This window comes from Procambarus clarkii, chromosome 79 (assembly GCF_040958095.1).
Source record: "Procambarus clarkii isolate CNS0578487 chromosome 79, FALCON_Pclarkii_2.0, whole genome shotgun sequence".
In the NCBI taxonomy this organism is placed as follows: domain Eukaryota; kingdom Metazoa; phylum Arthropoda; class Malacostraca; order Decapoda; family Cambaridae; genus Procambarus; species Procambarus clarkii.
The window spans coordinates 3,259,745-3,543,434 of NC_091228.1; the positions used below are offsets into that span (position 1 = coordinate 3,259,745).

General features: G+C 43.2%; 3 protein-coding genes and 3 long non-coding RNA genes across 21 annotated transcripts; 4 read left to right on the top strand and 2 right to left on the bottom strand.

Annotated features, from left to right (window-relative positions):
• Positions 1-211: 211 nt before the first annotated feature.
• On the top strand, positions 212-53,204 carry IFT46 (intraflagellar transport 46). Of its 4 annotated transcripts, none has more exons than XM_045752449.2 (11): positions 217-345; positions 971-1,030; positions 10,155-10,292; positions 14,715-14,861; positions 19,860-20,135; positions 26,143-26,294; positions 28,963-29,131; positions 38,943-39,077; positions 41,041-41,153; positions 47,699-47,826; positions 52,944-53,204. In XM_045752449.2, the coding sequence occupies exons 4-11, from the start codon at positions 14,814-14,816 to the stop codon at positions 53,102-53,104; spliced, it is 1,182 nt and encodes a 393-aa protein (XP_045608405.1). In that variant the 5' UTR covers positions 217-345; positions 971-1,030; positions 10,155-10,292; positions 14,715-14,813; the 3' UTR covers positions 53,105-53,204. The 4 variants fall into 4 exon arrangements, with proteins under 4 accessions (XP_045608403.1, XP_045608405.1, XP_069170552.1 ...); XM_069314451.1 differs by having other exon boundaries at positions 10,155-10,251; XM_045752447.2 differs by lacking the exon at positions 971-1,030 and having other exon boundaries at positions 212-345.
• Positions 53,205-56,724: 3,520 nt separating this feature from the next.
• Positions 56,725-69,470, top strand: LOC138357558 (uncharacterized). 4 transcript variants are annotated; one of them, XR_011225040.1, is made up of 5 exons: positions 56,725-56,739; positions 59,402-59,717; positions 62,618-62,781; positions 64,031-64,129; positions 69,371-69,470. It is a non-coding gene; the product is annotated as an uncharacterized lncRNA (long non-coding RNA). The 4 variants fall into 4 exon arrangements; XR_011225038.1 differs by lacking the exon at positions 56,725-56,739 and adding an exon at positions 58,821-58,835; XR_011225039.1 differs by lacking the exon at positions 56,725-56,739 and adding an exon at positions 58,882-58,896.
• On the bottom strand, positions 69,281-72,379 carry LOC138357560 (uncharacterized). The gene is made up of 4 exons (XR_011225041.1): positions 72,222-72,379; positions 70,931-71,151; positions 70,001-70,062; positions 69,281-69,438 (listed from the first exon to the last, which is right to left on the bottom strand). It is a non-coding gene; the product is annotated as an uncharacterized lncRNA (long non-coding RNA).
• Positions 72,380-76,654: 4,275 nt separating this feature from the next.
• Positions 76,655-80,230, top strand: LOC138357557 (uncharacterized). The gene is made up of 2 exons (XR_011225036.1): positions 76,655-77,847; positions 78,348-80,230. It is a non-coding gene; the product is annotated as an uncharacterized lncRNA (long non-coding RNA).
• Positions 80,231-92,844: 12,614 nt separating this feature from the next.
• Positions 92,845-223,037, bottom strand: Ranbp16 (Ran-binding protein 16). Of its 5 annotated transcripts, none has more exons than XM_045752441.2 (22): positions 222,889-223,037; positions 204,982-205,228; positions 198,774-198,943; positions 195,568-195,823; positions 192,377-192,546; positions 188,832-188,951; positions 188,250-188,477; positions 186,090-186,239; positions 181,669-181,822; positions 169,453-169,558; positions 165,003-165,212; positions 159,299-159,443; positions 147,783-147,821; positions 147,112-147,259; positions 141,486-141,645; positions 138,123-138,313; positions 135,136-135,353; positions 131,153-131,291; positions 104,724-104,801; positions 104,168-104,343; positions 98,835-98,962; positions 92,845-94,408 (listed from the first exon to the last, which is right to left on the bottom strand). In XM_045752441.2, exons 1-22 carry the CDS (start codon positions 222,979-222,981, stop codon positions 94,303-94,305), a joined length of 3,432 nt encoding a protein of 1,143 aa, XP_045608397.1. In that variant the 5' UTR covers positions 222,982-223,037; the 3' UTR covers positions 92,845-94,302. The 5 variants fall into 5 exon arrangements, with proteins under 5 accessions (XP_045608397.1, XP_045608398.1, XP_069170553.1 ...); XM_045752442.2 differs by lacking the exon at positions 104,724-104,801 and adding an exon at positions 104,864-104,941; XM_069314452.1 differs by lacking the exon at positions 222,889-223,037 and adding an exon at positions 222,599-222,715.
• A 10,378-nt stretch (positions 223,038-233,415) lies between these two features.
• Positions 233,416-269,471, top strand: LOC123764520 (phospholipase DDHD1). Of its 6 annotated transcripts, none has more exons than XM_045752435.2 (11): positions 233,417-235,032; positions 235,179-235,334; positions 236,110-236,238; positions 238,591-238,729; positions 242,434-242,656; positions 246,717-246,905; positions 250,975-251,097; positions 254,784-254,935; positions 257,557-257,759; positions 258,055-258,162; positions 264,239-264,449. In XM_045752435.2, exons 1-11 carry the CDS (start codon positions 233,484-233,486, stop codon positions 264,412-264,414), a joined length of 3,147 nt encoding a protein of 1,048 aa, XP_045608391.1. In that variant the 5' UTR covers positions 233,417-233,483; the 3' UTR covers positions 264,415-264,449. The 6 variants fall into 6 exon arrangements, 4 of the variants coding, with proteins under 4 accessions (XP_045608391.1, XP_045608392.1, XP_069170555.1 ...); XM_045752436.2 differs by lacking the exon at positions 264,239-264,449 and adding an exon at positions 269,350-269,471 and having other exon boundaries at positions 233,418-235,032; XM_045752434.2 differs by having other exon boundaries at positions 233,419-235,032; positions 262,668-264,449.
• Positions 269,472-283,690: the final 14,219 nt, after the last annotated feature.

Genomic DNA, 283,690 nt, shown 5'->3' on the forward strand with positions numbered 1-283,690 from the left:
TCCCACCCATTCTCTTTTCCAGTCTCCCTCCCACCCATTCTTTTCCAGTCTCCCTCCCACCCCATTCCACTTTCCGGTCTCCCTCCTGAAAGTTCTCCCAATAATCCTTTGCGGTTTCCCTCCCGAAATTAACATTCTGTCCCGTTTTCTGTTATGGGTCGTGTAGCAATGGTAGGAGGGGGGACTCTCCTTAATCTCTCCTACAACAGTTGACGCTGGGACGCCTTGGGGGGAGGAGCGCCGCTGAGGGAGGGGGCTGCTGGTGGTGGATGTGAAGGAGGAAGCACAACATTCCGGGGGTTGGTATAGGGCCGAGTGTGGCTTATGAGTGGGCGGCGGTCTTCAGTAAGTGTTTCCTCGCATCATTCTCATGGACAACACTGCTCTCTTGGCAGTTTTGCCTCTAGTTTTGACGGGTGTTGCCATCAGCCAGGGCTGTCAACACCAGCCTGCTGCTGGCGACCCGTGGCTCAAACACCACCAATATTTTTTGTTGTCAATATTTTAAAATTAATTGCCCATGGAAGAGCAACTTAAGTATACATGTAAACCAACATTAAATATTTGCGTTGACAACTTATAATTAATATATAAAGTTTCCTGACACTGCAATAAAGGTAATGTTGGTCTCTACCAAATAGGTTAGTAAATAGCCTGTCTGTCGTGGATTGCCTATTTAATGGTAATTAACAAGTGTTCCAATAACAACTAGTTTATTTAAATAAATAGCCATAGATAATGTTTAGCTTTTTATTGTCACTTTATGAAAAAATTTTGTGATAGCTTTCATTATTATTATTATTATTATTATTATTATTATTATTATTATTATTATTAGCATTTGTTTCTTTTATCCAAGTTTTGCACGTCACATGAGGATATAACATGAAGTGTGACACTGTAGTATTTTATTTACACTGTGTAGTAGTTGTGTATGCTATAAGTAGGAATTAAAAAAATGGCATTTCAGGTACCCAGTGTTGATGCCATCGCTAGTTTAAGGAGGGCCTCGGGACTCTGCCCAGCCTAGGTAATAATTTTAATTTAAGATATTTTCACCCTCGTAGCTTCATCAGATGTGCATGCACATGCATGCACACACATGCACCAGTTTCACTCACTGCTAAAAAGCAGACCATATTATAGAAAACTCTGCTTTTCAAGCATTTGAACACCCCGATCATCAGGATTGATAGTAATTGAGATTCTACCCACATAACTGGCATAAATATTCTGTCTCTTAATAATGGTTGGAAATGTAGAGCATCATCCATTAATTCCTGAACTTTAGAAACCTATGTATTGTACAGTATAGGTTTCTATATATAGTATTCCCAAAAGAAAGTTCATTTGGGAATACTCTTTTTCTTTTAATACTATATTACTTATTGATTTATCCCTATCTTGATCACTTATCATCGGTATCTGTGCATGGGACTTACACACCATAAACGATCTGAAGCCCATCATCACAGTGAAAGGCTTAAGGCCCCGTGCAGGAATATTCCTGGAAAAAAAAAAATTGGTGGAAGATCGGTTATTGGAACATAAAAGCATGTCGAAAAGATGCTACCTTTTCGGAGGAGTGGAACGCCTGTTTCTTCTGTTTGTCCACATTTGGGGGCGGGGAGCCAACACTTATCTACTACTTCCTCATTGTACACTTAATTCCCACTTCCATATATTTACTTATCTCTTGAATTATAAGCCTACCAATTTACTAACTTCCCAACTTTATCTTTACAAACTCAAGACTCAAATTACAATTTTAATTGTTATATTCAAACTATTTATTATTGTATATACAAATTATTTATTATCTAATTTAAATCATTCAACATTGGTATTTAATATATTTATTATTTAAAATCCCATTCCAACATTTTACTCAAACCTCTGAAAATTAATAAATTCTGTTTGCATATAACATGCAGCCCCATGTTCAAATCCCCAAACTTGCTGAACTTTCACATACTGTACTTCATTCGTTTTTTATTGTCTTTATATTTACGCAGCCCTATAATAATAATAATAATAATAATAATAATAATAATAATAATTTATTTAGGAAAGTACATGCATAGTTGCAGAGTTACAGTACAAATATTCTGTTTGATTTAAAGTTAGAGGTAGTACATACAATACCTAAAGCCACTAGTACACATAGCGTTTCGGGCAAGGTGAGGTGGGGAAAAAAACACTTAGACTAAAACTTAATAGTAATTGAGCTTAAAGTATAAATTGCATTGAAAGAAAAAAAATAAAAAAGATAAAAAAAGGGGGGAACATGGTAGAAAATAGCCAATATATAGTTGGTTAACAAACAGCATTTTTTTTTTTGTTTAAATAGTAAGACATGGGTTGACATTTAGAAGTAAGGTAGGTTACATGGAGTTAATTAGGTAGTACTTAGTTTTCATCTTAAACTTGTTGAGAGAGGTACAATCTTTGACATGATTGGGAAGGTCATTCCACATTCTGGGTCCCTTGATATGTAGAGCATTCCTAGTTTGATTAAGTCCTACTCTTGGAATATCCAATAGGTATTTGTTTCTGGTGTGGTGCCCGTGAGTTCTGTTACAACCTTCTAGGAAGCGTTGAAGGTCAGGATTGACATTACAATTCTGAGTTTTAAATATATAGAGTACACAAGAGAGGATGTGCAGTGACTTAATATCTAACATATTCAGAGATTTGAGTAAGGGTACCGAGTGCTGTCTGGGGTCAGAGTTAGATATTGTTCTAATAGCAGCTTTGTGTTGGGTAATTAGAGGGCGTAAATGATTTTGGGTAGTAGAACCCCAAGCACAAATACCATAGTTGAGATGAGGATAGATGAGAGAGTAATAGAGCGTCATCAGGGCAGGGCGAGGAACGTAATATCTGATCTTAGAAGTGTTTCTAAGTGTTTAGAAGTGTTTTGATAATGTGTTTCAAACCTTCTTGAAGAGAAGTGTAACAGAACCCGTGAACCTCACACAAAAAACAAGTACTGTATTTAATTGATATTCCGCAAGTCTAATTCAAACTTTTCTAATGTGCTCTAAATTAGTGACCTAAATTAATATGAAGCTCCTATCTTAATAAAATAAATATTATGGTAAGATATATAACTTTAAAAATTATCATGCAGGAGCATCTAATTTCCTCATTGAAGTGCACTATCATATTGATGTTATGATGCAATATGCAGTACTGTACAAAATTTCATTTACCGAGACCCTTGTCTTGGTAAATTGTTCACATATTAATTATTCACTATTGTTCATATATTGTTCAGTATTGTTTGCATATTACTGTATACAAATAAAACTCATCATAAAATGTTCATTACTGTCTCAACACCTTTCTTTAGTAGAGTACAGTATTGTATCGCGAGTGACAAAAATCATCCCAAAACCAACTCTATCATACTAGGAATGGTTGAGGACCACAGAACTAATAACACTGTTAATCAGACATGACAAAGGTGTGGATTTGGCACCTATTCTGGTATCTCTGGTTAGGTCCCTTTTGTCGCTGCTGTATTTGTTGAGTGCAGGCCCCGTTGGCTCTTCACTGGACGCTGCATCGCCAGCTTCCTTTTTATTTATTTATTTATTTATTTATTTATATACAAGAAGTTACAATGGGTTTATGAGAGTACATAGCATGATGTGTTTACATTCTTGTAAAGCCACTAGTACGCACAGCATTTCAGGCTATCTTTGAGCTTTTCAGGGATCATTTCCTGGTGCCTTCTTGTATCCACACTCAGTGTATTCATGGATGCTCCGACTCTAGGTTGGGTCTTCATGACCAACATTCTCAACTCCGACCAGGGTCGTTGGTTTCCTCCCCTTCATCAGCTGCACAATACAATATGGTGTAAGAGTTTGCGACTGTATGACATACGCTGCGGAGGATTTGGATTCCTCTGGGCTCCGTGCTCCGGCTCCATATGGACTGTTCACCCATGGTTCATTGTCTCAACTGGGGGGTTCACTTTGGTCCCATGCCCTTTGAGCTGAACACTTTGAGTAGCTCTTCTGCTGGGTTTTTGGGATGTGGTCTGTGGTTTCAGGCTCTGCTTGCTCGGTGTCCAAACTTGGACTTTTTTCTGTGGCTCCACCTCTATCAGAGGGTCGGCCCAGTGACATACTTTGCTGGTTCAACCTTCTCCTCACCTTTCCGTGTCTGTTTTCTTTACGCACCTTTATCGCCATCTTTATGGTGAGCAGGTGGTTTCTTTGATGGTGTCTCACCTGTGTTCCTCTTTTTGGCAACAATGAGGTTTTGTGGCACCCCTTACACCACTTCTTTCCCTTTATCATTGTTCATTGGTTTCTGAATGTGTGGTGCTCTTTCTTATACTGAATACTGTCGCCTCGTATTGTGTGGTACTGGCACAGCCGCTGCAGCTTGCATCGGTGTCAATACCACCTCGGCACCATTTCATGGGCCCAACACCAAAACTCCCAAACCCTCTGGTTGATGGGTTGGCGAGTTTCATGCTCTCCTCTGGAGGTGCAGTTTCTGTTTCCTTGGCACTGGTGGGCATTTTGTTTATTTGCAGCCAGCTCCTCCTTTCCTGGCAAAGAACAAATTGGTTGGCTTCCAGAGGGGTCACTTAGTTATTGACACTTGGTTAGTTTGGCCAGGAGTGCATCATATGCTGTGTCTGGTGGTAGCTCTCTGCCATTACCTTTGTGCCACCGATTCTGTTTCGGCGGATGCTTTGTGGGTTGATTCTCTTTCCTTGGTTCTCTGTTCTAAGGTTGTATATCTCAGGTCATCTGCAGTGTTAAGTTCAGCCAGCCTGCTGTCTACCCTAATGCCCATGATATTCGGAAGTATGCCACTTTCATGGCTGTGTTTGCTAATATGTCCTGGGCCGGTATTCAGGTACAGGGGTTTTGGAGGTCTAACAGGGTTCTGGTGGCCCAGTATTTGGTGAATATTCCCTAGCCTCAGTAGTCTTTGGTTGTCTCATTTGGAGGCATGTGGGGATGGGGTTTTTCTTCTTCATCCTGATTGCTGCAGTTTTCTCTCTTCCTTGGTAGGTTCCAGTGTGTGTTCCTTTTCTGTGAGTAGCTAGCTTCAGGGAGCCACAAGGCTCCCGCCCAAAAAAAACACACTGTGGAATGTAATGAAACTAAAGTTTCTGGGCTAGTACTGGTGGCTCCCTGACAAAGTTGTCAGTGAAGTTTTTTTTTCATCTGCTCCAGAAAAGACTGTTCATACCCCAGAAGATGGTGAGTGCCTCCTGAGCCATATTGGTTTCTTGACAGGGTTTTTGGTGTTTCTTTCCTCTCTTTAGGTTGCCCCTTCAGTTTGGGATATTTTTCTCAAAGCAGTGTTTTTGTTGGCTGTTGCCTCTGGCTGCAGGGTTGGGTAGCTTCATGCTCTTTTGGGTTTTGTACCTTCAGCCCTTGACAGGTTTTGTTCCTTCAGCCCTGGTGGGGGTGGCAGGTTTTGTTCCCTCATCCCTGGTGGGGGTGGCAGGTTTTGTTCCTTCATCACTGGTGGGGGTGGCAGGTTTTGTTCCCTCATCCCTGGTGGGGGTGGCAGGTTTTGTTCCTTCATCACTGGTGGGGGTGGCAGGTTTTGTTCCCTCATCCCTGGTGGGGGTGGCAGGTTTTGTTCCTTCATCACTGGTGGGGGTGGCAGGTTTTGTTCCCTCATCCCTGGTGGGGGTGGCAGGTTTTGTTCCTTCATAACTGGTGGGGGTGGCAGGTTTTGTTCCTTCACCCCTGGTGGGGGTGGCAGGTTTTGTTCCCTCATCCCTGGTGGGGGTGGCAGGTTTTGTTCCTTCATCCCTGGTGGGGGTGGCAGGTTTTGTTCCCTCATCCCTGGTGGGGGTGGCAGGTTTTGTTCCTTCATCACTGGTGGGGGTGGCAGGTTTTGTTCCTTCAGCCCTGGTGGGGGTGGCAGGTTTTGTTCCCTCATCCCTGGTGGGGGTGGCAGGTTTTGTTCCTTCATCACTGGTGGGGGTGGCAGGTTTTGTTCCTTCATCCCTGGTGGAGGTGGCAGGTTTTGTTCCTTCATCACTGGTGGGGGTGGCAGGTTTTGTTCCTTCATCACTGGTGGGGGTGGCAGGTTTTGTTCCCTCATCCCTGGTGGGGGTGGCAGGTTTTGTTCCTTCATCACTGGTGGGGGTGGCAGGTTTTGTTCCTTCAGCCCTGGTGGGGGTGGCAGGTTTTGTTCCCTCATCCCTGGTGGGGGTGGCAGGTTTTGTTCCTTCATCACTGGTGGGGGTGGCAGGTTTTGTTCCTTCATCCCTGGTGGAGGTGGCAGGTTTTGTTCCTTCATCACTGGTGGGGGTGGCAGGTTTTGTTCCTTCATCACTGGTGGGGGTGGCAGGTTTTGTTCCTTCATCACTGGTGGAGGTGGCAGGTTTTGTTCCTTCATCACTGGTGGGGGTGGCAGGTTTTGTTCCTTCATCCCTGGTGGAGGTGGCAGGTTTTGTTCCTTCATCACTGGTGGGGGTGGCAGGTTTTGTTCCTTCATCACTGGTGGGGGTGGCAGGTTTTGTTCCTTCAGCCCTGGTGGGGGTGGCAGGTTTTGTTCCCTCATCCCTGGTGGGGGTGGCAGGTTTTGTTCCTTCATCACTGGTGGGGGTGGCAGGTTTTGTTCCTTCATCCCTGGTGGAGGTGGCAGGTTTTGTTCCTTCATCCCTGGTGGGGGTGGCAGGTTTTGTTCCTTCATCACTGGTGGGGGTGGCAGGTTTTGTTCCTTCATCACTGGTGGGGGTGGCAGGTTTTGTTCCCTCATCCCTGGTGGAGGTGGCAGGTTTTGTTCCTTCATCACTGGTGGGGGTGGCAGGTTTTGTTCCTTCATCCCTGGTGGAGGTGGCAGGTTTTGTTCCTTCATCACTGGTGGGGGTGGCAGGTTTTGTTCCTTCATCCCTGGTGGGGGTGGCAGGTTTTGTTCCTTCATCCCTGGTGGAGGTGGCAGGTTTTGTTCCTTCATCACTGGTGGGGGTGGCAGGTTTTGTTCCTTCAGCCCTGGTGGGGGTGGCAGGTTTTGTTCCTTCATCCCTGGTGGAGGTGGCAGGTTTTGTTCCCTCATCCCTGGTGGGGGTGGCAGGTTTTGTTCCCTCATCCCTGGTGGGGGTGGCAGGTTTTGTTCCCTCATCCCTGGTGGGGGTGGCAGGTTTTGTTCCTTCATCCCTGGTGGGGGTGGCAGGTTTTGTTCCCTCATCTCTGGTGGGGGTGGCAGGTTTTGTTCCTTCATCACTGGTGGGGGTGGCAGGTTTTGTTCCTTCAGCCCTGGTGGGGGTGGCAGGTTTTGTTCCCTCATCCCTGGTGGGGGTGGCAGGTTTTGTTCCCTCATCCCTGGTGGGGGTGGCAGGTTTTGTTCCTTCATCCCTGGTGGGGGTGGCAGGTTTTGTTCCCTCATCCCTGGTGGGGGTGGCAGGTTTTGTTCCTTCATCACTGGTGGGGGTGGCAGGTTTTGTTCCTTCAGCCCTGGTGGGGGTGGCAGGTTTTGTTCCTTCATCCCTGGTGGGGGTGGCAGGTTTTGTTCCCTCATCCCTGGTGGGGGTGGCAGGTTTTGTTCCTTCATCACTGGTGGGGGTGGCAGGTTTTGTTCCTTCAGCCCTGGTGGGGGTGGCAGGTTTTGTTCCCTCATCCCTGGTGGGGGTGGCAGGTTTTGTTCCTTCATCCCTGGTGGAGGTGGCAGGTTTTGTTCCTTCAGCCCTGGTGGGGGTGACAGGTTTTGTTCCTTCAGCCCTGGTCTAGGTGACAGGTTTTGTTCCTTCATCCCTGGTGGGGGTGGCAGGTTTTGTTCCTTCAGCCCTGGTGGGGGTGACAGGTTTTGTTCCTTCAGCCCTGGTGGAGGTGGCAGGTTTTGTTCCTTCATCCCTGGTGGAGGTGGCAGGTTTTGTTCCTTCAGCCCTGGTGGGGGTGGCAGGTTTTGTTCCTTCATCCCTGGTGGAGGTGACAGGTTTTGTTCCTTCAGCCCTGGTCTAGGTGACAGGTTTTGTTCCTTCATCCCTGGTGGGGGTGGCAGGTTTTGTTCCTTCAGCCCTGGTGGGGGTGACAGGTTTTGTTCCTTCAGCCCTGGTGGGGGTGGCAGGTTTTGTTCCCTCATCCCTGGTGGAGGTGGCAGGTTTTGTTCCTTCAGCCCTGGTGGGGGTGGCAGGTTTTGTTCCTTCAGCCCTGGTGGGGGTGGCAGGTTTTGTTCCTTCATCACTGGTGGAGGTGGCAGGTTTTGTTCCTTCAGCCCTGGTGGGGGTGGCAGGTTTTGTTCCTTCAGCCCTGGTGGGGGTGGCAGGTTTTGTTCCCTCATCCCTGGTGGGGGTGGCAGGTTTTGTTCCCTCATCCCTGGTGGGGGTGGCAGGTTTTGTTCCTTCATCACTGGTGGGGGTGGCAGGTTTTGTTCCTTCAGCCCTGGTGGGGGTGGCAGGTTTTGTTCCTTCAGCCCTGGTGGGGGTGGCAGGTTTTGTTCCTTCAGCCCTGGTGGGGGTGGCAGGTTTTGTTCCTTCAGCCCTGGTGGGGGTGGCAGGTTTTGTTCCTTCATCACTGGTGGGGGTGGCAGGTTTTGTTCCTTCAGCCCTGGTGGGGGTGGCAGGTTTTGTTCCTTCAGCCCTGGTGGGGGTGGCAGGTTTTGTTCCTTCAGCCCTGGTGGGGGTGGCAGGTTTTGTTCCTTCAGCCCTGGTGGGGGTGGCAGGTTTTGTTCCTTCAGCCCTGGTGGGGGTGGCAGGTTTTGTTCCTTCATCACTGGTGGGGGTGGCAGGTTTTGTTCCTTCATCACTGGTGGAGGTGGCAGGTTTTGTTCCCTCATCCCTGGTGGGGGTGGCAGGTTTTGTTCCTTCAGCCCTGGTGGGGGTGGCAGGTTTTGTTCCTTCATCACTGGTGGGGGTGGCAGGTTTTGTTCCCTCATCCCTGGTGGGGGTGGCAGGTTTTGTTCCTTCATCACTGGTGGGGGTGGCAGGTTTTGTTCCTTCAGCCCTGGTGGGGGTGGCAGGTTTTGTTCCTTCAGCCCTGGTGGGGGTGGCAGGTTTTGTTCCTTCAGCCCTGGTGGGGGTGGCAGGTTTTGTTCCTTCAGCCCTGGTGGGGGTGGCAGGTTTTGTTCCTTCAGCCCTGGTGGGGGTGGCAGGTTTTGTTCCCTCAGCCCTGGTGAAGGTGGCAGGTTTTGTTCCTTCATCCCTGGTGGGGGTGGCAGGTTTTGTTCCTTCATCCCTGGTGGAGGTGGCAGGTTTTGTTCCTTCAGCCCTGGTGGCCGTTTGCTCATCTAGTGTGTTTTCGTTCTTTTATGACAGATAATGAGTTAGCTGGTTTCCGAAGGGGTTCTTTGGTGATTGATGCATGGTTGGTTTGCCTGGAGGAGCATCATTTGTTGCATCCTGTGGTGGCACTTCACTGCTACCTATGTGCCACAGATTTTGCCATGGTTGATGCCCTGTTGGTTGATCCTGTTTACTTGGTCCCCTGTTCCAAGACTCATATTTCTCAGGTTATCAACAGTGTCATCAAAACAAGCTGTGGTATACTCTCGGACCCATGATGTTCGTAAGCATGGTTCTTAAATCAGTTGTTTGTGAAGTTGTTTGGCTGTTTCAATGCTTTGTTTTGTGAACCTTGCAGTTATCTATAAAGCTTCATTAACTTTCTGAATGCTTTCTCGGTGAGGGCACTGATAACAGTTGCATGCATCTCTGTTCCTCTGTGAAGGGGCCAAGTTCTGGCTCTGGTCCGCAGAATGCCACACACAAACTCCTTCGACTGATGTGACCCAGTAGTGAAGAGGCATTTCAGCGAGATAGATTCAGAGAACCACCTCGGTTCTATCAGAAATAGGTGTTTAATTATATTCAATGCTGGTTTGTGTGTGTTTGAAGATTCTCTTGCCTTTGTATTTACCGGTGGGGGCGCATGTCTTTCTGTATAACAAATCATTCTGTAATATTGGGAGCTTTGTGTAACATAGTTATCCTTGTACTTAAAGCTCTGTATGCCTTCATGTAGTTCAGGGTGACCACAAAACAGATGTTTGTTAACAAAACAAAATTATCAGAAGTTATTTGGGAATAATCTGAATATTGAATCATTACCTAGTGTAAATATTGTGGATAAATTGGATACAGAATACAAAAATATCACTGAACTCTTTTTACATTATCTTTAATGTAATATTTCCACAGGTCCTAACTAGTATTAAATGTTTTTCAGGTAGAATCTTTAGGAAGTTTGGAATATGATGAAGTAACTGATATCTCTGAGGACTCTCAACCATTGCAGCTTGCTTCATACAACAGGCTTGGACAGGGTGAGAGTGCAAAACCAACTCCACTACTTGTTGCACTTCCTGTAAGTCATTCTTGAAAATTTTCCTGAATATACATATTTAACTAATTTCCTGGTAAGCCACTCTGTAGCTTTCTGGCACTAATTGCCTGGATAGCTCTACATGTATTATGCCCCATGCCTCAAATAGGCACAGAAGGCTAGAGATACTAGATCAGTGATGACCAAGAGGAAATGCCACCGAAAATGGTAGAGTGCATCAAAGCAGAGAACTGGAAGGAAAATATAAGCTAACTGGACAACTATGAAGGCAATAGTTAGCTTGTTAGCATTGCTAGTTAAACCCTCCTACTACCAGTTCATGACTCTGGAAGTTTGGGGATTGACCAGCAACCTACAGTCATGTGCCTGGTGTGGTGGTGGTTGATTAAGGGGTGACAAAGATCGAGGTATCGGATGCACCCCGGCTGCCCGATACCGGGAAATTGCAAAGAGATGGGATCCCTACAGCCTCTTCAGTCAATGGACGTGTCCAATAAAGCAAAAGGTATAGCGAAGGATGTCATAACGGATGTTTTCATTTCTCGTTCCTGTGCCGTCAAGGAGAACGGGAACCGTGAGGTGAGGAATATGCAACCTATGGACAGCACTCTGTAGTCTGACATGAGCACTATAAAACTGTGGGCAGAGTAGCTGGTGTAGTTCCATGCAGTACTACTCATCATGTCTCCACCTCCTGGGTCATGGTTTTATCTAGATAAATGTTGGCTATGCTTTGAACTCTGTTGTGGAAGAGCATGTGCTTGTCTTTTGTTATAATTTCTAGAGGGGTCAAATTGTGGCTTCTTGAAGCTAGCTCACTGAAGTAGCTCCACACTACCGAGTCTCGTCCATCTTAGTCTTGTATGGTCTACCGGGGACCAGAGCCAGAACCTGGCTTCCCCTCACAGAGGCACAGGGAGCACAAGATTGATACTCTTTGGATGTTTTCTTGGTGAAGGTTAAGTGAAGCGATATAGGCAACTGCAAGGTTCACAGAAAGCAAAACACTGAAACGGCTAAATGATTTCCTCAGAAACTAGGTCAGGGAGTAGTTTGGCCTTCTCATGGGGTAGCCCCATCCACATCACCAGTGGAGGCAGTTGAGCCGTCTGGTCATGCCGAGGTTTGTGGCAATCGTCTTTGCAACTGCCTCCCCCCCTCATCCCCACCTACCCCTGGGCTTTTGTGGAAGGCTTCTGGGGCTGAGGGAATCCTTGGGTGCCCTTCAACCTTTCTTAGATCTCGTTTCTCACTCCCGAGGGTTTTTTCCTTTAGTGAGATAATTTTTCATATCCTCCTCCCATGTAAGAGTATAATTATTCAAGTGCTTCCCCTCGGGTTCGGTTTCTGTTCAGAATCGTCATATTTCTGGTACAGTAGTTTCCATCTTCCCATGTTTTCCATTCAGGGGCTCATGCAGATTTGTTTCAGTACCTCCTGTGGAATTTGAACTTCTTTTTGTTAATAGATCCAGCCTCTTTGGAGTATGAGTCCATTTTTGCTTATTGGCTGTGTGAGGTTGCAGATTTATCCTGGCTGGCTGATATTCCCTTATTTTCATTGGGGGGCTTGGCAAAGGGTCAGTCGGATTTGCACGCTTGATTACTGGGAGTGTATTCCATCTTTCAGGTGGTCTTTGGTAGTGCTTCTTATGCCTCACTTGGGGACTGCCTGTTTGCTCTGGCACTCCACAGGGACGTGGGAAAGTAACAGCACCATGTATGTATGGCCTGTGCTGTCTGGAGATCTTATTGTGAGTGACTTAAAGGATTGATTGATTGATGAAGATTAAGCCACCCAAAAAGTGGCACGGGCATGAATAGCCCGTAAGTGGTTGCCCTTTTGAGCCATTACCAGTATCAATAGATGATACTGGAGATCTGTGGAGGTGCGACTGCACCCTGCGTGACGGGAGGTGTCTCCCGTCACGTGACTTAAAGGTGTATTTATACTTAGTGGTAGTCCTGTGGGTTTGTGTCCTCATGCAGGGGCCTCTCTGGCCAACATTGCGAGGATGTGACTTTTCTTGGTACTACCTCAGGTATGGAGGCTTTCAAGTCTGCGGTTCATGTCTTGGCGGCCATGCCCAAAATACTCACCTCTCCTCCAGGACGTGGTGGCAGCATTTTACTAGTCCTACTTCACATGTCAAAAGGCCATATTGGCCCATTCATAAGATTTGGCTTGGCTCCTTTTCAATTTGTCCACCTCCTCTTTCTTGCTTGTCCTCTTTTTCCAAAGGATGCAGTGTCCCAAGTTGTGTCTGTGGAGACTTAATGGCCTATTTACCACTTGTTCAGGGTTCTGCCTGTCTCGGAGGTGGTCTGGTAGGGTTGAGACCTTTCCTGCTGTTGGTTGAGGTAAGCCCTCAGGAAAGTCAGATTTCCAGGCTGTTGCACTTCCTGTTGCAAAACAGAGCAAACGAACAGCTCTCAAGTAGTTTCAAAGCATTATACGACAAGGAGTACTGGGAAGACGGGACATCACAAGCGTGGCTCTCATCCTATAACCACACTTAGGTAATTACACTTGGGTAATTACAAAAGAAGCACCCCCAAAAACACCTGAAAGATGTAATCAACTTTCCAGCTTTGGCAAAAGCCATGCCAAGCCTCCAAGGAAAACAGGATTGTCAGCAAGCCTTGATGAATCGGGAGCCTCGTACCAAAACCAAAAGATGAAGCTGACCTGGACTCAAAGGAGGTCGGGTTCATAAGGAAAACAAGGTCCTGATTTTTCAGGAACCAAAAGAGGACCGTTTGAGCCAAAGAAGGCAATACAATGGAATCCTCCAGAAATAAAACACGACTGAGGAAAAGGATGTGGATGCGTACCCAAGATGGGAATAACCGAGGAATCCAGTTTCAACATGGATGGAAGTTAAGTAAATAATTCATTGTAATTAATTATTACAATGAATTATGGTGAATCATGATAAAACCTGGTGAACCACCCCTTTTGGGGCTGGGAAAGGAGGGGCACACTTGGAACAGGTGGAATTCACCAACCCCTTCAATACTGAGTCCTTAAACACTATAGGGTTCAACTTCAGTTGAATCCACTGGATTCATCATCCACTGGAGCATTAAGCTGGATACTACTAATACAATCAAAACTATCCTGCAGAGCATCTACTGTCTGATAAGATCCCTGTCTTGAGTCAGGCTGAACTGAAGTAGAGACCCAACAAATACAAATGCAGGCCTCAGGATGGAGGGTATCACCCACACAGCATGTAGTCATGGTGGGTAGTGAGTGGACTCGTATCAAACTCATAAGTAGCAAGTGCAAGCTTTGTAAGCTGATCTACAGTAAACCATGCCAAAGACCCATGGTGGGGAAGGGGCTTACCAGGGCCTGAAGGAATACCCAAGCAGTACACCCAGGCACTAGGGACATGCATCGCAGGAACCAACGCTGAATGAAGACCTGAAGCTGAACGGCTGCAGGGGGCATCAACGGCCTACCATATATACAAGCACACAAAAACTAGTGCTTCCCACAGCAAAGCCCTGAATGCTCCCAATCACAAGGCCTTGCAGAAGAATCAGAGACCCTTATACTACACATGATGAGGCACCCTACACAATAATATGGTTTCTCAGAGGCAAACTCCTGAACTCATCACAGAAGTCGCTGTCAGAGCACTGAAACAAACACCTTGGGAAGGGAAGCCCCTAAACACATGCAGCTCAAGGCAAGGAAAAGACTAAGTCCATGCAGAAAGTGAGGTTTGAAACATGATTGTGAAGCAATTGCAGTATTAAAGGCAGGAATGACACAAACAAATGACCCCCACGAGACAAAGGTTGGCCTACACTTTTCTTAGAAAAACCTGTACTGTACTCGTTAAAGCTGGCGACTCGAGCAAACCACATGCATTATTCTTGAATAAATGTTAGAATTAACCTTTCATTCCTCATTTTTCAGAAAATTATAAGATGCTGAACAAATATATGCTTAATATTTGTTATTTTAGGTATATGAAATGGCATACCTCCTGAATTTAACACTTGTTTTACGTTATTGTCCAACCCATCCCCTGTTCAAAAGGTAAAACCAAAAAGCACCTAATTTCATCCTCATAGTTTCCTACCTTGTGCTTCAAACTCGTACTGTATCTTGTACTACCCACTTCCCCAATATTGGTACTCAAGACATATATCTTTACCAGTGTAATCACCCTTGTTAACTTACATTGTAGTTATTTGTTGATATAAAACCCTTGCTACAATGTACTTTTTCAGCTTACCTGATATGTTAGATTAAGGACCTACCCGAAATGCTGTGTGTGTTAGTGGCTTTGCATGAATGTAAAATACCAGTCACCAATATTCCCACCAACCCATTATACCTTCTTGCAAATAAAAATTATTACCATATTATTATGTACTCAATACATATATTAAGATTTCTTAATATATTTAAAATTTTTGCTTCTAGGGCCACATCTTGGAGAGAAATCTTTCATCATTTCATCAAGAATCATATAAGAAGATATTTGCATCATCAAGTGCTCCTGCTGTTGCACATAAAGTAACAATGGCTACAGAGGAAAATAATGAATTTGACTCAGAATTGAAATCAAATGTGAGTTAATATCTTTGTCTATTTTATAGGGGGGGGGGGGTTGCTCCCTTCAGTGGTTTCCTGACTTACTCCCCTTGGATCCTCCAAACCTTGGATACCACAACCAAGTTCTAAGGTTCATGACACCTTCTGGAGATCAGGGGCAGAATCTGACCTCAATAGAGGCAAGGAATGTGTGTGGGGATACTAGATCACCATAGTACCTTACCTTATCTTGCGATGATTTTGGGGCTCAGCGTCCCCACGGCCCGGTCCCTGACCAGGGCTCTTTGTTGCTAGTAATCTGAAGAAAAAACACCAGAAAGGTAGAGCCAAACAAAACAAGCAACTGTATGGACAAGAGTGATAATCTTGAGTGATCTGTGTACACACTTGTTACCTAGGTCCAAATGCTTGTTAGCAACACTTAACACCAGATGACAACCCAAGCCACCTGTGGGTGCCAACCAACTAACATAGTTACTCTCACTCCTGTTGTTCTAGGTACTTTACTGCTCTTTGAGCTTTTTCCTCAGCTAAGTTTGGCCTTTCTGTAGGATTCTTGTCATGTACAGGAGCCTGTGCGTGTGTTTGTTCCTTTTTAAAGTTTTAGATGTGTGTATTTTGGTCTTCCTGTTATTTATGCCATGATTCACATTTCACAGCAGCTGCATGTTATTAGCACCTTCTAGCTGCCACTGGTATTGCCCCTGCCTTCTGTCCAGGTTTTCTTTGCTGAGAGGGGTTCAGGAGTCTGTCCCTTGGGGTTTCTTTTTTTTCGAGGGGCCTCACCCTTGCTAGTGCACGTGCTTCAGTTCATCTGCAGGTCCTAGAGGTTGGATTGGGCTGGTTTGTGTCTTCTTGGATCGTTGAACCCATGGTCCCCACAGAGCCTATGCTGCTTTCTTCCATTTTGGTGGATCCTGTGGAATCTTATAGGGTCCCGGTAGTACAGTTGGGTTCGTTCTCGCCACAACGTCTAGAATTCTGGGATTAAATCCCGGGTGGGACAGAAATGGTTGGGCACATTTCTTTTCACCTAATGCTCCTGTTCACCTAGCAGTAAGTAGGTACTCAGGAGTTAGTCAGCTTATTGTGGCATTGCATTATGGGCAGGGGCAGCAATTCAACCTTGGCGGGGGGGATGGGGGGGACCTTCAAATAAGCTTAATGAATATGAATACACACTAGCTTCCTGTCCCCCTGACATAATGAATTATAATTATTATTATGTTATGACATTTTCCTCTAGGGGGGGATGCCTTTCTGTCTTCACATGCATCTGGCAAGGATCTGAGTTGTGTCCTGTGACCATTTTGAGTATAATGGTGTTGAGATCTTGGGTGTTGTGAAGAGGCTCGGAATGGGTCCTCAGTGGCTCCTAAATGAGTATTTCCAGTTTCCAGTAAATGCCACGGATTTGCCTCTTACTTTTTTGCAGGTTCCCGTTGGAGGACCGAGAGTATTCCTCAGTGGATGGATCCTGCATCTTTCAAGTTTAGGTCTTTTTCTATGGGGAGCCCAGTCGGCTCCCTGGAGATATCTTACTGATTAAGTGCCACACTATTTGAGTGTCATCAGTTGTGGTGTTCTTGTTGTCTACCGGGGCCCATGAATTACAACCTGGCCCCCATCAGTGAGGCACAAGGAGCAATGGCCCATGAACACTTTACATTTAAAGTTTACCATCTTTTCCATTGACCAGGGAGGGCACCCAGAAAGGTAGGGTATCAAAATAAACCACTGCATAGTTTAAGACTGGACCTTAACCCATGAAATGTCAAAAGAACTCCCATTAAAAAAAATAATAATAAAATAAAAAAACATCCTCGTCAAACCACCTCCCTGCTAATTAGCTCCACCTCCCCCATTGTTGGGGGGAGGAGGGAATTGGCTCAGGTGTCACCGGTCAGTTCTTGACCAATGTAGTGTGTCGGTGTCGCTCTGGATCTGCGGTCCCATTTTCTTTGGTATTTTCGGTAACGTGTCATAGGCTGATATGCAGGCACAGACGTTTTTGAGGTCTTATAGGGTTTTGGCTGCCAGGTATGTTTGTCACCATTTCTGGTCCTCCGTGGCCTTGTGATACTTTGGTACCTCTGTTGCGGCTGTCAGTCTTGTCTTCGACTTCACATCTGCGGTGCTTCTGCTTCCCTGGTAAGTTCCCCTATTTTTGTCCTTTTCTGTAGATAGTTAGCTCCAGGGAGCCAATGGGGCTCCCCACAGAGAACCAGCATTGAATATAATGAAATACCAGTTTCTGGGTCTTTTTCTATGGCCCTGAGGCTTCCCAACACCCTCCCTCCCTCCCTCCCCCTGGTTGGAGGTTTTACATCATTCTAAAACTGACCAATGTCGATCCGGCTGACTGGGCAGGCTCCCTCCTTCCCACAATGAGGTGGGGACGTGGAGCTAACTAGCGGGGCGCTTGTTTGATGATACACCTACCTTTCTGGGTGCCTTCCTTGGTCGATGGTAAAGATAATAAACTTTAAATGTAAAGTGTTTATGGGTTATTGGTCCTTGTGCCTCGCTGAGGGAGCCAGGTTCTGGCTCGTGGTCCCCGGTAGGCATCAAGAACTCTACGACTGATGACACTGAAGTAGTGTGGCACTTAATCAGTAAGTTAGCTGCAGGGAGCCTCTTGGGCTCACCCAGGAACTCACATTTTATTACATTCAACACTGGGTTTTTCTGTTTTGGTTGTGGTTTTAAGGTTTTGGTCTTTTCTTGGCTTGCAGACAATCCCCTGTTCTCTTTGGGGCTGTGGTGCACTTTCTGCCATCCCTGAGTACTCAGGTGTCATGAGGTGGTGTCAGTGTTTCTGGTTTTACTGGTTGGTTCCTGTTGCAGTAATTGATGCTATTGTTTTTATGCTGACCTTACCTCATAATGTGGAGGTAGACTGAAAAATTTGAGGGGCTAGAGACGAGGCATCACCGAGGTTGACTAAAAAAAAAAATGGTGCCAATGACAAATCATCTCAAAAAGCAAAATGGTTTGTCATTGGCCCAGTTTACACCACTACATACACTACAGTACAGACCAACCTGTACTGTAGAAATATATCCTTTCTTAAAATTTAAAGAATTATCACAATGCGTTTAATACAAAATATAGTTGCTTACATTAGTTTTGTAAAAACTCGCGAGGAACAAGACACATTTTTGGTGAAATCTTTGTGAATAAAATAGGTAGCCTTGAAGTAGCTGTGGAGTTGTGGCAAGTTCAAATAAATAAATAAATAAGTAAATTAAGTAAATAAATAAATAAATATATACTGTATATATAAAATAATAATAATAATAATAATAATTAATAAAAATCCATGAGAAGGAATACATAGCAAGATGGTATTTTACTGTTTTGACTGATTAGCATTGTTTACTGAACATGTAGTCTACCCCTCTCTGGTTATCTGTACAAATATTTTTGTTGTATATTTTCACATTCATTTTCTTTATTCAAATGCTTTGGGATGAAACTACTCTGTAACTGTTTCTTTGGCATGAACAAAACGGTTTGAAGCTCAACAAGCCACAATGTAGGGCAGAGAACAGGAGATGCCTTTTTCACCTTGCAGGGTTATAAACCCATGGAACTGCCTACCCGATAAAGTTGTAACTGCCAAAACTGTGTTAAGTTTTAAAATCTGCCTGGAAATGATCTTGATTCTTGAGGTTATCTTGAGATGATTTCGGGGCTTTAGTGTCCCCGCGGCCCGGTCCTCGACCAGGCCTCCACTCCCAGGAAGCAGCCCGTGACAGCTGACTAACTCCCAGGTACCTATTTACTGCTAGGTAACAGGGGCATAGGATGAAAGAAACTCTGCCCATTGTTTCTCGCCGGCGCCTGGGATCGAACCCAGGACCACAGGATCACAAGTCCAGTGTGCTGTCCGCTCGGCCGACCGGCTCCACCAAAGCAAATGGAGGGGACTTTCGATAAGTTGCCAGCTTCCTGTCCTCGTTGACCCCACTATGGTTACTGGCCCTCAGGTAAATCAGGTATGTATATATATATAAAAAAATAATGAACGTGAGCACAAATGTGACATACCAAAACTCTGTACACTGAATATTATTTGAGTATCTGGTTAAAATTGTCTTGCTTTTGTGGCTACTTTTTTCTTGCCATTATATAGAATACACATGCTAAACAAGATTATATAATAATTAACTCACAGTTAGGTACTGAGTATTTATTATTTACTGGTGCCTTAAGCAGTGAGATTAAAGTAAATTAGAAATTTTGTTTTATTGGTATATTTCTGGAGGGAGTCCCCTGAAGCTATCTTGCCAAGGTGGCTCCCAACTACAGTACTGTACTGTACTAGATTGCAGTATCCATGGAGTTCTATTCAGCCTACCAGGGACCAGCGCCAGAGCCTGGCCCCTGTCACAGAGGCATGGGGGGAGGTGGGGGCAGGTGATACTTCATCACCTCACTAGGGAGGGCACACAGGAAGTCAGCAATCCAGTACAAACCACTGGTATATTATCCAGTGGACAGCATGAACCCTCTTCCCCCTTCCCCACCTCTTCAGAGTGGGAAGGGTGGGACAAACGAGTGCACACTTGTGTCGAGAGATTCTATCGTTTGGCATGTTCACTCGGCCAGGTTGTGAGGCTTCAGTCTTTTTGAACCCAGAAGTGGTCTGTATTGATTTACTGACTTTCTGGGTGCCTTCCCTGGTGAGATGGTAGAGTATCATCTGCTGTGTGTATATCTGTGAGGGGGGGCCAGGTTCTGGCGCTGGTCTGAATAGAACTCGTGGCTGATACGGTAGTAGTTAGAGCCATCCTTAGCCACTGGGACTCGCTCAGAAATTAATGTTTTATCACATTCAACATGGGGTTTAAGCCTCTTTTGAATAGCATTATATGTAATACTGAATAGAATCTTATACTCTACTTATATTTTAAGAAAAATACAAAATATAAGTTGCTAAAGATAAGTTTGTGGTAGTGTTACCCCAAACTCTGGAGACCTTGACACGTTGGCACATTATGTCCGCAGGTGGGCGAGACCATTCCCTCAGCATTTCAAGATGGTCACTCACAGCCTCCTTCTACTAGTCTTGGTGATAGTGGAGGAGTGATGGGAGAGACAGGGGAGGAGGGAGCTATGGATGAATTATTGGAGAATGCCGATGATTTTCCTCCAGGTCCCTCCCATGCTCCTCCTCCCCCTCATCTTGCTCCTACCTCCCCCCTTCCACAAGACCATCCACGCTACCATATGGGGGGATCTCAAGGTGATGAAACAGATGATGACGGCATGGCAGAAGCAGCTGTAAGAAATTTCTGTTCGTTGGAGTGACTGACTATAAGTGTAAGCTTGTGCTTTCATCACATATTTGCTGCATGAAACTTTATTTCTGCCTTTCTTGTGGTGACCATTATTGCACTAGTATTAGGCACAATCTAAAGGTAAGTATATTTTAAATAAATTAATCTAAAGTGAAATGAGAAAATAAATTTTATATAATTATTAGAACGTCTTTAAATTCTGTAGTTATACTTGATAATTAGACTATTGATTGTGCTATATTATATAAATATGTTGTACTGTACATACATTTTTGCTGTCTGTTCTATTTGCCTTAAATGGATGCACTCAAGTGATCGCTATACCTTGCTTCTTTATGCCACTGACCAATTTGAAAGTTAATGCATGGCATTCACCTTAGTATAGATGGAGGCTTTTTAAAGTACCTTGGTATTATGAGACATTAAATTATCTTTTAAAATGTATCAGTCTAACATATACAGTACAGTGGTACCTCCATTGAGGTTATCTTGAGGTGATTTCGGGGCTTTAGTGTCCCCATGGCCCAGTCCTCGACCTGGCCTCCACCCCCAGGAAGCAGCCCGTGACAGCTGACTAACACCCAGGTACCTATTTTACTGCTAGGTAACAGGGGCATAGGGTGAAAGAAACTCTGCCCAATGTTTCTCGCCGGCGCCTGGGATCGAACCAAGGACCACAGGATCACAAATCCAGCGTGCTATCTGCTCGGCCGACCGGCTCCCTGGTACCTCCATTTACGAATTTAATCCGTTCCCAGAGACGGGTAGTAATTCGAAAATTTGAAACTTGAAACAAATTTTCCCATAAGAAATAATATAAATTGAATTAATCAGTTCCACACTCCCCAAAATATTAACGTCAAAATACATTTCATACATAAAACATTCACATAATATTTTGTACTATAGTATGTAAAAGTTATAGCTTACCTTTATTGATGACTCTTGTTGGCGTATAGAAGGCAGTGAGGAGGAGGAGGAGGAGAGGTGTTAGTGTTTGGAAGAAGGGTCCGCTTCTGTTATAACATCAGGCAGTGATGACTTCTCTGGGCTACTCTCTCTTCCATGTTTTGCCTGCATACCACTAGGACCTGGTTGTGGCTCACTGCTTGTTTTGCTCACTAAGAACCTTTCCATAGAGAAAGGTTGTTTTTCCACTTGTTTTTCCCTATGTTATTGGGAAAGCTTGTTTTTCCTATGTTTTTCCATATAAAAGATGTATTGATATGCCTTTTGCCACTTTAACACTCATAATGTTCTTTTTCTTGGCAAGTACAGTGGATGTCATTGACATAGATTTGTTGTACTGCCTAGCTAGATCAACAGCCCACACACCATCTTCATGTTAATGAATGATCTCTTGTTTTTCCTCTATGCCATCCTCACATGTGTTTTCTTGGGTTGAACCTTACCACTGACTTTCTTGAGACCCAAGGCATGATATATAATAATTACTATTATGTTCAAAAAACAAAAAAGCACAAAAACAATGAAATTCTTTACAAAGAATTCAAGCGCGATCATCACCATGTCAGTGGTCTGGTAAACTGAAGCGGGGTTGCCCGTGCCACCAGGAACCATGAGCTCTGTCGACTCGTACATGTATCAACAAAGTTGCAAGTCGAGGCGAAGGTCGTAAGTCGAGTCGAATTTTCTGATGAAATTGGGGTCGTAACTCAAAAGAATTTGTATGTAGGAGCATTCGTAAGTCAAGGTTCCACTGTATTATATAATAATTTAATATTTTTATTACTTATTGTGAACTGTATGCAAAAGGATTAGTCATGGTTAGTTAGGCATGGAGATAGCACCACTTCATAAAGGAGGAAATAAGGCAGAGGCAAAAAATTACAGACCGATAGCGCTAACATCGCACATCATAAAAATTTTTGAGAGAGTGCTAAGAAGTAAAATCACAAAATACATGGAATCACAGCAACTCCATAACCCCGGACAACATGGTTTCAGAACAGGGCGCTCTTGCCTGTCGCAGTTGCTGGACCACTATGATATGGCATTAGATGCTATGGAAGACAAACATAACGCGGATGTAATTTACACAGATTTCGCAAAAGCTTTTGATAAATGTGACCATGGTGTTATTGTACATAAAATGCGTTCAAAAGGAATTACCGGAAAAATAGGCAGATGGATCTACAATTTCCTGATCAACAGAACCCAATGTGTAATAGTCAACAAAATAAAATCCAGCCCATCAACCGTGAAGAGCTCAGTCCCCCAGGGTACTGTGCTTGCTCCAGTACTTTTTCTCATCCTCATTTCGGACATAGACAAGAACACAACCTATAGCACTGTATCATCCTTTGCAGATGACACTAGGATCTTCATGAGAGTAGGCAACATAGAGGACACGGCGAACCTCCAGTCAGATGTAGATCAGGTCTTTCTATGGGCTACAGAAAATAATATGGTGTTTAACGAAGATAAGTTCCAGCTCATGCGCTATGGAAAAAATGAAAATATAAAAACGGAAACCACGTACAAAACTCAGGCAAATCATAACATAGAACGAAAAGGCAATGTAAAGGATCTGGGTGTACTCATGTCGGAAGACCTTACCTTTAAAGAACACAATAAAGTAGCCGTCACAACTGCAAGAAAAATGACAGGTTGGATAACAAGAACTTTTCACACTAGAGATGCTATACCGATGATGATACTTTTCAAAACGCTTGTGCTCTCTAGAGTGGAGTACTGCTGCACAATGACAGCACCTTTCAAAGCTGGAGAAATTACTGACCTGGAGAGCGTGCAGAGATCCTTTACTGCTAGAATCCACTCAGTAAGACATCTAAACTATTGGGACCGACTAAAGAGCCTAAAACTGTACTCCCTTGAGCGCAGGCGGGAGAGGTACATAATAATTTACACGTGGAAAATATTAGAGGGGCTGGTCCCAAACCTGCACACAGAAATAACATCACATGAGACCAGAAGACATGGCAGGATGTGCAGAATACCCCCGTTGAAAAACAGAGGTGCAACTGGTACTCTGAGAGAGAACTCTATCAACATCAGAGGTCCGAGACTGTTCAACACGCTTCCACTACACTTAAGGGGCATAACTGGCCGACCCCTCACAGTGTTCAAGAGAGAACTGGATAAGCACCTCCAAAGGATACCTGATCAACCAGGCTGTGACTCGTACGTCAGGCTGCGAGCAGCTGCGTCCAACAGCCTGGTTGATCAGTCCGGCAACCAGGAGGCCTGGTCGACGACCGGGCCGCGGGGACGCTAAGCCCCGGAAGCACCTCAAGGTAACCTCAAGGTATGGTAACTATTAACACTAAAAAACAATTTTTATCCTTGGTAGTAAGTGTTATTTTCTAAGTCATATGCTTCTATAATATACAAAATGGTTATTATTCCCTGAAAACCTTGCTTTGACCTTTGCCTTAGCTTTAAGATGATGTCTAGAAGGTTGCTGACACCTTATCTAGAGCTGTGACGGTTTGTTACAGCTCTAGATAAGCATTTGGCAGCTTTTGTGTACCTTCAAGTACCTTCAAGATATCTTCTTCAAGACTGAAGAAGCCTTCATCCTTCAAGAAGGTACTGTACCTTCGAGTACCTTCATCACTAAATTGTCTGAGGCAAAGATCAAAGCAAAGTTTGAGGGGGATGAGGGGCAATAATGGCCATTTTCTATACTTTAGAGGCATGAGTACATAGAAAGTAACACTACTCAGGGACAACAAATTTTTTTACATAATGTAATTACATAATAAATATTGTTTTATTTTCCTTTTTGCAATTTATTTTAAAGCTATAGAATTTTCTTGTTAATGAGTAGTGGCATTGAAAGTTTTGCTTCCCATTGGCCCTTTTCAACATATTCCACCCCCCACAATCCCACACTTCTCCTCATTCTCACTCTCCCATACTTCCCCACACATTTATACATTGAAGTGCATTCACACACATTTGTATGCTCCCACTATTTTTTTTTTTTTTTGAGATATATACAAGAGTTGTTACATTCTTGTACAGCCACTAGTACGCGTAGCATTTTGGGCAGGTCCCTGGAATACGATCCCCGCCGCGAAGAATCGTTTTTTCATCCAAGTACACATTTTACTGTTGCGTTAAACAGAGGCTACAGTTAAGGATTTGTGCCCAGTAAATCCTCCCCGGCCAGGATATGAACCCATGACAAAGTGCTCGCGGAACGCCAGGCGAGTGTCTTACCACTACACCATGGAGACTGGTAAATATATTCCCACACTCCCTTGTAGGTAGGTGTAAGGGTTTAGTAATGGGGTTAAATGTGCCATGCACCAAAAAAGGTATGTTGCTGGTGCAGCCTGATGAGCAGTATGTTTTTAGCAGTGAAGTTAAATGTGCCATGAGCACAGAGAAAGCATGTTGCTGGTGAACAGTTTCTTTAGTATTTCACTAAAGAAATTGTTCATGACTTTTGTGAGACCAAAGCTGGAATATGCAGCGGTTGTATGGTGCCAATATCTTAAGAAGCACATCAACAAACTGGAAAAGGTGCAAAGACATGCAACTAAATGGCTCTCGGAACTGAAGGACCAGAGCTACGAGGAGAGGTTAGAGGTATTAAATATGCCAGAACTAGAAAATAGAATGAAAAAAAAGAGTCAATATGACCACTACGTACAAAATAGTAATGGGAATCAATTTAATTGATAAGGAAGAATTCCTGAGGCCTGGAACTTCAAGAATAAGATGTCTTAGAATTAAACTAATTAAACAAAGCTGCCGAAGAAATAAAAGAAAATTTACCTTCGCAAACAGAGTGGTAGATGGTTGGAACAAATTAGGTGAGAAGGTGATGGAGGCCAAAACTGTCAGTAATTTCAGAGCATTATACAGTAGAACCTCGGGTAACGAATGCCCCTCTTTCAGAATTTTTCGGTTTTCGAGCTCAATTTCTTCGTAAAATTCAACTCGGTATTCGAGGTTTATCTCATTTCTCGAGTTTGTTGATACACGTAAGGGTCGACCGAGTCCTGGTTCTGGTCGAGTGCGTGGTTCTAGTGGCGCGGGCGAGGTGTGCCTCAGTTTACCAATGTGTCTTGCCTAGTGACGACCACGCTTTAGTCCTTTGTGAAGACTTTCATTGTATTTGTACTTTTTTGGTTTTGGAATATACAAGTAATTATTATATATCATGCCATGGGTCCCAAGAAAGTCAGTGGCAAAGTTCAACCTAAGAAAACAATTGTGAGGATGACGATAGAGCAAAAACAAGAGATCATTCGTAGGGAAAAACAAGTCTATAAACAGGTTTTTAGTGTGACAAACAAGCAGTGAGCCATAACCAGGTCCTAGTGGTATGCCTGCAAAATGTGAGAGAGAGAGAGAGAGAGAGAGAGAGACAGAGAGACAGAGAGACAGAGAGAGCGCGCACCAACCAACCAACCAACCCACCCCAGAAATGTCATCACTGCCTGCTGTTATAATGGAACATCATAACAAACACTTTCAAATACTAGCACCTCTCCTTCCCTCCTCACTGTCTTCCATATGCCAACAAGAGTCCTTAATGTAACTACTGTACTGTAGTACAAACTTAACTACTGTACTGTAGTACAAAATATGAGTACAGTAGTATTATTTATAAAATATATTTTTAAGGTAATATTTCTGGGTGTGTGCAACGGAATATCGTAATTAAATTTACATTATTTCTTATGGGAAAATTCATTTCGGTTTTTGAATTTTCGTTTGTTGAATCATCTCTGGGGACGTATTAAATTCATAAACAAAGGTATCACTGTATGACAGTGTGTGTGCTGGCAAGACGGGACACCACGAATGTAGGTCTCATCTCTACACTTGGGTAATTACATATATACATACATATACATACTGTACTCTATACAGTACCATTTTGAGTTTTGTAATTAACATTGTATTTACAATATTTTTAAGAAAATGGTTAAATATCTTTTCACTACTGGTGAGTTGAGCCTGATCCTAAATTAGTTTTTGTACTGCAGGAATTAGGTGAATTAGGGGGAATGACGGGCCCTGGACAACCAAAGCCTCTTGCCCATCCACCAGGAATGCCGGGTAGAGGAGATGATGACGATGAGGAGGAGGAGGATGATGATGACGAGGATGATGATGGTCAGGCTCCAGCTCCTGAAGGGTAATGCTTAATTATGCATCATTTTCACCTGTGTGGGTAGATGTTGTCGTTCCAGAGAAAGGCAGCATTCAGTAAAAAGGACAACTAATTTCTTATGTACACATAGTTGTAAAGTTTGGATTAAACATCTCGAGTTTCTATGTAGAGTAACCCACAAAAGAAACTGTTATAATAATAATAATAATAATAATAATTTGTATTAATGGACTATATGTACATAAGAACATATTAGATAGATGATGAGTCACAATAACATGGCTAAAGATATGATGCCCAAACCACACACCAGAAGATGAAGAAACGACGACATTTTGGTCCGTCCTGGACCATTATCAAGTCTTATGTGCACGATGATGATATATGATTTGATAATGGTCCAGGACGGACCGAAACGTCGTCTTTTCTTCACCTTCTGGTATGTGGTTTGGTCATCATATTAAGGTATACTTGAGGACATGGGGATTGCATATTAAATAAAACCACTAATATGCAATGCATTTTGGGTATATTCTTGACTGATGTGTAGTGTATAACAGTTAATTTATTAATGCTATATTTAAAATATTTCATGACTTCATATGCAAGTTCTAAAACATTCTATACAGTTCATCCTCACTCTGATGTTGATCCACCTAATCATAGTACTGTATAAACATAGCAAGTACACTGCTTAACACTATCGCACTCCGTGCAGGCGTGCCACGGACTGTGACATCATGCTCCCGACGTTTCAGGGGAGCACGCGGCAACACCGAAAAGTGTATACTCGTTTCAGTTTTCTCACCTCAATTCTTGTGCTATGTCGTTCGTTTTGGCATCATTGTGTTCGCAATAGAATTCTCTACAGGGGTATATGCATATAAGGTCTAAAAGCCTGGCATGACTCTCCACAGCAAAGCCTAAAGTCAGCCAAGTTACCTGTGAACGAGCACCAATTGACACACCTGCAGACTAATGTATACAGTGGCACCTCGATTAACGAGTTTAATCCGTTCTGGCATCGAGCTCGTTATGTGGAAAACTCATCTTAAGAAACAAATTTCCTCATTTAAAATAAAGGAAATAAATTTAATCTGTTCCACTACCAAAAACATCCATACTTGTATGACATTTTATAATGTAAATATAATACTGCACATGTAATTATAAATGTTTTGTTGTACTGTTTTCAAGTTTACTTTACCTTATGAAGAGTCGTTGCTGGCTTGAGGGAGACGATGGGGAGGTGGGAAGGAGGAGAGGGGTTATGGTGTGGAAGGAGAATCCACCTCCGAGTCAGGCGACCTCTCTCTTCTTAGGAATTTCACCCCACTGGGACCGGGTTGTGGTTCACTATCACTTGCTGGTCTTTACTTTTGCAAAGAACGAGTCTAATGACAATTTCTTTTGTCTTTGTTTTAGGATGTCCCTAACACGAGACAGCAAATTGTCATTAAACATGTTCACACATTGGGTTGTCACTGCTTTATCAGGGTGATGCTTTTCTAAGAATGCGGTCACCTTTTCAAACATTCCCAACACTTCCTTAATCTCACTGGAAGAGGCAGCATCCTCCCTTACCTCCTCATCCCCTTACTAATGGTGCAAATTGTGGATGAGGACCTGCCATACTCCCTTGTGAGATCAGTCACACGGACACCACGCTCATGCTTTGCTATAATTTCCTTCTTCAAATACACAGTAATTGTCTCTTTCTTCCTCTTGGCAACACTATCTTTAGCAAGCAGCTTCTTTGGTGACATCGTGCGTCACAAATTGTAGTCACAAAACCACAACAAACCCCAAAAAAAGCGCAAATAAATGCAGATGGATGCTTGTCGTGCGCAATACAACAACACTGGCGTTGGAGGCGTCCGAGAATTTGCGAGAACCCGCGAGACACTAGGAAGCACCATGTGATTTTGCTCGTTAATAGAGGTGAAGCTTGTCAATAGAGACAAATTTGGTATGAGTGACTCGCTCGTTACTCGAAATGCTCGTAGATAGAGCCGGTTGTTAATCGAGGTGCCACTGTATTTACCTAAAGGATTTTAGGTTCTTTTACCTAATATAAAACTGTACATATTAGTGAAGTAACATAGTAATTTTCTAATTGTGAAGAGCTTTAAACAGATTCTTTTAATACTATTTTTCATTATATTTAGACATGATAGTTTTTAGTAAGAGTACAGAGTTAGTAATTAATTGTTCACAAAAGCAGCAAAACAGGTTGACATAAGAAGCAGTGAATAAGGTTGGTTACAGAGCGTTAATTACTGGTAGTTCTTAGTTTCTCTTTTGCACTACTATATTTGAGAAAATTACAGCTTTTAGGGTGATTTGGAAGATCATTCCACAGTTCCAGAGCATTTCTGCTTTGGCTAAGTTGCACTTTTGGAATATTAAAAAGATATTTGTTTTTTGTGTGGTGCCCTCAAGGAAGTGCTTAGGGTCAGGAGTAGCATTGCAATTTATGGGTTTGAATGATACCGGGTACACTTGAGAGGATGTGCCACGATTTAATAATAAGGAACTACACTTCATGGTTGTAGTTGCTCCTTCCTCTTCAATCATAAAAATCCGAGATATTCTTAAAATCACGAGAACTGTGCTTTTAATTTGTTTTCCTAGGTTGAGCAACTTTAAAGATGCCTAGCCACAACAATTTATCAGTGTCTATTTTTTACAGGGCCTATGATCCAGCAGATTATGAACACCTCAGTGTCAGCCCAGACATTTCAGAATTATTTTCCTATATCACACGTTACACGCCTCAGGGTATTGAACTGGAGCACCGCCTCAGGCCCTACATTCCTGATTACATCCCTGCTGTGGGTGACATTGATGCCTTCATTAAGGTAGGATTATTTAACTCTATATATGGGTTTCCTTTAGATTTTTGTGAGGCTTTTGAAAGTCACTTCATCTGGGTAACTTTATAAATGTATAAAATTTACAGTTTGAAAGTAGTTACATATATACATGTTAAGAAGCCATGTTTAATATAAGTATGACTTTGGTGTTTGGGAATATTAAAAGTCAGGTTGTACACGGATACAGGTAATCAAGAACACTCGCTTAATAAAGTATTACCATTATGGGATGAGGCCAGGAATTATAACAGTATAGCTAGCAAGTAATATCCAAGAAATTAATAGTTAACAGGTGCAATTGAACATTAATAATTGTACTATACTGGGCAGATACTGATAATATAGTAAGATGAGAAGGTGGGTACTGTACAGTACTCATAGCAGTACAGTACATGAAACAAGTGGGGGGTTTCATTTGTGCAGTTTCCTATGTATAATTACCTAAGTGTAGTTACAGGATGAGAGCTACTCTCGTAATGTTCCATCTTTCCAGCACTTTTTGTTATGGCACTTTCAAACTATTGATAGTTTTGGCCTCTACTGCCTTCTCACTTACCTTCTTCCAATCGTCTACCACTCTGTTTGCAAAAGTGAACTTTCTAATGTTTATTTAATGTTTTCCTATCTTAATTCTATCCTCTTGTTCTTGAACATTCAGGTTTAAAGAATTCAACTATCAATTTTATCAATTCCCTTAAATGTGATCATATTGCCTCTTTTTCTTGTCTTCTAGCTTTGTTATACAGTATTTAACACCGCTAGTCTTTCCTGGTAACTCTTGTCTTTCAGTTCTAGAAGTCATTTTGTTGCATGTCATTGCAACATTTTCAGTTTGTTGATGTGCTTTTGTATTTACCTAAGTGTAATTACAGGATGAGAGCTGTGCTTGTGGTGTCCTGTCTTCCCAATACTCTGTCATATGGCACCTTGAAACTACTGTACTAATAAACAAATCACGTTGTTTCACGATACATCACGTGAATTTCCAAATTCAAATTGCTATTCACAAATCCAAATTCAAATCACAAATCCAAATCACTATACATCACGTTAGTGTATTTTCTGTGTACTGTACTAATAATTTTCACATTTCTTATGTCTTCGGCAGCCTTTTTTAGTTAGCTTAAATCAATGACCTCTTGTTCTTGAAGTTCCAGGTCTCGGGAATTCTTCCTTATTAATTTTGTAGATTCTTGTTAATATTTTTTATATAGTGATCAGATCGCCTCTTTTTCTTCTACTTTCTAGTTTTGGCATTCAGTGCCTCTAACCTCTCCTTATAGCTCTTGTCTTTCAGTTCCAGAAGCCATTTAGTTGCATATCTTTGTACCTTTTCCAGTTTGTTGACGTGCAACTTGAGATATAGACAACCATACAACCATTGCACTGCATATTCCAACTTTGGTCTCAAAGGTTGTGAACAATTTCTTTAGTATTTCCCCATCCATGTGTAACATATATTTTATGTGTACATATTTGGTTGAAGAGTTTAGTGTTTTTTTTTATATTTATTTAGTATAGTCTTGGTTAAAACAGTAGTCGGTTTGATGGCAATGTAATGAAGTGTTGTGGTATGAGACGAAGCCTGGAGCAGGCCAGAGAGCTGAGTGAGGCCAGGGGTAGAGAACTTGGATATAGAGTGAGAGTGTAGAGCATGGTGTTCTGAATGCGGGCGGAGTCGAAAAGCTCGAGTACAGGACGAGAGTATGGACCCCCAGTGTGGCCGGAGTCTGGTTGGCTGCTCTGTGTCAAGGTTGAAGCGTCTTGTAAGAGTAGGAACTTGACACGTCAAGTGTTACATTGTTGTTGGTGAATGTTGAAGATGTGTGGTATCTCTCAAGCATCTGTACTGAATCACTCTTGGAGTTTAGACTGACTGGCTGATGATTGATTGATGAAGATTAAGCCACCCAAGAGGTGGCACGGGCATGAATAGCCCGTAAGTGGTAGGACTAACTGATGTGCTGTCGAAACTTGTATTACAAGCCTCCACTTCACCCAACCATCATCTAGCAGGTTGGGAAGAAGTATTAACTGTAATTAAAGGTACATTTGGGCATTGAAATTAGTGGACCAAGAATCAGTGTAGGACTTCTAGGAATGTGATAACCTAAGAGAGAGGTTACGTAGAATTAACAGACCCATCTCATTATCTGCACATAAGTTAATGAGAATATGGAGCAAGTATACTGTATTTACGTACTCACATAATATCTTCTTACACATGTATACAGGATAGACATTGAAAGGTACTGAATGTCAAATATCTCTTCCTCTTTCCTGGTGAATATCGAATCCGGCACTGAAGGAACATCCCCTTCACTCATGCTCGTACTTAGTTTAATGTGTTGATACATGAATGTCTCCAGGATGAGGTTTACGAATTTACCTGTACAGATCCAAAAGTCCTCAGTTCTAGCTTCATAGACCTCCCAGTCTATGGATTTAAAGTTGAAGTCACTAAGTACCAGCAGTAATGATCTAACCTCATCTGTTCTTTCTATAATCTCTCTCTCAAGATTGTTATGAGGCCCTCTCATTTGTTGTCTAGCCCCTCCTTTGTCCATGTGTTGCATGCCGGTGGTCTGTAGGCAATTATGATTATCAGTTTATCATCCTGATTACAGATCTCTAGTGCTGTTATGTCAACTTCTCGTGGATTGGCAATCATTGTTTCATTTGCCTTTAGGTGTTCTTTCACCAGCACGGCAACACCTCCACCTTTCCTAATTTTTCTGTTTCGTCTTCAAATTGAGTAGTCCCTTGGGAATACGACTTCATTTAAAATACTGTATCAGCATTGAGTTTCGCCTCTGTTAGTGCAACAATGTCTGTTGTCTTCAGCTATATTATATTGTTTAGCTCCAGTATTTTTTATCTCACTCCATCTATATTAGCATATAGAATCTTCAGGAACATGTTCCCTTGTTCTTTACTCACCCTTTCTCTAGCGATTTTGTTGGTTTGGCTTTTTTTGTGCCATTTCACAGGCTTGCCTACTCCTATCACCTTGTAGAAAAATAATTTATTTCTTCTTCCTTCCTGCTCTCACTTAGACATTTTGCTTCAGCGAGATTCAGTTTCAGCTTCTCTCTGTCTTCCTTTGAAAGATCATGTCTCAATGACCATGATTTCCCTTCCTCATAACTTTGTAATATCCTACCATTTCTGAGTACTTCCATTTATCTCCATTTAGGGTAATCAAGCGTTGATCTTTCTTTTTTTCGTGCCTGTTAATTCTCCTGTAGTCACAGACATTATCTTTGGTTGTAAGACGTTCCACTAGCCCAACAACTTTACTATTTTTGCTTCTTCTGTGGCTCTTTCTGACCTGATGTCATCTTTTCTGGGGGGAGCCCCGTCGGCTCCCCGGAGCTTTACCGGCTGATATGCTAATGTCAGACTTTGGCATCAGTCATGTGTATGGAGTTCTAGGGCCTACCGGGGACCACGAGCCAGAACCTGGCCCCCTCAGAGAGGCAAGGGGAGCAATGGCCTATAGAAACCCCCGTGTGGTTGGAAGCATTCTATGTCTGCCATCGACCGGGTCAAGCATCCAGAAAGGTAAGCATTCCAAAACAAACCCCTATTCTGGTGAAAATTGCTACCTAAGCCGAACTAGTGAATAGAACTCTTCAACAGAAAACACGGAAACTAGTATGACGTCATACGTCACCGCGCCGCTGTCTGCGCAGCTCCCCCCTCCCCGGGAGGGGGAAGGGGGAGCCCCAGACCTCCCACGCCGGCTATCCACCCATCAGTTCTTCGGCTGATGCTATAGGCAATGGTTATGTGCTCCGGCTCCAGTGGTTGTTTCAGCACTGTACCTAGAGTGTGGTGTCTGTTTTCTAGGTGGTGCGTGAGCCGGGTGTGATTCTTCAGTACTCGGGCTGCATGCGCCTAGGGTTCCCTTCCCTAGGTGCCCTGTAAGTACTGCCCTTGGGGCTTGGGGCCACCTTCCACAAGTTCCTTGGGTCCTGCCCCTGCTTGGCCGTTTACCGCTTGGTTTTCGGCCGCTCTTTGTGTGCTCGGGTGTTCTGTCTCCCTTGTTCGCCTTAGAGTAAGGGGCGGTGTTTGCACTGGTGGGGCGCGGGGTACTGTGCAGCTTGTCTTTACCAATCATAGCGGCCGGCTCTGTTCCGCTTGGGTACGCTGTCCTCTTGCGGGGTTTTCTTTTTCTTTTGTTTATATACCTGGTGGGGGGGTCTGCCTTCGTTCTTGCCCCTTGTGTCCCTTGTGTTCTGAGTATTTCTGGTGGTACCCCCTGCTAGGTCCCCGTGAGTGTACACGTCCCGGGGGTTCAGCTCTTAGAAAGTTGTTTGGTAGCTTGGGTGCCGGTTAGCAGTACCCTGCCTGGGATTACCTGAGCGCGAGTCCTCTTAAAGTAAACGCTCGGGACCCTGGGAAACCCCTGGGGGCGCGCGGGTCCGATGGATGTGACCCCAGAGCCCCCCCCTCGCTTCCAGCGAGTTTGAGGGTTGCTCTCACCTTTTGTCTCTGGGTGACTCTCTGTTTTGCCTCCGTCTGCTGCCTGTGGGGTCGGTGACACCTTCGACCCGGTGTCCTGCGAGTTTGGTTGCTCGTTGTGGCTCGGTTACCCAGTTGTGCTTACAAAGCGGGTGCGGGCAGCAGGGGCGTTGCACTTGAGCCTTGGTGGTGGCAACGTTCTCGTGGTTTCCTCCCCGGGAGCCCCGGGGCTGCCCCGTTGTATTTCGTTTTGGGACTTGGGGGTGTTGGTTGCTTCGGTTCCATCCACGCCCCCTTGTCTTTCCCCTGGTTCACCCTTCCTGCCTGTATCCGGTTCCTTACCGTCTGTAGGTTCAGGGCGGGGTGTTTGGTGGTGTTGAGACTCGGGCAGTCTCGGGGAATTCCCCTTCCGGGGTAGTGACGGGGGCATTTGGGCCTGTTCCTCCAGCCGTGTTGTATGAGTCTGCCAGTGGGCTCCCTTCCTTAGTGTTTTCACGGCTGCCCCGGTTTTCTGGTACGGCCGGGGCTTTGGGGGAACGGCTCGGCCCCGGGGCCTGTCGTGTAGGTTCCCGGGGCTGGGGAGGGGCTGACTTGGGGGGGCCTTGGCCCCGTTAGACCCCGTGGGGGGTTTTATCCCCCTCTCGGCGGGGCTTGTGGTTACGCGGAGTGGGGTCTTTCCTCCCCACTCGCCGTACGTGCTGTTGGACGTCGGCCCCTCCCCGGGCTCTGTTCCTTGGCCTTTGAGTCGGTTGGTTCCGTCCTGTGGGTGGATGTTTCCTCCCCCGCTTTTTGGGACGGTGTTTTTGTCATGTTTCCCCGTTCGATGGGGTTCTGCGTGACTTTTGATCTCGGGTGCGCCTGCGCCTTCGTGTGCCTTCGGGACTAGTGTTGGCTTCTGTGTTCTCGAGGGTACGGGAAGGTTTTTCGCTACTTCCCGCATTATTGGAACGTCTGTCGGCTCCTAGTACTTGTCGCCCTGTTGGGCTACTTGTCGCCCTGTTGGGCTACTTGTCGCCCTGTTGGGCTACTTGTCGCCCGGTTGGGCTACTTGTCGCCCGTTTGGGCTACTTGTCGGCCGTTTGGGCTACTTGTCGCCCGTTTGGGTTCCCTTTTTTTGGGCTCTTTGCTTCTTTGGCCGGTTTTATTGTTCCTGCTTCCTCTTTTGGCTCTTTTTCTCGTGCAATAGTCCTGGCTGGCGCCTTCCCGCAGGGAGGGTGTGCGGTTCGGCCAGCGTGTTATGCGCATGCGCCGTGGAGTTTGTTTTGGTCTGGGCGATGGTTCAGTGCTGGGGTTTTGCGCCTTTTTTTGCTACAGTGCTTCGCCTCTCGTTCTTCTCCCTGGCTGCGGTATGTGCCCCTTTGCGCCAGGGGTGTCCTGGTTCCCAGTTGTGGGGAGGACACCGCGGTTTTCTGTGTCATGGGTGTGGACCGCCTCCTTCGCCTCTCCCTGTTCTCCTGCGGGTCCGGCTCTGGCGTCTTCACCTGGCGGTGCTCCCAAGTTCTTCTGGGCACGGTTGAGTCGTGTCAAGTTCGAGCCACCATTCGCCAGGTGAGTTTCTGCGGTCTGGCGTCTTTTGGCCGGGCGCTGGATGCGGCGGTGTTCATATACCTGTCTTTATTTAGGTATAATTTTGTACGACTGAGACCGTTCGCACACCAGTGACTGTCCCTTTATCACCCCTTCCTGTCCCCCTCATGTGCATGTCCAACCCATGCTGGAGTCGTTCAAGGGACCCTCCTTTTTTAATGTTGAGGTGTGGGGGTTGTAGGGTTGGTTCTGTACTCACCTGGTGAGGCTCCTGGCTGTGCTTGCAGGATTTGAGCTCTGGCTCTTGGGTCCCGCCTATCTGGTAGAACTTGCGGGATAGTACCAGTGGAGTGCAGTGGTGCTATTGGCACTTTTGGGGAACACTGTATTACCATCAGTGGTCTGTGCTTGTTACACGACCTACTTGCGAGCATATGCCTTCTTGCTGGTTCGTCCGTGGACTTCCAGGGCGCACTGGCCTGTTTTCGTATGGCAGTTCCGGCCCGTCCTGGTTGTGGGGGTATGTGGGCCGGTGGACTGCTCCTAGCAGCTGCCTGGTGGGCCATCCTCTGGCCGGTCTGGCCTGACCTTGGGCCGGGCTTGAGGTGTAAATGAGCTCCCAGTACCTCATCCAGCAGGTATCGAGCGGGGTTTCTCCGCCGTCGGTCGCCTGGTGCAGGTTTCTGGGCCTGCAGGGTTTTGTCGTGTCTCCGTTGGCCCTGTCTGGGGTCTGCCTGCTCCGTTCTCTGCCTTTGCAGAGGGGAGTTGCTATTTACATGTTGCATGTTGCAGTGGTGCCTGTTGCTGCTGCTGCTGCACGTGAGCATTGGTACCGTGTTTCACGGTGGCGTGTCCTTGTTCCTGTGTCCGGTTGTGGAGTGGCGCTTTGCTGCCGTTTTTGTGCCTGGGGATTGCGTGGGGTTTTTGTCCCTGCCTGATTGTCCACCCCTGGTTGTTCTCCTGGTTTTTTTTTTTTTTTGTGCTTCTGCTCTTTCTTCCTGCCACTTCTGCAGCAGGAATGTTCTGCGTGTGTTCTTAGGCGTTGGTCAGCCTGTGTCCTGTGATGTGCTTCTTTGTCTCGGTCTGTTGCAGTTGTTCGTGCCCCTTGGTTCGGGTCCTGTTCTGGCGGCGACCCTTCCCCCTTCTTTGGTTTTCCTAGCTTGCCCTGCCGGTTGTTCTTGTTTTATTTTTTTGGGGGGGGTTCTTGCGATGTCTCGCGTCGGACCCGTCGTTTCTGAACTCCTGGCGGGCTTGCATGCTTCGGAGTTTTTCTGTTCGGCAGACGTTCCATCTCCTTGTGCCGCCTGGGTTTCGGTGGTCGCGCCCGAGATCTTCTCGCGGCTCCGCCTTTTTCCTGGGCTCGGGGGGGCCTTGTCGGGGCTGCTTATGTTCTGCCTCGTGGTCTCGCCTCCGGTTGGTGGTCGGGTGGCTTCGTGGTAGGTGTCCCACCTGCGTGCTTCTTGGCGGCAGTATGGGGTATTTTGGCGGTCCTTCCTTTTCCTGTCCCTTCTTCGGTGGGTCCTTCTTGTTGGCTTGGTTTACTCTCGGCTTGGTTTTCTAGTGGGGGTTGGGGGCCGTCGTCTTGCCACATACTGTCGCCTCTTTTCGTGCGGCGCAGGCGGAGCCGCTTCAGCTTGCTTTCGGTCTTGGTGTTGCTTCTGCACCGTTAGTCAGCTGTCTTGTGCGTCATTTCACCTCCGGCCTGTTCGTGCGCCGCTTGCACCATCCTGGTCTCTGGTCAGCGTGCTCTGTCTTCTCCTCGGTTGGTAGTGCCCCTTCGGTTCCGGTGTGTTTTTTCGTCGGCTCTTTCCTTTGGGCCTTTGCCTCTGGGGGTCGGTTCGCTGTGTTTTCTTGCTCCTTCGGTTTTAGCGTTTTGGTTGTTTGATGGCAGCAGTCTCCATCTTTTCTGGCGCGGGGTGGGGCTGCTGCATTCTGGAGGGGTCCAGGGTTTGTTGGTGCTTTGTTGGTCGGGCCGGGGGTGTGTCGTTTTTGTGTTCAGTGGCGGCCCTCTGCTGTTGTTTGCGTGCCACGGCGTTTGGGTCCGGAGCGCGTTTTGCGTTGATCCGGTTCTGTTCTTCCCGGTTCGCGGGTGATGGTGTCCCGGGTGGTCAGCCGTGTTCTTGCGGCTAAGCTGCCTGTGTTCTTCCCTCATGCCTGTGGCGTTCGTGGCTTCGCTGCTCTCGCTGCCGTCTGGGCGACGTGGCCTTGCAGTCTTTTGGGCATGGATTTTTGGTGTTCGTGCAGGGGCCTTGCTGCTCGTGGTTCTCGTGTTGTTCCCGGGATTTTCGGGGCTGTGGCGCCTTGGGTTGGCGTTTGCTGCCGGTTGTCTCGCCTCCTTGGGGGGTGCGTGGTGTCCGCCTCCCGGTTTTGTCCCTTTGACCTTCCTCTGTGGGTAGTTAGCTCCGGGGAGCCGACGGGGCTCCCCCCAGAAAACCAGCGTTGAATGTAATGAAACGCCATTTTCTGGGTGAGACCCGGAGGCTCCCCGGCAACCCTCCCTCCCTCCGGTCGGCGTTTTTCGCGTGTTTTGACATCCAGCCTCAGAACTGATGGGTGGATAGCCGGCGTGGGAGGTCTGGGGCTCCCCCTTCCCCCTCCCGGGGAGGGGGGAGCTGCGCAGACAGCGGCGCGGTGACGTATGACGTCATAGTAGTTTCCGTGTTTTCTGTTGAAGAGTTCTATTCACTAGTTCGGCTTAGGTAGCAATTTTCACCAGAATAGGGGTTTGTTTTGGAATGCTTACCTTTCTGGATGCTTGACCCGGTCGATGGCAGACATAGAATGCTTCCAACCACACGGGGGTTTCTATAGGCCATTGCTCCCCTTGCCTCTCTGAGGGGGCCAGGTTCTGGCTCGTGGTCCCCGGTAGGCCCTAGAACTCCATACACATGACTGATGCCAAAGTCTGACATTAACATATCAGCCGGTAAAGCTCCGGGGAGCCTCCGGGTCTCACCCAGAAAATGGCGTTTCATTACATTCAACGCTGGTTTTTTTTTTAAACCAAAAATTATTAGGGACTTCGATCAACTATGTTTTGCACGAGATTTGAGTTTGACGCCAGTTCCATTCTGGCTTCCAGTCTAATGTCTATGTTTTTCTGATTGGTGCAGTTTCTGGTTTCCTTTACAGCTTCTTCTATTATTTCCTTCTCCCAGGCCACTTGTGTATAGATAAGTTTCATATCCTTGCATTGTACTATTCTCACAAGCATGGGAATGCTGTGTGAAGCCTGCTGTGAGGTGGCATCAGCTCTATAGAGCCAATGCCCTATCCCCAACATGACCATATTTGCAGGCGCTCAAAATTACTATAGTGTCCATGATTTCCCATAAGTTCTTTCAGGGAGACCATACTGACATGACAAAGAATTGACAAACCACTAGAATAATCCATGATTATCCTATTTGAAGAGACTTCAGGGTGGCATGATGATACGGTAGCAGGTGATATGTGATCACGATATATTCTCCTTATATAGGCTCTGTGAGCACTAGGAGCTTACATAGTATTTCATCCAGGAATTTACCACACATTACTTGGAACACTCTAAAACACCCAAGGATGTCTGTTGCAGTGGAAAAGGTTAAGGGAGTAAAACTTATTGAGCAGGTGATGAAAGTGTTAATAAAGTAAGGGGGGCCCATTTATGAACACCATTACCTGTATAAGGACTCCTCCTTTTTTTCCAGCAGATTTTAGTAATTCAGATCTTAAACACATGTCATGTTTATATGATTTTTTCTATTTTTGTCCAACTTCAGTTGAATACTAATACAGGTATCATAATTCAATCAAACAGATCCCACCGCCAGATGGAAATTCAAGCCTTGTTGGTCTTGAAGTATTAGATGAGCCGAGTGCACGTCAGAGTGATGCTACTGTTTTAGATCTTCAGCTTCGTGCTTTGGCAAAACACACAACTGCCAAGACCACGGTAAGATCTCGGCAACAAAACAGTTTTTTTTTCCCTACAAATTTTATTAATTTCCATCTTGTAGTAATGCTATCCTAGTTTTTTAGTATTTTAAAATATCCTTGTATTTTATATTTATTAACTCTATTTATAATTGAATTGCTGAATATTGAATATTACACGAGCAATTTGCTGGAAGAGCGAGACCCATCCCTGTGTACCTGGAGCAGAGACTAGAATGTGGCTTCCTGTGTGAGCTGAAGGGAGCTTGGAGAGCAGAGATCAACCACAAACTGAGAACAGCCCATCAGAAAGTCTATGCGCAACAAAACAAATTGTAAGATATTTATATCTGAAATCCCAATTTGAACTTGGACATTAGGCTTTGAATAATATGATGCTTTGCAGAAACAGTTTTTGTCAAACTACAATCAACACAACATGGGTTTGTTAAAAACAGATGCTCCCTTACAAATTGCTCACATGTTTGGAAACAGTAACCAGCAACTCAAACAAAGGCCTTCTGGTGGATGCATGGATTTTGCTCAAGCCTTTGATAAGGTACCACATGAAAGACTGGCAAGGAAATTACAGGCACATGGAATAAATGGTAAAATATTAGAATGGATAAAACAGTGATTGAAGGAAAGAAAACAAAGGGCTGTGCTAAATGGGAATGAATCTGACTAGATAAATGTGGTTAGTGAGGTACCACAGGGGTCCATTTTGGGCCCTACCCTTTTTGTCATGTACATCAATGACAGACGAGAATATTACAAACCACATCATCTGATTTGCAGATGACACAAAGATTTATGGTAAAGTGGGAAATGATATGCGCCACAAATGGTCAGAAGAATGGTAAATGCTTTTTAATATCGACAAATGCAAGACTCTGCATGTGGGGCATAACTCACGCCACGACTACCAAATTAATAGCATTACATTACAACAGATTGATGAAGAAAAGGACTTTGGAGTCAAAATCCACCACTCATTACTATATAAATCTCTGGTGCACCCCCATTTGGATTACTGTATCCAAGCATGGAGACCTCATTTTCAGACGGACATATCTGCTGTGGAGAAAGCAGTGTTGCACAACACGAAAGTCATTTCAGAGCCAAGTCATCTCTCGTATCGGGAACGGTTGAGAGGTGCAAACCATCCCTCAACATGGCAAACCAGGTATGACAGGGTGGATCTCATTGAAATGTTTAAAATACAGGTACTGAACAAGTTGGAAAATGCAGATCCTTACAATTTCTTCAAAAGGTCGGCTGTAACATACTCAAGGAGCAATGGTTTCAAGCTCAACAAACCTCAATGTAGGACTGAGAACAGGGGGTGGGGGATGCTTTTTCGCCCACAGGGTTATAAACCCATGGAACAGCTTACCCGCTGAAGCCGTAAATGGCAAAACACTGTTAGGATTTCAAATCTACCTGGAAAAGATCAAGACAAATGAGGACTTCGACGAGCCACCGGCTTCCTGTCCTTGTCAAGCCCACTAGTGTTAGTGGCCCTCAGGTAAATCAAGAAAATTTTGCCTGTACAGTATATTGAGTTCATTGGGAGTGACAGTCCCCAAGTGAGCATATAAAGGAATAGATAACATATTTTTGGTTCAAGAGGTTTGTTTGGTGTCAGGAGTTTTTCAAGAGCAAGTTGGCAGTCTTCTTGCTCCTGTAGTATATTATTAATTACATTTTTGGCTGGTGTTGGTAGGTGTCACATTTATATCAATAATGTTTTTCAAGACCCTCCTCCATTTTGTGGGCCATGGAGAAAAGGTTCCTGAAGAATATTTAATAGTAGGGACCTGTAGTGTGCTGCTGTCTGCTTCATCTGAGGTTGCACGGTGGCCCACCTTCCTTTTAATGATCTCTTCGATATATCCTTGTTTAACAAATCACTGTAGTTATTAGTTTTTATTTATTACCTGATAATATTTAAAAGGACAATAATTACAATTTTCTTACAGTCGGTGAAAACAGTTGAAAATGCAGAAAAGAATGCAAAGGTTGTGGAGAAGTGGGTGAGGGATATTAGTGAACTGCACAGAACCAAACCTCCTCCAACTGTCCACTACAGCAAGTAAGTTACATAATCATTTTACTCATTTTTTATTATAGCAAATATTGAATTTATGAAAGCTTTGAACAATTGAAGAATTATGCTTGGCAAAATAATTACCTAAATGTAATTAGGTAAGTGTAGTTGCAAGATAACTGGTACACTCATGGTGTCTGATCTTCCCTGAACTTATGTCATGTTTATTTATTTTGTATTTATTTATTTATATACAAGAAGGTACATTGGGTTAAGTACATATATTGGGGTTTGAGTGTAACAACCTTGTAAAGCCATTTAAGCACAGCTTTTTGGGCACGTCCTTAAGCTAAAGAATAAAGGCAACAGAAGTTGAGTTGAACATAATTACTACATTACAATTTGATAGAATAGATTATACAGTATTGATGAAAGTTGAATGTCTTGCGTACTACATTGGGTGAGTGGGGTAGCAAGGTGGGGGAAATTATTAGGATGAAATTGGTACTTTTTGGTTTTATTTTTTAATGAGGCATAGGTTTGTCAGTTTTGTATTTCACTTGGGAGGAAGTTCCATAGACTGGGTCCTTTTATGTGCATAGAGTGTTTGCACAGATCTAGTCTGACTCGGAATAACAAAGATAGATTTATTTCCGGTGTGGTGCTCATGGGTTCTATTACATCTATCAAGGAAAAGTTTCAGAACAGGATTAGCATTTAGGAACAAAGTTTTGTACATGTAAATAGCACAAGAGAATGTGTGGAGTGTGTTCAGCATGCTTAGGGATTTAATAATAACCCATCCTTCCATTTAGATAGTATTTTTTGTAACTATTATGGACCATCGTATACACATAGACGTACAGTAATTGACAATTAGAAAGTAGGATTTGATAGTATTCATTTTATAGTCCCAAAAAATTAAGTTAAATCCAAACTTATATCTTCCTAGGCATAGTATAGCAAATATATGTATGTACAGTACTATATTAGGCCTCACATAGCATATATTAGGCCTAGGACGGTTAGGTTAGGTTAAGTTTTATTCGAAACATCAATATAAAAACTTTTCTAGTTTGTCCAAATTCAATAGTATGGATTTCTACTTTCTAATTGCCTTTAATGTTAATATGTACGATGGCCTTCATCCTTACTATAATTACTACTTAAACAGTGTGTTGTCAGAAGACATGAGTCTGTTATAGTTCTGATAATGAGAATAATGAGAGGAGAGAAGAGTGGGCAAGCAACTGATATGTCTACTTACATGTGTAGATTATATCAAGCAGACTGATAATGGCATCACTGGTACTCTTTTGGGAATAAAAGCTAACCTGGCAGGGACTTGATATGTCGAATTTTACAAGGTAGGAGTAAAGTCGTTTGTAAATAATTTGTTCCAAATATTTTTGATAGAATTGGTAAATTTAATATTGGTTGATCTGTAATTGTTTGTCAGCTGTATTGCTTCCTTTATGAACTAGAGTTACTCTTACTTTTCTAAGGATATCATAAGGATATCAGGAAAAGTATGAATCTCTAGAGATTTGTTAAATATTAGAGCTGGGGTGGTATAAGGGCATGAGTGGCACTCTTATATACCATAGTTGGTATTTCACCATTGTTCCCAGATTTGGTTTTGAGTGAATTATTGATACAATGTTGGGCTGACTCCCAAAAGGAGTAAAGAGTTAGGATAGCTACCAGTGAGATGTGTAGTAACTTGTGTCTGGGTCTCTGGGATTTTTCTGGCATAGTTAGCACCAATTTATAAAAAAAAGAAGCTGTTAAATTCAGTGGCTGTTTTTAAATCTGTTGTAAGTGTGTAGCCATGCTTGGAGAGTTTTATCTGCTTATGCAATTGTTGTTTAGATCCTAGGATGTTAGAGATTGCTTTCCATGTGCTTTTCATGTTATCTTTTGCTGCTTTGAATCTACTCTCATAAAAAGAAAGTTTTTGTCAGCTGTATCGCTTCCTATAATAAGCTCTTCTTATTATAGTGGTAAGCATTAATGAGTTTCTTTTAACTAGTTCTTTTATTGCTAGGCCAATCCTAATTTTTGTTCATATTTGCATTTCTTGTTAATTGCTTTAAGTATGCTGCTTGTAAGCCAAGGTTGTTTAATCTTTTGGCAGTTACTTAACGAGGAGAGGACAGTGTGTGTTGTAGAGGCTTAGAGTTTTGGTGAGGAAGATGTTGGTTAATGAATTTGTTCTGTGTATTACAGGTATTGAATTCAGATTCCCTATTTATATTGTCAAGTGCATTTATGAGATTGCCTTCTGCTGCTTTGCTGTGTAGTCTAAAGGTTAAATTCCTGGTATCCAATGGTGTTATGATGAAGGTAGGTAGGATGGTGGTCAGTTGTTCTGTCAGTGATTACACCAGATGCAAGGGGTGCTGTTACCTTAGTCCACATGTGGTCCAAGGTTGTAGCGGATGTTTGAGTGATTCGGGTGGGCCTGGTGATTTGTGTGGATGAGCATACAGGTTCATGAAGTTCATGCTGTTAAGGAAATAGTTAACTTGAAAGCTATTTTGTTGACAAGGGTCAATGTTGAGGCACCTCCTAAGTTGTGATTTTTGTTGAGTTTGTTACTGATGACTAGATTCCTCAAATTATTTGAGGATGCAGTTGCACTAGTATTGGAAAACCTATAAACAACTCCAGTAGTTATAAGAGATTTAATCCTTAGACAACAACAATAGAGAAATTGTCATACCTGCCTATGCACAAAAAATAAAATTCCAAAAAATATTTTTTCATTTTAGAACTATTAATTTGTATGCAAAATGTAAGAAACATGAAAATAAGTGAATATTTATCGTTTCACTGGGTGGAGGCGCTGTGCAAGGCTGCGTCTGGCACTTGTCTATACCTGGTACTTGACCTTGCTGACACTTGCTGTTTTATCCTTGGGTGTTCACGGATTGTTTTATTCCTTTGTTTTTCTTTTACATCCACAGTGAGCTATTTTATCAATATTTCTATCATACATGTAGAACCTAGACAATCAGTTTAAAGCGTTACGTGATGATGAGAGAGCTCGTAGACAGGGAAACAATGCTACGGAAAGACACACACCGAGATCAAACCGACACAATGAGGTCCATGTCTGGGTGCCAGTACGTCCATCAAAGCCAACAGAAGGAATCGGCATCGAAGGTCCATTCCCTGCAATAGGGATTGAAGTGAAACAGACCGTTGGCCAGGATGTTGGACGCTCCCTGAACGTGAACAGTGCAGAGAACCAAACCCCAAGAACCTGGTAGAAGAGCTACCCAAAGTATCCAGCTCCAAAGAGGCATGGACCCTTCCCATTGAGATAATGAACCACAGGGGAACAGTCCGAATGGAGCCGTATCACCAAGCCCCAAGGAATCCGACCCCTCCCCCCATCCATCCACTAGTGCCTGCTACACTGCCGCAAGATTTCACACGATGCTGGGGAGCCTGACGAAAGGATGGCTGCCAATGATCTTGGTTGAACAGGTGAGCACTGGGCACAAAGCTCCAACCTACCACTGAGGTGTCGATGAAAATATCGAGCGAGGGAAGAGGAAGGCTCCATGGCACCGAACCCCAAACAAAACAGAGTTATGTTAAGAGAGCCAGTTGGTGTGGAGACGCTCCAACTGGCAAAGACACCGGGGGTCGGACCTAGCAAGAGTGGCGAAAGGGGCTGGCCCGAAGACGCCAGAATAGCCTCTGGAGCCAAACTGTTCCCAATGGGTAAACCAGAAGGGCAAAGTGCAGACTCCTGCACAGCTACTTGCACAACTGTCGAGTCACCCAGGTCCCCCTCAGCAGCTGATGGAGGGAGTGCAGCTGGAGCAAAGCCACAGGGAAAAGGGAAAGCGACACCATTTGAGAATCCTGAACTAGGCCCAACCAGGTTCGAACCTGGGACGAAACCAACTGGGACGTCCTCCAGTTCACCAGGAACTTGAACCCAGCAAGTTGGGAAAGAACGAGATCCCTGGCTAGCAGTTCGGCTGAAAGGCCACACCACCCAGTCGTCGAGATAGGTCAAGACCCAGGCTGGGCCACCATGACCTGAGTCACACTCGTAAAAATGCAAGGTGCCAGATGCAGCCCAAATGGAAGAGCCTGAAAGTGGTAAGCCTGTCGCCCCACAACGAAACCTAATCAATCCCTGAACATCTAAGGAAAGAGCCAGCATAGCCTGCCGACACGCCAGACAGATGGTGAAGAAATGAAACCATCTCCTGGAGGATCAGATCATACAGCTGAATCAAAAAAAAGTCTTTGTCTCGGATGCAAAAGCAGCCGAGACAAAGACTCTGGCAGAAGGTCCTGCACCAAGAGGCCCTCTTCCAAAAGCCAATCCAAAGACAGCTCCAGGAGGCTAAAGAACCGCACAACAGAGGCGGTCGTCAGCTACCAAGGCAGCTGAAAGAAGGGCACCTGAGCAAGCTGCAGCACCAGACCCACATGGGAAAGGGCAGGGGCCAAGAGGCACACATTGAGGGACTCGAGAGAGAGCCCCTAAACACCTGCAACACCGAGGACACCTCCTGCCAAGCAAGTGTGCTGGCAGACCAAAGCTGTGCCAAGTTCCAACCGAAAACAAAGGACAGTCCGCTAGCCAGGATGAGACAGGAACATCGGAACACACCCAAGAAAGGTAAGGAAACCTTTTGAGTCACCGAAGCCTCTTCCCAAACCAAACCCTGCCAAGTCCAAAACCCTCAGTTGCTATGGAGCCAGAAGCGAGGAAGGAGAAGGACGAACAGCCACACCCACCTGGGAAGGAAGAGGGGGTGCGGAAAGAACCACAGTCGAGGTGACCAACGCCCCCAAATCCGAAGCCCTTAACACCAACCAGGCACACAACCTTATACATTGCAACACAGTAAACACCTATGCAATGCAACCACTTCTTGAAACCTCTGAATATCCATCGAGGAATCATGAACATCATAATCTGGAGAACATGAGGGGAACAAGTCCCACATGACTCAGGGTCGAAGGTGTCGTCGACCCAACAAGCAGCAAGACGGAAGCAGAATGCATGATCGTCACCCTAAGACACAAGACACAAACAACCCTCAAATTTGCACAAGGCAAAACCAAGCTCTGAAGAGGCATCTATGTACAATAGAGCCCGCAGGGGTTTTCCAGAGCCTGTGGGGTGAATTAGCCCTACAGGAAGCCCCGGCACTGGAGCCAGCTACGTCGGTAAACCAGACTGTAAGAAACTGCCGGAAAGCGCAGGGGATAGCAAGGGAGTACCACCACACACACACCCTAGGCAGTCTAATGAGGCAAAAGGCAGAACTTCGCAGCAGCAGCAGCAAGTGAACAAAGTGCCAGCAAACTAAAAGTGAAGCATAAAAACTCCTAGACCCAACAGTGGCAAGAAAGCATCTTGGAAGAAACATCGGCGCACCATTCACTAGCAGAAGAGCTGGCAGCGCCAGCCGCATTGTGCCCCACCAGCCAAAAACACCCCCTAATCCAGGGCAAGACAGAAATGCCCGTGCCTCCCTCGCTTCCATCACAATCGACTTGATAATAGTCCAGGACGGACTGAAACGTCGTCGTCTCTTTATCTTCTGGTGTGTTGTTTGGTTATCGTATCTTCAGCCACATTGTGACTCATCATCTGTACAAGACAGAAAGCCTAATACCCCAGGCTTACCCCAAGGGCCAGGACCACCTCAAGCAAGGAAGCCCCCTGACGGGAGTGTTTCTTGAACGCCCCAGGAAAGGGAATCCTGACTGTGCAAAGGTAGTACTGTACCTACAGAGCAAAGAGGGATATTAATCCTGAGCTCATGCAGCTCAAGTACATTAAACTCCTGGCCTATGTACACTATCATGTAGGAACAGCCTAAAAAGGCAAAATGCCACCGAAACAGGAAATCGAGGCCAGAGTTCACCAATGACTGCCCAGCACAAACATCAGTCAAGAACTGACTGGTGGCAGCCTGGCTTCCCTGCTCATTGAGGGAAGGGGAAGAGGCTTCTCTCTTCCCCTGAAAAATTAAATTTTCTGGGCTACTACAGCCAAGCCATGAAAGGTAGATACTTTGCTTGGATTTTTATGCTTCCTGGATGCTTATTAACATAAAAGAAAAATAATGTTTTCAGAAGAAATGTGTGCATATCAAATCTGGTACAGAAATATCATGCATGGTTAAGAGGTTAAAGGTGTGTGATTGTGGCTTCCATCACATAAAGTCCCAGTTTGTTAGTATAGTGCTTACACCTCTGACACTTGTTTCCAGCTGCTTCCTGTACCTCATATCTAGTTTTCCCATGTGTAATAATAATGTCCCTATCCACCTCACACTAGTCCCATCAATACCCTGTATGTTGTGATAATATCTTGTCTGCTCCATTTTTCTACTAGCATACATATGTATGCACATGTGCTCACATGTATGACTGTGAATGTTGAAATTTATTAAAAAATAAGCATATAGATATATATGTGATGTGACTTTTTTAGATGAAGTACATTCCACATGCATTTTGTCCAAATTTCTTTTTATTTGAACTAACTAACTTTATTTACATATGTAAATCACTAAAAATGCACTTGCATGTTTTCCTTTCAGACGTATGCCAGATATTGACTCTCTGATGCAGGAATGGCCCGGGGAAGTTGAGGAACTTTTAAAAGAAATAAATTTACCAACAGCTGCCTTGCAGCTAGAACTTTCTGCATACGTTGATATTATTTGTGGTTAGTACTTTTTAATTACGGTATATATTTTTTCTGGAAAGCCCCCAGTGGCTCTCTGAAGCTATCTTGTTAAGATTGCTCCATTCTGATTGATCACATCAGTCATGAGAACGTTTGTCTGGCCTACTGGAGACCAGCGCCAGAACCTGGCTTTCCCTCAGAGGCACAAGGAGCAAGTGACAACCTGTCACTCCACCGGAAAAGCATCCAGAAAGTCATCGAAGCATTACAAACAACCAGAGTGTTCACAGAAAATGGAGCCTCGAACTGCTTGAGCAACTCTGCAAATGAATCACACTGAACAATAGTGTGATTCCCAAACACTGAACCCAAAACTACTCTGATGAATAATATACTGTAATATATACTGTATACTGTAATATAGTAACCTAAATTATATAATCATAAAATGTAATGACTAGAGAATTTTTTTAGAAAGAGTATGAAATAAGTGATAATGTAAATAAATTTGTTATTGATAGCTGCCACTAGGCAGCCTGGTTTCACCAGCAGTCAGCTGTTATGGTGGATCCTGCAAGTTGTAGTGGCTCAGGTACATCTGTCGTGGCAAGACCCTAATTCAAGTTAAATGCCAGCCATTCTTTGGTCTTTGGGAACCATTTTCATAATGTATTGTTTCTTATTATGGTACTTGCTTCACGTGCGTGTTTTATTTCTGACTTGGTTGTTTGGGCCTGACTTATTTGAGCTTTGAACTGCATAGGTTCAGGGTTTCTATCCTGAGTGCGCATTAGTTCTATTCCTGTAACAAAAGAGTTTTTGGTCTCTGGTGTGTGGGAATGTGGTCACCTGAGGCCTGGCCACAGGCAGAGAGCTTTGCCTTGTGTTATTGGGCAGTCCATGAGTCCAAGGGCTCTCTGGGCCCTTGGGTTGGGGTGTAAGGGTTGTGCCCATGGTACTGTACTTAAGTGTACAGTAGTTACATGTGGGGAGCTGTGCTCGTGGTGTCCCATCTTCCCAGTACTCTGTCATATAATGCTTTGAAACTACTGACAGTTTTCGCATCTACCACTTTTCACATAATTTTTTTCAACTGTCTACCACTCTGTTTGCAAAAGTGAACTTTATGATGTTTTTTGGCAGCTTTGTTTCATTAATTTGAACCCATGTCCTCTTGTTCTTGAAGTTGTAGTTAAAAAAAAAAAAAAAAAGTCCCCTTTTGTCAATTTTATTGATTCCTGTTACTATTTTGTAAGTAGTGATCATAGTACCTATTATATCTTCTAGCTTTTGGAATATCAAACCTCTCTTCGTATCTCTTATTTTTCAGTTCTGGAAGCCATTTAGTTGCATGTCTTTTCACAGTTTTCAAGTTTGTTGATGTGCTGCTTAAGATATGGGCACCATACAACCACTACATATACCAGCATTGGTCTCACAAACATCGTGAATAATTTTGTTAATATGTCGCCATCCATGTATATAAAAGCGATTCTAAAGTTGTAAAACGTAGCATACGCTCCTCGCATTATGTTCTGTGTGTGATCCTCAGGTAACATGTTCCTTATCCAGAACCAGCCATAGAGAACCAGATCTCTTATCAGAATTTTTTAATTTTTCACATAATTTCTTAGTTAGTGTGGGGCCTATTTTCTCCTATTCCACATTTCATAATGTGTGCAATGCAGCAGCCATTTGCAGCCTAGGGTTTTGGCTGTCTTTGGTGTCTTCTTCCAGATACCCAGGCCCCTGTACCTGGGTATCCTACTTGTCTCATTAACTTCAGGCCTTGGTAATACACCCCCCCCTTGGGTCTCCGATATGATTTGCTGTGGATCTGTCGAGTACTGCACTTCCGGTGTGCAAGTTTGTTGGGTGTTTGTCTCTGTTGCTGCCATACAATGATCATTCCTTTTGTTTCTGCTATGCTGACTGTTGGGTTAGGGACACCTGAGGATCCTGAATCCTGGGAGATTTGTTCTTGCTGGGTGTCTGTCATTATTTAGGCTTTGCATTTGGAAGCTCTTCAGTTAGCTGCCATGTTACAGGTTCAGTTTCTTCATAATAGTCATCCACAGCATTGTATTTGGATGGGCCAGATTTTCCCCTATTATGTTTAGGGATCTGGAATTGAAGGTGTTGATGACCTCCACCTGGACTAAGTCTATACCTCTCTGAACTTCCTCCTTGGGTGTGGTTCGCTCTGCATCAGGTCTTCACCAGACAGCTTTAGCTGCTGTGTTCACTAACATATCATAGGCTGATAATTGGGATATGAGGGTTTTGGAGATCCAACAGGGTCCTCGCAGTTCATTATCTGGTCAGTATTTAAAATCCCAGTCAGGTTTGCATTGCCCTGGGTTGGGTTTCCAGTCCAGACATCTCGTCTTTATGAGTATAGTTGCCATTCTGCTTCCTGTTAAGTCCCATGTTTTGCATCTTTTCTGTTATTTGATAGCTTCAGGAAGCCACCAAGAGGCTTCTCTAGAAGACCAACATTGAATGAAATGATCTTCTAATAAGAGCCTTGGTGGCTCCCTGATTCCCTCCCTTTCCCCCTGCCAGGAGTATCAGTTTATGGTCTATCAGCTCGAAAATGACTCATTGCTGGCTCAAGAGCCTAGAGCTCCTCAGGTGTGGCCACCTGTTGGGGGTCATTTACAACTAGAGGGGTTTGAGCTCGTTTAGATTGAATCATTTGGGTTTGAGTCAATTGTTTGTGGAGATGTTTGGCTGTTTCAGTGCTCTCTCTTTCTGTGAACCTTGCAATTGTCTGTATTGCTTTGCTTACTTTCTGGATGTTTTCTTGGCGAGGGGCGAGCATAACAATCCCCTGCTCCCTGTAATTACCTAAGTGTAGATACAGGATGAGAGTTACACTTGTGGTGTCCAGTCTTCCCAGTACTCTTGTCATATAACATTTTGAAACTACTGATGGTTTTAGGCCTACACCACTTTTTTACTTAACTAGTTTGAACCATCTACCACTCTTGGCAAAATTTCAAAATTGAAATGTCTTTTTATCAGCTTCGTTTCCTTAGTTTGAACCTATGTCCTCTTGTTCTTGACGTTGCAGTTTTCAAAAATAATTGTTGATTCCCATTACTATTTTGTACATACCTGGATGAGGTTCTGGGAGTTGTTTCTACTCTCCAAGCCTGGCTTGACTTCTGAGAACTAGGTCCAATAGGCTGTTACTTGGAACAGCCCACAAGCCCATATATTCACTACAGCCTGATTAGTCTGGCGCTTCTTGTAGAAAACTGTCCAGTTCTTTATTGAAGATTTCCACTTTTGTTCCAGCAATATTTTGTATACTTGCTGGGAGGATACACTTTCACTAACTTAAACAACCATGGACCTCTGGTTGATACCTGGTAGAATACCACATTCTAACCTCTGATCTTCATAGTGTACTCTGTGTCTATGGCACCTCTACTCTTCACTGGCTCTATTCTGTATTTCCTTCCATGTCACTCCACTATGTTGTTAATTTACTGTGCAAATTTAGGACCTGGCCTTCCAATATTTTCCATGTACTGTATATATTATTTGGTACCTCTCTCATCTCCTTTCTAGAGAGTTCATATTGAGAGCTTTCAGACGATCCCAATAGTTTAAGTGCTTCATCGTGTCTGTGTGCTGTATCAGTTCTCTGTATTCCCTCTATTTCAGCAATCTCTCCTGCTCTGAAGGGAGAAGTATGGAGTAGTACTCAAGGTGGGACAGCACAAGCAATTTGAACAGTATGAACATTGTGATGGGATCCCTGGATGCTTAGTGATTATATCGCCTCTTTTTCTTCTATGTTGTAGCTTTGGTATATTTATCACCATGAACCTTTCCTCATAGCTCTCGTTTTTCAATTCCGAGAGCCATTTACTGTAGTTACACGTCTTTGCACATTTTTCCAGTTTATTGATGCGCTTCTTACAATATTGGCATCATACAACTGCTGCATATTCTAACTTTGGTCTCACAAAGGCTGTGAACAATTTCATTATTTTGCATCCATGTACAGTACTTAAAATCAATTCTAAAGTGTGAAAGCATAGCATACGCTACTTGTACAATGTGTTTTTTGCGGTCCTCAGGTGGCAGTTTTCTTTCCAGAACCCCCCTTCAGAATTCTTTCAAACATTTTCCATTAACTTTGTAGGTTGTGTGGTCCATTTTCTTCTATTCAACATTCCACAGTAGCATTTATTCACAAAATTCCATTTAAGTGTTGTTCTATATACTTAATTTGTCTAGGTTGTCTTTAGATATGACAATCATATAAGCTTATCTTCCCTAGAAGTTTGGCATCAGTCAGGAAACATGTTCAGTATAATTGTGTATTCCTTCTGGTAGATTAGTGTACAGTACTGTATATGGTCAATGAACATTACTGGTGCTACAACTGAGCCTTGTGGTACTCTGCATCTGTGAGGTGGACCAGGTTCTTGCTCTGGTTCCCAGTACTATTTTGTACATACCTGGATTGTACCTGAATGAGGTTCTGGGAGTTCTTATACTTGAAAAGCCTGGCTTGACATTCTGTGAGCTTGGTCCAACAGGCTGTTACTTGGAGCGGCCACAGGCCCATATATCCACTACAGCCTGGTTTGTTCGTTTCCATAGCATGTCCCATAGTACCTGTCCCATTGCCATGGACAGCAAAATAGTCTGTTTGCTCAAATTTGAAGGATTAATTGTAATTTTTCATTCCCACTTCAGGTGTACTTGCCTAGTTGTGTTTATAGAGGTTGAGCTTTGGTTCTTTGGTCCTGCCTCTATTCTTTTACAGATATTTTTAATACAGGTCTCTTATGGCTGATGTGACTCAGTAGGGAAAAGCCATCTCAATGCAATAGCTTCAGGGAGCCACCGAAGCCCCTACCAGAAAGAAGCATTTCATTATAATCAATACTGGTTTTTCCACATATGCATGTTTATTTAATCATAGCTACAGGGGCTATATATAGTTAAGTGATAAAATGCCAGTGTGTACTCCTTAGTCAATATAATGGAAATATTTGGAGTGCCATATAATTTGGAAATACAGTAGTAATTGAGATATTGTATTACAAATTAACTTTTGGGATTTTTGTCAATAATAGTGCTTGCTGTCATATTATAGGGTAAATGTTACTAATCTGTATTTACATTTTCAGCTACCTTGGATATTCCAGTATACAAGAGCAGAATCCAATCTTTACATGTACTGTTCACACTTTACTCGGTTTTCAAAAATTCTGCACACTTCCGACAGTTGGCTGAAGAAAATTATATGGAAAATGATGAGTCGGCAGCTGATCGTTTGGTTATCCAGTAGAATTGTTTGAAGAGCCATCTGTACTGAAGATCTGTATATCCAGCAGAATTATTGATACTACAGTATCCACTCAATTTAACGGCCTATATGGGGCTGTACCCTGGTCGTTATTTCCGGAGTTCTGGTATTTCCGAAGTTAAGATGTCGGTAATTTTTCAAGTAACATTCAGGTAGTTGTCTCCACTCGACTATCCGGACTATATGGGAAGGACCCCCAGCCGGATTATCACATGTTCCGGATAATAGTACTTTTTCACCTCTGAGTTCAAAAGGGACCATTTCCAACAATTTTTATACCACACGCATGATTTGAATTGACACACTAATTAGTGTGTGGGGCTGGTGCATGGGAGGTTAGCTGCCTAGCTGGTGGGTGGGCAGGGAAAGTGGGTGGGCAGGGAAAGTGGGTGGGCAGGCAGGTGGGTGGGTGGGCAGGCAAGTGGGTGGGTGGGCAGGCAGGGATAGGTGGGTTTTGGATGAGTGGATGGCAGGTAGATGGGCTTGTGGGTGAACAGGTTCGAGCAGGCAGGTGGGTGAGTGGGTAAGCAGGCAGGTGGGTGAATAGGTGGGTGGGTGCATTGACAGGTGGGTAAGTGGGCATGCAGGCATGTGGGTAAACAGGTGGGTGGGCAGGGAAGTGGGTGAACAGGTGGGTTAAGCAGGCAGGTGGGTGTGCAGGTAGGTGGGTGAACAGGTGGGTGGATGGATTGACAGGTGGGTAAGTGGGCGTGCAGGCAGGTGGGTGGGCAGGGAAGTGGGTAAATAGGTGGGTGGGTGAACAGGTGGGTAAATGGGTGTGCAGCCAAGTGGGTAAACAGGTGGGTGGGCAGGGAAGTGGGTAAACAGGTGGGTGGGCAGGGAAGTGGGTGAACAGGTGGGTGGGCAGGGAAGTGGGTGAACAGGTGGGTGGGCAGGGAAGTGGGTGAACAGGTGGGTGGGCAGGGAAGTGGGTGAACAGGTGGGTGGGCAGGGAAATGGGTGAACAGGTGGGTAAACAGGTGGGTGGATGGATTGGCAGGTGGGTGGGCAGGGAAGTGGGTGAACAAGGTGGGTAAGTGGGCATGCAGACAGGTGGGTAAACAGGTGGGTGGGCAGGGAAGTGGGAGAACAGGTGGGTGGGCAGGGAAGTGGGTGAACAGGTGGGTAAACAGGTGGGTGGGCAGGGAAGTGGGTGAACAGGTGGGTGGGCAGGGAAGTGGGAGAACAGGTGGGTAAACAGGTGGGTGGATGGATTGGCAGGTGGGTGGGCAGGGAAGTGGGTGAACAAGGTGGGTAAGTGGGCATGCAGACAGGTGGGTAAACAGGTGGGTGGGCAGGGAAGTGGGAGAACAGGTGGGTGGGCAGGGAAGTGGGTGAACAGGTGGGTAAACAGGTGGGTGGGCAGGGAAGTGGGTGAACAGGTGGGTGGGCAGGGAAGTGGGAGAACAGGTGGGTGGGCAGGGAAGTGGGTGAACAGGTGGGTAAATAGGTGGGTGGGCAGGGAAGTGGGTGAACAGGTGGGTAAGTGGCGAGACTGGACGACACGTGTGATCTTCTGCCTGGTCAACCCCCCCTCCCCCACCTCACGCCAGCCTTCCCATCTCCCCAAATCATATCAGCACCTTATGTAAAGCCCGTCTGCATCCTCTAAAAGCACTGGCTTTTTCTGGTAAAGGTGTTGGGGTACCTATCTTACGGATGTTATACATAAGCACTGTTCGGTCCCTGATAGACTACGCAGCACCCGTTTTGTCTTACACAGGCCAAGGCAGAATTCAAAAAATAGAGCTGATACAGAACGAGGCTATGAGGATTATTCTTGGATGTCAAAGAAATGCAATGATTGAAATAATGAGAATGGAATTAAATTTACAGAGTGTGTGTGATAGAGTCCGTGACATTAACACTAGAGTAGCTATTCGTTTCATGCGGAGAAAAGGAGGGGATAAGCTGTTTGAGAGCGTTCAGACCTGCTTGAGTGACGTACACACTTCCAGGAAACTGAGGGAGACACGCTACACGAGGGGATTAGCTCATGACCTCAGGGAATACGATGTACTTGACTGCTGTAAACCCTCTCGACAGTGTAATATGTCTGCTCCCTGGAAAGTACAGAAAATAGACGTCGAAATTGTACCCCTCAAGGTGAAAAAGATTCATCATGAACCGGGACAATTATGGTGTTTGTATGGAAGCATGATATCTCGGTTACCAAGAGGCAACAGTTTACATGTATATTGCGACGGGTCGGTGGCGGAGGATGGCAGGGCAGGGTGTGGTGTCCTAATAAGGGAATATACGAAGTTTGGGACTGTGGACAGGATAATTGAACTCCGGCTTAGTAATTATATATCATCCACACAAGCTGAACTGCAGGCCATTCTGGCGTGTTTGGAGGAAGTACGTCATGACGACAAAAATGTTTTTGTATTTGTCGATAGCCGAGGAGCACTAGAGTCCTTAAACAGTCGAAACCCAGTCTTCTGTCTATAGTTGAGGATTGTAAGAGAAGAATAACTGAGATACAGCTGAAAGGTCATAGTGTGAAATTCATGTGGATTCCATCTCATGTTGGAATAGTGCTCAACGAGGTGGCGGATGAGTTGGCCAAACGTGCCACATCAAAACCACAAATTGACATTGAATGTGAATTCACAATGAGACAAATAAGAAGCAAAATCAGAAATATTCAGGCACAGGCAGGAGTGGAGAGGAGAGGGATAATGTATGAGAGAAGTCTAACCATGCAACACTACATGTATGTGAGTCAAAACACCCATTTCACTTATGGTAAAAGGAGAAATGCTTGGAGTGACTCTGTGTACATGCGGCTCAGGCTTGGGTACAAATATTACTGGGAATATGGGATAGGTGTTCATGATAATGACACGAAGTGTAAACTATGTGGTATGTTAAGGTCTCACACCCTTGCCCATTATGTTCTTGATTGTCCGTTGATAGAAACACTGAGATAAGGACTGTTCCTGAGCAAATAGCCTGGATGTGTCACAAAGGAAAGGTTGATGATATTCTTGAGAGATATAAGAATTTTGCACCAAGACTGTAATATTTTGTTGAATTATCCGTATAACTAGATCATAAAAGTATTTGTGTACGTCTGATACCATACTACTTGTGAAGGAGGAAATGTACATGTTTATCTCTCAGAATGTTTGGTAACAGGTTTATTGTTTGTGATGTGTGTCTATGTATGTACTAACACGTTGTACTGAACGGGGTGAGAATAGCTTGAGCTACCTCATCCCTTTGTGTGTATTTTACCTCAATAAACTTATTTCAATTTCAATTTCAATTTCCCTCCACATGTGTCGACAGACACGTGGGTGTTGACACGCTGTACGATGCGCCGTAAGTTCTGTTAAATCCCATTTTATTTTATTGTAAATATTTAAATGAATAAATAGCAAACCAAATACTGTACTATACTGTTCATCTATTATAGTGTTATTTAATTAATATTCGTAACTAACTCTCCACAGCAATAAGAAAACAATATAATTCTTGCAACACCGCCAACGCCACCTTCGTTAGGCTTAAGCGAGTCCCATACACACCACAATAGTTTTTCCTGGTCCATAGAATTACCCAAATCAGCCCAAATCGGCCCAAAACTACACAAATCGTCCTAGCATTACGTAAGTAATGAAGAAATATGGTATATTTACTTACTATAATGTTGGTGCTACACGTAGAACATGATCAAACCTATTTTTACTCTGAAATAATCTAATTTCATAACGAAATGAAACGTAAATATGCGAGAGGTGAAGCCATAGGAAGTCGACGGGCCAAGCGACAATTGTGTGGAGTGACTTATCCAAGGTATATGGTCGCCTGGAGAGTGTTTGCTGCCATATCAGCTTCCTGTACACAGTGATCCAGTCCTTTTCGTTCATTGAACACCGAACCCTACACGCCCTCTGATATATTGCTTAATTAACAAATATTCACAAATAAAGATTATATTTGTATATATTATCAGAAAGGCAGATATAAAATAGTTTTTGTGAATCCATCACAGAGATTATACCTTATTAGAGAGGAAAAATATTCATACTTTAAACAAGGCTTCATGGCCGACGCTCTCCTTAACGATATGGGAACTATGACCTTCCGAAGATCAATGTTAATTTAATCTAGATATTGTAATAAACGAAGTTTTCTATGTCATCATAAAGACATAAATATAAGCTGCATGTTAATACTTTGGCATAAATATAACTGAAGTGAAAGTGAAGATATATGCCTTTTTATAGTTACTTGATGGCTCGCTCAGGGAGTGTGAAGGCCTCCGCACAAGCCAATCAATTTTATAATTACTTTGCGTATATGCAAAGTAACGCCATAGGTCTTTATGTCAGAATAAAGACATGTAGACAATAATGTAACTACATTTCAAGGAAAACATATCTTAATATAATTATTAAATGAATGCAAAGTTATGGTTAAATAAATAGCCAATACCACACAATCGCCGGTGTCCGGACACATGAATAGTCGCATTAGGTGAAAGGAAATGTACCCAACCATTTCCATTTACCCAACCAGTTTGTGCACCCTATACTCATCCTCTGTGCGGTAATTTATTGTGCACCCCATACTCATCTTGTTACCAGTAGTTTGTGCAACCCATACTCATCCTGTGACCCGTAATTTATTGTGCATCCCATACTCATCCTGTTACCGGTAGTGTGTGCAGCCCATACCCATCCTGTGACCTGTAATTTATTGTGCAACCCATACTTATCCTGTGACCTGTAGTTTATTGTGCAGCTAATACTGTACTCATCCTGTGAGTCATTGGACATTGCGCAACCCTTTCTCATCGTGTGAATCTTTGTTTACTTTGCTCTCCATATTCATCCTCTGCGCGATAGTTTCTTGTGCAACCCATACCCATGATGTGAGTGGTAGCTTATTGTGTACCCTATACTCATCCTGTGAGTATAGGGTACACAATTCTTGTTTGGATTCTTGTAATGTTATTTGTCTATTTGTAGTCACAGTATTTGTGCGCCCCTTGAGGGACTTGAATTCTTGAATGGGACTTTAAGCAGTCTCCGTGGTGTAGTGGTAAGACACTCGCCTGGCGTTCCGCGAGCGCTATGTCCTGGGTTCGTATCCTGGCCGGGGAGGATTTACTGGGCGCAATTCCTTAACTGTAGCCTCTGTTTAACGCAACAGTAAAATGTGTACTTGGATGAAAAAACGATTCTTCGCGGCAGTGGATCGTATTCCAGGGACCATAGGATTAAGGACTTGCCCGAAACGCTACGCGTACTAGTGGCTGTACAAGAATGTAACAACTCTTGTATATATCTCAAAAAAAAAAAAAAAAAAAAAAAAAAAAAATTAGAGGGGGGTTGAAATAGCCTAAGCTACTCTATCCCTTTGAGATGTATTTATTGCTTATCTCAATAAACATACTTGAACTTGAACTTGGATACACAATGAGTTCATTTGTACTCCATACTCATCATCAAGAAGTGTATTTTACCAGCATTGTAATATAAATTAAGAATAAAAGCTTAACTGGATTACGGACCCATAATCAAAATAAGAGCCATCACTAATTATCATGACAAATTGTCTAGGCTACACTTCCGCCTTCGACAAGCTGCCGCCGGAGGTGGGTATAGTTTATTGTACACCCCCGCACCCCCAGTCCTGGAAGGGCGGGCATTGGGATGTGGACATGTGTACTGTCTCAGACCCTGTTGGAATATAACCAGTCTGTCAATCGGGTCAACCCAAGTGTTGCGTTTCCAAAAGGGTCGCCCATGTTGGAATCGGTGAACGCCCTAGTAATATTGTTGAAAACATCTTAATAACTTATTAAACCAAAGGTCTTTTTATGTCAGAAGAACGGCAGAAACTAGATCTATATATGAAAACTCTTTCAGGACAAAATTTAAAGTAAAACTAGATTAAAGTAACTTTATGTTTCTATCTTTCTTGAGACGTATAAAAATCTTAGGTTTATTAACGATTCTGCGTGAAATAAGCATTGTTCTGAGATGAATATTGCGGATTTCCGGCTCTACGACCGATGAAAAATGCAACTTTTATACAACTACAAATATCTTTAGTTTTACTTTAAATTTTGTCCTGAAAGAGTTTTCATATATAGATCTAGTTTCTGCCGTTCTTCTGACATAAAAAGACCTTTGGTTTAATAAGTTATTAAGATGTTTTCAACAATATTACTAGGACGTTCACCGATTCCAACATGGGCGACCCTTTTGGAAACGCAACACTTGGGTTGACCCGATTGACAGACTGGTTATATTCCAACAGGGTCTGAGACATTTGCACTGGCGGGCGGCGTTCTTGCCAACTATATGGCTGTTAAGTTGAAAATTGTAACTGTTAAGAGCATTCTATTGTGGTTTTAATATTGAACAATTATACATATACGAAACAGACAAATCTGGTGTCCGAAATAGTCAAAATATTAGTGTGCGATGTGATCAATGTAAGGGGGATATTGGGTGTGCCTCGTATCCCCTACAACAACAAGAAGTTCGAGAGCGATGAGGCCGCCACCTACTAGCTTCAGGATGTCGTCGAATCTAAATCAACAATATACTACCGCCGCTACTTTCTCGGAAACGTAAGTACCTGCCGCTTTACTTCTCTCACCCTGCCTAGCCTGGCCTGGCCTGACCTGGCCTAGCCAGACCTGACCAGACCTGACCTGGCCTAGCCTTACCTAGCCTAGTCTGACCTGGCCTAGTCTGACCTGACCTGGCCTAGCCTTACCCAACACTAATCACCACACGTGACAGCCCAACGAATCGCAAATAAGTACACGTAACAAGTCATATGCCCGGACACTCTTTCACCTTGGGGACTGAGTGGTAACTATTGTATAGAAGAGCCGGCTCCGAGAGTGGTAAGAGGGCGTGATAAGAGGCTAACGTGTGGTCTTGAAGGAAGTCGATAAAGCAGACAATTTTCAAAAGGAAGGGCACCATAACGAGCAGACAGGAATGGACAGACAGTCGGTTATCCCATAATGTGTAATACGCCCCGCACAGCATGGGTGGAGTGGGGGGGGGGGGGTTGTAGCAGGGCACAGTATGGTGATGGTGTGGGTGAAGTACACACCCACTGAATTCCTGCCATCAATAATTGTTTTCATAACCATTAGAACAATGGCATCCCTCCAGCCACCATCCTTCCACTGACCCCCTCCTCTGGTCCTCCACCTCAGACAATAACCCCCCACACCCCCTCTCCCTTCCAGACATCAGCATGTCAAAATCAGTACCATAATGTGTTTAAACTATTTAAACTAAGTCATTGTGTATCTCAAGGTATCTTAATTTAATTCATTTGAAAGTGTACATGTGCATTCGTTCATATACTCGCCTAATTGTGCTTGCTGGGGTTGAGCTCTGGCTCTTTAGTTCCACCTCTCAACCGTCAATCAACAGGTGTACAGGTTTCTGAGCCTATTGGGCTCTATCATATCTACACTTGAACCTGTGTATGGAGTCAGCCTCTACCACATCACTTACTAATGCATTCCATTAGATATAATCATATATGATTACACATAATCATAATCATTCCATACACATAATCATATATGTGTACGTCAACGTATACATACATGCGTATATATACCTCGTATTAAAATACTGATAAACGAATGACCATGAACAAATTAATTTATAATTGTAGCATTATATATAATTTTAATAGACTAATTACGTGTTTATACATTTGAATGGTCCAGACAGGTGGCCAGCCTTGGACATATACACTTCTGGTAGGCACAATGACCTCATGTTAGACCCTTGATAGATTATGTGAGAGAGAGAGAGAGCTGGGGCAGGGAGGTGCGTGCCCCAGGGAGATAATCCATGCCCATGCCCCGCCTCGAGATCAGTTCTCGAGTCACACCAAGAATAACAATCGAGCAAGTTGTCCTGACCAGGATGTGGCATATTAGGGAGGGCTGAGGAATAGGAAGCCTGTCTAATAGGGCTCTTGGCAAGCATCTCTCCCTCAGTCTACCTATCTATATGGAAGAAATGTATCTAGGCCCTCCTCCCCCCTGCCTATTCTCTCTCCCCCACCTTTCTTCCTTCATTTCCTCCCTCCTTCCCTCCCCCTCACTGGTGAGAGAGTAGAAGTGTGAGAGTGGTTAGAGAACTCGTAGTTCTCACGCTCGTGAAATTGTCTGCGACCCTGGAGGAGTAGAGCGGAGGGGGGGGTGAAAGTAGGTGACGATGGAGGAGTAGAGGGGAGCATTATATGCAGTGAACGTAGGTGTCTATAGAAGAGTACATCATAGAGGAGGGTGAAAGGAAGGTGATGATGGAGGAGTAGACGGGAGGGGGTGTGAAGGTAGGTGATGATGGAGGAGTAGAGGGGAGGAGGGGGGCAAAGGTAGGTGTCTATGGAAGAGTACATCATAGAGGGGGGTGAAGGTAGGTGGCGATGGAGTAGAGCAAAAGGGGTGGGGGTTGAAAGTAATCCTGAGTTTAATTTTTTAGTTATATATAGTGACACCTCGGCTTACAAATGAATATTTATGAACTTTTCGGGTTACGCGCCTAATTTCTTCGAAAAATTTGAATCGGGTTACAAACTTTGCCTCGGGAAAGGAGTTTGTTGATATACGTATGGGCTGACCTAGCGCGTGGAGGCATGGTGATCGCGCCTCAGTTTACCAGTGTCTCCTGCCTAGTAAGTATCGCGCCTGAATTCTTTGTAAAGCATTACATTTGTTTTGGGATTTTTGGCTATTTGAACATAAAATTTGTTATGATATATCTTGCCATGAGTCCCAAGAAAGCCAGTGGTAAGGTTCAAGCCAAGAAAACACATGTGAGAATGACCATAGAGGAAAAACAAGAGAGCATTCATAAACATCAAAATGGTGCACAGGTTGTTGAACTAGCTAGGCAGTACAACAAATCTATGTCAACAATATGCACTGTACTTGCTAAGAAAAATGACATTATGAGCATTAAAGTGGCAAAAGGCATATCAACAATCCCGAAACAAAGAACACAAACACTTGAGGATGTTAAAAAGTTTTTATTAATTTGGATACACAACAAGGAGTTAGCAGGTGATAGCATTTCAGAGGCCATCATTTGTGAGAAACCAAGGCATTTGCATGAAGACCTTTTAAAGAAAACCCCTGGAACGAGGGGGGGGGGGGGGGAAAGATGAATCAAGTTTGAAAATGTGAAAAGTTTGTGTGACAATAGAGCCTCGTGGAAAACTTTTGCTGTGGTCATTACCTGGTGGAATGCACCCAGGATGGAGTATTAGGGCTATACATCTTTTAAATCATAAAAGTAATAAACATTTCCCATCAACCTTACAAACCATATTAACCTATTTTCATGTATTTCCCCCATGTGCATTTTAACAAAGTTACTAAATTGCCTTTATCATTCTGTAAAATTTCAATTACAGTATACTGTATATAATTTTGTTAGTATAAATGGACTGAATATTCTGAAATCACTATTAATTTTACAATTTCAGATTCAAAGGTGGTCTGGACACCCAATTTGGTCAGACATGTGAAGAGAGCATTTAGGATAGTTCGAAGAGATGAAGATGGTCACAATTGTGTTTGAAGAGGCAAACGCCCCCCTTTGCTCCTGACATTATGTTCAGCCTATTGACCCCTGCACACCTAACACAAGGTAGGTTGAAAACTCCTCCTTCATGTCATTGGTTCATTAGCCAGAAACTTAGGGCCCATGCAGGAATATCCCTAAAAAAAAAAAAAGTGGCCCCAACAATGCATCCTCCAAGTCTGGAGGATGAGCAGGAGCATTGTCGAGAAGCAGGCCCTTTAGTGTCAAACTTTTCTCTTGCAGATATTTTTTGATGGCAGGGCAAACCACTCTACATCACAGTTTTTCTGCACGTTATATATTTTTTAAAACTCTTGGATTTTCGGAATGATACATGAGCAAGGGTTTAATTTTCAAATCGCCACACAGCACAAGAGTTAGCCTATCCTGACACAAGTTAGCCCAAGTTAGCTTGTGTCTGGGCAGTGACGTCTCCTCTTGGGTAATGTATGTCCTCTTCGGCAATTTTTTCCAGAATAGCCATGTCTCCTCACAATTAAACACTTGTTGTGGAATATATCCATCAAGACAGTATCTACAAAATCTTTAAAAAAACGAACAAATCTTTCAGCCCCTACTTTGTCTGAGCTGGCACCCTCACCATGCCTCACAACACTATGAATACCACGTCTTTTTTCAAAATTTCTCAAACCATCCCCTACTCACCTTAAACTCTTTCGTATCTGCAAAACTCGTTCTAGGGGTTTTCTTCATAAGATCTTGCATGAAGATTTCATTGTTGACCAAACCACACACTGGAAATTGAATAGATGACGACATTTCGATCCGTCCTGGACCATTATAAAGTCGATTGTGATGAGATGAGGGAAGCAAGAGCATTAAGTAGGCAAGAGAGAGAGGTGAGGAGATGGCAAGTATGTACGTATGTACATGAATAAAACATGTACATACTTATACATAACGTGTGTAAATAGTGTAATAAACACAATAACAGTATTTTGGGAGGAGGAATGTTGGCGAGTAATGTGTTGGAGGAGGGAGGGAGGACTGGCAGGGTGTGGCAGCTCACTCATGTTTTTTTGGCTCACCATACCAACATAGTGGATCTTTATGGTGAATACATACGTAGATGGGTATATACAATGTGTGTGTATATAGTGTAATAACAGCAAAAGCACTGTTTGATTGTAGAATATGTCGCATATATGAGGCCCATAATTTTGAGCATAGCGATGTTCTATACTTTGAATTATATAAATTCCACAAATTACACACTTTTAAATAATATTACAGCAAAAAAAAGGAAGAAATGAATGAGAAACTTCAAAATAATTGCGCAACATTTTATTCGCAGCAACTGCCGTCACACGGGGTGGCGGGGCCGACAGACCCCCATCGCTCCAACGCTCAGCGCCCATAATTTGCTCAACTTCCCAGCTCCATCGCAGCTAAAGTAAGTCACATACAATATTTTTTGTTTAGTTTCCCCGTGATCAGACTCTGCATTTTAACAATATAAGAAGAGAAAAAAAATTTTTGGAAAGAATTTATTTCTTGTGCACCAGGGTGTTATTTGGAGACAGAGCAGTTCAGTGGTTAACTACTAAATTTTTTTTTCTCCCACACACGCACCCCCCTAGGAAGCAGCCTGTAACAGCTAACTCCCAGATACCTATTTACTGTTAGGTAACAGGGGTCATCCCCTTTTGTACAAAGAATCTGCTAAAGCTTTTAGGGCTAATCTTTGACACTCGTTTGTCTTTGTCACCCCATATTTTTTACGTCCGAGTTGAATGCTCTAAGGCCCTTAACTAACTTTAGGTCATGTCCCATACTTCTTGGGGAGCTAATCGACACTGCTCCTCTCTTTACATTCCTCTCTCGTTCTGTCTAAACTCGATTATGGCCCTGTTTACTCGTCTGCTTCTCCTTCTACCCTTCACCATCTGGACACACTGCATCATACTGGGTTACGGCTCAGCTCTGGTACCTTTCCTTCGACACCTACCCTAAGCCTGTATGTTGAAACTGGCGTCCTGTTTCTACAGGATCGCCATGATCGCTACTGTCTTCTCCACCTTGCACGGTCCTTACAGCACCCTCACTCTTGCTTATGTCATGCCTTGACCTTTACCCATCCTGTGGTTCCTGTTCCCCTTCACCACCTATCTCTTTCTGTACGGTTGTCTCTCTTACAAAATGCTCTTTCAGTTTGTGTTACCAATATTTCCCCTCGTGTCATTCCGTCTTTGCCCCTATGGAGGGGTCCCCGTTCCTAAATTCTGTAAGCCTTGACCCACATGACTAAAACTTTTACCCCCTCCTACAGTTCTAAATCACCTTTTCCTTGAACACTTTTCTTCACACTTGCACTCTATTTCCGTCTTCACCAATGGGTCTTAAGTCTGCAGACGGTGTAGGCTACTCTGTTGTTTTTCCTGACTGCACCTTTGTGTCTCCTGCCTCCGGAGACTAGCATCTTCATGGCAGAACTTTATGCTATTCTCTATGCTCTTCATCAACACTTTTCTCACTGTCAATCCTCCTCTGTGTTTGTAGTTGACACTTGCAGTGCCCTCATGGCTCTAGAATCCTTTAATCCAGTCCATCCTTTGGTGGTTGAAATTCAACATTGGCTGTTTCTTATCTCCAGTAGATTTAAGACAGTGGAATTTCGCTGGATTCCCACCCATATTGGTGTGTTCTTAAATGAGCGTGCGGACACTGCCGCTAAGGAAGCTATCCGTACCTGTCCCATCTCCCGTAAAGGTATTCCTTATTATGACTTTTACCCAGTTATTCATTTCCCCATTCTTGCCCGTTGTCAGGGTTGTTGGTCTTCTGTTACTGGTAACAAACTGCGTGCTCTTAAGAGTAGTGTGTTCCCGTGGTCTTCCTCCTACCACCGTAACCGGTGGTGGGAAATGGCTCTGGCGAGGTTGTATATTGGTCATACACGTTTAACTCACGGGCACTTAATGGAGCGCTGCCCTGCTTCTTATTGTCCAAACCGTTGTCTCTACATGTCCTGACTTCCAGGACTTACGTGTCTTGCTTCCCGACCATCCCTCACTGTCAATTGTCCCTCGATAAAATTCTTGGTAAATTCAATACCTTTGATATTGTTCGCTGTATGCGTTTTTGTTCTTGTATTGGCGACGTTAGTGATATTTAGCGCACTATGATTATCCTACACATTTGATGGTTTGATAATTACTGTACTGTACAGTACTTTGGTTTGGAATGTATCAAATAAAGTTGTTTCATGTATTCAAATGTGTGAGAAAATCCACTGGGGCTGTGAGATGAAGCGAGCCTGTAACAAAGGCATTGCCAGTTGCATACTCTACCACCGCTGATGGTAAAAGTCTTACAACTGGATATCTTGTGTGACGGGTTATGGTATCACAGCTATACTGAACCAAGATGGTATGGCTCTCCCTCACATAAATGAAAGAAATGCTGCTATTGGCCTTGCAGTGTATAAGTTGCAGGTGGAAACAAATGAAAATTATCAAATAAATAATTAAACAATTTACTGAAATAGTAATGAACAAAAATAACACATGACAATACTTGACTATCATGTAATGCAAAGGTGAACAAGTTAGTATGACCTTAAATCTCACTAGGCTCGTCTGTAGGAAGTACAGTATAGTATCTCAAATTACCTTGGATCATAAATAGCATAAGACTTGGGGGTAGGAGAGGGTTGCAGTGTTTGTCATGGCTCTCAGTTGTTCCTGGTATTAGGCAATTTAGTTCTGGAATCATTTTTGTTGGCCAATGTTAAACTTTTTCGAAAGTAGATGTTTTTCTGAAAGGGAAGGGGGGGGGGAACCTCTATGCTTGGATACAGTTATCTGAGTGAATACTTAGACTTATACAGTAGAATAACTACCTTCTTTTCCTTAGTCAAAAAGGTTGCTTGTTTATTTCTAGGGACTTGTATTTTCTTTTATTTTTAACTGCAGCAACTTTCAGTGAATGATAGATTCTTACTGAAAGGACCTTTACTTCATTGTTGTTGCTTTATGGTCATCTCATTGTGTACAGGGATTCCGCGAAGCTTTTGGGGTTAGTCTTTGACACTCGTTTGTCTTGGTCAGCCCATATCTCTTGCCTCCGAGTTGAATGCTCTAAAGCCCTTAACCTCCTTAAGGTTTTGTCCCATACTTCTTGGGGAGCGGATAGGCGCACGCTCCTCTATTTGCACTCCTCTCTCGTCCTGTCTAAACTCGATTATGGTTGCCCTGCATACTCTTCTGCTTCTCCTTCTACTCTTCGCCGTCTTGATGCTTTGCACCATACTGGGTTGCGTCTCGGCTCTGGTGCCTTTCGTTCGACTCCCGCCCTTAGTTTGTATGTTGACACTGGCTTTCTCTCTCTTCAGGACTGCCGTGATCGCTACTGTCTTCGCTATCTTGCGCGGTCCTTCCAACATCCTTCCTCTCGCCTCTGTCGTGCATTGACTTTTCCTCCTCCTGTGGTTCCTGTTCCTCTTCATTGTCTCCCACTTTCTGTCCAGTTATCTCACTTACAGGATTCTCTTTCTGTTCATATTTCTAATGTTTCTCCTCGTATTGTTCCTTCATTACCTCCGTGGAGAGTCCCCCTTCCCAAGTTTTGTACGTCCTTGACTTGTATTACTAAAGCCTTTACCCCTCCTACAATTCTGAAAAGCCTCTTCCTTGAGCACTTTTCTTCGCACTCTCACTCTATTTCCATCTTCCCTGATGGATCTAAGTCTGCGGATGGTGTGGGCTACTCTGTTGTTTTTCCTGACCGTACTTACATGTGTCGTCTCCCTTCGGAGGCTAGCGTTTTTACGGCAGAACTTTATGCTATTCTCTATGCTCTTTGTCTCTTGTTTTCTCATTCTCATTCCTCCTTTGTGGTTGTAGTTGATTCTCGTAGTGCCCTCATGGCTCTAGGGTCCTTTAATCCTGTCCATCCGGTGGTCATTGAGATTCAATATTGGCTGTTTCTTATTTCTAGTAAATTTAAATCGGTAGAGTTTTGCTGGGTTCCCAGCCATATTGGTGTTTCAATGAGCGTGCGGATGCTGCCGCTAAGGAAGCTATCCGTTCTTGTCCCGTAAAGGTATTCCTTATTCCGACTTTTATCCTGTTATTCATTCTTCCCCGTTGGCAGGGTTGTTGGTCCTCTGGTTGGTAACAAGCTGCGTACTCTCAAACTTAGTGTGTCCCCGTGGCCTTCCTCCTACCACTGTAACCGGCAGTGGGACACTGCTTTGGCACGGCTGTGAGTTGGTCATACCCGCTTAACCCACGGTCACTTAATGGAGCGCCGCCCTGCTCCTTATTGTCCGAATTGCGTTGTCCCTCTTACAGTTGTGCATGTCCTGACTTCCAGGATGAGCGTGTGTCTTGCTTTCCGACCGTCCCTCGATAGAATTCTAGGTGAATCGGATACTTTTGATATCGTTCGCCTTATGCGTTTTTGTTCTCGTATTGGCATTCTTGGTGATATTTAGCACCCTCTGATTATTTCGCACTTTGATGGTGCTACATGGCCTTCCCGGTTTGGTGCCTTCTTTTGGTAATTACCTTACCTTCATTGTTGTTTCATTTTAATGTGATATGGATTGTTCTGGCTCACGTGCAAGGTCTTGGATTTTTTTCTGTTTTATATTAAGAAATTGCCAGTCTTGTTACTATTTGTAGAGTTAGAGATCTGCATTAAGGCCTCAATATTATATTCTTTATTTTTTTTTTATAACATGTTATCAGCAATTTTTGTGGTTGGTAATATTTAGATTAATGTCAGTGATGTATATGACAAGGGTTAAGACCCCTTGTGGTATGACAGCATTTTTCCCCAGTCATTTCTTTAACAAATAAAAGGGTCTTCATAACCATTCTTTTGTCCTTTCTACCATGTACCTGTTTGTTGCTTCTTGGTCTTTCATTTGGTACTTTGGCTATTAAAACAATGGCCTTTGGTAATGTTGCAATTACCATTTCTAAAAAAAATGAGCAGGTTCATTAGGCAGGGTTTGTTTTTAGCAAACAAAGTTTTACAACAAAAATTCCATTCCTTCAGGACCTTGCAGATGTTAGGTCAAACTAATTGACAGTAATCTGTTTTGCCCTTTCAAACAATGATGGTTTTAATCTAGGTAAAATATTTCAGAATATCTGACAAGTTTGGCAGACAAATCATTTAAGAGCTTTGATTAAATTTAAGTTACCAAAGACTTTGTGAAAACCATGTTGCATAGATGCTTCAGTGTCACTTTTCTAATGTTTTGTAAATTTAACTGATCTTTAAATTAATCATAATTTGTACAAAGCTTAGGTGTTGCATAGCTTTAAATTTACTTTCAAATATGAAAACTAAAATATTGACTAAAGTTTCTTCCACTTAAATATTGCAAATTAGTCTGAAATATTAGTTTATGTAAATTGAATAGGTAGTCCACTTTTACATCTTTTCAATGCATTTTGCATGCACCTATTTAACAAGTTACAAATAGGTGTAAATTTTACCAAGTATTTATTTTCAAAGTAAAAAAATTTCAGATGTTTAAACATTGCATCAATAGTAGTAAACAATAATTTCCAGCATAATTTCAGGATAAGGTATATAAAGTAGTTTCATTAAAATTGTTTTATTTAATAAGTTTTACATATAGTATTTATAATACATCTAATATTTAGTACTGTTTCAGGTTGTGGGACAGATGCTCCTAGATGAACAGAAGATCCAAAAGGCCAAGACAACTCCAGAGACAATCACCTGTAAAAGAAAAAATAAACATTAAGCAGGGACACTACTTTTATTATCACCAATGCCTAATAATAAGCCCAGAAAATCCTAACAGCCTATCTTTTAAGATAGGCTCAGCAAGGCCTATCCCTTCCTCTGGTTTCAGTGCAGAGCTTCTTCCCTGAATGGGTGCCTTACATCCACCACTTTAGTGCCATCAACACATTGTACATATGCTTTACTCAAAGCACTGTACAATGCATGCCAGGCACTAAAGTTTTAGATGCATCCACCCATTCAGCAAACAAGCCCTGTGAGAATTAACAATGTAACCATTGTTAAGGGTCCCTAAACCTATGCAAATCTAGTCCATCTATTAGATGGGTAGTAGAGCAAAGCTCTGAAAAAGCCAAGCCAGGGAAATCTGCAAGACTGCCTGGTCCCCTTTTATGAAATGGGGTAGGATCAGTACAAACTGCATCATCCCCTGTGGGTTGTAACAGTAGGACATGGTTACACACCTATAAATGGACTAGATAAGAGAATTAAGATTAGGTCATTGATATAGCTAAAACATCAAATTCAAACTCACCCACTTTTGTAGAGTAAAGGAGACTCACTCCAAGCCAGTCCATGCATCATAATCACTTTCACCTGAAAAATATTTCAACAAATTAATTTCAGATTTAAAGCAAAGCTTGCTTTACTTTTCAAATTAGCATTCAGTAGTTTACAAATTCAGATAGAAAAAAAAATCTTTAAGGAATTTACCTTTCCTACATATTCTAGTAGCAGTAGTAAAGATCTAATTTAGCAATAAATATATATGGCATCAATTTGCCAAGTTTCAGTAAATGTCATTTGAGAAACTATCCACAACTGCACTTCAATGGTAATTTACATTTATCTTTAGCCAATGCTATATTGTTTAAGTTATTACTATTTTTTACTTTTATGCAAATCTATTCAGATTAACCTTTACTACAACTCGCCAACTAATATTAAAATTAGAAATATTTATTAAAAGCAGAAGTTTTTATCATATGGGATGTTATTTTAGAAGAATGGGTGGTGTGGTGGTTATGTTATGGTTGAGTAACATGGTACAAGAGGGCAAGTAGTTGCTGAGCAAGTATGCCAATTTCAATTTCTAGCAAACTGGCAGATACAGCAGAAGTGCACACTTTTTCTGCATAGATTCTAATGGCAGTAAAGTTCCTATTAGAGTTACTAGCCACTAATGACTAGGGGAAGTTAGCTCAGAGCATCTTTGATGTGCTTTGATGGCAACGAAAATGTTGCCCCCTTCAAAAGTTAAGCGTGTCTACAGCATTTCGTTTTTAATTAACTATGTAAGGGGGAGATTGTGAATAGCAAGTGCCAATAGGCACTGCCACTGGCTTATGGCAAAAGATTCTGTAGCAATAGAACTATAAGCCACACTTTCTCCCCCCCCCCTTTCCTCCCAACTGTTCAGTGTCAAAAGGGAGGGGGGGGGGTGTCCATTTACTGTACCACTTACATTTTAGTGTGGGCTTCATCCACTATTCTGATGTTAGCTGGAACATTTGTGCCAGCTGCTGGTTTGAAAGGGAGGCATACCATGTGCCAATTCAGGAAGCTTTCCACGTTCCTCACTGCATGTCAGCTCAGGACCTCACTACCATGTTGGGAGGCAGTTGAAGACTAACCAATTAACATCCCAGGCTGGAGAGCAGTGCCAGCTCGGGGAGAATTTTCCACCTGCAAAAAATTTAATACTCTTAACAATCTACACCATCTACCTCATCTTTACCTAGCCCCCAAACCTTACATTTGTCAGCATTAAACTGCATCTGGTAGTCTTAACCATTTCAAAACTATATAGGGCATCGGTATTTTTTATTTGACAATTCTGCAACTATTGCAGTCTAAACCATAATCTTGTGAATAACCGAAGTCCAAGGAGAGCTTTTAGACACTACTTACAACACTTCTCCCAACTTAACCCCATCTATACTAATTTCCTTTGGTATAGCCATGACCTAATCAACTTCAGTCAGCATTCCTAATGATCCGAGCCCCTATCAATTTTGCGCCACTATCAAAATCTCTGCTGAAGTCAAGGTACACAAAATCACAAACCTTATCACCATTTCCTCAACTATGCAACCTAATCCATGAACATTTAGTAATAAAACTATGCGATTCATGTATCTAGCCATGTTTCTCAAAAAGAGTAGAGAAATGGCACTTGCAATGTTAGATTCTAGTAACTTTCCTCACAATAGACTAAGCTAATTGGTCACTAACTTTAAGCGTTAAAGTTAACTCAAACTTTTCCTTTAAAACTTGCTATATTAGGAACTTTCCACGACCGGCCTTTACCCGACATAATTAAATAGGGTAAAAACTGTATATTAAATGCAGTAAAACTACGGTAAATTCAATATGATAAACTTGCATTCTTTAAGCATGGGCTGCATAGTAAGTGAACTAAACTAAATGTTAAGCACCCTGGCAAACCACTTCGTTCTATTCAATTTCTTTATTTAATCACTTTGTCCGGCTAGAATTTTTAGATTAGATTAAAGGAACACCCTGGTAACGGCTGAACTAGTTAACCAAATACAAATATTTAGGTAAAATACTTTCATAAAACCCGTCTACTTCCCCCACCAGTAGACTTGTTCAGCTAAAGGCATAATGTAATGTTCCACTTTAGTAAATAAAGACTTAAAAAAACACTACCCCATCTGTGTAGTTACCGGTTACCTGACATTCTACGCTTAAAATAACCCATCTATTCCCCATAATTGTTCGATATAACTTACCTCTCACCCGCTGGTCGAGTACACAGCAGTATATATCCTCCTCCATCACTCACCGCGTGGATACTATTTCACACTGGCCGCAAATTGCCTCAAATCACCTACGTTGTCCATAAACATATATAGAAGAGCAACTGTCCATAACACCCGAATAGCGATCATCACATAACGTGGGAACATTAGTAGTACTGCTGTCAAAACATAGATGGCGCCACGACAAACGGTAATTCCTATGGACTCGGCCACACTCCGTACATTGACAACATCGCACACTAATAATTTTACCACTTCGGACACCAGCTTTAGACGTTTCGCATATGTGTACGTGTTCCATATTAAAACGACAATATAATGCTATTAACAATTAAAATCTTCTATTTAACAGGCATATAGTTATTAAATGAAGTTTAGTGATGCAATAGACATAATCCGGAGTTGGTAAGGACGCCGCCCGCCAGCGTAAACACAACACACCCGAATGCCCACAAACACGATTCAACGCACAAAACACAACACTTCTGTCAGTTTTTTTTTTATAAACTCCTTTTATATTTATTATGTGATAGTTATACTTGCATAAAATGATAACTATTATAGGTAAGCGCCTAATATTTAATATTAATCAATAAAAAAGAAGTCAGAAGCCACACGCCTGTCTGTACATGTCTTTTGTGTAAAAGTATTTTGGGCGCTCATGTACTTGTGTGCTAGCTGGCGTTCACAACTGTTCTCGCCTACAAGCATTAGAATTAAACAAACGAATTTATTTTTTCATTTATATACAAGAAGAGAAGGATACTCTTGAGTCTGTAATATTCATCTGATCACTGGTCTCCCATTTGGTCCTCATTGATTTATCTTACTATTATTGAATGTCAATAACCGTATTATGCAATTTCAATTTCTTCTATTTCTTTCTTTATTATGCACCCCATACCCATCCCGTGGGCGGTGGTGTAAAGGATTACAGAGGCACATAATCGGTTCAGGAACTGAACCCTCTAGTTCGGTTAGCTAAGCAAGTAACAGTGTTTGACGCTAGTTACAAAATTATTAATGTTGTATACACATGTACACACACTCATACATACATGTACACACACACACACACACACACACACACACACACACACATACATACATACATACATACATACATACATACATACATACATACATACATATATATATATATATATATATATATATATATATATATATATATATATATATATATATGTCGTACCTAGTAGCCAGAACGCACTTTTCAGCCTACTATGCAAGGCCCGATTTGCCTAATAAGCCAAGTTTTCCTGAATTAATATAATTTCTCTAATTTTTTCTTATGAAATGATAAAGCTACCTATTTCATTATGTATGAGGTCAATTTTTTTTTATTGGAGTTAAAATTAACGTAGATATATGACCGAACCTAACCAACCCTACCTAACCTAACCTAACTTATCTTTATAGGTTAGGTTAGGTTAGGTAGCCGAAAAAGTTAGATTAGGTTAGGTTAGGTTAGGTAGGTTAGGTAGTCGAAAAACAATTAATTCATGAAAACTTGGCTTATTAGGCAAATCATGCCTTGCAAAGTAGGCTGAAAAGTGAGTTCTGGCTACTAGGTACGACATATATATATATATAATTATGCCAGTATAATCTAATAATATATACTGGTCTAATAAAATAATTAGACCAGTTAATACTTTCACTATATATATATATATATATATATATATATATATATATATATATATATATATATATATATATATATATATATATATATATATATATATATATATATATATATATATATATATATATATACCACAGCCTGGGAATCTTCCACTGTTTTATATCTTATGTATGTATATATGTATGTATGTACTAACCTAGTTGTGGTTGCGGGGGTTGAACTTTGGCTCTTTGGTCCCGCCTCTCAACCGTCAATCAACTGATGTACATATTCCTGAGCCTACTGGGCTCTGTCATATCTATATTTGAAACTGTGTATGGAGTCAGCCTCCACCACATTACTGCCTAATGCATTCCATTTATTAACTACTCTGACACTGAAAAGTTCTTTCTTAATCTCTCTGTGGCTCATTTGGGTACTCAGCTTCCACCTGTGTCCCCTTGTGCGTGTACCACATGTGTTAAATAAATGTATGTATGTATGTATGTATGTATGTATGTATGTATGTATGTATGTATGTATGTATGTATGTATGTATGTATGTATGTATGTATGTATGTAAGGAGAGAGAGAGAGAGAGAGAGAGAGAGAGAGAGAGAGAGAGAGAGAGAGAGAGAGAGAGAGAGAGAGAGAGAGAGAGAGAGAGAGAGAGAGAGAGAGAGAGAGAGAGAGAGAGAGAGAAGGAGAGAGAGAGAGAAGGAGAGAGAGAGAGAAAGAGATGAAGACCGAGACAGAGAAATATATATAGACAGAGTCAGGGAGAGAATGTTAGACACAGAGACGGATAGATAAGGATATGCAAAGTCAGTGAGAGAATGACAGAGATAGAGCGAGGAAAGAGACAGAGAGATGCGCTGACACAGAGAATGGCAGAAATGAGGAGAGGCAGAGACAGAGGGACAGGAGCAGAGGGACAGGGATAGACGGACAGGGCCAGAGGAGGGACGGGGGAACAGAGGGGGGGGGGCAGTGGGACAGGGAGGGAGACAGGGACAGAGAGGGGGACAGGGACAGAGACAGAGGGACAGGGTCAGAGAGGGGGACCGGGGGACAGAGGGAGGAGAGGGGGGCAGGAGACCAAGAGAGAGGGGACAGAGGAGAGACAGGGGATAGAAAGAGTGGGCAGGGGAACAGAGGAAGGGACAGGGACAGACAGAGAAGGAAAGGGACAGAGGGACAGGAATAGGGGGAAGAAAGGGCGGACAGGGGGACAGAGAGAGGGACAGGGGAACAGAGACAGGGACAAGGGGACAGAGATGGATAGGGGGACAGATGAAGGACAGCGGACAGAAAGAGTGGGCAGGGGGACAGAGAGGTACAGGGGACAGAGAGAAGGACAGGGGGACAGAGATGGACAGGGGGACATAGAGGAACAGGGGGACAGAGAGTGACAGGGGGACAGAGAAAGGAACAGGAGGACAGAGGAACAGGGGGACAGAGAGACAGGGGGACAGAGAGAGGGACAATGGGATAGAGAGGGACAGGGGGACAGAGAGGGGGAAAGGGGGGACAGGGGGAAAGGGATCGGGGACAGAGGACAGAAAATGTGGGCAAGGGGACAAAGTGAGGGACAGGGGGACAGGAGGAAAGGGGGGAGATGTATGAGGGGGGAATGTTTGCGAGAGATGGAGAAGGGATATTTAGAACGGTAAGTTAGAGAGGAGGCAACTAAGGCGCATCATTGAAAAGCAAATGAGCATCATTGCAATAGCAGGAGCCACGCACATCTTCAGCCTGCGTTGTTGAGACATTGTCAATTAAGCAGTGTCCAATGACAGTATCTTCGGTATTTAAGCGATACTTTAAAAAACACTGGAAATATTGAAAGATATTAATCCAGATATTAATCCCCTTGTGCAACGCACACAAGAGGCAACAGCTTCTAGCTCTACAAGCGGCAATATAAAATAGAGAACAGGCGATTGTTTTCACTCATAGTGTAATAAACCCACGGACCCACCCACCCGCTGAAGCCGTAAATACCAAGACATTACTTCCGTTTAAAATTAAGCCGGAATAATCCTCAGGTATGTGGAGGATGTGGGAGGCCTTTGATCAACCGCCGACTTCCTGCCCCGTCGACGGGGCCACCAGCCCTCAGTGTGCCCTCAGCCAAATTCATGTGAAATGTATGTGTGTGTATTAAATATTTTAATTTATTATTTCCAAGATTTAGCTGTTAGCTCTTGGACCCCGCCTTTCTAAGCGTCGGTTGTCTAATGTACCGACTCTCGGCCTCTTTTCCTCCATCATATCTAAACAACATATATTTTTATCTAACACACACACACATCCTCAAGATGCAGCCTTTAGCAGCTTCCTGACTTTCAGGTTCCTATTTACTGCAAGGTGAATAGAGGCATTAGTGTATGTTTGTGTCTGTGTGTGAAATTGAAATTGAAATTGAAATAAGTTTATTGAGGTAAAATACACACAAAGGGATGAGGTAGCTCAAGCTATTCTCACCCCATTCAGTACAACGTGTTAATACATACATAGACACACATCACAAATAAACATATTACCAAACATTCTGAGAGATAAACACATAAAGTTCCTCCTTCACAAGTAGTATGTTATCAGACGTACACACAAATACTTTTATGACCTAGGTATACTGTATAGACAATTTTCTGTGTGTGTGTGTGTGTGTACGTGTGTGTGTGTTTGTGTGTATACTCACCTAGTTGTGGTTGCGGGGGTTGAGCTCTGGCTCTTTGGTCCCACCTCTCAACTGGCAATCAACTGATATGGTCACTGCTTGATCGCAAGCGGGGATTTTTCTGGCGGGGGAGAAAGAAACAATCGCGCAGCGCGTTGCGCGGGCAGTTTGGGGCCTGTATAAATACGGGCGCACACTGGGGCTCTGCCTCACTCCGCCTGCCCTCGCCGCTGCCCTCGCAAAACATATTCTATTCTGAATTTGTGCATTATATCTGACCACCCATTCTTCATCGTATCGACAGTACATTTAAGTTACATTTGGACGCTACCGAGAAGTTTAGCTGGCCTCGCGCACGGTGTCATGCAAAAAACTGGCCATTCGGCCTTCCTTTCGGCAAGCTCAAGCCAGTCAGTTAGCATGACGTCGGCCAGCTTGTGGTTGGCCAGCGCAGCCAGCATGCTGTTGGCCATAGGTCGCTAACGTTCTTTGGCCATCCGGCCTTCTGGGCTATTTTACTCTTCTTGTTCCTTCGCCTTTGTTGTTTCCTAATACGTAGTAGTATTCTATTTAATTTTACCTCGTCTATCATTAGGTTAGGGGCCCCTTACCTCCAACCGCTATTCCTTCCACTGCGCTCTGCCCGCTTGGCGCTCAATGCCGGTTTCTTCTGTTCCCTTTATTCGCAGCCACGACAAGCCGGAACCCCCCCCCCCCCTTCACACCCTACTGCGGCGAGGAAGAGAACGCGAGCCGGATATTCCTCTGATCACCATCAACGCACGCAGCGGTGCCGGGATGCAGCCGCCCAGGGCCTACGTTAATACTATTATCTTCTCTTTATTTGCTGGGCTATATGGCAGTATTACTATTACTCCGTACCGTTACTGTCATTCCAGTATTATTTTATTAAAATATAAATTGTTATTATGGTTTGGCGTTGCTTTCTTAATTTCTTCCATTCTGCGGCACTTGCCGTCATCTGTTAATTACGATATTACATTGTATTCTTCATTGTACGATTATTTACGACATTGTATTCTTATTATTATCCTTATTACAGTTACTGAATGGCAGCTCCCTGCCGTCAATTTCTCTTTGCTCCTGTTCTAAAGATGTTGCCGAAGTTCACGGCGTACTAGCTGCGGCTCGCAGACGCTCATTGACAACACAAGACTACACTCAGCGGCCACTCAAGGCAGACTCCTTGGCTTCTATCCAGCCCAATCACCCGTCTGGAGGCAGAGATGGGATAGAGACCAAGGGTAATGTTCCCCGCTCACATTCTACATCCGATTAGGACACAAGCATGTTATAGATTTGGCTTTAAGAATTGGTTCTTATTCCATTTTATTGTTTATGTATATGTTGCTTAGTTGTTATACCCTTTCTTGGTATATGTATTGTTTATATTCAAGATTTATAGTGTTTCGTCTTACCCTGTTATAGCTGCTTTGTGCCTCCTTGCTGTTCTACCGGTTTTCTCCCACCTTTGCTCTTAGCAAAGGTACTTCCCCCTTCCGTTTGCTGGAAAATTCTTAGTTTTGTTAGCCCCCCTTCATTGCTACAGTATATTTATTCGGATGCTCTTTATTCATCCAGGATGGTTAATTAAGGTTTCTCTTAATTCCTGCTGCCGGGCTCCCTCCCCCGTTTTTCGTCTCCGTATTGATTCAGCTAGGGTTTCCCTCTCGTCTGTGCTCTTGCCTGTCACGATAACACTGCACGCCGCTTCTGCCCACCCTTACTGCCTTATATCTTTCAGCCCGGGGGAGGTGAGCTACGCGACAAAAAATCGACGCACGCTCCGACTGGACCAGGTATCGCTTACATGGTCAGGAATCAACACTCTTCGGATCCTACAAGCACAGATCCTACAAGCGCTCCTGTCACCAGGCGAGATTTCTCCAGGATCCTACGCGCTGCCCTCTCGGCGCTAGGCTTGACTTCAGATGACTACGCCCCGCACCCAGCTGTCTCGGGACGGGCTCGCCACATCAGAAATAATTGCAAACGGCAGGCGGAAGAGTAGTGCCCACATCCTACGTCAGACGGGACGTTGTTGCTCTGCTACATTGAGTGCCTCACGCGGCCAGCTGGCACTCGCCCTTCGGGGGGGGGGGGTCCGGCCGCTGGCCTGCGGTGGGGGTGCAGCGCCGGTCCCCAAGTGTCCCGCTGTCCGCAGCTAATACTTTGCCCAGTCTAGGTGCTAGTAAGCCCTACTTGTAGTCACACCCCCTTCTTATCCATTAGGTCTTTTACGGCCTCTTGGCCGGGTACATTACGTGTTATGTGGTCTCTCACTTATTAGTTATTCTTTGTGTCCTGCCTGTTATATCCTAGTGTTATATAATTACTACACATTTGCACTCGGCCTTAATTCTAGTACCAGTTAACCTTTAGGTTTCTGCAGAATTAGTTTCCATGTCACTATAGGCTAAGGTCTCATACTTACTACGGGTGTACCTTTTAAGTTAAATCTAGTCCTCGGACTTGGAATTGTTACTGTTAATTCTTACTTTATATATTTACTTTATATATTTTAATATAAACGTTATATAGTCCTTAAATTATATATTTTGAAACTTTATATATTTACATGTTCAATATTAAGTTTAATAATATCAACTTTGTTATAAGCCTATAATATAAACCGTGTTTAATATAAACTTTATATAATTACTTACTTTATATTTGAACTTTATACATTTACATGTTCTGCAGAATTTAATCTTCAATAAACTTTAACGCCCCATACTGCCAGTATCTTTCTCCCCCTGGTCAGAAAATGGTCACTGCTTGATCGCAAGCGGGGATTTTTCTGGCGGGGGAGAAAGAAACAATCGCGCAGCGCGTTGCGCGGGCAGTTTGGGGCCTGTATAAATACGGGCGCACACTGGGGCTCTGCCTCACTCCGCCTGCCCTCGCCGCTGCCCTCGCAAAACCCCACCCTCCCCCCCTTTGCAAGCGGCTGCTTTTGTACCCCCGTCATGCTTTGCACAGTTGTCCCGATTGTCTCCCCACTGCATGTGGGAAGGGGGGTGCAGCGCCGGTCCCCAAGTGTCCCGCTGTCCGCAGCTAATACTTTGCCCAGTCTAGGTGCTAGTAAGCCCTACTTGTAGTCACACCCCCTTCTTATCCATTAGGTCTTTTACGGCCTCTTGGCCGGGTACATTACGTGTTATGTGGTCTCTCACTTATTAGTTATTCTTTGTGTCCTGCCTGTTATATCCTAGTGTTATATAATTACTACACATTTGCACTCGGCCTTAATTCTAGTACCAGTTAACCTTTAGGTTTCTGCAGAATTAGTTTCCATGTCACTATAGGCTAAGGTCTCATACTTACTACGGGTGTACCTTTTAAGTTAAATCTAGTCCTCGGACTTGGAATTGTTACTGTTAATTCTTACTTTATATATTTACTTTATATATTTTAATATAAACGTTATATAGTCCTTAAATTATATATTTTGAAACTTTATATATTTACATGTTCAATATTAAGTTTAATAATATCAACTTTGTTATAAGCCTATAATATAAACCGTGTTTAATATAAACTTTATATAATTACTTACTTTATATTTGAACTTTATACATTTACATGTTCTGCAGAATTTAATCTTCAATAAACTTTAACGCCCCATACTGCCAGTATCTTTCTCCCCCTGGTCAGAAAGTACAGATTCCCGAGTCTACTGAGCTCTATCATATCTGCATTTGAAACTGTGTATGGAGTCAGCCTCCACCACATCACTGCCTAATGCATTCCATCTATAACTACTCTGACACTGAAAAAGTTCTTTCTAACATCCCAGTGGCTCATTTGGGTACTAAGTTTCCACCTGTGTCCCCTTGTTCGCCTACCACCCGTGTTAAACAGTTTATCTTTATGTACCCTATCAATTGCTCTGAGAATTTTGTAGGTAGTGATCATGTCTCTCCTTACTCCCCTTGTTGCTGTGCAACAGTGTGTGGGAATTGGGGAACTGGTGTGCATTTAGACGACTGGTGAGGACCAACAATGACGTAGAAGGATGGTACCAGCGTCTGAATCAAAGGGCAGTGAGGGACCACTTGGCTTTATATATTTTAATCCCTTTACTGTACCGTCAGGCAACCCTTGTAACCTTGCAATACCAACTGGTTTCTGATCAAAAGCTAAAGTCCAGTCGCCGCAAGGGCAATAAAGAGAAACAGGAACATTTGTGGAAGCTTTGGGACCGTTACGAGGAAAAACAGATAAGCACCTCACAGTTCCTCAAGGAATGTTCGCGTTTTATCCCAGGAAGTGCCTGAACTAGAATTAGAAAACAGCAGTCTGTTTACTGGTTGTTATTTTACTTAAGTTAGTTGTAAATGATAATGTAAAAATAGCCACTGAGAACTGATGAGTTGCCCAAGACTTTTGCTCGTAAAGAGGGAATTGATTACAAACTTGGACAGCCTTTGAGCAGCCTGAGGGCAGCAATATCCCAGGAACATCAACTAAATTTCGGAGACTTGAGGCAAAGTGAAATTCACACCAGTTACTCCATCTATCATCATTCTATTATGCAGGAAGAACCGCGCGTCTATGGGTCATTCAATAATGTTAGCAGACTTCTAGATGTTACCACTGCTAGGCTTAGGCTCGGCTACAATTACCTCTGGGAATTTGTAACATCTGCTGATGTAGATTTGACTAAATGTAAACTCTGTCAGCAGAACTATTCGCATACTTTGCGTCATTATATAATGGAATGTGAAAAAATCACGGAATTTAGAGATAACACCATCAATAGTGTCCAAGAAATGTGTAAGTACTTCATTCATAATGATGTGCTGCTCGAAATCTTAGCGAAGTATCCAAAATTTGCTTACTGTAGGTAATGCATGCACATGACTGTAAAGCTGCCGCCCAGTTGGGTGGGTGTGGAGCACATGACTGTAAAGCTGCCGCCCAGTTGGGTGGGTGTGGAGCAAGACTAGTAACTGTGTGACTCATCATAGATGTAAAGTGCCTTGTATAGTGACTGTTGTGAGCCTCTTGTTGATCACTTGTGCACAAAGATTATTGATGTGTATTTGTGTAGGTGATTAGATATGTATGTGTATGTATATATGTACATGTATGAGTGTGTGTACATGTATATATAATATTAATAATTTTGTAACTAGCGTCACAAATTGTTATTTGCTTAGCTAAATGAACTAGAGGGTTCAGTTCCTGAACCGATTATGTGCCTCTGTAATCCTTTACACCACCGCCCACGGGAGACGTATAAAAATCTTACGTTTATTAACGATTCTGCGTGAAATAAGCATTGTTCTGAGATGAATATTGCGGATTTCCGGCTCTACGACCGATGAAAAATGCAACTTTTATACAACTACAAATATCTTTAGTTTTACTTTAAATTTTGTCCTGAAAGAGTTTTCATATATAGATCTAGTTTCTGCCGTTCTTCTGACATAAAAAGACCTTTGGTTTAATAAGTTATTAAGATGTTTTCAACAATATTACTTGGGCGTTCACCGATTCCAACATGGGCGACCCTTTTGGAAACGCATGGAAACGCAACACTTGGGTTGACCCGATTGACAGACTGGTTATATTCCAACAGGGTCTGAGACAGTACACATGTCCACATCCCAATGCCCGCCCTTCCAGGACTGGGGGTGCGGGGGTGCACAATAAACTATACCCACCTCCGGCGGCAGCTTGTCGAAGGCGGAAGTGTAGCCTAGACAATTTGTCATGATAATTAGTGATGGCTCTTATTTTGATTATGGGTCTGTAATCCAGTTAAGCTTTTATTCTTAATTTATATTACAATGCTGGTAAAATACACTTCTTGATGATGAGTATGGAGTACAAATGAACTCATTGTGTACCCAAGTTCAAGTTCAAGTATGTTTATTGAGATAAGCAATAAATACATCTCAAAGGGATAGAGTAGCTTAGGCTATTTCAACCCCCCTCTAATTCGAGTCCCTCAAGGGGCGCACAAATGCTGTGAGTACAAATAGACAAATAACATTACAAGAATCCAAACAAGAATTGTGTACCCTATACTCACAGGATGAGTATAGGGTACACAATAAGCTACCACTCACATCATGGGTATGGGTTGCACAAGAAACTATCGCGCAGAGGATGAATATGGAGAGCAAAGTAAACAAAGATTCACACGATGAGAAAGGGTTGCGCAATGTCCAATGACTCACAGGATGAGTATTAGCTGCACAATAAACTACAGGTCACAGGATAAGTATGGGTTGCACAATAAATTACAGGTCACAGGATGGGTATGGGCTGCACACACTACCGGTAACAGGATGAGTATGGGATGCACAATAAATTACGGGTCACAGGATGAGTATGGGTTGCACAAACTACTGGTAACAAGATGAGTATGGGGTGCACAATAAATTACCGCACAGAGGATGAGTATAGGGTGCACAAAATGGTTGGGTACATTTCCTTTCACCTAATGCGACTATTCATGTGTCCGGACACCGGCGATTGTGTGGTATTGGCTACTTATTTAACCATAACTTTGCATTCATTTAATAATTATATTAAGATATGTTTTCCTTGAAATGTAGTTACATTATCGTCTACATGTCTTTATTCTGACATAAAGACCTATGGCGTTACTTTGCATATATGCAAAGTAATTATAAAATTGATTGGCTTGTGTGGAGGCCTTCACACTCCCTGAGCAAGCCATCAAGTAACTATAAAAAGGCATATATCTTCACTTTCACTTCAGTTATATTTATGCCAAAGTATTAACATGCAGCTTATACTTTTGTCTTTATGATGACATAGAAAACTTCGTTTATTACAATATCTAGATTAAATTAACATTGATCTTCGGAAGGTCATAGTTCCCATATCGGTAAGGAGAGCGTCGGCCATGAAGCCTTGTTTAAAGTATGAATATTTTTCCTCTCTAATAAGGTATAATCTCTGTGATGGATTCACAAAAACTATTTTATATCTGCCTTTCTGATAACATATACAAATATAATCTTTATTTGTGAATATTTGTTAATTAAGCAATATATCAGAGAGCGTGTAGGGTTCGGTGTTCTATAAACGAAAAGGACTGGAGTAGTTTAAATAGCGAAACGCATACCAACGAATAACGCTAGTATCTATATAACAAATTTATTGTCATGTGGAATTGATTTAACTTCCAGACACTTTTTTTTAATAAATATTAAATATTTTGTGGACGTTTATGAAAAATATTATTATAAATACACATTCTACTTGTTAATATTACCAATTAAATTTGCGACAATTTGAGCCATGAAATACGACGACTGGATCACTGTGTACAGGAGGCTGTTATGGCAGCAAACACACTCCAGGCGACCATATATCTTGGATAAGTCGCTCCACAAAATTGTCGCTTGGACCGTCGACTTCCTATGGCGTCACCTCTCACATATTTACGTCTCATTTCATTATGAAATTAAATTATTTCAGAGTAAAAATAGGGTTGATCATGTTCTACGTGTAGCACCAACATTATAGTAAGTAAATATACCATATTTCTTCATTACTTACGTAATGCTAGGACGATTTGTGTAGTTTTGGGCCGATTTGGGTAATTCTATGGACCCGTTTTTCCTCCTTCCGTGACCAACTCCCTCCCTTCCTGACCAACTCCCTCCCTCCCTTCCTGACCAACTCCCTCCCTCCCTTCCTGACCAACTCCCTCCCCTCCCTTCCTGACCAACTCCCTCCCTCCCTTCCTGACCAACTCCCTCCATCAATCACTGCCTCCCATCCCTCCCTCAAGGCCTTGGAGGTCGGTGGCCTGTTGCCACACGAGGGGCCGCCGATGCCAAAACAAACTCAATACCGACCTTCGGTAATATCGACCGCCAGACTGGTATATGAGGGTCCAGATACCGATCTCCCAAACCGGTCGTTATTACCGGCAGATCGGTATAAAAGAGGCCGTTAAATTGAGTGGATACTGTATTCAGCAGAGCCCCGGATTTAACGAGAAGGGTATAGTCAAATATAGATCCTTAAATCAAGTGCATACTTTGCTAGTTAAGTCATGCATACCTCAAAATATGTAAGATTTACTACATTTAAGAGCCGAGTTATCTTGATAGTGTACCATACAATTTTTAGCAGCTTACCTGGAGAAAAAATATAACAGCAGTCAGATGATGAATGGTTACTGTTGGAGCTCAGCTGCCTTAGAAGGAAACAAAAAAAATTCATTAACAGGGGAGAGAGAGAGCCTTAATGTACAGTGGTATGTTCCAACAGTCTCCCTCTGCAGAAAGTATTCGTCTTACAACCAGTAGATGGCAGCACATTGTATGTTATGACGTCTTGTAGTGTCATTTGCTTACATCTAGCTCTACACGATTTCTTAACTGAATTATTGCTTTGTGTGAACCTGTCAACCAAGTTTATGATGTCTGTAATGAGCCTCAGTACTGTGACTGCCACAAGTCTCAAATAAAAATTCCATTAAAATTGTAACTCTTGAAGTGTGGTTATTGTCATATGTTGATTCACAAGGTTATGCAACTTTCACACTTTGATTTTAGACATTACTTTTTATTCCCATGATGCTAATATGGCTATAATATGGCTATAATGGAGCCTTCCTGTACTAGACTCATGGAAAAACTAATCAATTTATAAGTGCTTACTATGCACATGTGGTTATATTCCAAATGTTACCATGCCATTGTGGCATTCGTCATTGTATAAAGTTCCACTATATGCACTGTAATTATGTGTTGTGTATACTGATTATGTTCATATGGTTTTCACAACTATATATAGTTGTAATGAAATATACCATAAGAATAAAAGCAGAAAGCCTTATGACACATACAAGGCAGCAATTAACATTTGACATAAGAATAAAGGACCTACAAAAGGCCAGCCCAAGGCTAGGCTTAACTTGAGAGCTTGGTCCACCAGGCTGTTGCTTGGAGCGGCCCGCAGGCCCATATATCCACCACAGCCTGGTTGGTCCGGCACAAGAAGCGCCGGACTAACCGCATTCAATCATTCCACATGCATATGATTGAATGCACAATCATGTACATTCAATCATGTCACTTCCATTATTCGATATTTGGTTTATGATTAACTACTCAGGGGTAGAGGTTATATAGTCCCAAACCCATGTTTTCTGCCTGTATTCTTTAATTATGTGATGAAACACAAAAATTTTGTAAAGTTTTCTTTAGTTTTTCCTATGTGGATATTTATGCATATTTTATATATGATGGTACAGTAGCTCTATCAATAGTCACAACAAGGATGAATTCCAGAGCCACCTAACTGGTGCTAAAGTTCCAGTTGGGAAGCAATTGGGTGCTTCTGGAATCCTTCCTTATTGTGGTTGTTCAGTAGTGTAGGTGATGGAGCAACGGTCTCCTGCTCTTAGGGTCAAATCAAACTTATTAGTGGTTTGAGGCTCCTACAAGCCTCAAAGTAAATAAATACACACACATCCAGACAACACATGGTTGTTTGTATATCACTTATCTGAATAAAATTGTGTGATAAACTGGGAAGGCAAGCAGGCAATCCGAACGAAATTGCATGATAGTGGAGTGTGGGAGTGGTACATGTACGTCAACATCTGAGGGTACCTCATTAGGCAAGACATTGTCAGGCTAGACAAACTGTCAGACAAGACAGGCTAAACATGCTGTCAGGATAGCAAGGCTGCACAGACTGATGATGATCACACATCTTCCTGTTCAACCCAGTTCCCCTTTTCCTCCTTGTTTTACCCCACACTCTTCCTTTCCTAACTCATCCCTTAATAGTGTTAACACCTGCTGTAGCATCTTTTTAAATCATATGCCTTAAATTGTGTCAAATTTTTTATAATTTCTTGTAAATATTCAAATGAATAAATAACCAAATCAATACAAATGTCACATGAATAAGCAGCTCATACATCACATCTCTTCCCCTTCTACCAGTAACCAACCCTCCCTGATGCCTCCCCAGCTAGGGTTAACGTGAGCCTGTGGACCTATCTGAATTTACCCGAGGGCCGCTTACCTGAGTGGTCTCGACGCGGAAAGGAAGTGTGCGTCTCGTCAAAAGTCTCCCCTTTTTTTGTCCTGATGATTTTTTCAAGCTGGATTCAACGGAGTTAAATCCCTATGGATGAAAACGCACCTGTTTTTAGTCCTACACTGGGGCTTGAGCTTGAAACCGTTGCTGCTTGTTTGTGTTACATCTAACCTTTGAAGTAATCTGGATCAACATCCTCAAAATTGTTCGGTATTTTAAGTTTCAATGAGACAAGCCCGATGAAGTCTGGTCTGCAGTGTTGTTAGCCCTGTGGCCCTCAACCATTCCCGACATAAGATTTCTTGGTTCCCGACTTGGTTCTAGAATTAGTTTTGTTAACCGGTGTTGAACTTTCTCCAAAGAAGTTATGTCTTTCTGAGCATAAGGTCTTCATGCTTGGATACAATAATCCAAGTGGAGACACACCAGAGATTAAGGAAAAAATGGTGGTTATTCAGTTTTATAAAGTCAAAGGTATGCTTGATTATTCCTAGGATTTGGTTAGCTTATTTTACTGCTGCTCCCACTTGTTGTGCAACTTTCAGTGAATGATGGGTTCTGATTCCAAGACCCTTTCGTTCATCAATCTGCTGCAAGGTAATGCTGTTAATTTGGTATTTATGATGCGAGTTGTTATGCCTCACATACATGGTCTTGCATGTGAGGTCTTGTATATTAAAAAGCATTTGTCTGTCTTCTGACTATATCCAGAGTTCACTTAGATCTCTTTGTAAGATCAATTTCACTGCCCACTTTACCATAAATCGTAAGTGTCATTTGCAAATAAGATGTGGTTTGTAATATTCTCATCTATGTCAGTAATTCACAAAACTAATAAAAAGTTGGCCGCGAAACGAATCCTTGTGGTACCCCACCTACCACATTTCTCCAGTCAAATTCCTTCTTGTTCAGCATGACCCTTTGTTTTCTTTGATTTAACTACTGTTTTATCCATTATAGTATTCTACCATTTATTCCACTGTGCCTGTAATTTCCTTGCCAGTCTTTCATGTGGTACCTTATCAGAAGCTTTATTCATTCTGGATTCGAATCCCAAACAGGACAGAAATGGTTGGGTGTATTTCCTATCACCTAATGCGTCTGTTTACCTAAAATAAAACTCCCGTTTTCGGGAAGTACATGTCTCGCAAACGTTTCCTGCTGTTTCTAAGGTGCCTACACTTTGAAAACAGTGATAATGTGGTTCAAAACAATAGCCACTGGAAAGTGTTCAGTAAAGTGAGAGGAACTTTTATAGATTTCTTTGTACCAGGGCAGAATGTAGGAATCAAAACAAGTCAGCGGGAATGACTGTGGATGAAAAGTGAGAAGTAATTATCAAAAGAAGGCACCAAACTGGGAAGGCTGTGTAGCACCATCAAATGTACGGCTTATTCATGATTAAGACCCCATTCTCCCTTTTGCTCCAGCCTGGACACCCAGCCATCCACTTAGGGCAGCCCCTCATGGGCGACTCCTCCAGTGGGCGGTCCGGTGACTCGCAAGGACCCTAAATGGTGCCCTTCTACACGTAGAACACACAAAGAGGGGCAGGAGAAGGGTTAAAGGCAACCCTCACCGGGAGGTGTACGTGAGCCCCTCACCACGACAAGGCAACACCATGGAAGGGAAGTGAGAAGGCAGAAACCTCCAGAAATACAACTTTGAGCCACCAAATGGGACCCTGGAATCCGACCCGAGGGGTAGCAGCCGAGTGATCATACTCATAATGCCATGCACACTACAGTGCACAGATGGCGCACCACCAAACCGATACTATGTTGGTTAGTGCAGTGTAGAGATTAATAGTTGGCAGTCCAGGGGTTAAGGGGCAATTTTTGTCTCATATGTGCCTGTCCTCTTAAAATCAGTGATATTTTCCTTTGTCATGAGACCTCCCTCTAAACTTACTATTTTCTAAATTTTTTCTCTGCTGCTGCTGCTCTCTGTCCTAGACAGTATTTCTTTTTCTAAACACCCAAAAATTATTATGGACTTTCTTCAATCTGCAGTGTTTTGTACTAATTTACTGATGGTAACCAGTTCTTTCCTAATTGCTTGTCTAATGCCTGTTTGATGGGGTTTTGGGAGTTCTTCTACTCCCCAAGCTCGGCCCAAGGCCAGGTTCGACCTGTGAGAGCTTGGTCCACCAGGCTGTTGCTTTGAGCAGCCTGCAGGCCCACATACCCACCATAGCCCGGTTGGTCCGGCACTTTTTCTAGAAAACAATCTAGTTTTCTCTTAAAGATGTCCATGGTTGTTCCGGCAATATTTCTTATGCTCGCTGGGAGGACGTTGAACAACTGCGGACCTCTGATGTTTATACAGTGTTCTCTGATTGTGCCTATGGCACCCCTGCTCTTCACTGGTTCTGTTCTGCATTTTCTTCCATATCGTTCACTCCAGTACGTTGTTATTTTACTGTGTACATTTGGGACCTGTCCCTCCAGTATTTTCCACGTGTATATTATTTGGTATCTCTAGTCTCCTTTCTAGCGAGTACATTTGGAGAGCTTTGAGACGATCCCAATAATTTAGGTGTTTTATCTCGTCTATGCGTGCCGTATATGTTCTTTGTATTCCCTCTATTTCAGCAATCTCTCCTGCTCTGAAGGGGGAAGTGAGTACCAAGCAGTACTCAAGACGGGACAGCACAAGTGATTTGAAAAGTACAACCATTGTGATGGTTGAACTTTCAAATCCCTGGATTTGAAAGTTCTCGTAATCCATCCTATAATTTTTCTGGCTGACACAATATTTGCTTGGTTATGCTCCCTAAACGTTAGGTCATCGGACATCATTATTCCCAAATCCTTGACATGCTGATTTCCTACTATGAGCAGATTCGATTGTATTTTGTACCCTGTATTATGTTTCAGATCCTCATTTTTGCCGTACCCGAGTAACTGGAATTTATCATTGTCAATCATCATCTTATTTTCTGCTGCCCAATCGAAAACTTTGTTAACACTTTCGCTCGGGGATGACGCAGCATTGCGTCATCCGTTTACTGGCGGTAATGCCGGGGATGACGCAGCATTGCGTCATCCACTTTAAAAATTCGCCAAAAATCAGGTTTGTATCCGATTTTTTGGGGACGGGTTTTAAAATGTGCGCCGATGTCTTCCCGTTTCCTTTGTTGAGCCTCGTGGCCCTCAGGCGGCTTGGCACACGCCGTGGGCCCATTGTCTTTGCTCCACTGTTGTGACCAATGTCGTCTCCCCTCGCATCTCAAACGTGTGAACATTTCGGCTATTTTCCGTGGCTATATTTCTTACTGCGGCTTTAGAAACTATCTACGCTTACTCCACGATGGATAGTAATCATGAACAAGGCCCTTCCAGGAAGAAAATTGCGAAAGAAAGGCTTGAAAAGGGTGGGAATTGGGAGTGTAGTAGGAAGGCCTCTGAGCGCTCACTCACGGCTAACGCATGGCCCGTCTTCAACTCGTCGGCGGTTGGAGCGTGACCAGGTGTTTTTTTTTATATGCTAATGTTCCTCTAGAGAATTTTATTACGAACCCATTGAGACCAAAATGAAAGACCTAGGACAAAAATTGAGGTGACCAGAGTGAAAATAGTGAAAACATTTTATCCCGTTTGCGCGCTCCCGGGTAACTCGTTCGCACTTTCTCTGTTTGCTGCGGGTAATTAGCCGGGCTTTTGGAGTTTATATTGTTAATATCTGCTTGAATTTTTCAATGTCTTCAGCAGAGGTAATTTTCATGCTGATTTTTGTGTCATCTGCAAAGGATGACACCAAGCTGTGACTTGTATTTTTGTCTATATCTGATATGAGAATAAAGAAAAGCAGTGGTGCAAGGACTGTACCTTGAGGTACAGAGCTTTTAATTGTGCTTGGACTCGATTTTATTTGATTGACTGTTACTCTTCATGTTCTGTTCGACAGGAAATTGAGTATCTAGCGTCCTACTTTTCCAGTTATTCCCATTGACCTCATTTTGTGTGCTATCACTCCATAGTCACATTTGTCAAATGCCTTTGCAAAGTCTGTGTATACAGCATCTGCATTTTGCTTTTTTCTAAAGCTTCTGTGATTTTTGTCAGTGGTTGAATAACTGTGAGAGACAGGATCTTCCAACTCTAAATCCATGTTGTCCTGTGTTGTGTAGCTCATTATTTTCCATAAAACTAGAAAATTGATTCCTAATCACTCTTTCAAAAACTTTTATTATGTGTGATGTTAGTGCAACTGGTCTATAATTTTTTGCCAAGGCTTTACTACTCCCCTTGTGCAGAGGAGCTATATCTGCAGATTTAAGTGCAGCTGGTATCTTCCCTGTATCCAGGCTCTTTTTCCACATTACGCTGAGCACTCGCATTACTGGTACTTTACACTTATTTATGGATATTGAATTCCACGAGTCAGGCCCAGGAGCTGAGTGCATGGGCATATTGTCAATTTTTCTTTTAGCGTCTTCTGAGTTCATGTTAATATCCGTTATATTTTCTGCAGCTTGAATGTCATTCATAAATTAGCTGTCTGGATCATCAACTTTCATGTTGTTTATTGGTGTGCTAAACATAGCCTCATACTGGCTTCTTAGAATTTCACTAATTTCTTTGTTGTCCTCTGTGTAAGTACCTTTAGTTGTAATTAAAGGTCCCATACTGGTGGAGGTTTTTTATTTTGATTTTGCGTATGTGAAAAAATATTTTGGATTTTTCTTCATCTCTTTTATAGCTTTCTGTTCCAATTCCATTAACTCAGACTCTTATGATTGCTTCAATGTTTCTCTATTTCTTCGATCTCCCTGTTCAGGTTTATTTTCCTTTCTTGTGATAGTTGAGTTCTTGTAATGACGAACATCTTGTTGGTCATTTCTGTTTTTGACTTCCTAACAAACTTCCTTGATCGTTTCTTTCTCTTTTACACCTTATGCATATGTTTCATTTATTTCTCCACTGCAATTTTTCAATGTCATGTTATGGAATGTGGAATAGGAGAACATAGATCCCACACAACCTATAAATTATGTGAGAAATCTTTAAAGAATTCTGATAAAGAGAGAGACCAATGGGTGGTTCTAGATAGAAAACTACCACCTGAGGATCAATTAAAGAACATCGTGTGAGGAGCCTGTGCTACACTTTCTGACTTCAGAATTGCTTTTAAATACATGGATGGCAAAATACTAAAGAAAATGCTCACGACTTTTGTTAGGCAAAAGATAGAATATGCAGCGGTTATATGGTGCCCATATCTTAAGAAGCACAACAACAAACTGGCACTAACAACGAACTGAAGGACAAGAGCTACAAGGAGAGGTTAGAGGCATTAAATATGCCAAAACTAGAAGATAGAAGAAAAAGAGGCAATATGATCACTACGTACAAAATAGTAACTGAAGTCAATAAAATTGATAGGGCAAAATTCCAGAGACCTGGAACTTCAAGAACAAGAGGTCATAGATTTAACTAAACAAAGCTGCTGAAGAAATACAAGAAAATTCACCTTCGTAAACAGATTGGTAGACAGTTGGAACAAGTTAGGTGAGGTGGTGGAGGCCAAAACCGTCAGTACTGTAATTTCAAAGGGTTCTATGACGATGGGTGCTGGGAAGACGGGACACCACGAGTGTAGCTCTCATCCTGTAACTTCACTTAGATAATTACATATTCACTAGGCGAGTACATACATACCATACATTGGTGGAACCTCCATATTCATCATAATTTGTTCCCGAGGGCCTAACAAACATGGAAACTGATGAATATGGGAAAAAAATTTCATAGGAAATAACCAAAATTCAATTAATCCATTCAATAACCCCACAAAAATACATAAGTAAAAATTTAGTCAGAACATTACCTTTAATGTACTGAAGAGAGATGGTGGTAGAAGCTGAAGAGGAGACAGGACATTATTGTTTAGAAGGGGAGTCGCCTTCCATTAAATTACTGTATCAGGCAACTCCAATTCTGGTGAGCGTTGTCGTTTGTTTCCCTCTGTCGACAATTCACTAGCACTTGATTTTGCAAAGAAATTATCCATTGTACTGTTTTTCAAACTTTCCTGAAGTAGCCAATCACATTATCACTGAATGCTTTTACTATGGCAATGTTTGGGTGCCACTTTTCGACCATATTCCATGACGAATACGGAAGCATTTTTCGGCAGTGACGAATATAGAGGTTCCACTATACATATATTTCAAATGAAAGCAACACAAACTTTATTCTTTTATTTAAACAATATGTCATTCCATCACAGAAACATTGTACAAGTCTCCTTCAGTACATATGGGTTGGGGGGCATATTATACTGTCTGATAGGTACTGTACTTACATTTGCACTCCTTGTATATAAAGAGGCTCACATTCAATTTGAAAGACCTGGCAAAGTGCAAACCTCTATTTTCTTACTGAGACATATCTTGCATATCTGGTCAAGAGAGTTTGTGAATGAGGTATACACTAACTTGCAAATAACTTCTAGCAATGTAAAAAGAGAACTCTTAGCACAATTTCTCTTAATTATGTACATAAAATCAAATTTACAAGTTTGAACATATGTGTATTTTTCTAATGACAAGATGAATATTGTGAAACACGGGTACTGATGTTGTATGAGATGTGTGAACTGGCTAAAATATGTCAATTCTATATTTTAAGCAACACTAACCAGCTTGATGTTGTCAAACACGTCCATTTTACCATAGAAATACTTCCATAACATCATTTCATAGTGACTGAGTATTCACATACCACTTCAAGTTAAAAATGAAGGCAAACTTAATGTACCACCTCCTGACATCTGTTTCTGCTTGTACAAACACATTATCAAAGTTGTTAAAACATAACCAATCATTAAATTATGCTCTTAAAACATCCAAAATTAACAAAATAAGAATGAATAAAACTTTTCCTCTGAATGCATCCTTTCCCTGATGGTATGGCTTGTATAACCAAAATGTTGCTCACATATCTCACGACTTAAGTGACCTAACAAAACAAGTCTCCTATGAAGGCATCACTTTTCAAAGGAGGTAAATTTTCCTACAGCTAACTTTACATATCTCACTCACAAGATGTCTAAGCATATCACTCGTAAATCATTAAGATAGAGAGATGACTCAAATCATATCCACAGGCAAGTGATGAGAAAGTGTACATTCATTACACCTGGAAATTTAGTATACATTACTGAGTACAAGACCATTTGCTAAATTCTTCCTTATGAAGAACTGGGAGGCACAGTATGTTTGCTCAGGTCAGGATGCACATGGATATTAACACACTTTCTACCATGGACAGACATTACATGATTCCTTTGGTGAGACTGTGATGATTCTAAATTAAGAAAAACACATAATGCTACTATAGTTTTGTCAGGTCCCATTTGTCATTTCTGTACAAAAAAGTAACCTTTCATTTGCAAAACTTCCCTAATTACAAAATATGATTCAAAATTGGCAAAGTCAAAGTGACTCCATAATGTCGTAACTATGTCAACCACATATTAGCATAATGATTGCTATTGGAATCTGCAACAACATTAATGGTCGTGTTAGTCATTGCAGAATCTGTAAATGTGGCCGTGGTGGAGAGAGAATAGCAGCGGCGACGGTGGTGGTAGGTGTTATGGGAGGGGTTGCAGTTGAGACCGTTTTGGTGGTAGTGTTGACGTCACGATGTCATCATTTCACTCCCACTACTTCCACCACTACTAGTAACTGGTCCCTTCAGGGAGTCATTTATGTCACGACGGAAAACTGACAAATTTTGTGTGAATCTGAAGAAGGAATTGATAATAAAAGTACATTAATATGGTTAAAAACAAAATCCCATATACTGACATTTGCCTATTTACTGAAAATATCTTGCACAAACCCATTTACTAACACGCTTTAATTTGTCTATGCCCCTCAAGACCTTGTATGCAAGTATCAAATCCCATTTCTTCTCTCTAATGTTGTTAGAGTGAGCTCTTACATCCTAGTACTAATCTAGTTGCAAACCTCTGTACTTTCTCAAGCTTTTGTTTATGCTTCACAATGTGTGTGTGGGGGTTCCATGCTGGTGCTACATACTTAAGTAATGTCTCACATAGGCAGTATGTATGGACTTGATCATCATCATATTTAGATTCTTAAACGAGATTCTTATGTTTGTTAACATCCCATATGCTGCTTATGTTACCTTATTCATATGAGCTTCAGGTGTTAATGTTGAGATTGTCTACTCCCCAGGTCTTTTTTACATATTGTTTCATGTATTTGCTTTCCCTCTTATGGTGTAGTTAGGTACAGGTCTGTTATTTCCCTTACCCATTTTTATCACTTTACACATATTTTGACTGAATTCCAACAGCCATTTATCTATCCACTCCTGAAGTTTGTCAAGCACACTACTGTGCTTGTAGGGTGCTTGACATAAGCTTTCCGGTTACACAACCGAAAAGGAAGCAGCCTTTCCGGTTGCCTTCCCTTCGGTGATGTAACATCATCACTGTTTCCTGCGTGTCTGTGAAGGGGTCAGGTTTTGGCTCTGGTCCCCAGTAGATCTAAAGAACTCTGCAGCTCATATGACCTGGTAGTTGATACACTATCAGTGATGATAGCTTCAGAGAGCCACCGTGGATCATGTAGTACAGCTGCTAAAGTGAACATGTTTTGATGGACTTAGCTTGGAGGTGGTGGTTTTGATGTTCTGACAAGGAGGCCTTGTCAGAGACCGAGCTGCAAACACTCTGATTTCCGAAATCGTCAACAGGTAGGTTGACAATTGACAAGGGTCAATCCGAGTTAACAATAGCTCGCGTCATATGACAAAAAATATCTGGGGATAATATTCAGTGTGTGTGGTGATATTATGGGTATCGCACATGGTCAATAGATGGCTCTGGCAACCTGTGCACCATAGGGCAATAAATTCCCATTCTTAATAAGCATACGAATGTGAGGATGGGAGTTGCAGAGAAGTTCATGGTCTTTCGAAATGGAAAATGCTGCGGTGTTCATGATTTACTGGATAGTGACAGTGAATTCAGTACTCTGATACAAGTGAAGATTAGAATTAGTCCCTCTTGGCAGGATGGTAAACAGAGGAAGAAAATTTACATTACAATGCTAGGTTGGCCTATTGTTCCCATGGCCCCTGCTCTCCATATCTTCAGTTTCATTAAACTTTGCTTTTCTTGTTACTATTATTTAAGTAGTTTTGCTTGCCATAAGAAGCTAGCTCATGGAGCATTTGTGGGATGTTCTTGAGGTTACCTTGAGATGATTTCAGGGCTTTTAGTGTCCCCGCGGCCCGGTCCTCGACCAGGCCTCCACCCCCAGGAAGCAGCCCGTGACAGCTGACTAACACCCAGGTACTTATTTTACTGCTAGGTAACAGGGGCATAGGGTGAAAGAAACTATGCCCATTGTTTCTCGCCGGCGCCTGGGATCGAACCCGGGACCACAGGATCACAAGTCCAGCGTGCTGTCCGCTCGACTGACCGGCTCCCGTTAGATCTTAGCTCAAAACTGGGTGTCAAAGGAAACGCATAAACAACATGAAAGTGGAAGATCCAGACAATTTCTTTATGGATGATACCCAAACCCCTGTAAATATAACTGATATCAACACAAGCATACTAGACTTTGAAAGAGAAATTGAAAACATGCCCAAGCACTCACCTCCAGGTCCAGATTCATGGAATTCAATTTTTATAAAGAAATGCAAGGTGCCTGTAGCACAGGCACTCAGTATAGTGTGGAGGAAGAGCTTGGACACGGGGGAGATACCACATGCACTTAAAGTAGCAGACATTGCCCCTCTACACAAGGGAGGGAGCAAAGCATTGGCAAAGAATTATAGACCAGTTGCACTAACGTCCCACATAATAAAAGTATTTGAGAGAGTCATTAGGAGTCAGGTCAGCAATTTCATGGAGACCAATGACCTTCACAACCCAGGCCAACATGGATTTCGAGCGGGAAGATTGTACCTCTCACAGCTACTTGATCACTGTGACACGGTCACCGAGGCATTAGAAGAAAAACAGAATGCTGATGTGGTATACACGGACTTCGCAAAGGCTTTCGATAAATGTGACCATTGAGTGATAGCACACAAATGAGGTCAATGGGAATAACCGGTAAAATAGGACGCTAGATATTCAGTTTTCTGTTTACAAGCAGGACACAACGAGTAACAGTCAATCATATAAAATTGAGTCTAAGCGCAGTTAAAAGCTCTGTACCTCAGGGTACAGTCCGTGCACCACTGCTCTTCCTTATTTTCTTATCAGATATAGACAAAAATACAAGTCACAGCTTCGTATCATCCTTTGCAGATGACACAAAAATCAGCATGAAAATTACCTCTATAGAAAATTACCTATACATTGAAAAACTTCAGGCAGATATAAATAAAGTTTTCGACTGGGCAACAGAAAATAACATGATGTTATTAATAACATGAACAGTGATAAATTCCAGGTACTCAGGTATGGTAAAAATGAGGACCTTAAACATAATACAGGGTACAAAACAAAATCAAATGTGCCCATAGTGGGAAAGCAGCATGTAAAGGATTTGGGAATAATAATTTCTGACGACTTAGCATTTAGGGAGCATAACCAAGCAAATATTGCATCAGCTAGAAAAATGATCGGATGGATTATGAGAACTTTCAAATCCAGGGATCCCATCACAATGGTTGTACTATACAAATCACTTGTACTGTCCTGTCTCGAGTACTGCTCAGTACTCACTTCCCCCTTCAAAGCAGGAGAGATTGCTGAAATAGAGAAAATACAGAGAACATATATGGCATACATAGACGAGATAAAGCACCTAAATTATTGGGATCGTCTCAAAGCTCTCCAAATGTACTCACTAGAAAAAAGATGAGAGAGATATCAAATAATATTCATGTGGAAGATAATGGAGGGCCAAGTACCAAATCTACACAGTAAAAATAACAACATACTGGAGTGAACGATATGGAAGAAAATGCAGAATAGAACCAGTGAGAAGCAGGGGTTCCATACGCACAATCAGAGAACACTGTATAAACATCAGAGGTCCGCGGTTGTTCAACATCCTCCCAGCGAGCATAAGAAATATTGCCGGAATAACCATGGACATCTTCAAGAGAAAACTAGATCATTTTCTCCAAAGAGTGCCGGACCAACTGTGGTGGATATGTGGGCCTGCGGGCCACTCCAAGCAACAGCCTGGTGGACCAAACTCTCACAAGTCAAGCCTGGTCTCGGGCCGGGCTTGGGGAGTAGAAGAACTCCCAGAACTCCATCAACCAGGTATCAACCAGGTAAAACCAAAACTTAGCCAGTCCCTTAGATGCTTCTTTGACACATTTCTTAGATGCTTCTGATCCCTCCCCTTAAGTCTCTTTCTGAGCTTACTTGGTTTTCTGGGCTTCAAGTGTTAGTTTGTGGCTCTCTTGTGGCAATGGTGTTGTCACCTGGTCATGGTCAAGGTACGGTCATCTGTAAACTGGTAGTTTACAGTGATAACTGCCATTCCATTCCTTGTATTTCTAATTACAGTATCACTAACAGGAGGTGACAAGGTTATTGCACTCCCTCATTTGTATTACTGAACATAAAGAGCAAAGCTGATCCCTTGTTGGTGTCTGAGTTACACTCGCCACTTTCCTTTCCTAAACACGTGGGTGGACCACGAAGCTCAAGAAGCACGCGAGGGTCTTAGCTCAGAAAAGGAATTTGCGAATACTGTATACTTATAAAATCTATATAAATTATTCTACATATACAAATTCAGTAAAATATAAATAAGAATATAGAAATTACATGGCATTAATAAATTCATAAATAATTCCTGCAAGTTCTGGAATTAAGCTAATACGTAGATGCAAGGTTGTTACTCACTATTTCAAAATCATCATAAGTAATTACACTAAATACTTGAGCTAAAATTACTATTTTCTGTACTTATTACATACATATACTCTGCAATTCTATGACACAAAGTATCGAACTTTCAGTTAGTAGCAGATAGAAAAATTACAGCTTCAAAACATAAGTATTAGTTTTTGTGTAATTGGAAAAATATATTAGGTAATATAGTTCAAATATTTTACAGGTATTTTCTTTAGAAAAGTTTGAATGAAAATTTATTGGATGAAAATGATTATATTTAACTAAATTTAATGATTTTACAATGAAAATAAATGAAATAACTTACTTATCTCTATTTTTTGTGAGAAGATTTGGCTCAATCCCCTCCATAAGGCTGTCAAACCACTGTGCCATCGCCCCTTGTTTGTCTGGTGCTTGTTGACTGATAATCTGTTGTCTCAGCTGGCCAAAATACTGTGGAGATAAAAAGACCAGCTTTGAATATAATGAAACACCTTCTTTCTGGTAAAGCGTTAAGGAAAGAACCCAAACACATTAAGACTGATGCCCTACAACGAAACCTAACCAATCCCTGAACCCGAGATAAATAGTGACATGTTAATGTGCCTCCCAGATGCCCAGAAGCATATTAACATGTTCATCTAGGAACATGGCATCTAGGAGCATCACAGGACATGGCACCTAGGAGCATCACAGGACATGGCATCACATTAGGAGACCAACGTTAATACCAGGTAAATCTGGGCCAAAGTGGTCACCTGGAACGTGGGGCAAGGGATGAAGGTTTTCAAACCCAAGAGATTGAGGACAAACCAGAGCTCTGCAGAGTCCCATTTCGGAATCGGGAATAGACGGGACACCCACCAAAAAGATATGGTAATTTTGACCATGCCAGTAGCAATCCACTTTGAGGCAACTCATTGAAGGTGAGGGGAAGAGGGCCTGTCCTGAAAAGGGAAAGGATCGATCAACTATATTGCAGATCACACAAAACTACCCGAAAAGCCTACAAATCATGGGACTGGAAGCTGGCAAAATAAGTGAGCCCTCCCCCTTCAGCCCTTCTGCCTCCCAAAAGAGTTGGCACAAACCATAAGAAGCAAGACCCCTTTGCAAATTGCACATGATCTGAATATGACCTTGCATATTCTGGCTCTACCTCGGGCCTACTTCAACGAACAGCCAGTGTTGCCACAGTCCTTCCTGCCTGCCTCCAGGAAGGAGATCAGAAACCATGAGTACAAAGAAGGTCTGAAGTCGATTGACAAGACACTGCAGTTGAAGAGACTGACCAACTACTTTCTATGGAAAGAGAAGCAAAAAAAAAAAAAAAAAAAGGGGGGGGGGGGAGGTAAACAAGAGAGGCCAGGGGCCCCAAGAAGATTATAACGACTGGGCTGAGACAGCCTGCTGGCAAACAAGGCAGGCAACGAAGAATGCAGGCTCCTGCCTCCCAGAACACAGGCACATATAGCTTGTACAAAACTGCTGATGCTGCCACAATAGATACCAAAGTACCTACACCAGACGCAGAACCAAGCACTTCAAACAGCCTCGTGGAACCACTCAGAGTGGAGCTCCATGGCAGCCAAAAACCACACGACCAAAGCCAGATGCAAGCGAGCCTGAAAGTCCTCCATCACGAAGGACTCTGACAGTCATTGAGTGGCACAAAAGATGTGCTGGCCAAAAATACTTGAAACACTGTCGCCACCTCAAGTTACTCAAGCAAGCAGGAATAACAAAAGCCACACAAGTCCCAAGGAAAAACGAATGATTGTCTGCTAACCAGGGCAACACCAGGACCTCATAACACAACCAAAAGGCAGAAGACAACCTGAGCTCAAAAGAGGCATACTCCAGGTCATGCAGGAGTTACTGAAACAGATCCTCACAAGCTACTGTCAGAGTGACTTAAGATGAAGGAAACCCTCCAGAAGGATGGGTCTGACACTCCAAATGGATGCAAAAATGCACCCTATAGAGAGCTGCATTAAAATCAAAATTATACAAGGAGGGGGGGATACAAGAACCCCCACCCCCTCTCTGAAGCAAAAGGCCTTAGTCCAAAAGAACACCCACCCACTTGGGGTCCAAGGGAATCCAAGGGCTCATATCTGACTCTTCCCATGACGACCCTGGAAACCAACCATGAAGATTCTGGGGCTGAGCCTGCATCCTTGTCCACAGCACAAGACAGAAAAGTGGAGTCCAAAAAAAAGGATTTCACAAGAAGGGGCTAGTTAGAAAGAAAACCCCAAAACCTCAGTGGGATCAGCTGGCTTGACTTCCTCATGCCTGAATTGGAAGGAGCCGCCTCTGGAAGTGGCCAAGCCACATCCTGAGCAAATCGCTGCCGAAATCTGGAAACACTTGGAAGCTTCGAGGCCAAAAACAAGAAGGAAAAGTTCAGAGGCACTGTGAACCACACCAGAAGGAAAAGAAAGAGAAGGTGCAGATGGAACCAAAGTGGTGTTCACCAACACCTCCAATTCCATGTCCCTAAACACAAGACAGGCCAACCCCAGGGCATCCAACCGGGCACACAACCTAGACCACTACCACAAGCCTACACAGTGGCAGCCGCCTGATATGCGCGAACCTCATTTTGAGGGTCAGGAGTGCAAACTTCACAGGATTCTGGGTCATAGGTGTGTCTAACCAAACAGGAGGCCTGGTGGAGGCAGAATAAAAGATCGTCACACTGTGGCACAGATGATGAACACCAGTCAAAGTTGCCCAAGATAAGAATGGGTTTGGAAGGAATATCCATAGGCCAACTGAACTTGTAAAGGATTTCCAGGGACTGAAGGGGAAACCAAGCAGGCCACCTAGGCACTAGTAATGCTACACCAGACCTAAAATAAAGACAATAGCCTCGGCTACATGGATGTGAAGGCCGACCTCACAGCGCCATATATATAAGCACATGAGCCATCAGTGCAACCCACCAGACAACACTGCTCCCGACTCAAGTCAAGACAGAGAGGCGGTTACCTATCTTGCGGTTACCTTGCAATGATTTCGGGGCTTAGTGTCCCCGCGGCCCGGTCCTCGACCAGGCCACCAGGGCAACAAGACCTCTGACTCACCCAAGGTAAGGGCCAACCTAAGCAGGAAGGACCTCTAAGGGAGTGAACTCCCAAACACAGCAGATAAAGAGAACTCTGACAGTGCAGGGGCACTGCTAGAGAGCATTCAGGGAAGACCACCCTGAGCACATGCAGCTCAGGGTTGAGCTGCATGTGCTCACAAGCACTCTAAAAGCCAGACCCATGCTATATCACAGTATAGAAAATAAAGAACACAGGACAAAGGCCAGAGAAGGATTTAGTTGAAAAGCACCGGGACCAGCTACGGCTACTGATGACCCTGGGGGCCTACTGCAGACATCTGGAAGGCGTCGCATCAGCAGAGGAACTGAGGGCTTGAACCAGTGGACAGCATGAGATCCAGCCACCCTCTTTCCCCATAAACAATAGGAGGGGGTGGGGTGAACAAGCGAATTCTTATTTCGAGAAATTTTTGAGCATTTCTTTACATGTTGGGGCAGGTTGTGAGGATTTGGTCTCTGAACAAGCAGTAGGTATGGATTGGATTGACTTCTAGGGCCTTTCCCTGTAAGTTGGCAAAGTGTCGCCTGCTTCCTGTATCTCCGTGAGGCCAGGTTGTGGCTCTGGTCTCCGGTAGGCTGAACTCAACTCCATAGCTGATGCGACCCAGTAGTTAAGGGCTATCTCAGTGAGAGAGCTTCAGGGAGCCACAGTGAGAAAACCAAGATTAAAAAAATGGGAAAAAATAATATTTAATAAAAATTATTTTTTTTTTGTATTAAATTACAACTTGTATTTCAATACATCTTACCAGGAATCTGTTTTATCATAAATCTTAATTCAGAGGAAATATTTGGTGTGGATTTTAGTGAAATCTGCTATATTAAGGTTTGAATTTTCATGGGTGCTATTGCAGTATTAAATGCTGTAAAGAGATTTTATTCATGAAGTTGAGCATGTGTCAGTCACTGGTGTAATCAAAGACAGATTTGATATAAATGAAGATTATGCCAGAGTTGTGTAATGTTCTTATAGATAGAGTTATAGTGGAGTTTAAGGTAAGATTACTAGAAAAGGGTGTGAAATTTTGTATGTGATAGCAATAAATGAAGTATATAAAATATGATGTATGCAGATCATCATATATTGATGACCTATCAAAATATCAATACTGTACTATTTTATCAAAATATCATATTTTGATATTTTTGACGTCAGTTCACCTGACAACAAATGACTGAGATAGATTTATAGAAAGTTATAGTTTTGTTGATGCAGGTGAGAGAAGATGGCTAAGAGAGAATGTGGACACAAGTAATGGTGGTGGGAGAGAAATGGAAACTTTGCATGTGAAATAAGGGTAAATAGAGAAGTCCCAGCAGAGGTTAATTGGTTTAAGTACCTAAAGTCTGTAATGAACAAAATTGGAATTTGTGCAAGAGAAGTTGAGATTAGAAAAAGTACTTTTAGGAAGTGTCTGCCTGTCAAACGCACGATGAAACTTTGATGTTGCCACAACACTTGAACAAGGTTTAACACTTTCTAACAATTGTAACAGTAAGTTGTAACAAACAATCTAATACGTCATAAAAACATTATAACAAGATGTAACAACTATATTAAAATTAATAACAAGGGAATCATAGGGACCGCTACATTGTATGTTTACAGGGTGGTGTACCGAAGACGTTGGTTAGTAAGAATAAGATTGCAAGAGATGCAGCAAGAGAGGTGCATGAATTAGCGAGTAATAATTATCCTTGATTCTGGATTTAAGATGTTGGCATGGCACGAGTATCAAAGGTCAAGTATTAAAGCAGCAGAAATGGACAGTTGTGATGTATTTATGGGGAGGGGAGAGAAAGAGAGGGGGAAAAACGGAGAGGGGAAAATGAAGAGATAAAAAATGGAGAGGGGAAAATGAAGAGGGCAAAACGGAGAGGGGAAGAGAGCCGGAGAAACAGAGAGGCGTAGCCAGTAGCAGTAGTAGTAGTAGTAGCCATCAGTAGAGAGAGGAGGGAGGGAGGATGTAGGGGGAGAAAGGATAGGGAGGATGGATCCAAAATATGATGATATGCATACAATCGATTAAGCCAGGATTGAGAGTGAATACTGCACAAGAAGTACTGGGGAATAATGTGAGGTAGAAGCTGTCTATTATAAATAACTCATTGGAAGCCGTGGAGCACTTTTTTTATTGGATGATTTACTGCAGTGTGATTGTGCACAAGTTTAAGTGACAACAGGTAGCGTTGAAGATTGGCTGAATAGGTGGGGTGCCTTTGGGGAATTTTTCACCTTTTTCAATTCATCTGGGCTCATACCCTTCCCCCCCCCTCCCAACCCATGAAAGTAGGAAACAGCAAAATGCACTAACAGTAGGCAACTAATATAGAAAGTCTATATAATTAGTCTATAGAAAGCATAATCTAGTCTATAGAAACGTTAGGCCTAAGCCTAAACTGGCTTAGGCCAGTTTATTGTATATTGGCTGTACTGTATATTGGCAACTGGCAGTTGCCAATATACAGTAGGAAAATGTTTTAAAATTCCAATAAAAAGTTGTAATAAATCTTAACTTGACACCAAAGAGTATGAACTGTACCTCATTATTTAATAAGATTAGTGGCAGAAGTGGACGGGACATACTCCACTGGTTTCTACAATCTTCAAACATGATGATGTTGAGAACCGTGGCTAACATCTGTTGGAGGATGGATGGCTGGTGTTTCATGACCTTAACCAGGGCATCAGTCTCCAGGTCTACTGTGCCTTTTTTGCCTGAAATTTAATTAGTTAAATGGATTTTTTAAGACTTCTACACTTCAAGGTGCATATAAGGGAATACAAAAACCCTGAAGTCTACTCAAAATATATTGATGATAACTTTTCCACAGAGTAAAAGTGATCTGTCAGATGTACTGTGTAATGTTCATACAAACTGCTGAGTCATCTTGCTAAACTCTACTTAAAAGATAAGGAAAAGTCTCAAATTGATAAGCTTACCAAATTTAAAAGTCAGAAGAATAAATAATAAAGATTCACACAACTTTCTAAGTCTTAATGAATTCACATTCATTGCAAAGTATATATTCAGGTCACACTGATAACTCTCCTTTCAAGAACATATAATTAAAACAAATTACAAAGATATTACTTACTCTTTTGATGTAAAATTTTGAAGAGGTATGTGACAATGTGGTCAAGGGTCGCACAGCAGCCTGTACACACCATCGTATCTGGAACAGGACAGAGTAGCACATGCAAGTCTTAGTCTAAGGGGTAGAAAATATTTACTTACTTTTCTGGTGCAAAAGTTTGTACAGGTAAGTGACTATATGGTCCAAAGTTGCACAGCAACCACTGCAGACCATTGTGTCTGAAAAACATGACCCACCATTAGTATAAACTACTTTTGTACATAATACCTTAAAAATCTACATATTCATTTATATATACATGTATATATATACTGTATATAGATTTTTGTTTGCCAGAACTGCACTACCTGGCCTCGAATGTAATGCCTGATTTACTTCATATAAAGTCAAATGCCTGATTTTTGTTATTTTCAAATATTTGTTTCCAAATTGGTCTATTTCAGTTAACAGTATTATATTAAGAACATGTATTACTTACTTACTTAGGTTAAGATAGGTCAGATTAGGTAGGTTAGGTAAAGTTTGACCAAATTTCTATGTTAGTTTTAACTCAAAAATCCAGCGTTGAATGTAATGAAAAGCCAGATTCTGGGTGAGCCCCAGAGGCTCCCTGAAGCTATACTAATTAAATGCCATACTACGGAGTCATCAGTCGCAGAGTTCTTGTATGCCTACTGAGGACCAGGAGCCAGGATCTGGCTCCCTCAGAGAGGCGCAGGGAGCAATGGCCCATGAACTCTTTACATTTAAAGTTTGTCATCTTCCCATCAACCAGGAAAGGCAACCAGAAAGGTAGGCGAATCAAAACAGACTACTGCCAAGTTGAAAAATGCAACCTATGTTCTCTTAAATATCAAAAGAACTCCCCACCAAGAAACAACCAAAACTTCATCCAACTAGCTCCCCCGCTTGTTAGCTCTATCCCGTCCCTTCTTGGGGCTAGGTGGGGGGAGGGAGCCAGCCCGCCACCAGCTAGTTCTTGAATGATAACAACAGCTGACAACAGCTGACCGGAGGGAGGGAGGGTGGGTGTCAGAAAGCCTCTGGGGCTCGCCCAGAAACTGCCATTTCATTTGTTATTATTTACACTTCAAACACAAGAGTGACCTCATGAAGCCGGTTCCATATTTTTGCATTGGCGGGACTCAAGAAATAACCAAAGTGCATGCATTACATTTACTGAAACCCAAGGGATAATACATTAAAAAGGAATAATTTCTTACTCACCCAATTAACGATTACAGTTCCAGACACTCGGATATTAATGGAGGTATATAACATCACGAGCACACACCACATTACCTGTGTGTATAGATTCTGAGCTCTCTCTCTTTCTCTCTCTCCCGTGGAGTGTGGGGACACTCCTCTCACAAAAACGCGCAGGGGAAAACTTTACTCACAGAATCATACTCATTTACTAATACATACTGTCAATCACAAATGAAACAAAAATTACCATAAATTAAACAAACTGGTATTTTAATAAGAAAAACATTTACATTAATAACAACAAAAGCTAAACTTTATATACCAGTCAATACAGCAGGTGGCATTGCGGAGGCAGTAAGAGGGGGGCCTGGACTGCAATAAGACCTAGGCACAACCTAAAAACTCATACCCAGCAAGTGCAGACTCAAAGAACCTCTCCATGCTGACCTCTGCTGAGGTTTGCTAGGGTCATCGCGGATCCCAACAGTAAAGAACAAACCAGGAACTGGGCAAAGGGCCGTTCACCAAGACTAGAAGAACTAACTCCGACTACAACCCAGCAGCACAGGTGGCTCAGAAGGGTGTAAGTGGTACACCTTAAATGAAGCATATTGACATCGATGCCTCAGCAGAGGAATCAAAGACTCATGCACACTCTGGGTGAGGCTCCAAGGTGAACAGTTTATCAGACCCTACACAAAAGAAAACACATGCATATGAAACAAATAAGAAAAGATGAAGTACACAAGCAAATGGGCTCCCCTGAAGGACAGTCCAAAGAAAGGCATCACATCTGAAAAACCAGGACTTGAAGAGCACTATTAAATATGAGAAGCAGAAGTGACACTGCACAGTCGCACCAGACTTAACGAACCGAGGAGTTGTCTGGGCAGAGCCAACAAATGGGGGTGCTGCCACCTGGTAGTGGGCAGCTGCTACTAAACAGTGAATTACCTAAATATTGGGTGGATCATTTCAGTATCTTGTTTTCTATGCATTCTTTACCTCGTTGTTGTCAGGTTTATTTTGCTCTAACTTTTTGATGTTATTCCTGGATCTGAGTGACTTACTATTCTTAGTTCCCTGCACCTCTAGAGAGAGAGAAACCAGGTTTTGACCTCTGGTTCTCAGTAGGGTTACAATGACCCGAAAGGGCCTGGCACGAACAGAATTGGGTAGAGCTATCCAGGTTGCTAGCAACAGGTAGCCACCATAGAAGCCTCCTAGAAAAAGTTCTTTATTAATCTTTTTGGAGTACATGCTGGTCTTCTTAACCCAGTTGTAGCAGAATGCAGTCACAGTACTGTACCGTATATAAAGCTCAATACTAAGATCGGGCAGGCAGGAAGGAGGGATAGGATGGGCAGGAAGGAGGGATAGGATGGGCAGGAAGGAGGGATAGGATGGGCAGGAAGGAGGGATAGGATGGGCAGGAAGGAAGGATAGGGCAAGCAGGAAGAAGGGAATAGGGCAGGAAGGGTTTAGGGATTGAGGAGATGAGATTTAGGAATCGGGCTGGCAGAAGGGAGGAATGTGTCAGGCAGGCAGAATTGGGTGGAAGAGATTTTTGGGAATGGGCAGGCAGGCTTAAAAATTAACACTTTGGCTGCGCATTACATCACATGATAGGGGTAGCTAAATATGCTCAGACTGTACAGGTCATCATATGAAGAAATCTACAAGGGCCGTGATGAGGGTTCGAACCTACGTCCGAGAGGATCCCAGACGCGCCTTAATCGACTGTGCTACGACGCGGTTAAAAGAATTGCAACTGGGAGTTCAACCAACGTCACACTGGATCCTCCAGTCTCTCCGAGACACAAACCAGGGTTTTACACAATTCCCCTGTGCACCTGAGCTCTGTCAATAAGCTATTCTACCTCTTACTGTCGAACCCTCATCACGGCCCCTTGTCAATTTGTTCATTTGATGCATCAATGCATCACGCTATTGTGATTTCTGTGTGTAAATCATATGAAGTATTAGAGAACTGCATAAGATTTAAAAGTCTTACACATTACATGGGGCTCACAACTGCTTCCTCAGGCCTCCAGTAACAATCCCCCCATTTTGACAAAGAATCCCGAGTCCCTCACTTTCCTTCCAGGGTCTTGGTAAAAAAATGAGGACTACATCTGGCAGCATCACCATCTAGTGTCTGAACGTGCAGGGCAACCGTATGAGGAGCCACTTAACTTTTAACAATAGCAAATGAGTAAGTGGTTATGTTTCATGCAAAATATGTGCCATGTCCAATTATATGATTTAGGCTTATATATATATATATACAGTACATATATATATGCATGCCAAAAATCTTTACCCCTGAAGGATTTGAACCCAGCCAGCCAGGGCTCCATGCCTCTTGGCATGTCCAGTACATTTACCACAATGCCACATTGACTGTACAAAAGAATTAACAGTCGTCTGACTCTTAACCCAATTCCAGTGACCATTTTGGGCACATATTTCATCAAATCACTTCATCATGCTGGGGCCACGTGAGTATCATTTGTGTGTCAAGCTTCAATGGTCCCCAAGCTAACATGCATCAGAAAACTCTTTACCCTTGAAGGATTTGAACCCAGACAGCGAAGGCTCCATGCTCCTTGGTGTGTCTAGTACTTTTACCACTTGAATCCGACCAACCATAAGTCAGGCCCAACCAGGTCCTAACCTGAGAGGGAACCAACTGGGACTTCCGCTAGTTCACCAGGAACCCGAAACCAGTAAGCTGGGAAAGAATCAGATCCCTGGCTAGCAGACAAGCAGACAGGCTGGAAGCCCAAATCAGCCAGTCGTCGAGGTAGGCCAACACCCGAAGACACAACAATCGAGGATGGGTCACCACGACTAGAGTCAAACGTGTAAAAATGAGAGATGCCAGATTCAGCCCAAACGGGAGAATCTGAAAGAGGTAAGCCTGTCTCCGCACAGTGAAACCTAACCAATCCCTGAACCTTGAATGAATAGGGATTTGCCAATATGCATCCTTGAGGTCCAGAAAAATCATCCAAGCACCCGACTCGAGAATGAGTTGGACCTGGGATAACGTAGTCATCTGAAAGGTGGAGCACTGTATTAACCAATTCAATATGGAAATATCGAGAATGTACCGGAGTTTGAACAATTCCATTTCGGGACCAGAAACAAGTGGGAAGCCCACTGAAAAGACAAGGTCGTTTCGACCATGTACAAAAGCAACCATTCCGAGATGACTTGACATCTCAGGAGAGGAGGTCTACCCTAAAAGCCCTGAATCCCCCCCCATCCCCCCCCAATGGGGGCGGGATGACCCAACTCCACTGCAGGCCGCAAGACACAATCTGAAACACCCATGAATCATGGGAAAAAGAGCAGGCAAACCAAGCAAGCCTCTCCTCAACCACCACGTCAAAGGGGTGACCCATGAAAGAGCCAGTGCGAATCACGAGAGCCAGGCCTCTGAGAGGAGCGAGCACAGCGCCAACCAGACAAAGAGGAGGAGGCTGGTGGAAACAAACCCGACTCGGCTGCCGGCACCACAGAGAACCCACCTCCAACACAGGTGCAGCCATGGCTGCACCTCAGGAAGGCCGAGACTCCCCGTGCCAGACACATACCAGATCAGAAACAGGACAGCAACTCACAGAGGCTGCTGACAAAAACTGAGAAACCCTCAGGAAACAGCAGAAAACAAAATGGAGAAGCAGAAGTGAGAGTCTGGGCCCATGTTGAATTCAAAGCAAGAGCAAATACAACCTGCTGATATGCGAGATGGGAAGCAAAACCTAACTCAAACTTGTACATGGAAGAGGGAGAAGATTCCCTCCCCCTCCCAACAATAGACCATTCACAGAGGGAACGAGAGTGCACAAAAGGTCAAACGAAACCCAAGAGCTCCATTCAGACTCCCTTCCCCCCTAAACCCTGGAAACCACAGCCAAGGGCCCTGGGACAGAGCCCTCGCCCACACCCACCGCCCGAGAAGGGGAAGTGGAGTCCAAGGAAAAAAAGCCTTGAAGGAAGGGGACAGCTCAGAAGTTCTGGTGGGATAGAGCATCAGAACTGCCTCTGTGCCTGCGTCAGAAGGGGCAACCTCTGAAACTGCCCAAGCCACATTCCGAACTAAACCCTGCCCCATGTCCGAAACCCTGAGACACATCAGAAAGGGGATAAGAGAAGAGCGAGACCTGCCCACTGGGGGAAAGAAGACGCGGTGCAGACGGAACCACAGTCGATACGACCAACATCTCCAATTCCGAATACCTAAACACCAAACGGGGCAGATCTTGGGCATACAAACAGGAACACAACCTGGCCTGCTGCAAAACAAAAAAAACTAAAATGCAAAGTGGTCACCACTTCATACCTCTGAACTTCCACAGAGGAATGAGTAATTTGGAGCACATTGGGAGAATAAGTCCCATATGACTCATCGTCAGAGGTGTCACCAACCCAACAAGCAGCATGGCGGAGGCAGAAAATATTAACTTTGCCAGGTAGCACAGGCGACGAACAACCCTCAAATTTACACAAAGCGAGAGCAGACTCAAAAGAAGCATCCACAGTACAATCGAGCCCGTAGGGGTTTTCCAGGGCCTGCAGTAAGCCCAGGCACTGGGGTCCAATACGGTCCACCACTGGGGCCTGCGGGTAATTCCTGTCTGTGCAGGCAACCAGGTAAAGTCGAGGGGGGATAGTATGGAGGGTTAAACCGTGCACACCCTAGGCAAGCCTAATACAGCGAAAGTCAGAACCCACAAGCAAAAACAGGCAAAATACCAATGAAAACAAGAAAGCAATGCCCAGCCCCAACAAACACTTCCAAACCGAGGAAAGTTAGTCAGTCTCAGACCACCAGCTTACCTGAAGGGCAAGGCCCACCTCAAGCAAGGAAGTCCCCTTATCACAGTGTTGTCAAAACACCCCAGGAAAGATAACCCTGACAGCACAAGGGTAGCACTTAGAGCACACAGGTAAGAAAACCCTGAGCACATGCAGCTCCAGTACACTAAACTCCACACAGTGTGTGTGTGCATGCACCTGTATGGTGTGTGTGGTTTCTTCGAGCTTCTAGATGGTTGTGTGGTGGTTGTGCAGGTGGATGCTTCTAGATGATTGTGTGGTAGTTGTGCAGGTGTAAACTTCTAGATGATTGTGTGGTAGTTGTGCAGGTGTAAACTTCTAGATGATTGTGTGGTAGTTGTGCAGGTGTAAACTTCTAGATGGTTGTGTGGTAGTTGTGCAGGTGTAAACTTCTAGATGATTGTGTGGTAGTTGTGCAGGTGTAAACTTCTAGATGATTGTGTGGTAGTTGTGCAGGTGTAAACTTCTAGATGGTTGTGTGGTAGTTGTGCAGGTGTAAACTTCTAGATGGTTGTGTGGTAGTTGTGCAGGTGTAAACTTCTAGATGGTTGTGTGGTAGTTGTGCAGGTGTAAACTTCTAGATGGTTGTGTGGTAGTTGTGCAGGTGTAAACTTCTAGATGGTTGTGTGGTAGTTGTGCAGGTGTAAACTTCTAGATGGTTGTGTGGTAGTTGTGCAGGTGGAAGCTTCTAGATGGTTGTGTGGTAGTTGTGCAGGTGTAAACTTCTAGATGGTTGTGTGGTAGTTGTGCAGGTGTAAACTTCTAGATGGTTGTGTGGTAGTTGTGCAGGTGGAAGCTTCTAGATGGTTGTGTGGTAGTTGTGCAGGTGTAAACTTCTAGATGGTTGTGTGGTAGTTGTGCAGGTGTAAACTTCTAGATGGTTGTGTGGTAGTTGTGCAGGTGTAAACTTCTAGATGGTTGTGTGGTAGTTGTGCAGGTGGAAGCTTCTAGATGATTGTGTGGTAGTTCGTGACACGACATACTTCACTACAGAATGGCTAAATATCTTATTTAAACATTGGAATCTGATAAATTTACCAAAGCTATCCATGCATAAATAAAGTAGTATACTGAGCCTAACTAAACAAATACATAACTGTAAAGAAAATTAGTGAATAAAATACTAAACAAAACCATAACTGGGTCTTGTAAATGGCGGGGAATCGGGAACATGTCAGTTGCAGCAGTGAGCGGGCCAATTAAAACATTTGTCCCGTACCGCCCATCTTAACCCTTGGGCTGCATAACTGCTAATAGCCGACATATGTGTCACTTTCAAACTTCAGATTTGCTTTTAATTATATGGATGGTAAAATAGTAAAGAAACTGTTCTTAACTTTTGAGACCAAAATTGGAATATGCAACAGTTGTATGGTGCCCAAATCTCAAAAAGCACATAAACTGAAAAAGGTGCAATGGCATGCTACAAAATGGCTTCTGGAACTGAAAATCAAGAGTTACGAGGAGAGACTAGAGGTGTTAAACATGGCAAAACTAGATGATAGAAGAAGGAGGAAGAGGTGATATGATCACCACTTACAAAATACTAACAGGAATCAATCAAATTGACAAAAAGGAATTCCTGAAACTAGCAAGGTTATGAGGAGGAGACAGATGTGGACAAGGTGGTGACAAGTGGACACAGATTCAAGCTAAGGAAACAAAGATGCCAAACAACTATTTGAAAGTTTCTTTTGCAAACGCGAGTGGTAGACGGTCGTAACAAGTTAAGTGAGAAGGTGGTGGAGTCCAAAACTGCCAATGGTTTCAAAACGTTAAATGACAAAGAGTACCGGGAAGACGGAACGTAGAGTAGCTCTCATCCTGTAAGTACACTTAGGTAATTACATTATTAATTACATACAAAATGCAAGTGTATGCATGCACATACACCATGCAAGTGCATGCATGCACACACACGCCATGCAGGTGCATGCAAGCACACAAATACCATGCAGATTGATGCATGCATACAAACACCATGCAGGTGCATGCATAAACATCATAAAAGGTTATGATGTTTATGCATGTAAATGCATAGTACATGCATGTTCACGTACACCGAGCAAGTGCATGTATACACACACCGTGCAAGTTGCTTGTATACACCATGCAGATGAATGCACACATACACTAAGCAGGTGCAAGCATACATGCACCAAGCAATAGCATGCATACACACACCATGTAAGTGCAAGCACACGCGAAAAATGCATGTATGCGCATATACACACATTCCAAAAATGACTTATTAGTCTGCCTCAATATATTAAAGCATCTGAATATATATCATGATGAATACCATGAATCTATATAACTGATGCTCACCTTTACTGTTTAAACCTTATGAAAAAAAGAACCCTTTGCTGGTAGGCCCTCAGTGGCTTAGTGGAGCATAGGTGATACCGCTACACCTTAAGACCACTGAGACTTGCGAGACTCACATTGACCTATCCAAGGCAAGGACCAGAACTGGGTTTTCTCCGAGATCAACCCAAAACTGAGGAGAACAGACCAGAAAGTCAGACAAAATAAAACAAACCCATGTTGCAACGTGAACAATTCAAACCCAATTTCAAACAGTTAACATCAGATTGTGACCCAGGCTACCCAAGGTCCTGTTCTCACAGCCAACTTCATACAATACATGTTAGAATGGCATCCTTGAACAATCTGAGAGAGAGAGAGTGCAGAGGAGCAGAGGTGTCGCCCAATTTGTCAGCTCCTGATCCTACAATTTTTGGGTCTTTCGTGTTGTTTCACATGGTCTGTGGTGGGGTTGGTCGGTTTCTTGCCCCTCCTTGGGTTTAGGTCTTTCCAGGCAGGTTTTTTTCCTCATCTGCATTGGGTCACCTCAGTGTATGCGGCCTTGGGTGTGGTTGAAATGACCACATCGATTCAGTGGGTTTCTCACCTCTTCCCCATTCCAATATAGAACTTGACGGTCCTCTAGTTCATTCTCAACCTTTTAAGACTGAATCTGTTCATCTCTTGCCCCACATTCCAGATAACCACCTTGTCCCGGGTTCATCTTGTGTTAGAGGCAGACTCATGGAGCCGGTCGGCCGAGCGGACTGCACGCTGGTCTTGTGATCCTGTGGTCCTGGGTTCGATCCCAGGCGCCAGGCGAGAAACAATGGGCAGAGTTTCTTTCACCCTATGCCCCTGTTACCTAGCAGTAAAATAGGTACCTGGGTGTTAGTCAGCTGTCACGGGCTGCTTCCTGGGGGTGGAGGCCTGATCGAGGACCGGGCCGCGGGGACACTAAAGCCCCGAAATCATCTCAAGAAGATGGATGATCTCCCTGGACCTCTGGGATTCATCTTGGCATGTCTCAATATATCCGAGGTTCAGGGATTGGCCCAGTTTTGTGGTCGGGTGGGAAGCTTGAATCACTGTTCTCTTGCTTTCGGGTTCTCTTGTTTGGACTCCATATGGCACCACAAGCATTTAAACACTTGGTTCAAGCCATAAGGGTTCATCTTCTAATGTTAGTAGTTCGTATTTTGGCCTACTTCAGTGTAGGCTGGTGTAGGCTTCCAGTTGATACATGTGTCCACTATAGCAAGGGATCTTATTTCTTACCCAGCTTACCAGGTTTGGGTTCCCAGTGAACTGGCAGAAATCCTAGTTAGTTATGTCCCAGAATAGGACTTGACTAAGCCTAATGTGGGACTCTCTGTCAGCTTCGGTTTCCTTTCCTCCAGCGGCTTTGACCTAGCCGCAGTGCCGCTGTCTGTTGGTGTTGAGTCAGCACTAAGTGACTCGATGATCATTTGTGCTGGAACCTCAACCTTGCTTGCATAGTTTTCCTCTAGGTGAGGAAAAAGGAGGAAAAAGGTGAGGAAAGGGAGCCGGTCGGCTGAGCGGACAGCACGCTGGATTTGTGATCCTGTGGTCCTGGGTTCGATCCCAGGCGCCGGCGAGAAACAATGGGCAGAGTTTCTTTCACCCTATGCCCCTGTTACCTAGCAGTAAAATAGGTACCTGGGTATTAGTCAGCTGTCACGGGCTGCTTCCTGGGGGTGGAGGCCTGGTCGAGGACCGGGCCGCGGGGACACTAAAGCCCCGAAATCATCTCAAGATAACCTAGGTAAAGTGAGGCTTTGGTGGCTGTTCTGGTATTTCCAGTTGTCATTTTTACAGCTGCCATGAGTGTTGGGTGCAGACTCCACTGGCCCTTTGCCTGCTTCCTGTTTGGGCTTTTCAGGGTTCAGTTCCCTGGTGTCGTCCAACACCCCTTGCTCAATGTCTTCATGGACACCTCAGCTCTGGGCTGGAGGCTTTGTGACCAGTGCTTGCCAAGCCGGCCAGGGATGTTGATCTCCTCTATTTCATAGGGGTTAACAGTACAGTGCAGGAGTTTGCAGCTGTCTGGCACGAGCTGGAGAGGATTTACATTTCTATGGGCCCTGGCTCCATTCAGACTTCCTCCATGTTTCATTGTCTCAACCGGGGAACGAGGGGTGCAGTTAACGTTCAGAGAGAGTCCAACATTCTTGCAGATGGTCTGCCCCAGTTCCTTTCCCTCTTTCCCTCTCCACAGAGTGGACTGTCAATGGCACATATTTCCTTTGACTTTGTGAGACATCTGGGCACGTGGAAGTGGACCTCACTGCGTCAGCATAGAATCGGCGCCTTCATCTGTACCAAAGCTTTGCTTTGTTCCCCGATTGTGAGGCTCTCGCAGTTGACACTTTTTGGCTAGACTAGGAGAGATAGGGGGGTTTCTATACGTCTTTCCCCCAATCCAGCTGTTGCGACAGGTCTTGGCCAGTGTGGAGTCCTACCATGGAAGAGTGGTCCTTCTGGTTCCTTGGTGGCTGGCCCAGTATTGGTTCTAGGGGCTGCTTGCTCGGTGTTCAAGCCCGGGTGTTTTTCCATGGCTTGGTCTCTATCAGAAGGTCAGTCCAGTGATGTATTTCTCTGGTTTGCACTGCTCTGCTCTTTGCGTCTGGAATATTTTTACACGTCTTTATCGCCATCTTCGCCGCAAGCAGGCGACTTCTTTGATGGTCCTGGAGCACACAGCTAGGGGGCCCCTGAGCCCACAGCAATGAGCCCTAAGGAGCAGAACCAAGAATGCAGGGAATACAGCCAGGGACCTTAGGGCACAGAGCCAAGTGCCCCAGGATACACAGCCAGCAACTCCAGGCAAAGAGCCAAGGAACACAGTCAGGAACCCCAAGACACACAACCAGAAACCCCAGGACACACAGCCAGGGACCACAGGGTACATAGCCAGGGACCCTTGGGCATACAGCAAGGAACCCTTGAGTACACAGCCTGGGACCCCTGGGCATGCAGCCAGGGACAAGGGCAAAACCCAACCACCAAGAACATGGAGGAACTTGATGTAGCAAAAGCAGTAAGACCGGATCACACATCATAGTTACTGAAGGAAGCTGCAAGGATCTTGTATTACCCATTAACTAGTGTTCAACACTACATTAAAGCAGGAGAGCTACCAGAAATCTGGAAAAAAGACAACTGTAGTTCCAATATTCAAGAAAGGGAACAAAAAGCACTAAACTATAGACCAGTTTCATTAACATGCATTCCATGCAAGATGTTGAAAAAGGTCACCAAAAAAAAAACCAGCGTTGAATGTAATGAAACGCCATTTTCTGGGTGAGTTCCGGAGGCTCCCCGGAGCTATCCCAGGCTGATATGCTAATGTCAGACTTTGGCATCAGTCATGTGTATGGAGTTCTTAGGCCTACCGGGGACCACGGCCAGAACCGGGCCCCCTCAGAGAGGCAAGGGGAGCAATGGCCTATAGAAGCCCCCGTGTTAGTGGAAGCATTCTATGTCTGCCATCGACCGGAACAGGCACCCAGAAAGGTAAGCGCCCCAAAACAAACCCCTATTCTGGTTAAAATTGCTACCTAAAACCGAACTAGTGGATAGAACTCCCCAACCGAAAACAAGCAAACTAGTGTGACGTCACACACTGCCGCGCCGCTGTCTGCGCAGCTCCCCCCTCCCCGGGAGGGGGAAGGGGGAGCCCCAGACCCCCCGCGCCGGCTACCCACACCTCAGTTCTTGAGGCTGGATGTCAAAAACGCGAAAAACCGCCGACCGGAGGGAGGGAGGGATGCCGGGGAGCCTCCGGAACTCACCCAGAAAATGGCGTTTCATTACATTCAACGCTGGTTTTCTGGGGGGAGCCCCGTCGGCTCCCCGGAGCTAACTACCCACAGACAGAAAAAGAGGGACTTACCCGGGAGGCGGTCGTCGCTCACCCCTCAACTCGAAGCCGAGACAACTGGCTGCAACCGCCGATCACAAAACATGATGCACCCCCGGCCAGACCAACCAAGCATCAACCACCCATGGACCCCTCCGGAACGCAGCAGTCTCATTCTTCGCCAGAAAAGAAGGAGACGGCTGCAAACGAACAAAACTATCACCACGACCAAAAGAGCAGAAACCCCTGCGCCGGAGGAGAGCATGAAGCTCCCCTACCCGACCCCCAGAGGCCAAAGCCAACAAGAAAAGTGCCTTGGAAAAACAATCCTGGACCGAAGGGGCCACAACGAAACGAGGAGATGAAAGGAAAGCGAGCACTCTGTCCAAAGACCAGGACGGCTCAGGCGACGCATGAGCAGGCCGGAGGTGAAACAATGCACGAGACAGCTTGCGAAACGGCGCAGACGTAACATCGATACCGAAAGCAAGCTGAAGCGGCTCCGCCAGCGCCGCACGATACGAAGCGACCGTGTTAGGCATAAGACGACGGTCCTGAAACAACCACGAGAGGAAGGACAAGACCACCCGAACAGACAAGGAGCTAACACGACGAAGACGCAAAAAGAAACGGAAGGACCGCCAGGAAAACTGCATACTGCCGCCGAGAAGAAGCCCTCAGGTGGGACACCAACAAGGAGGCCACCTGATCACCATAGAGATGATGATAGACTCGAGTCAAAAAAACCATACGCGAAGACTCGAGGAGAAGATCGAACCAGCTACGTGACGTACCGACCCGATCTGCTGAAAGAGGCGGAGCCGCGGGAAAAACCCTCGGGTTCGGACACCGAGCAACCAGCGCCTGAAACCAAGGCTGGGCCGGCCACCAAGGGGCCAGAAGGACAACTCTCCCCCGGTAAGTCTCTAAGCGAGTCAGGACCTGGAGCAACAGCCGAACCGGGGGAAAGAGATACAGGAACCCCCACCTCGTCCAGTCGAGCCGAAAGGCATCGACCCCGACGGCCTCGCAATCGGGGAAGGGCGCCGCATAAACGGGAAGACGCCGCGACCACGCCGACGCGAAGAGGTCCACCTCGGGGCGCCCGAACGTCTGGCAAAGCCAAAGGAAGGACTCGTCGTCGACCGTCCACTCCGTGGAGAGAGGAACGAAGCGAGACAGGGCGTCGGCCAAGACGTTGGACACGCCCCGTACGTGAACCGCCAGGACAGCCAAACCCCGAGAACTCAGCAGACGAGTCACCCGAAGCGACCAACCCCAAAGAGACAAGGACCGCATCGAACCCCCGCGGTTCAGGCAATGAACCACCGGAGAGCAGTCCGAATGGAGCCGAATCGTCGATCCGCGGGCCACCCGAATCCTCCCCAGAGCAAACCACACTGCCGCGAATTCCCGCACCGTACTGTGAGCTCGACGGAAGGACGGATCCCAACGCCCCTGGCCGGCCTGGTGAGCACTGGTCACAAAACCCCAGCCGAGACGACGCATCCGTGTACACATCGAGCGAGGGCTCTGGTAGGCGCCAAGGCACTGAACCCCGAAAAACCCGAAGAGGAAACCGGTGACGCAGCAACCGACGCAAGTCCCCCGGGGGTCGAACTCTGCGATCGCGAGAGAGGCGGAAGGGGGAACCCCGAAGGAACCAGAACAGCCGTCGAAGCCAAACCCGACCCGGCGGGTAGACCACCATCGCGAAGTTCAGGCTCCCGCACAGCCCCTCGAGCAACCGCCGGGTGACCCGAGGGCCCTCCAGAAACAGACGAAGGCGGGACCGCAGCCGCAGGAGAGACTCCGGAGGGAGAGACAAGGAGGCGGTTCGAGAGTCCCACACGAGACCCAGCCATGTCCGAACCTGAGAGGGAACCAGATGGGACTTCCTCCAGTTCACCAAGAACCCGAACCCGGCGAGCTGGGAAAGAACCAAATCCCTGGCTAGCAAGCAAGCTGACTGGCTGGGAGCCCAAACCAGCCAGTTGTCGAGGTAGGCCAACACTCGAACACCTAGGAGACGCAAACGAGCCACCACAACCCGTGTAAGGCGTGTGAACACGCGAGGTGCCAGGTTCAACCCGAATGGGAGACAACGAAAGCAGTAACTCAGACGCCCCACTACAAAACCGAGCCAGTCCCTGAACCGCGGATGAATCGGGACATGCCAATAAGCGTCCCGGAGGTCCAGGGACACCATCCAAGCTCCCGGCTCCAAGAGGAGCCGAACCTGAGACAGCGTAGTCATCCGAAAGGAGGGGGAATGAACCCAGGGGTTCAGACGGGACAAGTCCAGAATGAACCGCAGGTCCGCGCAGTCCCGTTTCGGAACCGGAAACAGACGGGAAACCCATCTGAGGGACGACGTCGTTTCGACGACGCCCAAGCGTACCCACTCCAAGACGACTCGACAGAGCGCAGGGGAAGAAGCCTGCCCTGCCAGCCCCGACCCCCCAAAGAGGGGAGGGGCCACCCAACGCCACCGCAGGCCGCGAGACACGACCCGAAAGGCCCACGAATCGTGGGACCAGGCGCGGGCGAACAGCGCAAGCCGCCCCCCCATCGCCCCGTCAAAGGGGCAAACCGCGAAAGGGCCGGCGACCCCTACGAGACCCAGAACCCCGCACAGCGCGAACACCGCGCCGACCAGACGAGGGAGGGTCCGCAGGAGGAGCCAACCCCAAACCTGACACCAGAGGCCTACCACGACGAGAGGAACCCCGAGCCCTGGCACGACCTTTCCGGGAAGACCCACCCCGGGACCCCCGGAAAACCAACAAGTCCGACATCGGACGACAAGCCGCCGACGCAGCCTGAATAAACTGCGCCACGGCCGACTCCCCAAACAGGAGAGGACAAAAAGGTGAAGAACGCCTAAGAGCCAGAGCCCAAGCAGATCCCATGGAGGAACCCAGCACCGCCTGCCGACACGCGAGACGGGAAGCATAGAACAGGGAAACCGCATCCCGCAAAATCGGCGTGAACAGCTTCAACAAGGCAGCCGACGAACGCGCAGCCGAGGACAAGGTGCCGGACCCCGGGACGGACCCAAGCGTCCCCACATCCTCCACGAGCCAATCCGAAGACAGCTCCAGGAGGGAAAAGAACCGCAAGGCCGAACACAAAAGGCCCCGAGCGCGCAAGTCCTCCGCCACGAGCGTCGCCGAAAGGGAGGGAACCTGCACATGGAGCTGAATAACGCCCACATCGTGGGGAAGGGCAGGGGCAAACAAGCACTCATTCAGGTACTCAAGTTCACCCCCCAGGAAAACCTGAAGCACCGTGGAAGCTTCCCGCCACTCCAGCGTGCGGGAACGACAGAAGGAATGCCAGGAATCCAGACCAAACAAGGGGCAGTCTGCTAGCCAGGACTACTCCGGAACCTCGTAACGGAGCCAGAAAGGGAACGAAGTCCCAACCTTGACGTGGACGGATCCATTTCCGAGGCATAATCCGGGTCACGCAGGAGGTAAGCTGCAAAGGCCGCTCGCACCACACCAGGTTGGATGCGATAAGCCGAAAACCTCCGGAAGGACGGAACCGACGTACCCAGGGGAACACGGAACCATACCCGGGGAGGGGCCTACACCAAATCCAACTCGTACGCAGAGGGGGGGAAAGAAAACCCCACTCCTTGTAACAATAAGCCCCGCTCAGTGGGAAGAAAAACCCCGGCGGGGTCCAGCGGGGCCCAAGGCCCCCAAGTCAGCCCCTCCCCAGCCTCGAGGTCCGTCACCACAGGACCCGAGGCCGAGTCCTCTCCCCAAGCCCCGACCCCACAAGACAAGGACGGAGCAGCCGGAAAAGCTGGAGGAAGAGGGGCCCACTGGTCAGACCCTGAAGCTTTGGCCGGGAGACAAGACTCGAATGCCTCTGCCGCCCCCCCGGAAGGGGCAACCCCCGAAGCTGCCCGAGTCTCGAGATCAAGTAACCCCTGCTCCGACCCCGAAACCCTCAGACGCTTCGGGGCCGGAAGCAGGGGCGGGGGACCAGAACGAACAGAAGGGGAAGGACGAGGAGGTGCGGACTGAACCAGGATCGAAGCGACCCCCACCCCCAAGGCCGGGTCTCGAAAAGCAAAGCGGGGCAGCCCCGGGGCATCCGGGGAAGCAACCAACCGAGCGCGTTGCAACAGACGAAACCTAGACTGCAACGCACGTGCCGCCTGTACCCGAATAGAATCAGAGGATTGGGTAAATTGAGTCACAAGCAAGCAGCAACACTCACAGGACTCAGGGTCGAAAGTATCACCGACCCAACAGGCAGCGTGGCAGAGGCAAAAACAATGAGGGTCACCCTGAGACAAGGGGACCGAGCAACCCTCAAACTCGCACACAGCGAGTGGGGACTCCGGGGTCACATCCATCGGACCCACGCGCCCCCTAGGGGATTCCCAGGGTCCTGAGCGTTTACTTTAAGAGGACTCGCGCTCAGGTAGTCCCAGGCAGGGTGCTGCAAACCGGCGCCCAAAACTACCAAGCAAACTTCTAAAGCTGAACCCCAGGGACGTGTACACTCACGGGGACCTAGCAGGGGGCGCCACCGATGAGAACAGTGGAAGGGCAAAAACAAACTGAATAAAATGACAGAACCCCCCACCAGGCAAAAACAAAAAGAAAAACAAAACCCCGCAAGAGGACAGCGAACCCCAAGGAACAGAGCCGGCCGCGATGTCGGGAAATACAAGCTGAGCAGCACCCTGCGCCCCTACCAGTGCAAACTGCCTCTTACCTGCCGGTAACAAGGGAGAACAGAACACCCAAGAGCCCAACAGGCGGCCGAAAAACCGAAAGGTAAAACGGACCAGCAGAGGCAGACCCCGAGGAGCCTGTGGAAGGTGGCCCCAAGCCCCAAGGGCAGTACTTACAGGGCACCTAGGGAAGGCAGCCCTAGGCGCATGCAGCCCGAGTACTGAAGATAACTCCTGGCTCTCGCACCCACAAAACTAACACCACACGCAAAGCACAGTGCAGTAGCGACACCGGAGCCAGAGCACACGACCATCGCCTATAGCATCAGCCTCAAGAACTGAGGTGTGGGTAGCCGGCGCGGGGGGTCTGGGGCTCCCCCTTCCCCCTCCCGGGGAGGGGGGAGCTGCGCAGACAGCGGCGCGGCAGTGTGTGACGTCACACTAGTTTGCTTGTTTTCGGTTGGGGAGTTCTATCCACTAGTTCGGTTTTAGGTAGCAATTTTAACCAGAATAGGGGTTTGTTTTGGGGCGCTTACCTTTCTGGGTGCCTGTTCCGGTCGATGGCAGACATAGAATGCTTCCACTAACACGGGGGCTTCTATAGGCCATTGCTCCCCTTGCCTCTCTGAGGGGGCCCGGTTCTGGCCGTGGTCCCCGGTAGGCCTAAGAACTCCATACACATGACTGATGCCAAAGTCTGACATTAGCATATCAGCCTGGGATAGCTCCGGGGAGCCGACGGGGCTCCCCCCAGAAAAGAACTGTAAAACATTTGGGGAGAGTAATTTTACAACAGAGGTACAACATGGTTTCAGATAGGGAAAATCATGCTTAACAAGCTTATTGACTTAATTCTGCAACAAGGCATTTAAAATAAGGCAAAAGAAGGAAAAATGGGTAGACTGCATCTTCTTAAGACTGCCAGGAACCTTTTGATACAATCCCACACAACAGACTGCTAATACAGAGCAAAGGTAATACTATTTAAATTACTGGTGTTGACCTGTCTTTGAGTATTGCTTGGTACTCACTTCCACTTTCAGAGTGGGAGAGATCTCTGAATTAAAGGGAATACAGAGAACATATACAGCAAGCATAGAAATGATAAAACGTCTAAATTATTGGGACCGTCTCAAAGCTCTAAAAATGTATTCTCTGGAAAGGAGACGAGAAAGATAGAAAATAATATATATACTGTACATGGAAGATACTGGAAGGCCAGGTCCCAAATTTGCACAGTAGAATATCAACATACTGGAGTGAAAGATACAGAAGGAAATGCAGAATAGAACCAATAAGTAGAGGTGATGCCACACACACAATCAGAGAGCACTGTCTTAATATCAGGAGTCCACGGCTGTTCAACACCCTCCTAGCAAGCATTAAAAATATTGTCAGAACAAAGGTGGATGTATTCAAGAGGCATAAGGACAGGTTCTTGCAAGAAATGTCGGACCAACCAGGCTGTAGTGGTATGTGGGCCTGCGGGCCACTCCAAGAAACAGCCTGTTGGACCAAATTATCACAGGCCAGGCTAGTGGAGTTGAATTCCTGAAACCCTCTCCAGGTATGCTCCAGAATAATACACGAGATGGCCAGATAAGTGGAGAAAACACAAAGGGCACTAGCCTTGGTAAGGGAGTACCTGATGGGTAGGAAACAAAGAGTCATGGTAAGAGAGGCTATGCGAGGACTAGAGAGGAATGAAAAGTGTTGTTACACTTTTCTTAGACCCACTGCTCTTTGAAATTTATGTAAAAAAAAAAACTCCTAGAGGGAGTGAGCTCATACAAGTCAATGTTTGCATACAATACAAAGTTAATGAGGAGAGTAAGGACTGAAGGATGCTGCAAGAAGACCTTCACAAACTTCAGGAGTGGGCTACTTTCAATACAAATAATTGTAAGGTAATGAAAATGTGTGAGGGAGACAGGAGACCTATATTTAACTTCACAATAAATCATTAAGGGGAGGGCCATTACAAGAAACAATAAGACAAAAAGACCAGAAAAGTATACATCATCCCAACACTAACACCAGAAGCTCATGTATATAGGATAACATCACCAGCATATCAGAAGTTAGTAAACATAAGGAACATCATTTACTTGAGTATACAGCACCAGCATGGAACCTGTACCTTTTGAAACAAAAAAGAAATTAGAGAAAGTTCAGAGATTTGCAACTAGTAGATTAGTAAGAGAATTCAAAGGGCTCAACTATGAGGACAGGCTGAGAGAACTCTCCCTCAGAACCTTAGAAGAGAGAAGAAACAGAGGGAATATCATCGCTACATACAAGAGTCTGAGGGGAATAGACAAAGTGGGCAAAGGAAGCTTATACAAATTCAAAGGAAGTAGGACAAGGGAGACATCAGCGGGAGCTGGATACGCAACTGAGTTGAGAGATGTAGAGAAGTCCTCGTTCCTTGTATGTGTGGTCGGCATGTGAAATTCATTAAAGGAAGAGGTTGCTGAAATCTATTCCATATATAACTTTATGAAAAAAAAATGTTAATGTTGAGAGAGATACTTAATATGTCACGTATAAACGGTTAAATGATGAAGCACAAAGAGTTAGGTCTCACTCCCCATAGTCATAGATATATAAGTAAAGCCCAGAAACCCCGGGCACACCAAGGCAGAATATGTAGAGCTTTACCTCTCTTCCCCATAGTAACTGATAGGTAAGTACCAGGACTCTGGGCCCACAATCAAACACATCAGGTTTATTTTGTTTTGTCTCAGACTCTGGTCTATTTTTCTCTCTTTGATCCCAAATTTCCTTCAGACTCTTCTCTCAGCAGGTCAACATGGGTCTCAGAAGCATGACATGATCCTAAGACTTGTGATTCGAGCGTTTAAGCACCGGGGAAGCTACTGAGGGGTCCGTCCCAGAAAACAAGTATTGTGTATGGTTGAACACTCTGGTCTAAAGGATGCGTATCTGTTAGAAGGACTTACAAAGACAAACTAAATGGAAATAATACATAGCTGTTGAATCATTTTCCTGGGGTTGCCTTACCATACACAGGATCTGTGAGTAAAAGATAAAGGTGAGGCACTGTGAGTTTGCATAAGTTTCTTGAGAAATACGTATATTCAAACCATGAGCCTTTTGATCTATTACTATAAAAATGTAACATCAAACCCCTGAAATTCAAATAACAAGACTAGCACATATTAGGAGAGGAAAATATCACTTTCCTGCTTGAGTTGATTAAACAGCAAATAATCATAGCACAGTACCATAACTGCTTATAAGTGATTATTTGTTCCTTATTTCATGACATTTTTAACACATTAGAGGGTCACAGTGCATGGTGGAGGACATCCGAATATGAGAGTTTCACAATGTTTTTCAACTGACAAAAATTTGACACTGTATACTTTAAACACACACACACACACAATGATAAAAAAAATACATGTAATGCATATTAAATAGAAACAAGAAACCCAGCACTGAATGTAGTGAAACACCTTTTTCTGGGTGAGCCCCACTTGCTTCCTGAACCTATCTTGCTGAGATGGTCCCCAACAACATGGTCACATCAGCTGTGGAGTTATATTTGACCTACCAAGCACTAGAGCCAGAATTTGGTGCCCCCTCAGTACAGAGAGCAGGAGACACCATGCCACCCCACTGGGAAATCATCCACAAAGTCTGTGAACCAATATAGACAGACCACTGCTTGGATCAAAGAGACCAAAGCCTCAAAACAGCTGAATGAACTCCCCCAACAATAAACTAACGATCGAATCTCTTTAAACAAGTGCGAGCTTGTTAGCACTACCCCCCCCCCCAACAAGTTGGTGGGATAGGAGGGTCCCCCAAACATTCAGTCAGGAAGAATGTTTGACAAGACTTAAGGCAGAGAACTGGGTTCTGCCATCTAGTGGTAAATGGAGTATTAAGGTGGGCCAACTGGTGTTTGTGAGAGCTGGAAGGTCTGTTGAGAGGCCACGAAGGGCTACGAAAGACTAAGTATTTAGAAATTAACTTTTTCTGATCACACTCCAAGCTGAGCTGCTCTTGTCTCCAGAGACCCTCCAGTACCATCATGATCCGACATGACATAGGATAAAATCCCTGTTGATTCAGTGCAGAATCACTCTGCCCTGTCATATTTGAATCCTTTGGGGCCAAGATGGATTTAGACCTAGTGCAACGTCTGACAGCGCTTGACAGCTGAATTGGACAGCGCTTCGGATTCGTAGTCCTGGGATTCCAGGTTCGATTCCCGGTGGAGGCAGAGACAAATGGACAAAATGTTTCTTTCACCCTGATGCCCGTTACATAGCAGTAAATAGGTACCTGGGAGTTTGACAGCTGCTATGAGCTGCTTCTTGGGCATGTGTAACAAAAAGGAGGCCTGGTCAAGGACCGGGCCGCGGGGACGCTAAGCCTTGAAATCATCTCAAGATATCCTAACGTGCCTAATTACTCTACTTTTCTCCAAGTACTTTATTTTCCATGACTTTCTGTGCTAGATTCTATTTACCTCAGTTAAACATATGGGTTTCTTAAAATTCATAAATTTCTAAGTATAGGTACTGAAAAATATTTCAAGGTTAAAAATAAAATTTTTATTCCTGTACATAATTAATAAGTGACTAACCACAAATGTATATTTTCACCTACAGGGAAGACATGGCAATTTAAAACATATTGAGGATTTATCTATTTACGGTTGCAAATTAGTGCAATTATATGTTGATACTTTAAGCAAAAACTAAATTTAAATTAAACCTTTTAATACTTCAACCAAAATCTGAATTTCCTCATTTTACAGATCCCAGACAAGAGTGAGCACATGGCATACTCTTCATGAGCTACAACACTGGCTGGAGACTACTAGCAAGATGGCAACCTAACATACTGGAGAAGCTGGTCAAACGTGTGGCAAACTCTCGTCATAATCTAGCTTAGAGGCATTACAACAAACTTTATACCAACTACGGTTCTTTACTAATACAAGGCCAATCTTTGTCTTGCCTCAGTCTTCTACTGACACTCACGTTCCGCTGAAGGGTTCATGTACTGAATTGTAGGTGGTGCTTTCCCTGCAACAGTGGAGTCTGGCCAAAAAAGGCAAATAATCAAACTCTAAGCCCGTTTATAAAATAGTCGTCTTTGTAAAATAAAATTATACAAATGTATGTACTCATGAATGTGTGTGAATATGTATAAATAATATATGTACATATGTGTGTGAATGTAGTGGGTGTGCAAATACCTGAGTGTAATTATCTAAGTATAGTTACAAGATGAGAGCTACATTCCTGGTGTCCTATCTTCTAAAATATCTGTCATACGACACTCTGAAACAGCTGATGGTTGTAACATCCACCCTCCTCCTCACTTTAATTGTTCCAACCATCCACATTTCTGTTCACAAAAGTAAAGTTTGGTATATTTTTTGTCACTTTTGTTTCCTTAGCTGGAATCTATTTCCTCTTGTTCTTCCAAGTTGCAGGTTTAAAAATTCCTTCTTGTTAGGTGTGGTGATTCCTGCCATTCTTTTGTACTGGTACTTGGCGATCATATTGCCACTTTTCCTTCTATCTTCTAGTTAGACATATTTAATACCTCAAGCCTCTCCTCATAGCTCTGTGTCTTCACCTACTTCTGCCTGCAGGATTGAGCTTTAAGCTCTTCGACCTCACTTTATCAATCACCGGTTGTCTAATGTAATAACTCCTGACATTTTCTCTTATCTTATCTACTAGGCCAACTAATGGCCATCCCCAGGATGCAACCCCACAACAGCTGTATAACTTCCAGGTATCTATTTACTGCTAGGTGAACAGTGGCATCAGATAAAATAAAACTGTTCGGTGTCTTTTTTTTTCTGTTGAGTATCCTCTATGCTTGGCTAGTTACTTTCAGATTCTGTTATTACTCCCCAAAGTGTCGATAACACGGCTCAGTTTGATTATCTGTAGAGTCAGCAACCGCTAAGTGCGAGTTTTGTAGGGGGCTCATCATCTCATCTACAGGGCGCTGTAGGGGGACCAACTGTTACTGGTCAGTGGTCAGTAAGTGTATGTGTGCCTTACTACCTGTAAGCTCTATAACACCTAACACTTATGGCTCGAATTCCTGTGCTTTGTGTACTATTGGTCTCCATTCTCTTTCTGCCTCCTCCTTTTTGAGGCCTATTGGGCAGCGGCCACTTTCCAGGTTTGGTTTCTCTGTTTTCGAGTTAGTGGTGTGGTGGTCATGTGGATGCCCAAGCGATGGCCAAGTTGTTTCCGAGATGGGGTGTTTGTTTACTCTGTCTGGGCTCTGTTTGATCTCCCCAACCCCTACCCATGGGGGTGTGGTTCACTCTTATGTCTGGTCTGCCCCCTTTTTAATCGTGACACCATTGCATTTGGAAGTTTCAAAGTCGAGGTGGGTTTTTTTCACTGGAAGTGTAACTTTGCCAGCTCTGGGGTGGCCCCCATCCTTATGACATCTTATATAATATGATTTTATCATTATAATACAGTGCATGAAAGGTATTTTTCTGGGAGGAGCCCCTCATGGAGGCTCCTCATGCCACCCACCTAGGTTATCACACCAGGCCCTAAGGTTTACAAGTGCCTACCAGAAGTTAGTATCAAGGTGTTTTGTTTGGTGTCAGGAGAGTTTTTCATGAACATGTTGGCAGTCTTCTTCCTCTTAAGCATGACCAAACAAAATGCATTGAAAGACATGAATGTCATCTATGCCTTCACATGCCCACTTTGGAACTGTCAGCCCTAATGATCTCGGTATATATAGGCAAGACACCAACATCTCTTTCAAGGCGCCTGACAATGCACAAACACCAAGGCCCTATTAGGGAATATATAGTCTACACACACAACCAGATCACCACCAGAGATATGACAAACAACACAAATAATTGATAAATCCACATTAGAAGATTGGACGCTAGCAAGGAGACCTGCAGAGGCAAGGAGAGGCTCGCATGCACGCACCTCTTCACGCACTTTTGGCACTCGCTTTCACACGTGCCAGAAAATCTGTGAGGATTGTGACGGGGTATATTTACGTCAGTGCCGGGATATAATATCTATCACTACTCCAGTTTCACAATCACAGAGCATGAAGAATTTCAGTCCAAACCTGTGTTGTTTCAATGGGATATATACTGCTTGAAAGCAAGGCATTCATTGAAAATAACTAGAGATTTATCAATCACTACATTTTGCCCTGGTACAAAGAAATCTCTGAACTTTCCTCTCACTTTACTGAACACATTCCAGTGTGTATTGTTTTGAACAACATTATCACTGTTCTGAAAGCATAGGCACCTTAGAAATAGCAAGAAACTTTCACAAAACATGTACTTCCCGAAAACTGGGCTTGAACAATGCTGTCTTTGTTCCAATAATCCTGTATGACATGCTTTTCTGAGTGTTTCATCACCATACAGAGTGTAACAAAACCACACACTTCAGGTACAGTCCTCCCTTTTGAACATGTCAAACGTGAAGCTAGTAATAAGTCAGTTGCACTAGATATCAGCTGGATTCCTCAACAAGATGTTTCATTAACAGCTCAAAAATTTGCAATAAAGCACTTTCGCTCACATTGTCACCAGTATAATTGAAAATGTCTAAGACCAACAACCGTATCATCAAACTAGGTATATCGGGTATAAAACTCTCACAATCCTCCCGCAAAAGTACTTTCGTGCTGCTTCTGGTGGCAGAAGCACCACGGCCACCACCACAGCTTTGTCTTCTTATATTATCACACTGTTGGCCAGGACATAAAGCACTTCCATGTTGTATAGGACCACCACAAACATGCACAACGAGGTGGAGGCCACACTGTCAACATTGTCCCCATGACTGGACACACACCGGCACTATACAGGGCAAGCTGCAGAGAAACCTTGTCGACAGCAAACTGGCACCCAGTACCACCACCACTAGGGCCGCTAACACTAGGTTCACCTATGCTACTAGTGTCAGAACCAATGTCACTGAACCCATAAAAATGATCTTCCACATTATCATGGCATACAGGTATTGCAGAAGGCACAGGAAGTGGTAATAACAAACACTGTGGGAATGGTGTTGATCTAAGACAGTGCAACAGTTGGTGTGGTGAGATCGACATATTGTACATACTCATTGTATTGTACTCATCATTATCTGTATCCCTTGTATCCAATTGTTGGGTTAGATCCTTGTTGTGTTTTGGGTCCTCTCAACACGTCACATATTTCATTCTCCGAGAGTGATTTTTCAACCATACAACTCATCATTGACAGGGAGCTGGAAGCATATACATCAGCCATGGTGACTCATTTGAAATTGAGCCTACCTGTGCCCATGGGGCATGCTGGGAATTTTTTTCAAGATGGTGGAATATCACTGGAGGCTTCAAGCCTCCATTTGTTACTTAGAGTATTGCATGTAAGTTTTGCATCTTAAGATATACGAAGAAATGCTACATTGCAAACAAATCCACAAGGGCCATGATGAGGGTTCGAACCTACGTCCAGGATGATCCCAGACGTTCCTTAGTCGACTGCGCCATGACATAGTTAAAAGAATTGCAACCTGGGGTTCGAACCTTCATCACAGTCCTTGTGGATTTGTTCATTTGATGCATCACGCTATTGTAATTTGTGTGCTACACGGTACTCAGTGCACCACTCATCTTAAGGCTTAAAGCAAATTGCACAGTGCAAGAGAAAAGTTAAAGCACAACTCAAGCAAGACTAAAATAAAAATATATAACTTTCTTCTATTTATGTAGATTTTATCATAATGAAACAAAAAAATTCCATAATACATGTACTCTAAACTCTGATCTCTCCACTTGCAGTCTTTTTAAGTTGGGATTTAGGCTTTTAGGCCAGGTACTGTTATGTTCTTCGATGCCATCTTTCCCCAAGAACACAATCTGCCAGTAATGTTATATCTGGGTTTCCAATTGCTGCTGGAAACACAAGGGGTGAACATTAAAGGAACACTGCCCCAACTGTCCCACCCAGCCAAGTGTTTGAATCTGTCAGTGTTCCTAGTGAGGTGAGTGGTAGAGGGTGCTCAGCATTTCATCATAGGGCATTTACTTTTTCACTTTTACTTTCCCTGTAACCTATTACACATACAATACTCTAAGGGTAGAAATAGCTTAAGCTACTCTATCCTTTTGGGATGTTTTTAATTACCTCAATAACCTTTCTTGGACTTGAAGACTTTGTCAATCACACAATCCCTCATCTTCCTCATAAATCCTTATTCTCAGTAAACTAACCACTATTTCAAAAACTTACAACTGCTTATGCATAACAGGTAAATTTTCACAAGCACTTGTGAAAATGTAAAATCTTTAGCTGCTTAAGATTTTACCATCTGTTTCTGAAACGATTAAATGACCCATCCACTATCCTTGCTAAAGACATGGTTATGCCTACCCCACTAGATGTATCCCAGCCAGATGAAGTCAAAAACCTGAGCATAAATAACTTACCTATAGCAGAGAGTCCTTCAGATATAGATGAGAGGACATACAGGAAAACATTGGGTTCTAAGGTGGATAAGAAATTCATGTGGTCTTGAGCAAGACATTCCAATAGCACATAATATGTCTGAGACAGCTTTGGGTATACCTGTGGTCAAGAGAAATGTAATATGAATGAAAAAATTGATAAATATAACATTTATTAAGAACTGTAAACTCAAGCTATACATTTTACTTCCATGTAAGAAGAGTTATATATAATTCATAGAAATTAATTTTAAATTGAATACTGTATATCATATTTTGAAGTACAGGTATCTAATTGAAATTATTATAGCCTTTTACTAGAAGAAAATAAATATTATCTCATTTACTTCCTGTAACTAGACTAAAAGAAAATTTAATCTATATTAATCCCAAAAGTGATGCAATCATTATGTTCACAATACCACATGTTCACCCATGTATTAACCCTTCTTAGGCAGCAGACATCATCAATTGTTGATTCAAAGGGTAATGAAGTTAACATTATATGAAGATTTAAATAATTACTGTCTGGATTTTACATTTATGATGCAAATATGGATATAATATGTCTATGCGAATGCAATGTAATTTATCTTGACCCATGAAAACCCACCATTGAATGTAATGAAACGCCATTTTCTGCACGAGCCCCTCTGGCTCCCTGGAGCTATCGCACCGATATACACTATATTAGTCTGTGGCATCAGTCAAAGGAGTTCAGCCTACCAGGGACCACGAGCCAGAACTTGGCCACCTCAGAGAGATACAGGGAGCAATGGCCTATGGAAACCCCCATGAGTTTTGGAGCATTCCATGTCTGCCATCGACTGGGGCTATGCACCCAGAAAGGTAGGCATAACAAAACAAACCCCACTTGGAAAGAAATTTCAACCGAAGACTGAACAGAGAGGCAGAACTCCCCAAAACCTAAAGAAACAAGCAAGGAGCAAACGTCATACACTGCTGCCACGGCACTTGTCCGCGCAGCCCTCTCATACCCGGGAGGGGGAGCGGGGGAGCCCCGGATCCCTCTGTGCCGGCTACTCACACCTCAGTTTGGAGACTGAGCATCAAAAACAAAAACCGTCGACCGGAGGAAGGGAGCCTATGGAAGGGAACCTTAGAACCCAAGAGGGTAGTATTTACATTGTCTAGGAAAGGTAGCCCTAAGTGCATGCAGCCCCAGTACACTGTAGTTACTCCTGGCCACCACACCACAAAGAGCAGGAAACACCACGAAAGCACAAAATCTGCCAAGAAATTGAGGCCAGAGTTGACGATTGCCCCAGAGCGCATCAACCTACAAACTGAGGTGTGAGTAGCCAGTGATTTATAACAAAAATCATGTTATAATTTCATTGCACGAATGTGGTTATCATCATGAATGTTACTAGGAAAAAGCGGCCAATGTCATATGATGATCTAAACGTTTGTCTGGGTTTTTATAGCCACTGCCTAAGCATTAAAAAAAAACAATGAACATAATGGAATGCCTCTTTCTGGTATGTTATTTGAGGCTTCCTGTGGTTAGCAAACTGAATTTCTCAACTCAATTCAAATCACACCAGGCCCTTACAAGTCACTGTCAACCTACTGAGGAACAGAGACTAAAACCTGGCCCCACTTTAAAGGAGTGGGGAGCCTGAAGATATCAGATCACTCAGGCCAAGAAAAGGCCACCAGAAAGATACAGTGAGACTAAACAGACAAAAGCATGGTAAACAAAACAGAAATTTGAAACCCTGAAACAATCTACTCAGTCACTGGGCAGTTCATCGATTAGCATCAACTGCACGATGCCAAGAAGCCATGCACCTAGCTACTGATAATGCCCCCCCCCTCCCTGACAGGTCAAGTTATTAACCAGTGTGCTGTGCTACCCATGATATCATGGGGAATGGTGGTGCACCAACCTATATACCATGAATGTTAGTATATCGTAAGATTCAAAACTTGTGTGCAGTACGTTGGGTACAAGATGGAGGCCTAAGGCCTCCAGTAAACATTGGCCATTTTGTAAAAAAATCACATCATGATCCATGGCCGTGGGTAAGCCCGGTTTTGTGTGAGCAGCCATGGCCGACGCACATGCTTCCAGCTCCCATTCTCCTGTGGGTCACACGATTGAAAAACAACTGTCTGAAGATGAAATTCAGGACATACTGTTTCAAGAGGAATGTGATAGTGATGTTGACAACCCAAAGGCCTATAAAGATCTAGCTGCTCCACCCTTAGTTCTCCTCTGATGTGTTGGGCTGCTGTAATTGTTCTGGCCCCAAAGTTTTTTATTATTATTTCTTTTGCCTTGGTGGCAGTTCCTTCCACTTTCAGTGTGTTTTGTGCACTTGGAGCTGCATGTGTTCAGGGCTCTCTTCCATGTGCACTCCCTAGTGTTTCCCTTGCTCTGCCAGGGTTCTTTTTTCAGAAGTGTTCAGGGACGTTCCTAAGGAGATCTGTCTCAGCTCGTGGTAGTTTTTGCCTCAGGGGTGAATCTGGAGTTTTCACCTCAACGTCGTTTTCCAGGTTTGGAGTGTCTTAGGCTGGTGAGGCATCACTGAATATTTGCAGCTGCACTACAATGTGCAGAGGTGGGTTTTCCTAGCCGAGTGATCTGGGCTGCATTAATTTAGTTGAGAGCACCAGCGTCGCGTCTCAGTGCCTGGGCTTCCCAGCTTAGCTCAAGTTTTCGGGCTTGAAATTGGCATCCTGGAAATCCCCAGGATGTTTTGTGGTCCATTTGAGTAGACCCGTCGACCCCGCCCTCACTATTTGAAAGGTTCAGTGTACATCTTCTGTGTCAATGGACGATGTTCAATCAGGGAGCATCATGCTTGCAAGTGAGGGTGGAGGCAGACCCAGGCCCCCAGGAGTTGTGGGCTGCTACCAGGTGGCAAGATGGTTAGTTAGGGTAAGGGTCATTTATCAGTAGCTAACTGTTTGCCTTGTTTCTTAATTTAAATTCTTTATTAAGAGCAGTAGTTTGTTTAGCTTTGCCTGTGACTTTCTGTGTAGTTTCATTTAGTTTTGCTCCCTTTGCCAAGGTATGTTTGGTAGGCCTGGTAGCATTGTGGGTGTCTGAGATATGCCTGTTGATGATTCTGAGGATCAATGATCCTAAGGCCTGGTCTCTGACCAGGTCTCCTAGTTAGTGGTGTTCAGCCAGACTGTTCGACACAGTGGCTCGTAACCTGACACGAGAGTCAACACCCTGATTGATCAGACATCCTTTGAAGGTGTTTATCAAATTCTCTTTTGAACACTGCAAATGGTCAGACAGTATACCCAATATGTGCAGGGGAAGGGTATTGAAAACTCTAGGGCCTTAGATGTTGCCTTATGCACTTCTGCTATTCAATGGGGTTATTTTGCACATCCTGCCATGCCTTCTGGTTTCATGTGGTGTTATTTGTGTGTGCAGATTTGGAATCTGTCCTTCTAGAGCTTATAGTACCAAGAAGCCACTGAGAGGCCCAGCTCAGCCTGAGATAACAGATATATATATATATATATATATATATATAGATGAACCTAGAGGATCCATAATCAATTGTTCTTTTCAATCAAGATATTGCAAAAATAAACTGACCTCAACTCCCAGGGCATTATATAATAAAATACAACAAAATTAATGGCCATGGTAAATGATCTTATAAAACTAGGACAGATTCAGAGCCTCAAACATGAACAAAACTGTCAATAATTAATTTTGTTTAACTCAAGGTACTCGCCTAACTGTGTTTCTGAGGGTTGAGCTTCAGCTCTTTGGTAAGCAAGATATATTATGTGTATACAAACTGACTGCTGCCAGTTTGCTAGCTAATATACACTCCTCTTAATCTTGACAATGTTTCAGTGCTAAAAGGTTTCATTGATTTAATACAAGTAATTTTTAAACAGCTAAGTTAAGACAACTTCTTTATTTATTTCTATGTTTCCCAAAATTACACACACAAAAAACTACTAACCAAGAGATCAGACTGAGGAATTGACAGCAGCAGTTTAACAAAAGTGTGTAATGCAGAGTCCAAGGCATCATCACCATATAGGCGAAAGACTCCAAAGTTGACATAGTTGCCACATAAGGCTGCCTTGAGCATAGAGAAACAGATACTGATGCCCTTCAGTCTCATAGGGTATATTTGATCCTTTGGAATGTTGTCTCCTTGGGCCAAAATTCTTGAACCTGAAATGAGGAAAAAACTAATGTTTTATCTCCAATTCCACACCATTCATACACTGACATTTTCTCTCTAATATAAAAACTTAAAAAAAAAACAGCGTTGAATGTAATGAAACGCCATTTTCTGGGTGAGACCCGGAGGCTCCCCGCAGCTTATCCAGGCTGATATGCTAATGTCAGACTTTGGCATCAGTCATGTGTATGGAGCTCTGTGGGTCTACCGGGGACCACGAGCCAGAACCTGGCCTCCTCAGAGGCAAGGGGAGCAATGGCCTATAGAAACCACCGTGTGGTTGGAAGCGCACTATGTCTGCCATCGACTGGGTCAGGCACCCAGAAAAGTAAGCGTCCCAAAACAAACCCCTATACTGGTGACAATTGCTACCAAAAGCCTAACAAGTGGATAGAACTCCCCAAAAAGAAACAAGCAAATGAGCATGACGTCACACATCACCGCGCCACTGTCTGCGCAGCTCCCCCCTCCTTGGGAGGAGGAAGGGGAAGCTCCAGACCCCCACCCGGCTATCCACCTTTTAGTTCTGAGGCTGGATGTCAAAACACGTGAAAACCCTGCCAACCGGAGGGAGGGAGGGAGGGAGGGAGGGAGGGAGGGAGGGAGGGAGGGAGGGAGGGAGGGAGGGAGGGAGGGATGCTAGGGAGCCTCCGGGTCTCACCCAGAAAATGGCATTTCATTACATTCAACGCTGGTTTTCTGGGGGAAGCCCCTATGGCTCCCCGGAGCTAACTACCCACAAAGGAAAAGGAAAGGGACTGATCCGGGAGGCGGTCGCTGCACACTTCCCAACACGAAGTCGAGGCAACTGGATGCAACCGCCGACCCAAAGTGACACGGGCCAGACTGGGCCCAGAAACATTCACGAGATATCGAGCAGCCAGGACCCTGTTCGACCGCCAAAATCGCCGCCCCCGAACTGCAGCAAAGGACACGGTGCAAAAAACCACAGCATGAACAGCGAATTTTGAAACATCATGGGCAAAGGGATAGACCACAGGCTGGCTAGCCGTAACAACCCTGTGGACGACCTGAGAGATCCGCACCCACGAACAGGGAAGAAGAGAAACCAGAGCAACCCAAAGCACGTTCCCGGACACAAAGGCCGAGGCACGCAAGTAACGGCAGAGGGCCGCAACCAGACACAAAAATGATGTACCCCACGCAGCCCTTCCCTTCCCACGCCAGCTACCTAGCACTCCAGTTCAGAAGCCAAGTATCAAAACATGCGAAAAGCATCCAACCAGAGGGAGGGAGGGTTGCCAGGGAGCCTCCGGGGGCTCACCCAGAAAATGGCGTTTCATTACATTCAACGCTAGTTTTCTGTAGGAAGCCCCTACGGCACACTGGAGCTACATACCCAAAGGAAAAGAAGGACCTACTAGGTAGGTGGCCACCACACACTCCTTAACGTGAAGTTGAGACAACTGGCTGCAACCTGCAACCCAAAGCAACACAGGAACGTCCAGGAGCAGGAACATTAACCAAAAAACGGGCGGCCAGGACCCTGTTTGACCTTCAAAATCCCTGCGCCCGAATATCAGCCCAGGACATGTTGCCAAACATGGCAGCCAATGTAGCAAACTTCCTAACATCATGGGCACGAGCACAGACCGCAGGCCGGTTAGACTTAATAACCCTGCAGACAACCAGAGAGACCCGAGCCCTGGAACACTGATTTTCTGTGGGAAGACGAAAAAGGGTCGCAACTTTTGGGTCGCAGGTTGCAGCCAGCCCAGGCAAGGCACTGCTAACTGGTTATTCCAGATCTAACAAGCAAACAAACTAAAAGTTGAACCCCTGCAATGTGTACAATCACAGGAACCTAGCGGAGGGCCACCAAAAGTCATACAAGGGGTTCTACAGCCACACCAGGCTGACACCCACCAAGCAAAACAAAGCAAAAGAAACTCCCCACAAAAGCATAATGTCTCCAGGGAACAGAACCGGTCGCTATGCGTATATCAGACAGCTGCACAGTACCTTGCGCCCCCACAAGCGACGAGAACCACACGGAGGTAGCCTCCTGAGCGGCCTATGGAAGATAACCCTAAACTGCAAAGGCAGTACTTACAGGGCACCTAGGGAAGGTGGCCCTAGGTGCATACAGCCCCAGTACTCTTGTTTACTCCTGGCTTGCACAGCACCATACAGTAGAACACCGCTGCTATGCAGCACTGCTCAAAAGGATGGAGCCAGAGTCTATCAACCGCCACCAACACAACAGCCTGTGAACTGGGGTTGGCTAACTGGTGCAGGAGGTCTGGGACCTCCCCCCCCCTTTCCCCCTCCCTGGGAGGGGGTAGTTGCACAGACAGCGGTGCGGCGACAGTGGTGACATCATGCTTGTTTACAATTAAATAGTTCTGTTTGCTAGCTCGGCTTTAGGTTTGCAATTTTTAACCAGCTGTAGTTTGTTTTGGAATTCCTATCTTTCTGGGTGCCTGACCTAGTAGATGGCAGACAGACTGTTTCCAATTACATGGGGGGGTGTCTATAGGCCGTTTGCTCTTCATGCCTCATCTGAGGGGGCCAGGTTCTGGCACTGGTCCCCAGTAAGCTTAGAACTCCATCGATTGACTGTTGCCACTGTCTAATATATACGACACATCAGCCCAATATAGCTCCGTGGAGCCGAAGGGGCTCTCAACAGAAAATGTAATAATAATACAGTAATAATAATAATAAAAAAAGAGAGAGAATATACTTTATAAGCTTTGTAACAAAATATTCCATACATTATATTTTAGATAGCTTACCATATGTACAGATGACTTTGCTGGCCTCTCGGAAAAGCAGGATACCATTGGGTGACGAGACATCAAACTGAAGTCTCTGAGATCTATTCTGTACCAACTCGGCAAAAAGTTTGAGAACGGGCGTGGTGACCTGAGGGTCATGACTCCAAATTTCCACCCCTCTCACTAGGACGCCAGTATATGTTGGGTATCTATAAGCTAGTCAAGGAGCCTTTAATAATTATATTAAAACTTAGAGAAGGGAATAAGACAGCATGGAGGGGAAGGGAAAGATTATAAACCTATAACCTTGAACCTCTAAAGTGCAAACTTTGAACCCTGAACCTATAAGTTCAGACCTTGAACCCTGAACCTATAAGTTCAGACCTTGAACCCTGAACCTATAAGTTCAGACCTTGAACCCTGAACCTATAAGTTCAGACCTTGAACCTATAAGTTCAAACCTTGAACCTACAAGTTCAAACCTTGAACCCTGAACATATAAGTTCATATAGGTTCAGGGTTCAAGGTTTGAACTTATATCTACATATAAGTTCATATAAGTTCTATATGAATTTTGGTAGCACTACAACGCACATTATTCATTTTTCATCATTCACTTAAGTTATTCTTGAACAATTTTAATATCTTGATTTAAAACATTTGATAAAATACATTACTGTATATACAACTCACACCAAAAAGTATATTAACTATAATAAGCGAGTTAGTAATAGTGAACAGAAAGAATAGTTTCAACAGTCCTGAAAAGTTCACACCAACACCTGCCCTTTTTCAAAGTAGTTTGGGCTTAACAGACACAGATATATGTGTCACCTGTGATATATATATCATATATATCAGATGGTGGATATATGAGAATAATTTTATGAGGCACATCTAAAATCCACCAAGAATAATTAACTACTGTTCAAGACTCAATCACCATTGAGTGCTATAAAAATCAATGGTAAATACAAAAGAGCATTATTTTCTCATTGGAAATTTAAAAAAAAAAAAATAGAATGTAATGAAATGTAATGTTAAGTGTTAAGTATGTCTCTTTATGGTAGGCCTTGGAGTCTCAGTAGCTATCTGCTTGATGGGGTTCTGGGAGTTCTACTCCCCAAGCCTGGCGACTAGTGAGAGCTTGGTCCACTAGGCTGTTGCTTGAAGCGGCCACATAGCTCCACATCTTTCTAACTGACAGACAGATGAGGGCGATAATCAGAGACAATGTATCTGACTGGAGGAGTGTTACTAGTGGAGTATCATAGGGTTCAGTTCTTAAACCAGTAATGCTCGACATCTACATAAACGATCTACCAGAAGGAATACAGAATTATATGAACATGTTTGCAGGTGATGCTAAGATACTGGGGATGATAGGAGACTCAGACAATTGTAATGGCATTCAATCAATCTAGATCAAATAAGTGCTGGGAGTGTCAAGTGGCAAATGGAATTCAAAGTGATTAATGCCATGTTATGGAATGTGGAATCAAGAGAAAATACACCAAACACAACTTACAAATTATGTGGAAAGGAATTACAGAACTATAATAAAGAACGAGACATAGGGGTGGTTTTGGATACTAAGAGGTTGCCAGAGGAACACACAGGAATAAATCCACAAGTCCGAGTTTGTTTCAGAGACTGCAGGATTTGTGTGAGGGGCAGTAGCACTCCCGGATGCAATTCTTTTACCATGTTGTGGCACAGTCGATTAAAGTGTGTTTGGAAGCCTCTCGAACTTAGGTTCGAACCCTCATCACGGCCTTTGTGGATTTGTTCATTTGATGCATCACACTATTGTAATTTCTGTGTGTAACACAAAGAACATTGTGAGGGAAGCGTATGCGTCGCTTACCAACTTCAGATTTGCTTTAAATTATATGGATGGTGAAATACTAAAGGAACTGTTCGTGACTTTTGCGAGACCAAAATTAGAATATGCAGCAGTTGTATGGTAGCCAAATCTCAAGAAGCATATAAGAAAACTGGAAAAGGTGCAACGGCATGCTACAAAATGGCTTTCGGAACTGAGAAACTAGAAGACAGAAGAAAGAGAGGTGATATGATCACAACTTACAAAATAATAACAGGAATTGACTTAATTGACAAAGACGAATTCCTGAAACCAGCAACTTCACGAACAAAGGGGGGACAATTTCAAGCTAAAATTTCAAACGTGTATATATAAAGTAATAACAGCAAAAGGAGCATGTTGGGAGAAGCCATTTTGGTGAAGGAGGTGGCGACATCTGCATGACTTGTCATGCTGTGTTTGGGTGACCACTATGCTCTTTGGTCCCTATACCAGCTTAGTTGAACAGTTATGGTGAACAAAACATGTAGATACTTATTACACTATATACACACACATTATATATAACACCACAAACAGTATACTTGAAGGAGGAATGTTAGTGCATCTGGCCTTGAACCAGTGAGGGAGGAAGGGAGCATCAGTTGTGTGTGTATATAGTGTAATAACCTGTGTATTTCTGTATACCTATGTAACCTGTGTATATAGTGTAATAACCTGTGTATTTCTGTATACCTATGTAACCTGTGTATATAGTGTAATAACCTGTGTATTTCTGTATACCTATGTAACCTGTGTATATAGTGTAATAACCTGTGTATTTCTGTATACCTATGTAACCTGTGTATATAGTGTAATAACCTGTGTATTTCTGTATACCTATGTAACCTGTGTATATAGTGTAATAACCTGTGTATTTCTGTATACCTATGTAACCTGTGTATATAGTGTAATAACAGCAAAACTATTTGTTTATTGTTTTATGAACATAATAATTGAATCACTAATATGATCACAATACTTTTGAGTATAGCAATGATTCACACATTTTATTATATAAATACAGTATGTCACACTACACACCATTGAATAATATTACTGCAAAAAAAAATATTAGAAAAAAATCAATCAGACACTGAAATAATTAGGTAATAATATCTTTGTGGCATCACCCGCCTGACAGCTCGGGCGGAGCACACCGCCACCGATTATTGCTCTGTCAACGCCTCTTTTTAGCCATACTTCCTCGCCCTATTGCGGCCAAAATATGCCACCTACGATTTTTTTATTATTTTCCTGTGATCAGGGAACACAAATGAACACTTTCATAGGACAAAATATATATATTTTGTTGTTGTTGCGCCTGTGGGTGCTGAAGGCCAAATAGCCCACGGCAACTTAGGGGTTAATGTTAAAGTTTTAAATTATTACAAGGTGTTCAGATACTGAAAAGAAATTAATGAGCAAAAGCAAACAAATAAAACTAAGTCATAAAGTGCCTCCGTACTGGGGATATATATAATAAACTTCTTCTTGTTGATTCTTTTAAAGGATACATCCAGTCAAACAGCATCATGTAGGATGTCTTTGTGTTAAATGCATATGCTAATCCACGTAAATCCCTTGCAAGACCTATTAATCCTTTTTTGGCCTCTTCTGCCTGGAACATTGGCGTTTCTGCTTGAGCTAGAAGTCGACCTACACTGTCAAATGCACCTGCAGAGAAAACAAATTTCTTGTATTCTGAAGAATAAAAATGACAATTCTTATTAGTAAATACAATAAAAATTGCATTTACTAACTGCCACAGGCAAATGTCAGTTAGTAAATGTTAACTATACAGCAAGAAAAATTATAGAAGGAACAAACACAGTAGCAAAGGTAATTCAAGAAGCAAGTTACTTGATCCAAATTATCACTCGAGCACTTGCATGAGTAAATTATATCAATGTTTACTATAATAAAATTCGTATAATAATCGGCAATAAGAAAATCAGTAGGATTTTCTTGAAAATGTAATTTTGGTTTTAGGATATTTGATATACACTGAGATGTAAACCATTCTCCACACACTCACTGTGTATATATGTATATATTCATGTATATATTATTATGTATATATTATCATGTATATATATTATCATGTATATATATTATCATGTATATATATTATCATGTATATATATTATCATCTATATATTGTATATGTTCAATAGTGTATATATTCACTCATGTAAACTCAGTTAAAATGCCACAGAAAATCATAGGCTGACCAAACAAAAAATATATATTCTAATCAGGTATTTGTTTATCTAAATTTATTTATTCATGTCTTCAAAGCAGCACTTCATATATGTTAAATGTAAATAAACCAGCATAGAACGTAATGAAATGACAATTTCTGGGCGGGTCCCAGTGGCTCCCTGAAGCTACCATACTAATACAGTATAGTACTGAACTACTAAGTGCCATCAGTTGCGGAGTTTTTATTGGCATACCAGGGATCATGAGCCTGAACCCGACTCCCGAGAAGTGCAAGAAGCAGTGGCCTTATGAAAAAAATTTATTTGTAAATTTATTCATGTCTGGCACCACCAAAGAAAGACATCCAGAAAGTCAGCCAAACAAAACAAACAACTGCTTGGATAAACCAGACCGTAGCCTTAAAAGAGCCAAACGAACTCCCACAAAAATGTAAACAATAAAAAACCAACATTGAATGTAATGAAATGCCATTTTCTGGGGGCTATCCAAACTGACATGTGCCATATTAGTTTGGTGTCATCAGTCATGGGAGTTCTAGTGCCTACCAGGGACTAGAACTCCCTGGTAGCCAGCCACCTCAGAGAGGCGCGGGGAGCAATGGCCATATGAGCACTCTACATTTAGTGTATGTCATGTCTGCCATCGACCGGGGATGCCAACAGAAAAGTAGGCGAAACAATACAAACCACAAACTAGTTAAAATTGCAACTTATGTCTGAACAGAGCCAAAGAATTCTCCCCCCCACCCAAAAAGAAAACAACGAAACAAACAAATAGTCATCCAACTAGCGCGCTCGTTAGCGCTCTCCCCTCGTTAGCCTGCTCAAGCGAGCCAGCCACTCCACCCCTCAGTTCGTAGAATGATAAAAACCACTGACCTAAAGGAGGGAGGGAGGGCGTAAGGAAGCCTCCGAGGCTTGCCCAGAAAATGGAATTTCATTACATTCAACGATGGTTTTTTATTGGAAGCCCTGTTGGATCCCTGAAGCTACATACGCACAGATAAACACACGAACTTACCCGGGAGGAGGCAGCACCGCAAGTCTCAATACAATTTACAGACAACAGGCCACAACAAATGTCCCAAAGCAACACAAGGACTGAGAGGGCCCCGGAACATTGACAAGAACCAGGCCAGGACCCTGTTACATTTCCAAAACCCCTGCGCCTGAATATTGACCCAAGACATATTCCCAAACACAGCAGCGAGAGCAGCATATTTCCTCACATCATTGGCATGAGGGTAGAAGCACATGCTGGCTAGACTTGATAACCCTGCGGACAACCTGAGAGATACAGGCCCTGGAACAGGGAACCAGGGAAACCGGATCCACCCAGAGCACATCCACACCAGTTGATTGACAGTTGAAAGGCGGGACCAAAGAGCCAAAGCTCAACCCCCTCAAGCATCAGCTCAACCTCCTCGACCAGGCCTGTACTCACTAGGTTATCTTGAGATGATTTCGGGGCTTTTAGTGTCCCCGCGGCCCGGTCCTCGACCAGGCCTCCACCCCCAGGAAGCAACCCGTGACAGCTGACTAACTCCCAGGTATCTATTTACTGCTAGGTAACAGGGGCATTCAGGGTGAAAGAAACTTTGCCCATTTGTTTCTGCCTCGTGCGGGAATCGAACCCGCGCCACAGAATTACGAGTCCTGCACGCTATCCACCAGGCTACGAGGCCCCTCTAGGTGAGTACAGTCGCTGAACAAGTGGTGTGCAGGTAGCGACAAAGCCGCAACCAAACACAAAACATGATGTAGCTCCGGCCTAACCAACCAAGAATCAACAGCCCAAGGACCCCTCCGGAAACCAGCCATTTTATTCACTAGAAAAGAAAGAGATGGCTGCAAATGAACAAAACTACCCCCAAGACCAAAAGAGCAGAAACCCCTGTGCCTGAGAAGAGTATGAAGCTCCCCCACCTGAGCCTCAAAGGCTAAAACCAACAAGAACAAGGCTTTCAGAAAACAATCCCAGACCACAGGGGCCACAACAAACCAAGGAGAGGAGAGGAGAGGAGAGATATGAAAGTACCCAATCCAAAGACCAAAAAGATCGGGCGGCGCATAAGCAGGTCGGAGGTGAAAAAACCAGCGTTGAATGTAATGAAACGCCATTTTCTAGGCGAGACCTGGAGGCTCCCCGGAGCTACACCAGGCTGATGTGCATATATTAGACTGTGGCAACAGTCAATCAAAGGAATTCTAGGCCTACTGGAGACCAGCACCAGAACCTGACCCCTTCAAGAGAGGCAGGAGGAACAATAGCCTATAGACACCCCCCATGTACTGAAATTGGAAGCAGTCCATGTCTACTATCTACCAGGTCAGGCACCCAGAAAGGTAGGAATTCCAAAATAAACTACAGTTGATCAAAAATTGCAAACCAAACGCCGAACTATCAAGCAGAACTCCCCAATTGAAAACAAGCATACGAGCATGACACCACCACAGCCGCCACGCAGCCGTTTGTGCAACTCCCCCCTACCCGGCAGGGGGAAGGGGGAGGGGGCTCCAGATCTCCACACCATCTACCCCCAACCTCAGTTCAGAGGCTGAATATCAAAAAAGCAAAAAAGTTTTTTTGGGGAGGGAGGGAGGTAGGGATACCGGGGATCCTCCGTGTCTCACCCAGAAAATTGCGTTTCATTGCATTCAACGCTGGTTTTCTGTGGAGAGCCCCTTCGGCTTCCCGGAGCTACCTAACTAAAGATAAAGGAATAAAGGGACTTACCCAGAAGGCGGCTGCCACTCACTCCTCAACTCAAAGTCGAGACAACTGACTGCAACCTACAACCCAAGGCTACACAAGCTTGAGAAGGGCCAGGAACATTAACAAGGTACTGTGCGACCAGAACCCTGTTCAACCTATTGAACAGCCCTGTGCCCGAATGTCAGCCCAGGACATATTACCAAAAACAACAGCCAAAGCCGCAAACTTCCAAACATCGTGGGCACAGGGATACACCGCAAGCTGGCTGGACTGAATAATCCTGCGGATGACCCAGGAGACCCACGCCCTAGAAGAGGGAAGAAGGGAAACCAGGTCTAGCCAAAGCGTATCCCTTGCCATGAAAGCCAAATAACAGCGAAGAGCCGCAACAGGACACTAAACATGATGCAACCCCGGTCGAACCAACCAAGCATCAACAACCCAAGGACCCCTTTGAAAAGCAGCACTCATTCTTCACCAGAAAAAAAGGAGAAGGCTGCAAACTAACAAAACGACCACGAGGACAAAAAGAGCAGAAAATCCTGCACCGGAGGAGAGCATGAAACTCCCAGACCCAATCCCCAGAGGCCAATGTCAACATTTTAGAAAAAAGAGCCTTAGAAAAAGTCCTGAACCGAGGGGGCTACCACAAACCGAGGAAAAGAGAGAAAAGAGAGCACCCGGTCCAATGACCAGGACGACTCAAGCGGGACTTGAGCAGGCCGGAGGTGAAACAACGCCCGCCCGAGAAAGCTTGCGGAATGGAGCAGAAGTGACATCCATACCGAATGCAAGCTGAAGCGGCTCCACCAGCGTTGCACGATACGAGGAGACAGTATTTGGCATAAGATGACAGTCCTGAAGCAACCAAGGGGCCAAAAGGACTACTCTTCCCTGGTAAGTCTCCAAGCGAGCCAGGACCCAGAGCAACAACCGAACCAGTGGGAAGAGGTACAGGTAACCCCACCTCATATAGTCCAGCCGAAAGGCATTGACTCCCAATGACCTCACAGTCGGGAAAGGGCGTCGCATACAATGGAAGATGCCCCGACCACACCAATGCGAAGAGTTCCACCTCCAGGCGCCCGTACATCCGGCAGAACCAACTGAATGAGCTGGCATCGACCATCCATTCTGTGGAAAGGGGAATGAACCAAGACAAGCCGTCCGCTAGGACGTTGGATACCCTCTTGAACGTGAACTGCCAAGAGAGCCAAACCCTGAGAACTCCTGCAGATAAGTCACCCGAAGCGACCAGTCCCAAAGAGCCAAGGATCACATCGAACCCCCGCGGTTCAGACAATGAACCACAGGAGAGCAGTCCGAATGTAGCCAGATCATCGCTCCGCAAGCGACACGAACCCTCTGAAGTGAGGGTTCAGTATTTGTTAATTTCCTTAATTCCACTATGAGAAAGGAACATTTGTTTTAAATTAATCCTTAGTTAAAACTTCCCAATGTCTTTTTCATCACCATGTTTCCATAAAGTAAGGTTTCATTCCCATTTCTTGGGGGTCAGGTGACCTGTCTCTCCCTGGGAGCTAGTTATAGTCTGCCCACCATGCTTCCCTCTTCACTATCTAGCTCTGATGAAGGCAAATTGAGCCAAAAATGCATTCAGCATTTTCTAATTCTTCACATGTGGTTTTTCTGCATACATATATACATACATATATAGAGGAAGTTTAGTATACTAAACCCACCAACATTGGTATGTGCATAAATGGTCACTTTGAATGTCCAGATATAAGACTAGAGCAATAAATGCATTTATACACAGAGCACTTACTCACTGTTCTGACTGGCATAACATCTACACGAAATTGGACACAAGTCTTCAAGCATCAATAAGCAACAGGTACACGAATAGAGAAGTCAACATCCATATCAGAAAGATATTTAGAAAAATGGTTTAACAGAGTTAAAAATGGTTTAATTTCTTGAAGACATTAAAGGTTTGTGTAGTGATAACGCCTTGTGGAAAATACTTTTGCTGTAGCTAACCCCCCTAATGGGAAGCTCTAAAAGGGAGTACGGTGTCGGATTTACAGATAGAAAGCATTAATTTTTCTATTGTTATTGTGACAAAACAGGGAAATGGGAGTAACAAATACCAAATATATTCATTACAAAATGTTAAGTAAGAAAATTTTATATTCCAAAGAGAGTAATAAGAATGGGGATATTAGGGTGAAGACTTACTAGTAATAGGGATCATAAACTGTGTAAATTTCTCCTCATCCTCCCCCAATTCCACCATTAGTAATCTCCCAAGAGATGTATAAAATAGAGTTCGACTTCTCATTTCCTGCACCGAGACTCCTACTCCCAGGAATGGGAAGTGTTCACTCTGAAAATTGTATTAAGATGCATAAAAAATTTGAAATGAATGATTAAAATATTGTTGTAAAGTTATAAAGAAATTTGTCTAAATTTTTAAATAAATAAGGCACACAAAGATACTGAAAGCACAAGAATCTACAGACTAGCCGTACAGTCCTAGAATGAGGAGTGTGTTTTGCCTATAATTTCTCAATAATTTACTTGAAAAACTTATTCAAGAAAAGCTTGATACTATCTGATAGCAGTACAAAATAAAATCTCATCCATTCCACATGAATATTACCTTTCCAGCTAACAAACTGAAAAACACTATTTAATTTAAACAAATGAATATACAGCATTTACTTAGACAAATTCATACCAAGTAATTATGTATTTTGTTTTAATAATAATCATTTGGAGGTTGGTCAAACCATTGCTCCACCACTGCCACACTTCACCCTGTTAGTCAAAATACTCAAGAAATTTGTCTCAAGATAATCAATTCAATAAATATGATTTCTTATGTTGGATGAAGTGCTTGCACTTACATTTTGAGGGCCAGACTGTTTTAGCACCCTGAATTCTCTCTGAAAAGGCAGATAAAATAATTATGCTTGTTTTGGAATATAGTCTTCTGAATGGTGAACATATTGTGCAGCCCAGTTCAGGGAGCAATGATTTAAATATGAATTTAAACAGTTTGATTAATACTTTAGCTGAATTCAATCCAAGGCATAACTATTTAAATGTTTAATAAAATAATATGAAATACATTGATAAAAATGCATAAAAAGCCTTAATAAAAGCAAACTTAATGATTTGCAATCTACAAAGTTACATATGAAATTAATTAAAAATGCTTATATATATAAAAGAAGTTCCGCAGTAGATAATGAGCAAGAGAAAATACTCTAAGAACCTAATACTGTATACACAAAAAATATATATGAACATGATAAAACAAATTAAAACACACACACACCAAATGGCCAGAGACCAAAAGGCAAAAAAATTAAATCCATATCAGAAGAGGCCAAAACCCTCAAAAATACCAACGATTCAAAGAAAAACGAAACAGCTACACGGCAGTGAGAAGAAAGGCAGAAAGAAATTTTGTGAAAGTGATAGCGAACAAATGTAAAACAGAACCAGGCCTATTCTATAAATTCACTAAAAGCAAATTGCAGGTAAAAGATTCAGAGGTCGAAAATGGAAAACAGACTCACAGAAAATGAAAAGGAAATGCGTGAAACATTAAACAAACAGTTCAAAAGTGTGTTTGTGCAAAATTAAATCTTCCGAGAACCAGACACAAGAAGAATTCCAGAAAACAACACAGAGGTGTTTAGAGACAAAGTCAGAAAAATACTCAAGAAGCCAAGTAAGAACAAAGTAGTTGGCCAAGACAACTGCTTTGTCTTGAACCTCAGAGCCCATTTGACCGTGGGCTCTTGAGGCTCATCTACAAAAGTGGCAGCAGGGCAGGGCCCTCAATTATAGACCTGTATCATTGACAAATGTAGTAGTTTAAATGTTGGAAAAAATTATTAAAACTAAATGGGTAGAACACCTGGAGAAAAATTATATAACACACAGACAGACAATAATGTTTTTGATCTGGAAGATCCCGTGTTATGAATTTACTTAGTTTCTACAATAGAACCACAGAAATAACCTCTTACAGAAAGAGATGGTTGGATAGACTGCACCTATCTGAACCTAAAAAAGGCTTTCGACAGAATTTCAATTAAGATGTTCTGGAAACTGGAACATACTGGAGGAGTGACAGGTAGGCTTCTAAATTCCTGGATGAAAAATTTTCTGACAGATAAATGAGGAAAGTAATCAGAGGTACAGTAATATATTGGACTGGAATAATATGTTAATATATTGGACTGGAATAATATGTTACAAGTGGAGTACCACAGGGTTCAGTTCTTACACCATTAACTTCTAGGGAAGAGAACAAACTTAGATTATTGGCCCTTAAAGAACCTCTGGACAAAATAAGTGTACTGTATATAGCAATACTTGACAAAGGGAATTTAAAGTGAATAAATGCCACATTATGAAATGTGGAAAAGAAGAAAACAGACCACACACTACCCACAAAGTATGCTTTAAAAAATCCTGATAAAGAAAGATCTAGGGGTGGGTTTAGATAGAAAACTATCACCCGAGGACCACATAAAGAACATTGTGCATGGAGTTTCCAATTTCTACACTTCCTAATTTCAGAATTGCTTTTAAATGCATGAATGGTGAAATACTAAAGAAATTGTTCACGACCTTTGCGAGACTAAATCTGGAATATGCAGCCGTTGTATGGTGCCCATATCTTAAGAAGAACATCAACAAACTAGAAAAGATGAAAAGACATGCAACTAAACTGGCTCCTGGAAATTAAAGACAAGAGCTACGATGAGAGGAAAGAGGCATTAAATACGCCAAAACTAAAAGATAGAAAAGAAAGAGGTAATATAATCACTTTGTACAAAATAGTAACGAGAATTAACAAAACTGACAAAGAAGTATTCCCGAGACCAGGAACTTCAAGAACAAGAAGTCACAGATTTAAACTAACTAAACAAAGCTGCTGAAGAATGATAAGAAATTCAATTTTGCAAACAGAGTAGGTAGACAGGTTGGAACAAGTTAACTGAGGAGGTCATGCTTGCCAAAACCACCAGCAGTTTCAAAGTACAGTATCATATGACAAACAGTACCGGAAATCTGACGCCACGAGTATAGTGCCCATCTTTTAATAACAACCCGGTAATTACACTTAAGTAACTACACACTACAGTACTGGAGATAGCCCAGCAGTTACATAAAGGAGTTCCAGGAAAACCCAATTGCCTAAATATTGTAGAACAAGTTAATAACCATGAGTGGTGTCCCAGGAAACATTAAGGAACAGTATAGTGAAGTTGAAAAATATGTGACAACAAATACACAAAAGTGAGTGAACAAAATTTGATAAGTTGATATTCAAAACAACAGCAGATGAGGATAACAAAGATGGTCTGAGTATTGAAAGAGGTCAACACAGCAGAGATTGATTTTGATGGCTTTGATGAAGAAAATATTAGCTTAAGTGGTTTGCACAACAGTTTGCCAAAAAATAAAGACCATTGTAAAATATCATGTGGAAATAATTAGGAATTTGAGGAGCCGTATTGAAAATTGTAGTAGGAAGTAACAGCTCTGGAAAGTAAATAAAAAAAAATGGAATTTTGCAGGGATAAGGAACTCTAGAATGCTAAAAGTCCTGGAGAAGGAAAATAAAATAGTAAAAATAGCTTTTAAAGTAAATTAAATCTAGATATTAGCGATTACAAGTTAGGCAAGGAAATTCAACAGGAAAAAAACAGAGTTGAATGTAATGAAACGCTATTTTCTGAGTGAGACATGGAGGCTCCCCGGAGCTTTACCAGCCTGATATGCTAATGTCAGATTTTGGCATCAGTCATGTGTATGGAGTTCTAGGGCCTACCGGAAACCACGGCCAGAATCTGGCCCCCTCAGAGAGGCAAGGGGAACAATGGCCTATAGAAACCCCCGTGTGGTTGAAAGCATTCTAAGTCTGCCATCAACTGGGTCAAGCTTCCAGAAAGGTAAGCATTCCAAAACAAACCCCTATTCTGGTTAAAATTGCTACCAAAAGTTGAACTAGTGGATAGAACTCCCCAGCAGAAAACAAGCAAACTGGTATGACGTCACACGTCACCGCGCCGCTGTCTGCATAGCTCCCCCGGGAGGGGGAGGGGGAGCCCCAGACCTCTCACGCCAGCTATCCGCCCTTCAGTTCTGAGACTGGATGTCAAAACACGCGAAAAATCGCCGACTGGAGGGAGGGAGAGTTGCCAGGGAGCCTCCGGGTCTCACCCAGAAAATGGCGTTTCATTACATTCAACGCTGGTTTTCTGGGGGGAGCCCCGTTGGCTCCCCGGAGCTAACTACCCACAGAAGAAGGTCAAAGGGACAGAACCGGGAGGCGGACACCATGCACTTCTCAACGGAAGCGAGACAACCGGCAGCAAACGCCAACCCAAAGCGACACAGCCCCGAAAGGGCCTGAGAACAACACGAGACAACGAGCAGCAAGGACCCTGTACGAACACTAAAAGATCCGTGCCAGAATGACAACAAGAACACGCTCCCAGACGGCAGCAAAAGCAGCGAAGCCACGAACGTCACAGACATGGGAAAAGAACACAGGCAAGCTAGCTGCAATAACACGGCAGACAACCTGGGACACCGTCACCCGCGAACAGGGAAGAAAGGAACCGGATCAACTCAAAGCGCGCCCTGGACATAGAAGCCGCGGCTTGCAAATAAGAGCGGAGGGCTGCCACTGAACACAAAACACAACACACCTCCAGCCCGACCAACCAAGCACCAACAAACCAAGGACCCCTCCGGAATGCAGCAGCCCCATCTCGTGCCAGAAAAGATGGAGACTGCTGCCACCGAGCAACCAAAATGCCAAAACCGAAGGAGCAGAAAACCCCTGCGGAGGAGAACAAGAAGCCCAGCGACCCGACCCCCAGAGGCAAATGCCAATAGGAAAAAGAGCCGACGAAAAACAAACCGGAACTGAAGGGGCACCACCAATCAAGGAGAAGACAGAGCACGCTGACCAGAGGCCAGGACTGATGCAAGCGGCACACGATCAGGCCGGAGGTGAAACAACGCACGAGACAGCTTACTAACGGTGCAGAAGCAACACCAAGACCAGCGCCGCATGAAACGAGGCGACAGTATGTGGCAAGACGACGGCCCCCCACCCCCACCAGAAAAACCAAGCCGACTCTAACAACCACAACCACCTAAGAAGGGACAGGAGGAAAAGGAAGGACCGCCAAAATACCCCATATTGCCACCAAGAAGGACGCAAGTGGGACACTAACAAAAAAGCCACCAGACCACCAACCGGAGGCAAGACATGCGAGGCAGAACGTAATCAGCCCTCGACAAGGCTCATCCGAGCCCAGGAAAAGGTGGAGCCGCGGGAAGATCTCGGGCGCGACCACCAAAGCCCAGGCCAGCACAAAGGAGATGGAATGTCTGCCAAACAGAAAGCTACCCAATGCGAGCAAGCTCGCCAGGAGATCAGAAACGACGGGTCTGATGCGAGACATCGCAAGACCCTGAAAAACCAACAGGCAGGGCACGCCAAGAAAACCGAAGAAGGCGTAAGGGTTGCCACCAGAACAGTACCCGAATCAAGGGATACGAGCAACAAAAACAGTCCAAATCACATAAGAGCACCATATGACACAGGCTGAAAGAATGCCCAAAAAGCCAAGGAACGTACGAAGAAAACCCCTGCAGCAGAGGAGAAATAAAGGGAACGCACAAAGAAGGGAAGCGGCGGAAACCGACTCCCCCCATACAACAGCAAGTGCAGGCAAACCGAGCAAAGGAGATGCCAGGGAAGCGACAGGGGAGAGGAAGGACGAAAGAGCCAAAGCTCAAACCCCAGGAAACACAACCAGGGGTGGACAATCAGGTGTGGACAGAACCCCACGCACATGGAAGGGCCAAGCCAGGAACCCGAAGACCACGAAAATAACACAAGCAAACCCCCATATGCAAAACCCAGGTACAAAACAGCAGCAAAGTGCCACACCACAACCTGACACAGGAACAAGGACACGCCACCGTGAAACACGTTACCAATGCACACGTGCCGCAGCAACATGCACCACATGCAACATGTATGTAGCAACATGCCACTGCAAAGGCAGAGAACAGTGCAGGCAGACTCCAGGGCGACCCCAGACAGGGCCAACGGAGACGACAGAAACCCAGCATGCCCAGAAACCTGCACACCAGGCGACCGACGGCAGAGATACCTGCTTGAGACCTGCTTGATGGGGTTCCGGAAGTTCATTTACTCCCCAAGCCCGGCCCGAGGCTAGGCTTGACTTTTGAGAGGTTGGTCCACCAGGCTGTTGCTGGGAGCAGCCCGCAGGCTCACATACACACCACAGCCAGGATGGGTCGGAACCTCTATTAGAAAACAGGATAGTGTTCTCATGAAGAAGTCCACGGATGTACCGGCAATATGGCGTATGCTCGCAGGTAGGACATTTAACAACCGCAGACCTCTGATGTGTATAGTGTTCCCTGATTCTGCCGATGGCACCACTGCTCTCCACTGGTACTATCCAGCATGTTCTACCAATATAGGCGGGACCAAAGAGGCAGAGCTCAAACCCCGCAAGCACAACCAGGTGAGCCCTACCAGGTGAGTACATAACCAGCACCACAACTCCCACACCTCATAACACGAAAGAGGTGGGTCCCCTGAATGACTCTAGCATGGGTTGGACATGCCATATGAGTGGGACTGGAAGGGTTGAAAAGGGACATGGGGGCAAAAACGAAGGCAGACCCCCCACCAGGCAGAAAAACAAAAATAAAAATAAAAGCCCGCAAGAGGACAGCGTACCCAAGCCGGCCGCCATGATTGGTGAAAACAAGCTGCACAGTACCCTGCGCCCCACCAGTGCAAAACTGCCCCTTACCCTAAGGCGAACAAGGGAGACAGAACACCCGAGCACACAAAGAGCGGCCGAAAACCAAGCAGTAAACGGCCTAGCAGGGGCCCAAGGAACTTGTGGAAGGTGGCCCCAAGCCCCAAGGGCAGTACTTACAGGGCACCTAGGGAAGGGAACCCTAGGTGCATGCAGCCCGAGTACTGGAGATTCACTCCCAGCTCACGCACCACCTAGAAGACAGACACCACACTCTAGGTACAGTGCTGAAACAACTAATGGAGCCGGAGCACACAACCAGTGCCTATATCATCAGCTGAAGAACTGATGGGTGAATAGCCGGCGTGAGAGGTCTGGGGTTCCCCCTTTCCCCTCCTTGAGGATGGGGGAGCTGCGCAGACAGCGGCGCAGTGACATGTGACGTCATACCAGTTTGCTTGTTTTCTGTTGGAGAGTTCTATCCACTAGTTCGGTTTTAGGTAGCAATTTTAACCAGAATAGGGGTTTGTTTTGGAATGCTTACCTTTTTGGATGCTTGACCCGGTCGATGGCAGACATAGAATGCTTCAACCACACGGGGGTTTCTATAGGCCATTGCTCCCCTTGCCTCTCTGAGGGGGCCAGGTTCTGGCTCGTGGTCCCCGGTAGGCCCTAGAACTCCTTACACATGACTGATGCCAAAGTCTGACATTAGCATATCAGCCTGGTAAAGCTCCGGGGAGCCGACGGGGCTCCCCCAGAAAAAGAGCTTATGTTAAAAAAGATTAAGGAGCTTATACAGGGTATAGGAAAGTGCCAGAGGAATATGGAACAAATGTGTGCACAAGTGGCCAGCAAAAAAGAAATGTTAGAAGTGGTTAAGGAAGCTAGAAACTGCAGTAACCAGAAAAGTGCAGACATCAGACAGTTAAATTAAAAAGGAACTGGCAACAAACCTGAAGCTGGTGCAAAACATGGTTGATACAAGTCCATGATAATTTTTGGTTGTAAAGTAAAGGAAATAACATCCGAGGTCAGAAAGAGCCGCACCAGAAATAAAAGCCATAGATAAAACTGTTGGGGTAGTGGAAGACCTTACAACTAAAGATAATATCTGTGACTACAGTACAGAAGAATTGTTAGGTATGAAAATGGAAAAGATCAACCTTGAAGGATTACCTTAAATGAACTAAACAGATGGAAAAAATGCTCAGGAATGTTAGGAAACTGCAGTGATGAGGTTCGGATATTATGGTCTTTAGCCCTAGGCAGCGGTTATCGTCATATATTGATTCACGGGGTAATGCGGTTATCGTCACATAACGATTTAAATCGTTATTGTCTGGGTTTTACATGCATGATGCAAATAAGAATATAATAGGCCTATGTGGATGTAATGGAGTTTACCTTGATTCTTTAAGAAAAATCCTGCTCTCATTAGTTACTAATAAATGCTACAGTACAGAAGAATAAGTACTGTATTCATCTAGTAACTCATTAGTTACTTACTAGATGAATGTGGTTATTATCATATGATGATTTATATAATTATTACCTAGGTTTTACCTGTATGATGCAAATAAGGATATAGTTGGTTTATGTCAATGAAATGGAGCTTTGCTCGACTTCTGAACAAAGTCTGGCTGTCCATAGTTACTACTAAATCCTGTTACTCATTAGTTACTAGGTGAATGCGTTTATCATCTGTGGGTGCATACTGGTGGCTTACACCTTTGTTTCAATCTATACTCTTGCCCATATAATGCCAATTAGGCCATATGTCATCGCCCAGAGCCCAACACCACTGAATATTATGTTCATATCCTTTTCACTACTTTATGCATGTTGTAATGGAGTATACTAAGTAAACTTATCATTAATTAAAACATTATCAAGTGTTATGTGAATTATATGATTCATAAAGTTATTCAACACACACACACACAAAGGTGTAAATAAAGAGAAACAAGTGGTGCAACACTGGAGGATAACACAGAAAGTGTCAGCAAAGTTGAGAACGAGGCGTTAACAGACGCCAGACACAGCCACCACGTGACCCTCCCGAGCGCCTTCACACAATAAAACGATAAATATTCATTTATTTTCGTGTTTTTCTTACATTTGAATACATCATAATAATTCTAAATTGAAAGATTTTTTTGTATTATTGAAAATACATGTCACTGTATTGGTGGTCGCCATTTTGTAATTGGCCTTACGAGTGAACACCTCCACACCCTCCTATCTCTAGCTCAGGGGCCCCACCCCCACCAACCTCAAAGCATGTGGAATTACCTAAGTGTAGTTACAGGATGAGAGCTATGCTCATGGTGCCCCATCTTCCCAGTACAGTACTCTTTGTCATATAACACTATGAATCTACTTGGCCTCCACCACCACCTCACATAAATTGTTTTAACCGTCTACCACTCTGTTTGCAAAAGAAAACTTTCTAACATTTTTTTTTGGCACCTTTGTTTCCTTAGCTTGAATCTGTGTTCTCTTGTTCTTGAAGTTGCTGGTTTCGGGAATTCCTCTGTCAATTTGGTTAAGTCCTGCTATTATTTTGTAAGTGGAGATCACATCACATCTTTTTCTTCTAACTTCTAGTTTTGGCACATTTAACACCTCTAGCCTCGCCTTGTAACTCTTGTTTTTCAGTTCCGGAACCCATTTTGTAGCGTGCCTTTGCACCTTTTTCAGTTTACTGATGTCCTTCTTGGGATATGGGCACCATACAACTTCTGCATATTCCAATTTTGGTCTCACAAAATTTATGAACAGTTTCTTTAGTACCGGTATTTCACTATCTATGTAATTAAAAGCAAGTTTGAAGTTGGAAAGCGATGCATACGGTCCTCTCACAATGTTCTTTGTGTGTTCCTCTGGTGACAATTTATTATCCAAAACCACCCAGGGATCTGGTTCTTTATTAGAGTTCTTTAATTCCTTTCCACATAATTTGTAAGTTGTGTGGTCTATTTTCTTCGATTCCACATTCCATAATTTTTGTGGAATGTGGAATTTTTTTATATTAAATACTAAGTAGATTTGTTACAAAGGATCTTCCTGTTCGAAAACCATACTGTCTGTCCATTATTATGTCATTACTCTGCAGGTGTAAAACCCATTTGGTTTTAGCTATTTCTTTAGTGTTTTGACTACCACGCTTGTTAATGATACGGGTCTATAATTTAGAGAGTATTCTCGGCTACCATTTATACAGATTGGAACTACTGTATGTTTGCCTTTTTCCATATATCTGTTAGAATTCCTGTGTACGAGGATGTCTGAAATATTAATTTGAGTGGAATGCTCAGCTCAGTTGTACATTCTCGCAGCACCCAAGGTGAAACGCCATCTGGTCCAACTGCTTTATTTCTTCCTAGCCCCTCAAGTAATTTTTCCACTTCATCTTGAGATACCTCTACAGTGTGCTCTGAATTTGGCACTGGGTCCAGCTCTCTGAAATCCTTATTTTGTAAACACTCACTTTGAAACTGTTCATTTAGTGTTTCACACATTTCTTTTTCATTCTCAGTAAACCTGTTTCCCATTCTTAATCTCTGGATTTTATCCTTTACTTACAGCCAGTTTTTAATTAATTTTTAGAAAAAGCCTGGATATGTGTTACATTTGTTAGCTACCCCTTTCTAAAATTTACTTTCTGCCTCTCCCCCTCACTGCTGTGTATTTGTTTCTTGCTTGCTTGTAGTGTTGGTATGTTTGTGGGTTAGGCCTCTTCCTATATTGAACCCATTTTCTTGTCTTTTCCTCTCTGGCCCCTCTTACAATTTCTGTTGAATAAATCCTGTTTTTGATTTTGCACCCTTGTTTTGGTATGAATTTTTGTGGGCCTTCATAATCTATTTCACAAAATTTGGCATACATCTCATTTACCTCCTTGCCTATCTTCTTGAGGTTATCTTGAGATGATTTCGAGGACCACGGCATGGTCCTCGACCAGGCCTCCTTATTGTTACAACACCCCCAGGAAGCAGCCCGTAGCAGCTGCCTAACTCCCAGATACCTATTTACTGCTAGGTGAACAGGGGCATCAGGGTGAAAGAAACTCTGCCCATTTGTTTCTGCCTCCACCGGGAATCGAACCCGGAACCTCAGGACTATGAATCCGAAGCGCTGTTCACTGAAGCTGTCAGGTTCTACAAAGGTCCCTGCCTAGCATCAAATCTTTCATATTAAATTCATTAAAGATTTTCCCAAAGTTCCCCATAGTGTCCTCTCTTGAAATCAAGTTTATCAACTCTTTAAACATCCCCATTCTCTTCGAGATTATATTACAAAGCAGATTTAATTTCCAACAGGACATGAGCACTCTTTCCCAAGGGAAGAAGGTACTGGATGTCATATATCTCTTCTTTCCTGGTGAATATTAAATTCAGTATTGATGGAACATCCCCTTCCCTCATCCTTGTGGCCTGCTTGACGTGTTGATACAATAATATCTAAAGAATGAGGTTTACAAAGCTGCCTGTCCAAATATCCTCTGTTCTTGCTTTGTAAGCTTCACAGTCTATTGCTTTCAACTACTGTGTATAGCACTATGTTCCCTTCCACATTTGAAGCATTTTTATATACTGCATTATATTTGTTCTGTAGTTCAATTTTTAATTAACATACATATACTGTACATAAAGAAGGGGAGGATGGAGTTCTGTAGTAATCATATGTTGATTTTAGTTATCATTACCTGGTGTCTGGAGGGGCGACTCAGTGGCTTCCTGTTGTTAGCTTGTCTGATTAGCTCCATGCCTATCGAATCACACCAGGGCCTTCCAAGTCAATAAAAGCCTAACAGAGACTAAAGGCCAAAACCAGCCCACCCCTTCCCTCCAAGAGGAGCAGAGAGCAGGGGGATCTACTGATCACCCTCAGCAAGGAACCAACCTCCAGAAAGGTAGAGTGAATAAAAAAAGACAATAGCAAGGCAAATATAAACAAAGAGGGGAACACAATCCACCAAGTAGTTACATTATTCACCCCCTTAGTAACAGCTGCCTACTACCAGATGGCATCACCAGGAAGCTACCGACTCTGGATTACCTAGGGAACCAATACGACAATAACCACACTTTAAGGATTAATAGTTTCATGCTCTTTATAGTTGTAATTAGTAGCAAATTAATGTGTGCGTTCCATTGTGCTCTCCATCCCTGGAGAGCACAATGGAGAGACCGTGAGAAAGTTCATTTAAAATGTTACTTGTGTCTGGTTTGATAGCAATCTTATTTTCAATAGAACAAGCACAAGGAACCACCCACTGGTCAACAATTAGTTAAATAAGAAATATGTCCTCAACAAAACAGAAAATATTTATTATTTGGAGTTTTAACCTGAAGAAATTAAAACCAACACTTCTCATACTTCAACACGGTAATACAAAATTTCTCGATGCAATCTTCCAGCTTAAAAGTATGAAATTTATACAAGACAATTTTTTTATACGTACAGTAATTTCAAAATAATTTTTAGATAAAATTGGCAAAGCTTTTACAATTTTTTTTTAATTTCACTACATCACTAAAATATAAAGTTTGTAACTAGCTAAGGAAACTCACCGTGTGGTTATTGAGCATGAATTGCACCTCCTCAAGTTTGACAAGTTTACGGACACTGTTATAACTGATGGACAGGTCTGACAGAAGAGTCAAGGTGCGTGTCAGGATTTGTTCACAATGGCCCCAATATTTCAGGTTGGTGATACTGTAATGAAAACATAACAATTAAAAATGAACACAGTAATTTGAGAGTTGACAACAAAACCAGTGTTGAATGTAATGAAACTCCAGTTTCTGGGCGAGCCCCAGTAGAACCCTGAAGCTCTCTCTGATAGTGTCATACTACTACGTCCCAACAGTCACAGAATTTTATAAGCATATTGGGGACCAGAGCTAGAGCCTGGCCTCCTCACAGAGGTGCAAAGAGCAATGGAATGTGCTGGTTTGGTTATTCATTCATACCACCCATCGGGAAAGGCACCCAAAAAGTCAATGACACAAAACAAACCACCAATGGCTTCGAATGAGACCATAACTGGACAACCACCTGAAGAACTTCAAAAAATATGTGGCCAACCAGAGAAATGCAGGCTTTGGAATAAGAGACCAAGGTGACAGGATCATCCCACAAGGAATACACCGTGGCAGAACTGGTGGCACGAAGATAGAAGCAAAGAGCTCCCACCGAGCACAACACACAATGCACCCGATCTAAACTAACCACACATCAACAACCAGCAAGCCCCTTCAAAACCCAACAGACTTATTCTTCCTCAGAAAAGGCTGCAGACGAATAAACTGCCCATCAAGGCCAAACGAACAATAGCCCCCAGCATTGAAACAGAGCATGAATTTCACCTATCCGACAACAAGAAGCAAGAGAAACTAAAAACAAAGCATTCAAGAAACAATCCTGGACTGAAGGGATAAACCTTATAAACCAAGCAGAAGAAAAGAAGGAGAAGGAAGGAAGGAAAATAAACATGGCGAAAGGATCAAGCAGGCTCAGGCGGTGCAGGGAGGTGAGGTAGTGCATGGAGGCTGGAGGTGAGACAACAAACGAGACAGCTTGCAAAAAGGAGCCGAGGCAGAATCGACCCTAAATGCAAGCTGCAGCAGCTCTTCCAATGCCGCATAACACCGAGGCAACATTATTTGACGTAAGATGCAGATCAAGAGAGAACACTAGCTAAGACACCAAAAAATAGTGACAAAAGAAAGGAAGTGGTAAAACAAGTGCCAGAAAACCATATACCCGAACTGCCGCCTCGAGGATGACCACAGGTGGGGCACCATCAATGCGCCACTCAAGTACCAGAGATGGCGATAATTATACATAAAAAATAACAGACGCATAGAGCAGATGAGAAGGTTGAACGAGTGAAGCACATCACTGAGCTAACTCTCTGACAGCAGCAGAGACGCAGAAAAATGCCTAGGTTCGGAAATCAAGAAAGCAGTGCCTGAAACCAAGGCTGGGCCAGCCATCAAGAAGCCAGAAAGTTCAATCTCCGCCTATAGGACTCAAATCGCGTCATGACACAGAACAACAGCCAGACTGGGTGGAAGAGGTACAGAAACCTCCCCCCCCCTCACCTCAACCAGTCCAACCAAAAGACATGTAATGCAAAGGCCTCATAATAGGGAAACAGCGCCATGTACACAGGAAGGTGATGAGACTACGCCGAGGTGAAGAGGTCCATGTCTGGGCACCCAAACGTCACTCAAAACCACTAGAAGGAGGTGGCATTGACGGTCCACTCCGAGGAGATGGTAAGAGTGACAGACCATCAGCAAGAACATTGGACACTCTATGAACATGAACGGCAAGGAGAACCAAACCCTGAGAACCAAGCAGACGAGTTACCTGAAGCGATTAGCTCCAAAGAGGCAGGGACCGAAATGAACAACCCCCGATTGAGAATGCATCAAAGGAAAAAAAAAATGTCCAAATGGAGCTGGATCACAGAGCCCAGGGGAATCCAAAGTCTCTGCAGTGCATGCCACATTGCTGCAAACTTCCACACAGTACAGTGCATCTGACAAAGGGGTGGAGACCAATGACCCTAGCCAGCCTGGTAAGCCCCAACCGAGAGCAGAGGGATCCGTAAAAACGTCAAGGACAGATGGTGGTGGTGGTGGTGGTGGTGCCAGGGAACAGAACTTCAAAAGCTCAAAGAGGAAACTAGTGGGGTAGCAACTGGCGAAGGACCAACTGTGTCCGCATTCAAGAATTGCAACAGCGGTGAAAGGCTGGCCTAGAGAAACCAGATCTCTCCGAAGCCAAACCCTGTCCAAAGGAAATACAATTATGGCAAAGTTGAGGCTTCTACACAGCTGCTTAAGCAACCACCGAGTCACCTGGGGATGACTTGACACCAACAGACATCGGCACTGCAGCCGGGTCAAGGCTGCGGTAGGTAGGAAAAAGAGATGCTGACCGAAAGTCTCAAACAAGGCCCAGCCAAGTCCAAAAATGAGATGAAACCAACTGCAACTTCTGCCAGTTCACCAGGAACCTGAACCCAGTGAGCTGGGAAAGAGCCAGATTCCTGGCTAGCAGACATGTGGACCAACTGAGAGTCCACACCAGCCAGCTGCCAAAGTAAGCCAGAATCAGAACACCAAGCAAAAGAAGGTAGGCCACCATGACCTGAGTTCGAACTGGAGAACCTGAATGTGGTAGGCCTGGTTCCCCTTGACAAGAGCTTAATCAATCCCTGAACCCCAGAAGAATAGGAATATGCCAATACACATCCTGGAAATCCATGGAGATCATCTAACCACCCACCTCAAGCATGAGATGGACCCAGAACAAAATGGTTATCTTTTAGATGGGGGCAAGATGTGAACTGGTTCAACCTGAAGAAATCGAGGGTGAACTAGAGTTCCAGCGAGTCTCATTCCGGGACCAGGAAGAGGCAAAAGACCCAACAGAGATGCAGTCATTTTGACCATGCTCAAAGTCACCCGCTCCGAAATAACCCAACAAAGACGAGGAGAGGAAGTCTGCACACAGAGCCCCGACTCCCCAAAAGGAGGAAGGACCAACGAACTCCACTACTGGCCCAAGAAACGACCAGAAGAGTCCATGAATTCAGCCATGAAAAATCCATGAATTAGTCTGCCAACACCTGGACCAGGTGTTGGCAAACCGAGCTAACTGCCCACTCCACCGGCAGGCGAGCTAATGCAAATCCTGCAAGCCCACCTTTAAAAATTAACAAACACAGTGCCGACCAAACAAAAGTAGGAACCACCAAGTGGGAAGTGAATGCAACTCGGCATCTAACTCCACAGATGGCCTACCTTGACCAACAGGCACCACCTCAGCTCTACCAAATTGCCTCAAAGTCTGAGAACGACCAACCCAAACACAAAGGAGGTTCATCATCCACCACAGCCAGGACCAACTGGGCTGTGGTGGATATGTGGGTCACCCCATAGCAATAGCTTGTTGGACAAAGCTCTTACACATCAAGCCTGGCCAGGGAGTAGAACTCCCAGAACCCCATCCAGGTATAATCCAGGCAAGATAGGCCAATATTCAGATGCTGAAGATGACGAGAATTCAGCAATGACATCCTCCAGAAACTGATTGGGAGAAAAAGGAGCAGCAGAGAGGAGAGCAGGGGGCGATTCCAAATCCAGTAACCAGGCCAATGCCGGATCCAACACTGCATGTCGAGAGGCAAGTCAGGTGGCAAAGAATGTGGCCACTGCCTCCCTGATAATAAGGGTGTACAGCTTGGCGAGCACAGCCAACACTGACTAAGCAGAGACTAAGACCCCAGCAAGAGGCACCTACCGAGCACCCCACCTTCCTCCGTTAGCCAATCCGAACACAGCCTAAAAAGGCCTAGAAGGTGCACAATGGAACTCAAATGCAGACGGGTGCAAAGATTGTCTGCAACGAGTGCGAGTGCTGCCAAAAACAGGAAAACCTGGGCATGGAGCTGCATGGGACCCATACCCCAAGAAAAAACAGGAAAAAAACAGGCAGTCATTGACAAGCTCAAATGAAGGGCCCCTCAGGAACACCTGCAATATGGTTGACACCTCATGCCGCTTAAGCGTGCAGGTACAACAAAAGTGCATCAAGCCCTCAAGCTTGGTGCATATGGGCTTGGTGCACAAAACATGGGATTCTTTGCCAACAGGGAAGACTTTGGAACCTCATAACACATCCAAAAAGAAAACCAAAACTCAAAAGAGGCTGGGTCCATCAATGAGGCATAAACCAGGTCACAAAGGAGGTATGTAAAAAGGGCTTCTAAAACCTCCTCCAGGGAGACATGAAAGAAAGGAAACCTCCGGAAGGACGACCGAGAAGGGGTCCAATGGCACTCGGAATCAAATCCTGGGAGGAGCCACACCTAAATCAAACTCATACAAATAAAGGGGAAATGCAAAAACTCCTCCCCCTGCAATAGAAGACTCTCTGCAGAAGGCACCAGGAACCATGAAGTACCAAAATGGACCCAGGGGGCCAAACTCTGGGGTCAAACACTTATTTAATTTGAAAACGGTTTGCAATTCAAGAATTCAATGTTGTGTCCAGTGGACAGCACTCGGGATTCATAGTCCTAGGGACTGGGGATCGATCCCCAGCAATGGCGGAAACAAATGGGCAGTTTCTTTCACCCTGATGATCCTGTTCACCTAGCAGTAAATAAGTACCTGGGAGTTAGACAGCTGTTACAGGCTGCTTCCTGGGGGAGAAAGGGGTAAAGTCGATAGATTGGCAGTTGAGAGGCAGGCCGAGAGAGCCAGAGCTCAACCCCCGCAAGCATAACTAAGTGAATAGAGCACCTTTCAATACTCAACCTCATCTCTCATTTATATTTATACAATAAGGTTATTTTAGACTACTACCTGTTTCTCCAATACAGATATGCAAGGTTAACGTTTGTAAAGAAGACCACAGTATACATTACTAACTGGTACAATCATCGTTGCAGCCCCTCTATTATTTGGGTGGAGGAATAGAGCTGGGATCCCATCTTCCCACCAATGACAAAAACAGAATCTACTCCATTTGAAATATTTAAAGCTTATTTTTGCTATATTAATCCCATTTTTGTCTTTGAACCAAGGCCTCCACACCCAAGGAAGTGGGAAATGGGATAATGACAACAAATGAATGAAAATACAGAACACACCATTATTGTCGCATAGCAATTTTTGTTTTTTCCAATAATGTCCTCATAAGTAAGTAATTATCAAAGAAGGCACTAAGCCAGGAAGGCTATGTAGCAAATGTCCTCATAAGATATGTTGGATAAATTGGTAGAAGCCTTAACAAATTAATCTGAAAATAAATAAATGAAAAATGATGGCAGATTTTGAAGGAAATATTTGCTTCACATAAGACAGTAGTACTGAATTCTAAAATTGCACTGAACATTAATAGGCAAACTGTAGAAATATACATCATTTCATCAATTCCAACTAACAGCATTTTAGATCAATTTAAGTTTTATAAGACTACCTACTCCATGATCAGCGGATATTTTCCGTCAGTGCCCGGACAAACCTCACCCAGCATTCTGGGGTGACTGGTAGTGTGGGAACCTCTCAACACACCTAGGACTCAACCTGACATTATGATTGTCTTGTGATAGGATCAATCATCATTCTGGAAAATTGTCTTCCTAAGTGTGGTCTTAAGTAATTTGCATATTCTGTAATCATCTAAACAAACATGAAAAATATTAACAAGCCTTACAGTATAACACTAGTAATTCAAATATAAATAACTTACATTTTTCTAACAAATACTGCTAATACCATGGACTCATCATTAAGGCCAAGAATTTCTGACAGACGCCGATAGAATTTTGATGTCTTGTGAACTTGATCTCCCACGTATATTTTCCGAAACTGCTCAAAAAAAGATATAGTTGCTAACTCTCTGCGCTCACATCCTCCTTGTGGCAAGTATGTGTCAGTCAAATTCATCAGTTGTAAAATCCTGTTAGAAAAACAGAAAATTTATCAGTAATATTGCAATAGTACACATTTAGTTATCCCCAAAAGTGTGGCTATAGATATATACGCATGTCTGCCCAAGTGCACAAACCAAGCATTCAATGTAATCAAATGCCTCTTTCTGGTAGTACATCAGTGGTGCTGAGATGGCTTCCCACTATTGAGTCACATCACCATAACAGTCCTGCTTGGCCTACTGGGTCACAGAGGCACGGGAAGATGGGCACTGTTACAATCAACGATGAAGATGGGCTGGAGGCCCAAACCATCTACTGTAGTTGTCAAGGTGGATGATGACACAAGCAAACCCCCTCCAAAAAAAGACATAACCAAGCAACAACCAACCATACTACCCCGGTAAAAAATAAGAGAAGCTTGATTCAAGCATAAAGGGAGAACCTGAAACCAGTAAGACTGAATGCAGTACAAAACCTAGCCAGTCTCTGAACCTGGGATGTATAGCAACATGCCAATAAGCCTCCTGAAGGTCCAGGGACACCACTTCAAACTCCAGCCTGTAGGAGCAGGTAAAAATGAGCTAATGTGGACATGCAAAAGGTCGAAAGAGAAGTGAAGCTGTTCAATACCGAAAAATCAAGGACGTACCTGATCGTACCTGATCAACCAGGCTGTGACTCATACGTCAGGCTGCGAGCAGCCGCGTCTAACAGCCTGGTTGATGAGTCCAGCAACCAGGAGGCCTGGTCGACGACCGGGCCGTGGGGACACTAAGCCCCGGAAGCACCTCAAGGTAACCTCAAGGTAAGGTACCATACATCTGCCAAGTCCCACTAAGGGACTGGGAACAACTGGGACACCCACTGAAGGGACAAGGTTAACTCAACGACACCAAAGTCCAGCCATCCGGCAAGGACTCAATGTAGTGTTGGATCAGCCTGGTGGATCACACCAGCATCCAGGAGGCCTAGTCAGAGACCGGGCCATGGGGACATCAATCCCCGGAATCTTCAGCAAGAAGTCAACACGTGGGTGTTGGGAAGGGAAAGTACCTGACTTGTAAGACCCAACGACAGGAATAGCAGAGGGACTGACCAATTCCACTGCAGATCAAAGGAGATGATCCGAAAAGACCATGAATCATGAGACTAGGAGCTGGCAAAATGAGCCATATGTCCCCCCATGGTGGCATCAAAGGGGCAAACTGCAAAAGGGCCAGTGTGTGAACTACGAGCAGAACCTATCTTCTGTGAAGTGTAGTTGTGATGTCAAGTAGAAGATGAACTGACATTAGGAAGCACAACAGCCCAGGAATCAGACCCAACAGAGGACCTCAATCAGCAGCATGCAAGATCCCCACCCTACCAGACCGCCTCTGAATGAGGGGCAGAACCCTGAGACAACTACAAATGGTCAATAGGGAGGGGAAAAGAAAAAAGGTCATTGCAAACAAAACCTAAGCGATGGCATCCTCCGGAAAGAAGAGTGGCAAAAAAAGCAGGAGGCAGACAAAAGAGTAAGAGACCAAAAATCTAGCAACCAAGCCAACAAGATCTGTCGAAATGTGAGGCAGGGTCAAGTAAAATGTTACCACTATATCCCTAAGGATGAAGGGCAAGCATCTTGGGCAAAGCCACCAAGGGCAGAAAAGCAGGCTTCCACACCCAAGGCAGAACCAAGCGACACCACATCCCCACACAGTTGCTCAGAGTGCCCATCCATGAAGATCCATACTTGCATGACTGCTGCCAAATGCAAACATGCCTTGTGGGCCTCCAAAATGTGGTCTCTATGGACAGCACAGAGAGCTGCAAAGTGGAGCTGCTACTTATTGGTGCTCCTTGGGGGAGCACCAAAGCAAACAGGCAGTCAAAAGCTGGGCAAAAAAGCGCTGCTCAAGAGCACCTGAAAGATTGAACTCACCTCCCACCAGCCAAGCAAGCGGATCAGACAAAACTCTTGCCAAGGCCCACAAAGAAAAGAGAGAGTTGTCATCCAGCCAGGATGAACCCAAAATTTCACACTGCAGCCAACAGATTGAAATAGACCCATATTTAAAAAAAAGGTTGGGTCTAACAATGAAAAGAAGTCCAAGTTTCACAGGAGGAACTGAAACAAGTCTACATGAACCACCAAAGGTGAAATGCAGTAAGGCAGAAACATCTGAAAATATGTTGGCTCTGAGGCTCTAAACTGGGACTTGGAATCCAACCGTGAGGGGAAGCACCCAAGTGATCATACTCATATAGAGGGGATGGGATATGATAAAAGTTTTCCTATAAAGCAAAAGACCCTCCACAGGGAAAACCAAGGTCCAAGAAGGATTGAAGGGCACCCATGGACCCTACTCAGTCAACGTCCCCCATCCCTGAAGGTTCCAGGACAGGGCATAAAGTTCATCACCAACAACTCAGGCAAATCTCCAGAACCCCGGCAAGACTGGAAGTACAGTATATGAGACTACCCCCAGAGAAGGCTAAGCTACACCCCGAACTAAACTCTAACCCGACTCCTAAACCACTGAACACTTCATAACTGGAACTAGAGGGGAGAGGGAAGGGAAGAGTGTGTGGTAAATTTATTCCACTATTGCGCTTAAATATTTATTTAAGCCACGTTGGAATAGAACATGGGGATAAAAAATATATAAACATGTATTTCTGTAGTAGCCTAGCTGATGGAGACACCAGCAGATACAATTTACATCAATTTCATTATCAAGAATATTTTATGATGGTTTAACTATCAGAACAAGATTGATTTTGATACAAAATACAACAGACTCACAAAGGAATGATTATATAAATTAATATAATAAATTAAGTTAATATGTAAATTAATATTATATATAATTATATAAATTGGTTATATAAACCTTCTCACTTAGCTAGTTCCCACTGTTTACCACTCTGTTTGCAAAATAAAACTTTCTACTATTTTTTCAGCACCTTTGTTTCCTTAACTTGAATCCATGTCCTCTTGTTCGTGAAGTTGCTGGTTTCAGGAATTTCTCTTTGTCAATTTGTTGTTTCCTGTTAGTATTTTGTAAGTGGTGATCATATCACCTCTTTTTCTTCTATCTTCTAGTTTTGGCATGTTTAATGCCTCTAATGTTTTCTCATAACTCTTGATTTTCAGTTCCAGAAGCCATTTTGTAGCACGCAGTTGTACCTTTTCCAGTTTGTTTATATGCTTCTTGAAATTTGGGTTATCTTGAGATGATTTCGGGGCTTTTTTTTAGTGTCCCCGTGGCCCGGTCCTCGACCAGGCCTCCACCCCCAGGAAGCAGCCCGTGACAGCTGACTAACACCCAGGTACCTATTTTACTGCTAGGTAACAGGGGCATAGGGTGAAAGAAACTCTGCCCATTGTTTCTCGCCAGCACCTGGGATCGAACCCAGGACCACAGGATCACAAGTCCAGCGTGCTGTCCGCTCAGCCGACCGGCTCCCTGGGAACCATACAACTGCTGCATATTCTAATTTTGGTCTCACACAACATAAGTCATGAATGGTTTCTTTAGTATTTCACCATCCTTGTAATTAAAAGCAAATCTGAAGTTGGAAAGAGATGCATATGCTTCTCTCACAATGTTCTTTATATGTTCTTCTGGCGAACAGCTCACTATCCAAAACCACCCTTAGGTCTCGTTCTCTATTAGAGTTCTGTAATTCCTTTCCGCATAATTTGTAAGTTAGTGTGGTCTATTTTCTATGATTCCACATTCCATAACATGGCATTTATTCATGTTGAATTCTATTTGCAACTTGATGCTCCAAGCATTATTTAATCTAGATCAATTTGAAGGCCATTACAATCGTCTGCATCTCCTATCTTCCCCAGTATCTTAGCATCATCCGCAAACATGTTCATATACTGTAATTCTATTTTCCCTCTGGTAGATCATTAATATAGAAGATGAACATAACTGGTGAAAGAACTGAACCTTATGGCACTCCGCTAGTAACACTCCTCCAGTTAGATACATTGCCTCTGATTACCGACCTAATCTGTTTGTCAGGTAGAAAAATTTTGATCCAGGTCAGAATTCTTCCAGTCACCCCACCAGCATGTGTTTCAGGCTGGAGTCTAGCACTGCAATACTCAAGCAAGTGTTGCAAGTGTATAAGCCTAGAGAAACTAAGGGAAGCCTACACAGTTTAAAAAAAAATAAACAAAAAATTAGGTAGACTGTACAAAGTTGGTGAATGGCTGATTAGTTTAACAAAATTGATGGTAAAAAATTATTCCAAATCATCACTTACCTACATACTAATTCCCCATCCATGGCATCATGATCATCACTGGTGTTGAATGACACACGACCACCAATTGCAGACCCAATCATATAGACCAACCATGTTAACTGACCTGATAAAAGAAAGAGAAAAGTTTTTTACATGGCATGTACAAATTATAATATATAATATAAATCACAAATTCAAAAACTTAATTTACTGTCTTCATTAGTTCAGTTGAAAACTGACACACAAAAAATAAAAAACCAGTATTGAATGTAATGAAACACTACTTTCTGAGTGAGCCCAAGTGGCTCCCTGAAACTGTGTTGCAGAGATAGATAGCTTCCCACTGCTAAGTCACATCGGTCATTAAGGTCCTCTTGGCCTACCGGAGACCAGAGACAGAACGATCACCCTTACTGGGGAAGTAACCAGAAAGTAAGCGAGGCAATACAGACAACTGCATGGTTCATGGAAATGAAGGCACCAAAACAGCCAACAGACACCACAAAATTATTAAATCAAAACTGAATACAAAACATCCCTAGTGTGCTGAGCACCCAGTCACCTAGTCAAAGCACACTAGGGAAGTCACCTAGCTTCAAAGCTGGTGACTGCCCTGTCCATAACTGATCGACCACAAACAGATGAGCTTGGTAGGAGGGGAAGAAGTCAGGGAGCTACATGAGCTCAACCAGAATGGGGCATTTCATTACATCCAGTGCTGGTTTCTGGGGAAGCCCTTGGACTCTCACTGCACCTAACAACTGAGGAGAAGGAACCATGAGACTTACCAGGGAGGAGAAGTAGTAACTAAAAAGCTGAAGTTGAAACACCATGTAGGTCAACCCAACCCAGGGCAAAACCAGCACAAATGGGCCAGGAACATTGGTCAGATACTTAACCCCCAAGACCTTGGTAGATCTCTAAAACCCCCGAGTCCTGAATATCAGCCCTAACATATTAGTGAAAATGGCGGCCAAAGCTGTGAACTTAAAAACATTGTGGGTCCGAGAGTAGACTACAAGCTGGATAACATTAATGATACAGTACTATGGACCACTTAGAACAATCGTGCCTTGGAACAGGGTACTAAGGAAACAAGATAAAAACGAAGAGCATCCACCAAAGAAGAACTGGTGGAGCAAAGCTAGCAATGAACAGATGCTATAGCCACAAACAGATGATGCACCAATGGTTGGACAAACCAAGCATCAATCACCTAAGGACCCATCTAGAAGCCAGAAGTCTCATTCTTGTCGGAAAAGAATATTGTTGCAGATGAACAAACAACTCGCCAGAGCCAAAATAATGGAATCCGTGCCTTTAGAAGAGAGCATGAACGTCTCCAACCTGAAAACTAGAGGAGACCCTACAAAAACAATGCCTACATAAATATATTCCAGACCAATGGGGGAACAGTGAACCAAGAGGAAGAACCCAGCATTGAATATAATGAAAATTAATTTCTAGGTGAATCCTAGTGGCTTCCTGAACATAAACACTGAGATGGTTATACAAAGCACTGAGATTTTGTTGAGCCCGGCCTAATGCCAGGCTCGACAAAATGAAGAGAAACTACATGGAAGACCTGGAAGTAGACGAAACACCTTATCTAACTCCTGAGTTACATATAAATAGGACAACACCAGCAGTATACTGTATGCTGACAAAAGTTAGAACATCATTCAGAAACCTAAGTAAGGAGGCCTTTAGGGCGTTTTACACTGTCTACATGAGACCAGTTTTGGAGTATGCCACCTCATCATGGAGATGAAAGCATGAAGAATAACCGAGATAAAACAAAGTGTAGATGAAAAATCATTCTAAGAAGAGTGTTGACCAAATAGACAAAGTATAAGGGCCTATACCATAGAAAGTGACTGAAGCTATGCAAGGGTTGTCAAGGAATAAGGAAATAGGAAAGTTTTTGGAAGCAGGGTGTGGATGAAGCGGCTATTCAAAATAATCACAGACAACATCAAAGATGGCCACAGCCATAGAAGACAATACCACAAACAAAATTGGATTTTAAAGGTTCTAATGAAGAAAATATTAATCTTTGTGGTTTTACAACAGGTTGGTGAAGATAGAGAACACTGTAAAATTTTACTAAGAAATAATTAGGAATTTTAGAGTACTGATAAAAACTTGAGTAATAAGGTAACAGTTCTGGAAATAGACAAGCAAGTTTGGCATCAGGATGCAGGTAGTCTAACAGCAATTTAGCTATACAGAAAATCAAATAAAGGAATTATGGAAGGAAAGGCACTTTGGAAAGCTAAAGGGAAAGTTCAGGAAGATAAAAACAAGGTTAAGTAATCTTTTAAAGAAGTCAAATCAAATCTAGATGATAAGTTACACAAGGATATTCAACAGAGAAAAGATCTTTTGTCAGTAAGATGAAGGACATTACACATAGTATAGAAAAGTGCAAGGAGGATATGCAATGAACTTATGTACAAGTGTCCAGAAAGATATATTAACTGAAGTGGTTAAGGAAGCCAGAAACTGCAGTAACCAGAAAAGCAGACACCAGACAGGAAGTTAGAAAGGTACTGTCATCAAACTCAAAGCTGGTACAAAACACAGCCAGGCTCCCTAATAATCCCCTCCCACATGCAAGTCCCTAATAATTTTCGGTTGCAAAGAAATTAATTCACTTCATGGTAAAAAACCAGCGTTGAATGTAATGAAACGACATTTTCTGGGTGAGCCCCGGAGGCTCCCTGGAGCTTATCGGGCTAATGTGTGTTATGTTAGACCGGGACATTAGCTAAGGAGTTCAGACCTACCAGGGACCAGCGCCAGAACCTGGCCCCTTCAGAGAGGTTTCAGGGAGCAATGGCCCTGGAAAACCCCATATGGTTGGGGGTTTTCCTTATCTGCCATCGACCGGGGTTAGGCACCCAGAAAAGTAGGCGTAACAAAACAAACCCCACATGGTAAGAAACTACAACAAAAACCGAACAGAGAGGTAGAAAACTCCCTACAATCCCAAGGAAACAAGCAAACAAGCAAACATCACACTTTACTGCCGCGCCGATCGTCCGCGCAGCCCTCCCCACCCCGGGAGGGGGAGGGGGGAGCCCCGGACCTACCGCGCCGGCTGCCAAGCTCCAGTTCGGAAGCTAAGCGTCAACCAACGCGAAAAAACCGCCGACCGGTGGGAGGGAGGGTTTCCAGGGAGCCTCCGGGGCTCACCCAGAAAATGGCGTTTCATTACATTCAACGCTGGTTTTCTGTGGGGAGCCCCTACGGCTCCCTGGAGCTTCATACCCAAAGAGAAGGAAAAGAAAGGGCTAACCCGGGAGGCGGCCGCCACAAACTCTGCAACGCAAAGCCAAGACAACCGGACGCAAACCTGCGACCCAAGGCAACAAGAACGCCCAAGAACAGACGCACACATGGATGGGCGGCCAAAAATCTGTGCGACCCACAATTCCCTGCGCCCGAAATGAGCCCGAGACGTCACCAACACAGCAGCAATTGCTGCAAACGTCTGAACAGCACGGGCGCAAAGACAGACCGCAGTAAGAAGGAAAACACTGCGGACGACCCGGGAGACCCGAGCCCTGAAAACAGGGAACGAAGGAACCGGATCAACCACAGCGCATCCCCAGGCATGGTACGCCGGCAACAGCAAAAAGCACAACTGGACAACACAGGACGCACCCCCCGGCCAAACCAAACAAGTACCAATACCCCAAGAACCCCTCCGGAAAGCAGCCGCCTCGACCGTCGCCAAGACAGAGAAAGGCTGCACACCAATAAAGCTACCACCAGTACCAAAGAGGAGGAAACTGAAACCGAAGGGGCTACCACAAACTGAGGGGAAGAGAAGAAGGCACCCTGAACAAGGACCAGGATGGCTCAGGCGACTCATGAGCAGGCCGGAGGGGAAACAAAACGCGAGAAGACGTAATAAACGTCATACAGTCTCCAAGACGAAGCTCGCAGGTGGGACACCGGCAACAAAGCCACCTGAACACCATAGAGATGGCGATACCTGCGTCAAAATACCAGACGCGAAGAGCCAAAGAGAAGGCCGAACCAGTCACGGACAGGACCGATTCGGCCTGCTGAAAGAGGCGAAGCCTCAGGAAAAACGCCCCGGGTACGGACACCTATCAAGCAGCGTCTGAAAAGAAGGCCGGGCCGGCCACAGTGGAACCATAAGGACTGTTCTCGTGGGAATGGGCTGCAACTGAGCCAGAACCCGAAGCAACAGCTGGACCGGGAGAAGAGGTACAGGTACCCCCCACCTCGACCAGGCCTGCCGAAAGCCTCCACCGTGAAGACCTCGCAGGTGGGAAGGGCGCCACAAAACGGGCGACGCCTAGACCACGCCGACCCGAAGACGTCCATGGCCATGAGTCCATAAGCCCAACAGAGCCAACAAAACGCATCGGCGACGACTGGCCAACCCACGAAGAGGAATGAACCGAGACAGCTGTCCACCAGGACGCAGGACACACCCCGGACACGAACCACACTGTTAACCAAACCCCCCCTGTGGTTCCGGCAAGAACCACCGGAGAACAGTCCAAACAGAGCTGAATGGTAGAGTACCTAGTGACCCAAACCCTCCGAAGCGCAAACCAGACAGCCATGAACACCTGAACCGGGCTGTGAGCCCGACGGACAGACAGACTCCATCAACCTCGGCCGACCTGGTGAGCACTGGTCACAAAGCCCCAGCCGAGAGACGACCCGTCCGTGAACACATCGAGCGAAGGCTCGGGGAGCCGCCAAGGCACGGAACCCCGAAAACCCCAAAGAGGAAGCTGGTGACGCAGCACCAACACCAGATCCCCAGAGGAACCCAAGGAATGCAAGAGGCGGAAGTGGAGTCTCCGTAGGAACCAACCGACGCCGGAGCCAAACCCGACTCCGCGGGCAGACAAGCACGCCGAAGTGCAAACTCCCGCACAACCGCCCAAGCAACCTCTGAGCAACCCGGGACCCCCTCCTGAACAGCCAAAGGCGGGACCACAGCCACAGTAACACTTCTGGAGGGAAGACAATGAGGGGCCCAAGAGCCTGAAACAAGGCCCAGGTCCGAACCCGGGACGGAAACAGAAGGTAAAACCCCCAGATCACCAGGAAACCAAACCCAGCGATCTGGAACGAACCATCCCCTGGCGAGCAGACAAGCGGACTGACTGGGAGCCCACTCCAGCCAGTCGTCGAGGTAGGCCAGACACCGAATCTCAGACGCAGACAGGGCACTAAGATCCGGTAAAGATGCCAAGAGTATACAAAGTGCCCTTCACAAAATAGGGAATGCAATAAAAACAGCAAACCTGAAAGCCCCACCACCAAAGCATTGTATGACAATCATATGAAGACATATTATGACATATGACAATCATTATATGACAATATGACAATTATAATCAAAGCATTATATGACAAAGAGTGCTGGGAAGACGGGACACCACGAGAGTAGCTCTCATCCTGTAACTACACTTAGGTAAGTACACATAGGTAATTACCAACCGTGCTAGCCCCAGAAAAACTGGAGAGGAACGTGCCAAGAAGTGGCCTGGAGGTCCAGGTCCACCATCCATGCACCCGGCCCTAACAGAATCCGAACAGGAGACAACAGTCCTCTGAGCAGGGCAGAGGATCCAGGGCGCAGACGGAAGTAGTCCAGAAGAACTGCAGACTGGAAAAGCTCATGACTGCAAAGAGCAGACGGGAAGCCCAGAAGGATGGGGCGGATCGACCACGCCCCACGCACCCACGAAGAGGAAATGACGAAGCGCAGGGAAGAAGCCCACCCCGCCAGCTCTGAACCCCCCCCAAGGGGGAGAAGCCGTCCTCCGACGCCAGCAGAGGCCGGAAGACAACCCAAAGCGCCCACCAACAGCGGGACCAAGCGAGAGGCAACAGAGCAAGCTGCTCCCCCAGCGCCCAGTCAACAGAGAAAAAGTACACTACCGAAGTCATGAGGAGAGACTACGGGAATGAAACCACACTTCGCTGAAAGAGGAAGTGAGGGGAGACCTGATCACCACATACAAGATACCCAAGGGAATCGACAGGGTTGAGAAGGACAGGATATGTAACACAAGGGGCACACGCACTAGGGGACACAGATGGAAACTGAGTACCCAAAAGAGCCACAGATAGAGTTTTTTTTTTTTTTTTTTTTTTTTTTTTTTTTTTGAGTGTCAGAATGGGAACGGGAAAGCACTAAGAAGTAATGTGGCGACTCCTCACACAAGTAACGAGGCTGACCCCCATACAATGTCACATGTAGACATGACAGAGCCCAAGAGGCACAGGAACCGATACACCTGTTGACGGACGGTTGAGAGGCAGGACCAAGGAGCCAGAGCTCAACCCCCACAAGCACAACTAGGTGAGGACATATATTGTAAAAGCACAAGCCGCCGACTAGTGGCAAAGAGCACTACGCCGGCCAGGCAAAGAAGGCACAAAACTGCATCAAAAGGCCCACCTCGACAGCAAAACCACAAAGTCCCAGCACAACCACAACATGTGCCAAGACCCAAAAAGCTCAGTCTGCAAGCCAGGAAGACCCCGGAACCCCAAAAGGCAGAACCGGGTCACTCGAGGAAACAAAGTCCCCTGAACCCACAAAAGGGGCCCAAGAGGAAGAAACCTCCAGAACGAAACCAAGGAACCCAAAGGAACCCAGAATCGAACCAGGGGGAGCCCAAACCACCACATTTGCCGGCGGAGAACACCACTAAAAGGCAAAGCACAGACCCCAGCAGAACGCCCTGGGAAAACGGTCCCAACAGACCGAAAACCGAGGGGCAAGGTGTGGGAGCAAGCATACCAGCCAGGGGCACTGAGCCTAAACCCAGAGGCTCAGACCCAAAATCAACACCCAAACGTTCCCAGAGGAACAGGCAACGGCAAGAAAACACCAGAAAACAAAGAAACGACAACAGGAGAACAAAAACCCTGCAAATTGTTTGAAAACTCACCAGAGACGCTCGCTCGCACACCCAGACGCATGTAAACAAACCGCAACGCCGCCCTGGTGGCCACGCCGGGAAGCTAGCAGACTGGAAGAGCGAAAAACGACGCCCAACAGCAGAAAAAACCCTGAAGGGGCAAAACCGCCCCAGAACTGCTAGTAGGCATCCCCCACAGCCCCGGGAACCAACAACAGAGGCCCCGGGGCAGAGCCGGCCTCCAAGCCCTCCGCCCGTAAAGAAAAGCAAGAGCCCATGGGAAAGGCAACAAGAAAAGGCCGCTGGTAAGACCCAGAAGCCTTGGCAGGAGGCACAGGCTCAAACCTCCGTCCCCAACCCGAACGGGGCATCCCCCGAAAACCGCCAGAGTCTCTGCCGCAACTGAACCCCGCCCCGACCCCGAAACCCGCAGACGGTCCGGAGCCGGGAACATGGAGAGAAAGGGGCGAGCAGCACCTAACCAAACGGGGCGGCCACGGGGCATTCGAGTGGGAAACCAACCTAGCATGTTGCAACAACCTAACCTAGCTTGCAACACGGATGCCGCCTGTACTCTGAACAGTAATAACATCAGGAGAGTACTGGAGAACAAGGAGAGAATCACTCGCAAGACTCCGGGTCAAGGTGTCAGTGACCCAACAGGCAGCATGACGGAGGTAAAAATGGCGACTGTCACCCGGAGACAAGGGAACAGCAACCAACGATCCCGTACAAGACGGGTTGGAACCCAGAAGACACATTCAATGGTCCCCCGAGCCCAGACAGGGGTTTCCAGGGCCCGTAGGGTAACAACTACGGGAAGCCCGGGCAAGGTGTTGCTAACCGGTTAAGAAACCCAAACATAACAAGAGGGTAGATTATAGCACTGAAAACCCCCGAGACGTGTACAAGCACGGGGGCCTAGCAGAGGGCCGCCAAACACTACCAGTGGAACTATAACCACCTTAGGCAGACCCCCACCAGGCAAGAAAATGAAAAACAAAAGAAAAACCCCGCAAAAGTACACCGTCTCCAGAGGCAACAGAAACCGGCCGCCGCTTAGGTGGCAGGCTGCGCAACACCTTGACGCCCTAACCAGCACAATACCAATCCCTACCCAGGGCCAAACAAGGGCCCCAAGCCCCAGCTGGCCCCAAGGGCGAGGCAAATGCCGAGCAGCAAGAACCTCTACGGGAATGGTTCCCGAACGCCCCAGGGAAGATAACCCTGTAACGCAAGGGCAGTACTCACAGGGCGCTTAGGGAAGTCAGCCACTAAGCACATGCAGCCCCGGCACTGATGAAGTACTCCTGGCCACCGCACACCACAACACACGGCAGTGAACGCCACACAAGGCAAACACCGCCTAGGAAACTGAGGCCAGAGAAGCGTCAATCCCGGTTGACATTAGCGAACGAACTGGAGCTTGGCAGCCGGCGCGGTAGGTCCGGGGCTCCCCCCTCCCCCTCCCGGGGTGGGGAGGGCTGCGCGGACGATCGGCGCGGCAGTAAAGTGTGATGTTTGCTTGTTTGCTTGTTTCCTTGGGATTGTAGGGAGTTTTCTACCTCTCTGTTCGGTTTTTGTTGTAGTTTCTTACCATGTGGGGTTTGTTTTGTTACGCCTACCTTTCTGGGTGCCTAACCCCGGTCGATGGCAGATAAGGAAAACCCCCAACCATATGGGGTTTTCCAGGGCCATTGCTCCCTGAAACCTCTCTGAAGGGGCCAGGTTCTGGCGCTGGTCCCTGGTAGGTCTGAACTCCTTAGCTAATGTCCCGGTCTAACATAACACACATTAGCCCGATAAGCTCCAGGGAGCCGTAGGGGCTCCCCACAGAAAACCCAGCGTTGAATGTAATGAAATGCCATTTTCTGGGCGAGTCCCCAAGGCTCCCCAGAGATACAGATATTCCGGGCTGATGTGTATATATTAAACCGTGGCATCAGTCAATTCGATTAGAGTTCTAGCCTACCGGGGTCCACGAGCCAGAACCTGGCCCCTTCAGAGAGGTAACAGGAGCAATGGCCTATAGAAACCCACATGTGGCTGGAAGCATTCTATGTCTGTCATCTGCTGGGTTAGACACCATGGAAGGTAGGTGTCCCAAAACAGACTCACCTGGTTAAAATTGCTACCGAAAACTGAACTATCAAGCAGAACTCCACAATCTGAAAACAAGCTAACAAGCAGGATGTAACAACCGTCACCGCTGTCTGTGCAGCTGTGAAGGGGGAGACCCAGACTCCTCATGCCAGCTACCCAACCTCAATTCTGAGGCTGAATATCAAAACGCGAAAACCGCCGACCGGAGGGAGGGTCGGTTACCGGGAAACCTCTGGGACTCACCCAGAAAATGGCAGTTTCATTACATTCAACGCTGGTTTTCTGTGGAGAGCCCCTCTGGCTCCTCGGAGCTACCTAACCACAGAATAAATAAAGAGGGACTTACCCGGTAAGCGGCCACCACCTGCATCTCAACTCGAAGTCGAGACAACTGGCTGCATCCTGCAACACATGCCCGACTAAGAACAAGAACACTAACAAGGTAACGGGCAGCCAGGACCCTGTTCAATCTCCAAAATCCATGTGCCCGAACGTCAGCCCAAGACATATTACCAAAAATGACTGCTAAAGCAGCAAATTTGCAAACATCATGGTCATGAGGACAGACTGCAGGCTGGCTGGACTGAATAAGCCTACGGACGACCTGGAAGACCCGAGCCCTGGAATAGGGAAGAAGGGAAACCAGGTCGACCTAAAGCGTGTCCCTGGTCACCGAGGCCATGGCGCGCAAATAATGACAGTGTCGCAACCGGCACAACACATGATGCACCCCGGCCAGACCAACCAAGCATCAACCACCCAAGGACCCCGACCGGAAAGTCTCCATCTCGCCCTGTGGCAGGAAAGAAAGAGACGGCTGCAAATGTACAAACTTACCACCGGGACCGAAAGAGCAAAAACCCGTGCACCAGAGAACATGAAGCAGGACGGCTCAAACGGCGCATGAGCAGGACGGCTCAGACGGCGCATGAGCAGGCCGGAGGTGAAACCACACACTAAATTAAATAGCTTGCGAAATGGAGCAGAAGTAACATCCACCCTGAACGCAGGCAGGAGTGACTTCGCCAGTGCCGCATGATACAAGGCAGCAGTATTATGCATAAGATGACAGTCTTGAAACAACCTAGAGAGAAAGGACAAGACAACCCGATTCAAAACGGAAGACAACCTATGAAAGGACTGCCAGGAGACTTGCATACTGTCGCTGAGACGAAACACACAGGTGGGATACCATCAACGAAGTCACCTGATCACCATACAAGAGGTGGTAAACCCGTGTCAGAAAGACCAGACGCAAAGATCGGAGGAGAAGATCGAACCAGTCATATACCGGACCGAACCGATCTGCTGAAAGAGGAGGAACCCCAGAAAAGTCCCCGGGTTCAGACACCGAGCAAGCAGCGCCAGAAACCAAGGCTGGGCCGGCTACCAAGGGGCCAACAGGACTCTTCCCTGGTAAGTCTCCAAACAAGCCAGAACCCGAAGCAACAGCTGAACAAGTGGGAAGAGGGCACCTAGGGAAGATGGCCCTAAGCAAATGCAGCCCCAGTACTCCGTGAATTACTCTTGGCTTGCACACCACCACACAGCAGAACACCACCATAAAGGTACAGCACTGCTCAAGGACAGGACCCAGAATCGAACGACCGCCACAGAACACTTCAGCTGGTGCAAGGGGTCTGGGGCTCCCCCTTTTCCCTCCAAGGGAGGGGAGGGAGTTGCGCAGACAGCAGTGCACCGGCGGTTGTGACATCATGCTCGTTTGCCTTTTTTAAGATTGTGGAGTTTTGCTTGATAGTTTGGTTTTCGGTAGGAATTTTAACCAGGTGGAATCTGTTTTGGGATGCCTACTTTTCTGGGTGCCTAACCAGGTAGATGGCAGATATAGAATTCTTCCCACTACATGGTGATTTCTATAGGCCATTGCTCCTCGTGTCTCTCTGAGGGGGCCAGGTTCTGGTTCGTGATCCACGGTAGGCTAGAACTCTAATTAAATTGATGCCACAGTCTAATATATACACATCAGCCCAGTATATATAATATACCGGGCTGATAATATCTAATATATACACATCTGATAATATCCAATATATATACATCTGATAATATCCAATATATACACATCAGCTCCTCCGGCTCTGGGGAGCCAGAGGAGCTGTCCACAGAAAAACATGGATATAATAGGCAGATAAAATTATTTGGTTAGTGGAAGGTCTTGCATCCAAAGACAATGTCTTATTACTGAAGGTATGAAAATGGAAAAACATTGCCCCTTAAAGGGGCAATGAGTCACCCTAAATGGAGAAAAACAGATCGAAGAACTTTTCAGGGATGCCATTCATTAATGACATTAATGTGGTCTTTAATACGAGATCTTTCAAAGGAAGACAGAGGAGCTGAAACTGTACCTCAATGAAGCACAACATTTAAATGAGGAAGAAAGATCCACTCTCAGTCTGGGACTGAGGGAGGATCAAAACAAACCAATTAAGGATGCTACCTAATTATGTAAATGAGCCAAGGGTGGCCAAAACCTGGCAAAGCACCCAAACTGCACAACATACAAGAAGGAAAGAGCTAAGACGAAACTACAGTGCTTCGTAAGAGAAACCCAACCGAGAGAGTGCATGACAAGAGGAACCAGAAACACTTTAATGCAATCATGAAGCCAGCAAATCTGGAAATGAGAATAGACTCGATCAAAACCAATGCAAGAACCCAACCTCGCAGAAGTAAGAACAGCAAGTTGAATTTAGCTTGTTTAGACAACAAGCAAAATTGTAAAAATCTTGTCCAGACAAGGCCAAATGGTTCAAGGTGTGTATTTGGAAACACAGCTAAATATAACACGAGGCCGACCATTGAAGGAATAACCCATAGATGGATCAAGTGAACAAAGGTCTTCAATTCAGACATTTCCAAAGTCCTGAACCCTCATTCAACAACAGAAGACAAAAAGACCAGGGACCAAGCCATCCCTCAACCCAGAACCTGAAACCTAAGGAGAGAAAGAAGAAGACCCATAGATGTAGAAAGTTAGAGCAGCAGCATTTGGAATTCTTTGATAAATGTTTCAAATGCTCTTTAAGATTAATTTCAAACTACTAAACAGCATATTATATATGATATGAGAAACATTAAGCATGCAGCTATCCAGTCAAGGCTGGGATGTCTCCACAAGAAACAGGTGCATAAAGATTATAGAAAAATTGTTTTTAATATACAAATATAAAATTTATACCTTCTAATATTGCTATTTCCTCCATTGAGTGTTGTTGGGACCGGCTGTTCATACGAGTAGATATTAGCTCCTGGTAACGTTGGGCAGTTTGCTCAAACAGCTGCACCAAGAGTGCGCATGTTTTTGCGTACTCACAGCGACCTATTGTAGACAGCTGAAACAAAGTTATTTATAATTAGTGAGATATATAAAAAAAAAAAAAAACATGAAAATATATTTAAGTTTTTAAATAATTCACTAAGAACTTACAAAACTAACAAAATAAACCTTGTGTGTGTATTATGACAGTCATTTATCTGTGCTGACAGCCTTCATGGAAATTCAACGTGTGAGTGTTTGTATGAAATTACAGCATCAAGCTCCAACCTTGAAAAATAAATTGGTAGCTGACTGCCATTGAAATATAAATTAAAATGATGAATAATAAAAATGTTCTCACTTTTCAACCATTTGGATTACAATCCGAGTCCCATACATTATGAGAAACACTGAGATTTAGCAAGTTTCTGAGTCCCATGCATTATGAGAAACACTGAGATTTAGCAAGTTGTAAAAGACATTGGATATATTCTTACCGAGCCAACATGAATCATAAATACTCAACCCTGCCTAATACTAACAAACCCAGAGAAGCCAGCCAGAGCCTTAAGGTCCCACAAATGAATATCCTTCTTACCCACAAAGGGTGTCCCATTTGCACACAGATATCACAATAGCGTGATGCATCAAATGAACAAATCCACAAGGGCCGTGACGAGGATTCGAACCTGCGTCCGAGAGCATCCCAGACGCTGCCATAATCAACTAAGCTACAATTCATCCCACCAGAATGAGACAATTCATTACATTTATGCTGGTGTTCTTTAGGAGCTGCTTGGTGGCTCCAAGTTGCTATCTCACCACAAAGGAGGACACACTAGGGGCAGAGAAAAGCAGAAGCAAGGACCCCCCCCCCCAATAAGAAAGAGAAAAGGAGCACCTAGTGGATAAAACTGCAAACACTAACAACACCAACCAAAGGGCAACAGACCAAAGAGAGCCCCCCCCCCCTTCCCCAGGATCACATAAGGAACCACTGAGGCACAGTCTAAAAGGAGTTGGAGCACGGAGGAATCCGAACCTCCTCAAGGCATGCTACACAGTCGCAAACCCCGGCACTGAACTGAGTGCCCGACAAAAACAGGACAACCATCGACCCTGAGCGGCTTGGTGAGTGCTGGTCATGAAACCCCAACTAAGAGTCAACATGCCCAGAGGGATATTTAGCAAGGGGGAGGAAGGCACCAGAGAACAGAACCCCGAAAAGCCCAAAAAGGAAACTGGCAACGCATCAGTCGACAAAGGGAAAACAAAGCCTGCACCCAGTGGTCGTGATTTGTGGTAGGGATACCTACCACAACATTTGTTGTGGTAGGTATCCCTCAGCCTCTGCAAACTCTTTAAATTCTTCAATAAATCTTTCAGCCTTTGGTTTGGCTGAGCTGGCAACCTCCCCATGCCTCAGAACACTATGAATACCACTTCTTTTTCTAAATTTTTCAAACCACCCCCTGCTTGCCTTAAAGTCTATCGTATCTGCACTCATTCCAGGGGTTTTCTTTACAAGGTCTTCGTGCAATACTCTGGCATTCTCACAAATGATGGCCTCTGAAACACTATCACCTGCTAACTCCTCGTCGTGTATCCAAATTAATAACAACTTTTCCACATCAAGTATTTGTGGTTTTTGTTTCGTGATTGTTGATACACCTTTTGCCACTTCAGCACTTATAATGTCCTTTTTCTTGACAAGTACAATGCATATCATTGACATGAATTTGTTGTACTACCTAGCTAGTTCAACAACATGAGTTCCATTTTCATGCTTCTGAATGATCTCTTGTTTTTCCACAATTGTCATTCTCACATGTGATTTCTTGCCTTGAACCTTACCACTGGCTTTCTTGGGACCCATGGCGAGATATATAATAACTTTTATGCTCAAATGGCCAAAAATCCGACAAAATTTTTTAAATTTTAGTAAAAAATTCAGGTAGGATGGTCACTGGGCACATGGCACTGGTAAACTGAGGTGCGATCGCCGTGCCATCACGTGCTAGGTTGGCCATAAGCGTATCAATAAACTCATATCCTGATGCAAAGTTCTTATCCCGAATCAAATTTTCCAAACAATTAGGGCTCGTAACCCGAAAAGTTCGTAAACAGGGACGTTCATAATCCGAGGTACCACTGTATTTCTAGTGCTACTAAGCTTATTTTTTCCAGGCACTGGTTCAGGTTTGCATTTTCTAGCTGTTCTCCTCAGCTTATTTCTGTGAAGTCTTGGTTTATTTGCTCCCAGTTTATCTGTTTATTATTGAAGTTGAATTTGCTGAAACCTCCTCCACCGGGAATCGGGACTGGTTTTGAAGGTCTATTCCCCCATGCTTGTCAGAACTTCAATTAAGTTGTGATCTGAGTAACAGGTATTTGTAATCATTATGTTCCTGATCAATTCATCATTAGTGAAAATGAGGCCCAGCGTGTTCTCCTTCCTAGTTGGTTTTACTATTTGCCGGTTTAAGGCAAACCTGTCGCACATCCGTAGCAGGTCATTTGTATGTGCCTGTTCATTTAATCGACTTCCCGGAATTCTCTCAGGTACAACTGTATCAACTATGGTCTTCCATTTCAGGTGCTGTAGGTTGAAGTCCCTAAGCAGGATGATGTTTGGGGCTGGATTTGTGAGGTTTAACAAGCAGTGCTCTATTTTTATTAGTTGGTCTTTAAACTGCTGATGATTTGCCTCCGGTGACTTATATTGAAGGACAATAACTACATTTAAGATCTCTATTTTGATTATTAGCACTTCCACCATATCATTTGTGGTGTTTAGCAGCTCAGTACAGATGTGTGTGTGTCCTTGATCTACAGGCTGACCCCACCCTGTAGCCGGTGTTTCCTGTCACATCTGAAAAGATTGTACTCCAAAATCCATATTTCACTATCATGGTAGCCCTTGTTATGAGTTTCCGTTAGGGCTGCAAACACTGCACTTGCCTCATGTAAGAGGCCATCTATGACATGCACTTTGTTACATTTGCATGTTTTTATACCCTGAATGTTGGCAAATAAAAATGATGTTATGTTTGTGGTTACTTCCTTTAAAACCCATTCTTTCTTTACCAGTGAAGAATGAGATGATTGACTTCCAGAGGGGGTCTTTTGGTAGTTGTTGCTGCATTTGTTCACAAAGAGGTGCATCTTTTTTTGTATCTGGTTACATTTGTTTGTCTCTGCCTGCATGAAACCTGTACTGCTTCGGTGGACACATTGTTAATCCGGTTCCCTTTGTCCCTGTTTCCAAGACTCCATTCTCTCCAGTTGTCCACAGTATCACTAAGTGAAGCCAGCTTACAGCGTACCCTCGGGCCCATAATGTTCACAATTATGCAGCTTTTGACCATCTTATTTTCAAACATGTTATGGAGCAATATTCAGGCTTGGGGGTTTTGGAAGTGTAATGAGGTACTAGTGGCCCATTATCTGGTTTCTGTTCCTGGTCCCTATCTGGCTTGTGATGTCCTGGGTTGGGTTTCCTATCCTAGATTCTCAACTCTGTGTTTGGTATTCGCTCTCCTCCCTGGTTGTACAGTTTTTCCTTTTATTCTCTGGTTAGTTAGCTACAGAGAACTGCCATTCTTTCCCTCTAGACTTCCAGCATTGAATGTAACAAAACTCCTTTTTCTGGTTAAACTTCAGTGGTACCCTGGTCCCTCCTCCCCTTCAAAGTTCCTCAGTGGGCCATTTTTCAGCTCCAGAATTAGATTTATTGACATAGTAAGCTGAAGCTACCGGCGATCCTGCAACCTGTCAATAGCTAGCCACAACTAGTGGTTTCAACCTAACTGCTGGGAGGATCATTTGCAGAGTCATTTGCTGCTTCGTTTCTTGTTTCTGAAACCAAGCAGTAATTTATTTTTGAGTGCCCTTTCTTTCTGTAGTTTTTCTCTTGGTACTGTAGTGATCCTTAATCCCCAGACTTCCATTTGCCTCTATTGAGGGCTACCTACCTGTTGACTACCTGTTGATGATTACGAGAATCAACATCCCTGTGGCCCAGTCTATGACCAGGCCTCCTGGTTGCTGGTCTGATCAACCAGGCTGTTCGATGTGGCTGCCCGCAGGCTGATGTATGAATCACAGCCTGGTTGATCAGGTATACAATTGAAGGTTCTTTTGGCGTTCTCTTTAAAACACTGCGAGAGGTTAGCCAGTTAGTATGTATAGGGGAAGATACATTATAGTCCTAGTCTACAGTAGGCACTTGCGAGCCATTATGTTTGGAAGATTCCAGGAGAGTAAATGGAGGAACCACTTAGGGACCCCCAGAAAGAGGCCTTTCATTACATTCAATGCTAGCCTTTAAATTAATTGCATACCTGATCTAGTTGTTGTTGAATAACAGTAACATCATCTAATGGATCATCCAGGCCTTCACGTAATACCACACCCACGCTCTCCAGCCGTGAAGACACATAAGCACGCACAACCTCGGGTGTGTAGGTTTCTAGGAGATGTGGTTCAGTAGCCTGTAAAGGAAGTGATCATATTATGAACAAAATTAACAGGCTTTACAGTAGATAAAGCTAATGTGAAAAAATATAAACAACTAGACAGGAATTAGATGCCAAGGAAATGATAGGAAGATTTAACCCTTTTGCTGTGATAAGCCGTATTTGTTCATCAAATAAAAGTTGTACAGTATCTGCATAGAGCGAGTTCTTATGCAGGCGATGAATCACAATAATGTGGCTAAAGTATGTTGACCAGACCACACACTAGAAGGTGAAGGGAGGATGACGTTTCGGTCCATCCTGGACCATTCTCAAGTCGATTGTGAGAATGGTCACAATCGACAATCGACTTCAGAATGGTCCAGGACGGACCAAAACGTCGTCGTCCCTTCACCTTCTAGTGTGTGGTCTGATCAACAGCAAGTTTTTGTAAGTGCCTCAAAATATGGTTTATAAATCTTTCAACATTTGTCCAGAAATTCGGTCTTCAGAACAGGAGTTGTGACCTGTCAGATGCTGCTGTCTACAGTAGATCTAAATTCATCAGGAATACTTTGTATTCAAGATTTGGTAACCAAAGTTAACCTGGGAGCCGGTCGGTCGAGCGGACAGCACGCTGGGCTTGTGAACCTGTGGTCCTGGGTTCGATCCCAGGCGCCGGCGAGAAACATTGGGCAGAGTTTCTTTCACCCTATGCCCCTGTTACCTAGCAGTAAAAGAGGTACCTGGGTGTTAGTCAGCTGTCACGGGCCGCGGGGACACTAAAAAGCCCCGAAATCATCTCAAGATAACTCAAGAAGATAACCACTATGAATGCTATAATGATTCATTGTAAATACTGTAAGTTTATGAGCATCCTTTTTTAGGGAGCCAGAACCAGAAGCTGAGCCCCCTTGATGAGGCAGAGAGCATGGGATTGTTATGATCATCCTCACCAAGAAAGCACTCAAAGCAGATGAAACAATACAGAACAAATGCTTGATTCATGAAAGTAGAGAACTAAAACAGCCAACAGACACCACAAAAGAATCACACAGACCAAAAAGACTTGTACAAAACTGGGTACGAAACCTCCCCGCCAGGGCATGCAGCAAGTTGCCAGCTGACAGCCAGCCATTCTAGCCAGAGTTCCACATCCAGTTTTACTGCTGATGTGAGTGGGATAACATCTCGCCTTATCGGGCCATCAGTCATCCAAATACTGCTTCCTCTTCAAGATAACTGCTGGCCATTATCAGAACTCTGTCCTGTGGGAAGGGGGTCTTTTTTGCTATCATATTGCTCTTAGATTTTGTATTTTGCTTCACAAGCATGTTTTCAAGACACACTGTTGCATAAACTGAATTTTACCTCTTATGTATTCCCTCTCCAGCTGAGGTGTTTAGAATGTTTGCAAAGGTACACGTCATCGTAGAGCATGGGTCAATGACGGAGCCTGATGGGATTGTTGTGTCCTGGACAGACCCAAGTTCTGGTGTAAAAAGTGACTAAGAAATCCTAGCTCAGAAATGAATACTGGATAAATCCTATTGAACTTATACAGCAGTATGTATACTAAAAAAAAAGGGGGGATGATAACTATTTCACAGCAAAAATTACACAAAAATTCAGCTTACAAAAAATTACTTTTGGATAAAGACACAGCATACTGAATACAGGTACAGTCCCCCAACTTGAAACTGGGTGGCAAAATACAGCTGCTCAAAGTTTGAAGGATACGTATAGTAGTTATACAAGTAGTTAGTACAAATACACAAACAGTAAATAAGCAATAAGCCTGTTGATGACCAAACCACACATCAGAAGATGGAGAAGCGTCATCGTTTCTCCATCTTCTGATGTGTGGTTTGATCATCATATCTTCAGCCACATTATTATGACTCATCGTACGAGTAAACCTGTAGTCAGAAAACAACATTATGTGTTGTGTGCACGCTGCTCATAACACATGATGCAAGAAAAGTATTCTGAAACAACACGTTAGAGGTAAACATAATGACATAACCCTTTACACAAGACACTTACCTTCATATAGGGTACAGATCCAACCATACGCTGCCACAGGGACAGTAAGTAGTGAACACTGTTTGGGGCAAACTGCCACATGTTTAATGACTCGACAGTGAATTTTGCTATCAGCTGTATGGCATCTGGATAATGTTCAACCGTTACAAGCTCACCCAACTGATAGTTGCTTTTCAGTCGCAGTAACAACCGGCAAAATTCATGGTAGTTAGATGGGTCACTCAGGCCCTAAAATAGATAATTAAAACAGTGATACAACAATTATCAAACAAGTCAATCTATATCACATATGCTTCTTTAATTTGACGTCATATAAATATGATAAAGATGAATATTCTAGAGCTCATTCATTTTATCACATTACGTAAAACAGAAAGACTAAAGATATTCCAATTAGGTTACTGTAAAATCTCAAAATTTCATTGTCATCTTTTAAGAAACAAATATCCAAAATTCATTACATATTAAAAGTCGAGATGAGAAGGTAATGATAACTGTGTCACTATTAGACATTCTAGTGATATTGTTAAGTATTTTGTTCAACTGATGCATGACAAAAATAATAAATCAGATTAAACAAACCTGTGGATTTTGTAGTATATTCCTAACACCATTGACTAGTTGAGAGAGAAACTTTGCTCGTTCCTCATTGCTAAAAAGAGTTCGCCTCACAGAGGCTATCTGAACCAAGCATGACAATGTCTGAAAAGAAAAATGACATGTTTCAAATATAATCAAACGAAAACCCAGCACTGAATGTAATGAAATGCAAATTTCGAGAGGAGCCCTGGTGGCTCCCTGAAGCTGTCTTCTGGAGAATGAACCAATGAAGAGCAGGGGTGCCATTAGGCACAATCAGAGAACACTATATAATCATCAGAGGTCCACGGTTGTTCAACATCCTCCCAGCGAGTGTAAGAAATATTGCCGGAACACCGTGGACATCTTCAGTTGAAAAGCTCTATAGTTTTCTTCAAGAAGTACCAGACCAACTGGGCTGTGGTGGATATGAGAGTCTGCAGGCTGCACCAAGCAACAGCCTGTTGGATCAAGCTCTCAAGTCAAGCCTGGCTTCGGGCCGGGCTTGGGGAGTAGAAGAACTCCCAGAACCCCATCAAGCAGGTATCAAGCAAGCAAACAGATTGCTTCAACCTGAAAGGTCAGATCAGTTGCAGATAGTTGTGCTAGGCCTACCAGGCACCACATCCAGAACCTGAATCCCTCATGAGAGGCATCAGGGTGCAGGTGACAATCCACCACCTCACCAGAAAAAGCCTCCAGAAAGGCAGCACAAATTTACAGACAACTGGAGGGTGCACAGAAAACAAAACTTCAAAAACCACCAAACATGACCAACTGGAGCCAGGAACATTAACCAAATAATGGGCCACCAGCACCCTGTAAGTGTCGGAAACTTTCAAACAGTACTTATCAACCTTTAATACGAATCTCATCAAAATATTTTAGTTGCACATTAAAAGATAGTATACATCATAGTTTTCTCTAGAAAACGAGAATATATTGAATTGTGCGTTGATTACACCTCATTCCATAATTATATTGAACAATTAATATTAAAATCTACAGTCAGATAACTGTATTTAATAAATAAGGCTTCACTGTGACAAACACAATTAACATTCTGTACTACCAGAAATGCAGCCTACAGGATAAACTTGGCTACAAAAGATGTCTGTGGAGTGCTGTATAAACAAGAGCACGAACTCAAGTGCGTGCAATAAACGAACAGGGAACCCCTAACTGGAGCGTCTCGTGTACTACTCGGGGAGAGGCTTCCCACCCCAGCAGCCCGGCATCTTAGAGGTGAACTCCTGAAAACATGGGGACAATGCTACATGAACACTTAGGGAGGGCTGCCCCAAACACATGCAGCTCATAGTGCAGATATTGCAAGAAGATAATGCAGTCCTTGCAAGAAGTATGGCTTGTAAACAAAAAATTGTGAAGCAAATACTGTACTAAAGACTAGGAATTTACACAAGTAAATGGTCCTCACGTGTCAGAAGAATGGCAGATATTCATCAAGGGACAAGAAGTGGGACCTAATCTGTTTATAAACAGTATATGGTAAACAACTGAGGTCCCAGTACCTAGGATACTCTACAACGGTTTCACACACACATTTTACTCCACTTGTATCAACTTTGTTTCCTTTGACATAACCATGCCCATATCCAACTTAAGAACTTAAGATAACACCCCCAGCACTGTAGGCCTCTTCCTAATTTATCTTTCATAAGGCATGGTATCAAAAAACTTTGCTATAATCAAGATAGACAACAATAGTCATACAATATACCCTATTGTGTTTTGTTTAAAGTATTATTGTGTGTTTTTAGATGGGAGGACAGGTGGATACCAAATGTCAGATCATTACAACATTTACAATTGCAATTGCAACCAATCTGTTTGAACTGGAGAATGTTGGATGTAATTACTGACTTTCTAACTTCAGTATAATAACAAGATTTATCATTTTATTAGATTAGAATAGCTAGAGATGTCAAATCTTCATAATCAATGATTTATAAACAAAACCCAATTTCCTTAAATTTCTACAGTGAAAAAACAAATGAAGTGATCTACATTCAACTAGAATAAACTAACGTCAATGATTTAAGCTGTCGTCTATGCATTAAGAATTGTGTGCATAAAAGTACTTCATTAATAACCTCTCCATTTGTGCAGGCGATGAGTCACAATAACGTGGCTGAAGTATGTTGACCAGACCACACACTAGAAGTTGAAGGGACGACGACGACGTTTCGGTCCGTCCTGGACCATTCTCAAGTCGATTGAGAATGGTCCAGGACGGACCAAAACGTCGTCGTCCCTTCAACTTCTAGTGTGTGGTCTGGTCAACTCTCCATTTGTACAATTTACTAAATTAATTTCGATAAAATCATATCTATATGATGTCTATCAATCATATATAGATAAAAAATCATATCTAAATTAATTATATTCTGGTATCCAGACTTCACATGGAGAGTATGGGAGTGTCAAAGGCCAGTTGGGGTCAGCCTCAGTGCCCACACTTTAAGGAATTTCAGTATCAACAGCAAACTCTACAAATTCCACAAAGTATGAAATGTATTTTTGGTGATGCATTTTCCATAGTTTTTTTTTAGCATTTTTTCAGTGCTTTGTAATACAGTACGTACATTCAATTTTCAGAGAGGAAGAGGGAAGAAAGTGGAAAGAGGAGGGATGAATGGAGGGGGGTGAAAAAGGGGATGGATGAAGGGGGGGGGGGAAGGGAGGAATGGAGAGGTGTTAGAAGAGAGGTAAGTAGAAAGGAGAGGGAAGAGGAAAGGGGAAAAGTGAGAGAATGAGAATGGGAGAGAGGAGAGGGGGGGATAAAGGAGGAGAAGGGAAAAAGGTGGAGAGGGGGAGAGAGGGGGGAAAACTGGTAAAGGGAAGGGGAGTGAGTGAGAGGGAAGGAGACCGGGTGATAGGTGAAGAGGAGAGATGGGAGGAGAGTGGAAAGAATGGTGGGTAGAATGGAGATGGAAGAGAAGGGGGGGGGAAGATAGAAAAAGGAAGGAAGGAGAGAAGAAAGGCATGAGAGGACTGGGAGAGAGGGAGAAGTGAGATAATGGAGAAGGGAACAGTAGGGGTGAAAGGTGGAGATGAGAGAAATGGTTAGAGGGGGAAGAGAGAGGGGAATTAGCGAGAGGAGATGAGAGGAGGAAGGGAAATTGGGAGAAGTGATGGGGAAGGGAGGGAGGAAGAGGTCGAGAGGTAGAGAGGGTGTAAAAGAGGGAGAGAGGTAGAGAAGGTGTGGAAGAGGGGAAGAGAGGAGGTAGGAGAGGAAAAGAGGGAGTCAGGATGGGAGAGGGAGTCAGGGTGGGAGAGGGAAAGAGGGAGTCAGGATGGGAGAGGGAGTCAGGGTGGGAGAGGGAAAGAGGGAGTCAGGAAGGGAGAGAGGAGGGGGACAGACACCTGGGCACAGCCAGATACCCCTTCTACTACCTTATACAATAAACAAGTGCAACAAGTCTAGGTTTTGTGCCGTGATATCCACTACACAATTTTTTATCCAATTTAAAATAGGATGGATTAGTAAGCATGATCACAACTTACAACAACGAGTAAAACCTTACCACAGGTGACAGTGTAGCAGGGAGCGAGGCATAAAGGTCAAAGAATAGCTGAACTGTAGAAAAATCCAGAAAAGCCGGTCTCCACGATGTGGGGATTTGAACTGTCCCCAGATCATCACTGCTCTCATCCACAGATGTACCAATAAAGTCAAACGTAAGGCAGTTTAGAGCTGAAATTATACAAACAAAACAAAATATTATTTTATTGATAATCACTTTAATAAACACACAAATCACAATAACGTGATATATATCAATGAAAAAATCCACCAGGGCTGTGAGGTGGGCGCGAACCTACGACCCCGGCATTGCCAGTCGGGTACTCTACCGCTTAACCACTGTGATGCACCGAGTTTATTGTGAAATTCCCACTGTGCGCATGAAATCAAGTGTTCCCCCAAAAATAGTTTTTTCTTTGTAAAATGATAAATTCCCTTCCCTGAACATGTTTATGTAAAAATAAATACCAAATTCCACTTACTTTGGCTGTGAGGACATGGACAAGGTGCGCTCTGACGTCATCAGGGCCTGGTTGCCTGTGCGTGAAGCTCCCAGACATGGTCACACCGGCCATTCAAGCAACACGTGTTGGCACAAATACATTTTCAATTATTTGTTCTATGCATTTCCAATACGGTTTTGTTTTGTTTTTTATCGTATATGATGCATATTTGTGTCCTTTACAATATGTATACAGCAGAACGTTCATTATGTTCCATGAAACTGTGATACATGTGTCAGTAATGTGTCCACAATAAATGTTTATTGTCGCAATATTACTTGTTAAAAATTCACTAAAATTACAATATGTACAGTTTCACACACTATTTACACAGTAACACACTGTATTACACACTCAGTACTTTGGAAGTGAGTAATAATCAACAAAGTAGTTGATGGTGCACAGCGCGACTTCGCTCTCGTTGCACCAGGTACAGATAGATTTTCGCTTACTGTTTCTTCGTTTTGTGTGCTTACAAATAACACGCTCACTTACACCCTTGGCTTTAGTACTTGTAGGTGGTATGTAGCCAAGCTTGTAAAGCATAAGGTAGTATTGAAAAGATTATAGGAAAAGATCAATTTGTAAGGTAGTCATGAAAAGATCGCTTTGTAAGGTCCCGCACAGGAAGAGATTCAGCTACCCTCAAAGAGAGTCCGTCAATCTGGAAGAGATTCAGGCAGTCTGGAAAGAGATTCAGCCAGCCTCAAAGAGTGTCAGTCAGTCTGGAAGAGATTTAGCTATTGTTGAAAATATCTATGGAAAACCCCACCATGGAAGCTGCTAACACTGTTCATCGATGCTACTTGAATCAGATGCATCATAACTGAACGCAGAAAACAATTCATCTATGTATCATCTATATAAATTGGAAATTGGCATAGGTGGGCAAGGGTGGCGCTCAGAGCTACAACTGGATACGCTCGCTGAATCGTCCTCATTGGTGCTTTATCACTTACATCCGACCTTTGTGTTAGGTCCTTATTGTGCCTAGCTTCACCCATATGATGACCCTTGTGTTCTTCAAACAATAAGGTTTGAATTTCACCGACAGAGCACGATCTTTCAACACCGTGTCGGACAGGTGTTTGGGAGCCAGAGGTGCGTGCGCCATCCATGGTTGCTCACTCAGTACTAACCCAGCCAGCATCCCTAGGGCATTCTGAGAATTTTTTCCAAGATGGCTGCCTCTCACTGGAGAGCCTAAGAGTCCATTTCGTACACAACCAACCGCGCAAACATTTTGAATGGGTACGAAAAAATAAAAAAGTTTTCTTGGTTGGCACAGTTTCCCACCGACCAAGTTTTCTCGATTGGTGCAGTCCAGTGGTTAATCAAGATAATGTTGTCTGTAAAGCTTTGCCAACTTTCTGGAGACTTTTTCCAATGGGTGCCAGTTTGTCATGGCTCCCTGCATCACTGAGGGCACCAGGGGCCAGATTCACTAAGCAATTACGCAAGTACTTATGAACGTGTACATCTTTCCACAATCTTTGACTGCTTTGGTTTCATTTATTAAACAGTTTACAAGCATGAAAACTTTCCAATCAACTGTTTTTATTGTTATAAACAGCCTCCTGGTGCTTCGGAGCTCATTAACTGTTTAATAATTGTAAACAAAGCCATCAAAGTTTGAGAAAAGATGGACAGGTTCGAAAGTGCTTGCATAACTGCTTTGTGAATCTGGCTCCAGGTTTTGGCTCTGGTGTCTGTGGTTTTGGTTTTAGTAGACCAAACAGAATTTCCGCAATACTGTTACACTTTCGTATGGAGCAGCCTCAGCAAGTAGCTTCAGGGATCCACTGGGGGGAAGGGGGGCTTCCTTCAGAAAGCTTATTTTTTTCAAATTTTGTGAATAGTTTTGAGTTTTGTTTGGTATTCATCCATCTCAACCATTTTCTGTAAGTATTTCAGTCTTTTTTGGGGTTGAAAGTGGGGAGGAGCAGGGTTCCCCCCCCCCATCAGTGTGTAGTGTCTATGACAACCTCAGCTCACTCATCTTTATGAGAAGGATAGGATTCTAGTCCCTGTCAACAGTAAGGTATGAGATACCTTATCACCTGGAGAGATGATCTCTCTCTTAGAGATGATATTGGGAAGTTGAAGAACTCCCAGAACCCCATCAAGCAGGAATCAAGCAGGTATCAAGCAAGCCTGAGTCATCAGTGCATAAGCTCTGGAGAGCCAATAAAGGAGTCACCCCAAAAAAGGAACAAATATTTTGAGATCATTCAGCTGTACATACAAATATCTGTCCAGCTATATAATTTTGATACATAATTCCCACAAGAGTTTTAGGGGTAGAAATCAAGAGTTTTGAGAGAGAATCAAGAGAGAAATAAAAAAATCAAGAGTACCTAATTTCCACAAAAGTTTTCAGGGGTAGAAAACCATCGTTTTTTTCCATGCTTCTTTTCCTGCCAATAAGTGAAGGACTCTTCACTTGTTAGCAAAGAGGTATATGAACACATCTTCAGGATGTAGATCATTAAAAAGAGAAACCAATAAAAGAATATTTATATTGAAAACTAACATTCACCAAAACAAAAATTATCTTGGATAAACATTCACCAAGAGGAAAATGTTTTTAGAGATATTAATTTGTGCTGCAATGAAAAAATAGCCCTAGAATGTTCCCTTGCAATTTAGAATTTGCATTCAGCCTGTCTACTATTTGAGATACTCTTACCTAACCGAAGAAGATGCGTCATTAATCCGTGCTGGCTTTCATCGTTGAAGTTAAGTGTCTTTGAATTTTCTAAGGCTGTTCTAAGAAGTGTGCAGGAGAGCTGGAAGATATCGTAGAGCTGGGTATCTCTAAATGAACTTGCTATTTTGCGGTGTTTAGTGAGGGATTTATTTGCATCTGATTCAGAGATCTGGTTCATCTCTGCAGTGAGCTGGGCAAGTAGTTGCACTCCAATAACACAGTGCTCCACTGAACCCTGAAATGGTAAACAGATTGTGATATTTACGGTAAAGAAAAGTTATTTGCAATGTTATAAACTTATAATTCTCTATCACTGATTTAAGAAATTAGAGAACTGCAACTTATTTATTTATAAAGTTATATTGCATGGCACACCGTTGCAACAACAAAATGTTTCTGTATAATTACTGTTCAACATGCATATTAATTTTTCTTTAAAAAATCAAAGCGAATAAATGACAATTAAAATAAAAAAAAATTTGGTTTAACACTAAAGTCAGAGATAATATACTTCAGTAATCATAATTTATTTTATTAATATAAAAACAAAACATAATTACTGTATAAGATCATAAATCAGTACCAAAATTAATCTATAGTGCCTGCACCAATATGCAGTATAAAATGAAGCCACAAAAAGCCAGCATTGAATGTAATGAAACATCTCTTTCTGGCAAGTCCTTGGTGGCTCACTGTTGTTGCTAGCCATCTGGGTACGCTCCGCACATTTCAAGTCCCACCAGGCCCTTCCGAGTCACTAAAAGCTTACCAGGACCCCTCAAAAAGACAGACAATGGGATTCCTGATCACCTTAACTGAGATATAAGCCACTAGAGTGATAGAGTGAAACAAAAAAAAACAGGCAAATTTAAACAATTCTGAAAATGAGGCATTCAGAAGTTAGGGCGTTCACCACCAGTAGCAAGTGCACACCACTAGGTGGCAGCTCAAGGAGCTCCTGGACCAGCCATCGCAGACCATCAGTCCTGAGACAACGAAAAGCAACAAACTAATGCCTTTGATAAGACAAAGGGAGGGCCCTCGGAGCTATTGAGGAACCACTAGAGAGACATTTTGGCATGTTCAACACTAGTTTTTGGGAGGGATTGCTTGATGGCTTCTTGCTGCTATCCCACAACAGAGAATTAAAAAAAAACAGCGTTAAATGTAATGAAACGCCATTTTCAGGGCGAGATTCGGAGGCTCCCCGGAGTTATCCAGGCTGATATGTTTTATCATTAGACTTTAGCATCAGTCAGTGTGAATGGAGTTCTAGGCCCACTGGGGACCACAAGCCAGAACCTGGCCCCCTCAGAGAGGCACAAGAAGCAATGACCTATAAAAATGCACATGGGATTTGGAGCATTCTATGTCAGCCACTAGGTGCCTGACCTGTGCCAGGCCAAGCACCCAGAAAGGTAAGTGCATCAAAACAAACCCCCTATTCTGATTAAAACGACTAAAGAAGACTAAGTGGACAGAACTCCCCAATTGAAAACGAGCAAACGAGCATGACATCAAACATGCCGCGCCACATGTCTGCACAGCTCCCCCCTCCCCAGGAGAGGGGAAGGGGGGGGAGCTACTTCACAAGTAACACGAAGAGCCGCAACTAGACAACACATGATGCATCCCTGGCTGAACCAACCAAGCATCAACAACCCAAGAAACCCTCAGGAAAGCAGCAGTCTCATTCTTTGCCATAAAAGAAGGAGACAGTTGGAAACAAACAAACCTATCACCAGGACTAAAGGAGCAGAAACCTCTCCTCCGGAGGAGAGCATGAAGCTCCCCAACCCAACCCCCAGAGGCCAATGCCAACAGGAAAAAGAGCCTTTGCAAAACAATCTTGAACCAAAGGAGCCACAACAAACCGAGGAGAGAGAAGAGAGAGCACACAATTCAACGACCAGAACGGCTCAGGCGGCGCATTAGCAGGCCAGAGGTGAAACAATGCAGGAGACAGCTTGCGGAGCAGAGCCAAAGTAGCATCCATCCCGAACACAAGCTGAAGCTGTTCCACCAGCGCTGCACAATACAAGGCGACAGTAATCGGCATAATATGACAGTCTTGAAACTACCAAGAAAGGAAGAACAAGACAATCCGAACCAAAACAGAAGAAAACATATGGAGGGACAAGAAATAACGAAAGGACCACCAGGAAATTTCATACTGCCGCCGAGACAAAGCACACAGGTGGGAAACCATCAATGAAGCCACCTGGTCACCATACAAGTTTTGATACACCCACAACAGAAAGACCAGACGCGAAGACTAGAGAAGATCGAACCAGCTACGTAATGGACTGGCCCGATCTGCTGAAAGAGATGGAGCCACGGAAAGACCCTCTGGGATCGGACACCGAGCATGCAGCACCTGAAACCAAGGCTGGGTTACCAAGCAGCCACCAAGGGGCCAACAGGGGACTACTTTCCCTTTGAAAGTCTCCAAGCGAGCCAAGACCTGGAGCAACAGAGGAACCGGGGGGCAAAGAGGTACAGGTAACCCCACTTTGACCAGTCCTGCCTGAAGGCATTGACCCCGACGGTTATAGTCACGGAAGGGCGCCACATATACCGGGAGACATCACGACCACACCGACGCGAAGAGGTCCACTTCCGGGAACCCGTACGTCCAGCAAAGCCAACTGAATGAGTTGGCGTTGACCATCCATTCCGTGGACAGACAGGGGAATGAACCAGGACAGGTCATCCACCAGGACTTTGGACAACCCCCGAACGTGAACGGCCAGGAAAGCCAGACCCCGAGAACTCAGCAGACGACTCACCTGAAGGGATGACCCCCATATGATGTCCACCCAATATAAAGGGGATAAGAAATTATTAGAAATGTCTTTATCCATGGACTGGCATATGCACTGAACCCTCACCATGCCAGTGATCAAATCAAGGAATGCCAACTAATTCCTGTCCAAAAATGGCCATTTCATTACACTTAATGCTCTATTTTCATTTGGCTGATGCCTTCCCAACCCATGAAAACATGAAATTCAGTGGTGATGAAATGTTAATAATCAAGCAACATATCATAAGTTAAAATCATATACTATTTAAGTAATTGTAAGAAACTACTACTTTTCAAAAATTAAAAGTTTTGCAGTTTCTTTACTTGTAAATGTTATTCAACAGATGTAAAAAAAATATATATATAAAATCATGCTTACCTGAAGAAACTGAGATACATCCCCTACAACATTTCTGAATGCCCATTTTTCCTTGTCTAGGCCATCAAACCAGCCAAGCTTAGTGATGCGTCCAAACAACACCACCAAGCCTTGAGTCACATAGTGAACAAGTTTAGGACGAGTTGCCAGGTAATTTAAAACGTAATTTCCTGAAAAAAATAAATTGTAATTTAAATTCACTTCTTGAGCACTTCATAAAAAACTACATTGCCACACAACATGATATCAATTGCTATCAATCAAGATTTCCTTATTATAAAATCAAAGAGGAATATATGACTTCTATAATCTTTAAAGTAATTATAACATCTGATTCTTTGCCATTGCATTTGCATACCTGTAATTTTAACATGATTGATTGATATTTATTCTTTGGACCATAATACCATAGATACCAATGGCTAAAATTGTCAAAAATACTTCCCTGCTTAAAAATACTTAAATAACAATATCTTTGACTTATCGCATCTCAGTTGCTCCTTAAGGCAAGATCATGCTCACTTTTGATAATGATTTGCTGCAGCCAAGGCTGGTTGAATCCCACACACACATGGTTATCTTGTGGTTATCTTGAGATGATTCCAGGGCTTAGCATCCCCACAGCCCGGTCCTCAACCAGGCCTCCTATTTGTTACGCATCCCCAGGAAGCAGCCCGTAGCAGCTGCCTAACTCCCAGGTACCTATTTACTGCTAGGTAACAGGAGCATCAGGGTGAAAGAAACTGCCCATTTGTTTCTGCCTCCACCGGGAATCAAACCCGGAACCTTAGGACTACGAATCCGAAGCGCTGTCCACTCACAGCTGTCAGGCTGCCCACGTACAGCAAGGAACTTTTCAAACTGCACCGAGCTATAATGGTGATAGTGAAGTGCTGCAAAACACTCACTCCAGTACAGAATACAGATATAAAGGTTCATTACATAAACTCATAAGCCTTATACCAAGCTATGACTAATAGCTTCTATGGTTGGTTTGTGCACATAGTTTGTGCAGTGGACTTAAACTACATTAGTGAATTCTTCTTGAATGTGTATACAAGCCCTTTGTGCGTCTCGGGGCATTAACCAACCTGTAACCAGAGCTATCTTCTCTGTCTGGTCAGCAAGTGCTTTGTAGCAATGGTGATTCTTCTCTTTAATTTCTACTAGATTTGTGGATCCTAGGTTCTTTGACCAGGAAGTGAGATTTATGCTAAGTACAAATCCACTGACTGTCCGGTTAGGTAGTGCTGCTATTCACCGTAACCTTCCCACTCCAAGTGGTGTGTGGGGACTTACTCTACTTGTGGACCCAGTATCCCTGGTCACTTGTCCCAGAGCCCATTTTTTCTCCAATAGACCACAATATAATCAAATTTAGCTGACTAGTGTTCTAATCTTGGATCCATGATGTTCATTGGTTTGAGGCCCTGTCTGCAGTTTTGAACATGCCCTGGGCACATATTCAGGTTCTGGAGTTTTGAAAGCCCACCAGAGTGGGGGAAGTCCACCATCTCCCCTCTCAGTTCTAGGGCAGTTGTAGGCATCCACCCAATGACCTGGGAGGGAGGGAGGGGATCAGGGAGCAAGTGGGACTAACCCAGAAATTGGCACTTCATTATAATGAGCGCTGGTTTTCTGGGGGATGTGGCTCCCTGAAGCTAACTACCCACTGAGGAGGAAAACACACAGGAACTCGCCAGGAAGAAGGAAGCACGGCAGGAATTAAGATGAAGAGACACTTCACAAGGCATCTACCAAAATAGAATCAAAGGCAGAAAGTCACCACTGGACACATCCCAAGCTAAACCAACTAAGCGTCAACAACCAAAGGACTCCTCTGGAAGCCAGCCAACTCGTTCTTCACCAGAAAAGAACCTGACAGCAAATGAACAATACACCCACTAGTCAAAAAAACAAAAAACCTCGCCTCCGGAGAAGAGCGAGAAGCTCCCCAATCCAACAATCAGAAGTAAGAGAAACCAAAAACAAAAGATTTAAAGAAGCAATCATGGAATAAAGGGGGGACATAGTAAACCAAGAGAAAGAAAATGCAAGAACACAGTCCAGAGACCAAACAGACTCCAGCGGCACATAGGCAGACCAAATCTGAAACAAGGCATGAGACAGCTTGTGAAATGGAGCTGAGGCAGTATTAACCTTGAACGCAAGCAGCAGTGGCTCCGCCAGCGCCGCACAATAACAAGCATGATAGTCAAGGGTTTTAACAAGTGTGATAGTCAAAACACTAGAAACAATAGTTAAAGACAAATGGGTTGAACACCTAAGAGTAATGACATAATAGCAGACAGACAGTATGGTTTTCGAACAGGAAGATCCTGTGTAAAGAGGAGGTTGGGTTGTGTCTATCTGGACCTAAACAAGGCTTTTGACAGTCCCACACAGGAGGCTATTCTGGAAACTGGAAAATGCTGGAGGGGTGACAGGGAGAATTCTGACATGGATGAAAAATTTTCTAACTGACAGACAGATGAAGGCAGTAATCAGAGATAATGTATCTGACTGGCATGTGTTACTTGTGGAGTACCACAGGGTTCAGTTCTTGCACCAGTAATGTTTATCGTCTACATAAATGATCTACCAGAAAGAATACAGAATTATATGAACATGTTTGTGGATGATGCTAAAATACTGGGGAAGATAAGAGACTGTAATGCCCTTCAAATCAATCTAGATAAAATAAGTGCTTGGAGTGTCAAGTGGCAAACGGAATTCAATGTGAATAAATGCCATGTTATGGAATGAGGAATTGGAGAAAATTGATGACGCACAACTTACAAATTATGTGGATAGGAATTATGGAACTCTAATAAAGAACGAGACTTTGGGGTGGTTTTGGATAGTAAACTGTCGCCAGAAGAACACACACAGAACATTGTGAGAGAAGTGTATGCGTCTCTTTCCGACTTCAGATTTGCTTTTAATTACTGTATATGGATGGTGAAATACTAAAGAATCTGTTCATGACTTTTGTGAGACCAAAATTGGAATATGCAGCAAGTTGTATGGTGCCCAAATCTCAAGAAGCACAAAGAAACTGGAAAAGGTGTAACGGCATGCTACAAAATGACTTTCAGAACTGAAAAACAAGAGTTACGAGGAGAGACTAGAGACGTTAAACATGCCAAATGCAGAAGATAGAAGAAAAAGAGGTGATATGATCACCATTTACAAAATACTAACAAGAATCGACCAAATTGACAAAGAGGAATTCCTGAAACCAGCAACATCACAAACAAGAGGACACAAATTCAAGTTAAGGAAACAAAAGTGCAGAAAAATATTAGGAAAATTTTCTTTTGCAAACAGAGTGGTAGATGGTTAGAACAAGATAAGTGAGAAGGCGGAGGAGGCCAAAACCGTCAGTACAGTAGTTTCAAAGCGTTATACGACAAAGAGTACTGGGAAGACAGGACACCATGAGTGTATTGTAGGTACTAAGTACTGTAATTACAATACGGTACAAGGTGACAGTAATCGACATGAGATGCTAATCAAGAAAAAGCCAAGAAACTGGAGAACAACAACAAATGGGAAAAGGAAATGGTGAAAGGTGCATCACACAACTGTTCCCAAGAAGAGGAACACAGGTGAGGACACCACCCAAGAAGCTACTTGCTTGCTGTAAAGATGGAGATAAGCATGTGCCAAAAATACCAGACTTTAAATGTAGAGGAGAAGGTTGAACCTCTGAAGTAAGTCACTGGGCCGATCTTCCGATAGAGGTCGAGTCACAGAAAAACACCAGGTTCGGACACAAAGCAAGCAGCTTCTGAAACCAAGGCCGAGCTGGCCACCAGGGAGCCAGAAGGATTACCTTCCTCTGATAGGACTAGGATAGGATTACCCTAAACCTGCTCATCTTGAGGTTATCTTGAGATGATTTCGGGGCTTTAGTGTCCCCGCGGTCCGGTCTTCGGCCAGGCCTCCACCCCCAGGAAGCAGCCTGTGACAGCTAACACCCAGGTACTTATTTTACTGCTAGGTAACAGGTGCATAAGGTGAAAGAAACTCTGTCCATTGTTTCTCGCTGGTGCCCGGGATCGAACCCGGGACCACAGGATCACAAGTCCAGTGTGCTGTCCGCTCGGCCGACCGGCCCCCTGGCCAGGACCCAAAGCAACAGCTAGACCAGGGTCAAGAGGCACAGGAAACCCACGTACATACAGAGGAAGGCGACGAGTCCACACCGATGCAAAGAGGTCCATGTCCGGGTACCCAAATGTCTCAAAGCCACAGGAAGGAGGCGGCATTGACTGTCCACTAAGTGAAATGGGACAGAGCCAAGACAGCCATCTGCAAGGACATTGGACACAAACAGGATGTGAACAACAGAGAGCCAAGCCCATCAGAACCAAGCCCCATGAACCCTGCAGTAGAGCTATATAAAGTGACCCACTCCAAAGAAAGAACCCCCCAGTGGAAACAATGAACCACGGGGAAAAAGAGTCTGAACAGAGCCAAAGGAAGGACTCCAAAAGGTTTTGCACACTTGCTCAGTCCTGGCCTTCAGCATTCCTGAGCAAGCCCAGAGGCCTGATATTTTTGCATCAGTGTCTCTAATATCAGACCCACCACACTGGGGAACCACCGAGGGCCAGTGCAGAAAGAGCCAAGGACCCTCCTCTGGAAAACTCCAAAACCATAGGAAAGGTCCCTGCCACAGAAGCGGAGGGACCAGGAATGAAGACTACATACATCCCAAAGTCCTAGGGCCAAGAAGGAAGAGGCAAGACTACCACTTGGGAAGCCTCCAAAACTGGGAAAAAACAAATATCAAATAACATACATTGGTGTATGAAGAAAACTATATGAGCCCTAGGAAACCATGGAATCAACAGTGCACAAGACTAGACAATAACTCCATCAGTCATGTCCCAAGTGTACATGGGGGTAGAGGAAAGGAAAGTAGGCTTCACTGCCTCGATTAAAACCCAACAGAGAGCGACCTCTGTAGTCACATCCAGCAACCCCAGACCTGACAGGCTAAATAATGAAGGCCAAGGAAATGAACATCAGTGGTCACAATTGAGTGACATCCTATATAAAATATAAAAGAAGGGACTTGGGGCTACTAGATAGCCAGACTGTCATGCAGACAAGTCGGCACGCTACCCATGGGGAAAGTGATTAGGCTGAATAAATGCTTAACCTTGACCTTAATCAATTAACTGGGAACTGCAGAAGCAGCTCCAGATAAGAACAATCACTTATGCAGCCCCAGAGCAGTCTCGGCGAAAGCATAAAAACCATTACGTGCCTAAGGAGAAGGACAAGGTATCAAACCGTTTATAAATGCACAAACAGAGCACAGCCAACTTTGTAAGAAAGCTCTACCCCACAGTGAAGAACAAATCTCATGCACTATCAAGAAGCACGGTGACATTAAAGAGGAGTCAACTCAGAGGAGAAACCTAAACCCTTCAGAGCAAGTTTATATGGTATGGGGCAGAGAAAATGCAAGACAATCACTGTGGAAGGGAACAACGGCATAAAGCAGCGTTAAATATTAAACCAAGGCACATTCAATGTGGGTGGCATAAAACATAATTGTAAACTGTGAAAATAACTAATGGCCCCCAGCAGAAAAAACACTCCAGGAATAGACAATACCAGTCGGCTAAAACATGATGCAGTAGATGGTGGTCAGGAGAAATATAGTTGGTGCTTACATTGAGGAAATGATCATTTGCTTCACTATTTTCAGTTCCATAATTTTATTCAAGAAGTTGCTCGTTTTGTTGCATTTGTGAATTCCAGAAGGATTTTTCATGGTTTTGGGTACATCTATGATACTCAAGCACCCCCTTGCCTTGTTGAACTAGATTCTGGTATTAGCACCTGGTACACATAAGTGAGTCTCAGATGCCTGGTGTATTTCCCCAAGAAATGGCTTGACTACTGCTTAGCATCAAGGAGTTACTGAGATCTCTCTCCCAGAAAGAACTTTTGAATTTTAGCTTCTGTCATCTCATTTGCAATAACAATCACATGGTTTACACTTTTCAACTTGAATTTCAAAGACAACCACATTAAAGAGGCATAGTTGTTCCTTACTTCACCCATTTTCTTTCATTGCTGTTTTTATAACATTTACCTTAATAAAAAAAAGTGACCTATTAAGACAACTCTTCACACATCCATATTAACAAAACAATAAAATCATGGCAACAAGAAAAAAGCTTACGGATATCAATCCTCTGCTGCAGTGACAATGTACACGGGTTTCTTGAGACAAGCTTGGTTAGTGTTGTAGCTGCCAAATATTGAGAGTAAGATGACTGAGCTCGATCTAGGAGCAGCTGACACTGACTGAGAGTAGCAGCTCCACGCCCAGACTGAAATTCCACCAATGCCTTTTCTGCTTCTTGCCGCTGAACGCCATCGTTAGCCTCGTGAAGCTGCTTGCACAACAACTCTAGCTTCACCACCTCCTATTGGGTTAAGAATATTTATGAGTCAATGTAGCATATATACTAAATACTACTTGCTTATTTAAGTGCAATGGCAATAAAATAATTATCAACAGAAATATACTAAGCCAGAATGGCTATATAGCACTATGCAATTTTGTAATTTAATACAAATTATCAATAGGCTTATATCACTTAAGATGTCTATACAGGAGCAGAAAGACATACTTTAAGTTCATCTGTATTGAATGAGACCAGGTCATTGAAGATTTTAGAAAAAGAAATTTTCAGGAGAAAACACTAAACTATTTTGATTAAATAGCACTTAGAAGGGGATGAGCAAGGATACGCATAGACACGATAAAGCACCTAAATTATAGGGATCGTCTCAAAGCTCTCCAAATGTACTCACAAGAAAGGAGACGAGAGAGATACCAAATAATATACACGTGGAAAATACTGGAGGGCCAGGTCCCTAATCTACACAGTAAAATAACAACGTACTGGAGTGAACGATATGGAAGAAAATGCAGAATAGAACCAGTGAAGAGCAGAGGTGCCATAGGCACAATCAGAGAACACTGTATAAACATCAGAGGTCCGCAGTTGTTCAATGTCCTACAAGCGACTATAAGAAACATTGCCGGAACAACCGTGGACATCTTCAAGAGAAAACTAGACTGTTTTCTAAAAGAAGTTCCGGACCAACCGGGCTGTGGTGGGTATGTGGGCCTGTGGGCCGCTCTAAGCAAAAGCCTGGTGGACCAAACTCTCCCAAGTCAAGCCTGGCCTCAGGCCGGGCTTGGGGAGTAGAAGAATTCCCATCAAGCAGGTATCAAGCAGGATGAAGATGGTGTGAAGAAAGTGCCCAACCACTTGGATCATCTGGGATTGAACACTTATCTGGGAACCTGTCCATAGAAGCCCACATCAAAAGGATATCAGCAGCAGCATATGCTAGATTGGCCAACATAAGAACTGACATTAAGAACTTGTGTAAGGAATCATTCAGGACCTTGTATACCACATATGTCAGACCAATCCTGGAGTGTACAGCTCCTGCCTGGAGTTCATATCTAGTTAAACAGAAGACAAAGTTTGAGTAGATTGAGTAGATTTAGAGGTATACCACCAGATTACTTCCAGAACTGAGAGGTAAGAGCTACGAGGAAAGGCTACAGAAGCTAAACCTCACATCCCTAGAAAACAGAAGCGTAAGGGGAGACATAACCACCTACAAAATTTTCAGTGGAATTGACAGGGTGGACAATGACAAACTATTTAGCATGGGTGGAACACGAACAAAGAAACACAGGTGGAAACTTAGTACCCAAATGAGCCACAGACAGAAAAAACAATTTCCAATGTCAGAGTAGTTAACAAATGGAATGCATTATGCAGTGATGTGGTGGAGGTAGACTCCATACACAGCTTCAAATGTAGATTTGATAGAGCTCAATAGGCATCAGAATCTGTACATAAGTTGACTGACAGTTAAGAGGCGAGACCAAAGAGCCAGAGCTCAGCCCCCACAAGCACAACTAGGTGAGTACTTATCCTGTAAGACAATGCCTTCTCTGTACCAACTAGTCCAAGCAAATGGATGTGAGGATTTTGGCTAGGGACACTGCATTTAAGGAATGAATGGAAAGCATATTCTTATATCATCTTAAAATGTTGAATTCTACTATATGAATGGCTTATAGTACAAGGTGCAGAAAGAACTTGATTATACAACAATGCAATATTGTCAGTAGACAGTAATGGGCAGGCTACTTTTCCATCAAGTGTAAAAGAGCTACTATTCTGTGGTCAGTACATAATTTTGGTTATATAAGGATGGCCATGTAGATAAATTACTATTGATGTTATCATTTTTTATTCGAAGTTGTTGGACATTTATCTTATTAATTTTAACATAGAACATAAGTATTCATTTAGTAAACACTGAACATGCAATGGATATTAGAAGAATGATACTCTTCTGAAAACCTTCTTTGTCTGCTACATCTGCAAATTCATTTGGGGCAACACCCATAATGGCAAGGTACCAAGGATATGTAATGGAAATGTATAAAAGATGAATAAAATGTCAAATTTTGTGTAAAATCTAAAAACACAGTACACCTACAAAGCATTTATTTGAATTCCATCGGCAAACTTATTATAAAATTCCACCAACTTACCAATTATCGTTTATCACCTGCCCTCAAAGAAAATGCTGCCTAAGTAATTACTAAATTTTCATTCCACTCATATTTGCTATATTTAGCCATAACTTGTATTGTGATTACTCACCCTAAAGCATACCAATTTGAAAACTTTTTAATTCAGCATTTATGTTTTTCAACACATCAGAGCACAGTAAATACATTCAAACTTACCCAAAATACATACAATCAGTATCCAGCATAAAAACAACCAAAGCAAAAACTGCAAGAGTTATTATTTAAACAGTTGATGCTTACCATTACCATCACCAGCTATAGTTTCATTACCAAATTTCCTGGGGGTGTGAAGGCACCCCATAATAAATATAAGGAAATGAGTTACTCACCCTAATTTCCCCCCTTATGCAACAACACACACAGAAAGTCAGACCTAAGAAGAAAGCAGAAAAAACCTGTTCAAGAAATGAGTACAGAAGAGCAAACAAAACTACCACTCAGCCCCTACACTGAACTACACATTTACCACCACACCAAAGCAATAACTGGAAACTAAACAATAGTCCCAAACAGAAGTGCCCAAAAACAGATTGTAGGACAGTGAGGAGTGCTAAGGAATTGCTGTCTTGGTGCTCCAAAATAACCCAGAACCAGTTTGAAACTAGCCCAAAGACACACGAAAATCAGGGGCTCCAACTAAACAACGAACTGCCTGATAAAAGGAATCATGTGCCCAGTACCTCTACTACAAAGCTATTACAAAAGAAAATGATGAAAGGCATTGATTCAAAACATCACAGAAGGCAGACCAGTAAGTTGCAACTAACTTTGCAAAACATGTAAACTGCAAAACCCTAGTTCAGGCACAACTAAATGGACAGTACAGTACAGTATTTAGAAATACAGCTATAAACTAACATTAGAGGGTAAAAACTAAAATTTTCTCACCTAAAGCTACAGTCTGTCAAACAGACTAACCACAAAGCTCGAAATAATAAACAAATGTCCTCATTAATTTATTATTTACAGAAAAGGGGAGAGTAAAAACAACACCCCAACACTTATCACAGTAGGGAGCAAACATCAGTCACCACTTCTGAAAAGAATACCATACAAGCAACCATCCGAGACAAAGAAGTCGGCCGCAAAAGAGGAAACTAAAATGATTCACCACCTGAAAAGCTGATACAGGATGAAGACTCAGTCGGAGCCAAAAACCAGCAATAAACTCGCTTCACACCCAAGAGTGAAAAACCAGAGATATCCAACCATCAAAAACATCTTAAGTCACCCAGCAAACCCACAAATGGCACAAGCTAATTCTGTGTCAGCAATTTCCAAAATTCCAGCAGAGATGAAACAAAAGGTAAAATTATGCAAAAATAGCAATCAATACTTACCCAATTAAGGATAGGATAACACTAGAATATAACCAGGTGGCAACATTACCAAATACCCTGCAATATCAAAGTGTAAAAAATGCAACAAGGCAAAGATTGTGATAGACACAGTACTGACAAAAAACAGATACCCTGCCAGGCCATACTACAGAACACACAATAACACTCAACTAGTTTAAATTCAGTCAGATGGCAGAGCACAAGGCAAAAGTGATGGGTTAGGGAGGCACCAGAATCCTGGTAGTCTAGTACTGCTGACAAGCAGCAGGATTATTATTATTATTATTATTATTATTATTATTATTATTATTATTATTATTATTATTATTATTATTATTATTATTTTGTTTTGTTTGGTCCTTGTGAACAGTTTTGGTTTTATGTTGTTGGGGATAGGAAGTTTGTACTAAGGCTTATTGGTGTCTCCCTTACCTAACAACTGTCCTTCCCCAGGATGTAATTAACACTTTCGCTCACCCCGCGCGCCACCCCTCGACAGGGCGATATGGGCCCCAGAGTGTCACGGAAGCGCGCGTTAATTCCGAAAAGTGTATACTCTCTTCAACTTTGTCACCTCAATTCTCCTTCTACGAGATTAAATTTGGTATCATTGTGTTCGCAATAAAATTCTCTACAGCACTAAATGCATATAAACTCCAAAAGCCCGGCTAATTACCCGCAGCAAACAGAGAAAGTGCGAACGAGTTACCCGGGAGCGCGCAAACGGGATAAAATGTTTTCACTATTTTCACTCTGGTCACCTCAATTTTTGTCCTAGGTCTTTCATTTTGGTCTCAATGGGTTCGTAATAAAATTCTCTAGAGGAACATTAGCCTATAAAAAAAAAAACCTGGTCACGCTCCAACCGCCGACGAGTTGAAGACGGGCCACGTGTTAGCCGTGAGTGAGTGCTCAGAGGCCTTCCTGCTACACTCCCAATTCCTACCCTTTTCAAGCCTTTCTTTCGCAATTTTCTTCCTGGAAGGGCCTTGTTCATGATTACTATCCATCGTGGAGTAAGCGTAGATAGTTTCTAAAGCCGCAGTAAGAAATATAGCCACGGAAAATAGCCGAAATGTTCACACGTTTGAGATGCGAGGGGAAGCGACATTGGTCACAACAGTGGAGCAAAGACAATGGGCCCACGGCGTGTGCCAAGCAGCCTGAGGGCGACGAGGCTCAACAAAGAAAATGGGAAGACATCGGCGCACATTTTAAAACCAGTCCCCCAAAAATCGGATAAAAACCTGATTTTTGGCGAATTTTTAAAGTGGATGACGCAATGCTGCGTCATCCCCGGCATTACCGCCAGTAAACGGATGACGCAATGCTGCGTCATCCCCGAGCGAAAGTGTTAACAATAATTATCCAATTCCCAGGTGCATATTTACTACTAGGTGAAGAGAGGCAACAGGTGAAAAGAAACATGCCGAGTGTCCGTCTTGCCCAGGGATCATATCCAAAAATCCTCGGTTGTGAGCTACCAATATGAGTGAATACTGTATTTGCAACTTGTTACAACCTTTTAGTTAGGATTTTTTGGGGTTGTGTAATGTCTGACGATACACTTAGCTCTCGCCTCTGAAAGGAGGTAGGGTTCTGGTACCCATCTCTATCAGACAAATGAATAGTCTGAGATGCATGAGATGACATTGGCCCTAGAAGACTCTTGCATAACCTATGGGAAGTCATTGAGGGAGGGCACCTAGAAATCAGATTTTTTTTTTCCAAATTATATTTGTACAAAAATCAGTACTGAATGTATGAAATTAATGAAATGCCAATTTCTGGGTAAGCAAGGTGGCTCCCTAAAGCTACTATACACTGAAATGGTACCATCTACTAGGTGTCATCAGCATCAAGTTTTACAGGTCTACTGGGGACAAAGGTGCAGAGAGCAGTAACATTTATTTTTGCTACCTCACTGCAGAATGCAACCAGAAAGTCGGCAAGTCAAAACAAACCACTGGTGGCTTCAAAAAGAGACTGATGCCATCAAAACCTGCCTAAAGAACTCCCCAACTATGTAAACAAGTGATCAAATTCTCTCGGAACTAACATGAGCTCATTTTTTCACCTCACCCACTCATTTTGGGGTAAGTAGGGAAGGTAAGGTAGCTCACTACCAGCCAGCATCCCAGCTCCCCATTCTGAAGTAAATGCAGGCAATCACCCGACGACCAGGAAGTGAGGGAGGAAATCAGGGAGTCACCGGGGCTCACCCAGAAATTGGCGTTCCATTACATTCAACACTGGTTTTCGGGGAGAATTCCTTGTGGCTCCCAGAAGTTAACTACCCAAAAAGACAAAGAACACTTCCTCCCAAACCAGGGAGGAGAAAGCACCACAGGAGACACGATGAAGACGAGACCCACAATAAAGAGACAACCCAAAACCAAAAAAGGGTGCAGAGTTCTGGGAACAGTTACCAGATACCAGGCCACCATAACACCACTGAAAGAGTGGCATACTTCCAAATATCATGGGCATGAGGTTAGACCACAGGCTGGCTAGATCCAATAACACTGCAGATGACCTGGGAAAGACAAGCCTTGGAACAGGGAGCCAAGGAAACAGGATCAAACCATATGGTATCCACCGAAGCAAAATTGGTGGCACAAAGGTAGTGGTGGAGAGCCGCCACCAGACAAAGCATCTGATGCAACCCCGGCCAAGCATCAATGACCAAGGACACCTCCAGAAACCAACCATGTTCATCTGAAAAGGAGTAGCCGGCTGCAAGTGACCAAAATGCCCATCAACACCAAAACAAAAACAAAAAACACCCCCAAAGGAGAGCATGATGCCTCACAATCCAACAATTGGAAACAAGAGGAACCCACAAACAACAACCTATAGAAACAAACATGGACCGAAAGGGACACCGCAAAACGAGAAGAAATGCAAGAACATGGTCCAGAAACCAAGCAGACTCTGGTAGTATATGAGCAGGCCGGAAGTGAAATACAGTACAAGACAGCTTGCGAAATGGAGCAAAGGCAGTATTGATCCCAAACACAAGCTGTGACACTTCAAAAGAGGGGGCTGGCCGAATGGAAAATCCCCAAAGTCCTCGGCAGGGACTAGCCAGCTGAACTGCCTCCATACCCAATTTGGAAAGGGCAACTCTCGGGAGTTGGTCAAGTGACATACCGATCTAAACCCTGCCCCTAAACCCTCAGACATTTCAGGGTCGAGAGCAGGGGGTGAGGATCAACAAAGAAAGGCGAACCAAACCTGAAGGAGAAGAACGTGGTGGTGTGGATGGAACCCTGACAGAGTTCAACACTTCCAATTGTGAGTCCTATACACCAAACAGGGCAGCTAAAAGGCATCCAACGGGCACATGAACTAGATCACTGTAACCGAGTAAAATGAGCTCACAAGGCAGAAGCCATCTCATACTCCCTAACCTCATCAGAAGCATCAGAATAAAGAGTCGCATCGGGAGAACGAACCTCACAGGACTCGGGGTCAAAGGTACCACCAACTCAACAGGCAGATGGCAGTCTAGGCAGAATGAGTGATTGTCACATGGTACAGACAACAGGCAACCCTCAAACTAGTACAAAGCAGAGAGCAGGTATGGGGGATATCCATAGGACCACAGAACTCACAGGAGATTTCCAGAGCTTGAAGTGTAAACCAAGTAGGACACCTAGACACTGGGGACTCTATGCCAGACCTAAAAGTAAACCAACACAGACTGGGTTACATGGCTGTACAGGCCATCCTCGGTGCACTAAAGGAAAGCCCACGACCCATCGGTGCACCCCACCAGCCAAAGTCGCACCCAATCCGGGTTAAGACAGAAAAGCACAAGACCCCTGACTCACTCTGGCTGAGGGCCACCATAAGCAAAAAGGATTCCTAAGGGAGTGACTCCCAAACACTTCAGCACAGTGGAAACCGCATGAAAGAGACGACCCGGGAACCATTACAGCAATCAGGTGACCTTAACCACATCAGCATATGAACTGACAGCTCGGACCCCAGGTGACAGCGAGCCCCTTTTTCCTCCCTCACCCCAAATAATGGAGGAGGTGGGGCAAATGGGCTCATGCTAGTTTTGGGAGATTCCATCATTTGTTTACATAGTTTTGGAGATCATTTGGGGTGTTTCAAGGCCTCGATCTCTTTGCATCCAGTAGTGATTTGTTTTGACCGACTTTCTTAGATACCTTTCCCAGTGAGGTGGGGAAGGGGAGCCACGTTCTGGCTCTGATTCCCGGTAGGCCTAAGAACTCCACAGTTTATGCAACCTGGTAGATGGGAACCATTTCAGTCTATAGCTTCAGGTAGCTACAAGGGGCTTCCCTCAGAAACAAGATTATATTGAAAAAGAAAAAATTATTTCAACTACACTTTCTAATGGAAAAATGGTTCAAGTTACTCATTACCAGGCCATAAGTGTTTCCAAGAAACAGAATATAATTATTATTAAAAACAAAATATCATTATAAATACTGTGCAATCAGTTACAATACTATACAGTACTTGTACTACATATATTTGCAAAATGTTTTGTAATTAATTTTTCATATTTTTTTTTACCTAAAGCTATTGTAGTACAGTACAGTATAGTACAGTACTTGTACTATATTTGCAAAATGTTTTGTAATTATTTTTTTTTGTACCTAAAGCTTTTGCTGCAAAGCCCAAACTACTTTTCTGAAGATCAGAAGTCTGAAACGTTTGTTTCGATGCATCTGGTAAAACTGGCCAATAGCAGAGAATGACTTTTTAAGCAAAATTAATAATTTTGCTTTTCCCCCAAATATTAGTTCAAAATTTTGCCCAAATATTACAATTAAAGAGTTTATACCATAAGGTTACATAGTATTACTAAAATGGATTCAGATAATATAGTAAATTAGACATTAAAATATATAAATTTATAAAAAATTTAATTTTTACATGTGAATGTTTACAAATGTTCTCTTAATATGGTGAGGAATCAAGGAGAGGGGAACAGGAGAGGGGAACAGGAGAGGAAAAGAATAATTTTATCTTACTGATGAATAATGAAACACAATATTTACACACTTTGTGATGAGCCACTATATCGTGCAATGTGCATAAACATATTTACTGCCCAGATATTTATTGTCATATATTTTGTTTTGTATCTGTACTGTATGTTCAAGATGTTTTCTCAATCATATGGAAATATAATACAGGTAATAATAATACAGCTCCAGGTACATACCTGCCGTGCACGCGATGTTACCTGAGCTTGAGCGGACAGGCATAGCTTCATGTTGTGCACTACCATCATTTTAAGTTTGAATAATGTTAATTATTATATTTTTTGACAAGTAAATTGTCTGAAATGAATGCATTATTGAAGAGTAAAACTTTAAATATGCATTGCACAACACTTTATATTATTATTATAAAGATATTAAAATAATTTTGCCTACTGAGCACCAAGCCAATTAGTATCACAATGTTTGCAAACTTTCTGTACACGTACATTGTTCTGTAAACGAAACCTAAAAAATACTCTCGTCTCGGTTTAGAGAAAATGTGCAAGCCGATGCCACATATTGTGTCACTGGAATACTGTACTTGCAGTTTTATGAAAACAGTATTGAATCATCAAAATGCAAGAATTAACACTTATATTAAAATTACAATAACTTGCTAAGCAAAAGTTATGTTTGGTGGAAAAATTAAATACATAAACAATAGAGAACAAAAATAATGAATAAGGCCCCAAAGAATATTAAACGCTCTTTAATCCAACCTACCTTCCAAATTTCAGGATGACCTGAAAAGATGCCTGCAATACATTACAGTATAAATGTACACAAATTATAATACAGTAATTTCAACCACATTAAATTTTTGGATTTTCACAACTGTAGAAGTGATAAAAAAAAATTGCATTTACAATATACAAATCACATTTGCTATACACGTGCTCTTTTGTCGTCTGGAAAACATCTGAAGGAAGCTGACTACCTACTTAGAATTGTTCCTTTTGGTATTCTTGATGAGCAGCCTCCATTAGACATTTTCCTTGAATCAGGCATAAATATTATTCACATTACATCTCTTATCTCTATGTAATTCATATTACTATTTTATCTACACATATACAGTACAGTATTGCACAAAATTATTTAAGTAAAATTAATATGACAACATTTTCTATTTACTGTACAGCAAATCACATGTGGAAACAGTACATTAATAGCTTATTTATTGCAATAATTTGATTCATGTTTATTAGTAAGGTTCATATTCGTATAATATATAAAATACAATTTAAACTTGGCTCTAAGCATTAATCATGCTAGTAATGATAAGTATGCAAGGGATCTTAAAAATTAGGTAGATTATACTAGCAACCCACTTACATAGGACTGTCATATCAATTACTGAATGTTGCATGTAACACTATTTTTGGAATAAATGTTCATCTTGTTCGGAAAGGATGACCATTTATTCCTTTAAGCATTCAAAACTTTTTTTGTTGCTTTTTCCAAAATATTTTGCATTAGGCCATGCAAGCAGTTTTAATAATGATCCTGTTCCTTACACAGTAGTAAAATAAATATTTTGATGAGACATTCAGCTGAATGAATAATTTTAACATTACGTAAATGATACTACACGAGTTGCACTTACATTACCTACCAATTAGCACTTTCGCATTCAGATGACGTTAAAACGCATCATCCATGCTCCAATGGTACGTATTTAGATGACGCTAAAATGCAGTGTCCGATTGTTATTCATAAACATTCACATTTTCATTGCTGTAACACAATCTATTATGAATACACTTTTGTTTTTGTATCTATTCCATAGACAATTCACTTGAAAACCATTTTGACACCAAATTTATAGTTATAAACCAACAAATAACTTTGAAAACATAAAATGATTTGAAGTATTTTTCACATCGCTGGGCAGCCTACAAAGCCCAGAACACTTCTAGTCAGAAATAGCGTGGAGATGCTACACCTCCTAATTATTAATTTAGTTGATGTAGCTTGTACAAGAAAAATAGTTCAGTTACGAATAAACATTGTAAGTTTCTTTTTCGTTTTTTTAATTCGGTGGACATTTCTGAGCAACTTGTGTAAAGGCCTTCCTTACTCGGGGAAAAATAAAACTACATATAATAAGTTATTACATTTTACTTCTAATAAAACAATTTACACAAATAATCTAAAAAGTAATACTGCACATTTACATTTACATATAAAAATATAAATATTTCTTAAACAAAATTATCTTGCAAGTACAGTTACATGCCCTGGTGTGCTAATAGCTGAACTGCTGTTACATGCCCTGGTGTGCTAATAGCTGCACTGCTGTTACATGCCCTGGTGTGCTAATAGCTGCACTGCTGTTACATGCCCTGGTGTGCTGAATAGCTGCACTGCTGTTACATGCCCTGGTGTGCTGATAGCTACACTGCTGTTACATGCCCTGGTGTGCTGAATAGCTACACTGCTGTTACATGCCCTGGTGTGCTGATAGCTGCACTGCTGTTACATGCCCTGGTGTGCTGATAGCTGCACTGCTGTTACATGCCCTGGTGTGCTGATAGCTACACTGCTGTTACATGCCCTGGTGTGCAGATAGCTACACTGCTGTTACATGCCCTGGTGTGCTGATAGCTGCACTGCTGTTACATGCCCTGGTGTGCTGATAGCTACACTGCTGTTACATGCCCTGGTGTGCTAGATAGCTACACTGCTGTTACATGCCCTGGTGTGCTGATAGCTGCACTGCTGTTATATGCCCTGGTGTGCTGATAGCTGCACTGCTGTTACATGCCCTGGTGTGCTGATAGCTGCACTGCTGTTACATGCCCTGGTGTGCTGATAGCTGCACTGCTGTTACATGCCCTGGTGTGCAGATAGCTACACTGCTGTTACATGCCCTGGTGTGCTGATAGCTACACTGCTGTTACATGCCCTGGTGTGCAGATAGCTACACTGCTATTACATGCCCTGGTGTGCAGATAGCTACACTGCTGTTACATGCCTTGGTGTGCTGATAGCTACACTGCTGTTACATGCCCTGGTGTGCAGATAGCTACACTGCTGTTACATGCCCTGGTGTGCTGATAGCTACACTGCTGTTACATGCCCTGGTGTGCAGATAGCTACACTGCTGTTACATGCCCTGGTGTGCTGATAGCTACACTGCTGTTACATGCCCTGGTGTGCTGATAGCTGCACTGCTGTTACATGCCCTGGTGTGCTGATAGCTACACTACTGTTACATGCCCTGGTGTGCAGATAGCTACACTACTGTCACATGCCCTGGTGTGCTGATAGCTACACTACTGTCACATGCCCTGGTGTGCAGATAGTTACTTATTTACCATTGTTTATTTATTTATTTACTTATTTATTTATGTACAGTAACAAGAAGGTACATCGAGTTGTGAGAGTACATAATATCGGTGTTCTTACATTCTTGTAAAACCACTAACACATCGTTTTGGGCAGATTCTTCAGCTAACAAATAGGTAAAGTTAAGATTATTATTAGGTACATTGTAACAAAATTTGAGTTTACCCTAATAACTACAGCATTGTATAAATTGATGGGAGTGATTACACTGGTTAAGTTGCGTATGTTAAATTCTAAAATTGGGGGAGTAGGAAGTACAAAATACAGTGCGAGTTGAAACCAGAAGATGAGGAATTATGAGGATGAAATTAGGTACTTTTTGGTTTTACTTTTGAATAAAGCGGATGTTGGACAATTTTTTAATTCATCTGGGAGCGAGTTCCCTGGGTGCTATTACATCTAACAAGGAAGAGTTTCAGATCAAGGTTAGCATTTAGGAACAAGATGTTGTACACGTAAATACCACAAGAGAATGTGTGGAGTGTATGTTAACATTTTTGGGGAGTTAAACAGAGGGGTTGTGTGTTGTCTGAAGACAGACTTTGTTATACAGTACAGTACTGTACTGTAGTTCTGATAGTAGATTTCTGCTGGGTGATTATGGGCTTGAGGTAATTTGCAGTGGTTGATCCCCATGCACAGATACCGTATGTAAGATATGGATAGATTAGCAAGTAGGAAAGTGATAGGAGAGCAGAGTGGGGGAACATAATGCATTAACTATTATAATACTGTATCTGATTTTTATTGAGTATACCAACAGTTTTTGATACTTTTTTGGGCTGTGTTGTATACAGGTGCTAAAGTTAAGTCTCTTGGCCAAGGAACTTTCCATTATTTTTAATGCTAATGTTAACATTGTTTATCTGAAATTGAATTTGGTTTGATGATTTACTTTCAAATAAAATATAGTAGGTCTTTTCTGTGTTTAGTGCGAGTTTGTGGGTTGACATCCATGAGCGGAGTTTTAAATTTTTTATTCACATTATTTTTTAGTATGTGGGGGTTGGGGTCTGAATAAGTTAAGGTAGTATTGCCAGCAAATTTGTCAAATATTAGGGGGACTCCCTGGTTTGCCTCCTGCCTTCTCATTCGGGGGGCAGTGGCGGGCGTCGTTCCCCAGAGCAGGCCAAAGCGCATATTTGACTGGTTTAAGAATGTTAACAGACCTTTGGCAAATCATTGATGAATATAAGAAATAGGAGAGGTCCTAAATGCTGTCCTGTGGCACTCCTACTGTCAATGGTAGAGTGGGGGAGGTTATATCATTAATGGCTACATATTGGTGTCTGTCACTTTGATATGATTGAATATAGTTCAGAGCCAGGCCTCAGATTCCGTAGTGGTGATGTTTAAGTAAGGAGTAGTTATGGTTGACAGTATAACAAAGGCCTTTCTCAGGTCAATGAAGAGACCAATTGGGAACTTGTTTTTGTCAAGGGCTGTATAGATTACATCAAGCAGACTAATAATGGATTCATTGGTACTCTTTTGGGAATTAAAGTCAAACTGCCAGTGACTTAATATTGTTGAATTTTACATGGTACGAGTAGAACTGTTTGTAAATATAGTAATTGATTCAAATATTTTTTATAGTACCGGTAGATTTAATATTGGTCTAAAAGTGTTTATGTCAGCTGTATTGCCTCTTATGAACTGGAGTTACTCTTACTTCTTAAAGGATAGTTACTCTTACTTTTTAAAGGATATCAGGAGAAGTATGACACTAGAGATTTGTTGAATAACTGGGCTATGGTTGGTACAAGCACATGAGCGGCACTCTCACAGCTGGTTTATCACTACTGTTCCCAGCATCTGTTTTAACCTTTACGCTGCTACAGCTTGGGCTATAAATGGGGGGTATAAGCTGGGGCTGGGCAAAAAAATATTCAAATTATGTGAAAATTAATATTAAATGTTAAACAAATCTCCAACTTATTGGCTTCGGCGTCAGGAAAGTTTTATCCCAATATATTCAGAAATGGATTTTAGACAAATTTTTATTAAAAAAGAAGAAAGTTTTGTTGATAAGGAGAACAGCTCCTATTAACTAGAACTGAGGGATAATGCAGTAATAAAGAGATGCAAGCACCTGTCCAATGCACAAGGAAGAAGAATAGTAGTAAGAAGTATCCACAAAGTGGATATGCAGCTGGTGCCTTTATAGCATTGCTGAGTAATACATAATAATACCAATAATAATGAGTAAATATGCTATTATACTCTATTTTGTTATATATCATAAAAATACATTCCCAATGTTAATATCTGTTACTTTCACCAATGTCCAAATTTTTTTTTGTCTCCTTTGTTTATTAACTGATTTTGTTGTAACTTCTACATCCTGGAGAATGCATACCCGTTCCTAATGAAGATACTTGTAGAATGAAATTGGTCAAAAAGTAAATCGGTCACCGCTGGCAGAACTTGGAACTTTGAAGTTTTTTTTTTTTTTTTTTGGGGGGGGGGGAGGCTGATTTTTTCACAGATTTCAAACTCTATTTTCTTTGTCTCTTTAGGTAGTTTTGATGATTAGGAACCAGATTAGAGCTTTATCACTTATACAAGTATATATCTTAATCCCCTAAAATCATTATAATTATCCCTATTTTTTTTTTTTGGGGGTGGGGGGTCACATATTGACCTACAACTTTCACATATTCGAGTACGAATGCCAAACAATGTTTATTAAAACATACAAGTAAATTAATGAATTAGAACTACTGTACCTTATTCAGTGTCGATAACTTCAACTTCAATTATCTCTAAAACAAGAGTTTCAACATTGAGTTAGCTTAAAAAAATCCAGTTTCTGACCGATTCTCACCATTTGTACATATAGTGTGCACAGCTGTCTGTTCTACAATCCTATTAGAATGGGTTTTTCATAAACCCTAAACGTTTGGAGTTATAATTATTTTTTTCTAAATTTGGCACATATTTCAAATGCCACATTGGCGATTTTTTTTTTTAACAGAAAACTAAACTGAAAACCTATATTCTAAATCTATCAAAATGAAGACCATATGCTATTCTGAGAGCATAACAACACCATATGAACAACTAGTGATATTTTATATTTTTGCAGGTGATTTGAAAATCTGAAGTTTTCTATATTCAATTTTATAATTATTTTGTATTTTCTTATTTATCAAGTTAAGTTTGTGATCATTTAGACAAAGTTGCAGGATTTGCTAGTAGATTAAGCACAAAAAATTGGAAATCGTTTGAGCAAGTTTGAGAAATTAAACTTATGGTACCATTAGGTCCTGTCAAATATGTATGCCATGCACAGTATAAGGGTTAACCGAGTCAATTATAATGACTCGCTTATTATATAAGAATATAATGACGATATAATGTTTGTTGGGCTGACTGGCAAAAGGAGTAGAGAGTTAGAAAAGGTGCCAGTGAGATATGTAGCAACATGTATGTGGGTCTCTGGGATGTTTCTGGTAAGGTTAGCACCAATTTATGAGAAGAAACTATTAAATTTAGTTGCTGTTTTAAAGTCTGTTGTAGGTGTGTAACCATCCTTGGAGAGTTATCTGCTTGTTATGTGACTGTTGTTTAGATCCAAGAATGTTAGCAATGCCTTTCCATTTCCTTTTCCTGTTTCCTTTTGTTACTATGAATCTACTCACATAAAAGAAAAGTTTAGTCTTCTTATTATAGTGGTAACTGTTACATGCCCTAGTGTGCATATAACTACACTACTTTACTACTAAACTGATTTTAGGCAGTGATGTGGTGGAGACAGACTCCATACACAGTTTCAAATGTAGATTTGATACAATCTAATAGGCTCCAGAATCTGCACACCAGTTGATTGACAGTTGAGAGGCAGGACCAAAGAGCCAAAGCTCAACCCCTGCATGCACAACTAAGTGAGTACAACTAGGTGAGTACTACTCACGCATCCCCTGGCGTGCAGACAGCTACACTATTGTTACATGCCCTGGTGTGCAGACAGCTACACTATTGTTACATGCCCTGGCGTGCAGACAGCTACACTATTGTTACATGCCCTGGTGTGCAGACAGCTACACTATTGTTACATGCCCTGGCGTGCAGACAGCTACACTATTGTTACATCCCCTGGTGTGCAGACAGCTACACTATTGTTACATGCCCTGGTGTGCAGACAGCTACACTACTGTTACATGCCCTGGTGTGCAGACAGCTACACTATTGTTACATGCCCTGGTGTGCAGACAGCTACACTATTGTTACATGCCCTGGTGTGCAGATAGCTACACTATTGTTACATGCCCTGGTGTGCAGACAGCTACACTATTGTTACATGCCCTGGTGTGCAGACAGCTACACTATTGTTACATGCCCTGGTGTGCAGACAGGCAGACTAGGCTATTATTACATTAACATGGGTAGTTGATCAATTAGAGGTTACATAATACAGTATACATTTATCGAATCAAATTTCACAGAAAAGACTGGATTATATGAGTTTGTCAAGAAGATATGCAGATTAATGCTGTCTGCTGCGAGTGAAATAGAGCATTAAAAAATAAGAGCACTTTTGGTAGCTATGGTGAATAGAACACAGATAATTCAAACTTCAATCTGTTTTCATAAATCTACACTTTCAGCAAAGCTATAATCCTTAAACTTCTTTAAAGATTAGATTAAGTAAACTTTCAATGACTAAAAAAATATAATTTTACATATATTCTAGGATAGGTGTGGCTTAATATGTACCATTAGCTCTGACCATAAGTTACTGACCCAGGCCATGCACACCTTTAATAAGGCTAAATTATCTTATTTGATTTATAAACTCAAAATCTGATCCTTAAATTAAATCTAATATTATATCATTTTCCCCATACCCTGTCACAGGAACTACAACTAAAGACTATTTTAGTCCAAAAAGCATATGTATGAAGTGGGAGTTATGCATGACGTGGGAGTTATGCATGACATAGGATTTATGTATGATGTGGGAGTTATGCATGACATAGGAGTTATGTATGATGGAGTTATGCATGCCATGGGAGTTATGCATGACATAGAAGTTATGCATGCTGTGGGAGTTATGCATGACGTGGGAATTATGCATGCCTGGGAGCTCCTCTCCCAGCATCATCATCATGGTGCAAGTTGAAGCTTGTAACAACAACAAAAGCTTCCTTCTGGATGTTATTACAGATCTCTCCCGTGCTGGCGAGTACTCTTACCACCAGACATTTAACCCCCTCCACAACCATGCCATTACCGTAAGCGTTACCATAATAAATATATGAGGTGGCACAAGGTAGCCAGCATTGAGGTAGTCGGTGTTGGGGGGACCTGCACCTCCCTCGGCCGAGGGGGCTCTCTCTCTCTCTCCCGACACTCTTCTCTCTCTCACGTTTCTACCCCCCCTAAGCCAGCCTGTCTACACCTTCTAACACCTTGGAGACGTGTAGCATCCCTTCTTACATGCATTTTACTGTGGCATTTTCTATTTTGCCGCCAACGTGCCCCGTTTTGGCTCCAAACAACAGGCTGTCACGGCAACTGAGCAGACAGACGAAGTTTACCATCTATATGACGAAATGGGTTACCCTTCTTTGTGCTCATTTTTAACAGCCTTTTCATTCATCAATTTTTTTTAAATCAAAATAACAAATTCCCGAACAGTGCAGCTTCCCGACTGTCAGTTATATACATCGTTATTCATTCATAAAATGAAGTACATGAGATAAAAATAAGATTGTTTTGATGCGTACCTGGTCCTCCGCCATGGTGGTGCTGCCATCTGTCGGGAGTAGGGATGAGGGGGAGCGGGCAGGCCTCCCAGACAACCCCCCCACCAACTTCATCCAAACACACACACACGCACCCACAACCAGCAAATGAAATAATAATAATAACTTAGTGTATCGGGGGACAGGCAGCCAGTTAATACATACAGTACATGTTAGGTTTATACATAGATCCTACACTCCCTCCCCCACATAGGGTCGAATTACTGACCATCTCCCAGGATGCAATCCTACAACAAGTTGACTAACTCGGGTACCTATTTACTGCTAGGTGAACAGGTGTATTAGGTTATAGGAAACTCGCCCAATTGCTTCTGTCCCGCCCATGATTCGAATCCAGAATTCTCGATTGCGAGTCGAGAATGAACTTGGCTGTGCTACCGAGACCGGGAAAATATATGGAATTCATTGCTCGAAAAAAAAACATCGCCTTATTAAAAATAATACCAAAAAGTACCTAATTACAGCCCTCATAGTTTCCCACCTAGTGCCTTCAACTCGCATTGTTTCTTGTGCTACCCACTCCCCCAATATGTCTCGAAGCCATTTAACTTCATCATCTTATATCATGATTGTTATAAAAAAAAATAATAAAATAAAATGTTTATTTAGGTAAGGTACATACATACAAGAAATTTTTACAAAGATTGGTTGACTTATAGGTAGAGCTAGTACATACAATGCCTAAAGCCACTATTACGCAAAGCGTTTCGGGCATGAAAAACTTAAATGACAAGCTCAGTTGTATCCAGACCACGGTTGTGTGCGGTCGCTAGGTTGGCGCTCTTGGCGTCCGCTGATTGGTGGGAGGTGGAGGATTGCCCCACACTCTTCGTTTCTGCACGTGGTGATACAGGATATTGTGCATTTGTTCTCGATTATTGACAGCGTCGAAGAAATGGCTGAGGCGGTATGCCTAAGTGGTAGTGAGGAGGACAGACAAGATGATAATCGACCGTTTGAAGTAGTAGTGAACAAAAAGAAACGGAGAAATAATAACAGACAGCGAGACAGTGAGTGACGATGAGATTGCAAAGAGACCAAAGAATGAGACCCTACTCAGCAAGACTCAAGACAAGACAAGAAGGAAGAAGCTGTCGTTCCCTACAACATGCCAATTGAATTTCCACCAAAAGCTAGAGTGGACGGTACGTCTAGCTAAACAATGTTTGGAATACGAACCACTTTTCAAGGAGGGTCTTCACCGGCCCTACATAACAGTTGGGACTGAACAAGCCGTGGAACGCCTCACGACGGTTGGTTTTGAGAATGTAGTGATGGTTCCTCCAGAAGAAGGTATGTTGCACACAAAGATCATAGTTTTCAAGTTTCCAACTTATTTGGATCCTGACTGTCTTCTTCTTAACAATGATAATGTTGTCTGGGCAAAGAGGAACAGTGTTCGTGGTGACAAACGAAGCCAGGTTGTTGCCTTGGTAAAGGGTGAGGCGCCGGAGAAAATTTTTGTGCAAGGACTAGGCTATAGGAACGTTGCAAAATACGTTGAGGAGCCCATGCTGTGCATGAAGTGTTCACGTTGGGGACATATGGCATGGAAATGCCAGTTTGACCCCAGGTGTCGGTATTGTGTGAAAAAACACGACTCGCGAGAGTGTAGAGTCAAGATTGAAAGAAGTGAAAAAATCATCCCATTTTGTTGCAACTGTCGAGGCAGCCACAATGCTGGTTCCTCTCAATGCCCCATGAAGCCTCATCTGAAAGAGACTAGAACGGGTCCTACAAGCAGGATAGATGTATATCCTCGCAACAAGGAAAAATTGTGCAAGAGGAACATGGAGGAAACAGTTGGAAGCCAACGGCAGCCCCTATGATCAATGTGTGGGAAAAAGGGATGGAGAAAGTAAAGGCGAGCTTAGGGAAAGTACATCATGCAGTGGAAAAACTGAAACCTTGTGACGATAAGGTTCAGGACAATATGATCACCTCTGAGGTTGGTAATCAAATTTTGGAGTATCTAAAAAAACTAGATAAGAGGATTGAGGCATTGGAAAAATTGGCTATGGAAGGTGGACGGGGTGAAGATGGTGGTGAAACAGGACGTGTAATTGAAAGTAAAACGAGATGTGAAATGGAAAGTGAAATGTGCGTAGAAGAAAGTAATGATGTGCATGAGGTAACGATGATAGAAGAGTCAGGAGAATACACTTTCTAGTAGTGTTAGCGGTGTTCAACCTCCTGTTGTGACAAATGGTGAAAGAACGGTTAAAGTAAAACGGGTTACAGAAATAACAAAGAAAATAGATATGAAAAATATTACCTTCGATGTTTGTAGTAGTTGTGAAGGTGAGGAGAAAGAAAAAATGTTACGGTGTTGGAAGGAAGTTTCTAAGGTACTCTTGTATCTCATGGAATGTGACGGACAGGGCAAAGGTAGTTATATTATTAATCATGGATGAAAGTAAGTTGAGAATATTATCTTGGAACATTAATGGATTAAAAACTAGAGCGGTGGATGTACACTATTATACTCTTAGAGAGAATATTGACATAGTAGCACTCCAGGAAACTGGGGATAGGGATGGTAGCATACTGAGGCTAAATGGCTATACAGGCTTTCACTTATATGCTGATGGAGGAACTAGGGGGGTCTCATGTTATGTCAAAAGTACCATACCTGCCGAGATAACTGGAATCCCTCAGAGATATAGAGGTATTGAAAGTATTAGCTTGCGGATACAATTAAAGGACCGAGAGTTAAATTTCATTAATCTATACATCTCTGATAGCTCCCTTGATTTAAGATACTTGCCAGATTCCTTCTTTTCTGAAGATACACTTGTGGTAGGGGATTTTAATGCCAGACATCCAGCTTTAGGATCAAGGGGTAAAGCAAATAGGAATGGTTGCAGATGGTACCAGTTATTGCAGGAACATGAAGATGTTCAACTGCTGGGCGAGCCCTCTCCTACTCATTTGAGGGGAGGGAGATTAGATTATGCTTGTTTAATAAATGCTGAGGGCATAGAGGGGAATTGTCTTACTGTGGATGAAATGCTAAGTGATCATTTTGCATTACAAATACAGCTTAAACTAGATAAAAAGCATGCCTGCCTTCAGAGGAAAAGGTTAAAGTTTAATGAGGGAGAATTAAGGGGTCTTGTTGGCCATATTAAGTCTTGGTATGATACTTATAAGCCGGTTTCGGCAGAAGCATTTTATGAAGATTTAATTAAGGAGGTAGATGTATTTAATGCAACATTGAACCGGAAACCATCTAGTATAAAAAGGCATCCCCCCAGAAAAGAAAATTATACACATGACAAGATGCTTAAGGGGTGGACATTAACAATGAGGAGAGCTCACAGGGATTGGAATAGGAATGGTAGGACTGAGGAAGGGAAGAATGCTTTACTGGCAGTTGCTAGGCTGTGTGGGGAGAAGAGAAAGGAAATTAGGAGCAAGTATTGGCAGGAATTTGCAGAGAAAGTTGGGAGTAACAGAAACTTGAAGGAAATCTGGCAAGACGTAAATAAAATAAGGGGTAAAAAGCACAATTTTGTTGCACATCCAGACCCGCAAGGAATTGCAAATGGTCTCGTAAATAAATGGGCGGAAGCTGCCAAACTTAGTTCATTACCCGCTGTAACGAGAGAGTCATTAGATTCTTGGAAAGATCTAAGAAAGGATTTTATACTTATAGCAGGTAACAGTGGTGATGTCACTTGCACAGGTATTACCAGAGAAGAACTAATAACGGCGATTAAAGTTGGGAAATCTACCGCACCTGGGGAGGATGTAGTAACTTATGAAATACTTAATGAACTTGCCATTATGACGAAAAGTCCACTGTTAGACCTCTTTAATATTAGTTATAAAGAGGGCAATATTCCCAGTAAATGGAAAATAGCTATGATCATCAGGCTAAAGAAAGGCTCAGGCACAACAGGCTAAAGAAAGGACAAAAAAAGTGAGAAAAAGTACAGAGACCCACAGAGGACAATAGAGAAGAAATTAATACAACCGCATTAGGAGAGAAGCCGAGAGGCAATTTGAAAATGACACTGCTGCAAAATGCTAGACCAACCCAAGTTGTTCTCTGCCTATATGAGGATGAAAAATAACAGCATGAGTCCATGAACTCAGATTGAGGAGACAAGGGATGAAGTCTCATAGAAAATGATAATGAGGTATGTGATGAACTCAACAAAAGATTTCAGGTTTTTGCAATAAATCAAGGTTATTAGATGAAAGGCCAGAAGAAACAATGGATGACATTACATTCACTGTAAAAGGAGTACCACAAACAAAAATGACAAAAAACATAGGTTTGTTGACCTCCATAAGGACCTGGATGCTACCAACAATGAGGAACTGAACACCATGGGTTCCTCCAGGTCTGTATGGTGCAACATATTAACTCAGGATGGTAGCAAAATGACATTGAGAGCATGCTACAAGCCTGACACAGCAACGGAAGAGAATATTGCGGATTTGCATAATGTGTGATCAATGCAGCATCTGAAACCCAAACCCTAATAATTGGGGACTTAACCACGAGACCATAGATTGGATCAACCTAACATCACAAGCAGATGAACAATTTTGAGACCTTGTGCAGGACTCTTTTTTTTTCTCTCTCTCTCTCTCATACAATGCAGTTGTCCTGACAATGGGCGATGGCTTATATTTTGAGTGGGGAGTCCATATAAACAACTGGGCCTCTACCCTTCAGACCGAACTATTTAATTGCCTTGCTTCTTGCACTGAAATGTGTACGTCTCCAAACTTGATACGTTAATTGTAAGTGACTCTTCCTCATCCTCAATTGCTCTCAACTCTTTAAGACATAACTGTAACAGGCTCGTGTCTGATGCTAGACACAAATACAACAAAATTATTTATGATAGTAGCAGAGTCCATTTCATGTACTCAGTTGTGCTTGCGGGGGTTGAGATATGGCGCTTTGGTCCCGCCTCTTAACTGTCAATGAACTGGTGTACAGATTCTTGAGCCTACTGGACTCTATCATATCTACATTTGAAACTGTGTACGGAGTCTACCGCCACCACATCACTGTCTAATGCATTCCATTTGCTAACTACTCTGACACTGAAAGATTTCTTTCTAATGTCTCTGTGGCTCATCTGGGTACTTAGATTCCACTCGTGTCCCCTTGTTCGTGTTCCACCCGTGCTAAAGTGCTTGCATTTGTCCATCCTGTCAATTCCCCTGAGAATTTTGTAGGTGGTTATCATGTCTCCACTTACTCTTCTGTTTTCCATGGACGTGAGGTTCAGCTCCGCTAGACTTTCTTTGTAGCTCATGCCACTCAGTTCTGGGACTAGTCTGGTGGCATACCTCTGAATCTTCTCAAACTTTGTCTTGTGTTTAACTAGGTATGGACTCCAGGTTGGAGCTGCATATTCCAGGATTGGTCTGACATATGTGGTATACAAGGTCCTGAACGATTCATTACACAAGTTTCTAAAGGCAGTTAGAATGTTGGCCAATCTAGCATATGCCGCTGATGATATCTGGGGACAGGTTTGGTGTGATAGCAACCCCCAGATCTTTCTCTCTATTTGACTCTTGCAGGATTTCACCTTCCAGATGGTACCTTAATTGTGTTCAGCCTTCTGTTCCCTTCGTCTAATTTCATTACTTAACACTTTCCTGAGTTAAACTTTAGTCGCCATTTTCTAGACCATTCCTCCAGTTTGTCCAGGTCGTTCTGTAGTCTGTCTATCTTCATCCGTCTTGATTCTTCTCATAATTTTTGCATCATCAGCAAACATTGAGAGGAATGAGTGTATACCCTCTGGAAGATCGTTTACATGTATTAAAAACAGGATGGGTCCAAGTACTGAGTCCTGCGGGACTGCGCTGGTGACATCTCGCCATTCTGATGTCTCCCCCCCCCTCACAGTTACTCCCTGTTTCCTGTTGCTTAGATACTCCCTTATCCACTGGAGCACCTTACCTTTCATGCCTGCCTGTTGCTCCAACTTTTGTAACAGCCTTTTATGGGGGTACTGTGTTAAAGGCTTTCTGACAGTCCAAGAAAATGCAGTCTGCTCACCCTTCCCTTTTTTGCCTATTTTTTGTTGTTTGGTTATAGAATTCTATGAAACCTGTGAGGCATGATTTGCCCTCTCTGAACTCATGCTGGTGGTGTGTTACAAAGTTATTTTTCTCCAGATACTCTACAAACCTTTTCCTCGCGATCTTCTCCATCACCTTGCATGGTATACAAATTAGGGAAACTGGCCTGTAGTTCAGCGCCTCTTGCCTGTCACTCTTTTTGTATATTGGGACTACATTAGCTGTCTTCCAGCTTTCCGGAAGGTCTCCTGTATCCAGTGACCTTTTATACACCATAGAGAGTGGCACACTTAGTGCTTCTGCACCTTCTTTTAATATCCACGGTGAGATTTCTGTCAGGCCCAAGAACCTTTGTTATATTCAGCTCCAACAGATTCCTTTTGACCTCATCACTGGTGAGGTCAAATTCCTCCAAGGCTGCTTGGTTTGCCTCCTCATTTAGTGCAGGGGGCTTCTCCTCTTCTATTGTGAAGACCTCCTGGAATCTGTTGTTGGGTTCTTCACACACCTCCTTGTCAGTCTCTGTGTATCGTTCTTCCCTTTTCTCAGTTTCATCACTTGTTCCTTCACTGCTGTTTTCCTCCTGATGTGGCTGTGGAGCAGTTTTGGTTGGGTCTTAGCTTTACTCGCGATGTCATTTTCATACTGTCTCTGCTTCTCTCCTCACTCTGAGGTGCTCATTTCTAGCCCTCTGGTACTCACCTCATGTTGGCCTCCGAATGCATGATAGAGCTGATGAGTTAGCCAAAGAATCTGCCTTAAAAGGAGAAATTTACTATAACCTTGGATTGTCAATAAGCAGTCTGAGATCAATAGTACACCAAGAACTTCAACAAAATCTTGTAGATCTGAGGTAGAGTGAAATCGACACCAGTTTTTCCATCTATCATCATACTATCATGCAAGAGGAGCCACACATCTATGGATCATCCAATAAAATCAGCAGACTTCTAGATGTTACTACTGCTCGGCTTAGACTCGGTTACAAGTATCTCTGGGAATTATCATTATCTGCCGATGTAGACCTGACCAAATGTAAACTGTCAACAAAATTATTCGCACACCCTCCGTCACTATGTGATGGAGTGCGAAAAGATACGTGAATTTAGAGACAATTCTATAACCAATGTTCCAGCGATGTGTAAATATTTCCTTCAAAATGATCTACTACCAGAAATGTTAGCCAAATATCCCCAGTTTGCTAACTGTAGGTAGTAACTAAGTGATTGTAACCTATCCACCGCTGCCCACTGGATGGGCGGGGCGGTGTGCAGGACAAACATACTAATTGTGGCACTAGTTCTCCACATGTCAGTTGCTTAATTTAGAAACTGTACTTGTGGTCGATCTCGAACCCATTGTTGATGTGACGACTTATACTGAATTTTGTAACTAGTTCACCAAGATTGTAACTTGCTTAGCTAAATGAATTGTGGGGTTCAGTCCCTGAGCCCATTATGTGCCTCTGTAACCCTTTCCACTACCGCCCACAGCATGGGTATGGGGTGCATAATAAATGATTTAAACTGAAACTGACACAACCTTCATTTTCTCCAGTCCTAACCCTCTTACTCTGAATAATACAGTGAATACTGAACTAAATAAAGCTCGGCTTTGGGTAACTGCTAACAAACTCACTCTTAACATTGACAAAACCTTCTATATTTTGTTTGGTAATAAATCCTCAGATCAAATTAATCTAAGAATAAACAATATCCAAATTAGTAAGAAAGTAGATGGTTAATTCCTAGGAATTTTCATCGATAACAAGCTGAATTTCTTGGGCCACATTCAAAATATAGCAAAAGCAGTTTCTAAAACTTTTAGCATTCTTTCTTAGATCAGATATTATGTACCTCGCCCTGCCCTGGTGACGATCTATTACTCTCTCATATATCCTTGGTGCTACATAGCCTTCCACGCTTGGTGCCTTCTTTGATAATTACTTGCTCTCTCATATATCCTTATCTCAATTATGGTATTTGTGCTTGAGGTTCTACTACCCAATATAATTTACGTCCTCTAATTACTCAGCACAAATCTGCTATTAGAACAATGTAAAATTCTGACCCTAGACAGCACTCTGTACCTTTACTTAAATCTTTGAATATGTTAGATATTTAGTCACTGCACATCCTCTCATGTGTACTCTATATATTTAAAACTTTGAACCGTAATGCCAATCATGACCTTAAACGCTTCCTAGACAGTTGTAACAGAACTCATGGGCACCTCACCAGAAACAAATACCTATGTGATATTCCAAGAGTGGGTCTTAACCAAACTAGAAATGCTCTATATATCAAGGAACCAAGAATGTGGAATGACCTTCCCAAGCATGTCAATGACTGTACCTATCTCAACTAGTTTAAGAGAAAAACTAAGTACTACCTAATAAACTCAATGTAACCTACCTTACCCCCTAAATGTCAACCCATGTCCTACTATTTTCAAACAATACAGTTTGTTGACCAACTTGTTTAACAACCGATTTCCGACATTTTTTTTATTTTTTCCCCGTTTTCCCCTTTTCAACTCGATTTACGTTTTGATCTCAATTAGTATTAAGTGTTAGTCTAAATGTTTTTTCCAAGACCTTGCCTGAAACCCTGTGCGTATTAGTGACTTTAGGCATAGTATGTACTAGCTCTATCTAGAACTCCAACATTATGTTTGTAAGTCATCTTGTTTGTAGGTACTTTTACCTGAATAAACATTTGATTTGATTTGATTTTTGTGCTGCCCACTTCCTCAATATATGTGCTTAAGCCTAGCAACCTCACTGCTATCAACTTTTATTATAGTTGTTATGTTGAACGCAAATTTTACTACAGTGAAGTACTAAAGTACAGTGTACCTATTAATAATCCTCAAATTGTAAAATAACAAAACAAATGTTTATTCAGGTAAACCTCTGGAGCAAGTGTAGGGACCCATAGCCTCGGAGAAGAAAATAAAGAATACTCAGAGAAGACCTTGTGGATCCTCACTGAACACTGATATTTTCTTCTACCATCCCTATTCTTTTGGTATGTGTGTATATATATCTAACTTTATTTGTAAATTTCACTACACAAAAAGGGTTACAACATTGGTTACATGCAGGGTACAAGGCTACTTGTCACAAGTTGTAGAGCTCCTCCAGTTCCTCAGATGGCGGCCAGGAACCATGGATGCAGTGACCATTTCCTCTCTGGATCGCCACACTAAGGCTCTGAAAGAGAAAACTGGCTGCTTTAGGGGTCTCTAGTTGTTTCAATTAGCTTGGACCTCAACTCCTTCAAAAAAGTAGCAGCACTTTTATCCCAGGCACCAAGTGTCTCTGAGGCAATGGGGACAAAATTGTAGTGGTGATCAAGGTCTCTGTATTTGCGTGACTTGGCTGCTTCCCGGTGATTGGCAGCACCTCCTGCTTGTGTAGCACTGAAGTCAACATAGGTCAGGTAAAAGTACATACATACAAGATGAGTTACAATTTTTTTTTTTTTTAATTGTGCTACAATGTACCTGTTATAATCCTCGAATTTTACTACAATATACCTATTAATATACTTCAAATTTTATTACAATGTACCTATTAATATTCTTCAAATTTCGTTACAAATTAACTATTTAAAATTATGTTAGATTAAGTATCTGTCCGAAACGCTATATATGTTAGTGGTTTTGCAAGTTTTAGTTGAGTTCATTTATTATGCACCCCATACCCATCTTGTGGGCGGTAGTGGAAAGGGTTACAGAGGCAGATAATGGGCTCAGAGAATGTAAAAACATCAATGCCACGTACTCATAAAGTTAACGTACCTTCTTGTATATAATATATATAAATAAATACAAAAAAATAAATGATCTATTAGGCTGCACTAGCAAAATCTGGGAACAATTATAACATTACACGTAAGGGATTCGTAGTATAATTATTTACTACAGTTAGGCTTTAAAGGGATAGTGCGTAGAAAGCTATACAATATTGTATATTTTTCCCGCAGAATTATATATATTATAATAAAAATGCTTATTTTATAAAGCCATTTTTTCTTAGCACGATGTTTTAATAACTGGCAATATATTTTAAAGATTTATCATTATTGCAGTATCCATATATCTTGACACTTCAGTGGGATTTTTTTTCCCAGGTAATATTAAAACCATTAACAGTAGTCACCGTGTAGGTGATTTTAATTATAAAATTAGTTCTAGTAAATAAATCTAACAAAAATTGTTATGACATGTTAAAATAAACCATTAGAATTTCAGTACGTAAACGTTGACAGTACTTAATCATTATATTAATGCAGTCCAATTATCTAAAATGAAACAAACGATTATTTAATATAATAGTCAAAATGCAAAATAAAAATATTTTATTGAGTGTAGTAACGTATGTTCCAGGTTAATACAAGATAAAGTTGAGAAAGGCAGTTGGTCCTAGGAAAAGAATGGTGGCATTGATCAGAGAGTTGGCGAGTGTGTGGTGAGCAATGTGATGGTTGACCATGGACCACAGCAGCGGGGGCGGCCACCACCTCCACTACGCCCATATTCTCTCACACCAACTCAATCAGCTCAGTCTCTCCACCACAGGCCAGCAGGTGGATCCCCAAGAACGAAATTATGCCGGGAGGAATAGCGACCATGGCCAAGAAGTCTACTCTCCACAACGGTTGCAGGAGCCAGTGCAAAATATGCAGCAACGGCAGCTACAACAGTTGCAGCAGCTACAGCAGCTGCAACAACAACAGCAGCTGCAGCAACAACAGCAGCTCCAGCAACAACAGCAGCTCCAGCAGCAGCAACAACAGCAGCTGCAACAGCAACAGCAGCAGCAACATCAACAACAGTTCTTTCATCAGCAGAGCCAGGAACAGCTGAATTATGGATCATCAGGAATGGCTCATAAAACCCAATCTCTCCTGGCGACAACCCACATCTCTTCCACGCATCATCAATTTTCTCCTGATCACCTCGGTAGCCTAGGCCTACAGTCGCCACATATGACACCCAGACAGTCGCAGACGTCCTCGCCCATAAGGTCCACACTGGGAGCTGTGCAGCTTGGTTCATCTCCTCTCGCTTCAAGACTGGGTGAGAATACTTTAACTGGTGTGGGTTCTCAGACACCGGTGCAAACACTCTTGGGAGGAGCACAGCTTGCATCCAGCTTGCAAGGCTCCTTACAGTCTCAGGAACAGCCGACATCTTTATCCTTCTCGTCACAGCCGCCCATGCAGGAGCGTCTCGGCACAGCTCAGCTGGGGTTGAGCTGGGATCCAACAGAAAGTCAGACTTCGGGGTATCCACTACAGATTCATGCAGCATCACAACAGATGCATGCAGCATCACAACAGATGCATGCAGCATCACAACAGATGACCCAAGCAGGAAGCATTGGCATGTTGCGAGGAAATCAGTGTGGATCGCAGATTGTAAATGGCCGAATGGCTGCGGGAATTCAGATGCAAGAAAACTTACACTATCAAAACCAGATTCAGTTTAGTGGCATGGAATATCCAACAGCCCAGCAACAGTACAGCAGCTATGATCAGGCTCAGGCATTTTCTCAGAACACAAATAATTTCCAGTTCAATGTAAACTATATTGAAAGCTGTGATCCAAACCTATATGAAGATTATTATTATGGAGACTACCAGTACAATGACAGCTACAATGGATCAATGGAGAATTTAGAACCAAGTTATTTGGGCATAGCAACTGGACAGCCAACTACACCATATGGTGATGAAACGGTCGATGACTTGGGGCCAGAGGAGGTTCGATGGTTTTATAAAGTGGAAGCAGATAAAAAATGGACTCCATTTATTGGTTATGACTCTCTTCGCATTGAGTGGAAGTATCGAGACTTATTGCAAGATGCCACGTCGGGTGGGTCTGAAGACTCAACATTAGGAAATCTGGGAGCTGGTAGTTTGTCTCCGAAGGAGGTCCGGGAAGGAAAGTCTCAAGTCGTAGAGAGAATCGTAGTTCGCGGAGGGCTTTATGAGGTTGATGTGAAGCAGCGCAAGTGTGAAAGTATTTACTGGCAAGGTGAGCTGTAATTTAAACCATAATTGGATTTTTTTTTTGGTACTGTCTTAGGCATCTTATTTTGGTTAAAATCTTGTTAGAATTGTTCAGTTGATAGTTTAATCATAAATTTTAAGACTTAGTCATCTATCTTTTATTGTTTGCAGGTGAAATTTTTATGATAAGTCGAGGAACATGGTTCTATGATGGCACCTGGGCACCTGTAGAAGAACTTCTTTCCGACAGGATTGAGTTGGAACATCTAACACACTTCAGAGGCCACTTGCTGTCTTCTCAGAGGGTCGATGACTGTACTAAGGAAGGTTAGCTTCACCCTTATCAGGGCTAGTTTTATGAGGGATATTCCTGAATATTAATAATAATGATAATTTATTGTGTCGGGGGACAGACATTCAGAGTGTATTCATACATGTTAGGCTTATATTGAGGGCCCCCCCCCCCTCTAAGGTTGTATTACTGACCCTGCCCAAGATGCAGCTCCACAACAAGCTGACTAACTCATGAGTACCTACGTAGTGCTAGATGAACAGGCACATTAGATCATAGGAAATGCACCCAGCCATTTCTGTCCAGCCCGGGATTGAAACCTGGAATTCTCAATTGTGAGTCAAGAACAAACCCAACTCTATTACCTGGACCATATTTGATGTTGCCAGATGTGAGTGCTAAAGGTATTCTTCTAAATTTTGTATTTTAATCAATACCAGCTTAAAAACTGTACCCAGGAAACGCTGCCACATATGGTGTATTATAGGGAGCTTTATTTTCTGACATTGACAAACTTTTCCATTAATAAATGTTGGGGAAATACTTTGGATAATTATATTTGAAATACTGTTTATTGTTTAGATACAATAAACAAAATTAAAAATTAATTACTCTATCTGAATTTACTGTAATTAGAAGAATTATATTTTATTCCATCTGTATAGTCATTACTGTTTGATAAAAGTTGACAAGACTGGATGACATGGACAATAAATAGTGGAAAGGGTGTCAGGAATGGTGTGGGAGTAGTACTGTATAATTACTCAGTAATTAATTGATTTGTTATTTTTCTGTGATATTTCTTTGCAGTAGCCCATTGCTTGTCACTCCCCGAGGGCGAAGTAGACTGGTTCAATGCTTCGGAAGTTTACCTCACGTCAGATGCTACGCCCTCACGACTTATGCGATCTGTTGGGAAGAAATTAGGCTTCCAGAAGAGTGAGTTTTGTATAAAGAAATCTGTAGAATTATTTGTATTATGACCAATCATAAGAGAATGTGAAGAATAAGATTCAATCTTTGAATATACTAGTACATATATTTTTATTATTGTAATACTGTACTGTACAGTACTTCAGAGTCTAAAAAATCTTCAACTTCATCCTATTCATGCTCTCACCCTCTCCTCCCTTCTTCCTTTACTCATTCCCTCTCCTCCTCTATTCTTCCTCCTACTCCTCTCCTGCCTCTGCCTTCCCCCCTTCCTACTCCATTCCTGCCTCTGCCTCTCCCTCCTCCTCTCCTGCCTCAGCCCCCCCCCCCCATCCTCCTCTCCTGACTCCCCCCCTACCTCCTCTCCTGCCTTCCCCCACCTTCTCTTCCTCCCCTGTCTCCCCCACCACCTCCTCTTTTCCTGCCTCCTCCTCCTCTCCTGCCTCCCCCACCACCTCCTCCTCTGCTGCCTTCCCCCACCTTCTCTTCCTTTCCCCCACCTCCTCCTCTCCTTCCTTCCGCACCTCCTCCTCTCTTGCCTCCCCTCTTACTGCTCTCTTCTCCACACCACTTATCCATCCTTCTCTTACCTGGAGCATACCTGGAGAGGGTTTCAGGAGGTTTTACTCCCTGAGCCCCAGCCTGGGGCCAGGATTGACTTGTGATAACTTGGTCCAACAGGCTGTTGCTTGCAGCAGCCCGCATATATCCACTACAACCGAGTTGGTCTGGCACTTCTTGCAAGAACTTGTCCACATAGTCACTCCCTCTGACTTCTTACTTGGAATATTGTGTTGTGATTTGCTTTGACCCACAAATAGGCAGAGATTTCTGTAGCGAAAACAGTGTGATCTGTCGAAATGTGCCCTTCTTTTTCAATTTTCTCTCCTTTTCCTCCAGTCCTCCCTAGTTCTCCTTCGGTCTTCTCTCCTCTCCTCTCCTTTCTCCTCTCCTCTCCTTTCTCCTCTCCTCTCCTTTCTCCTCTCCTCTCCTCTCCTTTCCTCTCCTTTCCTTTCCTCTCCTTATCTCTCCTCTCCTTATCTCTCCTCTCCTTTCCTTTCCTCTCCTTATCTCTCCTCTCCTTATCTCTCCTCTCCTTATCTCTCCTCTCCTTATCTCTCCTCTCCTTATCTCTCCTCTCCTTATCTCTCCTCTCCTTATCTCTCCTCTCCTTATCTCTCCTCTCCTTATCTCTCCTCTCCTTATCTCTCCTCTCCTTATCTCTAATCTCCTTATCTCTAATCTCCTTATCTCTAATCTCCTTATCTCTAATCTCCTTATCTCTAATCTCCTTATCTCTAATCTCCTTATCTCTAATCTCCTTATCTCTAATCTCCTTATCTCTAATCTCCTTATCTCTAATCTCCTTATCTCTAATCTCCTTATCTCTAATCTCCTTATCTCTAATCTCCTTATCTCTAATCTCCTTATCTCTAATCTCCTTATCTCTAATCTCCTTATCTCTAATCTCCTTATCTCTCCTGCCCTTATCTCTCCTGCCCTTATCTCTCCTGCCCTTATCTCTCCTTTCCTCTCCTTTCCTTCCCTCTCTTTTCTTTCCCTCCCCTCCCCTCTCCTCCCCCTTTTCCCTCACCTTTCCCTTCCTCTGCATTCCTTTCCATTCCTTTCACTCTCTTCTCTTTTCCTGTTTGTCCTTTCCTTTCTCTCCTCCTCCCTCTTGCTTCTCCTCCTTCCTCTTCCTCCTCATCGTATTCTTCCTGCCTCCTTCTGCCCCTCTTCTCCTCTTGCCCCTTTTCTCCTCCTTTGCTGCTCCTGCCCCTTTTCCCCCATCCTGTTCCCCTTTATCCTACTGTCCCTTTTATCCTCCTGCCCCTTTTATTCTGCTCCTTTTATCCTGTCCCTTTTATCCTCCTATCCCTTTTATCCTCCTCCTGCCCCTTTTCTCCTCCTGTCCCCTTTTATTTTCCTACCCCCTTTCTCCTCCTCCTGCCCCCTTTCTCTCCTCCTGCCCCCTTTCTCTTCCTCTTTTCTTCTCCTCCCTCTTCCTCTATCATCCTATATCCTCCTCTTCCCTTTATCTCTCTATATCTCTTCCATCTGTTTTCTTTCTGCTTTCATTTCAGTTCTTTCCTTTCCACTACAGTATCTTTCTCCCGCTCTCATCCTCGTCCCTTCTTTCTGCTTTTATTTTCTCCTCTTGCCCTTTTCCCTTCTCCCATCATCCCTCCTTTTTCCCTTCTCATCCTCAACCTTCCTTTTTTCCCCCCAGTCACTCCCTCTCTTCTCCACTTTCCCTCTCTTCCTTTCTCCTGTCAAGTATAGACCAGTGTTGTTACTTGCCACATTTGGTGAAGATTAAGTTGTCTATAGACTTTAAAGTCGGATCTTCTCTCCCAGCTGGCTACAAGCTAAACCGTGGCTACAGCATTGATGCTACATCAAGTGACAAGCCTCCAGATATTAACCACATCGTGTTTGTCATACATGGCATTGGGCAGAAAATGGAGCGCGGACGGATCATCAAGAACACTACTGCGTAAGCTAACGTATTAGATTTGTTAATTGCTTGCTTGCTTGATTATTGTTTACGCAAATGTTAAGCCAGATAATGATAAATGGACAGGTAAAATGAGGGATGATCACCCCTTAAAATTTTAAAATACTGTATAATAAAAAAGTAGATGATAATCTTGGTAGATGATTGCTTGATACTGTATAGTATTTCTGGTAGAGCTCCATCAATTGCTTCCTGTTGCTTGGTCCTGGTTAGACCCACACAAATCTATTCACACCAGACCCTTGCAAGCCTTAAATAGCCTATTGGAGATCAGAGCTTAAACTTGGTCCCCCTCACAGAGGTGCGAGGAGAATAGGATTCGATATCACTAACCAAAGGAATGGGCCACCAGAAAGATAGGATAAACCAATACAGATGACAGCAAGTAAAATAAAAATGGGGGAAAATTTTCCCTAAAATAGTATTGCATAAAGTAAATCAAAATATAGAAAATAGACAATTCCAGCAGGCAACCCATTCCTTCTAGTTACAGAGCGAACCACAGCTGCTGTTTACCCCCCCTTGCAGCCAGGGGGTCAACAACAGCTGCTGACCCCCCCTTGCAGCCAGGGGGTCAACAACAGCTGCTGGTTACCATGTGGTCTCGGTCTTAATCCTGATGCACTCTGGTTTACTTCTCAGCTCTTTGAGTCTTGATTTTCAGAAAAGTGGAAGCAACCCTTGCAACATTGTCCTATAGGACCATTTTGCTTGCTTATTGTTCAATTTTATATATAACTGCTTTATGTGTGTGTAATTTTTCACTTCCCTTGTTGTGTGGACTTCTTGAACGATTTTCTTCAAGCTAGGTGTTGCCTTCGCTAGGTGCCCGCTAGCAATATTCCTGTCATGACAAGGTTACCTACCATGGTGGGGTTTGTTGGTATCTGAGAGGCCGGTCTTCTGTGGGAGGATGCCTAGCTTTAGGTAGTGCATGATTTTTCAGACTGCTGCTAGATTTAATAGATGAGTGGTGAGTGAGGGTTTTTACCTAAATGTAGTTACAGGAGAGCTACGCTCGTGGTGTCCTGTCTTCCCAGTACACTTTGTCATGTGAAGTTTTGAAATTACTGATGGTTTTGGCATTCACCACCACATTGCTTAACTTGTTCCAGCCATCTACCGTGCTGCTATTTGCAAAAGTGAATTTTAAAATTTTTTGGCAACTTTGTTTCTTTAGTTTGAATCTATGACTTTTTGTTTGTGCAGGATTTGCACATGCTTGTTTATATGGAATGTTGCTCATGCCTCTTGCAACAGTGTGTTTCTAAGCTGCATTAGGAGGCATGGGTTCTTCACAAGCAATTCCCATGCCTGGATTTCTGCTTTTCTAAGCTGCATTAGATCCTCAACCTGTTGGAGATGTTGAGGATCATTGTCCCTGTAGCTCAGTCTCTTATCAGGCCTCCTGGTTGCTGGTCAATCAAACAGACTGTTCAATGCTGCTGCTTGCAGTCTGACGAACGAGTCACAGCCAGCTTAATACTGTGACTCGTATGTGTGCATTTCTTTTCTTTTCATCTCGTAATCTTTTGAAGGTGCTTGTCGAGTTCTCTTTAGAAAGCTGAGAGGTTGGCCAGTTATGCCTCATGTGTAGGGGGAAGAGTATTGAAAAGCCTTGGTCCTTTGATGTTGATTGAGTTCTCTCTCAGCATACCTCTTGCATCTCTGTTTTTCAGTGGGGCTACTTTACCAATTCTTCCATGCCTTGTGGTCTCGTGTGGTGTTATTTCTGTATGCAGCTTTAGAACTAATCTTTCTAATATTTTGCAAGTATAAATTATTATGTACCGCTTCCTCCTGTGCTCTAGGGAATATAGATTTGGACTTTTAAGGCAGTCCCAATAATTTAGATGTTTTATTGAGTGGATTCTAGCAGTAAAAAATCTTTGCACACAATCCAGTGCAGCAATTTCTCCAGCTTTGAATAAGGCTGTTATTGTGCAACAATATTCCACTCTAGACGGCACCAATGTCTTAAAGTATCATGATCAGTGTGGCATCTTTTGTTTGGAGCAGGAGCTCACAGCACGGCTGAGCAGGTCGGGGCCACAGCACTATTTAATAATGAGTAAAATAAGTAACTGTAATTGTTTTGTGATAGTGTCATAGATGATCTTGACTGAAATGAAAACTATGTGCAAGGTTCAGATATCAGCGAACACAATGCTAGTTATGATGTTCAAAGCAGAAGGCAGACATTTACAGCACACAGCCAAGGCTTCATGTGCTAATGCATCATGCAACGTGACCTCATGTTCCTTTTGAAAATTAATCTTGTGAAAAATTATTCATATTCGTGATTTAGTGACAGGTAATGCATCTTGACTGAAATGAAAATATTTTCCCACAATTCTTGGGGTTACCTACTTGAAAAAGAAGGCGATATCAATAAAAATACAAATAAAATAAAATTGTGTAGGTTCATTATGTGTACTGAGCCGTCCTGGTCCTTGGACCGGGTGCTCTCTTTTCTCTTCTCTCCTAGGTTTGTGGTGGCCCCTTCAGCTTAGGTTTCTGCTCTTTCAGTCCTGGTAGTAGGTTTGTTCGGTTGTAGCTGTCTTCTACTTATCTGGCAAAGAACATGTCGGCAGCTCCCTTTCTCCCTCACGGGAAGGGGGAAGCTGCACAGACAGGGGCGGCTGTGGTGACGTCATGCTTGTTTGCCTGTTTTCTGATTAGGGATTTCTGCTTGCTCGTTCGGCTTTCAGGTTTGCAATTTTTAACCAGCTGTAGTTTGTTATGGGGTTTCTACTTTTCTGGGTGCCTGAGCTGGTAGATGGCAGACATAGACTGCTTCCAACTACAGGGCGGGTGTCTATAGGCCATTGCTCCTCGTGCCTCTTTGAGGGGGACCAGGTTCTGGCTTGTGGTCCCAGGAAGGCCTAGAACTCCATAGATTGACTGTTACCACGGTCTAATATATATACATATCAGCCCATTATAGCTCCGGGGAGCCTCTGGGTCTCACCCAGAAAATGGGGTTTCATTACATTCAATGCTGGTTTTTTTACTTCTTGACAGTGGGGCCTTTTGGGTGTTCTCTCATGGCATGTGGGGTGGGGGTGGGGGGTTGCCCAAGTGGCTCCCTCACACCCGTTCTCTCTCTCTCTCCAGGTTGTCTAGGGGTTGGTTACACCTACCATTGAACGGAATGTGATATAGCAATCTAACCTTGAGCAACCTCCCTCCTCCCACCAAACAAGTGGTGGCGGTGGGGTGAATGAGCTTGCGATGGTTAGAAAAGATTTTGATAGCGTATTTACATAGTTGTGAGAGTTCTTTTAGCCTTCCATGAGGTTGTGGTCTCTTATTTAAGCCAGCAGTGGTCTGCTTTTTATTCTTGTTGACTTTCCGGGTGCCCTACCCAGTGATGGCATAAATAAATAAATAAATAAATAAATAAATACCACTGCTCCCTGTGCCTCTGTGAGGGGGGTCAGGTTCTGGTGCTGGTCCCCAATATGTCTATAAAACTCCATGGCTGATGGGAACTAGTAATTGGCACACTATCAGTAATATTAGCTTCAGGGAGCCACTAGCTCACACAGAAATTAGCATTTCATTACATTCAACGCTAGATTTTATTTTACGTTTCTGTTGTCTATTTTGGTTTGTCCTACCTTTCTGGTGACCTATTCCAATAGCGTGATCGCAAATCAAAAATATTTTTTTGCTTACAGGTTGAGGGAGAATATTAGTTATCTAAAGCACAAGTACTACCCTTCCATTGTCAAAACAAGCAACACGGTGGAATTTTTTCCTGTAGAGTGGCGGTCGTCCTTGGTGTTAGACGCTGGAGTTATTGACTCCATTACGCCCCAGAAGATTCTCAACATACGACAGATGCTAAATGCTTCATTTATGGACATAATGTACTACAACAGTCCCCTTTATAGGGAGGAGGTTTGTGAACCTATAATTTACCAGTTGCAGTACTGTGTATATGCTGTATTTTATGTGTTGATTCTCTAGGATGTAAACATTAGCACAAATTTGCATACTTCAACAAATTGCCAAGTAATTGCTCCCATAAAACTTTAATTGTGGCCATCATGACATGTTGATCCAGGGGTAATGCACTTATCATACTGATTCTAGTTTTTACCTTCTGGTTTTTTATACAAATAATGGAAATATTTGTATAATTCATCTATATGAATATAATTTAGTTAACCTAGATTCATAAAAAAATCTGCAGTTGTTTTAATTACTTAATGTAAAGAGGATGTCTTGTATCACCAGCAACCAGCCATAGTCAAATCACAATTTGGTGTTTTCTGTTGGTATTTGTATATATTTTTGGATGATGTTACCTTACTGAATAGCAACAAAGGAGTGGGTTGCAAGACATTTCTTTTAAGCTGTGCCAAGAACAGATCTATGTAGGGCCTGGCAGCTGAGTGGACAGTGCTTCGGATTCGTAGTCCTTAGGTTCCGGGTTCGATATCCGGTGGAGGCGGAGACAAATAGGCAGAGTTTCTTTCACCCTCATGCACTGTTACCTAGCAGTAAATAGGTACCTGGGAGTTAGATAGCTGCTACGGGCAGCTTCCTGGGGGTGTGTAGGAAGAAGGAGGCCTGGTTGAGGACCTGTGCCGCGGGGACACTAAGCCCCAAAATCACCTCAAGATAACCTCAAGATGTGCAGTATGTGCATATATTACATTGTAGGCCTATATACAGTATTCAGTCATTGTTTTACATAGAGCGCCCCTCCAGTTTCCTGGAGCTTACTGGGCTGATATGCAAGTACAGGTATTAGACTGTGGCAAGTCTTTCGAATGGAGATCTAATGCCTATTGGGGACCTTGAGCCAGAATCAGGCCTCTTCAGAGAGGCACAAAGAACAATGGCCTATAGAAAGTTGGCCATGTGGTTGGAAACATTCTATGTCTGCTATTGACCAGATTAGGCACCCAGGAAGGTGGGCGTCCCAAAACAGACCCCAACTGGTAAAACATTGCTACTGAAACCCGAACTGCTAAGCAGAACTCTCCAATCTAAAAACAAGCAAACAAGCATGACGTTACATCTGCCGCCGTGCTGCCTGTCTGCACAGCACCTCCCCTCCCGGGAGGGGAGCCGGTCGGCCGAGCGGACAGCACGCTGGACTTGTGATCCTGTGGTCCTGGGTTCGATCCCAGGCGCCGGCGAGAAACAATGGGCAGAGTTTCTTTCACCCTATGCCCCTGTTACCTAGCAGTAAAATAGGTACCTGGATGTTAGTCAGCTGTCACGGGCTGCTTCCTGGGGGTGGAGGCCTGGTCGAGGACCGGGCCGCGGGGACACTAAAAAAAAAGCCCCGAAATCATCTCAAGATAACCTCAAGATAACCCCTGGGAGGGAAAAGAGCGGGTCAACAGACCCTTCCTTCCGGCTATCCAACCTCGGTTCTGAGGCTGTTGTGCTAGTTGGCAGTTGTTCGACTCTGGCGCCTGACTGTGAGTTCTGTTCTTTTCTGTGTTGTGGTGTGTGAGCCAGGAGTAAATTATGAAGTACTGGGGCTGCAGTGCACCTAGGGCCTTCCCTAGGTGCCCTGTAAGTGCTGCCCTTGAAGTATGGGAGTTGCTTTCCACAAGTCGTTTGGGAACTACTTGCGTAGGGATTTTTTGCTTCTTGGCAATTGCCCGCCCTTGGGGGTTAGTTGGGGTTTTCATAGCCACTGTTTGGCCTTGGGTAGGTGGTGGTATTGTAGCTGGTATGGGCACAAGTTACTGTGCAGCTTGTCTCCTATTGCTCACATCGGCTGGTTCTATTCCTCCTGAGAATGTTGTGCTTTTTTTTTTCCTGGTGGGCGGTCTGACTCTCGGTTATTGTCCATCCTCTGTTATTTTGGTGGTCCTCCACTATTCCCTCGTGATTGTACACATCGCAGGGGTTCAGCTTTAGTTGTTTTTTCTTTGTAGTTTGGACCAACTGGTTAGCAGTACCTTGCCTGGGATTCCTTTAGCAGTCAGCCTAAGGGCCCTAGAAAACCACATTGGGGCTCTTTGGACTCATGGATGCATCCTCTGGTTTCCGCCTCGTCGAGTTAGAAGTTTGCTCTGTGTCTTTGTCTCAAGGTGACATTCACTATTTTTGCCTCCATCATGTTGCCTGATGGGTCAATGACACCTTGACCCGGAACCCTACGAGTGGTGCTCCAATTTACACAGTCCCCCTGATTTTGATCTTGGGTCCAGGCAGCTTCGGCATTGAATGCGAGATATAGATTGCTCGGCCGGATGCCCTGGGGCTGCCCCGTTTTGGTGTCGGTCTGTGTTTGCCATTCTCCCCTCCCTCTTCCGGTCAGGAGCTGGTCGGCCAAGCGGACAGCACACTGGACTTGTGATCCTGTGGTCCTGAGTTTGATCCCGGGCGCCGGCGAGAAACAATGGGTAGAGTTTCTTTCACCCTATGCCCCTGTTAACTAGCAGTAAAATAGGTACCTGGGTGTTAGTCAGCTGTCACGGGCTGCTTCCTGGGGGTGGCGGGGACACTAAAGCCCCGAAATCATCTCAAGATCTCTCTCCCGTGCTCCTGGCTCCCTGACGCTTGCAGGGCAGTTTCATTGGTGTGAGACTCGGGTGGCTTTGGGGGCAGCCCCATCTGGATCGGGGACAGAGGCAATTGAGCCTGCTCCTCTTGCCAAGGCTTCTGGGTCTTTCCAGCAGACCCCCCTGTATTTCCTGCCTTTCCCGCTGGACTCTGTCTTTTCTCCAGGGGTAGAGGGCATGGAGGATGGCTCTGCCCCACTTGCGGTGTTGGGTCGTTGTGCCTTCCAGGTGGGGTGTTCATCCCTTCCTTCCCGGCTGTGGGGTTTTCCCACATTTGCGGGTGTGTTTTGGTGCATTTATGCCAGGCGCATAGCCTTTTGGCTGCTTTCTATAGGGTGGCCATTTTCCCGAGAGCTTCTTCCCATTTGCCACCAGGGCGGCACTGCATTTGGTTTACATGTGGCTGTGTAGGCTAGCATTTTTGGGGTACTTGTCACCTCCTACTGGAGGTTTTATCCTACTTCTGCTGTTTCTCTGTATGTAGGTATGTGTGTGTGTTTGTGTTGATATATTTGTAATTGTGTGTGTCTGTTTTCTGGTTGCCTGTTGGCGCTTTTTCTTCCACTGGCATATGTGGTGGTTTGGGCTTCTCCCAGGTGCATTTCCGGGTTCCCTTGGGTTCTTTGGATTTTATTTCCTCTCAGATTTTCCTTGGGAGAGGTTCTCTCCTGTGTGCACAAGCCTAGGCCTCTCCTCAGGCCCTTGCCTCTTATGAGTGCGGTTCCCTGTCACCATCCTGGTAGGTCGACCCTGGTAAGTGCCCGTTTATCTTCTCGGGATAGTTAGCTTCAGGGAGTCTCAAGGGGTTTTCCCCAGAAAGCCAGTGCTGAATGTAATGAAATGGCAATTTTTGGGTGAGCCCTGGAGGCTGCCTGACACACCCACCCTCCCACAGTTTCCCTGACACATTCACCCTTCCGCAGGCCGTCGGGGTCCTTCTATCATCATAAGAACTGGTGTTGGTGGGGCCGACTGACCTGGCCTGTTTGTGATAGTTACAGAAAATTTTGGTTGTTTTTCATAATTGGGGGAGTTCTCTTTTTATCTTGCTGGCTTTGAGGGCTTCCCCTGGTAGTGGCAGACATGAATTTCTGTACTTTAAATGTAAGGAGTTCATAGTGCCACTGTTTCCTGCACCTCTGAGGGCCCAGGTTCTGCCTCGTGGACCCTTGTAGGCCAATAAGAACTCGTGCAACTGATGGTACCTAGTAGTATGGCACTGAATTAGTGTAATTGCTTCAAGGAGCCTTTGGGGCTCACCCAGAAATTGATGCTTCATTACATTCACTGCTTTTATTTTAATGTGTTGAAATAAGTAACTTTGTTAAAAATTCAATTGTAGAAATTTCTGATATGGCATTACAGATATAGATAATGAGCACTACTATTGTGAATATTAAACTAATGTTACTTTGCTCTATTTTCAGATAATTACTGGCTTGACTGGAGAGATGAACCGTCTGTATACAATGTTCACACAACGAAACCCTTATTTTGAGGCTAATGGAGGCAAGGTGTCAATGGTGGCTCACTCATTGGGCTGTGTCATCACATATGACATAGTAACTGGCTGGAATCCTGCTCAGCAGTTTGATCGGCAACTTGTGCAGTCTTTGGTTAGTGTCGGCATATTCCTGTTTTCTCATATAGAGTACATATTTTAGTTAAATTATTCATACTGAATAAAATATGTATGTACTTATAATTTCAAAGTTAAACACCACCATTGACACATCATTGCAACCTGTTAGAATGAAAAAACTAAATTACCAAAGTGAGGAACAATGAAAATAAATCAACAGAGTTATTCTCATGCGGCACCTCACCATATTTCTACCCAAAAACACGCAACTTCTCCAGCCCACTACAGCTAAACCACAAGAAGTAGAAACATTTTTACTGTACTTAGATTTTTGTGCTTCCTGAATGCTAATTACCAAAGAAGACAAAATTTCAGAACAATTTTTTTTCTGGGGGAGACCCTACGGCTACCCCGGATCTATACAGGCTGATATGCTAATGTCAGACTTTGGCATCAGTCATGTGTATGGAGTTTGTGGGCCTATCGGGGACCACGGCCAGAACCTGGCCCCCCTCAGAGGGGCAAGGGGATCAATGGCCTATAGAAGCCCCCGAGTGGTTGGAAGCATTCTATGTCTGTCATCGACCGGGTCAGGCACCCAGAAAGGTAAGCATCCCAAAACAAACCCCTATTCTGGTGAAAATATTGCTACCAAAAGCCTAACAAGTGGATAGAACTCCCCAAACAAAAACGAGCAAACTAGTGTGACGTCACCCGTGGCCGCGCTGCCGTCTGCGCAGCTCCCCCCTCCCCGAGAGGGGGGAGCTGAAATGAAAATGAAAATCATTTTCAGAAAATGTTTCATTACATTACTGTACTTAGATTTTTGTGCTTCCTGAATGCTAATTACCAAAGAAGACAAAATTTCAGAACAATTTTTTTTCTGGGGGAGACCCTACGGCTACCCCGGATCTATACAGGCTGATATGCTAATGTCAGACTTTGGCATCAGTCATGTGTATGGAGTTTGTGGGCCTATCGGGGACCACGGCCAGAACCTGGCCCCCCTCAGAGGGGCAAGGGGATCAATGGCCTATAGAAGCCCCCGAGTGGTTGGAAGCATTCTATGTCTGTCATCGACCGGGTCAGGCACCCAGAAAGGTAAGCATCCCAAAACAAACCCCTATTCTGGTGAAAATATTGCGAGAGAGTATGGAGTTCTGGTGAGAGTATGGAGTTTGTGGGCCTATCGGGGACCACGGCCAGAACCTGGCCCCCCTCAGAGGGGCAAGGGGATCAATGGCCTATAGAAGCCCCCGAGTGGTTGGAAGCATTCTATGTCTGAAAATCATTTTCAGAAAATGTTTCATTACATTACTGTACTTAGATTTTTGTGCTTCCTGAATGCTAATTACCAAAGAAGACAAAATTTCAGAACAATTTTTTTTCTGGGGGAGACCCTACGGCTACCCCGGATCTATACAGGCTGATATGCTAATGTCAGACTTTGGCATCAGTCATGTGTATGGAGTTTGTGGGCCTATCGGGGACCACGGCCAGAACCTGGCCCCCCTCAGAGGGGCAAGGGGATCAATGGCCTATAGAAGCCCCCGAGTGGTTGGAAGCATTCTATGTCTGTCATCGACCGGGTCAGGCACCCAGAAAGGTAAGCATCCCAAAACAAACCCCTATTCTGGTGAAAATATTGCGACCAAAAGCCTAACAAGTGGATAGAACTCCCCAAACAAAAACGAGCAAACTAGTGTGACGTCACCCGTGGCCGCGCTGCCGTCTGCGCAGCTCCCCCCTCCCCGAGAGGGGGGAGCTGAAATGAAAATGAAAATCATTTTCAGAAAATGTTTCATTACATTCAACGCTGTTTTTGTTTAATACTGTAGGTGGATTTTCTGTGGGGATACTTAACCCCGGAGCTACTTAACCAAAGAAAAGTGAAAAGAGGGATTTAGCCGGTAGGCATCTCAACTCGAAGTCGAGACAACTGGCTGCAACCCAAGACCCAAAGTGACACATGCCCTACTAGGGCCCGTAATGTTGACCAAGTAACGTGCGGCAGGACCCTGTTCGACCTCCAAAATCCCTGTGCTCGAATGTCAGCCCAAGAAATGTTATTATGGACATGAGGATAGAACACAGGCTGGCTGGAACGAATAATCCTGCGGACAACCTGGGAGACCCAAACCCTGGAACAGGGAATGAGGAAAACTGGATCAACCCAAAGGGCATCCCCCATCCACAGAAGTCATGGTGCTTAGATAATGGCAAAGAGCTGCAATCGGACACAGCACATGATGCACCCCGACCTGACCAACCAAGCATCAATGACCCAAGGACACCTCCAGAATGCCTCCGACTCATTCTTCGCCAGAAAAGGAGGAGATGGCTGCATATGAACAAACCTACCGCCAGGACCAAAGGAGCAGAAACCTCTGCGCCCAAGGAGAGCATGAAGCTCTCTGACTTGACCCCCAGAAGCTAATGGCAATAGGAAAAGAGCTTTAGAATAATAATCCGGAACCAAAGGAGAAAAGAGAGCACCCGGTCCAAAGACCAGGACGGCTCAGGCGGCACATGAGCAGGCCAGAGATGAAACACCACACAAGAAAGCTTGCAGAAAGGAGCAGAGGTAGCATTTACCCTGAACGCAAGCAAAAACAGCTCTGCCAACACTACACGATACAAAGCGACAATATTTGGCATCAAAAGACGGTCCTGACAAAGCCAAGAGAGAGAACAAAACAACCCGATCCGAAATAGAGGACATCCTTTGAAGGAAGAGAAAATGGCAGAGAGAACTCCAGGAAACTTCATACTGTTGCCGAGACGAAGCTCACAGGTGGGACACCATCAACAAAGCCCCCTGATCACCATACAAATTGTGATAGACCCCCGATTTCCCAGCGTCAGAAACACCAGACGTGAAAACGGAGGAAAAGATCGAACCAGCCACATACTGGGACCAGTTCGATCTGCTGGAAGAGGTGGAGCTGTGGAAACCATCATGGGTTCGGACATCAAGCAAGCAGCACCAGAAACCAAGGCTGGGCTGGCCACCAAGGGGCCAACATGACTACTCTCCCCTGGTACGTCTCCAACCAAGCCAGGACCCGAAGTAACAGCTGGACTGGGAGGAAGAAGTACAGGTAACCTCACCTCGACCTCGAAAAGCGTCCACCATGATGGCCTCGCTGTCGGGAAAGAAAGCCACATACTGTACATGGGAAGATGTCGGGACCACGCCAAAGCGAAGAGGTCCACATCTGGGAGCCTGTATGTCTGGCAGAGTCAACTGAAAGAGTTGGCTTCAATCAGACATACACGACGTACTACGACCACCGGAGTACAGTCCGAATGGAGCCTGGATTGTCGAACCCCAAGTGACCCGCACCCCCTCTCAAGTGACAGCCAAACAGCCGCAAACTTCCGCAATGTGCTGTGTGCCCGACAGAAGGGTGGAGCCCACTGCCCCTGGTCGGTCTGGCGAGCACTCCATGAACACATCGAACGAGAGGTCGGGTATGTGCCAAGGTATTGAATCAAAAAAAAAACCTGAAGAGGAAGCCGGCGATACAGCAACCGACATAAAGCCCCAGAGGCCAAACACAACGATCGCGAGAGAGGTGGAAGGGAGATCCCTGAAGGAACCAGAACTGCCGCTGAAGCCAAACCTGACTCGGCAGGTAAACCAGCACAGCAAAGTTCAGACTCCCGCACAGCTGTTTGAGCAACCAGCGAGTGATCTGGGAGCCCTCCAGAAACAGGCGAAGGCGGAACTGCAGCAGCAACTCCGAAAGGAGAGACAAGGAAGCAGTCCGAGAGTCACACACAAGACCCAGCCAAGTCCGAACCAGGAACGGAACCAGATGGGACGTCCTCCAGCTGGTAGGCCAAACAGGACTCCTATGATTGATGTAATCAGTAGTGAGAAGCCATCTCAGCAAAATAGCTTTAGGAAACCATTGGAACTTTCTTGGAAAGATACATTGCAATGTACACTTATCTTTTTTCTCAGATATACAGTAGTATGTTTTTAGCTGTGCAAATACATGAAATCTTGGTATAAATTCATTAGTTTATATTTAAGGCCTGGTTCAGGTATTCTTCTTTCATACTGCTATATGCAAAATCTCTTTTTTTCCCCTCAGATTGAAAATATGAATAAAAGCAGCGACTTAAAAAATGTTTCACAAATAATGTTCAAGAAAAACTTGCAAGAACTTCTTGAGCAACATGACTCGAAATGTTGTCAGCCATCCTTAAATTTCAAGGTGAGGATCATGATTTTTCAGCAGTATTGTTTTTCGAACTATTAGATGGTTGGTAAAGTTGAAGTGCTTTCTGAGCAAATCCCACTCAGTTGGTTTCTTAGAAATATGTTCTACTTCCTCAACAACACTATGCTACCCAAATAAGATTGGTGTAGCTTTTCATCTCTGACACAAGAAGACACTCAAGAATTTTCAGTTTGGCTAAAAAAATGATTGTCAGTTGGAACATTATATACATACTCAAATCTTTTCTGAACAGAATTTGAATTGAAATTTGCCTCCAAGCTTTACTCTGCTACTTGCAGACTGTACAGCAGCTACTTGATTACCTGGTCACTACTGCTACTCACCACCAGATGGCAGGGCAAACTGTAAACAGTGGTACTTGGTAAACCCACCCCACATTTGTTCCCACATCACCAAGGTACTACTGATTGTTCAGTAAAACAGTTGCTTTACCCTAAGATATTTTGTTTTCTATGTGGGGCTTGTACTTTGGTGGACGTTCCTCATATGCACGAGGGCTGTATCTTTGCATGTCTTTCGATCATAATCTAATTTGGCTTGGCTGAATTCTCTCTATGTTGAGATGGTTGTGCATTTAGCACGGCTGTTTCTCTTTCTCTTGAGCTGACCCTTCCTTTCACTATTTGGGATCTTATCGTGGGACATAGCTTTGAGAATGCGTATACTGTGTATTCATATTTTATATGGGAATCAAAACTCCTATGTGCATGTGTGAATTATTCGTATGTGATGGATGTCATTTTTTATTGTAGCTTCCCTAATTTTCAGCACTGGCATCCCGATGCATATCTGATAAGCCAGGCTTCTGTGACTTTTTCCACCAACTGAGAATGAATGCCTTTTCACTTTAACTCAACCACACCTATGATGCTAAGATAATAGGAAGGATAAGAAACTTAGATGATTGTCATGCCCTTCAAGATGACCTGGACAAAATAAGTATATGGAGCACCACTTGGCAAATGGAATTTAATGTTAATAAATGCCATGTTATGGAATGTGGAATAGGAGAACATAGACCCCACACAACCTATATATTATGTGAGAAATCTTTAAAGAATTCTGATAAAGAAAGAGATCTAGAGGTGGTTCTAGATAGAAAACTATCACCTGAGGACCACATAAAGAATATTGTGCGAGGAGCCTATGCTACACTTTCTAACTTCAGAATTCCTTTTAAATACATGGATAGCGATATACTAAAGAAATTGTTCACGACTTTTGTTATGCCAAAGCTAGAATATGCAGCGGTTGTGTGGTGCCCATATCTTAAGAAGCATATCAACAAACTGGAAAAGGTGCAAAGACATGCTACTAAGTGGCTCCCAGAACTGAAGGGCAAGAGCTATGAAGAGAGGTTAGAGGCATTAAATATGCCAAAACTGGAAGACAGAAGAAAAAGAGGTGATATCATCACTACATACAAAATAGTAACAGGAATTGATAAAATCGATAGGGAAGATTTCCTGAGACCTGGAACTTTAAGAACAAGAGGTCATAGATATAAACTAGCTAAACACAGATGCCGAAGAAATATAAGAAAATTCACTTTCGCAAACAGAGTGGTAGACGATTGGAACAAGTTAGGTGAGAAGGTGGTGGAGGCCAAGACCATCAGTAGTTTCAAAGCGTTATATGACAAAGAGTGCTGGGAAGACGGGACACCACGAGCGTATCTCTCATCCTGTAACTACACTTAGGTAATTACACCTCAATAGGATCATTTGGTATGTAAGATCAGTATCATTTGGGATGTAAGATCAGCCCACTTACTAAGGGGAACTGCCTGTAAACTTCAGACTTGCAAAAATTTTAGTACTGTATCTCCTTCCATGAACGTATTGTAATTAACCCCCATTCCCCCCCGAAGTTCTGGTTATCTGCCACCCTCACCCTCTTCTCTGGTGCCTGTTCTGATGGACGGTTTCTGCCAAGGCCGGAAATCGGCACTACAAGAAGTGGCCAGCCTTACATGTGACTTTCATCCATGCATAGTAGCTCTTGCATATTAAATTCGTGCTCGTTATCTTGAGTTTCACATGCTATTTTAGACTCCTTTGACTTTGTTTTAAGGTTGGGCCTTTGGAACATTGATCTTTATCATCACATCAAAAGAACATCAAGGTATGCATTAACACATATAGTATATGGAATGGAATCTCTATCTCAATAACTGATCCTGTTGGGTGTAATGAACCAATTCTTATAACGCCCTTCGGTAAATGACACCCTTGAATTTTTCATCAGCTGCTCGCACACAAGGAGCTAGGTCTCCTTGTATGTGAGGTCTACAATCCAGTCTCAAAACTCAGCTAGTCACTACAACAGTGGGGAGCTGCCGAGGGCAGGGGACCTTCAGAAATCAAGTGTTGAATGTTATGAAATGCCCCTCATCTGGTGGGCTTTCAGTATGCTTTTGTCCCCACCTTGCTTACTTCTTCTTTGTGGAGTGGAGGGAGTTCAATTAGGTGGGGAATTGCGAGTGAGGGTGCATACTGGCAGGAATCTTGGGTAACCAGGGCTGCCAGCTGATGGCTGTTGGGCATGTCAGTTAGTGTCTAACCTGCAGCAATAATAGTTTTCCTCGTCTCCTCTTGGTACTTAATTTTCTTCAACCAGTTGCTTGATTTTGTTGTGCTTGTGCTTCCTGGTGTGTTTTTCTTAAGTTTGGGTTGATCTCTGATCTTCAAGCTGCCTTCTTCTCGTAGAGACTGACAGATTTTGGTCCTGGTTCCCAGCAGGCAAAGGTCAGAGTCAAAGAGGCCTGATGCATCTTTCCAAGGCATGGTTGTACCATTGCTTAGTTCAGTGAGCTACTGAAAATTGTGTTTTATTATATTCAACACTTGATTTTAGGTTGGTGCCTTGCAGTATTTATTCAGAGTCTTGGTGTTTGTCTTTTTTTCTAGGTGTCACAGCTGTTCACAGACCTATCTTTCAGATGCGGTGTTTGGACATCTGGTGTGCCTCTGTTTCTGTATCCCCCTGCGGCACCTTTCAGCTTCACTTGAGGCTTGTGTAAGTACTCCCTTTTGTGTTGCTTTCTTAGGTCATGTTACCCTTGGGGTGCATCCGAGTGGTTTAAGCTTAGAAATAAGGGGTTTAAGGATAGATTATAAGCTCCTTTTTTAAGCAAGGCACATGTTCACTCCCAGTTCTTCCCTTTTTCTTCCGAATTACCTTCTACCTCTGCAGAGTTGAGCAAGAATGCAAGGTGTAACAGTGTTCCAAGGTTCCCTCTCTTCAGTATGCACATTGTGACATCTGGTGGTAGGTTGTGGTTGTGGTCAAATTGCCACCTTGCAGTTTTAGAAGAGAAATCCTTGGCAATCTCTTTGAATTCAAGTATTGTATTAATTGGAGGAGGTATTTTGTTTGTGCAAATGAATGAGCCTTCTTGAGGTCATTCTAGGCTGGATTAAGTTTGATTCTTCAGTGTTTACCTTTCCCTGCTAGTAGCCTGATGGTAGCTGCTTGAAAAGACTTTCACTGCAGTACCTCAGAAACTGAAGGTCATACTAGTCAGGCAAGATTTTGCATTTATCATTGGAAGAACGGGACACTATTTTTTTGGACAATATTTTTTTAAGAGAGAGACAATGTGGTTTGCTCAGAAAGGAGATTTTTCATTTACACTTAAAGCATTATTTTTATTGCAGATTGAAAATTTCTTCTGTTTGGGTTCCCCACTAGCAGTATTCTTGGCCCTGCGAACAAAACTATCACAGGGAGCAACCCCAGATATCATCCCTCAAAAACTGTGCAAGCGTCTACTCAACATCTTTCATCCAGCTGACCCAGTGGCATATAGGTAAGCATTGCTGCCTCTGCATGCATGTATCATGTTAAAATAATGACTGCTTTCGTTTGTTGACTTCCTGTTTGTAATTACTGTGTTACAGTATTAAAACTATTTATTGCACCTCTGCAATAATATTTAATAATATTGCAATTCATGATAAAACTATTTATTCTGTCCCTACTTAGTGGCTGTTTTGCATATCTGGGCTATGGCTGAGCTGTTCTCTAACCAGTTCCAGAGCAGTTTGGATGTTTTGGCTTCAGTCCCAAGTGTTGCTACCCTGTTTTATGCAGTTCCATTTTTGGCAGCTGTGCCCAGGTTGCTAACTACCCTCCTTTAGAAGGTGGTGGTAGACTTTTTCTTGCCAGTCTTGTGTGTTGGCAGGCCATGCTTGCCCAGGCTTTAGATTTAGCTTGGTATCTTTTCCTGTAGTCCACCTCCTCCTTTTTGTCCCTTTTCGTGTGGAGGCTTGCTCTTTGGAGTTTATGGCCATAGCTACTGCCTTCTAGCACCTCAGTTGGGTTATCCAGCAGAGAGGTTCTGTTCCTGGTGCTCAGAGATGGTCTTCATGGGTTTGGGCTTCACCAGACCCAGGAATAGTACAACAGGGATAGGCATCTGGTGGAAAATGCAATGTAAAAGATCAAGGAGCAACCATGTCAGAAGACTTTACCTTTTAAAGAACACAATGAAGTCGCTACCACAGCTTTCAAGGAAAATGATTGGGTGGATAACAAGAATCTTACAAATAAGAGATTTCATACCAATGATAATACTCCACAAAGACACTAGTGCTCTCTAGGGTGGAATATTGATGCCCACTAAAAGCCTCATTCAAAGCTGGAGAAATTGCTGACCGGGAGAGTATGCTAATATCTTCTACTGCAAGAATTCACTCAATAAAACATGTAAATTATTAGGACCACTTCAAAATTTTAAATCGGTATTCCCTAGAGATCAGGCAGGAGAGATACATAATAATTGACACTTGGAAAATACTAGGACTGGTTCTGAATCAGCACACGGAAATAACATCACATGAAATCAGCACTTAGATAGTTGTGCTTGCCGGGGTTGAGCTTTGGCTCTGATCTTGCCTCTCAACTGTCAATCAACTGGTGTACAGATTCCTGAGTCCTACTGGGCTCTATCATATCTACATTTGAAACTGTGTATGGAGTCAGCCTCCACCACATCACTTAATTTCACTTATCATTTAGTAAGCATCAGGATATAGAAAAGAGCCTTATTGAAATGCAGAGGTGCAATTGGTATGCTGAGAGAGAACTCTATAAGTATCAAAGGGCCAAAACATAATTGGGTCTTTTTTCCACACATAAGGGGCAGAACTGGCAGGCCTCTCAGTGTTCAAAGGAGAACTTCATAAACACCTCCAGAGGATACCTGATCAACCAGGTTGTGACTTATATGTAAGACTGTTAGCAGGTGTATCAAATAGCCTGGTTGACCAGATCACCAACTAGGAGGCCTGGTCAGAGACCTGGTTGCGGGGACATTGATCCTCGGAATCATCGGCAGGTATATGATAGGTACTGTATACCTGTTGTATACGTACCTATCATATACCTGCCTTTTACACTTGTGGCCGCCTCCATGCTTTCCCAAGGAGGGCGTGTCTCGGGTTGTTTCAGCTGTGGCTTTCTCTTGCGGCCTGACTATTCAGGTGTTTGCTCAGGGTTCTATCTCCGTTGGGAAGCAGTGTGTTTGGGTGGGGATTTTGGTTCTGCTCGGGGCTCACACCAGCCCTTTTTTCATGGTTCACCCCTTTGATGATGTCATCTGGACTGTTTTGACAGCTCCTGGTCTGACAATTTGTGGACTTTTTGGGTTGTTTCCTAGGGTCTTCAGTAAAGCTAATCAGTCTCTCTCCCATTTTTAGGGTCAGGTCTGTTGGCTCCAGTATTGCGACTGAACCTTGCAGAATGGTTGGCCTCGGGTGTGGTCAAGTTTACCTTGTCCCTTCAGTGGATTTCCTGGTTGTTCTTGGTCCCGAAACAGGACTTGGCAGACCTCCAGTATGTCTTTGATCTCTTAGGTCTGAACATCTTCATTCCCTGCCTAACCTTCCTCATACCCACTTTGTCCCAGGTTCACCTGCTATCACAGAGGAGAGCTTGGTTGGTGTCCTTGGATCTTGAGGATGCATACTTGAGATGATGAATATAGATGAATGTCCCTATTCTTCCAGGGTTTAGCGACTGGTTAGGCTTTGTCATGAGGCACCGTGTTTAGTGCATCAGGGTTCTTCCCTTTGGCTTCAACCTGGCCCTCACATGTTTACCAGGTTAGTGTGGGTCATTGTGACCTGGCTGCATTTGTTAGGGGTTTGTATGTTGGCCTGCCTTGATGGCTGCCATGTGCCCCAAGTCACTCCGCATGTCATAGTACCAGGGATCTGGTTCTTTTCTAGCTCACCGGGTTCAGGTTCCTGGTGAACTGGCAGAAGTCCCAGATTCTGGCCTTGGTCCTCTGTAGGCCTATAGAACGCCACGGCTGATGCGACCCAATAGTTGGTACCATACCAGTATATCGTAGCTTCAGGAAGCCACTGGGGCTCACCCAGAAATTGGCGTTTCCTTATATTCAACCATGGTTTTTGTATTTTTCAGAATTGAACCTCTGCTGTGTCCAGAATACTCCAACATTGCTCCAGTACTGATACATTCCTACAATGCCACGGATAAAATGCCATACAACGAGATGCCTCTTGAACCAATAATATTGTCCAAAGAAAAGGATGGTGGGGACAAATCACGAGGAGACTCTGGAAACAACACTCCTGTCTCCTCTGTACCCAGCACACCTATAAAAGGTAGGAGAGAAGCTGGTACAGTATATAGAAAGAAAAATGGGAAATAGTTTTATAAAAGTTTGAACAAACACTATTCTCATGAGAAAAGGAAAGAACACATAATTAATAGATAATGTGTGACTACAATACTGAAGTATGGCAAACATTGTGATCCTTTATTTATTATTTAGTGTTGTATGGGGAGGGGGATTACAAAAACCTGTGTTTCATGACAAAAATATAGGAAGTGGAAATGCTGCTTCAGTTGTAAGTACTGTGTGCGCCCAATTTGTATTAAAGTAAGCTTATGTTGCAGGGGGAGCAAGCTCATGGAGTCTGTGGGGGTTAATGAAAGGGACCAAGAAGCCTGCTGATTCAGGTGCCAGCAGTCAGGAGCTTTTCTCTGCACTCCAGGATGTGAAAAGTGAGTTGACATTTGAATTCACTAATTGGTTTCCTGCGAGTCCTGAATTACTACTCGTTGAATTACCCTTCCTCTTTTGAGTTTGCATCTTCTCTTGATTAGATGTGTTATGATGCTCTGGAGTCTTCCTAGCTGGCAGATACTCCTTTGTTTTCCCTTGGTACTTGGTGTGGCTTTTGTTGTACCCGCATGCTCAAGTTGCGAGAGGTGTTGACAATGCGGCAGATGTTTCTGGGGGCCTTTGTTTTTCACCCTTCAATGACTGCCCGTTTGCTCCTGCTCTTTCTCAGGATGTGGATCTCGTGTGGCTCCATACCCAGGTTTTGTTGTTGTCAATGGCTGTTGTGGTGGATGATCTTCATGTCCATCTACATTTGGGTTTGGTTGTGCATTTCTTGACCCTCCTTGAGCTTGATGCTGATTGGTTCTTGGAGGATGGCCACATGCAGGGGTCTTTAACCTCTGCTGTAGCTGTATCCACTGCTCTGCTGCACTCCCTAAGTTGTATGCTCCTATGTTCCAGAAAGCAGTGGCCACGTTCTTCATTGGACAACTCGTGTGTCGACAGGCTATCGGCCAAATCTTTGGATTTGGTGTGAGCTCTGGCTGTCTGCCTTTCCCTTTCCTGCTCTCCTCTTTCCTGATGAGGTGGTTTCGCAGTTTGTCTTTGGCAGGCTGCAAGTTGTCGGTCTATTTCAGACCTCTTCTGTTTTTGAGGTTTTCGTTCTCATTCTTAGAGGCAGTTTGGTAGAGCTGGGGCATTGCCTGCTGTGGGTTGAAATAGGCATCTGTGGATCCAGGTGCTAGGTAGCAAGCGCTTTCTAAGGCCATTCCTTCTCCGTCTGGTCAGCCCATGCGTGCTCTTCTCAGAGGGTATCAACCTCTTTGTTTTTTTTGTGGGTTGCTCTGGCCTTTTTGCGGTTTGCCTTTGACAAGGCAGGGGGGGGGGGGATAAAGCTCGTTCAGTTTGCCAGCTCCTGGTCCCATGATTTGAGGGTTTTCGGTAGTTTTGTATAACCTGCAGTAGAGTTGGTTGAATCCTTACCCCTTCTGTTTTTTTTTTGTTTTTTTTTTGGGGGGGGCAATAAAAATGCTTCTGGGCAGGCGTCCTCTCCATATCTGCGTTGGGTCATCTTGGAGTGGGCAGGTTCCAGCGTGGTCGAAATGGCTACATCACTCTGGTGGGTTTCCCACCTCTTCCTGGTCCACAAATGGGATTTGCTTGACTTCCATTTCATCCTCAACCTTTCGGGGCTGACCCGGTTCATTCCCTGCACTTTGTTCCTAATGATTACCTTGTCCCAGGTCCACCTTATACTGGAAGTGGGCACTTGGATGCTTTCCCTGATCTCCGGGACACACATTAGGCACGTCTCTATCTATCCAAGGTTCATAGTTTGGTTAGGTTTTGTGATAGAGCAGCAGACTTACAGCTTTCAAGTTCTCCCATTTGGGCTCGGTTTGGATTCACACGTATTCACTCTCTTGGCTCAAGTCATTGTGGCTCAGCTTCATTTGTTGAGGGTTCTTCTTTTGGCCTATCTTGATGACTGGCTGGTGTGGGCTCCCAACTGACCTGTTTGTCTGCTAGCCAGGGATCTGGTTCTTTCCCAGCTCACTGGGTTTGGGTTCCTGGTGAACTGGTGAAAATCCCAGTTGGTTCCCTCCCAGGTTTTGATTTTGCTGGGCTTTGTGTGGGACTCTTGGTGTGTGTTGTTTTCTCTTCCTCTGGTGGCCATAACCCAGCTGCAATGCCACTGTCTCTTGGTGTTGAGCTGGCATTGGGTGAATTAACTGATGCTTTAGGGTGGGAGACCGCTACTCGTCACACAAGTGACGACCACCTTCTCCTGACTTTGCCCACAACCAAGTGAATGAGAGAGCTTGCACATCTGTCCAACTGTTCGGTTCCAATAATGTTTCATACACACACATGTGTTTTATACACATCTCCAAATAGTTCATTTATATGTATTATAACATTCCAGCTGTTTTTTAGCATTTAACACTGTTGTTTCTATATATTTTCCCCTGCACTGAATATACTTAAAAAAAAAAGTAAAAAACATTTACTTTGCTGTTTACACTGTTCTGGGGATGACGTTTTCCTGCTCTGACAATGCTCTGCGCATGTGCAGATTTGACTATTGTGCTGGCGGGATTTCAACTGGAGGAGTTCCAGTTTTCAACATTTAACACTGCTGTTTCTGTCTCTCTACTGCATTATACTCTTCATAAGGGTCTCTCTTACATTGTTTACAATGTTTTGGGGAGTTCGTTTGGCAGTTTCGTAAATTTGGTCTCTTAATACCCAGCAGTGGTTCATTTTGGTCTATTGAGGTTCTTGATGCTTTCCTGGAGAGATGATGGAGTGTCACTTGCTATCTGTGCCTCTGTGAGAGAGCCAGGTTCTGGCTTTTGTCTATGGCGGGCCAAACAAAACTCTGCGACTGATGTGAAATAGTACAGTAGTTATGAGCCATCTCGGTGAGATAGCTTCAGGGAGCCACCAGGGGCTTATCGAGAAAGAGGGGGTTTGATTACATTCAACACTGGTTTTAATAATAATAATTTATATTTAAGAAAGTATCTTTCTTGATTATACAGTAATGTGGATGCACGTTTATGGATGGCCACAGCTTGAACGAGCAAAGACTGAGGATGAGATGAGCTGCACAGCTTTGGATTAACAAACACATTATTAAACAGTGTTTTGATAAGGGGTTTAAATGCATTGCCCTACCTATTGTTCTGTGCACATCCTATTATTTTATAAACAACACTAACACATTTTGATGCACACATTAAATGACATCTGTCACCCTACATATTGTGCATCACATGTTATCCATACATAGCACATGTCCCATTACCTTACACATTACCGTAGGGAGCCTGACAGCTGGGTGGACAGCGCTTCAAATTCGTAGTTCTGAGGTTCGGGGTTCGATCCCCGGTGGAGGCAAAGACAAATGAGCAAAATGTTTCTTTCACCCTGATGCCCCTGTTACCTAGCAGTAAATAGGTACCTGGGAGTTAGACAGCTGCTACAGGCTGCTTCCTAGGGGTGGAGACCTGGTCTAGGACCGGGCCGTGGGGACACTAAGCACCGAAATCATCTCAAGATAACATCTCAAGATAATCCACAGTTATCATATTATAACATTAACACTATCGCTTGCTTTGGACACCGATCACGTCCATTTTTTTTTCTCTTGAGTCTTAGCCGTGGACAGCGCTCGCGTCCATTATAAAAATATTTGTATTAAATTCATTTTTTATCCAATCGACTTCGGGATAGTTTCAAAATAAGCGCCTTTAGAGTGCGCACAATTTTATATCAAAATAAAGATGTAACATGAAACTTGATGTCAGAACACTTGAAAGATTATGCTGTAAATACGTTTTTAGTCAAAATTTTAAAATATTTGTTAAAATTCTACTTATTGTGCTATTATTTTGGGACTAGTTTTAAAATGCGTGCCTTTACATTGTGAACAATTTGGTACCAAAATGAAAGATATAACACAAATATTTATGTCAGAACACTGGAAAGATATAAATAATTTTGTGATGATGAGCTTCCAGAATTAAAATATTTGTTAAAATGCCAGTTATTGCACTATTATTATGGGACTAGTTTTAAAATACGCATCTTTTTTATTGCGAACAATTTGATACCAAAATGAAAGACGTAACACGAAAATTGATGTTATCAAACTGAACGAGTATACACATTAGGTTGCGGTGTGCCAATTGGTGCTCATTTACAGGTAACTTTAGGCTTTCCTGCAGGGAGGCACGCTGGGCTTTTGTACATTATATGCATATACACTTGTAGGGAATTTAATTGCAAACACAATACCAAAAAGAACGACGTAGCACGAGAATTAAGGTGAGAAAACTGAAACGAGTATACACATTTTACTGATTTCAGTGCGCTCACAGGTAACTTTTGCCGACTTTAGGCTTTGCTGTTGGGAGTCACGCCAGGCTTTTGGACATTATATGCATATACACCTGTAGGGAATTCTATTGCGAACACAATGATACCAAAACAAACGACGTAGCACGAGAATTAAGGTGAGAAAACTGAAACGAGTATACACATTTCAGTGTCGCCGCGTGCTTGCCCACATGCTCACCCACACATCGGGTGCGTGACCTCTTAAGTTGGTGGCGCGCATGCCTGGGGCGCGATAGTGTTAAATAAATGTTACTCATTATTGGTCATCTCCCTGCCACTCTGCTCCCATATTCTTGAGTATTTGCTGTTTTGTAAATGTTGTATAATGCATAATCAGTCTTATGTCTCATTTTTATATATGTTGTGCCTGCTAACTGACACATCTTGCTCTTATATTGGTCAACCTTGCTTATAATAATCAACATTTTAACCAACACAACTTATACAGTACCCTGAATAATTTCTTTTTCTTCCCATAAAATGCTTGATTATTAACACGTTAGTATTGTTGCTGATGTTGTTAAACTGCTTGTCCTAGGTTTGTCGGATCGCACAGATTTTGTGCTGCGTGAAGGTAGCATGGAGAACAGTTACATCTCGGCCATCACTTCACACACGTCATACTGGACCAACTATGACGTATCACACTTTCTTCTGAGCATCCTCTATCCTGACATAAAGCCCACTTCCAGTAAAGTGGAGGTTGCTAAACCCTAATATCACACATTATTGCTTTACTAAATAAGAGCTACTTATGCTAACACTGTAATTATGCTTCAACATGACTTTGTTATTGTGAGCAGTTTTATCAAAATAAACAGGTCTTTAACTCAAGACTGCTCTTGTATGATGGAAGTTTGGATGGAGGCAAAATTTCATGTTAGCGGGAGGACAGGTCTAAATAATTGTAGGATATTTAAGTAGTTTTACAAAAGAAGCAATAGCAACACAAATTTAAGATGTGTAAGGAATTGAAAGATTAGTGAAGTGGGAGGTCTCATCCCACCACTTGCCTCTTCTGCTGTTGCAACTCCTGCTACTTCACTATAATTAACACAAAGAAAATATTATATAGAAATGTTGGGGGAAGTTTATGCATCTGTATTCTCAAATGTATGTCCCATTAATGTTAAAGGAAAGATCTTGGCAGTCATGCTTCATAATACATAGAGAATTTATCTTATATTTACTCTTATTCCCATGTGACATAAAATTGTGATACTGATATTGAATGTAAAGTGACAAATTAATACACATTTTGTATAAATTTTAATATGCCTTAACACATTTAATTCCGTAATTTTATGAAATTATTTAGTTTAGTGTTGTGTTTGACTTATTGATCTTGATTGAATCAAAATGGGTTTCACATCAATTCATAGTACTGTAAATTTTTTATTTACTCAAATTTTGAGACAATTGAACTCCTTTATTTTAACAGCATTGTGTATAATGACTGGATGGGATGAGCATGTATGGAGCTCAGTCTTGTATTATAGATTATATCATATCTGCATCACATTTTTAATTTCCAGTGAAAAGCTCTAAAAGTTAACCGTTTTGCATTATTTATCATTGTCATTATTTCATGTCACTGAGAATTATTGTTATTCTTAATTAAGTGTTTTGCCTTATTAATAGGTGTAGTAAGTAAATACCATTAAAAAAGATAGTTATTTATATCTATTTTGTTTATTTTAACCATGTTTTATAGCCATTATTTTGTTTATTATTTTGTTTTAGAAATGTATTTGACATTAGGTTATTTGTGAAATATTTATTGTACCTGAAGTAAATGGGTAGAGAAGTGAAAAAGGCATTCATTATTTTTCAGAGGATGAGTGCATTACAGTGTAAAGATTTCTCTGATGTTGAAGTACAATTTTACTGGGGGTAACGAGATATCTAAAGTTGTAGTTTTTTTACAGGGAGTTTATAATATCAAGTGTTGGGACTGTTTATATTAGTTACATGAAAGATTGTAACATCATTATCTCAATGTGGCTTATACGGTTGTGAGATGAACATCACTATTGCAAGTTGATATAAAAAGTAAATACTAAACTGTTAGTGTAATTGTCTTGTCAGTTTTTGTCATCACTCCCACAGACCATACGTTGCACCGTCTTCACTTTGTGATGCAGGATGGGACCAGACATGGTTTATCCAGCTGCAGTGTTCCTGTGTTCAGACTTGGTTCCCTCTGTATCATAGTCATAACCATTAGACAAAATGAGCAATCTTGTTTATTAAATGCAATATTTATTGCAATAACCTTTTTGTAAATAGGAAATGTTTTTGTTAATGAAGCATAAATGTTTTGTGTTTATTCTTTCTAGAAGTATCTAGTCCTCTTATTTAGTTGTATGGCAAATTTTATATGTCGAGCCACACTACGTTGAAGTCCTCAGTTGTAACAGTTGCAGTGATATTTGAGATCTTGTAGAGTACGCTAGACGTTATTAGCCTACATTAGCCTACTGCAATGGAGCCTTTCAGCCTGATATGCTCAGGTCGGGGCCAACCTAGTCTGTGATATGCTCGGAGTCTCTCTCTGGTCCCTCGGCTAAAGTCCACTGTTATTAATCCTGCCGGGTTCTAAATGTTATTCATCAACACATATGGCAGATTTAAGTTTCCCTTTTTATTTTAATTTGTGAGGTATGCTTGCTGCCATGCTAACTGATCATGAATGAATACTGTAATCCCTATATTTACGTCTGGGCTATGTTCCTGTTAATATGAACTTAAATTGAAACGGCATCAATTGAAAACTTTTTCTGGGGGGAGCCCCTTCGGCTTCCCAGAGTTGCCGGGAACCTCCGGGTCTCGCCCAGAAAAAGGCGCTTCATTACATTCAATGCTTTTTTTTTTCGTCATAATAATCAATGGGAATATGTTCCTCATAAAAAACAAATATCCAGAAAAAAGCATAAAATAAAAACAACAACATTACTAATAAAAATACAATTGTAGCAGAGATAGCAGTGGCAAGCATGTGTTAAGGCTTGATAAGAAGTGACTGATACTTGAAGAGTTCTTTAGAGGCAGGACTCTGCCTTTTCATTTCTGGTGATTTGTTCTCATCCAGTTTTAAAAATTGATCTTGAGACATCTGGACAACCCCTTCTTAACCCCCTGCCTTTTTCCTGTTTAAACTCTCTCGGTAGGGGACCAAGAGAATTTTATGCTGTTTTAAATTCACCGTTTTGTTCCAATATTGGGTCAGCCTCCATCAATATTTATTTGTGCAACTGCATAAAAAGTTTAAATGCCTCGGGTATTTATTTGGGGTGACAATTGATTTGGGACTTTAATCTCAACATTATTTTATCCATTCCTTCATCTTTTCATTGCTGTTCCGGGAGAAGCAAATCTTCTCCCATTAAAGAGGGCTCTTTGATGGTAGTCAAGCATTCTAGTCACTTCTTCTTAATTAACTTCATCAAATTCAGTGTTTTGAGCAACCTCAGCAATATCATGAATAATGTTTGCCATTGTGTAAAACCCCTAAATTTATTGCAAGCACTAAACCTAGAGTTTTTCACACTACATTCAGTCACCTGTGTTTGATGCTGCTCTAATGTTCCTGATAGCCATCCTGATGTTATAGTTGTTCTGAAATAGCTTGTCTAGAGTCTATTACACTGTTGAGCTGGATTATTATTAAAGTGCAGCAACCTTTGAATGCTTTTCTAACACCTTGGCCCATAAGTTGTTTTGTTTGGTGGCAAAAACACACAACTTCTCCATTGCCCTGTAATCGTCAAGGTATAGAAGATCGTCAATGTGGAATGGCCTGGTGCATTATCCACGATCGGTACAGCTTGAGATTGTGTTTGGGGAAAATAATCCTCCATAAAAATTATACTTGGAATAGCCCTTTAAAGCTATTGGATTTTGTGAATAATAAACCAATAATGGCTTGAGACACTGCACTTCCACCCAGCATTAGTGTCAGGCAATCTTTGACAGCTTTGAAGCTTGGAGCCGCCACCTTTCCTAGAAATGTGTGTTCTCCCTGACATTCAGTTCCAATTTAAGCCTGTTCCTTACGGGTTGTAAATTTGATTGGGAATCTAGTCAACTTCTTTGATTTCTTTCAATATCAGAGGGTATTGTTTGGCTGCTTCCTTGTCTGCATTCACAGCTTCACCAGTTATCTTTGTTATGCAAGGAACAATGATGCTTAAATTGCTCATACCACCCAATGCTTACTGTGAAATTCAGTAACATTGAACTCTCACCATGCTTTTCCATAAAGTCCATGGTCATTTAGTAACCATGATCTTTGCTTTATCAACAAGCTGACAGGCACGTTACTGTCTATATGAACTTGAAACCAAATGGTTAACAATTTCAAAATTTGTCTGAAACTGAATGTCTGTTTTCATAGCTTTTGCAGCTCCTAATGGGGTCACACATTTAGCACTTGCTAAGTATCTGCCAGTATTCTTATTAATTGTTCTTGCAGTTGTGGGTCGTGGGCCAGGAGCGGAGGCAATATGTGAGGGGCCATTCTGGAGCACTAGACTTATTTAACAGTTGCATTTTCACCTCAAACTGATGGTTTTCCTGGCTTTGTTTGGTTCTGAGGCACCATTATCATTTGATGGAAGCTTTCTACTCTTCATGTTTGCTGGATGTTGCTAACATTCTTCAGCTGTAAATGTAGAATAAATGTGTACAGCATTGGTGGATATATCTACAATGGCAACATTAACACTGAAGGAGGACATGTAAAGCACATCGTGCCTCGTAGGTCTCATTGTTATGAAAGCAGATGGAAAAAAGCAATTGTTTTTCATTAAAATTTGCATGTTCATATTGAGAAAATAAGGATGTAAATCAATTCTTATTTTGTTGAATGTTTATATTGAAAAAAATAAGGCTCTAAATCAAAAAGAGTTTGTAAAATGTCATTAGACAATAGAAATGATATAAATAAGAAGGACGTAAATAGAAGGATGACAGTAATACAGTAAATGTATAGATATGGATGATAAGAATAGGGCTTAAAGATGATGAAGTGAGATTGTATTTTTCTTTAGTAATGATAATGGATTTTATGCATTTGAACATTTCATTCAATGGGATAAAGTGAGATACACTAAACATAAACATTATTATGTCATTACATGTTAACAAGGAGGTAATACAATCCAGTAGAGAATGTCTTAGGTTGTCATATCTACAAGGTTACCTTATATGTGCATCTTGTTGACCTCTTTAATCTTAGACACTGATGGCTGCTGGTATTAGAGAATGATCTTTATAGGCATGTGTAGTATAGCTTAGTTAATGTGTAAGTCAAATTTTCTTCATATTCATATATCAATTCTTTTTTTTTACATTTAGTTTCAAATGTTAACATGTCAGTAGTTTGTAACGATTTCATGCAAGGTACTCTTTATACTTCTACTACTATTGTATTTAACATGTAGAACTAAGGGAAGAATGTTACTTTGAATGATGGCACTTCTTGTGATAATTACACATTATACTATGAATGACTACTGAAGACCTTGCCAATAATTTTGGTAGGGAGAGACAGGCATAAGGGACAACCAGCCTGCACATGTAGACTTGTCGTGGCAGACACAGTAGTCTTCATTCAATTTTTTTTTATCTTACTAAGTGCATTTCTCATGTGATATGGTGTTCCCTTAATTTGAAAAGGGATTAGTTTAGTGGTCACTTTAGGGGCAAAACTGATATATTTGAGAGAATCTATAACCTTCCAGATGTTCATAGTGTTATTATCCAACCCAAGGAAGAAAACTAGCAAGGTTGTAGGGAGTGCCATACTGTGTTCTCTTGCCTCAATGTTTATATATTGTATAGTACACCTATCTGGTATATAGGGAAATGACTGAGAAGTACAGTGTGTAAACTTGTAGAAATATGTATAAATATGCACAACTGTTAATTAAAATACAATTCATATAAGTGAATAGTAATAAAAAGGGTGAACTGTAGATCATGAAATATATCTACTACAGTAGTCAGATTTTTTAATATTTGACAGCTTATCATCTCTGGCCCCCATCACATCCCATCATCTCTAGCTCTCATTGTCTCTGATGTCCAGTCACACCCCTTTGTCTCTGGTCTGTTACTTTGTCAAAGTACAAAGTAAGAAATTCCTGTGCACATGGGCTCACATTTGGTTCCTCAGGCCTCCAATAAACAGACAGCATCTTGAAAAAAAATCATGGGCACCCTTCTTGTGAGAGCCACAGGAGTGAGAGGATAACAGTGCATGCTGCAACAGCCGACACACTGCCTTACCATTTAATAATGATGAAATAAATAACTGATTATTTTACAATGGTAATGCCATGGGAAATCCTGACTGATAAAGACAATGTACTTGGTTCAAATGTCAGTGAACACAATGCTAGTTATGATGATCACAGTGCTAGGCAGTCGTTCACAGCACACTGCTACAGTTTTGTGCATCGTGAAATGGGACTTCGTGTTCCTTTAGAAAATAAACTTGTGGAAAATGATTGATGTTCATGATTTGGTGACCAGGATTCTGATGATAGCTGTATTGTGGCTACAGTTAGCAAGGTGTGTAGATATTGGAAGACATTTTGCAGAGTTGGATGGCGTTATCTGCCGAGTAGCACTATGCTGCATTTGAATTTTATTACCACGCCCCACCAGAACTGCTAAGTGGTTCATTATAGTGCACAAAATTGTAGACAGTTGTAACGTTTGTACAGTATATAGTATAATAACAGCAAAAACTGGGGAAAGTTGCTCAAAGAATATAATAATGAACTCATTAGTGACATGAATATATCAGCATCCCTATATTCTCCACATCCTTTGATACAAGTAACATTCTGGTGCATCATTGTACTTGAAAAAAATGGTAAAAACATAGGAAATAAAAATACAATATATTCAATGCATGCAGTTACAGTTTTGTGCAAAGTATGTAGAGCTAGGCTGAACTCTAATACTGTAACTGGTTACAAGATTATTACACTCGCCAGAACTGCTTAGTGGTTCATAATGGTGCATGAAAATGAATGTGGATATTTATATGTATAATGTGTGTATACAGTGTAGTAACGGCAAAGCCAGCATGTTTTATTGTTCTGAGCATATTATAGTGACAAGTATATTTGAGTATTTTAGTGTTCCACACATTTTATTTTATATATTTCCCAAATGACACACTATTGAATATTACTGCAATATTTCAGAGACATTGAAATAAATATCTAAAAATATCTTCATGGCAATTCCTGTCCCACGGTGGTGCTGGGGCGACTGCCCTTCATGAGCTTTTTGAAATGTGACATCACTGCGATATTTCCGTGCTTTACTGCGACCAAAGTAAGTAATGTATTTTTTTCCTTTATACCTTGATGTGGGAAAAACATTTTAACAATATTAGAAAAAATTGTACTTAATTTTTTCTTGCACATGGGGAGATGTCAGCTATAAATGGGCACAGTTCAGTGATTAATAGAGCCAGTAAGCTCTATTGGCAAGCTCCTTTGGTTGCCTACTGGGGTGGAAGAACCAAAGCTGGCTGTGGCTTTGCCATCATGTGTTTGCCATATGTGGAGACTCATACATTTCCCTTTTTCCCTTATCTGGAGGTTGACCCTCCTCAGAGGCTGTGGCTCCTCAGAGGTAACACACCTCTTTAGTAAAAAAATACGGTAAAACAAAAAGTTCATTGGGCCCAAGTGTATCGAGTAGGTAATGGGCCCAGATGGACTAGGTCAAGTGAGCATTGGAGAGATCGAATCCCTATAGGTCCTTTGATTCCTACTCGCTTTCTGCTGGATACCTGCAGTTATATTTGCCCCGGAGTTCCTTAGGGTTTTATGCTTCCCCTTGTTGGGCTCCATGGTGGGTGGGGGTCCAGGGAAATGACGTGATATCTTTATCTTATGCTTACTAATTTCTCAACTTACAACAATTGTGTGACTTGTGACCAGGCCAATGAGTTGAGCCCTTTTGGAAGTTGTTCTCCTTCGTCTCCTTGGAGTAAGCCCTCTGACTTGGCTCTATCTCTTGATCACCCTATTCGTCCCTTTCCTCCATCTTCCCAGAATTGTCTGTTGTGGTGGCTACTACTGTATCACCTGTGTGAACAGCTTTCCTTATGAATTCTTATGACCATTCCATATACTCCTCACTACTCCTGGGGGGGAGGTGGGGGGTGGCTGTGGCATCATACTCACCCTTGGTCCGCTTATGTTCCTTGTATTGCACCTTTACAGCTGGCCACAAAAATAAACTCTTAAAAATAGCTTTGGAAGAAGTTAAAGCAAATTTAAACTTAAATGACTATGATAGGTCAGGTAAGGAAATTCAACAGGAAAAACAGATTTTGTCAGTACAGATGGCAGAAGTTACACAGGGAATAGAACAGTGCAAGAAAGATATGCAACTCACCTATGCACAAGTGGCCAAGGAGAAGGAAAAAATAGAAGAAGCGGTAAAGGAAGCCAAACATGGCAGTAACCAGGATAAAACAAACATTAGGCTGGAAGTCAGAAAGGAACTGGCATCAAATCCTAAATTGGTGCAAAACACAGTTGATCGAAGTAAGTCTGATAATTTTTGGTTGCAAAGAAAAGGAGATAACATCTAGGTCAGAAAGAGCTGTAGAAGAAGAGAAAGTAGTAGATAAAATTGTTGGCCTCGTGAAAGGTCTTACTACCATAGAGAATGTCTGTGACTACAGGAGGACTGGAAAGGGAAAAGTAAAAGGGAAAGATCGACCTTTGAGGATCACCCTAAACGGTGCCTAACAGATGGAAGAAGTACTAAGGAATGCTAGAAAATTACAAAGTGATGAGGAAGGGAAAGTATAGTCATTAAGACGAGATCTTTCAAAAGAAGATAGGGAGAATCTAAAACTGAATCTCGTCGATGCAAAACGTCTAAATGAGATCAGGAATGAAGAAGAAATCAATTCTTTTTTCTACAAAGTGATAGGGGTAGGCTGACCAGTAAAATGGTACAAAAAGGCAAACCAATGAAATCATGAAAAGGGTAGTGAAGAAGGAGAGGGAGACATGTTCCTGAAAATTGCATACACCAACATAGATGGAGTGAAATCAACGATACTGGAGTTAAGTGATGTGATACAGCTGCAGACATCAAATGTTGTTGTACTCACGGAGACAAAACTTGCAGATGATATTTTAAATGAGGTCATATTCCCAAGGGGCTACTCAGTTTGGAGATGGAACAGAAAAATTAGGAAAGGCGATGGCGTTGCTGTTCTGGTGAAAGAACACCTAAAGGTAAATGAAATAATGATTGCTAATCCACCAGAAGTTGACATAATAGCACTAAGAGATCTGCAATCAGGAGGTTATCTTGAGATGATTTTGGGGCTTTTTTTTTTTTAGTGTCCCCGCGGCCCGGTCCTCGACCAGGCCTCCACCCCCAGGAAGCAGCCCGTGACAGCTGACTAACACCCAGGTACCTATTTTACTGCTAGGTAACAGGGGCATAGGGTGAAAGAAACTCTGCCCATTGTTTCTCGCCGGCGCCTGGGATCGAACCCAGGACCACAGGATTACAAGTCCAGCGTGCTGTCCGCTCGGCCGACCGGCTCCTCTAAATGATAGGATGATAAAATAACGATCATAAATGCATATAGTCCACCGCCATGCAACACATGGTCAAAGGAGGCAGTGGGTTCCCTTTAGCCGTTGATATATCCAACACGTGGGAAATATTTGTATGTGTTATGTATATGTCTGTGTAGGGAATTTTACTGTGATCACTGTCATACAAATTATAAAATGTTTCAACAAGTATAAACATGCCAAACATCAAACGAACGAAAACAATGCGTTCGTTTCTGCCGCGAACGCAGACTGAGCGACGTGGTTCTATATTTGGCGCTTCTCTTACACATGCTTTGTACAAATGTTATACAGTTCATCTTATAGAAAATTTTATTGCGAACACATTGGTATAAAAAAGAAATAAGTACATAGAAAAGTAGGGTCAGGAAACGTATAAACTTTCCAAGCATGATTTTCCCCCTGTGTTTTCGCCAGTGCGCTCGCGGCTAACTACTCTCCACTTCACACACTCTTGCGGGTGGGCAATTACCTATATTAAACATTCATATGCATATGTCCGTGTAGAGAATTTTATTGCGATTCCAATGATACCAAAATTAGCGATGTAGGACAACTGTAGGCTTCGCAACCATTAAGAGAGTGGAAACATTTTGTTGCTGTTTGGCGCTCTCGGCGAGTGATCTGCATAGTTTTTTATTTGGTGTTGATACTCCTTATGCTTGGGCGGCATTTTATACGTATGCTCTTATAGACAATTTCATTGCGAACACAGTGATACCAAATTTAAATACGTGCGCCTTCAATTATTGTCAGGACAGTCAAAAGAGTGTACACTTTTTCGGTTTTACCGCATAGGCGCGCGAAGTGCCGAAAGCATCTGGGGTATTTTTTTTTTTGAGCGCCGAGAGCGCGAAAGTGTTAAAGAAGCTACGAGGATGAGGGAAGGGGATGTTCCCTCCATGCTGGATTTGATATTTACCAGGAAAGAGGAAGAGATATTTGACATTGAGTACCTCCCGCCCTTGGGTAAAAGTGACCATGTCTTTTTAGGAATAAAGTATACAATGTGTTATAATCTGGAAGAAAATGAGGTTGAAGCAGTTAAAAAACCTGATTTCAGGAGAGGTCATTATGGGGAACTCAGACATTTCTTTAAGGAATTTGACTGGAAAGACTTACTGTTAGGACATAAAGTAAATGAGATGTATGTCAAGTTTTGTGAAATACTGTACAGTATATGATAAAGACACAAAAAATTTATACCAAAGCAGAGATGCAGAACTAGGAAACAGGATTGGTTCGACAGAAATTGCGATAGGGCCAGAGACTAAAAGACACAAAAATAGAATCAATATAGGAAGAGACCAAACCCCCAAACATACCAGCGATACAAAGATGCAAGAAACAACTACACGGCAGTGAGGAGAGAGGCAGAAAGAAGTTTTGAAAAAGGGATTGCGGAGAAATGTAAAACAGAACCAGGTCTATTCTATAAATTCATAAACAAAAAATTGCAGGTAAAGGAAAATATTCGGAGGTTGAAAATGGGAAATAGATTCACGAAAAATGAAAAGGAAATGTGTGAAACATTAAACAAAAAGTTCCAAAGTGTGTTTGTACAAAATGAAATCTTCAGGGAACCAGGCACAATAAGAATTCCAGAGAACAACATAGAGCACATAGAGGTGTCAAGAGACGAAGTGGAAAAAATGCTTAAGGAGCTAAGTAAGAACAAAGCTGTTGGTCAGATGGAGTTTCACCATGGGTTCTGAGAGAATGTGCACCTGAGCTCAGCATTCCACGTCAACTGGGTTTTCAGGCATTCCTGTGTACAGGAGTTGTAGCTGATGTGTGGAAAAAGGCTAATATACTGTAGTTCCAATCTACAAAAGTGGCAACAGGGAAGACCCCTCAGTTATAGACCTGTATCATTGACAAGTGTAATAGTGAAAATATTGGAAAAAAATAATTAAAATTAATGGGTAGAACACTTGCAGAAAAAGATATAATATCAGACAGACAGTATGGTTTTCGATCTGGAAGATCCTGTGTAACGAATTTACTCAGTTTCTATGAACGAGCCACAGAGATTTTACAGGAAAGAGATGGTTGGGATGACTGCATCTATCTGGATTTAAAAAAGGCTTTTGACCTCTTCCACATAAGAGGTAGTTCTGGAAACTGGAACATATTAGAGGGGTGACAGGTAAGCTTCTAACATGGGTGTTAGAAAAATTTCCTAACTGACAGAAAAATGAGGGCATAATCAGAGGCAATGTATCGGATTGAAGGAATGTCACAAGCAGAGTACCACAGGGTTCAGTTCAGTTGGAATACAGAATTATATGAACATGTTTGCTGATGATGCTAAGATAATAGGGAAGATAAGAAACCTAGATGATTGTCATGCCCTTGAAGAAGACCTGAGGCCAGATTCACGAAGCAGTTACGCAAGCACTTATGAACGTGTACATCTTTCCTCAATCTTTGACGGCTTTGGTTACATTTATTAAACAGTTTACAAGCATGAAAACTTCCCAAACAACTGTTGTTATTGTTATAAACAGCCTCCTGGTGCTTCAGAGCTCATTAACTGTTTAATAATTGTAAACAAAGCCGCCAAAGATTGAGAAAAGATGTATAGGTTCGTACGGGCTTGTGTAACTGCTTCGTGAATCTGGCCTCTGGACAAAATAAGTATATAGAGGAATACTTGGCAAATGGAATTTAATGTGAATAAATGCCATGTTATGGAATGTGGAATTGGAGAACATAGACCCCACACTACCTATAAATTATGAGAGAAATCTTTAAAGAATTCTGACAAAGAAAGGGATCTAGGGGTGGTTCTAGATAGAAAACTGTCACCTGAGGACCACATTAAGAACACTGTGTGAGGAGCCTATGCTACACTTTCTAACTTCAGAATTGCTTTTAAATACATGGATGGAGAAATACTAAAGAAATGGTTCACTTATTTTGTTTGACCAAAGCTGGAATATGCAGCGGTTGTATGGTGTCCATATCTTAAGAAGCACATCAACAAACTGGAAAAGGTGCAAAGACATGTCATTAAGTGGCTCCCAGAACCAAAGGACAAGAGCTACGAGGAGAGGTTAGAGGCATTAAATATGCAAAAACTAGAAGATAGAAGAAAAAGAGGCGATATGATCACTACCTACAAAATAGTAACAGGAATCAATAAAATTGATAGGGAAGAATTCCTGAGACCTTGAACTTCAAGAACAAGAGGTCATAGATTTAAACTAACGAAACAAAGCTGCTGGAGAAATATAATTAAATACACTTGTGTAAACAGAGTGGTAGACAGTTAGAACAAGTTAGATGAGACGGTGGTGGAGGCCAAAACCGTCAGTAATTTCAAAGCGTTATATGACAGAGTGGTGGGTAGACGGGACACTACGAGCATAGCTCTCATCATGTAACTACACTTGGGTAATTACACATGAGTCAGATCAGCTCCCCAGGAGACCTTAATATCCTGAAAACTAAAGCCAAAATCTTGAGCTGTCATGGTCTCTAGGTAAGATTTTGATCTTTCTTTTATCCCTTTGATTCTTGGTCATCCCTTCAACTCGTGATACATTTTTCATGGCTTTTTGTTTGGTGATCTCATTACTTTGATTCCCTTTTTCAAGGCTCTTCTATGTTCACAGTGTTATTAAATCCATCCAGGCCTTTGATGTTCAGAAGTTTGTGGCTCTGACCACTGTGTTCTCTAATATGCCTTGTGACCCAAGACACATTTGAAACAGACACAATTTGGACTATAAACTGTGTGTAGGTTTGTGGCCTTCAGCTATGGACAGAGGTGTGTCAATATGGGACCTGACAGTACGTGGTGGTTTTGCCACCTAGCAGTGGTTGGCAGTAACTGAGAGGGTTTGAAATGACTACTGAGCTGCTCCATTTCTTCTTTCTCTCTGAACCACACAGTTGTCTGTTTTGTTTAGTTTCTGTATGTGTCCTTTGGTGAGGGTGATCGCAACAGTCCTTTATTCCTCTTTGAGTGGACCTGATTCTGGCTTTGGTTTTCAGTAAGTCTGATGTGGCTTGCTTGTGGAGCTATCTGTGTTAGCTTCAGGGAGTCACCCAGGCCCAACCAGAAAGAGGTGCTTCATTACAATCAACACTGGATTTTTTATGGCATAATTTTATGCAATTTTAAAAGCCCTAGCAGTTACTTTTCATGTCATTGGAATGACATGGAGTCGTCCTGGCATTGGAATCATTTAACCCTTTACATCCTGTGATGATCGAAATTCAACACTGGCTGTCATTACAGGGTAATCTTTAGCAGATATAAAGACAATAGGTTCTGGTTGAATTTCTGCGATATTGGTATTAATTTTAATAACCTTGTGGATGCGGCTGTTAAAGAGGCCATTTGCACCTGTCTTATCCTACAGAAGTGATTTCCTTACTCGGTTTTCTGCGGTCATAATGCCATTTACCACTGTTGGAAAGACAAATAGTTAGCCATTACGGATAACAAATAAAATTCAATTAAATGTGACTTAACTCGGTGGCCTTCATCCTACCAACTTAATAGGAAGTGGGAAATGTTCTTCTAGGTTGTGCATTAGCAACACATGAATAACTCATTGGGATTTAATGGAAAACACCTGCACCTTGCAAATGACAGTCTGCCATTTCTCTGGGAAAGCATCCAGAAAGTTGCCAAAGCTTTACAAAGAAAATACAATATACAGGTATTGTATATATTGACAACTGCTGCATTCATAAGACTCAAAAACCACTAAACTGTCAAATAACTCTCCACTGACATGTAGCCTAGAACAGTGTTGTAGGACCCCATTGTTGCATCATCTTGCAAGAAGTCCTAGAGCTTCTAAGCTAAGTACTGGCCATCCTAGGATTTGCCCTGTTAAGAGGGGTCTGTTTTGCTGCTTCATTCCATTATAGTATTTGCTTCACAAGCGTGTTCTCTTTAGTTTTGTGCTCCAAACTGCATGTGCTCAGCAGTTACTTCCCTGGTTGTTCATGAGCACTGCCCTTGAACTGACAGAGTTCGTTCTCTTTTTGTGTTTGAGGGTTTGACCTTTCTAGGACAGGCCACCTTACCTTGGGTATTTAAGGAATCTTCTAACCTCTCTGTTCAGACCCTTACAGGGAATGGGTCTTTTGCCGATTCCCATTTTATTTGGCAAGCGTCCCCAGTGCCTGGGAGCACCTGTCTGGCTTATTACTGGCAGGTCCTGGGCTCTGGTGAAGGAAATTATGCATAAAGTATGGTCTGTCTAGCTGCCAATTGAGAGTTTGAAGGCTGTTCGTTGCCTTTGCTACATGAAAACAACAACCATTCTTTCTGCCCCTGCCATGCCTCCTGTTGGATTGCTGACTCTTACGACCTCGATTCTGTCACTGAAATCGAGGCATTTCAAGCACCTACCACATTACGGGGTTAGGTTTGCCTGGTTTCAGCATTAGTGGCTTTGTGTTTTGATGGAAGCCCGGAATTGCCTTGTGTGGTGTATTGGGACCCATAATTGTAAGCATTAGTGATCTTTCCCTTAGCTCCAGGTACACCACCTCTTCCTTTTCAGGCAGGTGTGTTTTGCCCTGCTTTAGCTCCTCCACTGCTTCTGGCTTCAAAATGTCTGAGGGTTTTAGAGTCAGGGCAGGGTTTAGCTACGAGTTTAGCTCGGCAAATCCTGAGGGTTGCCCAGTCCTTCAAGTGCAGAGGTAGTTGAACCATCTAGTATTGCCGAGGTTATGGAGATTTCTTCACAACTGCATTCTTCCTTTATACCTACTTCTCTAGAGAATTGCCTTTCTTTCCTAGGCTTTGGACTGAATTTATCTTTGAGTTTTCATGGCAGGCTCTCAGGGCTGGGTGGTAGCCCATTTTGGGCCCTTGGATTCTTCTTGGTCTTAGGTTAATTCCAAGAAGGGTAGTATGCTCACAGGAGAGGGGTTCTCTTATCCTCCTAATCAGTATGAATTTGATTTAACCATGGCTTATCCCAGCGTAGGCTGTTCAGCCCTGCAGATTTTGTCTTTCTGACACTTCCTGAGTGTCCTCTTCGGTCACTTGTGTTGACCTTTTGTGGTACCTCCTTTGGAATTTGAATCTTGCTTCCATGATGGACCTTACGTCCTTTGAGTTTGGGTTGGCATCAGCTTTTGGCTGTGTTATGAGGTCCCAGACTCATCCAGACTGCTGAAAATCACCTTTTGTCCTTGGGGGCTTGGCAGGGGGTTCTGTCATCCCCATATACTTGAATGGTGTGAAGTGTCGAACATTCTTCAGGTGTTCTTGGGAGACTTTCCTTATTCCCCGCATCAGGACTGCTCGTTTGTTCCTGCTCACACCAAGGATTTGGTTAAGTGGCAGCTTCACATTCAGCTGCCACTGCTGTCCTGGTCCCTGGACCAGGACAGCAGTGGCGGTCATTGAGTTTTCTCTCATTGTCATTGTTTTCTCTCAAGTCATTGATTTTCTCTCCTCCCCTTTGGTTCAAGTTTTCTTTGTTAAGGCGGTGTTTTTGCTGGCACTTGCCTCCGGTTATAGGGTTGATGAGATGCGTGCTCTTCTCTGGAAGCAGGAATTCTGCTCTCTTTGGCCCTGGTGGGCATTTACTTCATTTGCAACAATCTCCTTTTCTGGCAAAGAACAAGTCAGCAGAATTCTGGAAGGGTTCTTTGGTTATTGATGCTTGGTTGAATCAGCCAGATGTTCATCATTTGTTGTACCCGGTCGCAGCAATTTGTCACTACCTGCGTACCACTGTCTAAGCTTCAGTGGATGCTCTTTGGGTTGATCCAGTCCCCTTGGTCCCATCACAAGCCTGCAGTATATCCTTGGGCCCATGATTTTCACAAACGTGCTCTATTCGTGGTGGTCTTCAGTAATATGTCTTTAGCAGATATTCAAGCTCAGGGGTTTTGCGCACTAACAGGGTCATAGGTGGCCAAGTATTTAGTAAATGTTCCTGGTCCTCTTTAGTTCCCGAGCTGCCCTGGATCATGTTTTCCCTGCCCTTTAACTCTGCTTCGACTTATTGCCTTGCTTATTCCCTGTGCCTCATGTGAGGGAGAGGGCCAGAGTTTGGCTTCTGGTTCCCAGTAGGCTAAATGAATTTGAGCAACTGATGTGACTGGTAGATTAGAGCAATCTCAGAGAAATAGAGCCCTGTTGGTTTCCTGTAGCTAACAGAGGCATTTCATTACATTCAAAGCTGGATTTTTTCAGGATCAGAAATCTTGTTTTGTCAAGTCATATAGCTCCTTAGCAAAATCCTTGGTAAATCTGGTCCTTTGAAAGTGCCAATGTTGTGTTTTTTTTGCTCTCGTATTGGTATCTTAATGACACTTAGGAGTTTCTGAACATCCTGTGATGGATGGTGCTAAATAGTTGTCCAGGATTGGTACCTTTTGATAATTGCTTAATACTATATAATTTATATTATTTATTACATTAACTCCTTTTCCTACCATCCTCCACCTGTTAAGAAAAGTGTTCTCGATCTATCTTCCTCCACGCATCAGTTTCTTCATTCTGAAATTTCCTTTATTTACAAATCTCTCGCCTTGGTTACCCCCTTACATTTTATGAACTGTGCCTATTATCAAGCTACACAAAATTTCTTCTATCCTGAACCCAGTTCCAACACCATTAGCACTATGCTCTGCTGTCCCTTTATATACAAGCTCAAAAATCTCGGTAATACCCTTCGTCCTCTTGACATAAAGCTCGCCTTTCAACAAACTAACACTAATCGTAGTAATCTGGTTCACACTGCTCCTCTGGCTGCTGGTGTCTACTTTATTTCCGGTTTGTCTTGTACTCTCCAATACTTTAGTGACACTGGCCGTACACTTAATGACAGACATAAGGAACACAAAAGTAATTATCAAAATCCAAACCTGGAAGGCTATGTAGCAGAACACAAAAGAAGTGTTAAGTCTGCAGACATAAACAATGCTCTTCTGTCATGTTAGGGATTCTAATCATCCTATTCATTGGTCTTCTAAAATAATCTTTCCTACCTCTACTCTTCACAGACACCATCTTGTTGAATCACCTCTGATACCCAACATGAACCTTAGTCCTGGCTTTGTTGCTGTAGACTCTTCCCTTTCACAGTACATACTCAAATGCTCTAACCTTTCCAACAAACATGACCTGACATGAGCCTAATCCCCCCCCCCCCTTCCCTTGTTTCTCTTTCTTATGTTCCCATTCTTACATCCACCCCATCCGTACTTTTCTTCTTCTTGCCTTTCGCCTTGCTCTTACATTCCTCTAGGAGTTACTTCCTCTTACCTACTCCTCACATCTTTTACTTTACTTAATGTCCATGCCTTCCTCGCTCCCATCACAATCGAGTTGATAATGGTCCAGGAAGGATCAAAACATCGTCATCTCATCTTCTGGTGTGTGGTTTGGTAATCATATTTTCAATCATGTTATTGCAACTTATCGCCTGTGAATTTATATTAATCTTTAATGGCAAGATAGTTTGGCTTAAGTTGTAACTGGAGGGTTAAGATTCTGTTGAATGTGGATGTTATTGGTAATATATTTCATATTCTAATTGTTATGGATTTTGCATGTGTTAGTTGTAGGATATGCAGTACCTTAGGTTTTTCACATGCTGACAACTCATTTTTTTAATACATGTTTCATTGAAAACAGGAGAGCAGTACTTATAAGAGATCAGCTAAAGTTTGATGTTTTAATGCCTAAAAAAGTTTTAAAATTTAATATCCCCAGTATGTAAAAATTTAAAATTTTTGATCGTACTGCATAGATAGATTAGGCATGTAGTACAGTCATGTTCAGGATTTAGAAGAGCATTATGGTTCAATGACATGTGACTCTGTGAGAAAGCAGTTGGTCTCAGGGAATATTATACCTATTTGTATGATATTGTGTTGATCTTATGAAGCCTGTTGTGTGGTGTGTTGCAGTGCAATAAAATTAGTGAGCCATCATGGTGTCTGGGTGCCTCGCCAGTTAGCCTTCTTTAGGGAGGCTAGAGTAACATTGCTAAGTTTGTCATAGAATTTCTGGGGCTTCAGCCACTCTTAATCTGTATGCATCTGTGTACTGTATTTAAAATATGACTTAACAATGGAATGGACAGTACTTTTACTTTATTACCCTTTTTCTCACTTTTGTGGTGTAGAGGCATTAGCCAAGATAAAGTAAAAAATATTTATATAAGTAAAAACCAAACTAGCTGGAGGAGCCTGAAAGTTTGCCTCAGTCAAATGGAGGACAAATTTGCAAGAGGTCATGGTGGCCTCATGCAAATGGGTCACATTAGATATGGAAGTTCTGCATGGCCTACTTGGTAACAGCAAAAACCTGACCTCTTTAAAGGCACAGTGTGACAATTTACCACACTGGGAAAGCACCCAGAAAGTCAAGTTAACTTTACATACAACTGGAGGGTTAATAAAAATCAGTCTCAAAAGAACGGAGCAACTCTGCACACAATTGACGTAATCCGTGAATAAGTTAGCTACTGCATATATTGCTAACTTAAACCAGTGCCTTGATAAAATAGGTACAGTAGGACTAGAAATAAATGCAAGTCACATACCACCAAAGAGAAAGAACAGGCGGCAAACTGGAACGAGAACGGCATACCCGTTCTCTTAGAAAATAGAAACTAAATGTAGTGATTGCCCTTGTCTATAAATCACCAGATGCAAATCCTCAGCAGTTCAAAGACAAACTTGCAAAATAGAATACTGCGAAGAAAATCTCTCAAACCCTGCCCCGAACATCATCTTGTTTGGCAACTTCAACTTACAGCACCTAAAATGGAAAAAGTGGCAGTTATACCAGAGAGAATCCCAGGAAGCAGTTAAAGTGAACAGGTCACACACAGATGACCTATTGCAGATGTGTGACAGATTTACCTTAAACTAACAAATATCAGAATCAACTAGGAAAGAAAACACCTTAGATGTTATTTTTACAAACAATGATGAACTGATTAGGGACATAATGATTACAAATACATGTACATGTTAATCAGATCACAACCTACAGTAACTGAAGTTCAGACATGCATAGGTATTAGATGTGTGCAGTGTGACAGTGCCCTCTCCTATTTTTCCCATATGCCAGATTTAAGTCATATCAGCTTATCAGCTTACCTGCAGGTTCTCCGAGATGCAGGGAATCTTTTGATGTACGAGACTACCGAAATGGTTACTTATTTGTGGAGAAATTTGCATTTTAAGTGTGTAGGTAAGGGGGGAAAGTGGCACCCTAGGTACAACCAAATGCCTCCCCCCCCCCCCTCCTCTGCAAATCCATCATTTTGTGTGAGATGCCAGCCGGCTGGTGATTGGTTGGCAGAGGTCACATGACAGGAACTAATCAGAGCCCACCCTTGGGTCTGTGACATCATCGGGAGACCTTGCCCGTCGCCTGCAGAGCGGCAGGTGCTCAGAGATACGCGACGCTTCATTGAGAGTGGACGTGCGCTGATTGAGCTCTCGAGTTCCGAAGTCCAGGAGCCTCATTCAGTGGGATTACACAGCCGGACAAGTTTATAGTGACTACCAAAGACTGCAGTACTTCAGGGAAGTGCGAGGAAGGCGAGTTCCAGCGATGTAAGGGCGCCGAGGACTGTGAGCTTATAGTCTTGGAGGAGTTGAGTGTGTTACGATGGCAGGAGTGGTGAGCGGCTCGCTGTCAGTGGAACTCCAAGGTGTTCAGAAGCTGTTGTGATTGGATCACACCCACTGGGAACTCAGAAGGGAGAAGACACATCCTGATCCATGAGTGATTGGTCTCAGTGAAGGAGTGCTTGAGGGAAACGACTTGTGCAGTGACGACTGGCGCTGCCAGTGACCAGGAACTTCACTACGGGAATAAGCATGGAGATGATGAGTCTTCACGATGCCTATGGACTGGCGACTCATCTGGAATGCCAAGAAACGATATGAGGGACCGAGGAACCCCGGCAACCATCAAAGTCCAGGCGTCTGAGGGCAGGACTTGACAAGATAGATCATTTTTCCCTCCCATATTTCCCTTGATGTTAGGTAAGATAGGCCTATTGTTATATCTATAGGTATTTACTAGTGTTTCCAAGCCATAGGAGTAGATTAGGCTGTGGGACAGAATGTATATGTTATCTACTGCCTGGTGAAGACAGTGAGTGGCCGACCTGTGGAAGATTGTGGAGCTACGCTGACGGAGTCGCCCCCCTTCCAGTGAGGGGCCAGTGGTCCATTTAAACTCAATCAGCTGATGCGAGTTGCTGGTGGCCACCAGAGGAGCGCTGATGTCACCATTATCATTTCCATATGCCTCATCTGCCATCGCAAGACCTTTTGTCAGCGAAACATACACTGCCCCGAGTCTCTCACTCAATATATTGACCTTGGACATCGTCTTGGATAGATGAGCGATTACTGTATACAGTATGTATAATGCGAATGATATAAATACACACACATTAAATAGACCAATATGAGGATGCTGCTATTCATATCCATATAAACAAGAGTTGCCTCATATGGGCCCCATTCAAGGCCGCTTATATTTATATCAATTTAAATAAGGGCTGCTCAAATATGCCTATTGGACCATATGAGGGAGCTCCTATTTATAAATAGGAGCTGCCTTGTATGGGCAAATAGGCCTTCTGCAGTTCCATTATTATTATGTATAAATGATGATTGACCTGGTATACTTCACAACAACCACATATAGTAGAGAAAACCACATGAACATCATTGGTATAGTAGTAGGCATCCTGCAGTCTTGGGAGATTAGAGTGTTGCGCTCTGGTTGCCGAGACTGGGGTGTCCTTTATAGGGCGCAAAACCATGGTAGGTCAATATGGAGAAGAAGCTGTTACCTATGCAGCAGCAACCCCCCCCCCTTCTCCACGTTGCTGAAATTGTCTAATGGAAAGGCAAACGCCAATATGCTTGGTTGCAGTGCCGTCACAGGAGCTGCCAGAAC

Excerpts from the sequence above, each read along its gene's own strand:
- IFT46 (XM_045752447.2), top strand. The coding sequence starts at position 325 with ATGAGTGGGCGGCGGTCTTCA. Across the intron at positions 39,078-41,040 it reads ACACAACTGCCAAGACCACG|TCGGTGAAAACAGTTGAAAA; the intron begins GTAAGATCTCGG and ends ATTTTCTTACAG. Across the intron at positions 47,827-52,943 it reads ATACGTTGATATTATTTGTG|CTACCTTGGATATTCCAGTA; the intron begins GTTAGTACTTTT and ends TTACATTTTCAG.
- Ranbp16 (XM_045752441.2), bottom strand. The coding sequence starts at position 222,981 with ATGAAGTTGGTGGGGGGGTTGTCTGGGAGGCCTGCCCGCTCCCCCTCA. Across the intron at positions 192,547-195,567 it reads GACGCATCTTCTTCGGTTAG|CTCTAAACTGCCTTACGTTT; the intron begins GTAAGAGTATCT and ends GTATAATTTCAG. Across the intron at positions 104,802-131,152 it reads TGAAGGACTCTCTGCTATAG|ATACGATGGTGTGTACAGGC; the intron begins GTAAGTTATTTA and ends GTCCTGTTCCAG.
- LOC123764520 (XM_045752434.2), top strand. The coding sequence starts at position 233,484 with ATGGACCACAGCAGCGGGGGCGGCCACCACCTCCACTACGCCCATATT. Across the intron at positions 238,730-242,433 it reads ATCATCAAGAACACTACTGC|GTTGAGGGAGAATATTAGTT; the intron begins GTAAGCTAACGT and ends TTTTGCTTACAG. Across the intron at positions 251,098-254,783 it reads AGCCATCCTTAAATTTCAAG|ATTGAAAATTTCTTCTGTTT; the intron begins GTGAGGATCATG and ends TTTTTATTGCAG.